This window comes from Spodoptera frugiperda, chromosome 13 (genome assembly GCF_023101765.2).
Source record: "Spodoptera frugiperda isolate SF20-4 chromosome 13, AGI-APGP_CSIRO_Sfru_2.0, whole genome shotgun sequence".
Lineage (NCBI taxonomy): Eukaryota > Metazoa > Arthropoda > Insecta > Lepidoptera > Noctuidae > Spodoptera > Spodoptera frugiperda.
Window position 1 is genome coordinate 7,585,306 of NC_064224.1, and position 288,358 is coordinate 7,873,663.

The window sequence follows — 288,358 nt, forward strand, 5'->3', positions numbered from 1 at the left end:
AATGTATTTTACCGAACACTGGATAATGTGATAGCTTCGTGCTATGTGCGTGACTAACGAAGTAATTTATAAGAAAAATGTACATAAATGATCTTATTTCTGCGTAAAATTAATTAAAAACGTAAAAATCTAAAACAAAGAACATCTGACAACATCAAGGAGAAGAAACCGAGTGGAAAATCCTTAAAATTATTATAAATTTCAAACTAGAATATTTTCTGTTCAAAACGATTATAAACTCTATTACGGAGGCCTAAAAGTGATTTTCTATAAGCAGCTCATCGAAGGTAATCAAGACGCAAAGTTGCGCAGGAGTGGACGGTTCGAATTTCAAGTTCAGTGTTACGCCAACGTCCGAAGAGAACGGACGTGCGAGCTTAGTTGGATTAATCGCGGATTTTATTTATTGAATTAAAATAAATAAATTCAAGAGGTTTTTTTGTGGATAGTGTTGTGCTGTGCAATCATTTGGATTTCTGTTTTTTTTTTATTTGTTCTTTGTGTGCACGGAGTTTGGGATTTTTATGTGAGTTTTGTTTATTTTTTCATATTGAAGTAGTTTATTAGGATATAAGAAATATATTTTTTAATGTACACTATTATGATAATCAATGGTGCGATTCCATCAATATCTTGTCTATCAAGTTTTTTTAAACATGGGTAATAGGTAGGTACTATTTCTGATATAGGTACGTATCATAGTCAATTATTAAATAATCATCAGTCATTTGGACAAATTACCGTGTTTTACCGCAGATGTCTTAATGATAATCGTTTCTACAATTATTACGATATTACATTGAATTTTACGCCATTTTTTACACAATATCCAATGACTATTTTACTCATAATATTTTTAATAATATTTCCTCTAGAAAAACATTGATGATCTTTAACCATCTTCAAATGATCATTGAATCGTTACGTTTTTCGAAAGACAATCAACAATTATTGCATTAGCGTGCCGAGAATCGAACGTGTGACCTTTGTGTTATTGCGACTGAAGCGATTCGTTTTGTCGTCCGTGTATTATGACATAAATTAATATGTAATTATCTCACTAATACGGATTTGATCTATGGCGTGGGTAAGGTTAACGGAAAACTAACTTTATATATCCTTTGTATGTTAAAATAGAACACCGTATAGTAATCATAACCCCAATTACCTATATAAGATCCTGCTTATCCTTACGACAATATAGGTGTAATGTTATAGGTATAACAAATAACTTAAGCTCAATGGCCAAGGTAAAAAATATGTAAATATTAGCAGTTATAATTTAAATAGTTGTTCATGATAATTAAGTAGCTGAAGGTTGTGCAAAGGATTATAATGTCTAAGTATATAAAATCTTTTACTAATGATGGCGTTAAAATAAAATAAAGTTCTGTTCATGATTTTGTTGATAGATATTTTAAAGTTTTTCATTAGAACTATTTAGGCAGTGGTACCGTAAGCGGTAGTCATTAGACCACTAGTGGGAAATAAAAAAAGACAGTAAATAACGTTTAAAAAACCACTTAAACCTCCTCTTTTTGAAGTCGGTTAATATACTAAAACTTGCTCCTAAGTGTAACAAACACTTTTCAGAAAACCGCATCAAAATCAGTTCGGCTAATCATGAGATAATTGCTCACAAGCATGCATACAAACATACATACAGGTCAAACAGAGGATCTTCTTTTAAAAGTATGCTAAAACAAGACTTCACCTCTTACGTCCTAAGCAACACCCTAAGAACTAAGTTACACTTATGGCCAAAATCACTTAAACTAACCTATAAGTTGGTAAAAACTATTATGTCATCAAAACGTTACCTATAAGTACTAGCTTAGGGCTTAGGGGTTCCCTAAAATTTAGGACTTATTAGTGTAAACGGGCACTAAGCCCGAAGCAAAGACAACAACAACAGCCTTGTATCAAAGTTCAACTTGGTATTAAGATATACCTATCTTTTAAGGGGGAAAATCATCCTACGACTTCTCTCGCTTTGGGCGAAAACCACCCCGTTCCTACTCCTGTTTTTCGAGCCGGAGCCGGTAATCTTGCTAGGTAGCTCGCAGCTCCGATTAAGATATACCTGCCTACCTACGTTTAAGATTCCTATAATAGTTCAGTCATGACTCATGCAGTGTCGAAATGCATTGCATTCAAGACCTATCACGCTTTTAGAACAATCTAGGTTAAGTAGTACCTTCACGCTTTGTTTTAGAAGGTTTCGGTAGACGAATATTGAAACCTCTACTACATACACGAGTATGGGTAGGCAGAGGTGTACATTACGGCACGTAATGCCGCTATACAATGTACACCCACTTTTCACCATTTGTGTTATAAGTCCCATGTAATAGGAGATGAGCCTATTGCCATATACTGGGCACAGTTCCAGACTTTGTGCTACTACTAGAAATTTTGAAGAACCGAAAAAAGCTCAGTGCTACTTTGCCGGACCCGGGAATCGAATCGAACGAGGCAGACGAGTACGAGTACCTAAGTGTAGTAGGATTGAAAGTCTTTCTTGAAATCCGGTAAAAATGAATTTAGAATATCATTTAAAAATAAAAAAACTTTTATCAAACCCAATAAGATCCAAGCGCATTTACATAACGCCAAGTGATTTAAAAGATGCGCAAGCGCCCCAGACGATTGACACATCGTGTCATTTGTGTCAGATGTAGCAAAGATTGAGATGCAGTAAGTAATTATTTTCGCGATTTTATTATGATGACACTATGTAGTGCAATACTTGGAGTTTGTATTTCATTCTGATGATTTATCATCATTGCGATGATGATCGTACATTACATAAGATCAGATCTAAAATATCAAATATATGTAATTTCCTGAAGTGCTATATATTTTTTTATGGTATAAGCCGGTAAACTAGCAGACGGTGATGGTATGCAATCGCTGCTGCCTATGGACACTCTATACACCAGAGGCGTTACAAGTGCTTTGCCGGCGTTTAGAGGGTTAGGAATTTAAGGGTTGTTGGGGAATCGGGGATTGGGGAGGATAGTAATTGTGCATGCGGTAACCTCAATCACACAACGAAATACGCAAGCGTTGTTTCACGCCGGTTTTCTGTGTGGCCGTGGTATCATTCCGGTCGAGCCGGCACATTCTTGCTGAATCTCCCTCACTTAACATGATTTGTTTTATTCTGGTGTAATATTGGTACACAGTTTCGATATTAATCAATTCGATTTTGCTTAAGCAGATGAACTAGCATTTTTCAATTTAGGAATTCCCAGTCTTCTTACTATCAGCTAGTATCCGTCAACTACTGGACATAAGACTCTCCTCTTTAACATTTCCGCCTTAAATTGTCTCCTAAACTAAACAGATACTTAACTAAACCAAAACGAATCATTCAATTAATAGATTAAAATATTAAACTTTGAAACATAAGTATATCAAATGTATCATAATATTATGAGCCATTGTTTTAATAACATTCTTAAATAGGAAGCACATTTGAATGCTGAGAACATAAGCTAGATAATACAATAGATATGCATAATTATGCATGTCTACGTTGCTGAAGACATGTGTACCTATATTAATTTCTAACTGCCATACTCGGAGATGTTTATAGCCTTATCATAATCAGCTAAACTCTAAGGTTCCTCTTTTAATAGTATAAGCCGGTAAACGAGCAGACGGATCACCTGTTGGTAAGCAATCGCCGCCGCCCATGGACATCCGACACCAGAGGCTTTACAAGTGCTTTGCCGGCCTTTTGGGGTTAGGAATTTTAGGGTTGTTGGAGAATCGGAGATTGGGAAGATTAGGAAGGGGGGTAATTGGGCTTCCAGTAACCGTAATCACACAAAGAAGCACAACGCAAGCGTTGTTTCACGTCGATTTTCTGTGAGGCCGTTGTATCACCCCGGTCTCGCTCAATAGTGTGCAGATGACAGCCCCAAAGTCAACAGTGGCGCCGTCTAATGGGAACTAAAGTATCAGTTTCTTATTGTTTAGTTTTTGTTGTTTCTGAAAATTGTATATTTATGTTAATGATGTCTGTCATAGCAATTACAGAGGACAAAGTATTATTAGCTACTTACATTACAAAAATTATACAAAAACTTGAAAATTGTATATAAAAAATCAGTTTTTGTTGCTACTTAATTACCTATCATTTTCTACTTACGTAGGTAGCTGTGTTATAAGGTTATAAACTATAACCTTTAATGATGCAACATATTATTGTTAATTGTTTCCAATAGTTTATTTAACACCGTTTTTTTTTAAATATCTATGCGACCAGGATGTGCACCATACCTGGATATATTGGGATTTTGTGAGTAGAATAGAAATGCGACTGACGTTTTTATATATTAAAGGTAAGCTTTGTACTGGTGGAAATATGCAGCTATGTTTTTTATATGGAAAGATGCGTGCTATAGGTGCAAGCTATGGATGGCTTGCCTACTATAGATACATCGCATACTCGAGCTACCCATCTTCCTCGTACAGCTACATAGCTTTGTATCAGTGGAATCCGTCACATAGTTTCACAGCTTAGCTATTACATCTTCATAGCATAGCTACATAGCACATCTCTTGTGGAAAAGTACCCGTAGTTTCATCTCCGCTGAAACATACAGGAAATAAAAGGCATGATTTATGAAGTGTTGCTAGATAATGTAGTTATTTCTAGATTTCCTTATTTACTTAAGCACTTAACTCATATTGATTTAGGTTAATGAGATAAGTCGTTAAAGGTGTAACAGAATAACATAATCCGGAGCTGCGGACTACCCAATGGTCTATGCTACGAAGATGCAAGGCAGCCGGTGTCTAGCTATCGTACCAACTGTGTAGTCAGATTTTTGTCATATTACCAGTTTCCGACTATGTCTCGTCATTAGTTGTGTCAGTATAGTTCAAGATCATGTCACTCAAATTGTCATAGGCATATCTCACGATAATACTTCGAAGCTGTATTTAGAGACTCGGTTGCTATCAAGGAGAGAAAAAAAATACTTCGACGTATACATATTTTTTCGTATTTAGCCGTGAGCTTAGGTCATATTAGGAAAAATCATTAATTAGTAAATTCTTAGAAAATATGTATGTACCTATATAACAACGTCACGTCTTTTATCCTCGAAAGGTAGACAGAGGTGCACATTACGGCATGTAATACCACTGTACAATGTACCTTTCCACTTTTCACCAATTGTTTTATAAGTCCCATGTAATAGGGAGTGAGCCTATTGCCATATGCTGGACACAATTCCAGACGCCGTGCTACTATTGAAAAATTTTCGAAAAACCGAAAAAAGCCCAGTAATACTTTGCCCGACACGGGAATCGAACCTAATACCCCATGCCCGGCTGTTGCAATTGCTACTTCTCGATCAACGAAGCAGTCTTTGAAAATGTGTGTATGTTTAAAGTGCTCTTTGAGTCTTTGACTGCCAATAGAAAACTGTTGAAGGCAAATCCTCCGCTAACGTCGGTCACCGGTGACCACCACGGCGTTCAATGTGATAATAAATTCGAAACGTGTTCTTAGTTCCGTGAAAGATAGACGACCTTTAAATATTTTTTTTTAATATTCTAATTTGAATTTCGATTTTTGGAATGGTCTTTTAAAATTCAAAAATAGATGTTTTGTTTCTAAACCCGTTTTCATTTTGATTTTTTATCGTAGTCTTTTCGATATTATCCAATGGGTATTAAAACTAAAATCGGCAAATAAATATACCATACCGATTTAAAATTAACCACTTTATTATCATCTGACTGCACGGTTGGTGCGGTGGCTGGGCAACTGGCTGCCGCATAACGGGTAGCGGGTTCAATTCCCGCACGGGGCAACTCTCAACGCCGAGCGTGTTCTCGTTTCGTTTTCGTTCAACGTTATAGGAAAATCGTACTAAGGGTACCATAAAAGGTTATCACGGCTCCGGCTCAAAGTAAGAGTAGGAACGGGGTGGTTTTTAGTCAGTAAGAGTCTCGCCCAAGGCGGGAGAAGTCATTGGATGATTTTCCCCTCTCAAAAAAAGGGTACAGTTTAATCTGGTATTGCATAGCATGATATGTAGCCGTGTAAACGAAATGATTCACTAACACTTAAATGTGACTTCTCACGTTTATAATATTTTGTAATCTTAACGCATATCAAATGCATATTAGACAAACAGAGTCTTTGTTTTATTCATTTGATGTGAAACGGCTTTGCATCATATTTTTAATTGAGTTGCACTTTGAAGTGGGTAAACTTAATAAAACGTCACGCCATTTAGCTAAAAGGGTAGACAGAAACGTGTATAAATACAATGAAACACTATTTATTTCTGGTAAAAATGAGTGTTGTACCAACTTCTGAGTATGAGTCTTATGTAATAAGAAATGAGTCTTCCCATTTGTTCGTTGCGCTGCATCATTTATGTCTTAAAAATATATGCAAAACAACGTTGCAACGCTGTTGTATCAACTATGAGTCTAATGTAATAAGACATGAGGCCCCGACTCCACTTGTCATATGTCATAAAAATATATGGAAAATGACGCTGCGACGACGTGCAACGCAGCGCAACAGACAAATGGGACCGCGGCTTAAATTGGCGACATTTTAGAATAAGCTATAATTGAAATGTTTTGTAAGCACCAAAAACAAAAAAAAACCTTTTTTTGAGGGATAAAATCATCCAATGACTTCTCCCGCCTTGGGCGAGGCGACAGGAAGTATTGGACTTTTACTGACTAAAAAATCACCCCGTTCCTATTCCTGCTTTTCGAGCCGGAGCCCCGGCGATAAACTCGCTAGCTAATCCGCAGCTCCGGAAACAAAAATCCTAAGAATGATTTTGCCTGACCCAAAAATCGAACCCAAAACCTCATTCACGAACCTCAAGCAACCACAAAATATGATACATATTATGAAATTCTGTTCATACTGTGAAACATATGTACCATTAACGTATTATTTCAAAATTCTTTTGCTTCATCACCGTGACAATGAGAGTCGGCTCTTTTTTTTCTAAGAATTATCCAGTCATCAGTTGCGATCATAAATATTATACTACTTACTTACCAACATTTGTCAATATTGCAAACCGGATCAGATTTGAACTTTGGACTGTAGTGTTGAGAAAGATGACTGTAGACGTAGTCATTGTTATTTACCTGACTTTACGTCAAAGACGAACTTGGAGATCGTTTTAAGAAAAATATTTAAACTAGCATAGCCTTGTAAGGCTCGACCATTTTTTTTTTAAGGAAAAAATAAATTAAAAAAAGCCTTAAGGACAGTATGCATTATAGGCCAACGTCCTTAATACATTCGATTAGACGGGATGATTTAAAACTAAAATGACATTTGATACGAGAGCGCGTTCGGCGCTGTGATTGGTTGGTTCATTATCGTCGGCCAATCACAGCGCAGACGAGAAAATGTTTGGATTTCGCTAATTAAATGATAAATGATATTTATTTTGCAAATAGGTTACAATGTAACTCTTTTACACGTCAATCTCTTAAATAACTAGATGAGGCAAGGGGCAAGGGTAAAAATCTCGTACTAAGTTCTCTAAACTAGATGGGACGGCAGACAAGATCGTAAAGAGGTCAGGCGCATGACCAACGGCTGACTAATAGTAATAGTAGTTCTGAACAACTAAAATGCATGACGTTTTAAGCTCGGAATAGGGATGACGATGGGGTATGAAAATTTAAAATCTATTTAGTCTGTCAGTTAGGAAATGAAAAAATATTATTATTGTGTCATATACGACTCAAAGTTTAGGAGTGGGGCAAATACGTTAGTTGTAGGTATAAAATGTACCTAGAAGTGACTTCACCCCGATATTTCAAATCTAGATATTAAATCTTCGAAAGCATTTGTTTCCTTAAGAAAATAAAAAAACCCGTGTCTAATATTTTAAAATAATCTACAAGACGGATATTAAAATACAAATTAGTCATCTATCCTATTAGCAGGAAAATCCATTGGAAAACTCAAGAATTTAAGCCTAATAATATCATGTCATCGCTAACTACTAATTCCATAGATTCGCAGTAAAACCCATACATTACTTAGCACAGCATTGGCCTTCCATAAAATTACTGTTTACTCTGTAGCATTACCTTAGTGACGTCACAATTTCCACACACACATACATACGACCATGATCAACTACTGATTCACGCTCTCTTTCTTTTGGCATAAGCAGATCTGCTAGTACGATTGTGTAAATTATATGTACACATCAAGTTATGAAAGCCAGTATAAACTGATCTTTGAGTGTATGGAAAGGTCGTACAAAGGGAGGTCATGATAAACTGGATGTGTATTTTTTGATGAGTAGCTGTGTTCATAGTAGGATGTTTAGATTGCTATCTTTTAGTGTTATTAATTGGGCAGTTTTATTAATGTTTTCCTTAATTTCGGTTATTTTTGACGGTCACTGCATCTTTTTGAGGTAAACTGGTATATTTTTTTGCAAACGTGAAGTCTTTAATAAAATCAAGTAAGTAAAAAAAAAAGTTATACTGAATAAAATTCTGAAGTATATTCTATCGGAGAAGGAAGGAACTTTTGAACGTTAAAATATAATAATATTAAAAATGTCTGTGTGTCGGTCAGTCCTCTAGTGAAGCTATTTGCTTGTTCCAAAGTGTAGATTCCTATGGTGAAGAACGAGCAAGAAACTCCATAGCTTACTCTTTTTCAATCAGGTTCACAATAGAATTATTGGTTACAATGTTTCGATTGCTTCAATTACATGAGAACAATGTAACACCAATTCAAGAAAATGATGACTAAGATTTTAATAAATGCTATTTTGAGTTGCTTGATGGGTCATTGTGTAGTAATCTGGTTATTGTTTAGTCCTTTATACTCTCCAAAAGACTTGGGATCCTGTGATCCCGTGAGGTTGACGACACTCAAAATACGTTAAATTCCCGAATAAACCTTTAATTCCTAACTCCCCAAAAACCGGCAACGCACTTGTAACGCCTCTGGTGTTTCGAGTGTCCATGGGCGGCGAACGGCGATTGCTTACCATCAGATGACCCATCGTTTACAGGATTATTTCATAAAAAAACACACAAGAACATGAACTACATAATATTCGCAGTTATTATTAATCTGGAACCAGTTTAAGAAACTCAAAGGTCTTATAGCATACCGACTAGGGACTCCAGTACCAGAACAGGTTTTATATAATTATTGGCATCCTGTCTTAGTAGTTTGATTCTATATTTTGATTTCAAGGTTTTTGTGATCGAGTTTTAAATGTAGGTAACTTTTTTTTGAGGGGGGAAAATTATTCAATGTTTTCTTCTCACTTTGAGGTGAGGCGAGAGGTGGTGTCAGACTCTTACCGGTAAAAAATCACCCCGTTGCTTCTTCTGTTTTGAGCCGGAGCCACGGTGACTTCTTAGGTTGTCCACAGCTCCGGAAATGAAGGTACCTAAGATTAAGTTTTTTACTACATACATATAACCAATCATTTATTGACAGATTTCTTTCAAGGGACTTAAGCTGGTATACAGTAATTTGTTAGTATATCTGACCAAACTACCACAATGCATTTTTTAATCTTTAAGAAAAAATAATATATTCATTTTTGAGAGCTTTTTTTGAGGGGGACTTAAATGAGGCGAAAGGGAGTGTCAGACTCTTACTGACTAAAAACTACCCTGTTACTAATCCTGTAAACCTGTTAGGCAGTCCGCAGCTCTGGATCGGAGGTACTTCTAGCTACCGACACATACAATAACCATATAACAATAAGCTTAATTAATTTTATAAAATATACACAAATAATGAGTGACCGCGAGACTACATTGCAACATAACTTCACTCGGATATCCAATAAGATATTATCTTCGAAGCAAACGGTTGCAAAATTAACACCTTTCAAATGTACCCAAATATTACACATTGATATTTCAGATTTGTTAATATAAAGACTATTGTATGGAGTTAGCTCCTTAGTGTTTGTAAGCTAAGCTAAAGGTCATACTAGGTGGCTCTCAGTATCTTCAGTACGAGTTTGCTTTACGTTTAAAGTAATCGAAACGAAACCGCGTTCGGCGATCTGATTGGTTGGTTCATACATCAGCCGATCAGAACGCCGAACGCGCTCTCGTTTCGGTTACTTTACTGTAGTTTCTGCCTTTATGAGACCAATGCTTCAATTTATTTATTTAAAACTGTTTTTGATACGAGTACATTACTTTGACTTCCATGCAACCTATCGCAGGTTCCATTCCCGTATTTGTTGTTTCGGGTCTGGATGTCCAGTGTGTGTTAACTTGTATGTTTCTAAACGCACCCACGACACAGGACAAAATACTATAGTTCACCGGTTCTTTAAAAAAACAGACATAGGTACCTACTAAGATTTTATAATTAAAGCTAAAAGTTTATATACAATGCATTTTTGCTAAGTTTTAACAGAATGACAGGTGAGATCTCATCTAGCATCTAGACGTTATCTCCAGTCTCAAGAAAGATCAATATCAAGTACAACTAAATATTACAACACCATTTTAATTTATAACATCATTGATTACAATTGCACGGACAGATTAGAACAATGCCGATTGTTAAAGTCTTGCAAAATGGTACTCGTACAAGGAAAGAAGTTATTGCTGTGATCATTGATATTTTCTAAGGTTCTGGGCATAATGATGACAAATGATATTTATTTCTGCAAGTAGGTTACAAAATAAAACTTTTACACGTCAATCTTTGAAAAAGCTAGATTAGGCCGGCATTTCCTATCCGACTGACTGCTCTGAGAAGAAATGCCGAAACAAACTCAGAGGTAACTGTAGTAAGATGTTTTGGTATTATCTTTTTCTCTATTATACAGGGTGTCTTGTATGTTGACGTCCAAATGGTATCAGATGATCGACAAGGTTTACATTTGGAAGTCGACTTACGGGACACTCTGCATGTATAAAGCTGAAGAGTTTGCTATTCTTTGGAACTACTGATCCATAAACAAAAAAGTATAAGTGTGTGAGAGTCATGCTTCGGCACGAATGGGCCGGTTTGACTGGAGTGATACCACGGCCTCACAGAAAACCGACGTGAAACAACGCATGCGTTGTGTGAGCGAGATTACTGGGGGCCCAAACCCTCCATCCCCAATCTTTCTTATCACCGAGTCCCCAACAACCCTTAAATTCCTAACCCGAAAGGCCGGCAACGCAATTGAAACGTCTCTGGTGTTTCGCGTGTCCATAGGCGGAGGCGATTGCTTACTATCAGGTGATCCTCGTATGCTGCGTATGCAGGTATGCTCGTTTACCAGCTTATATCATAAAAACTATTTCCTTACGATCTTAATGTAGCCTTCTTTATTTATTTCTTGTTTACAGGCTAATAGCATTTTTTTTAAACAGTATGCAATCTAACTTGATGTGTGCGGATATCATAAATTATTATAGATGAGTAACTTTGGTCAAGGTTGAAAACCTAGGTTTTTTTGTGAATCAACGTATCGTAAACCTGTCTATATTATAGTTATTATGACCTGTTGGTCAGGAGATTTTATGAGAAGGTTTACGTATAATATTTTTATAATTATAAAATAAAAAAGTCCGTTAAAATTCTTGTAGTACCTACGTCTGGTGTTGTAAGTGTCCAATTGTCCATGAGCAACATCACATCACATCAACAGCCTATTAAGTGGCCACTGCTGACCAGAGGCCTCTTCTCACACGGAGAAGGTTTGAGCATTAATCACCACGCTTGCTCAATGCGGGTTGGCGATTACAAACTTATAATCAGAAATTATAAGCCCAAGGTTTCGTCACGATGTTTTCCTTCACCGTTTTTCAGTGGTGTTTAAATGATCTTAGAAAGTATGTATAACTCGGAAAAAGTCCAATAATACTTTACGCAACTGAGTATTGATCTCTGCAACCTCGTGTTTCATATCACAGTAACAGTTAATATTCTTTTATGATATGTTTGAGATACGTTGGTTAGTTTTTAATTGATCGCGTCAATAAACTTGGTTAGTAATTTATGAACACAAGTAATGTTTTTTTTTTTATATTTTATTACCTACGTCAAGAGTTTTTGCAGACATAGTGTAAATATTAATTTTATACTAGTGATGTAGGTGTACATATCTGAATGTTTTATTAGTTCATTAATTAAGACGTTTTGACATTAATCTGCGTGTAAAATGTCGCGTACTTTTTATTTAAGTGTTTATAAAAAGCCTTAATTTATGCAAGTGCTTGTTTTAATTTGTGGTGATATGTTTTTTATATGGAAAGATGCGTGCTATGAATGTGTGCTATAGATGGTTTCCCTACTATCGATACATCGCATACTCGAGCTGCAAACAAAGCTGAAAACTGCTCCTCACAAAGCTACTTTGGGGTAGCACATCTTACTCGCACCGCTACATAGCTTAGTATCAGTGGAAACAGTTACATAGTTTCACAGTTTAGCTATAACATTCTTGCAGCATAGCTACATAGCACATCTCTTTTGGAAAATCATCCTGACACTTTTCACCCAATCCAAAAACACAGCCTTTTGACAACACCAAAGTCCACCATCCCTAAAACAGCCAATCACAAAATCACTGGAATCGCAAATCACAACAACAAGTCAGATCGCAATCACGAATCAGATCAACTCTTTAGAGTGGTGCCTTCAAAGCGATGCTATAATTACTGGTAATTTCCTTGATTGTCAACGGTCTTATTAGCTTGGCATTGGGCCCTTTGGTCTTGATGTTGATCAAAGGACGAGGAAAGTGTTGAAACAGTTGCTAATGAAGGCCAAATGATCGTTACAATTTGTTATTCGAGATGTATATGTTGACATTATGTATTGTATATTTATTGCCACCATTTTTATGCTAATTTCAGCTAGTCTAATATAAGATTTTGTGAGAAGATGAATGGCTGATGAATTAGTTTTAAATAATTTAATATCACTTTAACTGTATAATGTATTTATTACCTTAAGCTGTAAAATATGTATGTTTTACTAATAAATAAATTGGCAAAGGTTTTATATTAACTGCATGGTTGACGAGGTGGCTGGGCAAGTAGCTGCCACGTAACGTGTTACGGATTCGATTACCGCACGGAGCAACTCTTTGAGTGATTCACAAATTGTTGTTTCGGGTCTGGGTGAATGTGTATGTGAATGTTTGTAAACGTACCCACGATACAGGAGAATACATTATGTTATCTTCTAAAAAAAGAAAATAAACACAATTTTTTTTTCGTACTCACAAAATACACATATATTAGAAGGTAGGCTTTAACCTTAACTAAAAATATAACAATTTGTTTCTACATAATTAAAGAATTGTGTAATGATCGTAGTTTTTGTACCAGATACCGAATTAAAGGTTTTGTGGGAACCGACTTGGCATCGTCCATTGTTTGTCTATGTCTGTTGCGTATATTTTTAATTGTCCTTCACATAATTAGCACGTATAGTGCGCATGTCGCTGTGTTTAGTACTATTAGCACTTATAAGACGAATAAGAACGATGTATAGATTCTATGAATGAAATGAAAGATGAAATCGGTACCCTTAGGACGAATTTGCTTTAGAGCGCGTTTGGCGTTCTGATTGGCCGTTCTGAATTTTTCAATAAATCAACTTGATCAAAGTACCTATGGCCGTCTAGGGTATACAAAAGTTTACCAACCTTATTCTGGTCAAGGACCACGTATACTACATTGATTTTCTTCACTTATAAAAACTGTAACAACCATTGGTACCCGGTGGCGCTCTGTGGTTTCTATAACCGCTATTTGCGATTGATGGTGTTTTTACCATCACACAAAGGTCAAAGGACCCTGATTGCAAATGACAAGTTATATGACAATGTTTTCTTACTTTATCTAGACATTGCTGCTGATGATGATGACGTCATGAGATGCTAATTTTAATTGACACCTATCAGTCAAAATTCATATTTACTTAATGATGTTTCTTGGAAAATACCATATCGGAAAACCTGTTGTGGATTGACGCGTTATTTTAAATAGTTATTCATAGTTATTTCTGTGTATTGTGCTATTAATAACGTGTTAAATTAAACGAATCGATAAATAAACAGTTATTATATAACGGTTTTTTAATAACGTTATCTTTTAAAGGTCTTTAGGGGTTCGTTGATAAAGTGAAATTAGTGTTAGTAGCTGAACTGCGTCCTTCGGGTGCTTTTCTATCACAGATGTGGTAAGCAAGCTTCCTTGTGCGAACTGCTAGGGAGTGGAACTCCTTGCCGGAGTCTGTGTTTCCTGATGGGTACAACTTGGGTGTCTTCAAAGCCCGAGTGAATAGGTTGCATCACCACTTACCACCAGGCGAGATAGCAGCCAAACGTCGACCGATTAAATGGAAATAAATGTGCTATGCTATGTTGCTGTGGATGTGTTCGACTTCTGAAAATGAAACTGTTCCTTGTCGCACAGTCCACAATGTCGCAGCGATATCGTCTGACGTCGCCCGACATTGCCCGATGTCTCTGGGGACATATGTCGCTCGACAAATGTTCCGACGTAAAATTATAAGAAAGCAAAATCAATATGCAATAGGTACTCAGGTCACGAGGAAAAGTATAACATATATTTATATGTATTAATGATGGCACTACTCATATCTATTCATTGTCCACATGATATGTATCGCATATGCAAAGATATATCTTCTATATATGGTTCCTTCTATTACCTATTCATAAATTAAGTATGGATGTGTTATCAAGCCTTTGTTTGGTTTGTGACTGAATTCTTTTCTCTCACTTTGATCACTGGATCAATTACTTGTATATTACTTGTACCTACTGAGGTATAACTACAAGTATTTATTTATTTATTTTGAAAAATATGCATTACTAGTGGTCGCCTAGTGATCGAAATTCGACCATATACGATTTAATTTACAATACCACTTAAAATACGTTCAAGAATAATTTTTATTTAACTCAAACTCAAACAAACTCTTTTATAAAACTCTATTCATATGAGACGTGAAAATATCATCGCATTGTCTATCGATTTTGACGTTTTGTCAAATACGATCAGATACTATGCATGTGTGTGTAATGTTTTATTTATTGATTTAATGTACTTTATAAGCATTATTTTTGAAAAATATTAGCGTCCTGCAGTCTTCTACACATAAAATATAAGTGTACCAAATTTTATGCTCCTACGTCCGCGCAATTTTCGTAAAATGCGGTTAGGGATTGCAATCCGGTATCATTTTCAATCCGGCCGGATTTCACCGGATTGATGCTAATCCGGCCGGATCCGTCCGGATCCGGCCGGATTTTAAAGTTACTTAGGGCCTAGTATTTAGTGGTTTTTAGTTTTGATAATAATGTATAAAAGAAAATAAAATACGTATTTATGGAAAATAAAATCACTTTTAATTATTTTTTCGGTATTAATTGTAATTTTTGGTACTATTTGTACTAAATCAAATTATGAAACTATTTTTAATAATAAAGTAATCAGTCTGACTCTCACTTATTAATGTACCCATTTATGTAAGTATCTGAAAGTACTTAAGTAATAATAATACTATTAAACTCTTATTAATAATCTACACAGTTATATAACAAAACAGTCTTTTAAATTTGTACTTATAAAATCAACAACTTCAGTTCATAATCCTAAGAAACAAAACAAGAAGTATTTATTTTTTGCAATGCAAAATTCAAATGAAAATTATTTTGTGCCTGAAAAAACGATCTAAGAAAACAAATAGTGTTTATTGTACTGTCTCCTAGTCTGCTTCTGATGGCACTACAAATATAACCTGCGGCAGAAAAGGCCCTTCCTGCCTCAACACTGGTTGGCCAAATTGCCATCAAGTAACTGTAGATCAGCGAAATGTGTTTTCCTTTTACTCCTACTTCATACGCAGTCATTTCTTTTTTAAGTATTTTCTCATAATCTGTTTCTTTTTCGATCGCGTTCGCGTATTTTTTGCTTTACCGGATCCGCCCCCGGATCCGGCGCCGACTCGCCGGATCCGGTAGGTCCAAAAACACGCCGGATCCGCCGGATTACCGGATCCGCCGGACCGGATTGCAATCCCTAAAAGCGGTCCAAAGTTTTGGCATCACGTATTAATATATAGATTTTACAGCTTAAGCCAATACATTATACAGTTAAAATGTTGAAAATGTACAACAAAGAAAAAATAAATACATTATTTTTAATTACTTTAAACTAATTCATCAGCCATCCATCTTTTCACAAAACCTTAAACATTCACGACATACATCCTCCCATCTCGCTGCGAACACACTCTGGTGCGGACGTCAAGAGAATATAGTAGTATATTAATGTATGTAATATATGTATTTCAATTAAATAAATGATTATTCTTTTTTATTTGCACTTCTCTAACATACGTGGCGATGCGGCCAATCTTCTGGAAACGTTCCCCAATGACAGTGATACGGACGAGTAATTCGACGCCTAAAGGAAAGAAAAATTTTATTGTAACTTTCGTGAGACATACTAAATTAATTATTATGTATATTATTTTATATTATCGGCTTACTCACGTAGTGTTTTGACGAGGAACTCGACTAGTTTCAAGCCATGCTAGAGGCTCATATTCATGAGCAGCATTACGCGACACACGACGCGGCGATTGTCGCACTGCTACTGTCAAAACTCGTCAAAACACTACGTGAGTAAGCCGATAACATAATAATTAATTAAGAAAGAAAAATTATCTACATTTCTTTATTTTTGTTTTAAGTTATAGTAAGTCGTACATATTTATTCATTACTTATACGGTATTATTCATTACTTATACGGAGAGGGCAGCTGAGAATCCAGCGGCATTACGTGCCGTAATGTGCACCTCTGTCTACCCCTTCGAGGATAAAAGGCGTGACGGTGCATTGACTTAACAACATGTCTAAAATAATACATAAAGCTACTTAAATAGAGTTTAAAATTAAAATTAAATACAAAAAAGACAACGAGGTGCCAAAGCGTTCTTCCATTATAAATTAAATTAAATGTTGTTACTTGACGTAGATTCCACATTAACTTTTTAATTACAACTTGAGTTTTACTTTACCCTAGAAGTCTTTTAAAAATTTATCTTGTAAAGGACTATTTAATTGGCCAATTTATCAGCTAAACTTTGCCAAACTATTTTTGTCTTAGTCGACAGTCTGCTCCATTTTGTAGATATTACAAAACGGTCTTGTTGAATAGAATATATTTTAAATGGAATTTTACTAAATACCATTTCTTATACCGCACGGGGAAACCTCTTATAACTTAATTTAAACCACATATTTATTATCATCTTGGCTGACAATATAGGAAAGTGAGCAAAATAGGCCGAATAAGTAAGCCAAAAAGTGTGTGATTTTCTATGAGGTAATTTGAATACTCTTTAGAAATACGGCACTATAACAGCAGCACCATATGTCCCATGTATGTCCGTAACATTTCTAGACAACCTACAACATAACAGCTCTACTGTGTTTAAGGTACATGAAGGTGTTCACACAGAATTGAATACTTGATTTATTTCATTATTTTCTTTTGTTTGAATTTCTTATAATTTTCGGTCTTCATTGAAATATTTAGTTGTTTGCTTATGTGGACGAATTTATACGACGAAATTTAATTATAAGAAAAAGACAGACAATAAAAAATAATAGCCATACAATAAAATTACCTCTCAAAGTTAACAAATTAAATTAGATTGAATAAAACCAAAACAGTGTATAGTCTAATTATATTTAGTTAATCTAACTAATTATTGGGAAAGAAAGTTTTAATTCAGCTCTTGTTTCTTGTACCAAGTCTTCAGTACGTGTGGAGACAAAACGAATTAGTCTTATTCAGAAGACTTGATTGTTATTAATTATTATAATTAAGAGTTCATTATCCTTGAGTATTGGCTTTGTATAGACGTTAATTCATATAGTAGTATCGTCACGCCTTTTATCCCCTAAAGGGTAGGCAGTGGTGCACATTACAGCACGTAATGCCGCTATACAATATACACGCTTTTCACCATTTGTATTTTAAGTCTAATGTAATAGCGGGTGAGTCTATTGCCATATACTAGGCACAATTCTAGGATCCATGCTACTACTGAGAAATTTTACCAAAAAAAGCTCAGTAATGCTTTGCCCGACTTGGGAATGGAACCCGAGACCCCTTGTCTTGGCAGTCGCACTTGCGACCACTCGATCAACGAGGCAGTCTTGTTTCATGTAGCCAAGTAACGGAATACCTAACATCAGAAAAGAAAAGAAAAGCAGGAGTAGGAACAGGGTGGTTTTTAGTCAGTAAGAGGCTGACACTCCCTCTCCCCTCAAATAAAAAATGTTATAACTTATAACACAATTCAGAAAAGGGTGCTCTTAGAAACATGCCTTGTGTTGTTTTACGTACGCAAGCTTGCAATTTTTTTTTCTTATAAAATGAACGATTAAAGTCCTTTTTATTTCAGTTCATTCAACTTTAAGGGAGTGTAACTGGTTTGAACTTGATTGTAAGATGACTTGGTACTGCGAATGCTAAAATAAACCTTATAAACATTGGGATTAAGGTGATTTTTTACTGTTTTTTCTATCCAATTGACGTCAATGCGGTCATTTGTAACAGTATTTTGTGGTGCATTCCGTTTTGATTTTGTTTTGTTTCAGTTGTTTTTTTATTGTATAAGCCGGTAAACGAGCAGACGGATCACCTGATGGTAAGCAAGCAATCGCCGCCCATAGACATAAGAAACACCAGAGGAGTCACAAGCAATACTTAGATAAAACGAAGCAAAGTTTAGGAGTGGGAGCAAATACGTCATTTCTACGTATAAAATCGTACCTAAAACTGACATCACGCGATATCTCAAATCGATAAATCTTTGAAGGTATTCGTTGCCGTAAGAAAATAAAAAATACGTGTCTAATATTTTAAAATAATCTACAAAACGGACATTAAAATAAAAATTAGTCATCTACCCTGTTGATGTATGTTCCTAATTCAGTATTAAAATGAGTATTCATTGATACCTATTTACGTCATCAGAGAAAAAACCTTATGAAATAAAACAAAGATTACTAGAAGCAAATGGTTATTAAATCATGTATTCAATTATGACCTCTTGAGTATTTAGAAACACGTGAATTTTCGTATATATTACTAGTTTTTTCCTGTACTTATATTATGTTAAACAACGACACGTTTGTTCTCATACCTGATTGAATTGCCAAATATGCTGCCATGCACGAGATTCGATATGACGTCAATCCATAATTTTATTTTTTCTACTTATTAAGTTTTTGTTGAGACGAAATTAAAAAATAAAATAAAAATAATTTCGTCATATATCGTAGGTGCGTTTACAAACGCATGATTGAGTAGTTTCCTCAGCCAAAAATAAATTATATCGACTTTTCAATAAAATAAAATAAACAAAAATAATCACATTCATAGATGATCTATTTAAAAATCGGTTTTTTAAGCATTATTTTTTTAATAATTCTGCTATTTGACGTAAAAATCTGATGACATCATAACGCACTATTCCATACAAAATTCAGAGGAAAAATCGTTCTTGACAAAAATACTGACGTGTCGAAAAAAATATTTAAATTGACTACTAGGATAGGCTATTTCACATACAAAAAAACATACGCGTCAAGCCCAGACCCGGTGGTTTGTAAAAACAATTGGACACAAACAAATTAATGTTTAAATGAGTAAACCAAATTATAAGTAACGCCGGTGCAAGCAACTAGTACTTAGTGTTAGTTACTATCAAATAAACATACATACTTTTCAGCTTTACAATAATAAAATATGATTCAGCAATAAAATTATGACCAATGAATAATAAAAATCAAAGAAATAAAAACGTCTGCGGCGGCCATAGACCACAGATTATACAAATTTATATGTTTTTTTTTTAAATCGATGGAGTCAACGCACTTTGTGTTTAGAGGTTACCTACAGATTGAAAAAAATTGCCTAGTAGAAATATTTGTTTATTTTCTTTAAGTTATATTGATTGAAGTTATTTATTACTTAATGTTGTTGAGTTTAAAATTTAATTTGTATTATTTGTATAGAATTTTATTTGACTTTAGGGCATTGTCATTGTTTTTGTTTTGGGTGTATGTATGTAAATGGCAAGTGACTTTAATTTGGAAATAAAATAATATTAAATGTTACAATTGATACGAAGTTTTTATCTAGTAATGTAAATGGATGAGTGGTCTTTAGTAGATATATCGAGCAAGGGGTTCGATCTTGACTGAAGCAACAATCAACATATTAGATTCTAGATTTGATAATAAATAGGTAATGAGGTGAGGTGTAAGGCCTAGAACATAACAGGCAATAATTGTTTCATAATAGCTTTAATACTTGACTGCACGGTTTGTGAGGTGGCTGGGCAACTGGCCGTACAACGTGTAGCAGGTTCGATTCCCGCACGGACCGACTCTTTGTGTGATCCCTAAATTGTTGTTTCGGGTCTGAGTGTCAAGTGTATGTAAACTTGTATGTTTGTAAACGCACCAACGACACAGGAGAAAATCCTAGTGTGGGGCAACGTTTACAAAAAAATACGCGCAACTTTACCGACCTTTAAAAAAAGGTGACGTTATGTTACACAGTACTAGCTACTGACAAAGTTAAACATTGAAATAACAATAAAAACCCTCTAGTTTATGTCACGTAATACATTGTTGGCACAACAACGATATTATCACGTTTTCATAACAAAACTAAACAAAATCTGATGACTCATTGCGTTGTAAGACAGACGTGGTTGTGAAAGTAGGTTCGTTCAAATTCTTAAGTCATAAATACAGTATGGAGATCACTCATATGATTTTAATGAAACTTTATTGATTTAAAATCAATAGAAGTATCATACATCTAAATATTACAACGAAAACGGAAAATATGACTCCCCTGGTGTTGCGGGTGTCCATGGGCGGCGCTGATCGCTTACCATCAGGTGACCCGTTTGTTCATTGCCAAACTATTACGAAAAAAAAAAAAATTCCGCTATTAAAATTAAAATCAATAGAAGTATAATACAACTAAATATTTCCAAGAAAATCAAAAATAAATAAATTGAAATTTTCGACCAAAATAAATAAATCCATTTCTTTAATTCAATATCCAAGCAATACGGATGCAATGGGCGCTGGTGTTGCAACTCAAGAGTACGAGATTTCACAATATCAATGTCAATTCCGAAATTCTTTTTCTATCACTTTGACTGAATTTTAGTTTTACATTGTTTACAATATAACCAAGAATTGAATTGTGAATCTTATTGAAAAAGAGTAACCTATGGAGATTCTAGCTCGTTCTTCTCCATAGGAAATCTACACTTAGGAAGGAGCAAATAGCTTCAGAGGACTGACCGACAGACAGACGTTACTAATATTATTATATTTGTTTTGATGTTCAAAAGTGCCTTCCTAGTCTAGTCGAAATAAAGTATTTTGACTTTGAATTAGCCTCTAGATCAGTTAGAAGGGATCTGTACCCAGTTTAGAATGCTGCCCAAGTCCAATATCCACGCACTAGGTCTAGGCACCGTACTTATAACTGAAATTCCTTAACTGATTTTATTTCCTAACCTACTCAGAGTTATTTCATGGTTACTTAACCCTGTCCTTATGAATTGTTTTCGATACAAAACTACTAAGAAATAGTATAAATAATAATCATTAAATGTCTCTGAATACAGCAGTTAGTCTTGCAAGCGTTCATAGGCTACGGTAACCATTTACCATCAGATGGGCCACGCGTCTCTTATGTCATCGTTGTGGTATAAAAAAAACTGAGAATTCAAACTACGAATATTACAAAGTTCGACAAAACTAGTAGATTTGTTTAGGAATTTCTCAGACATGTATATTGCGTAGTTTCAAGGTCATGTATATTGTATGTTTCTATCTAATTTCTTGTACAAACAGAGGGGGTAAGCAGAGGTGTCTAATGCTTCTTCATCATCTTCAGTCCAGAATAGTACTCTACTGGATTATGGAGTCTCCTCTCTACGTAAGAGAGTCTGTCATCACCTCAAAGTCATTTATCAATTTAACCATAAATAGGTACTTTTGAAATGTCAACAAATAAAGAAATCTAGACTAATAAGTTAACTGGAGTGTTAGTAATACTGAAACAACAGCATTTTACATGCATATGAATAAACATACGATACATACACCAATTTTTGTCTGTTTGTTTGTTTGCTTTGGTTAATCTCTGAATAGGTTGGACTGATTTTGTCGGGACTTTTATTGGCAGGTAGCTGATGTACTAAGAAGTAACTTTTATTAGTCACAAAGTCCGTAACCCACACCGAAACCGCAGGCCTCATGGTAAATAAATAATAATCTCTACGATTAGTGTACGGGTTGGCTTGCTGAAAGAGTCGAATTTATCAAAAAAGCGTTGCTGCTTAGTCGATCAAATGTCTACTTTTAACCGCAGGAAGAATAAGGATGGTTAAAATTTATTCTACTCCACCGTTATCTCTTGGATTTGACACACAATCGATTTAAAAACTTAATATTTTTTCGATTTATAACACAGTCCCACTAACAAACCTCAAACAAGAGAAACTATCATTTACAGATAATTTAGACCCCAAATATTGGTTCCTATAAATCCAATGTCGTTACAAAACCATTTGAAAGGTACAATAACAATTTGTGTTAGGGAAGTGCCCTTTTGTGGTCACAATTTATGGACCCTAAGCCCAGGTGAACTGTCACCATTACTATCTATAATTACAATCAGTTTTAATAGTTTGTTTGTCGAAAAACAATGCTGTAATATTTTAGTTCTGCCATTTTGAATTGTTGACATAGGTTTGAGACAAGATGGCCGCTTAAGTAAAGGGTTTTGTTTTTATGACGTGAGAAAAGGCTGCCAATGATCTCTCCGTTAATGTCCTTAATGGGCATGCAGAAAAGTGACCTCGTTTTGTAACCCGTCTGGGGCCTTAGTCTGCTATTACAATTGTGTCAGAATGGTCGATCATTGTGCAGTGCAAGAGGGACGGAGCTATACAACCTACATCGCTCCGTCCCTCTTGCACAGCTCAATGATCGACCATTCTGACACAATTGTAATAGCAGACTAAGGGCCCTGCTGGTCAATGTCGTGGTTAAAGCTTTCGTCCTGAAACAATAGAAACACTCCATTAAGTAACACAGCAAAAGTAATTCTATGTTTAATAGAATATATCGGGAATAGTATGAAGGAATAGTACTATCTAATAAAAACCTGTACTACATATAGCCTTTTAGTGTCTAATGATCTCTGGATGAGGAGTGAGTGAGAATTTTCTTTGTCGTAATAAAGATAGTACCTGGTTAATGTTTTGCCTATTTTCCTTTGAAAATGTTTCTTAAAATGATTATTAGGTTCTAGATTTTCGATATACTTGTACCAATTACCAATTAAAGTAATAGAGCACGAGACAATTTTGTTGTAAACCGGTCATAAATTCTAAACTATATGCTGCTTTTGTGTTTTTGAATAGTTTTATAAGATCGATTATATTTCAATAATTGTACGTTACTTTAGTAGAGTATACAGTTATTATCGTAAATAGTAAAATCATTGTGACTTTTAAACGTACTAAACTTTTGTACCTTTTGTTTTAAGGGGAGATATCATTTAATGACTACTCCTGCCTTGGGCGAGGCGAGAGGGAGTGTCAGACTCTTACTAACTAAAAACCACCCCGTTTCTACTCCTGCTTTTCGAGCCGGACCCCTGGTAAATTCGCTAGGTAGTCCGCAGCTCAAAACTTTTGAAGCTAATATCAAAATTTCACAAATGAAACACACAGAACAGATAGAACAAACATTGGATTTGCTAATATTACCATATCTAGTTTGTGTAGGACCTTGACTAATGTCCATTTAGACGCTGACCTTAATGTATCTGCCTACATAGTAGCACTAAACATTATTACTAATGCTAAGAAGAATTAAAAAAGGATATGTTACCTACTTTATTATTGTTTTGTGATATTAAAAAAGATTGATGATGAGATGAAGGCAGGAATAAAGTGTTAAAGCATTTGTAAAAAGTATAAAACAGGATTTAAAACGTGTTAACTAAATTAACTAAAAATCACGGATTACTTAGTGTTGTGTCTTGAAACTAGTAGAGTTTTTCTCTCTTAATAAATGTGAGTAAACCGTGTACTAAACCAAAACCAAACCAGACCGTGAACCAAACCATATCATATTTATATTTATATATTTAACAATATTTAAATATATAACATAACAATGACATAACACTATAACAAATAACATAATATTTGGTTAAGAAACCAGTTCCGTTGGCCCAAACCTTGGCCCCAATGTGTGGCGAACATTGGCCGATGATTACGTGGCAACACTGACGGTAATTTTATGTTGCAAGGAACATTACTTAATGGCACTATATTGTTAGCAAATACTTTGTATTTTATGAAGAGATTTTTATTACTTATTTTTCCTTGTTACTTACTAGCTTTTGCCGGCGGTTTCGCTTGTAGTCCTGGGGCCTTAGTCTGCTATTACAATTGTGTCAGAATTGTGTCAGAAGCTATACAACCTACATAGCTCCGTCCCTCTTGCACTGCTCAATGATCGACCATTCTGACACAATTGTAATAGCAGACTAAGGCCCCTGATGGGTAAAAACTGTCTTATGTGTTATTCCAGACCATAACCTACGGCTATTCCAAATTTCATCCCGATCCCTTCAGCCATTTTGACGTGATTGAGGAACAAATATACACATAAACAAACAAACTGCCTAACATTCGCACTTATAATATTAGTAAGTAACAAGGTAAGTTACAATGTATACGTACATCTCTATCTACTTCGTAACGTCACGCCTTTTATCCCCGAAGGGGTAGACAGAGGTGGACACGGCACTTAATGCCGCTATACAATGTACACTCACTTTTCACCATTTGTGTGTAAGTCCCATGTGTTTGAAGTGTGGGAAAGCCATGATTCGGCACGAATGGGCCGGCTCGACCGGAGTGATACCACGGCCTCACAGAAAACCGACGTGAAACAACGCTTGCGTTGTGTTTCGTTGTGAGAGTGAGGTTACCGGAGGCCCAATAACCCCCCTTTCCAATCTTCCCAATCCACGATTCCCCAACAACCCTTAAATTCCTAACCCCCAAAAGGCCATCAACGCACTTGTAACGCCTCTGGTGTTTCAAGGACGAAGGCGATTGCTTACCATCAGGTAATACGTCTGCTCGTTTATATTCCATAAAATAAAAAATAAGTAATAGGGGGTGAGCCTCTGTCTACCTCTACAGAGGTTAAAAGGTGTTGTTTATGTTTTCCTCATGCTTAGCAAGGCCCTTGACAGTTGACTTTGACACCGTCGGTCACGCGATTGGCTGTTGCGAAATGTATGGCGGATTGTATTTGTGTTTGGATTCAAATATTTAACAACTAGCTGTGCCCGCAACTTGCTATGCGTAAAGTTTTTCTCGCTTAATTCTCGATCCCACGGGAATTCTGGGATAAAATCCCATAGGTTTTTATCTGAAAGAGGAGTTGTATAGTACAACATATTGTATTCCACATCTAAACATTTTACGTAAGTTGTATTTAATAGGTACCTATGTTACCTATGCCAAATTTAAATGAAAAATTCAATATAAGCTAAAAAATACATGTCTAAATAAAACTCTTAATGAAGAAAAGCGCATGAGACGTGTTTACAAAGTGTTATTGGAAAAAATGTTTTTAGAGAAAAGGACAAATAAATCTTTTACAGTAATTTGTAATAGACAACATTTGGTGAATTGTGATTTAATTCAGTCCCGCAGACTACTGCATGATGTTACTGAACAAACAGTAAAAGTTAACCCGACCTTAAAGCTTAATCAAATACTACAAAACAATCCATCCATAACTCTAGACTTTAGCAGTTAAACAAGAAGGCAGTCAAAAATAAACTCTAACTTACCTGCAAAGAAAGTTCAAAATCATTCATTAGCCTTCGACGATTCTAAGCCACCTTAAAAGTGGGAGCAATGACCTCGAAGAGCAACAACGAGTAGAAAAAGTTTTTTATCTATCATGTTTTTTCAAGTCCTGTAATTTATAAATGAATGACTAACTGTTTGAAATACGGTATTTTGGGATTTTCCACAACGAATTTCTTCACGATTGCTTTATTAAAAGGACGTGATTATGATGATTAGTAATCATTATTGTTGCATATTGATTTATAGGTATGCTTTGAAGTAATTGGTTAGTATCGTCTATTGGTTGTAGGTATCACTGTATGAGACTACATGATATGACACTGTATGATGGGTAGCCTTATGGGATTTAAGTTACGTTTAGTATCCATGGACTATGTCTAGCACTGTGTCTGGATCAATGCAATAGGATTAGTGGGGTTGTGTTTTAGTCCACAAGAGAGTAAAACTCTTAGTTTTACTGCTTTTATTTTTAAAGGGGGAAAATTACTCAACGACTTTTTTCGGCTCAGTTGAGGGCGAGAGGGTCAGACTCTTACTGACTAAACATTAGGCCGTTCTTACTTCTGCTCTTTGAGCCGTAGCCCTGGTAACCCGATAGGTGTTCTGTAGTGGTCTGATGGCTCTTTGAGCGCGGAACGCATCAACCAACAACCAGAGACCATGTGTCCACTACACACTGTGCCCTAGACATCAACCTTCAATGTCTAATCTTGTTGTAATAATTTCGGAACGTAATCGTGCAATTTGAATGCGTCACAATGATGGCATTGACAACACATATTGGCAATCTCTACCACGATGGTGATAGAATGACAAATCTTCTCAAACAGTATATTTAAGTTCATAGTCTTCATGATAACATTGGTAATTGAGGTTTTAACATTGGCAATGCATTGGTTGTTGGGAAATGGATTATTGGGGTTTTACTTATTAACTTGTTTCGTTGATCGAATGGTAGGAACTGAAACTGTTAAGCGACGGGTTTTAGATTTTTATTATTTAGAATTTTTATTTACTAACATCTTGGAAACGTATACGTTTGGAAATAGTTATTAGTAGCTTATTGCAAAACACTCTTTTTTTGAGGGAAAAAATCATCCAATGACTTCTCTCGCCTTGGGCGAGGCGAGAGAGAGTGTCAGACTCTTACTGACTAGAAACCACCCTGTTCCTACTCTTGCTTTTTGAGCCGGTAACCCGCTAGGCAGTCCGCAGCTCCGGATTGCAAAACGCAGGACTTCGGACTTTGTTAATAATTATGCAGTAGTGTAGCTCTTCAACCACTAAATCTTAGAGTATTAAGTAAACGCAACATAAAATCTCAGTAACCAGTCGTTAGATATAAATAAAAAAACTATAGAACCATTATCATTAGCAGAGCTCTTCGTAATAATTGTGTAAGAATATGGACATGCTCCGAATGGCAGTGCTTCATGTAGCAAGTCGGTCAACGCTAGTGAGGGGAACGGCTTAACGATTAGTCGATTAATCGGTTACAATTTTTAGTCGATTTTTTTTGCTAACCGATTTTGTTTTATTTTGTCGTATTGTTTTATTTGACTTTATCGTGTCTCTATTTTGTTTTTATTGGAAGGTACAGTAAATAGTTATCTTATAAGAACTTAAGAGTACTTTATAGTTTTTTTTAATAGCAATTAAAGGTTACTGCAAATTGCAGGTTGTAATAAATCACTTTTATTCGTTGTGTTGTGATTATAATTCATAGAAATAATTTAAATGTGGTCTATTTAATGGACTAGTTAGAAGTAGAATTTTAATGCCATAACTAATCTTGAGGTCAAAATTAAACACTGTAACTTACAATCTGCAGTTGTTTTCAGGGTTATATCTACCTTTGTGGTCAGCATAATCAGTTTAACGGGTTTAGGGTCCAATTTTAATCTTAAATGTAATAAATATTGTTACTCCCTCTGTTTTATTTTGATCTTTGTAAGCTGAAGATATTTGTAAGATAAGTAATACGATTAAATGTGAACTTCCACATTGCTTCATATTTTATGCTAAGTAACTTATGTCAAATTTATTTTGCCTATTGCATACACAAACTCTTAACTCTGTATTGTCTGTCTACTATTTATGAAAAATCGGAAAATCGAAAATTATCAATCGGACTACGAAACTTTTACTTGATTTAGACAATTAGATTTTTTAAATGTAGTGAGTGATACACATGAATCGCTATTAAAACTCCTTGCTTGATTTCGACAATTCGATATTTGTTAATGTTGTGACTAAAGACTAAACAAACAAAGACAGTAATATTTGAGAGGAGATTAGTATAAGTATACAATACATAGATATTAAACAAAATAGAAGACAAGGTTAGCAGTAAGTATTAATGTATTAATGAGACGCCATGTTCTTTTTTGCAATATCTCAGCTAGACGGAGGACAAAGAAAAAAGTTTACGATATTTGATTGATTGACGTATAAACAAATTATATTTAATTTTAATCTTGTCTTGCAATCTGTAAGGACGGTTGGTATTTTTTTTTGTTGTTAAAAGATTTACGTAGATGGTTTTTTTTTCGCGTGGTTTATTACGTAGGTAGATTATATGTATGTGTTTATAAGTTGTAAAATGTGATACTATGTTGTTTTGATGTGTTTGTGTGACTAATGAGAATGTTTTAAGCTACTACTTTTTAATATACTAACTATATGTGGAGGCTGGTAATTTTATGGCTATCTGTTATTATATATCTTAATATTAATTTTTGTTTCTTAGTCTGTAAGTCTTTCGTAAAATGAAATAAGATTCTAATAAACTAGGTATAATATACAACTCAGAAACTGTTTTTTTTTCTATTTTATTAGGTTTAATTTATGCTTGTATTTATAATGACAAAGAAGTCTTGCCGCTGAATCAAGTAATTTTATTTTTATAATTGTCATTTAGATGTTATCATTTATTCCAATTAAGTGGACTTTGCATTTATTAAAGTACTTCTACATCAAACAAAGCAAATAAACATAAAATCTAAAATAAAGTCAGGTACAAAAAAATACTTCAAAAAAAAAAACAAGTTAACCTTGAAGAAATCGGATAAAAATTACCGATTACAAGTCAGGGTGTCACATCACTAAATAATGGTCTACATACTGTTTCAAGTTTGTGAGCTATCAAAATTCTCTGACGACTATTTAGTCGACTTTGTACGAGTTTATGACACATTAACTTTGAACATTTATCACTAGACGACATATTTTAATAATGGACGTAAGGGTGAGTTCATCGGAGCTACGGACTTCCTAGCTGGCTTACCGGGGCTCCGGCTCGAAAAGCAGGAGTAGGAACGGGGTGGTTTTTAGTCAGTAAGAGTCTGATACTCCCTCTCGCCTTGCCCAGGGCAGGAGAAGTCATTGGATGATTTTCCCCTTTATAAAAAAAGGGTACGTTCAAACGATAACTATGTGACCAGTGTTGAAACTGTTTTGAAATATGTTGCATATACCTAATTTGAGTCTCATGACATGACATATGAATAGAATAGAGCTACGTAGCTGACGGACAATTCTATTTTGTAGTTTCAAAATGCTTGTATATTAATGAATTAAAATAAATGCCTTCAAATCCAAAGTAAATAGACTTTTATTGGTAGGCTAGTTTAATTTTAGAAAAAAAAATCCATCTCAAATTCAATAGAAGTCATTATTCTACGTGGATGAAGCCACGACCATCAGCTAATACTAAATAATTAAATACATGATATAATGTATCTACTTATAATAAATATCTTCAATACTCAACCCAAAATCATACAAAAATGCGACAATATACCAAAAAGTCGTTGGCCGTGAAAACCCAACGAAAAATCTTCCACCGATCGTATTAATAAAGATAATTCGATATTTTTTAAATGAATGGACAAATTACGGCCATTCAGAATTACCCAAACTATTTATAAACTGCAAAAAATTCCGCGTTCGTTCGAAATACCACAAAGAAAGTGGTTTGCCTTAAAAAGCCAGGAAAGAAATATTGAAAAGAAAGGAAATATTTCTTTCCTTTTAAGATGAAGGTCGTATCATAATTTCCTTCCGTTAATAATTGATGAGTGATATGATATATTGATCATGTGATAATTACATAATAGGCTTTTATTTCTCGAAGGGATAAACAAAGGTTTAGTGTTGTGTTTATTTCGGTTAATTTGGTATTGAGGCTTATCTATACATATAATAAAATCGTAGAAAAGTGCTGTCTGTACATTGAAAATAAAAATCTATACATATAATAAAATCGTAGAAAAGTGCTGTCTGTACATTGAAAATAAAAATAAAAAAAATAGCAGGGGTTATTGTTATGTCGATGTCGAACCCAAAAATGTAATTAACTTTTTTTTTGTCTGTTTGTCTGTTTGTCTGTTTGTCTGTTTGTCTGTTCGTCTGTGCGCGCTAATCTCAGAAACGGCTGATCCGAGTTGGATGCGGTTTTCACGAATATATTGTGGGATGCTTTAATTTACATTTAGTGTTTGTTTCATGTCAATCGGTTCATAAATAAAAAAGTTATGTCAAATTAAAGAATCACGTCGAACATTCTATGCTTATACCATTAATCTCCGCAACTATTTGACGGATTTGGTTGAAATTTGGTACAGATATAGTTTAGAACCTTAGAAAGGACATAGATATATTTTTATTTCAAAAATCAAAAAATAAAAATAAGAAATAAATTATTTATAAATAATTCTATGTCGATCGTTACACGACTTCGGTTCATGTTATTGTTTTAATTTATCGAAAAAAAGTAAATAAATAGTAAAAAGGTATGAAAAAAATAATATCAATATAATAAAACATTTAGTACAAAGAAAATGCTCTAACGGAGTATAGATAATTCTATGTCGATCGTTACACGACTTCGGTTCATGTTATTGTTTTAATTCATCGAAAAAAAGTAAATAAATAGTAAAAAGGTATGAAAAAAATAATATCAATATAATTAAACTTTTAGTACAAAGAAAATGCCCGAACGGAGTATAAATAAATAATCCAAGTTGTCTTTATCCTCGATAGATGGCGTTGGGATCGAAATAGATCGCGCTATGGTTTCGTTACATTCATTTGGTTGGGTATCGGCCGAGCACTTCGGTACTATCGTAGAAAAATTGTATTATCAGTCGTATGATTATTTGTCTGTAGTGGTCCTGCTGTTTCGTATATTCTAAATTGGTTTCGTTGTATTTGTCAATTAACAAGTTTATTTGTTGGGTTTTCCTGGTTTTTTGGTTAAACTATTTAACGTAGGTTTAGTTTGATATCGATTATTAGTAGTTACTGTAGTTAGTTTTTTTATAAAATTGTAAGTCTAATTTTTTTTATTAGATTAGATTTAAGTCGTTTCTTTTAAATTATTTAGTTTAAGCTTGGTTATTATAGCATAGAGGATAGGTTGTAATATAGTTTCTTTTTTAATTGTTATAAATTCGTAATTCGTAGCTTTCTTTAGTTTTAAGTTAGTTTAAGTCCGTTTTTAAACTATTTTTTCAATGCCCTAAGTGAGTATACATCTATTAAATTCAAACGCAGAGCTCATTATGTTGATTTTTGAAGAGTTCCCTGGAATATCTTCCACATCTCATTTTTGAAGAGATCCCGCGAGATCGGGAACTATGTGGTTAAAACCAAAAATTTGCCGGAAGTCACTATTCCACGCGAACGAAGTCGCGGGCAAAAGCTAGTCTATGTAATAAATATAAAGATTATTATACTACATAAGACACAATTATTATTCTCACATTAAGATTTTTTCCTGTATCGTGGGTGTATTTACAAACATACAAGTTCACAGACACATGACACCCAGACACGAAACAACAATTTGTGGATCACACAAAGAGTTGTTCCGTGCGGGAATCGAGCTTGCTACACGTTGCGCGGCAGGCGGTTGACTAGCCACCGTGCCAACCGTGCAGCGGTGCAGTCATTTTCGCCTGTTATATTATTTATAGATCCAATGTAATAATTACTAATACTATACTAATATAAATTCCAATAGTATTGACCGGATAATCGAAGTCAAGACCCCGTAGTCGACTGTCCCACCTAACCATTCAACCAAAGAATCAATACAAACAAATAAACAAACAAACAAAAACAATAACGATTCTGCCAATCACTCTAATCTGTCAACTTGGGTAAAGTTTCCATTAAGTAATTTAACGTAAACAGGAATTAATTTGCGTTCAACGTTTAATAAATGGAGCAGGTGTATCAAATAGTTAATTTTGAACGGCCATAACTTATGTGTAGTAACTTGAGACACTGGTTTATAAGTTATAATACTATTATTATGAAGTTAGTGTTAGCTATTACTCATAATTTTAAGGTTCTTATAACGGTAGATTAGAATACATCTATCTACCACGCGTATTCTACCTGTGGGTTTTTTTTTGAGAGAAGAAAATTGTCTAATGACTTCTCCCGGTTTGAGTGAGGCGAGAGGGAGGATCACACTTATCTATAATATAAAAATAAGTCGGGTTTTTATTCCTAACGCTATAACTCCAGAACGCATGAACCGATTTCCAAAGGAAAGATTTCGGGCTCTGTGAGGTTTATAGCAAAGAAAATTCAGGAAAAGCAGGAAAACAGGGAAAATCATTGATGGCGAAACGGAGTTCGCTGGGTTTGCTAGTACTGACAAAAAACTTCCCCGTTCCTACTCCAGTCCGCAGTCCGCAGTTCTATTGGCAAAGGCAATGAAAACTTATAGTGTTTCGATCACTGTGTACCCCTTATATGAGAAGGAGAGCCATAGTCCAGCCATAGATCACATCAGACATCACTACATAATACTAGCTACAAATAATTCCTCCACCCAATTCAATTAACTACGTCTGAACATATTCGGCGTCTATCTCACTGAAATCAGTGATAATATGACGTCATTTGCATTACAATAGAATACTAATTAATACATAGTAACGTACCTTCTAGGTAGATATGTAATTTCTAGGTAGACTAATGTTGTCTTGTTTAATGGAGAGAGTAATGTTTGACTAATTTCTCAGCCAATAATATCAAAGCCAGGAGATAATTATGAAGTGTTCATAGAATTTGCGGAGTCTGAAAATTTTAAAGGGAAAATCTAGAGCAATTTTTTTTAATGTACTGGTCATCATGATCAGAAAACCAATATATTTGGCAAAAAGGTGTATCAAGACTTTGTATAACCCTTTGCAGGTTGTGGAAACCAGAAGAATGCTTGTTCATTATGACTTAATGTTAGGAGCAAAAGAACATGTCAAAGCATTTATTTCAATTAACAAACAAACATGCACTTCTGAAATGTCAGAACAGGATAGTCCATCTATCTGTCCAAAAGTTAATCTATGTGGTCATGTCTAAAAATGTAAATTCATATGCAGAAAAACGAGCAAGAAACTCCATCGTTAATCTTAATATTAACTCCACCAAACAGAATAACTGACGGACTAATTACATTTTTAATTTTCACTGTACCGATTCTTTGAAGGGAAAAGGCCGAGGAAAAAGCTAATAGTTAATTTTGTTACGTTTAGCTGTTAGTTAATGGTGTTGCATTGTTTACAATTACAATATCTTGTAACTAATGTTGGAATATCCTCGTATTAGTTTCCGCATGGTTTGGTTCAAGGTCACGTGACGTAGTTATTGTTGTGCGCTTTGCAATCGTCTGATTACTGCGATGATTATCTAGTGTAATTAGTTAATGTAGGTAATGTAATATCACGTTTCTGTTGCGGTTTTAGGATAGGTAGAACTGTAGATACAGTGTACTAGACCTTTTAGGAGGCCGTTCAAGAGATATCACGTGTTTAGCATAAAAGTTGACAAATCAACAAAATATTAACATAATCATTTTAGAGAATAACCGCCGTACTCAGAGTCATTTAACGGTTACTTAACGCAGTCCTTAGCAATTGTTTTCGATACAAAATCGTTACTAAGGAATAGTTTAAGTGATCATTAAATGTCTCTGAGTGCGGCAGTAAGTCTATTTTTATTAATTTTTTTATGGTATAAGCCAGTAAACAAGTGACGGATCAACAACTGTTGTTGTTGACGGAACAACACCTGTTGTTGGGGAATCAGGGATTGGGAAGGGTGGTAATTGGGTCTCCGGTAACCTCACTCACACAACGCAAGCGTTGCTTCACGTCGGTATTCTGTGAGGTGGTATTACTCCGATCGAGCCGGCCCATTCGTGCCGAAGCATGGCTCTCCCACACTTCAAGACACCATTGCAAAAAAGCCTTTCATTAATTTAATGATACGTTATATTAATTCACCTTGGTTGGTAATATGAAGATGGTACCTACATTCATGTCAAGGAGTTTAAGCTTAAAATGGTGGTCAGGTTAAACCTATAATTATGAAAATTACGTGAACATTGGAGACAGAGTCATCTTATTTTAATACAATACTTGTATATTTAAGTGCCAAATAAATGGTAAAATTGCTGGTGGAATTACAATCAAGATGGTCTTAACATCTCATAAGGATCTCTATAAAGATGTGTTTAAGTTAGTCTCATACCCATAAGCATGGAAGATGGGTTGTAATATAATGTGTGTAGGATGCTTTTTTATTCATAAGTTTGTTTTAAAGTAAATGCATACGTAATCCTGTTCATGATTTTTACTATGTTTTATTAAAATGATGTCCTCTTTATTTTCAGATTACGGATTGGACGAGAGTTGCTAAAAGGTAAAATATTTGTAGTAACTTACGTGAATTAATTATGAAAAAATTTACTGGTCTAAACTAAAGTCATAACAGTTATCTCAGTTATTTAATAAGGTAATTTAATTTTAATATGTCTCACGATAGGTATTAGGGACATGCTACATCAATCGAGCGATTATCGATCGATGATAGAATGGATTAGTCGATTTCGATTGATAGCCGATAGATACCATCGATTGATAATAAAATGGATTTGTCGATGTCGATCAATAGTTTATACTAGATCAATACCATCGATCGGCAATCCATCAATTATCCGTCGATCAATTAAAGCTACTACACAAAACAATTAACGTCGACCGATGTCGATCAATTGCGTCGATCGACTATCGATCGAATTTTGATGTGGTAACACCCTTACACAAAATTAAAAACAAGTGCTCAACAAAAACTAGTATTTTTCTTTTAATTTTAGGTCACGGCTGTATTTAATTCTGAACGTCCTATTTTTTGTGGCCTGTCCTTAAGAACGCAATCAATAAATAAGTACAAGATTTATTTTTAAGTATAATTATGCACATACAATATTACGTTCGTCTGTAGGTACCAAATATGGTCATGGATGCCATCAGATGATTCGCAACTGGTTTTAAGATGGCGATGTAAAATTATTTTAATGATTGTAGCTTGTCTTAGCTTTGCGTGGATGCCATAAATCAAGTTTTCTGATGAATTTTCTTGTCTTGTGTACAAAAGAATGTCTCTATGTTTTTAAGTAACTAAATATCGTCTGCGGGAGTGCCTCGTTGGTCGAGTGGTTGCAAGTGCGACTGCCAGATACTAGTAAGGGGCTCGGTTTGAATTCCCGGGTCGGGTAAAGTATTACTGGGCTTTTTCGGTTTTTAGAAAATTTCTTAGTAGTAGCATGGAGACTGGAATTGTGTCCAGTATATGGCAATAGGCTCATCCTCTATTACATGGGACTTATGACACAATGGTGAAAAGTGGGTGTACATTGTACAGTGGCATTACGTGCCTTAATATGCACCTCTGCCCACTATAGTTTTGTTTTTCAATCCCAATCTGCAAAAAATAAATAAAAGCTAGCATCTACGAATATTTTTTGTACGGAAAATACCACACTTACGCATTCATATTTTTAAACATTGTTTACCTATTTTAACGTTTTTTTAGACAGAATGAATTAATTTTATATTTAAGAATGGCTGGAAATTTTGGTTTATAAATTAGCACCTGGTCGTAAAAATATGCTAGTTAAGAGTACTAAGAACCTGGCTATTTTTTTTATTGGTTTTACCCACTGCTTCATCATAGTACGTATACAAAAAAAAGATTTTTCCTAATTTTCCCCATTCGCAACAACTTCTACAAATCCTTTCTTAAGTGCTCCATTTCCACAGGGACTTTAGGGTTCTAAAGATAAAGATATTTTTTTGCATTAACATGACTGATATTACACATAGGAAATACATGCAATGGTGGTAGAATAGGTATATGAGCTACATGTTATGCTGTCTAGGCGTACAAATATTTGCAATATTTGCAATACAAAGAATTATAAGTATCAAATTATTAAACTTAAATAAACAAAACAATGGAAGATAATAATCTAACAATAAGTTATCACAATATATGGCAATGTAATCATAAACAACAAAAGTATTTTATGCTTAGTGCTTCCAATGAACATTAGCACATTTGGTCCCTTTGGTTTTAGCTAAGCCATTTTGTCCGTCAGTAAGACAAGCAGGCATACATAGGCACGGTAACCATTTTTTTAAGGAGAATAGTCTTGTTTGAGGTAAGAGGGAGTGTCAGACTCTTACTGACTAAAAACTACCCTGTTCCTACTTCTGCTTTTTTAGCCGGAGCCCCGGTAAACCCGCTAGGTAGTCCGCAGCTCCGGAACGGTAACCACTTACCATCAGTTGGGCCGTGTGCTTTCTTGCCACCGTCGTGGTATAAAAAAAACAGTAGGTAACGAAAGAGTTTTTATTGCATTATATTGATTGCATATAAAATTAAAACCTTTAACACTATATTCAGCTGTACCCAAATATGGTCATGGGATGCATCTTCTGATGGCTACAGCTTTTGGCAACCAGTAGCCAATATTGCATAATTACTATAACCAATCGATGCCAAGGTTAAGTTATAATAAGTTAGCCATTAAGTTCAGTGTCACAGGCAACTTAATCATCTTCCTTATAAGTTTTTTTTAGCCATTTTTGCTGGTTAAGTGATATATTATTAATGACATTATTTTTTTTAAGAGATTACAATTGTGTCCTTTGGCAGTGGTTAATAGATTTCTGTGTTTTTTATGGTATAAGCCGGTAAACGAGTAGACGGATCACCTGATGGTAAGCAATCACTGCCGTCCATGGACACCCGAAACATCAGAGGTGTTACAAGTGCGTTGCCGGCCTTTTGGGGATTAGGAATTTAAGGGTTGTTGGGGAATCGGGGATTGGGATGATTGGGAAGAGTGAGAAAAAGCCTCCTGCTTTTTGGAACGTGGTTGTTTTTAGTCAGTAAGAGTCTAACACTCCCTCTCGTCTTGTTCAAAGTTGGAGAAGTCATGGGATGATTTTACTCCCACATAAAAAGGTTAATATAGTAAACTACATAACATTACCTGGGTACTCTTACTGCTTATGTTTTATTGTCATTAAATACATGAAAAAATGATTTAAAACATTTTATGCTATATGCTATTTAATTTTATGACCATAATATAAAATTATATAGACATCAAAATGATTCTACGAATTCTTTCGGAAAGGTCAGACTTGTTATTTTGTTATTATGAACAATATACATTTTTTTCATTGGAAAATTACTTAGTAATGTCTGGAAATTTTTGCCCATAAATTAGCATACACTGTCAATCGGGTAATTTCTGATTTCATTAAAAACAGTCATAATAATTATGATTCACCAATTTGTCATCGTTTTATATTTTCTTTAGTAAGAACATCTCTATTATTTTTTGTATAACATGTAAAGATGTTTTGTTGTCTGGTGCTTGATATTCTGAGAATAAATCGAAAATCTTATTATGATATTTTTTTTACACCGAATTTCTCGTGGAAGGCAGAGGTGCACATTACGGCACGTAATGCCACTGTAAAATGTACAGCCACTTTTCACAATTTGTGTTATAACTCCTATGTAATAGGTGGTAAGCCTAATGTCATATACCTACCGGGCATATTTTCAGACTCCGCGCTGCCGCTGATAAATTTTCGAAAACCTGAAAAATGCTCAGTAATACTTTTATTAAGATTTTACTAAGGAATTTATCTGTGATGGCAAATACATCTCATGCCTAGTTTAAACAGGCTCTAAATTCTTTAGTTAGTACGGAATTGGCAATGGCAACTATGCCTTGATGTTTGTTATAGGAGACCATGGGAGGGAAAATCGATTGTGCTACCAGTATAAATATTTCACGGGTTTATTCCATAGGGAATAAGAGGCGCGATGTATGTATATATGTATGTATGTATGTATGCAACCCCCCATATTGACAAAGTCAATTTGGGCTCAATTTGATCAAACTTTCGATCCTCCAGAGTAATCAGTTTCCGTGTGGGAGAACAGTCAGGATTAAATGTGGGAGAGCCATGCTTCGGCACGAATAGGCCGGCTCGACCGGAGTGATACCACGGTCTCACTGAAAACAGACGTGAAACAATGCTTGCGTTGTGTTTCGTCGTGTGAGTGAGATTACCGGAGGCCCAATTTCCCTTTTCAAACTTCCCAATCTTTGATTCCCCAACAACCCTTTAATTCTGAACCCTCAAAAGGCTGGCAACGGCGATTGCTTACCATCAGGTGATCCATTTGCATGACATTCTTGTTTCGGTTCAATATGAACTGAATTATTTTCTCATAACTATTCTGATCAAATAGGGTTGGTTCTAATAACCTTCTCTTATTTTTCCACACAAACTCTTGAGTGGTATTTTGAACTCCATAGTAGGTATCACTTAAAATTAACTAATCTATTAAGTAGGCCTTGTATAACATGACCTTACGGTAAGAAACCAAGTTTACCTCCACCTCTAAGCAAAACCAACAGCTACATTATATTTCTTTGCATAAATAAAACCTTGTAAGCACCTATTTATTAGATATAGAAAGACACTGAATAATTTTAATGCAAAAGTGTGTGTGTCTGTTTATTTGTCCGTCTTTTACTGCAAAACAGAACGACGGATTAACGTGAGTTTTTAAGTGAAGATAGTTCAAAGGATGGAGAGTGACATGGGCTACTTTATATCTCTTCCTTACTCCCTACTTCCCTAAGATAAGGGGTGGTTTGTATGTAGCATGGTATGCGTACTATTTGTGATTGACCAAAAAGTTGACTGCACGGTAATTGCGGTAGCTGGGCAACTGGCTGCCGTGCGACGTGTAGCGGGCTCGATTCCCGCACGGAGCAACTCTTTGTATGATCCACAAATCGTTTTTTCGGGTCTGGATGTCATGTGCATATGAAATTGTATGTTTGTAAACGCACCCACGACACAGGAAAAATACTAGTGTGCGGCAGTGCTTTCTTTTTTAAAGATAGAAAGAAAGAAAATCATGCATATATTTTTCTTTAAATCTGCCCCTAAACGTGTGCAAAACCGCGGGCTGAAAGCTAGTTATGCATAAAAGTAATTTAAACATGTCGATGTGATGGAAATTACCACATACAAAGGTCATTGCGTCGGGAAGTCCTGCGCCGGCGCACCGTCACGTGACTCACTCGCGCGCAAGTTATTGTAAACAAACTTGATCTTGTATTATAATAATTTCATAGACTTTAGACTTAGGAAATGTTTTTCTAATTAAAATATGATAATTTTAGAAAATTCTCGTATTTTTGTGGATAATGAATGACTGATCTCTTTTAAATTTTGTTTCAAAATAGAATGCTTAGGAATGAATGGCCGGCAACGCACGTGTAACGCCTCTGGTGTTTCGGGTGTCCATGGTCAGCGGCGATTGCTTACCATCAGGTAATACGTCTGCTTGTTTACCAGCTTATACCACAAAAAAAAATACAAAAATTACCTCCTAATGTTTCTACAATTACCAGTAACTACACATAAATGATTTCTTGCAACCTATGATACAGCAAAAACATAGCTGCTTATTTTTTGCGCACACAGCATGATTCTAACCTTAGACATTGTAGTTTTTGTACAAAGTTCAATGTTCAGAATAATATACAGGTATGTGAAGACCTGTTTTTAAACACGGCTACGTATCAAGGCATACAAATCCAGTTTACCATGGTCTCGCTTTATATAATCTTTCCATTCATTCGACGGTCAACTTATACTGGTTTGTGTAGCTTGACGTGAAGCTGTGTTTACTGTTTTTACACGCAGCTACGTATATGTATATGCCAGTTTGTCTGGGTCTCGCTTTATATGACCTTTCTGTATATTCGACGGTCAGTTTATACTGGTTGTGTAGCTTGACGTGAAGCTGTGTTTACCATGTTTTTACACATAGTTTCGTATAGAAGCCATTTTACCATAATCTCGCTTTATATGATCTTTCTATGTATTCGACGGTTAGTTTATACTGGTTATATGTAGCTTAACGTGAAGCTAGTAGTAGTAAACCAGTGTATCTTGGTCTCGCTTTATATCATCTTTCTGGATATTCGACGGTCCGTTTATACTGGTTTGCGTAGCTTGACGTGAAGCTATGTTTACCATGTTTTTACAAATGGCTTCGTATAAATACCAGTTTGTCTTGGTCTCGCTTTATATGACCTTTCTGTACATTCGACGGTCAGTTTATACTGGTTGTGTAGCTTGTCATGAAGTTGTATTTACTATGTTTTTACCCGCAGTTACGTATACTAACCAGTTTGTCTTGATCTCGCTTTATATGCTCTTCCCATACATTCGACGGTCAACTTATTCTGGTTTGTGTAGCTTGACGTGAAGCTAGTAGTAATAAACCAGTGTATCTTGGTCTCGCTTTATATGATCTTTCTTAATATTCTACAGTCAGTTAATATTGGTTTTATGCAGCTTGACGTGAAGCTGTGCTTACATCTTACATGCGTCATAATAAACTTGACTATAATATAGAACATTCCGTTCGATGTTAATTCGTTTGAATGGAAAAAATGTGGCTATGGACATTATTGATTAGTATTACCTAGTGTTATTTTTTATTTTATTTAAATTAATTTTGAAGATAGGATTTTCTCGTTGGACGCAGGAGGCATTAGCAATTCGGTATACTATATACATATGTATACTTTTTTATGGTAAACGGGTAGACCGGATCACCTGATGATAAACAGTTGCCGCCACCCGCTCTGGTGTTTCGGGTGTCCATCCCTGAAATACCAAAGGCGTAACAAGTGCATTGCGTTTTGGAAATTAGTTATTCAAGGGTTGTTGGAATGGAAGGTAATTGGGCCTGTACTAGCTCCTGCTAGCGGGTTTACCCGCGTTTCCGTGGGATAAAAGTAGCAACCATTTCATTCCATACTTTGTCGTAAAACACATAAAAATGTAGCATTTAAAATAATTTTAAATTGAATTTAACTTTGCATTTATGAAACAATTTAAAACAAACACCAAAATAAATAATTTACTTTAAAATTTAAACAAATAAATAAACGGTTTTGTTTATATATAAAATTGGTTGATTAAATAAAAGCTATAAAAGCAATTTGTTTTTCCAAGGTAGCAAATACCAATAACAACATTGTTTATAGAAAAAAAAAACAAATGACGTCATTAATTATAAAGCTCAAATATGTAGTTATAAAAACAGAGAACAGATTTATGAGTTGGTCAGAGATCAACAACAATTTTATTTAGGTGCATACATTATGGTAAATGAGAGGTTTACCTCTCATAACTCACCTCACTCGTCGTGAAAACCTCTCGTTTACCTCTCATTGGCCATAGGTCGCGATTACAAACATACAATTTCACATACACATGACACCCAGACCCGAAACAATAATTTGTGAACCACACAAATAGTGGCCCCGTGCGAGAATTGATGATGATTCGCTATCCGTTGCACGGCAGCTAGTTTCCTAGCCACCTCATCAACTGCCCAGTCAGAAATTTAAATATGGACCTCTAGAATGACTTGAAACTAGTCGAGCTCCTCATCAAACAGTTACTTGAGTAAGCCTATATAGCATAATAATTAATGTAGTATGTTTCACGAAAGGTATAATAATATTAAATAGAAAAAACTTACGTAATTACAATTTAATTTCCAGAACACAAATATGAACTAATAACTAATGCATTTAACTGTTCCGTTTACTACTAAGCAGTTACAATACCAGTTTAAACTTCAGTTAAGTTACAAGTTTGTTAACTTAAGTTTAACTTTAGTTCCCAGTGAGACTGTAGTATTGTAAATAACCTTTCATTTGTGTTGATATTCTTGCTTGCTTCGGTAGTTGGGTTTGATTGTCGAACAAAGTGCTACTACTAGGATTTATTCCCGACTAGCTGTTGTCTGCGACGTCCACGTAGACTTCCGATAGTATATAGGGTTTTTCTAAAATTAAAGTAGCCTAAATTACTCTTTAGTACATCAGCTATCTGTCATTGGAATTCAAACGTCAAAATCGGTCCAGCCATTTCAGAGATTAGCTGGAACAAACAGACAGAAAGACAGACAAAAATTGTAAAAGATGTGATTTGTTATTAAAGGTAGGAGAAGTTATGGGATGATTCTCCCCTCTCAAATAAAGATATATAGTATTTGTTCTTGTTACTCGTATGTAGGTCTATCTTTTATAAAATATTGTTGAAAACGTTATAGAGGGCACAACCTGTTATTTTTATTATTAATAAAAAAATATAATAAAGTAGTAGCACTTTTAAGTAAACTAATTATTAAATAAAATTATTATTTGACATAAAAATTATACCATTTTAATGATAGCTATAAACATTGTCTTTTTCATTCATAATGGTTATTATAACTATTAAAAATAACTAAGTTAATATTTTATTAGTAATAGGATTGTAATAGAATTTAATGGGACACTGAAAAGTATTTTAAGCTACTTTAACTGATGGTCAATCTGATTCAGTTAATTTAAGGGTTGTTGAGGAATCGGGAATTGGAAGGTTTGGGAAGGGGGATAAATAGGCCTCAGGTAATTTCAGTCATACAATGTATGCGTTGTTTCACTTCGGTTTTCTGTGTGGCCGTGGTATAAAGTAATAAATTATTCTATCTATCGGTAAAAATCGTATAAAAATCAGTCCAGCAATCTTGCGTTTATCACGTGCACGTACACGTGCACTCACGCTCACGTGAGCGTGACTCATGGATGCAATAGTGGACTTCTTTTTTTTAAATGTCAAGATTCATCTTTTAATAATATATATGTAAGTAAATATAATAGATAGAATAGATTATTATGCCTAAAGTTGTATAGGCTTGGATACAACAATATTGTTTTTATATAACGTTTGTATGTTTTTTGCGAAATATTTTAACTTTGCTAACGTGATCGGCTTTTTATACACTCAACCGGTTATAGTAGAATATTAATTGTTATAAATGAAGTGGTTTCTATAAGCTTAATATTATTTTTAGTCAGTTTCCTTTATGGTGTTGGTTATTCATTCATTTATTTATGGAATTTTTGGTCAAGAAGTTGTAATAAATAAATGTTATTTAAGCAAGTTTTACGGGTGATTATTGTCTGCAATTTCTAGTACCAGGCTCCTAGGATAAACTAGGAGTCCAAAACTACCTTTTTAAAAATTATACTTGATTTTATACCAACATATTTCACTGTCATTTTCAAATGGGTAGATGACTAATTTTTATTGTAATGTCCGTCTTGTAGATTATTTTAAAACATTAGAAACGTATTTTTTATTTTCTTACGGAAACAAATACTTTCGAAGCTATATCGATTTGAAGTATCGCATGACGTCACTTTTAGGACCATATTTGTAAAATGGGTATTTTTCATTTAAAATATATTCGACTTAGTTTTTCCTTATATACTAAAATTTCTTGTTTATATACTCGCAATTAATGGTCATTTTACAACCATATGTAATGATTTACGATGCCATTAAGTTGCTTGTAACAATATGAGCGGTTGCACATAAGTTTTTTATAGCTTTAAACTTTAAACCGTGAAATATTTTCCGTCGGGTTTTTTGATACATTGTCTGTGTTTATTGTTACATGGCTTTTTTTAAGAGGGGAGAATCATCTAATGACTTCATCCCGCCTTTAGTGAGACGAGATAGTGTTAGACTCTTACTGACTAAAAACCACCCCGTTCCTACTCCTTCCTTTTGAGTCGGAGCCCCGATAATTTGCTAAGCAGTCCACAGAAGTAGGAACGGGGTGGTTTTTAGTTAATAAGAGCCTGACAATCCCTTGCCTTGCGCAAGGCGGGAGAAGTCATTGGATGATTTTCATTGAAAGTTTGAAGACAAAAATATTTGTGTATAACTACTTTTAATTCACATATACTGGGAGAGTAGATATTTATTAATGTTCGGGGATTTATAAACCTGATGTTATTTATTCAGAATCCCCAAGTTATATTCCATCAAAGAATTAATCAACCTTGATTCCATGGGTATTTCTGATGACGTCAGCTAACTGGTTCACAATAACGATTGAGGTTAAAACCTGCTAATTAATATACAAAAAATATCCGGTATAGTTACTTGGAATGTTGTCTGCCTGTGTAGATTTATTTATTATTTAGATTAGAAGAGTGAGTGACTCGTCTTATCCTCGTAAAATTAGTATAGTCGTGTGTCATCTGAAGTTCTTAGGTAAAGGGTAAAATTGCTTGAATAAATACGTAGTTCTGGGATTTGTTTAATTAGTTTCTTAGTACAAACACGATATGATGAAAATAACATGTTCCTTTGTAAAAGGCCGGCAACGCGTCGGTCACTCCTCTGGTATTGCAGGTTGTAATTGGGAACTTTGTTGTCAGATTTAAATATTAAACTGATAATAGAGTTCTCTAAGTCAAGTAGTCTCTAGCAGTCTGTTTGAATAATCTACCAGACGGTATAACATGGTTATCAGAGAACAGTAATCTCGTATATAGCTATGGTGCTTAGATACACTAAGCTTTTTTGTTTTTTTTTTAACGTGATAGAAATCCTCTTGGGCTTCCCATATTGTGGGGACGACGCAAGAAAAAGATCGCACACAAACATACATACAGGTCAAACTGAAATCCTCCTGTTTTTTGAAGTATGAAGATAATATCAACTTTTTACAACAATGTTTTATAATATGTTTTTATCATTTGTGCTAATGTAACTGTTACTAGAAGAAATACGTTGCATTATTATTTTCCACTGAGTAATTAATTATTATTTACTACCTTCAGTGCTATATACCTACATTATAAATAATTTATAGTAGGATTATAAAGTTATTTTCCTATCTTCTTTGTATCGTTGCTAAGATTGGCACAATGCCCGGTATATGGTAATAGATTAATTTCTGACATTGGATTCATGATAACTGGCAAATTATTACATCACATCATTTTAAGTGGCTTCTGCTGACCAAATACCTCTTCTTGCATGAAGAAGGTTTGAGCATTAATCATCAGGCTTGCTCAATGCGGGTTTGTGGTTTCAAACTTATAATTAGAAATTATAAGCTCAGATTTCCTCACGATGTTTTCCTTTACCGTTTGTCAGTGGTGTCTAAATAATCTAAGAAAGTGAATATAACCTGGAAAAAGTCATATTGGAACTTGCCACTGATAGGTTTCGGATCCGCACACTCATGCATGCTTTTCTCCTTTATTGTGGGAGTGTCAAAAAGACTCAAACACACTCTAGCCAAGTCCAAAACTGACATATTCGGAAGCACAATAGTCCCCCTTCTGAAACCACGATTCCCCAACAACCCTGAAATTCCTAAACCCCAAATATTACGCAATTGTAACGCCTCTGGTGTTTCAGGTGTTCATGGGCGGCGACGATTGCTTACCATCAGGTGATTCGTATGCTCGTCTACTGGCTACTCGTAATACCATAAAACAAATTCTGTGGCAGTCAGCCATTCATCCACCTAACAGCATAACTTACAAAGTTTTAACAAACAAATTTAAATTGCCTATTAGCAAGTAGATGTTAAAAACAACTTTTTTTAATTCATAATGTTCAGGAAATATATATAGACATGTTTTTACGTTGCCATATTTACATGTTAATAGTAGTTTTTCTAAAATACATGGTATGATGTTTCCGTATCGGTTACCTTCAGAATTTGTCAATTACTATGAATATTTAGCTTGTGTATTTGGTAGGATAAACAAATATTATCAGTTTTAGATAATAAAGTAGCTTTATTTTGGGATAAAATTAAAGTTTAAATGTTTCATTTACTTATCTTATCACGCTCATCACACTAATAAGTGTGGGAGGTGGGAGAACCATGCTTCAGCATTAATAGGCCGGTTCGACCGGAGTGATACCACGGCCTCACAGAAAATCGACGTGAAACAACGCTTGCGTTGTGTTTCGTTGTCTAAGTGAGGTTACTGCAGGCCCAACAACGCTTAAATTCCTAATTCCAAAAGGCCGGCAACGTACTTGTAACGCCTCTGGTGTTTCGGGTGTCCATGGGCGGCGGCGATTGCTTACCATCACGTGATCCGTTTGCTCGTTTATCGACTTATATAAAAACACCAACAATACTTTACTCGACCCGGGAATCGAACCCAGACCCCTTGACAGTTGCTCTTCTGACCACTCCACCAACGAGGCAGGCATCTTTATACATAGTGAGATACTTAAGTTACTTGACTACTTCTCCATTATCGGTACTTAGAAGAATCTAACCACAACCTAAGTGCTATCATTTTCATATTATCAATAATGTTTCCGTGTGCACGTATACTGTGTCATCAGTCATCGAAATGATTGCTTCGTAATTGACTTATGACATGACAATCATTATGGAATGTAATAAAACTGATGACTATTATATATAATGTCTATTATTGTTTTTTTAGTATTTCTGAGTAGCTACTTGAATAGTAATGAGTTACAATGTTAAAGGTTGGATTTTTTTCTAACAACGTTGCCCCACACTATGATTTCCCCCTGTGTCGTGGGTGCGTTTACAAACATACAAGTTCACATACACATGACACCCAGACCCGAAACAACTATTTGTGGATCACACAGAGTTGCTCCGTGCGGGAATTGAACCCGCTACACGTTGCACGGCAGCCAGTTGCCCAGCCACCGCGCTAACCAAATAAACGTCAAATATTGATCATCGAGATATTACAGGTTAGGTTAAGCGAGGGGTTTGTGGTTTGGTGTCTGGGTTGGGCAAAGTGTTTTGAAGGCTTTTCAAAAAGGAGATAAATAAAAATTGCTAAATTACTATATTTTAAATGATTTATATCGACTTGTCCTGTGACCCTGTATATTTACATTGGTAGCACATTACATAACCAACTTAACCAAGTATATAAATAGTAAATTTTATGTATTATATTCATCGGTATGTACATATTTATTATAACTTGTTATCTATACATTATAATAAAACACTTCTATTAATAAAAAACTGACCTTGTATTTTAAGACCTTAACCTTTGACCTTTAAATATCTATAAATAGAAGTAACATAATATGGATATTATATAATATACTTCATTTCAATCTATATAAAACCTTATACTCTTTATAGATTAGTATATAATTACTATTATATACTTACCTTTTCCTGCGGCTTCGCCCGCGTTCCCTTGGGATAAAAAGTAGCCTCTGTGTTATTCCAGCCCATAATCTACTTCTGTTCCAAATTTTATCACGATCTAGCTTGGGTCCCAGGTACGATTTGCGGGAATTGAATCCGAGATCCTTAACCCGACAGTCGCACTTATAATCACTCGACCAATGAGGCAGTCAGTAGCAGTAAATTTAATATCTCATTTCAGAATCAGTAACGTTATAAATTGAACTATTACTATTTGTAATGAAAATGTAAGTCCTGAAGTTATTTTTGTAATGAAAAATGTTTAAGGTTCTATCAAAATATAATAAACTTAGCTTTTGAGGCAGTCTCTATTATAGTATTAAAAATAATTTGCCTAAGTCTATCAGGAAAACAGACATCATAATATTATGTACCTAAATTTTCAGTCATTAGCTAAAATAAAAATACACCCATAGTTATAAAAATATATGCGTGTATTATAAACTAAATAGGTTTCTGTTCGTGTTACTGTCACCTTGACCAGCTACCAACCCTGGCATTGAACCTAGCTATGTTTGTTCAGTCACAACTTAACTTGACTTAGGTAATCACTTAAATGTTGTTGCTCATTATACTTGTAATTTGTGGTTTATTTTAGTTAAATACTTTGTTGAAGTGGTTATATTATGTAAGGAAATAAGTGTTTTGAGTTTTAAAAAAAGTGCAATTTGAACATAGTTTTGTGTAGAATACATTATAAGGGGATAGATATAGAATGAAAAAAATATTGTAGGCATCCTGGACCCATAATTTCGAATTAAAAGTTTAAAGGCAATCAATTTTGGCCAAGCGTGGTGATAAATATTTTTATAATAACTATAGTAAGACATACTAATTTAATTAAAAAAATCACGTTTTACTCATGTAAATTAATAGAGAAAAGCTCTACTTCGACGCACGACGTCGCTGCGTCTGTCCCTGAGGAAGAGTCCCTCTGTGACTCGAAACTAGTAGAGCTTTTTTCCATTAATGTACGTGAGTAAACCGTGATTTTTTTGTGTGGTAAATATTGTTACTAGTGGAAAAAGGCAACTGGGAATCATATTTTAAACGTCACGACAGTAGCGAAAGAGCCATTTACAGATATTATGATTCTTGTTTACCTTTCATATTTTAATTAATCTCTGTGACTTTTTCTGAATTATATGTACTTCCTAAAATTATTTAGTCACCTCTGACAAACGGTGAAGGAAAAGATCGTGAGGAAACCTAAGCTTATAATTTCTAATTATAAATTTAAAACCGACAACCTGCATTGACCAAGCATGTTGGTGATTAATGCTCAAACCTTCTCCGTGTGAGAAGATACCTTTGGTCAGCAGTGGCCACTTATAGGCTGATGATGATTATTATTAATCTATGTCTCCTTGTTACAGTTTAAAAAATGCCAGCGTACGATAATGAAGGGGCGACGATATCCATGGAGGATGTCAGGCCTCCAGAACAGCCGATCACCATCAGCACCATTGAAGAGGAGCTCATTGCTAGAAGACACAAGATGTTCAAGACACAGAAGTCCACTGTTGCTTCTAGGTATGTTTTTTCTATTCTTCTGTAGAGGTTGTAGATTAATGGCTCTTTTCAGCAACCCCTAAATTATCTAACTATAAGTTACTTAGCGTGATGTAACACCTAAATTAACCCCTTGCTTGTACTGTTTGGTGTTACTTATACTCGTAGCTGCGGACTACCTAGCGGGTTTACCGGGGTTTCGGCTCGAAAAGCAGGAGTAGGAACGGGGTAGTTTTTATTCAGTAAGAGTCTGACATTCCCTTTTGCCTTATTGAAGGCGAGAGAAGTCATTGGATAATATTCCCCCTTAAAAAGGGTGTCACTTATAGATTGGTACAAACTAAAATGATGGTTAATATCACCTATCCTTGCTCACGGGCTCCTTAAAAATTTTGAGAAGTTAATGAAAAACTTGATTGATATTCTCAAATATAAGAGTATAAGAGCCATACTTGGGTACCAATAGGCCAGCTAGATAGGAGATAGCACGACCTCACCGAATATCGATGTGAAATAATGCTTGCCTTGTGTTTCGCTGTGTGAGTGAGGAAAAACGCTGCTACATCGAAACTGAGACAAATTAAAAATATTTTAGTTCAGAGAAATACTCGTCACACATATTAAAGTGTCTTATGAAACTTGTATTAGTTAAAAAAAATACAAATCAATAATAAAAGAAACGAACCAAGAGGAAATAAAACATCAAAATATCAGCATCAAAGTATTGACATTTCCTCGAAAAGATGTTGCTTTTTTTAGTTATACAGTTTATTCTGAGAAATACTAATTAAATAATCTTTCATTCTAGGAAACAGCAAGCGGTTTGCGTCAGAAGAGCTCACAAGAGATACGGAACACAGAAGAATCCTAATATTATTCTAGATGGATTGAATATGACAGTTCCTAAGGGATCCATGTAAGTAATGTAGTATTCTTCTTTATAAAGACTTTCGCAGTATTCGTATTCAAGATTGGGTAGTCCAAAGTATAAAAAAATCTTGATGAAAAATATCTTCTATTTTCATAAAAAAATTCCAATTTGACAAACGGCCAATAATAACAATTCTGAAATGAATTCTGTAAATGAAGTCTTGGAAAATCTTTGAATATTTTTAGACTTGAAATTAAATTGTCACATTTCGAATTTGATTTGTATACCCAGATGAATTGTATAAAAAGAAATTTAAATAACTGTTCATAAGAAGTTCAGTTTTGTACCGATAGTTTAAATTCATTTTGAGTGTTGGGAGAACTATGATTCGGCACCAATAGGCCGCCTCGATTGGTGTGATACCACGACCTCACAGAAAACTGACGTGAAACAACGCTTGCGTTGTGTGAGTGAGGTTACCGGAGGCCCAATTGCCCTACCTTTCCAATCTTCCTAATCCTTTTTATTAATTAAATTCCTGTACATTCCTTAAATTCCTAATCCTCAAAAGGCCGGTAACGCATTTGTAACGCTTCTGGTGTTTCAAGTGTCCATGGGCGGCGGCGATTGCTTACCATCAGCCACTGCCATAAAAAGCCTACATATCGATTTAAATTTAAACAAATTACCATAAAGAAGAGTTTTAAAACATACCAATCTTTCACAATAAAGTGTCGTGCCAAAGTTTTGCGAAGTTTTCTATACGGCAACCGATACTCTTGTGTCGGTTTGCGCAGTCCAAGTTTTCCTATTTTTCAATACACTACATTTGAACTTTGGTGCCGCACAATTTTATCGAAAGCAACGCGAATAAAACTTTACGTAGCTTCCAATAAAGTTTCTTTTTCATTCGTTACTTTTTTATAATTTTATTGAGGGTTTTGATTTCGTCTTTTTGGTTGAGTGAGGTTGTAAGTGAATGCTGATCAAATGTACATCAGTTTGACTCCTAGGTTGATGAAATATGTATTACCAAGTCATTAGTTTTAGAAAATGTCCTTTATAGCCATGAAGCAAATAATTATAAAGAGGAGATGTCATAACTGGATTTCCCTTTAACATAATGCGTGACACTTTATGGGGAGCGCGAGACGTTGCAAACCACGTCCCTTTCTATTTTCAAACATGCAGTCTCATACTACCAGCACGTTGCCGATTGTCCACATTTCAATGTACCACTTTCTGAACGCTTTCAATGTATCTACACTAATTACTTATTGGGCAGGGTCGATGTGTTTGGTCACAGTGCATAAACGCATTGTGGCATCTCCTCTTTGTACTTGCTTCATGTTTATTACACCGTGCCTGAAATTGAGTATCGTAGTAATCTTACAAAAAAGTGCTAACATTATATACTGTAACTAATTCAAGGAGTAGTCATCCTCTTAGAGTATTTTTATTTGCTTTGCTTAGCAATTATTTGACTCTCGTCTTCTGTTTTTCAGATATGGTCTTCTCGGAGCATCAGGGTGTGGAAAGACCACCTTACTGTCCTGTATAGTGGGCAGACGAAGACTGAACTCTGGTGAGATCTGGGTGCTGGGTGGAAGACCTGGCAGTCCTGGGAGTGGAGTACCTGGACCTCGGATTGGGTATATGCCTCAGGTTAGTTGGAAAATAGAATCCTACAAATATTTTTAATATGAAAGTTTGTAAGAATGTATTTAAATGTTTGTTTTCCTGGACCATGAAACAATAAAAAAGATGAGTAGCCATAATGTGATTGGGCACTGTAACTAAACAAATGGGCCCTGCCTAATGATGAAATAAATAAAAATGTAGACGTTTGTCAACGTTTTTATAGTATGAAAATAGAGAATGGCATAGTTTGTAACGTTAATGAATACTTACCACCATCTGTTCATCAAGACGAACGTACGAAGCGCTTCACTTGAAGCTTCCTCGTGCGAACTGCTAGGGAGTGTAATTCTTTGCCAGATTCTTTATTTCCTGATGGGTATAACCTGGGTATCTTCAAAGCCCGAGTGAATAGGTTGCTTATGGGCAGACGTGCTCCATTGTAGGCCGCATCATTACTTACCATCAGGCGAGATAGCGGCCAAACGTCGACCCATCAAATGTAAAAAAGGGACCTCAATCTTTGATTTATTGACTTAGTAAAATTCGTGACGCCTACAAAGACCCGGACAAAACCTAGTGTTACATAAATACCGCTTCCCTGGTCTAACCATAATTCATCACAAATGACATATCACAACTCTACCACCTTAGAAATAAGGTCGATTTTCCTTTGTCATTTTCATGGCTGTTATGATATTCTGACTCCGTATTTGCCTGGATATTAGTAGCTAAGTCACAATACATACTCATTGTTTGTCAGTCATAAAAATGTCAAAGAAAAATAGACCTTATTTCTAAGATGGTAGAGTTGTAATATGTCATATGTGATGAATTAATGGTTTGATATATTCTATGAAAAAAAGTTTTCTGAAGAAGTCACGTGTTTCTAAGTGCGGCCTAGTATCTGAAAGTTTTTGATATAAATCTGCTTAGTACTTTAGTATGTATGTTAGGGCTGTAACATATAAAGTTACTTACGTATTGAGTTTCAAAGGCCAAGTGCTAGGTCTAGGTTTATGATGGAACTTGTAAGGAATTATAATAGATATATATATTTGCAATGAAGATAATAGTATTGTCAATTTTGTGCATAGGTACTAACTTTCCACCCGCGCCACTGCTGGTCAGAATAAGGATGATTTTCCACCAGAGATGTACTATGCTACGTCTCATAGGTTCACAGTTTAGCTGTTACATCTTTGTAGCATAGCTACATGATACATTTATAGTGGAAAAGCATCTTAAAAAGATAACTAACATCACTCCAGCCTCGAAAAGCAGGAGTAGGAACGGGTTGGTTTTAAGAAAGAGTCTGACAAACCCCATCTCGGCTAGCCCAGGGCGGGAGAAGTAATGGGATGATAGTCCTCCCTTAAAAAAGCCTCTGCACGATATTTTAACCATTTTTGCATAATCGCTAAACTCTCTGTCGTACTTAAAAAATCTCTTTACATAGATTGTGATAGTATAGTTATATTGTTATTAATAAGTGTACTCTGAATACAACCTAATTTCTTAATATAATTAAGGTCTATAATTGTATACCAAGTATGTTTACTACAATTCCATACTATGGCATTGTAATCTTTATCCACACATGCGCGAAGGTTACAAACAGGATGTTTCCTTAGTAAATATGTGAGTATGCTTTTAAGTAAACAGCATGTATAGTACAAATAGTTACTATGAATAGTTAAGGAACTAAATGGAGTATCTTGCTCGTTCTTGTCCATAGGAAACTATACTTTGGAACGAGCAAATAGCTTTACTAGAGGACTGACCGATAGACAGACATTTTGTTTTCTTTATATTGTAATATTTACTTTGACGTTCAAAAGTGCCTTCCCGGTCTATTTGAAATAAATAATTTTGATTTTGACTTTGCATCCATGGTTGATAGATAGGAACTATATTCTTCTTCTTACTTATTGCTAATGACGATTGTAATTACATATCATAATATGTATTTAATCTCAGGGGGGAAAATCATCCAATCATTTCTCCCACCTTGGGTGAGTCGAGAGGGAGTGTCAGACTCTTACTGACTAAAAACCACCCCGTTCCTACTCCTGCTTTTCGAGCCGGAGCCTCGGTAACCCGCTAGGTAGTCCGCAGCTCCGGGTCGAGCGACAGCACTACTTTTTTTTTTTGAGGGGGGAAAATCATCCAATGACTTCTCCCGCCTTGGGCGAGGCTAGAGGAGCGACAGCCCTACTTGGCCCCATCTGTAGGAGTCTGATGGATCTTTGAAGCGCGCATAACGCGACGCATCGTACGCTCGGGTAATCTCAACGCTAAGCACGCGGGCTAGATATTACGGTTTAATAGGTTCAGATTTACAAAAAAATATAATAATAAGGCGTTGCTTTTCATACACGAAAATAGAGGATGTATAAAATAAATTGATGCTCAACTTTGCTATGAACAACAAAAACGAAACTTTCTGCCTCGCACAGCAAAACTGCGGATTGCGCTGTCGTCGGCGGTATTTCCGAACCGATACAACCTTCAAGAAAAGAGCGTATTCCTTTCTAGAACGTCAACACCACGCACCTGTAAGTCCTTTGGTGTTGCGGATGTCGCATACCTTTAGGTGATCCGTTTGCTCATTTGCCTCTATTCCATAAAAAAGCCGGAAAATATCGCTATCATCAAATAAAAGAAACATTAGTTGTATATAGAATAGAATCAGGCTTAGAAAAGAAGTGGCATATTGCAGGTTATATGTGTGTTTTTATGTTGCACCTCTGCTGCATGAGCATTTAATTGCGGGCGGGAAGGCGGTGCTGCACACCGCATGTTAAAAAATACAAGCGGAATAAACACTAAAAATCTATTGTATTGTTAATGTAACATTAGTTTTAGCAAATACTCATATCCTCATGAGGAAATACTAAGAAACAAAGGATGAAGTATTACAAAAGTTATAATAACTAATTATTTGTTGCAGGAAATTGCCTTATTTGGGGAGTTTTCCATTAGAGAGACGCTGATCTACTTCGGATGGATAGCCAACATGCCGACCAACGAGGTGGAGGAACGGATTGACTTCTTGATCCAGTTGCTGCAGCTTCCTAATCCTACCAGGTACTTTTTTATGTATAAACTAGCTACTTCCGCGCGGTTTCACCCGCTCTGCTCGGTTCCTATTGATCATAGCGTGATGATTTATAGCCTATAACCTTCCTCGGTAAATGCGCTATCCAACACAAAAATAATTATTCAAATCGGACCAGTAGTTCCGGAGATTAGCGCGTTCAAACAAACAAACAAACAAACTCTTCAGCTTTATAATATGTATTAGTATAGTATAGATATTACCGGTATCTACAAATCTAATCACCGTTGTAGCAATTAGGTTAACCTTCTAGTACCGACGTCCAATTTCAGTTACATAAGTACCGACGTGAGGTCTGTCAGACACCAGACTTTTATTATGGAAATCTTTGATGTTTATTAATATATCATATAAATATATTTGTTTTTGTGTTGTATATGTATTTAGCTATTATATAAATTAAACAATAAAGTAAAGTATAACCATTAATTACTAATATTAATTTTTTTTATTGCAGACGCACATTTTTTGAACGAAAAAAGTTACTTTTATCTTGTTGACTACTATGATTCAACAAACAATATATATTTTCCGAAAGTCTTTTTTTCTTAAAGATCAATAATCATATAAATAAAAAAACATTATACTTTACACATAATCAACAAATATCGTAAAAATCGCAAGGCACCAAATTGGAGGTAACCAGCTACCTTCACAAATACGCTTTGCAAACAGGTTTGCTGCACTATAGGCATACACGCTTCTTACAAGTGTCAAATTTGTACGCAGTCTTGCCCTTCAGTTTTGATGGACAAATGCCATTCTTGTAAAAAAATTCATAGTTTTTATTTTGGAGGGTTATTTTATAAATTATCTATTTGAGAGAAACACTTTTATTTGCCCTGATACTTGCCCGTTTCAAGCTCGAAGTACTTGACTTGACTTATAAATATATTTGTATAGGTCATATTTGTACCTGACTGGAATTAAAAGAAAAAACCTTTAAAATTGGGTGAAAGTCCTATTCAAAAAAAGTTACATAAGTACAGACGAGTGGTCTGTCAGACCACTCGAAATTTTCAGTAAGGCATAACTCACTGAAATGACGAACGCTGATGCAGCAATTTTCCATGAACGCTCCTGGTCGACTAACTAAGGGGTAGACAGACTCACAGGGTGATAAGTCCACTCTAACATATGTACCTAGATTTTCGTAAGCATCAAGGTGTCTGTCAGACCACGCGTCGGTACTTAAAGGTTAAGGCACCTGCTTCTCTTGTGTGAGGGTTCGAATCCTGTCAAGTCCCTCGCCTCTGTAACTAAGTAGCGTAAGTTCAGAAGATTCCAGGTTCGAATCCTGGCAGGATAAAGAGAATAAAGAGTTGCTCCATGCGGGAATCGAAACTGCTACACGTTGCACGGCAGCCAGTTGCCCAGCCACCGCACCAACCGTGCGGTTATATATTTATGTACTTTTTAAGAATATTTAGATACCACTGACTAACGGTGTAACGAATCAGCCATTAGATGCCTTTGCTCTGCAGTGGGCATTTATAGGCTGTTGATGATGATTATCGGTAGCAACAAATCTTACTGCCTCGCCTGATGGTAAGCAGATACTGTAGTCAGAGTAATAATAGAGGATTATTTAGCAAACAGTTTAATAGCATCGTTTTTGGGGTGAAGGGCTTTCCGATGGGTATGGCAATCAAACAGAGGGTTCGGTTTCCGGAACCCTCACTTATCAGACGGAACAAGATCATGTTCCTAAATGTTACCGTGTTGATCTGTTTTTAACCGACTTCAAAAAGCTCTGTGTTTGACTTGTATGTATGTATGTTTGTGCGCAATTATCTCACGATTGGCCGAACCGATTTTGATGCGGTTTTAAGAAAAGTTTTCCTTACACTTACACTTAGCACGTTTCAGTATATTAGCCGACTTCATATGTAGTTTACTAAAAATTAATATATATATATATATACTAGCGGACCCGACAGACGTTGTCCTGTCTACACGTCTGATTAATTAAAAAAACATTGTCCAGCGGACAAAATTGTGAATCTAAACCATTCTCAGATCCCCTTGAACACACAAAAAAATTCATCAAAATCGGTCCAGTCGTTTAAGAGAATTTCAGTGACATACACACTTACAGAAGAATTATATATATAAAGATTTTCAGAATAGTATAATTTTACACTAATGTAATTAATTACTATCCTAACTTCAACCTTTTATTTCATCCTTATCTTGTTACCTCTTTTAAATCAATGTTTTATTGTCAATTACAGACAAGTCAAAAATCTATCGGGAGGGCAACAGAGGAGGACATCGTTGGCTGCAGCGCTGATACATGACCCTGAGCTGCTGATCCTGGACGAACCAACTGTTGGAGTGGACCCTGTTTTACGACAGAGGTAAGAAATGTGTTTGCTTAAAAATGTCATTTGTCTTAAACGATGAGCATGCATGAATAGACTGATGACGGTTGATGAAGCGAAATAAGTATCTAAGATTGGTAATAATTGCATCGTCTCTACCAGCCACCATAGGAAACTTATTATGTTTTTAGAAATATAAAAGTTTTGTATGGTTGGGAACATACCTGCAAATTATCAGGTATTTATATCATAGTTAATTACCTACCTAAAATACATTCTAGAACGTATCGAATAGCTTGAAATAGAATGCTTTTTGATTATTTTCAACAGAACAAATTAATTGTCAATTTAAAGGCTATCGACTTTGACAATTTTAAAGCTTGATCTGATCAGGTCAACAAACCCATACACTGCAATTTATGCAGCACTATCATTAAAGTACTTAAATAGATAAAATTAGCACCAAAATCTAACCTATAATTAACATGACCAGTTAAAGAACGCTCGGTTAAAATTACCCCTATGTTAATTTCACTTAATAACTATCCTCTAAGTCCATTGCACTTAAAAAATATTCTATCTTAATTTACTAAGTTAATTTATTTAATTATTACTATAAACTCAAAAACACCTATAATCCGCTCCCAAAACGTTGACAAACTGTTAATTGACTAGATGGATCAAAAGTTTAACAACACAGAGTTTAAATTAATTTTGGCAACCACTAACTATTTTGGTTAGCAAAACAAGTTTGGAAAATTGTGAACGACAGTTTTATGGAATTTTTGATCGTGTTTTTTCAGCATCTGGGACCACTTGGTGGACATCACTAAAGGTGGTCGAACTACCGTCATCATCACCACTCATTACATCGATGAGACTAAGCAGGCTGACATTGTGAGTATCTTCTAATTTATAACTCGCTAGCAAACCCGGCGAACTCCGTTTCGCCACCAATTAATTTCTCTGTTTTCCTGCTGTTTGAATTGTTCTTTGCTATAAACCTCACGGAGCCCGAAACCTTTCCAATGAATGCAAAACCGTGGAAATCGGTTCGTGCGTTCTGGAGTTATAGCGTCAGGAAGGAAAACCCGACTTATTTTTATATTATAGACATAACAATAAAAGATAAAATATTATATTTTTTTAATCAAAGGCAGCAAATCAGCAATAGCGGGATTAAATAATTTATTTTAACTAGACCAAGAATACCCTTTTTAACGTCAAACTATAAAAATTGAAGTTAGTTCTCGAGTGAATATTTTTGCTACTCTTACATAAATTAATTTCAGACGTCTGGTAATCTAGATAGTCAGAATAATAAAACCTAATAAACCCTTTACTATTTAGACTCCTCTACTCAACAATTTTTTGCTTTAACTCTGTTTTCTTCTCTTCTAGATCGGACTCATGCGAGGTGGTAGATTCTTGGCAGAAGAATCACCAACGGAACTAATCCGCCGATACCAGGGTGAGAGTTTAGAAGATGTATTCTTGAAGCTGTCTGTGCTGCAGAACTTGGGCAAGAGAAGGAGATCCAGTATCCTGGCTGACGTGGTGGAGCGAGTGGAGCTGCCAGCGATACCAGTAAGTAGAAGACAATGATGATACTATTTGTTTGAAGATGCTAAACTATTAATTTGAAAAGAAAAACCTCCTCAGATAGTCCAATTCACGAAGATTTCCTATTTCTCAGTCAGACATTCATAGCTAAAATAAAGCACTGATCCAAAAATCTATCTAGATTTTAATTTGAAGTTCCATACAATTTTTGGCCATTTTGGAAACTTTGTAATAATTTCGACCCTTAGAGATGAAAGAAGATAGATGCAACCATTACACCTTTTGGGCATGACTACCTTAACCTCTTGTCTGTCGGTATTTGAGACATAATAAATAGAAAATGCATTGTGTTTCGCATTAAAATCGCATCGAAATCAAAGTAACTCTGGATCTGGATCCAAGACACCTTTTGTCCTTAAAATAATATTGAAAAATTATAACCCATTTTCAGAATCCAGCAGCAGTAGACTTAGAAGAAGCAGAGATTGGTGAAATATCTGGTGAATTCGGTGACAATGTGTCTATGAGCAGTAAGGGGCGAGTGGTGGTGACTCCTGAGCTCATCAACCCTATAGAAGCCATGCCTCCAGAAGAGAAGCCTCGAAGGAGCATGGAAATGTACATGCCCATGAAATGGCACCACATGAAGGCTTTGATATGGAAAAACTTTTTGAGTTTGTTTAGGAACTTTGGGTAAGTGAAGAAAATTTCATTTTGATTAATTTATCTTTTAGCTATTATTTTCTTCTTTTCTGTTAGCTTGCTGCACTCAGAGTAATTTAATGGTTATTTGAACTGTTCCTTAGTAACGATTTTAGTCCGAAAACAACTACAAGGTTTAGGTTAAGTAACCATTAAAAGACTCTGAAAATGCCAGTTATAATTGTTCTTTAGTTAAATTAGAATATGTTATTTGGGCACACACAACTCATTTGTTGCATGGGCGAAAAATAAAGGTCTTTCGAATAGGACCTTATTTTCAACTAGCGTCAAAACAAACTTTATAACAACGAAATTATACACCAAAATTTTTAAGGCATATCTCATAACAGCAATCTAAACTATGACTAAAATATCAACGACTTAAAAATACTTAAAAAGAAAGAAAAACTAACTTAAAGCATCGAAAACATAATCCTCAACGGAGTCGTGAGGTTGGGTGCCCAAAAAACTGGCAGCATTGTCAGTTTTTTCAATCATAAAATAATTATATTCTTCTCTTCCAGCGCCCTGGCTTTCCTTCTCGGTCTCCCGGTCTCTCAAATGATATTCTTCTGTGTCGCCATCGGTCACTACCCTGTCGGCTTGCCGATAGCTGTGGTGAACTACGAAGTCAACTCCACGGATACTCTTTGCGATTACAATAAAAACGTCTGCCCTCAAGATCCAAATACGTATGAATGGAATCTAACTAGATTTAGTTGTGAATATCTGGACTTTTTATCGAAAAGACAATCTAATTTGGTAAGTGATTGTTTTTTTTTACTTAAGTTAGTTTAGTGATAGGGTTACTTACTGGGTTTTTCTTGAGTAAGTTAGTAAATTGTCTTTACGGCGTACTGTTGTTCATATGTAGAGCGATTATGTCTGTCTGTCTTCTATAACTTGTTTTACATTTTTTGTCTTTATGTTGCTAAAATCTATCTGAGTTTTTTAAAGAAATACCGGTTTGTTTACATAATAATAGTGATTAATTGTAGAGTATTTTAAATAAATATATAGATAGTGATTAATTAATCAAGAATATGGCCCAGAATAACCTCAGTTAATAATTATCCTCATACAAAATTAGCAGTTTTTAAAATACCTTATTTTCTCCAGATATCATACCCAACCAAAGAGATAGCAATAAATGAGGCCCAGCATGGTAAAGCGCGAGTGGTTCTGGTGTTCCACGCGAACTTCTCCGAGTCCCTGCAGCTGAGGATCACCGACCCTAGACACTCAAACAAATGGACTGTCCAGAACTCCGATATTGAAACCCATATGGATGATACTGGTAAGTAACTCATACCATTTTATGTTTACTTAGGGGCTATTGACATTTTGTAAGCGTGGCTTTTATTTAGCTATTTACCTCATGTATAAGCCGGTAGACGAGCAGACGGATCACCTGATGGTAAGCAATCGCCGCCGCCCATGGACACCCGAAACATCAGAGACGTTACAAGTGCGTTGCCGGCCTTTTGGGGGTTAGGAATTTGAGGGTTGTTGGGGAATCGAGGATTGGGAATTGGGCCTCCGGTAAAGACACTCACACAACGCAAACGTATTTTCACGTTGGTTTTCTGTGAGACCGCGATATCACTCCGGTTGAGCCGGCCCGTTCGTGCCGAAGTATGGCTCTCTCACAATTTGATTATTTATTCATATTGAGTCATTGTTATGTGATTGTTATGTGGTATCCTGCGTGACCATTGGTATGATGATGGCGATTCCTTCCATGATCGTAACCGACTAAGGGGCTACTTATTTTATTGAATGCAGTCGCATTTTTTGAGATACCTAAAGTTTTCGTTCCTCAATTTCCAACCCGTTTTAATACCACTACAACTACAATTACTGTTATAAAACAAATTCCAACCTACTAAGGCTACTCTATTCGCAAATGCATAAAGTTTCGCATTTATTCATATTCTTTTGCATTTAAAACATAGCATCAGGCGTCTGATATAAATTTCCCGTAGGAAATAGCGCGGTATCGTTGTCAGTTATATTTTGGACGTTAAGTCTTCTGGGTTAAGAGTGAATTTAGATGGTTTGGTCTGTTGATCTGTTCTAAGCTACAGATAATTTAGTACAAGGTTCTGAATTACATTCAGTATGTATTTTTTATTAGGTACCTATAAAGGTTTTATAATGAATACCTTTGTTTAGAACTTATGGCACCGGTTTTTAACCTTTCAGTGGGTGGGTAACCTATTAATACTAATAATAGTTATTCTTTTTCTTTTTAGTTTTTACCTTTAGTTTAGTTTCTACCTCTAGTTTTTGGCTAAACGCTAAATGCTAACTGCCTTTTTTCATAGTGAAATCTGCAGTAGTGTAGCGTGTTATTTTGTGTACTGCTTCGATTACTAAATAAGTGTTGGTTTTTTCTAACGTTTTAAATTTTCTTGTTCTATAACTCTACTTATATTTGTTTCACTACCTATTCTGACAAGTTCATCATTGAATACAATTACCCGAACTGGGAATCGAATCTGAAACCTCATTTAATAGCCTGTAGGTAATCATATAAAATGAAACCCCATTAAACTTCATGGCGTACATGGCTAAAACAATCTATGGTGTTGTCCTGTGGTCGGTGTATGGAAATGTCCCATACCCTAATCTAAATGCAAATGATACAAGGATTTGATTGGATCGTCAGTTTTCATGGTGGCCACTTGGCCACTTCATTATGTAATATTAGGGACGTAATTACGTAATAGCCTTTAAAAGAATATTGTATGTTTGTTAATGTATTTTTTTACCTATAAAATATAAATACCTCTCTATTACGTAGTTACTATAAAATTTAGAAACTCTGATACCAAACCGATTATTTTAAAATAACTCTCGTGGCAATGATGCCTTTCGCCTTTTGTTAAGAAGCGTAATAAAATAGTTCTATTTTATGACTAAATAGGGACAATGGAACGCCAATTCCTACTAATCTTACATACTTCTTTCTTTTGAAAATCAGCATTCAAATAATTACTCTCTCTCTCTAACATCGAAATCAAGTCCTTTGCTTATAGATAGCTAATCATATTTTATACATACAGCCACCCAACCAACGAAACAGTTATTATGTAATATAATATTTTGTGTACATAGGACTCTGAAACAAAGGATCATATCGGCAACGTAGATACTAACGTGATTGTCTTGTTTACTCCGTTCCTTGTTGTCAAATGAGTCTGTATCTATGTAGGAGATCAAAATTCTTTTTGGCTGGTCTAAGGTTATATTAGGATTAGTATAGAGATCAATTTGTGTTTTCTTGAAGGTTATAACTTTGCTGCAGTCAAAGTTGTTGGAAAAATGTTATTCTCTCTCTAAGACTCTTTTGCATTCAAAATTATTAGCGAACTAGCTTCCGCCAGCCGTTCTCGTAAATAAAAAGTATTTTATCACACAAGTCCCCCAAAATAAGCAATCGCCGCCGCCCATGTAAACCCAAAACAACAGTGGCGTTACAAGTGCGTTGCCGGCCTTTTGGGGGTTAGGAATTAAAGGGTTGTTGGGGATCGAGGATTGGACTCGCAACGCAAGCGTGATGTCACGTCGGCTGTCGGCTTCGTGCTGCAGTATGGCTCTGCCACATTTAATCGTTATAATTGCTATTTTCTACACGTAAGACAATCCTGACAGATACACTCAAATTAATTAGTTAAAAATAGGCCAAAAACACACTGAATCATTAATACAGGCCCTTACTTACGACCGCCGTAGCTTCCGTGTCTCAAGCGCCATTATACGACCCTATTTGTTAAATTAAGTAGCAGTTGTCTTAAATTTCGTCGGGTGCCACAAATTTCGTGAAAAAATGCGAGCCCCAAGGATTTTGAAAGCCAGTTTTTTGGTTTTACGAGTACGGCGAGATAATGTTGAATGTTTGTCATTTCGAATGAGATATGGTAAAAGCTATTTTGTTATCTTGGGAATTTTATTATTTGTTGTATGTCGGTTTTTGTTTAGAGGTGTTAGTGAAATATTGATAAAGAGGGTCTAGGTGTTATTGACGGATTGTAGAAAGTATATTTAGGCATTTTAGTGAACTATTAGTAAAGAGGTCCTAGGTTTTGTGGAAAGTAAAGCTTTCCAATTTTTTATGTAAATTGTGGAGGCAAATTATACTCTTGAAGCGACTATAAATTGAGCCATGATTATCTAAGCAATGAAACTGATCAGTATACATTAAAATCGAAATGGAAAATAACCCTCCTTCTGGCGCAGTCTGGTAAAAATACTGCCTCGTTGGTCGCGAGTGCAACTGCCGGACAAGGTTTCTCGGGTAACACGGAGTCTAGAATTTTGCCTAGTATACGGCAATAGGCTCACCCCCTATTATATGGGACTTATATAACATAAATAGTGAAAAATGGGTGTACATAGTACGGTCGCTTTATGTGCACGAAAAAGGGTGACGATACGATACACAATTTCCTAGTAAAAACTATAACCCCCAACAACTATTTCCCTTTCTATGTAAATTCGCTAAAAACATACAAATAATAGGTATAAGGAAGTCCTCAGAGGTTTACCTCATGTAGTTTTGCCGATAAGTCCCAAAAGGTAGAGGTCTAAGGGTACTTTTAAACCAGAGATGTGCTATGCTACGTTGCTGTGGATGCGTTTGGCTTCCACCTATCATATTCATTGGTACACATAGCTTAACACTGGTGGAAACGGACTCAACCAAGCTAAAGAAGTTATGGATAGCTTCCCTACTATCGATACATCGCATACTCGAGCTGCGCATCTTCCTCGCACAGCTACTTTGCGGCACAGCTACACAGCTTAGTATCATTGGAAACGGTCACATAGTTTCACAGCTTAGCTATTACATCTTCGCAGCATAGCTACATAGCACATCTCTGGTGGAAAAGCACCACATCTTAACTTGATACTAAGTTTTTCCTGGGAATCCTAGAGGGACCTATTTATATAGGCTCCAGTCAAAAAAGGTGGTTTTGGCGTCATCAAAAATATTTTACTAATACATTTTTTTCTCGAGGGGAATGTTGTTTAGATTGTGTGGACGTTTTGCGGGATTTTTATTTTTTCCTTTTCCTTTCCTTTTATTTGTTTAGTCCATTCAAATACATAGTCGCGAAAGGGTAACCATATAATATTTGCATAGCAAAATTACGAACTGAGATTTCGAAAGTCAAAAAGCTTAACAATATTTTTCTTACTGCCGCTCTCAGAGTCATTTAATCATAACGAAAATAATTACTGGGTTAAGTAATCATTAGATGATTCTGAGTGAATTTAGTGAGTTAAATCTCTGACTGAATTTAATTTCGTAAATAATAAAACCTAAAACTATTAACTCTACGTAGTATCGATTCCCGTATGGAGCAACTCTTTGTGTGATCCATAAATTGTTTCGGGTCTGGGTGTCATGTGTATGTGAACTTGTATGTTTGTAAACGCACCCACGACACAGGAGAAAATCCCAGTATGAAGCAACGTTACTTAAAAAAGAAAAAAAATAATGTGCGAGGTACATCAATGCCTGCCATTCTAGCCTTTAATTTAACACATTTTAAGGCATAATTTGCAACACAATAAGCAGCCTACATGAAACATTTAGGCGATAATACCACATCGTCTTTAATTAAACCAGATTTTCATGACAAAATTATGTTGACATTGGATTATTTTGTCAGTTCCTCCATTTTAAGGTCACATAAGGTTCAATGTTCAAAATCTCTGCTTGTTTATTTACTTCGTGAATCGGGATTAAGAAGTATTGTTTGATCTTCATTCGATGGATTAAGCGAAGATTTTAATATGATGCCTTATAAATGAAACAAAAGTTTAATATATTTATCGTCGACTGATTGTAGTGTATAGTGACTTTATACATAATTTTTAGGATTATACACATTAGACGAGACGTGAGTAGCAAACGTAACGAGAGTGAAAAACGGTATCCTAATTAGTATAAGAAAATTGCATGAAAAGATCAGTCTTTTCAGGGGCTATTGATGAACCGAAAGAAGTAGGTACTTAAGATTCGAAGCAATTGGCGTTTCATTGTAGAGACAATGAAACGCCGACAATGAAACGACGCAACCTGTGTCCCGGGGTAGGGCTCTCCCTACCCCGGGCGAGATTATTGATAATATTATTTACATTTAACTATGCTGAAAAAAAAGTTTCTCCATAACTTCCATTTTAAAATGAAATATTGAAAAACTAACTATTCAGAAAATTAATAAAATAGTTTTTACTATAATATGGTTACTTTTAAATCCAAAAATGCCCATTTTCTTTCAACCTCATTCACCTTTAATTAAACAGTCAATCACGGACCCCTATAAGGGTCTCAGAGACCCCAGAATAGACGGTGTTTTCTTAAAATTAATGAACCATTATTAGACACGGGTTTCCGAGTGAGGTGGCTTTTATTGCAGGGTTAACAAATACCCCTGGTTGCCTTGTTTATTGAATGCAAAGGGTTGGAACACTTGATGTGTACCTAGTTGAGCAAATGAGGACCGTTTCATGTCAGTACTTAAATCTCTTGAGGGTTAATTACAATTATATGTAGTTTTTCTAATACGGATGATGACGGGGTATGAAAATTAAAAATCTTATTTCTCCGTCAGTTAGGTAATGAAAAATATTAGACACGTATTTTTTTATTTTGTCATATAAGATAACAATATTTAGATAGAACTAATCAAAGTCTAGGAGTATAAGCTACTACGTCATTTCTACGTATAAATCGTACCCAGAACAGTGAAGTCATCCTATATTTCAAATCGATATATCTTCAAAAGTATTTGTTTTCGTAAGAAAGTAAAAAAATCGTGTCCAATATTTTAAAATAATCTACAAGACGGACATTAAAATTAAAATTAGTCATTTACCCTATTGCAAGATTATGGATTAAGATATGGATTGCATTGAATGCAATTATTATCTCGATAAGAAATATTCACACAATAAAATGATTTCATACTTTTACATTTTCAAGGAAATACGGAATTTATTATGATAAAGAACAGAGCGAAGTGCAAGTTAGCAATAAAAGTTAGTCAGAACATTTCTATGAATTTCAGATTGCGTAAATTGAATTTAGCATCTTGGTTTAAAAAGATCTCCGTCTTAAACATTGTATTATATTATTAAGATTGAGAAAAGTGAACAGGGGGCCTAAAAAGGTTACATCGGGTGAAACATTTCTAATATAGCTCATTTGAAGAATTGGAGGAGAATCACACAATAAAATACGCAACATTATGAACGAATTGCAGAAATTAATTTCATAACTGAATCTTCTTAGACCTGGATGTTTATGATTATGTTTTCTTTATATTTTTTTAGCCTCAAGTATATTACATTTTAATTTCTTGTGTACCAAGCCGAACAACAACCCTTAAATTCCTAACCCTCAAAAAACCGGCAACGCACTTGTAACGCCTCTGGTGTTTCAAGTGTCCATGGGCGGCGGCGATTGCTTACCATCAGGTGATACGTCTGCTCGTTTACCGGCTTTCATAAAAAAGTTGTTTATCATTAATAGTGTTGGACTATTAGGCCTTCGAATAATACCTATCACTCCAGTCGAGCCAGCCTAGCAGTGCTGAAGCATTGCGCGCGCCTATTGCATCCGTATTGCGTGAATATTGGATAAGCTAAATGGAGTTTGGCTTTATATTCCGTACTCTGAATGTTATTTGGACTGGGACTGGTCAGCTCCAGACTGTATTATTTTACTGTCCTTAAAGTTATTGTCTTTTTCGATCCCTTTGGCTGTTCTCACATAATTGAACCAACGAAACAATGTAATCAAGTATTGTATTGTGAACCTGATTGAAAAAGAGTAACCTATGCATTTTCTTGTCCGTTCTTCTGCATTTGGGAACTCACTTTGGAACGTGCATATAGCTTCCCTAGAGGACTGACCGACAGACAGACATTTCGTTTTCTTTATATAAGTAGTAATATTTGCTTTGACGTTCAAAAGTGCCTTCCCGGTCTATTTGAAATAAATAATTTTGACTTTATTTCAACTGCTACGATTGGGTTTGACTTTAAATAATTATTGATATTTTATTGTATTGTATTGACATTGAGATTGGTTTCAAGAGTAAGCGCCCAGGACTCAGTGCATCGTGGTGGGCTATAAATATGTCATTTCATTATCAACTTTATATCTTAGATAGTAAAGACACAATCTTGAAATTGCGTAGACAAATGTCTTGATGTCTGGCTAAATCCCTAAGGTATTATAAATTGTATTGTGCCCAAAAACCCTAGTGGATTGTAGGTTTTAGATATTTGATTTTTTAGGATTAAAAAAAGTCTATAAAATATGCAATTTGTTTAACATTTTGACATTAATTCGTGCAGACTACCTAGCGGGTTACCGGGGCTCCGGCTTGAAAAGCAGGAGTAGGAACGGGGTGGTTTTTAGTCAATAAGAATCTGACACTGCCTCTCGCCTCGCCCAAGGCGGGAGAAGTCGTTGGATGATATTCCCTCCTCAAAAATAGTGCAGTCTACCCGTTTTCAAGTGCTTGTCTAAGTGTAGAATGTGTCTGATCCGGAGCTGAGGACTACCTAGCGGGTTTACCGGGGCTTCGGTTCGAAAAGCAGGAGTAGGAACGGGGTGGTTTTTAGTCAGTAAAGCGGGAGAAGTCATTGGATGATTTCGCCCCTCAAAAAAGTGCAGCCTACCCGTTTTCGAGTGGTCGCTATTTCTCTCAATTTTCTTTGTAGATATACTTTAGGTAGTTCATCTAAGTGTAGAAAATGTGCTAGATTATTTTTTGTTTCATAAAAAAAATCTTTGTATTAATTTGATTTGTTTTGCCAACAGACAAGCAAGTGGAGTGGATGTTGTCAAGAGACATTCAGCTGGCCTTCATGGAAGCTACGGAGCACCTGGCTAAAGTCTGCGACCTGCCACCTAGGATCATGTCCATACCAGTCACTGTAAGTTGGCAAATAATAATCTGTAATAAGTATTGTTGCTAAATATTCTTTGTAACTTACATACTATTTTGACTGCACCTTTGGGTGACTGCTGCACAATGTTTCGCGGATTCGCCACGCTCTCCAAAAAGTGATAATTGCAAGGAGTCAAGAAGTTCAGCGGTGCTTCACCTCCAAGCTTCGGAAGTGAAGTCGTTGGTCCTGTGCTGCAAACTGAGGAATATTCGAAAAACTGAAAAAAGCCTAGTGTTACTTTTACTGGGAATCGGACCCGAGACCTCTTGCTCGCCACAGGCACTCGGTGCAATCTATGGTACATATGTATGTGTTTTTGTCGGTTTGCTTTGAGGCCGTGGTATCACTCCGGTCGAGCCGGCCCATTTGTGCCAAAGACTGGCTCTCCCACACAAAGAGTATTTAGTCATAAAGTTACATTATTGTTACGTTACTTATCCTTAACTTCGCTTAGCTATAAGAATCAAACTATTCTATCATGATAATTCCCCACAAAACACTATGAACGATAAAGCAACCTTCATTAGCATTAAGTTGAGACAAACAAACGGACAAGTTGCTCAGACATTAATCTAGCCAGATTTAGTTCTAGATGGAGCGTCTGATGTCTAGTCTAGACAGATGTAGAATTAAATTTACGAGGCTAACCAGATTGGCCCGGTTGGGTAGTTTGTTACCATTGTATGGCTCACTATCTTTGGAAGTGATATTTGGTTAAACCCTAGCCAATGATGGACTTTTGCTTTATTAGAAAATTCTTAAGAGAGCAACACAAATGCAACTTGGGTGTCTTCAAGACCCGAGTGAATAGGTTTTCTCATAGGTAGGCGTTCTCTATCGGCCACCATTATCGTTTACCACGTACTACTTTCTGTAGGTAACCAAACGCCATCAAAAAAATCTCCTTGATTGAGTTTACTTAGTATGATTGGGTATGCACCATGAAAACTATATAAATTACCTAGATAGAGAATTGAGAATATTACGATTCGATGGCTATGAAGTCCGAAAGCACAAAGATTAGAATCCGAGCCCCTTTATCATTGGCAAGGCCCTTATATCAATCAACGAGGCATAAATAACAAATATTTTATTTTGTTTCAGTTCAACAAGCCAGTTTACGGTTTGGAGGTACCCAACTTGACTGACTTCGCTGGACCTGGTGTCATTCTGACGTAAGTACTATCATAATGAGAAAGAAAGAAAGATGACGAAAGCGTTGGCTCGACCGGAGTAAAGATCAAAACACACTCAACGAGCACGTTGGTTCGCGCGGGCACCTCGCGGGCGACGCGCCGTAAGCTCGCTGGCAGCTAGCTGTAGCCACAATTCGAATCACACTAATATTACAAATGTGGAAGTTTGTTTGAATATTTGGATGTTTGTCCGTCAATTACGCTGAAACTACAGAACGGATTTTGATGAAATTTGGTATAGATACACCGAGGGTATGAGCTGACTTGAGTGATAGGATACTTTTCATCCCACGGAAATGTGACCTCAAAATCAATAAGCCCAGCGGCTTCGGCCACATTTCTTCTGCGCAGAAGCTTGTTACGAATATTTTTACGTACCTAAGTATAATGTCAAATATTTTAAGATAATCTTTCTGTCAACAGAATCGTATTCTTCTTGGCGGTGGCTCTGACTTCAGGCTCCATGCTGGCTGAGAGGAATGAGGGTATCCTCGAGAGATCACTGGTTTCTGGAATTACTGGTAAGTTCACCAAAACTTTTAACTTAACTTTTACTATTAAGCTGGTTAAAGTGGAACCTGGTGATGCAGCTAGACATCTAATTACTAGACATTTTAAAAGATTTTCTTATAATACTATTTTACAAATGTCATTTACGAATGATAAAACAGCTGTAGACATCATTTTTATTAAATCGTTGCCCAACACTAAGATTTTCTCCTGTGTCGTGGGTGCGTTTATAAACATAAAATTTCACATACAAATGACACCCAGACCCGAAGCAACAATTTGTAGATTACACAAAGAGTTGCTCCGTGTGGGAATGGAACCTGCCACCCGTTACACGACAGCCAGCCTCAATTGTGCAGTCAAATCATTATTTACTAAAAAAATAAAACTATGCGAAAAATAAACGAATAAAGGGTGATATTAAATGACAAACTTAAGTTAAAAACTAAAAATAAACTAGAAAGAAAATACAGAAGTGTAAATATTCACTATTTTCTTCTTCACTATTCAGTCAAAAATTAAAAGATAATTGCTTTTAAACTACCTACCCCCAAAGTTGTAATCCATTTAAATTGTAGACTAACTAGTTTAATAGTCTGTCAGTTTAGACACCAGTTAGGGAACCCGACCCTAATCAGAGTAAAGAACCAGATAGAGGTAGCATTGGAATGCTATTTGGGGAACCCACATTTTATTTTCATATCTTCCAGAAAAGTTGTTTGATTTGAAGTATAGAAATGTTAAGTAGAAATATATTTATGATATAGGGCTATCCCTATTTATATAGGGGATGATATTCTATTTTTATAGTCCATTTCTGATCTATTTCGACTTACCCAGAATTTTCTAATATGTACGGTTGGTGCAGTGGCTGGGCAACCGGCTGTCGTAGGTACAACGTGTTTGTTTCTGGTCTGGGTGTCATGTGTATTTGTAAACACACAGAAGAAAATCCTAGAATGGGCTAACTATTTTTTATTTAAATGTGCATAAATTTGTGTATATCTGTTACTCAATAACGTCAAAACGGCTGAAGAGATCGAGATGAAATTATGGAATATCATATATAGGCTACTTTTCATCCCATGGGAACGCTGGTGAAGCAAGAAAATAATATAGTAACACAATATAAAATATTGGCATGTGTTCATTGTTTCTACATAAGTCTTTAAAGTCAAATGATTTATTCCGATTAAACCATAAATAGATACTTTTGAAATGTCAACAAATAAGAATATAAATAATAGTCTATCAGTCTATCCGTCAGTTAAGCTAGGTGCTCGTTCCAAAATATCTAGTCTTTCTGCACACTCCTTTAGGGAATAGACGCGATATTTATATTGTATCTTCTTTACAAAACTTAAGTCTTAGAACTATGCTCTTAGCTTCTAGTGCAGTTTGAAATAAGTAAAAACTTTCGAGTCTGGCTTTGAGTAAGACTTGAGGTTTAAAACTTCTTTCCAAACTATGTTGCCTCACGAATGTTAAGTATTTAGACTGCTTTATAGAATACTGTAAGACATTTTATATCTCACATAATATGTATTAAAAGAACAGGTAGAGGTGTGAGAGAAAAATATTAGATAATATGCAAAAGTTTGTATGTATGTATGTTCTTTGTTACTCTTTCACGTCAAAATCGCTGAATAAATGGAATTTGGAACAGGGGTAAATAATTGTCTGGAATAACACATAGGTCACGTTTTATCTTACGGGAACACGGACAAAGCCACTGGCAGAAGCTAGTATTAGATAAAATGCGAAAAGTTATATGTTTGTTTGTTACTCTTTCACGTCAAAACGGCTGAAAGAATCGAGATAAAATTTAGAACAGGGGTAGATTATGGTCTGCAATAGTATATTCGTCATGGTCACGTTTTATTCTACGGGACACGGGCGATGTTGCTGGCAGAAGCTAGTACCTACATAAAAACAGTTTTCGTTTCAATTATGTCTTCTTATATTAACTACTTAAAGACTAGCTTAAGTTAATTCAGCTTGACAATTCCTTGAAACTTAATCAAATCCGCTGAGAAAGGATTAAGATATCCTCCAAACATGACAAACCCCTCAGAAAGGTCTAAGGAATCCTCCCAGCAACTAGACAGACAAGACCACAAGATCCTAGTTTTGGTCTAAATCAAATCTAATTTCAATGTCCAGTTCGCAACTCAAACACTTAATTTAGCAAGTTCATTTTAATGACTCCTTTTTAACCAAAATATATGTTTATTAAGAGCCTTAGGTTCTTATATGTTTAATTCAATTGCTTAATTTACATTCAGATAATGTTCGTTGATTTTGATTCATTGAATTTGTGTGTATTTGTTTAATATCAGTAGCTAATACTAGTAAAACTATTAAAATCTCTACATTTGTGAGTACAATAAGTACGGGAGAGCCATGCTTCGGCACGAATGAGTTACATCACGGCCTCATAGAAAACAGACGTGAAACAAAGAGTGAAGTTACCCCTCTTAGAAGATTAGGAAGGGGTCCCTTCCCCAATCCTGCATTCCCCAACAACCCTTAAATTTCTAACCCCCAAAAAGGTAACGCATTTCTAACGCCTATGGTGTTTCAAGTATCCATGGCCGGCGGCAATTGCTTACCATAGGTGATGGTGGTTCTGCTCGTTTACCGACTTTATACTTTAGAAAAAAATACTTCTGAATCTTCATTTCTGTAAAAATACAGAACAAAAATACTACATATTATTTCCCGAACGATACTTTTAAATACCTTCCCAGCTCCATTTCCCGAGTACAATCCATTTGTTCCCAACACACGGTGTTAACGATGATAACATGATAATATAATTTTATTCGAACAGACTGTTACACGAAGACATTTTCCACTGAGCGAACTGGGGGCCTACTACAATTTTTCGAAATAATATTTCTTTATATTGCGTCTTATATTTATAATTATATTTTTTTATAATTATAAGTCTGCAGCTCCAGATCACAACAACGATAATTAATAATTTTATCAATGAATACGTTAAATACTGTCCCTTTATATTTGAGTATCATCACATATTTGCATGACGTGATGATACATAAATATGCAAACTAGCTTCTGCATGTGATAAAAAGTAGCTTCCGTATTATTCCAGATATTTATAATCCACTCCTGCTCTAAATTTCCTCCCGAATCCTTCAGCAGTTTTGACAGAATTGAGTAGCAAACATCGATTCCTCCAGCCGCTTTGAAGTGATTGAATAACAAGCATGCATACATTTTTTTTGCATTTATAATATTAAGTAAGATCTTATACATATGTGATAGATTTCGTTTGCCATGGTTTAAAATATTGTATCCTTTATAACGAATTTTCGTTTCATAATCTTGTGGTAGGCCCTCAGCCCATTAAGTCCTGCTGATACCTCAATTAGTTTTGATAATACAAGGTACGATGCTAACTGGCTGCAGGACCCTTTGGAATCCATGTTATCTTGCTCTTTGAGGTTTTTGCTCTGTTCGTTTGTATATATGTGTGGAGGGTTTTATTTTTTTTCGTTTAAGAATTTTCTATTGTAACTGTACATTAATTATTATGTTATCGGCTTACTCACGTTTTTGTTTCACGAGGAACTCGACTAGTGTCAAGCCATGCTAGAGGCTCATATTCATGAGCAGCATTCCGCGACACACGACGCGGCGATTGTCGCGCTGCTACTGTCAATAAATCGCCGCGTCATGTCTCACGAAAGTTACAATAAAATTGTAACTGTACACTTTTTACTTAGTTTAAAGTAGGCAGGAGTTGTAATAGGGATGATGACAAGGTTTAAAAATTTATTCTAAATTTAATCTATTTCCGTCCGTCAGTTAGTTAGGTAACGAAAAATATTAGACACGTATAATATATTATAACTTTCTCCATAAATGGACTATCCAACAAAAAATAATTAAAATCGCACTAGTAGTTTTGGAGATTAGCACGTTCAAACAAACAAGCTTCAACCTTATACATATATTACGGCTACGACTAGTATAAATGATGGCTGCAAAGGTTCTAAGTACTATTCTTTTACTAATAGATTTTCAACCTTCTCATATTTGCTTTAACGTTGAAAATCCCAATTAAGATTGGCGTAGTTTTAATCTAGAAAGTAATACCCTAACCAAACCGTAATTGTGACTTAATACTGTAGGTATTTTCAAACCCCTGTGTACATTATGGATGCAATAAATCTATACTAATCTATACTAATATTATAAAGCTGAAGAGTTTGTTTGTTTGTTTGTTTGAACGCGCTAATCTCAGGAACTACTGGTCCGATTTGAATAATTCTTTATGTGTTGGTTAGCGCATTTATCGAGGAAGGTTATAGGCTATAAATCATCACGCTACGATCAATAGGAACCGAGCAGAGCGGGTGAAACCGCGCGGAAGTAGCTATTACTTGAATATGAACTATTTTGTCCTCAGGTACTGAGATCCTGTTCTCCCACGTGCTAGTCCAGATGTTGATCATGATGCTGCAGTCAGGAATGGTGCTGCTCCTCGGTTTCCTGGTCTTCGGCCTTACCATCAAGGGGCCGGTAGGATGGGTGATCTGCCTGACTTTGATGACTGGACTCTGTGGCATGACTTTCGGTGAGTAATATTGTGATGTAAAACTTGAGCTGTAAGGTTTATTTTTGAATTACAGCTAGATTTTTTAAAATTGTGACTAGAAATGTTATGAAGTGTTTCTGGTTTTTAATTGGTTAAAGCTTTGTGGTTACTCGAAGCTTTAATGAAGGCATGAACTTTATAGTTTACATTACCCACTACAAAAGGCCGGCAACTCACTTGTAATGCCTCTGGTGTTTCGGGTGTCCATAGGCGGCGGAAATTGCTTACCATCCAGTGATCCGTCTGCTCGTTTACCGGCTTATACCATAAAAAAATACATTATTAGATTCAAAACATTATAAAATACAATATAATAATAACATAATAAAATCGAACTGTCATACTCGATGATCGAAGACTTGAGAAAAAGAAAATTAAATAACTACTAATGTTTTGTTTCAAATTCACAGGTTTCGTTGTTTCCACAATCTGCGACACCGACAGGACGGCTACTTACCTCGCTCTCGGATCCTTCCTACCCATGGTGATGCTTTGCGGAATCATCTGGCCTATTGAAGGTAAGATATTCATCTTTATCTATATTATGTGTCTAGTATTAAGAGAGCCATGCTTCGGCACGAATAGGCCGGCTAAACCGGAGAGATACATTCACGGCCTCACAGAAAACCGACGTGAAACAACGCTTGCATTGTGCTTCGCTGTGTGAGTGGGGTTACTGTAGGCCCAATCTTCCAAATCCCCGATTCCCCAACCACCCTTAATAAATGATAAATAAATGATATTTATTTTGCAAACAGGTTACAATGTAACTCTTTTACACGTCAATCTCTTAAATAACTAGATGAGGCCGGCTTAAATTCCTAACTCCGAAAAAGAAGCCAGCAATTTTATTATGGTTTTCCGAAAATCGAAAATATCAATAATACTTTACTCATTCCGGGAATCGATACCTCAGCTCAGTAGCCATGTTTGCGATAACTCAACGAACGAGCCAGTCGTATTTTTACCTGACTAACTATTCCCCGCGGATTCACATACGTTTGACGTTCAATAGTAGGTATACGTTTTGTCACGTATCACACTTTACGAGCGCTGAGCACGTGAATTACGTGACTTTTGTGATAGTTATACATATATTATAGTAGATATAGGTATATTATGGCCTTCCTTAAGAATTAGGCTTTGGCACGTATAAAGATTTGTTGACTGTTTTTAACCGACTTCAAGAAAGAAGGAGGTTCTCTGTTTGGTATGTATGATTCTGCGCGATTATCTCACGATTGTCTGAACCGATTTAATGAAGGCTTGATAATACAGCGCTTTTTTAAAGAAATATGACAGACTCTATTATTTAGAGAAGGCTCTTTGTTCAGCAGTGGACAATCATAGACTGCTGATGTATCTCTTCTATCCTCCAATACTAGGAATTTCTAGGAAGTTTTAGTTGTAGGTTCAGATTTTGACCCTTCTGTCAATCATGCCACTCAGGAATAAACCCTAATTTTCCTTAACCATAACATTATTTCTGCCTCAAATATAGCACATAATGGACACTACAGGTCTCCAAGGAGACAAATAAATAAGAACCCTATTTTTAGACCCTCTCGGTACAAAACTCGTTGACCAAATATAAACGTGATTGACACAGAGATACGGACATAGTAATTATCCTTGGGTATTCCATAGAGAGGAACAAAAATGATATGTGATGCAATGACGTTAGAGTTTATTTTAGAATGAGAGTCTGGTTTGGTTCATGTGACTAGTTTCAGTGTAGTACTGATGATACTCATGAGAAAATTCTCATACATTTTGCATTTTTTGAAATAATGAGACCTTTACCAAATATACTAAGCTGTGCTATGAAGATGCGCTGTCGTTAAGTACCTGTGCCAGGGCGACCATCGATAGTAGAGAAGCCATCCATGGCAAGCATCCTTTACATGCATCTTTTCATATAAAACATAGCTTAACTGAGTCCATTGCCACCAGTGCACGTATCAAATGTATTTTTCTCTACCAAATAATTTACCACGCCATTTCATCATTCATTCATCATAGTCTTTTACACATTAACTGCCATGGGCGGGCAAAAATGAACGACGCTAGCGGTGGATTTGCCTTCAAAAGATTTTTGTTGGCACTCAAAGTATTAAACCACCATTATTAACCATTATTTCCCAATTCCAGGTATGCACGTGATCCTCCAATGGATCAGCTACTTCCTCCCCCTCACTCTATCGACTGAGGGTCTTCGCTCCATGCTGCAGAGAGGCTGGGGCGTCGAGAGCCCTACGGTCTACGCGGGCTTCATCTCCGTTGCCACCTGGATCGCTGTCTACCTCACAACGAGTATCCTACTCCTCAAATTCAAGAAGGGCTGAAGAGTCCACTTTCAGCTGTAGTTTAGAATCAAATTGCTCAATAGGTTTCTTTGCCATAGATTTAGATTCGGTGTGTGTAGTGAATGAGTAACTTTTTGTATTAATGGATTTGGAATTTTGTGTCTTAGTTCATGTGGTTGATTTTTGCAGTGCTTCGGGGTAGTTGGTAGTAATTGATGATATTTTTGAATTAGTATGTTAATATAGATAGAGGATGTTGACAATTTTATTTTAATACGTTTTGATTAAGTTTATAATAAAATTGTGACCATTAGGTGCCCGTCCACAGGCCCGCATCGTATACACCACACGCAAAGGATTTCAGTTTTTCTTAAATAAAAACTCATACAACTGCGTCCACTGATCCGCATCGTACGGACCGCATCATCAGCAATATGTCTGCATGCGATGCGTACTGATGACGTTATACGGAATGCGTACGATGCGGGTCTGTGGACGCTAACCTTAAGATGGTATTACATTGTTAATTAGGCTTTCCACGTTTTTTAGGAAGTCTTAAAATTTGGTAATGACGAAATATGAATGAAAAGAATTGGGCATTTTAAATTAAGTTAGTTTAAATGTTTAATTTGTGTAGAACCTGATGTTTAAAAACAATGAATAGTTTGATATCTGGATCTGAAATTAGCGAAACATTATGTAAAAATATTTCTCATAATATATTTCAATGGAATGTTATTAATCATCCGACATGAGTTTATTTCTATTTTTCTGTAGTTATGCTCAAATAACTATGTTTTTTTTTGTAATGTTTTTTTATCGCTATGGTGTGGTTTCTTTGCAAAGGGATGGGTTATGCCGTTTTGTACAATAATTACTATTATGTCGTCAATACTACGAGGTATTACAGTAAGCACTATTAGATTAACTTTCAAACAAATCCTACTTTTCATATTTTAAAAGAAATAATTATAATTGACACGGATTAGTTATAAAATGGAGTACTAAAATCCACATGACGTTTGTAAACAATAATGCAATAAATAATGTTCTTTTTTACCCGACTGCGAAAATCTAATTCAAAATAACCACTTTAATGCTTTTATTTACAATCATTACAATAATACTATTTAAAAGTATGTCAATAAAATAGATACCTTAAGAAATAAACAAAACAAACTGTTTCATAGGTCCGTAATCAAAACTATTAAAGCATATTTTTGAAGAATTAGGGCCACGGTCGTTGTAGTTGGACGCGAACAATGTCACGTAGACAAACATAAACACAACCAAGTATTTAGATTGGAGATGATTTATCTCAAATATATAGTGGCAAATGGTGTTACACTAAAAATGGTACATTATAGTTTTTGCGTGTAGACAAATGCCAATCATAACTTCCTTTAAACAAATGGTTTTTAAAAGTCGAATAAGTGAATAGAAAACTAAAATTATTATGCGTTTGAAACTAACATTCGACGAAATTAAATTATGTTAAAAGTTTTATCAATTTCATTCATCAACTTTTTTATTCATTCAAGTAGGTATGTATAACATTTTTGTCTAAGGTTTTGTGATAATTCTATAATTATCTTCTGCCAACGGCTTCACTGCTGCCGTTCTCGTGGGATAAAAGTAACCTCATACTGTATACCAAATTTCCGTCAAAATCCGTTCAGTAGTTTCAGCGTAATTGACGGACAAATATCCAAACAAACAAACGTTCACATTTATATAGTGTCATATAATTATCACGTATTTAATTTTGACTATCATTATCACCTAAAGATACTATTAGTTAAATTCCTAATGATTTTGTTTTACCAAAAGTAATGATAACTTACAAGTAAGGACACTTGCCTACACTATCAAATTAATCCTCCATATAAGCTCTCAATTATATAATCTGTGGTACTTGATTCTATTTATTTTAATACGTAAATGTACAATAGCCAGCTACTCAACTTACTCTAATCTGTAAATTTTTCAAATTAACTTTCGACTTTATTTCAAACGCAATAAAGTTGAAATTCAGAAAGACAGAAAGGTATAGGTTGATGTGCTGCACTGTATTAGGTAATGGTTTATTTTTATGTGTTTTTCTATTGTAAATAATTTCTAGTTTAGTAATTTTAGGTTTTAATTTATTTAAGTTACTACCTACATATAAAAGTAAGTTTGTAATGAGCTGTTACTTAGGACCTACCAATCTATTACATGGGACTTATAACACAAATGGTGAAAAGTGGGTGTACATTACGTGCCGTAATGTGCACCTCTGCCTATCCCTTCGGGGATAAAAGCCGTGACGTTACAAAAATGTTGTGTTTTTTCATTGAATTTCTGTATGTAATGTAATTTATTTATACTATTTTGCAAATGTATTGGTCTATTTTCTTATCTTGTAATATTTTCAGCTCAAATTTAAATTTAAATTACAATTACAATGACATTGTGATAATATATTTATAAGTGATGAATAAATAAATAAAAATAATAGAAAACATGGTATCGTTTTATTTATTTATTTTAACAACTTGTTTACAAAATAATCTAACACTTAATTCATATAGTATTTAATAGAAAATGAAACAAATTACATAATATCTTCAATCTAAACAATATAACATCACTTCAATGTAATCTCCGGAACTACTGGTCCGATTTGAATAATTCTTTTTGTTATTATGTTATCGGCTTACTCACGTAACTGTTTGGCAAGGAACTCGACTAGTTTCAAGCATCATAGAGGCTCATATTCATGAGCAGTTACGTGAGTAAGCCGATAACATAATAATTAATTTAGTATGTCTTACGAAAGTTATAATTAAATTCTTTTTGTGTTGGATAGTGCATTTATTGAGGAAGGGTACAGGCGACAAATGACAAGTGACAAATGAAAGAAGTTGGACATAAAAGATCGACGAGCAAATCAACGGGTGACGTCATTAAAATCCTACATCGCATATATGCGATATGAAGTTTACAGTTTTAAAAACATGGATAGAAAATCCGAACGAATAACAGTAGGGACAGAAAGCCCGCCAAGCATGTTTACCTTGCCTGGTCGGAGAATCCTCCTTTTCTTAGGAAACTTTACTCTTTTTCCTGAGAAGCCATGAAACATCACACTATGACCAATAGGAGTCGAGCACTGGGTTGAAAATTATATAAATACAAAAGTAACTCACGACTCTGTCTCTTCTTTATGCCTAAAGCACTGTAACGATTTGGATGAAATTATGTACAGATATAGAGATTTGAGGAAGGACTGTGGAGAGGTGGTCATGGTCTTATGGTCTTTCGTGTCTGCATCCGTAGACCAGAGCATATGTAGTGGTGAGCCTCAGATTACATAAGGCTGCGTTGTTGTGATAGTTCTGTTCTGCTACTCTTGCATGAGGATTCACAGCCACCTGGGAATTTAATAAATTTAGTGAATAGCTGGAATTTCTAGGTTTAATTTTTGTGATTTGGAAATATGTACTCGTACTTTATGAAATGGATTACAACCTTTTCTCGTGAATCAGAATGATTATTTAGAAATTTTATCAGTAATCAGGTTGTTGCCAAGTTGGCGAGATTGTACGCAGATATCTGCGTATAATATTTCAAAATTCTTATTAGAACAGCACATAATGGAATCTCGAGATTTGAGCAAACCACCAAAGTATCAGATAATATGGTTGAAATGATGAGGTTGTGTTACGCACCTTAAAGTGATAGTCTCCAGGTTTGACGTCAGTGACGTCCACCCACTGGCAGTCGATGTTGTACATGTACACGTCTGAACAGTTCACTGAGATACCTGAAACAATCGGCCATTCAACGTCACGTTTCTTATCCCCGAAGGGGTAGGTAAGTAGGGGTAGGTATAATGTACACACACTTTTCTCCATTTGTATTGTAAGTAATAAGTAGTAATACATGGGGTATTAGGGCTTGAGATTATTGCTATATATCGGGCATATTTCCAGACTCCGTGCTACTACTGAGAATTTTTTAAAATACTGAAAATGGCCCTGTAATTCTTTGCCGAATCCGGAAATCGAACCCGAGACCCCTTACCAAAGTCGCGGACAAAAGCTAATTTATAATATAAGTAGATTTACAGCAATAGCGTGGAATCCACAATGTGTAAGCCGTATAGCAATGGCTTCACTCTCTATTACATGGAACTCAAAACATATCTTGCAAAAATTGTGCTTTTAATCTATGCCTCTTGGAAAACAAAAAAATATGTACAACTTTTCACCATACCTTGATCACCATAGTTCTTGCAGGAGTATTGTTTCTGCACTCCATTCAGACAAGTGTTGTCTTCCAAGCAGAAGGAGGCTTTGTGACCCTCAGCCACTCTGAGGCCGTTGTAGTCCAGGACATCGAATGTCGCGAACACTTCCATGCTGTGATAGTGCCTGAACATAAAAGTTTTAGTTTTGAAACAGCCAAAAGTAGGATTCAGTACCCTTAGTAAAAGTTTGCTTTACGTTTAAAGTAATCGAAACGAGAGCGCGTTCGGCGCTCTGATTGGGTGCGTTGGTTGGTTTATTAGAGCCGACGAATCAGAGATCATGGTAACCCTTTCCTTCTAAAAGCAAAAACCTCGTCTCTTTATTTGAAGTTCAGACTGGGCAATATGTATTGTTAAAAGTGCCTTTGGTACCTATATGTTTTAAAGTTCAACTTTTTAATGATGACGAAATGACGTCTAAGGATAATTGCAGATATAAACGGCACAGACACGGCACGGCGTTTGTTGCTTTGAAATCAATACGAAAAGGCTGTAAGCGTGCTGCCAGCACGCGGACGGCGAAGTAGCAGCCTTTTGGTATTGTCGTTACGGAATATCGCTGCGCTGGAGCGATGCCGTTAAAGTGTGATTTATCCTTTAATCATCGTCATCGATTAAATATTACAAAAATAACGTTATTGCTTTAAAAGTCTAATACTTTTTTTTATCATAGTTTTGTTAAGATTTTCAACGGACGGCCTATTAGGTACCTAACATACTCAAAAGTGACTTACATATGACATAGATGCCACTGCCACAGATGTTTAGGTAAGTAAGGCCTGAACTCTGCATTGCCAGCGTTGAGTGAGGATGCCGTGAACCGGAGGAGACGGCGAGTTTCATACTGCCAGTCTGGTATCAATTTCTGGACCTGGGGATTAGAAGACCGTAGTAAGTTCATTTTACTATATAAGGTGTCCTAAAATTATCTGCCACGGCTTTATTGGGATGTAGTGTTGTGTTTGAAGATTACAATAGTGAATTTCGTACCTCGGAATTTGATTTAAATCAGATATTAAGGTACCATATTATAGACAAAACTCCCTTAAAAATAATTAATAGAAAAAAAATCTATACTAATATTATAAAGCTGAAGAGTTTGTTTGTTTGAACGCGCTAATCTCCGGAACTACTGGTCCGATTTAAATATTTTTTTTTGTGTTGAATCGTGCATTTGTCTAGGAAGGCTATAAAACATCACGCTATGACCAATAGGAGCCAAGCAGAGCGGGTGAAACCACGTGGAAGTAGCCAGTTTTAAATAATACCTCATAAGCAGTCCTGCTCAAGCAGTTTTCCTCCATGGCACACTGCAACTGGAACATCATCACGTCCTGCAGGTGAGCTGATCTCTCTATCACTGCCGTGTCCAGCACCAGGTCTGCTAGGAAGTGGGTGCATACCACCGCTGCTGTGTGGCCTGTAGGAGACGTTAGAAGGTTGGTCAATATATTTTTTAATGGGACAAGCCCGCCAATACCTCCCGTACCGCTGCAACTCCTGTAAGCCAGGATCTACAGTAGATACAACCTTGAAAAACACCGGAATTCAAGGGCATGAATGAATACAAAACGAGCAGCACAAAGCAAATATAAAGAGGAAAAATTATAACAGGATTTCTCTTTCACATAACGCATGATACTTTACGGGGAACGCGAGATGTTACAAACAACTCCACTCTCTATTTTCCATCTAGCAGTCCCATACATATACATTACATAATGTGTGTGTCCACATTTTAATATGCCACTTTTTAAGCGCTTAAAAAGGTGTAGATGGGTCATATCTACACATTTTTATTTACAACATCATTGGCCAGGGCCGATTTGTTGTCACAGTGCACAATCACATTATGACATCTACTCTTTGTACTTGCTTCATGACGAGCAGTCAATCACGAGACACCGTAGAATTTGACAATAAAATCCAATCCAATCTACTTGACATTAAAACTTTTCTCGATATAGTTATATTCTAGCTACAAAGTATTTCACACCTAAGAGCGGGGGCACACGATGCGTTGCGGCGGCGGTGCGGCACTGAAGCGATGTCGCTGCGTCATCTTACATAGAAATATCTGTGGCATGTCACACGATGCGCTCCGGCACCGCACCAGATTGTAACCACCATAACGAGGCAGGGAGGAGTGATTACGTTGCGACGTCAGATCGGGCCCGCTCAGGGGCCTTAGTCTGCTATTACAATTGTGTCAGAATGGTCGACCATTTTTTGGTGCGGGAGGGACGGAGCTATGTAGGTTGTATAGCTCCTTCCCTCTTGCATTGCTCAATGATCGACCATTCTGACAGTATTGCATAGCAGATTCGGGCCCCTGTTATTTTGCGTCGCAAGGAAACTTTCAATAACAGACTGTCCAACGCTGCTACGACACCACTGCGACATAACAACGTTGCGGCGCCGCACCGCTCATGTGCCCACTGACACGGTGAAACGTGTGCGGAGCGGAGCCGCAACGCATCGTGTGCCCCCGCTCTAAGCCCGCGTTTCCACAGACGCGGAGCGGAGCGGAGAGGAGCTTAACGGTGTACGAATTGACCAATCACTTTGCTCCAAATCTCCGCTCCGCTTCAATGGAAAAGATTTCGAGCATAGTGATTGGTCAATCCGTGCACCGCTAAGCTCCTCTCTGCCCCACTCCGCGTCAGTGGAACAGCGGCCTGACACGGTGAAACGTGTGCAGAGCGGATCCGCAACGCATCGTGTGTCCCCGCTCTAAGTCAAGTCACACATAGGTAACAAGATCTTATGTAACAAAGTAACACAATACATAGAAGTAACTAGTAGTCTGCTTACTACCCGTATCCATTCCGTTCCGAGGTGGCAACTTGGTTATTAGCTTAGCAAACTGCTAAGTTACTTGATCAACTTAATTATTCTGTAGGTGAGACATGACTTTGTAGGGTATTGCTGGTTTCTCAGCTAGGTAAGGGTTTCGTCTTGTTTGATTTTAAGTGTGAAGTGATTATCATCTACTCTAGACTAATAATTAAATATGTAATATTGAAATAATAATAAATTGAAATACCTATATCTAACATACGATATTGCATGTATATGATACATTGTAATAAATGTGATTTGGGTACCTATACACCCAAATATATTTTTAAATTTTTGTCTGTCTGTTTGTTCCGGCTAATCTCTGAAATGGCTGGATCGATTCCGATGGGAGTTTTATTGGCAGGTAACTTATGTATTAAGGAGTAATTTAGGCTTCTTTCATTAGTCACAAAGTCCGTAATGTATGCGAGCGAAGGCATCAGCTAGGTCTTTATAAAGAAGAAACATATTGTATTTAATTTATATCTAGTTCCTTTATAATTATGTAGTTTTTTCATAAAGCCCAATCTCGAAAAAGGAAATCGTATTTTTTGAGCGGCCATTTTACAGTGACTTTATCATATCTCCACACTTACATGCAAGTTCGAGTTAAAGTACATAGTCTCCTCTAGCATTTCAGATCACTCTACTAACAAGACCATTAGCTATGAATAGTTAATTAGAAATAGTAATGAATATAGCTACTATTTCTGAGCTCTGAAACCATTATATCGCAGTTGTTATAGTATATATGTAAATACTATATTATTATATTTATATCGGAGTTGTTATACTATATACATAAGTAAATACTATAGATAATACACGGAACACGGTGTAAACTGATAAATTATACAATTAATATAGCTAATCTTTCAGTAAACGTGGTTCAATTTGCATCGGTAATATGAAATTGTAATTTTGGGTGAATGCTTGTCACGTTGTTAGTTTGGGTATTAAATTAATTTATGTATATTTGTTACGTATATAGGTTCCCGGAAAATTAGTTCATTAAACGTCCATATAAAGTTTAGATAGTATAAAATTATCTGATTTGGTGTTTGATTTATAAATTGATGTTTATTGCCTCATTGAATGACAGAAAATTTTAATGAAAATGATAACGCAATCTAAGCGTGGGATAGTCATGCTTCAGCACGAATGGGCCGTATCGACCACGGTCTCACAGAAAACCGACATGGAACAACGCTTGCGTTGTGCTTCGTTATATGAATGAGCTTACGGATACCCAATTACCATCATTCCCAATCTTCCAAATGCCTGATGCCTCAAGAACTTTTAAATTCTTAACTCCCAAAAGACGCATTTGTAACGCCTCAGGTGTTTCGGGTGTCAATGGGCGGCGGCGATTGCTTAACATTAGGAAATCCGTCTGCTCATTTATCGGCTTATAACATAAAAATATTATGATTTGGTGATTCATTCATTAATGAATGATTAATGCCTCATGAATGACAGACAATTTCATTGATAGATAACGTAATCTTCTGATATTAGGTGATTGCTAGTTATCTTAAAATATTATTGAGATTATTTTAATTTTCCTGTCTCTGTTCTATGAAACGATTAGTGTGAATACAAGAAAGGTCGGTCAAGCATAACTTTTACTTTTTCCGTGTATAAAATCTTAGTACCTAATAATATAATGCAATATGTAGATGATTAATTTTCTATTTTATATCCGTCTTGTAGCTTATTTTCAAATATTAGACACGTATTTTTTATCTTCTTCTGGAAACAAATACTTACAAAGATATGTCGATTTGAAATGTCGCGTGCCGTTTCTTCTAGGTACTTTTTTATACGTAGAAATGACGTTTTTGCTCCCTCTCTTAAACCTTTATTCGTTTTATCTAAGTATTTTTATCTTATATAACAAAACAAAAAATACGTGTCTAATATGTTTTCATTACCTAACTGACGGACTAAATAGATTTTTAATTTTCATACCCCGTCATCATTCCTATTGGCTAGGCCCCATTACGTGGGATTCATCTGACAAAACTTAAGTATTGCCTGATGTTCCAACAACACACCTAATTGACGGCCCCATTTATTTAATAAAAAAAACATACACATCCTTTTAAAGTAACAAAACAACACATTATCAATATCAAACTGCATTCAAAATTCAACCATCACCTTGCAAGTATAAAAATCAAATTCACTCACCAATATCACCAGGACATTTGACATTGCCTCGCTGTTTATGTTTACAGTCAAACAGGCTTGATTCATTGCCCTCACAAGAGACTCCACTGAGAATGATATTGGAAAACCCGAAGATATAAGTCTGCAAGGCTTGTTCTGCGAAGCCCATGCCAAGATGGCGGCAGACCGCGGAAGCTTCGTAGACCGTCCAGCCATCAGGGCAGATGCTGCCCCAAGAGCCGTTGAGGAAGATCTGAATGAAATGGAAATTATTGAATTAATAGACGTTGTAGATGACGTTTTTCCAATGAAATGGTCAAGTGTATGGTATATTACAAAAGCAACGTCACGCCTTTAATCCCCGAAGGCGTAGACAGAGATGCACATTACATATACGTCAAGTAATGCCGCTATACAATGTAAACCCACTTTTCACCATTTGTTTTATAAGTCCTATGCAATAGGGCGTGAGACTATTACCAAATACTGGGCACAATTCCAGACTCCATGCTACTACTAAGAAACTTTCAAAAAGAGCTCAGTAATTCTTTGCACGATCCGAGAATCGAACCCGAAACCCCTTGCCCGGCAGTCGCTATAATATCATAGATAGCAGGGCAGATAAGCATTTAATAAAAATAAGCCACAAACCTCAACCCTCCCTTCTCTTATATTCTTGCCACCAGTCAATCTTAGTTTAGACTTTGAAACGTCTATGACATCTCTTAGTCTTTCTTCATTATACGCCAGACTCATTGAATCCGAGTCCTTATGTCTGGCTGGTAACTCCTCTTCCTCCATACATATTACTCCGGCTACCTCATCTTTCTCACAGTCTGTACTTCCCCATCGATTGAAGACGCATTTGGATAGTGATGTTTCATCCCCTTGACATATGACGTCATCTAGCCAGAATCTTTCTAAAGAAGACAAATTAGGTTTTTTTATTAGGTCACTAGCTTTTGCCCGCGACTTCGTTCGCGTGGAATAGTGACTTCCGGCAAATTTTTGGTTTTAACCACATAGTTCCCGATCTCGCGGGATCTCTTCAAAAATGAGATGTGGAAGATATTCCAGGGAACTCTTCAAAAATCAACATAATGAGCTCTGCGTTTGAATTTAATAGATGTATACTCACTTAGGGCATTGAAAAAATAGTTTAAAAACGGACTTAAACTAACTTAAAACTAAAGAAAGCTACGAATTACGAATTTATAACAATTAAAAAAGAAACTATATTACAACCTATCCTCTATGCTATAATAACCAAGCTTAAACTAAATAATTTAAAAGAAACGACTTAAATCTAATCTAATTAAAAAAAAAATTAGACTTACAATTTTATTAAAAAAACTAACTACAGTAACTACTAATAATCGATATCAAACTAAACCTACGTTAAATAGTTTAACCAAAAAACCAGGAAAACCCAACAAATAAACTTATTAATTGACAAATACAACGAAACCAATTTAGAATATACGAAACAGCAGGACCACTACAGACAAATAATCATACGACTGATAATACACTTTTTCTACGATAGTACCGAATCGCTCGGCCGATACCCAACCAAATGAATGTAACGAAACCATAGCGCGATCTATTTCGATCCCAACGCCATCTATCGAGGATAAAGACAACTTGGATTATTTATTTATACTCCGTTCGGGCATTTTCTTTGTACTAAAAGTTTAATTATATTGATATTATTTTTTTCATACCTTTTTACTATTTATTTACTTTTTTCGATGAATTAAAACAATAACATGAACCGAAGTCGTGTAACGATCGACATAGAATTATCTATACTCCGTTAGAGCATTTTCTTTGTACTAAATGTTTTATTATATTGATATTATTTTTTTCATACCTTTTTACTATTTATTTACTTTTTTTCGATGAATTAAAACAATAACATGAACCGAAGTCGTGTAACGATCGACATAGAATTATTTATAAATAATTTATTTCTTATTTTTATTTTTTTATTTTTGAAATAAAAATATTCTAAACTATATCTGTACCAAATTTCAACCAAATCCGTCAAATAGTTGCGGAGATTAATGGTATAAGCATAGAATGTTCGACGTGATTCTTTAATTTGACATAACTTTTTTATTTATGAACCGATTGACATGAAACAAACACTAAATGTAAATTTAAGCATCCCACAATATATTCGTGAAAACCGCATCCAACTCGGATCAGCCGTTTCTGAGATTAGCGCGCACAGACGAACAGACAAACAGACAAACAGACAAACAGACAAACAGACAAACAGACAAACAGACAAACAGACAAACAGACAAAAAAAAAGTTAATTACATTTTTGGGTTCGACATCGACATAACAATAACCCCTGCTATATTTTTTATTTTTATTTTCAATGTACAGACAGCACTTTTCTACGATTTTATTATATGTATAGATTAGTTTAGTGATCTATAAATATACGCATAGTATTGGCACGGCTTTGAAATATGCAGAATTTAATAAAGAAAGAAAAAATTGACATTTATTTCACACGCAAAAAACAATGACAAGTAGGTACAGCAAAAAATTGACAATGCATGTATTTTGTCTGCGATGAAATGGGACCAGTTCAGCATTTGCAAAATAGGGGCCCTATTTTGCAAATGCTGGACTGGGCTTGCGCTGCGCTGGTATTCTACTGGCTCCAAGTGACCCACGGACGTGCAAGCAACCAGTACAATTTAATTAAAAGAATATAATAAAATAAATAATAGGAGTGGTATGTACGTTTTACAAGGTAACTGAAAATTCTGGAGTCTTCTTGATTCAGAAAGAGTCACCTGAGGGCTTAGTATGAGTTCGCTTTACGTTTAAAGTAATCGAAACGAAAACGCGTTCGGCGCTCTGAGTGGTTAATTTATTTGAGCCAGCTATTCAGAGCAGCATTCAACGTAAAGGAAACTCCTACTAAGGGTACTGTTTCTGATCTAACTTTAAAGATACCAATTTTATTTCCATCTTACCGATAGCTTCTCCATACTGACTGCCGATAGTTGCTATCCCACTCAAGTTGAAGGACCTGCAGACGACGGCAGCAGCTTCATCATCCCAGTTGTCATCACACACTGCACCCCAGCGACCGGCGTGGTAAATGTAGACATTGCCTGTAGTATTTATTTATTTTTCAACTTTAATGTACACAAAATGATAAGCAAAAAGGACTTAATGCCATGCCATTCTTTAGTTTCTCTTTCTAAAGTTTTCTTTTACTAAAGAAAATCAAGTGGCTACTACTGACTAAAAGCCTCTTCTCACACGGAGAAGGTTTGCGCATTAATCACCACGCTTACTCAATGCGGGTTGGCGATTTCCAACTTATAATAAAATTAATAATTATAAGCCCAGGTTTCCTCACAATGTTTTCCTTCACCGTTTGTTAGTGGTGTCTAAATTATCTTAGAAAGTATATATAACTCGGAAATAGTCACATTTGTATTTGCTGTTGGCAGGTTTCGGACCAGCACAATCATACATTAAAAGCGAGCGTCTTAAACCTCCAGGTAATAAATATTTTGTTTTGTATTGTAATATCATTTTTAGAGGAAAAAACAAAAATATTATCACATACAACTACTAACTGCTGTACTGTATTCTATACTATAGATATTGTATATATTTTCATCGACACATACCTTCGTATTTGCTCGATCCTCCAACAAGTTTTATTCTTCCTTCAAATTTATTTTGTTTATTCAATAAATTCTGTACGAATTCAGCTCTCAAAGCTCTTTCATGCTCATTTACATTTTTACCAAACACTTTCACTGTCCGTATCAGCAATATTATTAACACTATTAAATTCATCGTGTATTTTAATTGCAACATTTTTAAATTAATTAATTTTACATTACACTATTATTACTTATATTAAGTTAGTAATTATTACTTTATTTTTCACTTTTATCATTCATCAAAACTGCGTTGGTCCTAATATGTCCCCTTGCGGAACGCCACATAAAACTGTTAATTTAGTTTTTTGTTAGAATTGTTTTATTTTTTATGTAAACATTTTGAGTTTAGTATGTAATTCTAATACATATTTTTATTTTGTTACCACATTGAATAAAATCTATGAAACACTGTTTGTAGTTGTCAGTAGCGGAGTCTTGGCAACAACTGAAGCTACTTCATTTGTTCCATTGCTTTGAATGCCATGTAATTATTAGTTCAATGTCATGATATATTGTGATGGGATCGCCACATGCGTTTAATTTTATTCGTTTAAGAGGAAGCACTTTATAACTACGAGATTATTTCAACACCATTTTCCTGTTTAACATTTTCACCGGTTTTTAAGAAATTTGTTCTTTTCTTGACTTAAAATGGACATTATAAAAATTTTGAAATGTTTGTTTTATAATAATTTTAAGCACATTTTTGAGACAACCATCTAATTAAGATTTGAAAAGATGACTGGCTTACTATTGTTACGATTCGATTGTTTAGAAAACTTATGAATTGTATTACTCCTTTCACGTGTGTAAGTTTCGGCGTACACTGAGCCATTCTGAGTTGCTTCAAAAATATTAATATTTTTTTTTATAAGATAAAGTATCATTGGTCGGAGAGTCCATACTAACTGTCTTAGGCTAAGTAATCACTGGAAGGAATAGAAAAACTAGACAGAACCCTATTCTGATTAAGCAAAGCTTTATTGGGTACATCAATATTGCCATTTATTTCTTGAATACTGTAATTTCTATCGGTAAAAATATGTAATTGCTTTTCTGATGTTATATTACCACTATGTGTTTGTTGTTGATTTTCCAATATGTAAATAAAGAAATAAATATCAGTCGCTGTCTTTGATAGTTTTCTTCAACAATTGGTAGACTATAAACTGCCAAAGGCGATCCGACAGAGAACTAAAATTACCGACGTAGCTAAAGGATTAGCAAGCTGAAATGGCAGTGGGCCTGTCACATTTGTGGAAGAACCGATCACCGTTGGGGTAAACGTGTTCTAGAGTGGAGACCGCGTCTAGGCAAACGTAGTGTAGGGCGCCCTCCAGCTAGGTGGAGTGATGATATCCGCAAGGTGGCTGGTAGTGGTTGCGTAGAGCTGAAGATCGAGCTCAGTGGCGTGCCATTGGAGAGGCCTATGTCCAGCAGTGGACGAGAACAGGCTGATGATGATAAACTGCCATGGTCACTAACTAACATGGTAAATGGGATATTTATCATGTTACCATGTTATATACCATGTTCTAATGATAATTGGTAGACTAATAGTCGCCTCATGTAGATAAGCGTGCGCGAGGACTTATGTGGATAAAATCAATACGCAACGATAGATTACATCATTTTAAAGTACTCATGTATGTATAGGTACTCGTATTACAATGATCTTTGATTGTTATCCTTTTTTTTCAGTAATTTCTATTGAAGAAAGACTTGAATTGTTTTTTAGCAGTTATACATTTAACTGGCTGATGCCCGCAGTTTCGCTCGTGTGGTTTACGGACTTTGAGGTTAATAAACGTAACCTAAGTTACTCCTTAGCATATCAGCTACCTGCCAATAACAGGCAGAAAATAAACAGACAGACAACAATTATTGTATCTCACGTATATTCATATGCCTGTATGTTCTGATACCATGTTTCATCGTAATCGGACTGGTAGTTTTTGCGTGATGCGTACACATACACACAAAAAAATAATTTTAATCATATTTTTGGATTCCGCATCGGTCTAGTAACATTACTTTTTATCTTATTAATATTTTCAATGTACAGATTTGATATTCCTACAGTTATATTATATGTATAGAAATAAAAATCAAGTCCATCTATGAAACGTCCCCTTTACAATTCTTACACAGAAATATGAGGAACACATTAGACCATTTGACCTAAATATGTGCTCGCAAATGATTTCACGGCTCGAATTGTTTGTTCCTACTACACAATTGAATTCCAACCCTATTATCAAAGTGAAGAGGTTATTAATTGAACGAAGTGGGTTTTGAAATAAAAATTTCCGTTGGAAAAAATCATATGATTTCATATTGATGTCATACATTTGTGTACATGATGCAGTTTTGTTAATGATTTTATATTGTTAAGGTCTTGTTAAAGTCAAAGCAATTATTTAAATTAATTTGTTTGTCAAAATTCTGTTGGTAATGTTAAAATAATTAGATTGGTTCGTTTATACGAACCGGCCAATCAGAGCGCCGAACGCTTTCTCGTTTTGATTACTTCACTACATAGTATACAACAAAGTCGCATTTTTTCTGTTTGTCTGTATGCTTAAATCTTTAAAATTACGCAACGGATTTTGATGCGGTTTTTTGTAATAGGTAGAGTGATTCAAGAGAAAGGTTTATATGTATAATACAGGCATAATATATCACCAATGCGGGTGCAGGCGAAGCTGGGGCGGGTCGCTAGTTAAACATAAAGTAAACTCATATAAGGGTACAGTTCATCACTCGTTAGTCTGTCTGTCATTGCCCATGGATATCCGAAACATCAGAAACGTAACAAGTGCATTGCCAGTGGTTTTTGGGGGTTCGGAGTTTAAGGGTTGTTGGGGAATCGAGGATTGGTAAGAGGGGTAATTGGGCCTCCGGTAACCTCAGTCATACAACGAAACACAAGGCAAGCTTTGTTTTACGTGATCACATCGAGCTGGCCCATTCGTGCCGAAACATGGTTCTTTTACACTTAACCACGCTTATTCAAAAATGTAGATTTGTATGGAGAAGAACGTGAAAGAAGCTGAATTGCTATTGTTATACAGAAAATCATATAGTATGCTCTACCTTTTGTTAAATCGAAAGATCGAATTGAAACAAAGATTCGGTCGTCCAATTGAAGTTACTGGGACAAGTAAATTGATTATAATTATCGCGCTAACGCTTCTTAAATGCTTCGTGTTAATCTAGCGTGAACCACAGTTTTTGTTATTTTAAGCAAAAAAAAAAATATAAATTACAGTTGGTCACTTGCCCTGCTATACAATATAGAGATAATGACGAGGTATGAACATTAAAAATCTAATTAGTCCGTCAGTTGCCGTGATGTATAAGACGGAGATTAAAATAAAAATCTGTCATTCATCGTGATATTCTGCAGACTGTTGGCTTTTGTGCTGCCAAAACTACAGCTGTTTTGGCAAAAATTATAGCGCATTTGTGATCCTAGTTATGGTCTACTATATGGTTCATGAATTATTTTAATCGACTCTGGGCATTTTTGGGCATTCCCGTTTTCATTGGCGATGATGGCATAGGTAATGAGCGCGGATTCGGGACTCTCGGTAAGTGGTCGTCGAACACAGCAGAACAGGCGTTTTTAATACTTATTATAAAAAAATAGTGGCATTACATGCCGTAGTGTGCATGTGCACCTCTGCCTACCCCTACGGGGATAAAAGGCGTGACGTTGTGTGTGTGTATTAAAAAATATCTTTTTCGCAAAGAATGGATAATTACAGTTCCTCCGTGTCTATGCAACAGAGTTAGAACTTATAAACACTGTATTCTCTTAGTTTAAGTACTAAGTTAGGTTTGTTAAGTTATGAACTAACTAAGCGGCAACTTTAAGCTACTTAAACTTTTGCTTTTCGGTTAAATGAGAATTAGGGTGCGCGGGAGAAAAGATAGCGTTAGTTTGATAGTTGTTTACAATAGTTAAATCTTGTTAATTTTGTTCAGGAATAATTTGTCGTGTGAGTTTCCATCCTTAGATGTAAATTTCTTATTTGAAGCAGCGGAAAACTTTGAGGTTATCTCCGGCTCAAAGCAGGAGTAAGAACGAGGTGGTTTTTAGTCAGTAAGAGTCTGTCACTCCCTCTCGTCTCATGCGGGGCGGGAGAAGTCATTGGATAATTTTCGCCAAAATTCTACCTTTTTTTCTATTCATATCATAATTATGTATATGTGTAAGTGCAAAGGTTTGTGAATAGGTCAATGTATATTTTCTAAGTATATTACTTAAAAACTACTGAACATATTAAAATTAAACTTCGGACAGTGATAGATAATTGTCTAAAACAACACATACTGCTGCACTTAGAGACATTTAATTATTACTTTTAAACTATTCTTTCTTTTGTATCGAACAGAATTCCTAAAGACTGGGTTAAGCATTAAATGCATAACCATTAAATGACTCTGTGTACGGCGGAATAAAGTAGTCTACTTTATTCCTGGCAACGCGAGCAAAGCCGTGGGCTTTAGTTAGCATTTTAAAAACGTAGCGTGGTATTATGTTACGTCACTTTATATGTGGGCGTGATACCACACGCGTTCCAAAAACATTTTTTCCACTGGCTTTTTAAACGGAGTTCAGTTAAAAATTCGGTTAGTTTTTTAGTTAACTAACTGTTGGTAGAACTAACGTGATTTTGACTGACTGTTTTAACTACGTGGCAATATTTGGATAGCCAGTTCGGTGTATTTTGCAATTTTGCCACTAGCTATGTCAGGATGGATTTTCAGATTTTTATTTTGTTTTCGGATTTCGTATTTTGACTGCACTGCACGGTTGGTGTGGCTGCCAGGTAACGTGTGGCAGGTTCTATTTCTGCACGGAGCAATTCTTTAGCAACAACAATTTGTGGATCACATCCACAAATTGTTGTTTCACGAAGCATTTAAGAAGCGTTAACACGAAGCATTTAAGAAGCGTTAGCACGATAATTATAATCAATTTACTTGACCCAGTAGCTTCAATTGGATGGTCGAATGAGAGGTCTTTGTTTCAATTCAATCTTTCGATTTAACAAAAGGCAAAGCATACTATATGATTTTCTGTATAACAATAGCAATTCAGCTTCTTTGGCGCTCTTCTCCATACAAATCTACATTTTTGAATAAGCGTGGTTAAGTGTAGGAGAGCCATGCTTCGGCACGAATGGGCCGGTTCTACGTAATCACGTATAACAAAGCTTGTCTTGTGTTTCGTTGTATGACTGAGGTTACCGGAAGCCCAATTACCCCTCTTCCCAATCCTCGATTCCCTAACAACCCTTAAATTCCGAACCCCCAAAAACCACTGGCAATGCACTTGTTACGTTTCTGATGTTTCGGTTTCGGGTGTCCATGGGCAATGACAGACAGACTAACGAGTGACGAACTGTACCCTTAGTATGAGTTTGCTTTACGTTTACAGTAATTGAAACGAGAGCGCGTTCGGCGCTCTGATTGGCCGGCTCGAATAAACCAATCAATCTAATTATTTTAACATTACCTACAAAAGTTTGACAAACAAATTAATTGAAATAATTGCTTTGACTTTAACAAGACCTTAACAATATAAAATCATTAACAAAACTGCATCATTTACACAAATGTATGACATCAATATGAAATCATATGATTTTTTCCAACGGAAATTTTTATTTCAAAACCCACTTTGTTCAATTAATAACCTCTTCACTTTGATAATAGGGTTGGAATTCAATTGTGTAGTACGTAGGAACGGGGTGGTTTTTAGTCAGTAAGAGTCTGACACTCTCTCTCGCCTCGCCCAAGGCGGGAGAAGTAATAGGATGATTTGCCCTTCTTAAAAAAAATCTCATGAAAGTTATAATTAATAAAAAACCTATATTTCAAGTTTCAAAAATTAATTTACAAATATTTTAGATTCATTACAGCAAAAATAAAAGGCATTTTCTTTTCAGCTTTTATACTGAAAAGACACTGATTAGCTTCGTGTCGGGCAAAATATGAGAGATACTGGAAAATGGAAGATTTTCAGCTGAAACTTTGTAGTTTGCCACCCGATAGGTATTGAAAATAATACTCCCTATTGACAACTTTATTTTCTTTTTATTACTTTTCTATTTTAGCTCGTTTTATTTTCTTGATTTTTGGTAGAATGACAAGATGTGTTCGTAAAATAATGTTTTGTTTTAGTTTCTGATTTCTTTTTCTCTAACTGTTTAGGCTTTTAGAAATATTTGTATCATATTTGAGGTATATTTGTATCATATAAATAATTAAATAATATGTATTTGGACATATTATTTAATTATTTATTTTATTTTTAGCCGTGGTCGTCCCTCTGCAAGGCATAACTATGTTATAAATTGGACATGACAATTATTACTTTTTCTTTTCTTTTATTTTTTGTCTTTTATTTTTGTATTTGGACATAAATATCAATTATATTACAAATTATTGCTGTTGAACTTGTTATATTTTTATTTTTATGTATGTCTTATTGTTTATTGTGACATACATAAGGGCCATTATTTCGTTATTTTTAAGTGGTTATTTAAATGTAAGATATAGAATAATAAAAAAATCCTTTTAAGGTCAATATTTATTGATTTCGCTTTTTTCATCGTCAGCTGTTAGCTATCCCACTGTTCTTCACAAAAGGCTCTTGTTATTAGGTATAGAAAAGAATTTCTACAAACGTATCATTATAAAAAGTAGCTCAAAGAAGACTGACGATTACGTCATCATTTCTCAAAATTTCATCAGAATTATAATTTAGGTTATTTTATCATTTATATATCATCATAATATTAATACCGACCTCAATACTAAGATAATAATAAAAATATTTCACACAACGAAAAACAGCCTCGCGATAAAAAATTTACCCGATAATTTTGCCACTGAAAAATAAAAGAACATTTGGCCTAACCCTGGAAAGTGAACAAATGAGCAGCTTTAACCCTTCACCCACCATTTCAGGGTACATAATGGTCATGTAATCAGTGCTACGGAATTTCCCAACCTCCTCCTAATCTTAGCATCTAAATGGTCTGTGAGGAGCCTAATGTCCAAATTGCCACACTTAGGAGCACATTAAGAAAATGGCTATGAATTGATCGTAAAACAGGCATTAGTTACAGAAGGCCGCACATCAAAGTACCTTAACATGTCAAAATTCTTTAAAAGATTTTGGACCTTATTACTAAAGTGTTAAGTCGATTGTTGAGTAAAGGAATTTGACAGATTTGGGGTAGCTTGATTTGCTGGTGGTATCTTTTTATGTTTTAAGAGACAAACGCAGTTAGATAAGGTCTAGTTACCTTTTAGTATGTGATCGTTTTACTACATATGTAGGAGAGTAAATCTCCGCTCCGCATTAGCTTCCGAAATAATCATGACGAAGTGTGCTGAAATTCTTTCTTTAAAAAAAAATATCTTTTCAAATTTATTGCCCCCACAACACTAGTATTTTCTCCTGTGTCGTCAGTGCGTTTACATTCCTATAAGTTCTCATACACATGACACCCAGACCCGAAACAACAATTTGTGGATGTGATTCAGCTTACTCACGTAACTGTTTGACGTTAGAGAGAGAGAGAGAGAAATAGAGAGACACTTCTAAATAAAAGCTCCAATATCCCATTCCTCATTTCAAAAACAAACAAACAAACATGACTAAAGTCCATTTCTCCCAATTTTCCTCGTCATTTGTGTTACCAGAATTTCTTCCGGTATTCAAAATGTGGAAGGAAAAAAAAATTACCCAATAAATTCCATTTGCACCCCCTAATTATACCTGGCTGGGTATAACGCGCACAGGGTCACATAGAGGCCAATAAAACCGTCACGGGGTATAGATCCGACCGAATTTACGGACCTTACAAAAGTTTTATTTGGAACCTCTATACCTAACATAACCTGACCTCTCATACCCCATACATTAATACAAGATTTCTTTTAGTCCAGGGGTCTATTGAAATTGGTCTCGTTACACAAGGCGTCTCGACTTGAAATATTTTGTTGGTTGCCGTGAGTAGGCTGTATAAAGAATAAAGGTGTTTTTGTAATGTTATTTTCGCGATATGTTATGACAATGTGTTATTGAAAGTAATGGAAAATAAATATGGTTATCGCTTGTAAGGGGCTTTTGTGTAAAATGTGTTTTTTTTTTCGTTAATATTGTTCATTCATAGATGTAGGTAACTGAATACTTAGAAGCTTAATATTATGTTTGTGTTTTTAATCGATAAGTTTTGTCGAATTTGTGTTGTTAACGGAGATTGCTATATGCTCGCGTACGCGACTGTTTTAATACTGGTTATATGTGGTCAATCCATAACATTATATTCAAATTAAGAAAGTCTGAAAGGAACACATAAATTATAGAAATCAATGCACGCATTTTAAGTGTGGCAGAGCCATGTTTCGGCACGAATGGGCCTGCTCAACCAGAGTAATACAACGGCCTCGCAGAAAACCGACGTGAAACAACGAGTGAGGTTACTGGACGCCCAATTAGCCCCCTTCCAATCCCCGAATCCACAACAACCCTTACTAAAGACCGGCAACACATTTGTAACGCCTCTGGCGTTTTCGGTGTAGGTAAATGGGCGGCGGCGATTACTTACCATCAAGTGATACGTCTGCTAGTTTACCGGCTTATACCATAATAAATATTGATTATTTTACCACTCAAAGTCCATTATTATACCTAAAGTTAAGTTAAGCCTATTACAAGTAAAACTTTGATCCTAAAATGGCTGCTATGAAAATCAAAAACCATTTCTCATTCAGCCAATTTGTGAAGTTTATAACAAAATATATTTGGATACCATTTTCCAAACCCTTTATCCGTACGGTCGAAAATAAATCATATTACTTGTTTAATCTAGTCTTTAGACCTGATTTTGCTTGTATTTTTTTATGTCGATTAAGGGCAACCAACAAAGTGTACGCCAAAATACATGATAGGCTTTTAACATTTTATAGTATAGCCTTAATTAGAGGCTGCCACGACACGTTATATTACAACAATAGGCTTACTTGTTTAAAAAAAGTGATCCTTGAATAATAATTGTTAAAATAACAAGTGAATAAGACTATAAATTACATAGTTTAATTCTGAAAGAATGTAGTAAAGATATGTATATTAATGTTTAACAGAAATGTATATTGTTTTTGAACTTACTGACACTTATATGTGTTATGGGTAATTTTTAATTTATATTTTTATAAAACATCTTAAACATCAGTTGTTGGATCACACGAGGAATGTGTTTCGACAATTGGGAAAATGACTAAGTTTTATTTGAATGTTCGTTTTGTAGGTTATTTTCAAACATTCGACACGTATTTCTTAATTTCTTACAGATACAAATATTTTCGAAGATACATCGTTTTGAAATATTGCGTGACATCACTTCTAGTTACATTCGTTCATTATGTACTCTAAGTATTGTTATCGTATAAGACAAAAAAAAACGTGTCTAATAATTTTCACACTTGAGCAAGAGAATTCATATTCTTCAGTTCTTACTGTTTATTATTTCCCTACTGTTAATTAACGAAGTAATCGTTGACCTATTGTAGCTAATAGGGTTGAAATTATACCACTATTTAGGCTTGAACTGCTGGTTCGTATATTTGAACTATTTATCTCAACATGGTCACACGACCTCATTGGATTGACCTATTTGGACTGTTTGGTCGCAGCACGACATTATGACAATACGACGACATATACATCAAAAAAATTGCCTCTTATGTGAATCGATGTAACGAAACCATAGCTCGAATTTAATTGCGGCAACGCCATCTAGTTGTAAAAAGTGAACTAAAATTAATTAATATGAATAATATGGTTTCGTTACTTCTTGTTAGGTTTTGGTCTAAATAAAATTAACATTCTTAAAAGGATTGAACTTAAATTTAAATAAAATTAAAATTGACATTCGTAATTACAAAACAAGTTGTAATAAGTTGATCTCAATCAATCGGTTACTGGTAGAATGCACAGCTTTGAAGTCGGTCGTTTGATTGTGGATGATTTTAAAATTCTACCTAATAACCAACGAACTTGTGGCAAATATTTTCCACCTACTAGGATGACTATTTAACCACGACAATACCACGGTGGAATCAGTCTAGGCTTTTACTTGTTCTCTAGAACTATTGAGAACATCTGCTGCCTCAATCAACAAACTTGACAACAAGACTGCTCCACACAATTCTAGACGTGGTATGTTGACCTGCTTGACAGGAGCCACTCTAGTTCGTGCTACCAGCAACGAAACATGTACTCCGTCTACGGCATTTCGTACTCGCAAGTAAACAACTGCTGAATACGCGATCTTGGAAGTGTCACTAAAACCATGAAGTTCCAACTTATCCTTAAACTTACTTCGAAGCCATCGAGGAATTCGAACCTTGGTAAGAAGTGTCAATTCTTCACGGTAAGTATTCCATTCTTGTACTACTTTCTTATTTAATGCTTCATCCCAGCTTACTCCTGCAAGCCATAACCTTAGCATGAAAGATTTTGCTAACCCCACACTTGGTGCTAACCAGCCTAGAGGGTAGAACAATCTGGCTATGTCAGATATAACTTTTCTTTTTGTTACAGGTGCGGTCTTCAGCGGAGCAAGATTCACTGTGTATTGGAAGCTATCATCGTTCCGGTTCCAGGTAAGACCTAGTATTTTAATTGTACTATCTAGTTTGATCTCTAAATCCTTATTTTCTTCTTTTATAGGACCTGTTTGTTCTACTTCTCCTTCCGTTTCCTTCATTTGGTCTATTATTTTCATAATTTCCTGATTGTTGCTGTTCCATTTTTGCAGAATAAATCCTCCTTCTTTCAATAATGAATTCATCTGTTTAAAGATTTCTATGGCTTCTTGTACACTGTCACTTCCGGTCATTAGATCATCCATGTAAAAACTATTCAATGTTATATCTGCCGCTAAAGGATAATTGCTCCTTTCATCATATGCGACTTGGTGAAGAGTCCTTACTGCTTGATATGGAGCTGAAGCGGTACCAAAAGTCACAGTAACCAGTTCATAGTCTCTGATTGGCTTATCAGGATTGTCTCGCCAAAGTATCCTTTGAAACATGGCGTCCTCGTCAGCAACTCTAACTTGTCGATACATTTTTATTATATCGGCCACTAAACCAATGTAGTGTGTCCTCCATCTTAAAACAGTATGTCTTAGGTCTGGTTGTAGAGTTGGTCCAACCATCAGCGTATCATTTAAGGAAATACCTTTTCTATTTTTTTCAGAGGCATTAAATACCACCCTAACTTTCGTAGTTGTCTTGTCATCCCTTACTACGGCGTGGTGAGGTAAGTATACCGCTTGATCTTTTTTATCATCGCCTTCTTTTACAGGTCGAAGATGTCCTAACTGTAAGTACTCGTTTATTACTCCTATGTATTTGTCCTTTAAACATGTGTCTTTACTTAATCTTCTTTCTAATGATTTGAGTCTCATTTCAGCAATGTAACGCGAACCGCCACCCTTGCAAGCAGGATCGTCATCGCGAAATGGTAAGCGCACTATATATCTCCCTGTATGATCTCTTACTGTTGTTTTGGCATACAGCTCTTCACACCTTTGCTCCTCAGGATTTAATATTCTTTTTGAACTTGTTTGCTCTTCGATCTCCCAAAATTTTCTTAGAAGATTGTCCTCGTTAAAATGTGCACAATTCACACTTATATTTCTTGAACGATGCTGAATTTCCTTATCGTTTGAACTGGCTAATCCAGAAAGGATCCACCCTAAAGCAGTGTTCTGAGCGATGAGAGTACCAGTTGGACTTCTCACGATACCTTCCTTAATAATGGAAGCGTAAGCATCCGCTCCCAAAAGAATATCAATTCTGTTGGGAGTGTTGAAATTTGGATCTGCGAGAGATAAGCCATAGCTATCAATCCAGTCAAATGAGCTTATATTCATACTCTTTTCTGGTAAGTATGAAGTGATCTTAGATAAAACGTAGGCGTTTATTTTTAATTGGAAATTATCATCTATCTTAGATTTAATTGTTAGAGTAACCATATATTTTGCTGTAGTTGAACTGTTGTTTCCTAGGCCTGTAATAACACCACGTACAAGACTCTTTTTCAGTCTTAGCAATTGCACTGTGGCCTCAGTGATAAAACAAGCCTGAGACCCCTGATCAAGTAGGGCTCGGACGGTTATAAACTGACCCGTCTTGGACTCTGCTTTAATTAGCGCAGTAGCCAACAAAACTTGGCTTGGCTTAGAGATTTTGCCAGTAGACAAACAAGCAACAATCTGACTATCGTCAGTTGAATTACTACCGACAGCAGACTTAGTTGCAGTGTCTTGACCTTGGCTAACATTCCCTGTGTTGGCATCTCTGTTGAGATGTAACAAGGAATGATGCCGTTTTTTGCAAATTCTGCATGACATTTTGTTTTTGCAATCATAAATTGTATGGTTACTGCCCAAACAATTAAAGCAAATTTTGTTCTTTGCAACAAATTCACGCCTATGATCCACTGATTGTTTCGCGAATTTCTTGCAAAAGCAAAGTTTATGCGACTCAGAGCAATACTCGCAAAGCATGCTGGATGTCTCTGTCGCCAACATTGCCTTTGGACTATGAGCGTGTGCAATATTACTGCCCTGGTGAACTTTCTTTGGCTCTATGAACTCTAATGCACGGAACCGACTTTCTATAAATTTCTTAAATTGATCAAAGGTGGGCAACTCGTTGCTAGAGTCAGTAGAAATGGTAAGTTCCCACTGTTTGCGTGTTTCATGATCTAGTTTAAAAGTGACAATATGAATAATTATGACATCCCATGTGGAAACGTCAATTTTTAAGTTTGTTAGAGCACTCAAACAATCAGTTGTTGTATCTAACAACTCTTTCAAACCTGACGCTGATTCTACGAGTAACCGTTTTTGAGCGAATAACCTTTTTAGAATACAATTAGTTAGATACTTTTTATTGGCATAACGCCTTTCAAGTTGCAACCAACATTGATTATAATTTGCATCTGTGATAGGTGTATGCCTAATTAACTGTTCAGCTTCACCAGTAAGATGTCCTTTCAGATAATGAAGCTTTTGTACATTATCTAAGGAAGGATTATTATGCACTAAAGAGGTAAATAAATCATAAAATGTAGTCCATTCACTATATTTCCCCGAAAAGGTAGGAATGGAGATTTTTGGCAGTTTAACCAATGAACTTGTTGCTCTAGTTGTGTTTGATTCACTACCTTTTGGTGCTATAGGTTCCTTGGCCTTTAATTTATTTAAAGCTGACTTCATAGCACATTTATATGTTATGTAGGTATCTTCAGTAGTGTCGTAGATATCGGCAACCTTTTGACTGATATCTTCTAATTTATAGTTTTTGTAAAGTGAACACTTGGTATCTTTGAATGATGACCAATCGTTTTCTAATAATTCGAGTCTTGTTTCTATGTATTCAACAGTTAGTCTATCTTTAGGACTCTTCTTATAATTAGTCAATGCCTTTGTAATCACACTCTGAAGATCCTTCAAAACATTTATTTGACCTTCCATTTTTACAATCGAAATTTTCTAAGTCCAAAATTATCGAAATTTTTCTAAGTCCAAAATAAATCATAAAATTTTACAAGTGTTTTGGACTTAAACTCTGGCGGATTTCGGGCATAGGTTCCCCGTTCCCCCGTTTTTATTGAAATTATTCTAAGTCCTAAAATAATATCTACAAATTATTCTAAGTCTAAAATTTACATTGAAATTGTTAAAGTTAAAATTGTCCTTGAAATACAGTTCAAATTAGGTTGGCAAAGATTGTTCTACGTTCTATGGAAATTGTACTCACAGTTTTTCACTTCACTCACTGATCACGGATGGTACAGGTGGCGCCCTCTGCGGCGTCACTTGGAACTTCAGCTGCTTTGATGATCACTCGAAGAATGGGCTGCGATGATAAAGGTGGCGCCCTCAGCGGCCACTCGATGAACTCCACAGGAACTGAGCTCGTCAACTTGCTGGACGATGCTTCTGCGGGGTGCCCAGTACTCTTGCTGCAGCAATCCACTGCGAGTACTCGAGCGTGTGCCACTGGCACGGTTGGACTCAAAAATTCAGACAGTACTGCGTCTGAGCCAGGGTCGATGGACCTATGTTAAGATCCGGCTCGAAGGACCAATGTTAATTACCGAAGTAATCGTTGACCTATTGTAGCTAATAGGGTTGAAATTAAACCACTATTTAGGCTTGAACTGCTGGTTCGTATATTTGAACTATTTATCTCAACATGGTCACACGACCTCATTGGATTGACCTATTTGGACTGTTTGGTCGCAGCACGACATTATGACAATACGACGATACGACGACATATACAATAAAAAATTGCCTCTTATGTGAATCGATGTAACGAAACCATAGCTCGAATTTAATTGCGGCAACGCCATCTAGTTGTAAAAAGTGAACTAAAATTAATTAATATGAATAATATGGTTTCGTTACTTCTTGTTAGGTTTTGGTCGTCAACACCTACTCACATACTAAAGCAATCTAATTAATCACGTAGAAAAGGCATACAATGTACTAGGACATTCTACACTAGTTTATTTTCTTGACAAACTGTTTTGGGTCGAGCCACCATTTCGAGGACATAATGTAAATTTTCGGGACTTAGTGAAAACTAGTATTGTTGTAAATTTTGGGGCGCCTAGAGTTATTTAAGTCCTATGTACGGTTCATTAAGTACTGAATAGACAAATTTTAGGTACTTTGATGTTGAAAAGATATTTCAGTTGTTTTAGAAGATAATAATGAGGATGATATTATATTTAATCCCTGAAAATAATTTAGACCAAGCGTTTTGGAGTGAGTACGGGCGCTAAGATTATTTTTGAGCTGAATGATATGTTTGGTGCTTGAAACACACACAGGTGCAAACACAGGTGCATCTCTACCACTCCTTGTATCAGTGTCCAATATTTTAGCTCATCTAAAGCTTTCTACAGAACGTATACGTTCAATACTAAATCCAGTTTAAACTAGATTATATTTCATCCTCCCTGCTCCACTAAAATACAAAATCAAAATGTACTCGATTAATCCGGTTAAAAGCAGTTGCAACCAGTATTATCCAGTTTCCTACGAAACTACTTCGTGCGACTCAATCTGCAGTATTAGGGAAGTTTTATGTCTTTTCCCACTTATTACATAGTTAGTGCATTCCTTGAGTGAGTGTAAGTGCATTAGTTTTGTTGGTACTATTCTCTTTATTAGTAAGTAGTAACTAGTATCTTAACTACTTTGTTGCAGCACTTCACTACATAGTATAAAACAAAGTCGCTTTCTCTGTCCCTATTCATTCATTCATTCATTTATTTTATTTCAGACTTATTGTGTCCATAAATGTTAGTAGTAACAAGAAAACTTAAAAACTAGTGTTAGTAATTAGAAACAAATTAATAAAAGTTAAATGTAATATTAAGTGGTGTGGATCTTCACCCAGTGGCGCAGCAGAGGGGAGTCCCACCTATCTGAGAACACGCTTAGGAGACCATTGGAGGCAGTGCGTAGCCGGCCTGCTATGGAGGCGGTCCTCTTTCTTATAATGGCGTAGAAGTCACAGAACATTTAAAGAGAGTAGAAATGAAATAGTTCCTGATTTGTATCAGAACGCGTGTCGCCGTTTCTCCCACCCTTTAATTTCACTACAAGCAAGAGACCAATGTCTGAGCGGATTACCCCCACAAATAAATAACACACATTTAAATCTCGAATTTGCTATTGGTTGTCACACAATCGCAATGACTGCATTTGACGTACACTCTAACACGCATAAAAACTCATGTATGCTAGGGCGAGAGAAAGGTCGATTGTTGATATCGATAAAATTTAAGTAATCTTGTTTTTGTTTTACAAGTATTGTTGAATATTGTGAAATTGTATTCATGCGAAATAGAAACCAAGTAATAAAAGTAAAATAAATAAAAAATACATAACTGAATTTTAAAAATCAGTAAAAAAATTAAATCATAGGCACTTTTGAACATCAAAGTAAATATAACAATATTAATAATATCTGTCTATCGGTCAGCCCTCAAGTGAAGCTATTTGCTCGTTCCAAAGTGTAGATTCCTATGGAGAAGAACGAAGATCTGTTCATTCGATCTTTTTCAATCAGATTCACAATACAATTCTTGATTACATTGCTTTTCTTTGCATCGATTGCTTCAACTATGTGAGAACAATGTAAAACTAATATTCAGTCAAAGCGAGAGAAAAAAACCTTAAGAACTACAAAATTAATACAGTCTGGAGCTGACCAGTCCCAGTTGACAGCGCTCGTTCACCAACATGGCACGTACACCAGCACCGTCCAACTCAACCATGTTGCAGGGAATCGAACGATCCAATGCCCGTGCCACCGCCAATGAGACCTTTGAGTGAGCATGACAACTCTAAGCTGACACAAATGCATTCTACTAGTCTAATTAAATGACAATGCCAGATCCTGCCCCACTTAATTTCATCAATGTACAAGAAATGTAAAATTAATCAATATTATGCAATGAAAATAAGACGTTTGGTTACTTAATTATTATCCTGATAAAGTTGCGGATAAAAATTGGAAATAAAAAGAATTTAAAAACCCAAGGCCTGCTTCCTGTATTATATATATATATCGCGACCATCTGCGTTTCTTAGTACGCTTGCAAAAGGAACACAAAGAGTCATTCAATAAAAAAAGGATTTATTAATGTCATGTGTACGGATTTTAATATGAATTTGGTATAAATACATACTGTTAGTTAATTAATTTTTTTATAATATATATTATAATGAATGCATATTCTAATTATTATTTCGTGTTTGAACGTTAGTGATTAGATGTAACGAAACGTCATTGGCGTGCGTGTGTCAGTTACGTCCAAAAAGTCATTATTTGACATTCGCTCTGTCTGTTCTGTTTACATTGTTGTTTCGTTATGACTATGAATTAAAAGTAGGATTACTAAAGGTGATATTGGTGATGAAATTCCTTCCTTCCATAGCTAAACCCCCTATGATAGCATTGTAATAATATAAAGCACTTAATTTAATTATTTCTACCATTATAACTGCAATTAATCTAAACTGGTACTTAACCTAAATGTAATATTTTGTTCTTAGATTTATATAGAAACCGCAAGCTCTAAAGGCTTTTAATCATGTTTTTAGTTATCACTAATAGAGCAGCAATTGAATGCTACATTTGGCATGCCTGTACAATATATTTTTTGGTGGGGCAAAGCTCTATAGAGATTCTGGCATTGTCATTTTAGCTAATTACAGGGCTCTCACATTTACAATAAATTTGTATAAAGTACAGAACACATTGAAATAACATGGTTATAGTTATATTTATAACGAAATATGCTACATTTAGTAGGAATCCAATTAATTCTACCAGTTGTGTCAATCCACAATTTTCTTACACCTGGATCTGTTGGAAACCTAAAACATAATATTAAAATAAATCATATGTCACATTCTATATAAAAAAAAAAACATAAAACTCACTCAAAATCTATATTACTAATTAGTCGTAATAAATAATACTTATTATTTTAATTATAAAGTGTGCTATTGATTATAATAGACTGTATCATAGTAACAATCGACATTGATTACAAATTTGCCCAACACTATCGATGTCATAGATTTTGAAGGAAATGAACTTTTGTTTCGGTACTCGGGACTCTCGCGATGGACGTAATACATTGCGCGATTTTTCACGTAGTGCAAGATTGTACTCATCTATCGCAAGCAATGTATTACTATTAGTCTGCTTGCGATTATATCGTTTTTGTCTATAAATTTCATAATGCTAATGTTATAATTACAAATATCACAAGTATTTTTATGTTTTTGGACTTACCGGTGAAAAGAAATTCCTTCTCGTGCTATGCTACACACCTGGCTTCTTTTCCGACACGTTATAATAGCGCAAGACGGCATAATATAATATTTTTGCGGAGATACGTACGCTGTCAAAACATGACAACGATTGCTAGCCGGTAAGTATGAACATTTGGGCGTTATGACAGCGGTATGCACGTTCGCTCGCACCCTCGGCGCGCGTGGCCCGCCCACAAGGCCAATCCAGTCTCTTTCTTTTATCCATGGTAGAAGTCGTCTGTGCGCGCCTCTGCAAACATAGTGGACGCACTACAGCGCCACGACAGCCCCAATAGTATCCTAAACGCATTATTATATTGGACACGCAGGGCGCCGTATGCCTTCTGCGCAAAATGTCCCTTTGTATGCTTAAATCTTTAAAAAAACCGCATCAAAATCCGTTGCGTAGGGCAACAGATTTTGATGCAGTTTTTTAACAGATTGAGTGATTCAAGAGGAAGGTTTATATGTATAATACATGCATAATATATCACCATTGCACCCATGCGAAGCTGGGGAGGGTCGCTAGTCGAAACATAAAATAGTGTTGCACATAGTTAATTTGGTCCTGTGGCGACACATGTTAAATGACAGGTGACAGAAGTCGCACATACTCGTATAAAACGAGTACACGAATCACCTGATGGTAATCGCTGCCGCCCATGGACACCCGAAACACCAGAGGCGTTACAAGTGCGTTGTCTTTTGGGGGTTAGGAATTTAAGGGTTGTTGGGGAATCAGGGATTGGAAAGATTGAGTATGGGTGTAATTGAGCGTTCGTTTACCTCACTAATACAACGCAAGCGTTATTTCACGTCAGTTTTCTGTGAGGCCGTAGTATCACTCCGGTCGAGCCGGCCCATTCGTGCCGAAACATGGCTCTCCCACACTAAGTAACTTTCTTAATGTTATGTTATTACAATAGTTTAGTATAGAGTTTAATGATAAATAATAATAATCTTCAGGCCTGTTATGAAAGGCACAACGGGTTGTTATGAGAAACTTTCTTTGATAGATAATTACTGTTGTATTGTTTTCTTTTACGAAGAAGGTTATACTAAACAGTTAAACTTATGAAGGCTGCTAAACAATAATGAATCTAAATATTGATAAATGGATTGTTATGGAATTATGTTCGCGGGACGATCTCCGGCCACCGTAAGTGCGGGTCTGCGGACGGCGAGCAAGGGTAACTCGCCGCCCGACCAGAACCGAACCGTGTGTGTGGCGCATTGCGTTCCGCATGCATCTCAAAGAGCCATGAGGATGGGGCCCAGCAGGGCTGATGCCGACCCGGAGCTGCAGACTGCCTAGCGGGTAACCGGGGCTCCGGCTCGAAAAGCATGAGTAGGAACGGGGTTGTTTTTAGTCAGTAAGAGTCTGACACTCTCTTTTGCCTCGCCCAAGGCGAGAGAAGTCATGGAATTATTATTATTATCAAATACTAGTTAGGACATCTGCGCTCCTGAAAGATGAGTGAGAGAATGGTAGCTATAAATACATTTGTCTCCTTACGGTGCTTTTCCACACTAGGATTTAGCTACTGTATCGTAGATGCGTTTCCAAACAAACAACTTCATATAGGTGCACATCACAAATTGTGGATCACACAAAGAATTGCTCTCTTTGGGATTCGAACCCGCTAAATACCCGTTGTATGGCAGCGAGTTGCCCAGCCGCGTCAATCGTGCAGTCAATTATTATTTCAGATAATTATTCGTATTAAAATTATCACTACCGCTTACCCTCTACCAGGTTCTTTAATTACTACCGCTGTGCCGACAGTAGCACGAAAAACTATAATCAGTATAGTAGTAACATAGATATAAGTAAATACATATATCATTTCATTCGATTCTCTAACAAAGAGGGGCCGTAACTATAAAAGTTTTCCACTGAAAAAGGTCGTAACTCGGCCACAACCCACAAGTTTGTGATCTGTCTGGTATTTCTCAATTCGGTCAGGTATCAAAGTACAAACAGCTACATATCAAGCTACACAGAACCAGTATAACCTGACCCTCGTATCAGCGGAGAGATCATACAAAGCAAGACCATGATAAACTGGTTTTGTATAAACTTGATAAGCCGTATCTACAAACAACGTAAATGCCGAATGAATGAAAAGAGAAATATCTTTGAAAATAGTTTCTTAGATGTTACCTAAAGACGTTATGTGATCCGAAGGTATTTTGTTATTTTCGTTTTTAGAGTTCTTTGAGGAAAAGGTCCTTTTATTTGAAACGTCACTGTATACATTTATATTTTTGTTTGTTTTTTTTATGTGGTATAAGCCGGTTTAAACGAGCAGATGGATCACCTAATGGTAAGTAATCGCCGCTGCCAATGGTTACCCGAAACCCCAGAGGGTTTTACAAGTGCGTTGCCGGTCTATTGGGGGTTAGGAATTTAAGAGTATTGTTTTTTGAAAAGCGGATCTATGCAGTTTCTTGTTCATTCTTCAGACTGACGGACAATTCAATTTGATATTTTAAAAGTGCCTAATTTTGGATTAATTGAAAGAAAAGCTTTAACTTTAACTTTGACTATTTAAGTATAAGGAGGTCCATAGTTCAGTATCCTTAGAGTACGAGTTTGCTTTACGTTGAACGAAAACGAAACGAGAGCGTTTTCGATGCTCTGATTGGTTGGTTCATTCACGCCAATCACAGCGCCAGACGCGCTTTTGTTTTGATTACTTTAAACGTAAATCAAACTCATACTAACGGTAAATTACAATAACCTATCTTGTAGATTTGCTTACTAAAGATACAGTTTTGACACATTAGATATGGAGCTTATGTCAAAATTGTATCTCTAGTAAGCAATTCTATAGATATGAAGATAGTTTATTGAAATTTACCGTTAGGGGACAGTAGTGGACTGTTTACGTCGAAGTACGAAACCTCTTTAAACATTTGGTTCGCTCTTGACGAATTTCTTAGGTCTACCGACACAAAGGCTAGTTATTAGTTTGGACAACTTCTTATTCTTATACATTGACATTCACTGGTCATTCCGTGGTTTTTCTTTTAATATATTTTAGATATCGGTTTTATAGAACTTACTCGATTACTTTCTAGTATAAAACTAAATGATATTTTGTTAAAATAGATTTGTAAAGGTTAATTTATGGATTAGAGGAAATTTTCGTACGCCATTTAGGCATAGGCCATCTAAAATGAATCTACAAATGAATTGGTGTTGTTAGTCTGTTATAGTAGACAGTCAATTATAGAGTCGCTGGGAGCCAGTGGATGCAGGTGGCGAGCTGTCGATTGACGTGGAGAGCTAAGGGGAGGCCTTTGTCCGTCAGTGGACGTCTTCACGTTGAGGATGATGTTGATTATAGTACTATAGATAGATAGATAGATAGATAGATAGATAAAACATTTATTCAGTACAAACAATAACAGACACAAAGAAATTGACAGACACACAAAAAAGAAATAGAATAAAAAATAAGTGGTTATATGTAACTAGCTACTTCCGCGCGGTTTCACCCGCTCTGCTCAGCTCCTATTGATCGTAGCGTGATGTTTTATAGCCTATAGCCTTCCTCGATAAATGCACTATTCAACACAAAAATAATTATTCAAATCGGACCAGTAGTTCTGGAGATTAGCGCGTTCAAACAAACAAACAAACAAACAAACTCTTCAGCTTTATAATATTATTAGTATAGATATATGTAGTTCTATAGTTCAGTAAAGCAAAGTGAAGTATTATTACGTCATCAACGTCATCGATAGTCTGAGACAGTCCACAGCTAGACTGTGGGCATACACTTCCTAAGATAGTTAACCGTTTAAAAGTTGGAGATTACAGTTTAAAAGGTTCAGGTTAATTAAAGACCACTGGTGTCATGGTTCTCTAAAAATATAACATATGATTAATATATTTTGTTAAACCATGTTTAAAACTGGCTTCAGCTTTCTTTTTAAATTATTATCATTAATGCTGCTCCCAAGTGTAACAAACACTTTTCAAAATCCATTCAGTCAAATGGGAGATAGTCGCAGACAAACATACATGTCAAACTAAGAACCTCATCCTTTTTTTAATCGGTTTAAAAAATAGGACCATCTATAACCAGGAAAATCAATTCGCTACCACACTTTTCAATCTTGAACACTCTTCCCCTCTAAATCACGTCGAAACACGGTATAAATTAAGGCCCGTTTAAAAAGGAAAACATGAAATTCCTTCGCCGACAAGTCACAGAAATAAGTGAAAGTTAAGATCCGTACGGAATCGAAAAACTTCGCGTATTTTCGTATTTCTCTCTTCTCTCATTCTTTCGAATTTCACTGACGTATTTTCCTTAAAAAAAAGTTTCAATACAATTAATTCCTCGAGGCTCGACGTTTAAAATAAAAGTTTTGTAATGTTGACGATAGATTTTTTTTTATTGTTTTATAAGTAATCTTTTTTTTTTCTTTTTTGTTTTTGTCGAAGTGAATTCTGGGATTTGTTTTGTTTTGGACTGAAGGAAAACTGTGTTTATTAGCTTTCAATAATTCTTAGTGTTATTAAATTTCATCGTTATAGTTCGACTATTACAAACGCCCGAAAGTGACGGTGAAGAAACGTGCATTATTTACCGGCTTATACATACCATATAAATAAGATTATAATTATTTCACCTAGAAATTTCTAATGTTTCTATAAATATTTTCCACCTTAAACCAGTCAAAACTTATCCTTAAAGACATACATTTATTATACATACCTGCACATCAAACTACACATAACCAGTATAAACTAACCGTCGTCGAATGTGTGGAAAGATTATACAAAGCGAGACCATTATATACAGTATACCTTTTTTTTTTTGATGACGGAGACCTTCAAAAGGCGCCTAGATTTTGGGGATAAAAGACTAAGATTTTTACCTCACTAAAACCACCCCGGTGCAAGTTGCACGGCAGCACGTGACCAATGTGCCACCGTCTTCTCTGAGGTCACCACCCTATGCGTCCGTGGCCCCAAAGGACCGCCGGCAGTGGGTTATGTATACCTGTATACCAAGGTATACCTTGATGTGCACATGTCCTATTATAATTGGTATAATCCCAATCTAGCCTAACTTTAGTACATAACAGAATGAACAAAGATACACATAATATATTTAGAACAACCGCCTCTGTCTAAGTCAATTACTGAGTATAGACAAATTAGTACAGTCTAGCGTCAGATTATATTGGGATCAATAGTTTCATTCGAGAGATCAAATCTTATTGTCTATTGTGTATGTTATGTTCTAAGTATATTGTTTTGTGGGATATAAATGGAACTAGATTTTCATTTGGGTTCAATTCAGGTTATTTCATTAATTAACAGACTCCTAAATAAGAATGGTAGTGAATCATGGGTGTGACAGAAGAAGCATGAAAGCAGGATTAGTGCGGTAGAAATAAGGGTCCTGAGAAGTATGTGTGGAGTCAAATTAAGTGATCCAGAGAAGAATTAGATTCTCAGTTTGACCTGTGACAGTATATGTACATATATAAGATTGCATGTGTTGTTGTGTATGTTTGGGGAGTGATTTTAACACGTTAACTGCCACGTAGGTCACCGGTGACCTAGGTTAGTGGTGGATTTGCCTTCAACAGTTTTCTGATGGCAGTTAAAGGCTTAACTTATAAATTTTTGTGAGGCAATATGGCTGAGTTTTGGTCATTCACCCTCGAGAAAAGCAGGAGTAAGACTCCTGCTTTTCAACCCGGAGCCCCTGTAACCCGCTAGGTAGTCCACAGCTGTATTTAACATAATAGTTAACTTTATTATTAACCGACTAAAAAAAGAGGTGATTATAGTCGGCTTTTTAAAACATAGTATACTGAAAATGATAGATAGATAAATCTTTATAGTACCGTACACCATTAATAAAAAATAAAACAAAAAGAGAATCAACAATTAAGATAATGGATACAAAGGCGGTGTTATCACTGATAGCAATTTCTTCAAGACAATCAGGTATCGTAAAAGAAATAGTTAGATGGGAAAATGATTTTATTTTATTTTATTGTATCGAGATAAGCTTTCGTTCACAACTCCACAGTATCAGTAATTTGACGATACATATTTGTCTTTTTGTCGCGATCTCTGTATAACCTGCATTTATCTTTTATTTGCGACCAACTTGTCAGGCAAAGAACTTTAGAGAACGGTTTTAATTGGTGCATTTTTTATTAAATTGTTAATACAATTCAGTAACTATAGTAGGTGCTATATAACTATAGATTGACTATGATGACTGATGACTGTTGATGAAGCGAAAGAGTTATGTAAGAGTCGTAGCAATTGGCGGTTCATTATCTCTGCCTACCCCCTTGGTGGACAGGCATGAAGTTACGCACGTACGTGCTACTTGTAATAAAGAAAAAGGTCAAAATAGTTTATTTACAGTTACGTAAATATAAAAAAGTAAATATATTAAGTAAATCACAAATAAATCTAGGTATTTTTTAATCAAAGTATATTTCCTTAATTATTACTTAGTTTAAACAATTTTTCGTCTGAGTTTAGTCTTATGCAATCATTAGCAATGTGCAAAAAAATTTTTGCTATCGTTGATGGAATGGCCTTAGTTTGCCAGAAAACAAATATTAAAATTTTATCGATCTGGCAACTGTGCCCGCAGTCGCAGTTACATCCGGGCCCAGTCTAGATGATAGGCTAGACTGAAAAACGAGGTTCAGACTTAAAAAAACTATTAAACTTAATGAATCCCTACGTTATTAAAACATCAAAGGACATGAATTAAATTTTATTATATCACACTGTAGATAAGAAAATTTAAACCAAATTTAGCTCAGACCAAAAATCTCATCCACCAAAATCAAATTCAATTACCAAGAAGGCTATAAAGTTGAAAATTAACCGTCACTCACAACAGTGGCTACCTAATATGATAATAGAAGTTTGTTAATAAGCTCTAATGTAATTTGGACCCTAAAACTTTATTACGGAGTTGGTTTGAACCCGTGTGTGAATCGGCTTAAACTGGTTTCCACCGGAAATTTGGCTTGGCGGTGCATTGAAATTATTTGCAGGGTCAATTAGGGATATACGGTTCTATTGCGGTAGGCTGTATTTTCTAATGATTCACGTTCGTGTTTGCAATAATTATGATAGCTTTGAATGTTCTAAGTTCTTTTAGTAAGCCAATGACTCTGAAGAATAAAATAAGATAAATTCGAATTAACGTTGACTGCCTCGTTGGTCAAGTGATGACAAGTGTGACTGCCGGGCCAGGGGTCTCGGGTTCGAATCCCGGGTCGAGCAAAGTACTACCGGGTTTTTTTTTGGATTTTCGAAAAATTTCTCGGTGGTAACACGGAGTCTGGAATTGTGTCCAGTATATGGCATTAGGCTCACCCCCTATTACATGGGACTTATAATACAAATGGTGAAAAAGTGGGTGTACATTGTATAGCGGCATTACGTACCGTAATGTGCACCTCTGCCTATCCCTTCGGGGAAAAAAGGCGTGACGTTGTGTGTGTCTTATTATCAATTTGATATTGCTAGATAGGTGACTACTTTTCACTATATTATCTGTTTTGTAGATTATTTAAAAATATTAGACATAAGTATACAAATATTTTTTATTTTCATAAGGAAATGTATACTCTGTCTTCTAGACAGAAAGACTGATTGTAGACAATAATAAATCGTTTTCCCAAACCGAAAATCGAAACTAGGATTCTCAGCAATATAGCCTGAAATAAAAGCAGATTTAAATAAAGATTAATAAGGCCTACCGCCAAAAACCTAATATTTGCTATGAAAACGTTTTTTGCGCGATACCTGTCGGCAGCAAGACGTTTTGAGCCAAGATGAATATTAAGCCCTAGGGTTGCTACAGTGTAGTAGTTTTAAATATAATGGGTTTTTATCTGTTTAAAGTCGTAAATAGTAATAATTTGGAGCAACGAGCAATAGTTTCTATTATTACTTGATCATAGAATAAAAAAATTCTATGATCAAGTAATAATAGAAACTATAACTTATCTTAATTTTTATGGTATATTCCAGTAAACGAGCAGACGGAACACCTGATGGCAAGCAATTGCCGCCGCCCATGGACACCTTACACACCTGAGACGTTACAAGTACGTTGCTGGCCTTTTGGGCGTTAGGAAATTAAGGGTTGTTGCGGAATCAGGGCGTGGGAAGGGGCCTCCGATAACCTTACACAACGAAACATAATGCAAACATGGTTTCACTTCCGTTTTTTTCTGAAGCCATAGTATCACTCTAGTCGAGCCAATAACTCCTTAATCTTCAATATTTTTGTTGATAGGAATATAAGTAAAGGTCTTCTCCAGTAAATTCTAATCGTCTCTTTTATTTGCTTTTTGTATCCAGTTTATTTCCTGAAACTATCCTTAACTAAAACCAAGATGTAGCACCTAAATTAACACCTTGTATTTTGTACCTTGTACTTATAAGATTGGTAAAAAACAAAATGTTATCAAACGTCACCTATTTTATCTTACAGGCATAAGATTGACGGTTAATAAGGCAAAACTATTATTTCACACTTCATCAGCCTATAAGTGGCCACTACTGGCCCAAGGTCTGTTCTCACTCAAACATTATTTAGACACCAACAAATGCCCGTAACAACCCTATACGTAGTGTTTCATTTTCGCCCGAGTGTCCCCGTTTATTCAGCCTGCCATGTTCCCGGCATTATTGCTTCAGTAATTTAAACCTTATTCACAACACACTTTATTATACATTACAATAATATTATGAAGATTTCTTTATATACCTGGTTGTAGATAAAGTAGCAAACTGTTTTCTTTAGGTATAAATATTATTATTATATCATTACTGATATGATATTTGAGGTCTAATTAAAAACATGTTGATTGCCTCGTTTTGGTAGAATGTTTGTAAGTATGGGATCTCAGGTAAGATTCCCTTTTTTTTTTTTGAGGGAAGAAAATCATCCAATGTCTTTTCCCACCTTGGGTAAGGCGAGAAAGTGTGTCTCTTATTGACTGAAAACCATCCCGTTTCTTCTCCTGCTTTGCGAGAACTTTACATAAAATTAGATTATTAACGATTAGTTACTTACGCTCAGTTTCACCCGCTCTGCTCGGCTCCTGTTGTTCATAGCGTGATGTTTTATAGCCTATAACCGTGCTTGACAAATGGACTATCTGACACAAAAATAATTAATTCAATTCGAACCAAGTAGTTTTTTTTATGGAATAGGAGGCAAACGAGCAGATGAGTCACCCGATGGTAAGCGATCAGCACTGCCCATGTACACCAGAGGAGTGACAGATGCGTTGCCGGCCTTTTAAAAAGGAAGTCCTCTTTTCGTGATATTCCGGACATTAGCACGTTCAAACAAACAAACTCTTCAGCTTTATATAGAGTAGAGAATACACTGAAACACATTGTCAAAGAAGTTTCCTACAAAAGTTTGAGCATTACACACTTCATTCTATCACCTTATATTTGTGGGTTACGTCATAAAAACTTTGTATTACTTGCCAAAACTTTCCTTTTCGTATTTATGGTGATAGGAAAAATGTTGTTCCCGGTCTGAGTGTTATGGTTAAATGTATGATTTATATTCATTGTAGGTTATAGAAAAAAATCCTAAAATCTGGCTACTTTTTAAATACATACCTAGATATCTTTTTGTTATTAAGTAAGTTAAATTATTAAGGACCCCCATTTTTACTGCTTAATTTTGAGTTTCTTTTTATAATTTAATGCTAATTAGAAACTGAATCTTCGAAGTATCCAATGGTCCCAAATGGTCCGAAATTTTAACTAATATCAAAATATAAGTACTTATCTTTGAATGTACTGCAATATTTGCGTCTTTCTTTCTGCAAATTCATATTATCGAAAGTTTGACGACATTATGTTCAAATTAATGAGTATTTTTATTATATAACAATGCTTTTTTCATTCGAATTTCCAAGTGTAAAAATATGTATTGATTTAGTTTTAAATATAAATATATTTTCTAGGTATTTTGGTGCTTGAATTTTTAATTCCTGATGCCTTGAATGTTGACTGGACCTAATTTTTTTAATCTTTACATCTTAGAGGCCTATTCTGTTCCTTTGCCTTTGAAAAGTCCTTATAATTTGCAAACGCAAAGCCGTGCCTTTGATAAAATTTTCCAAATCTCTCCAGGGATCTCTCCGTGGTACAATGTGGAGATAGCTAAGAGAAATGTATTGAGGTATCTGATAACAGGTGTACTTTGTGCTGTAGGTATTTAGATTACTGTTTTACTTTAGTTTTTACGTGAGGTATCGCTTAAAATTATACATTAGCGTATTGATAGACTCAAGTGTGGGAGAGCCATGCTTCGGCACCAATAGGCCGGCTCGTCCGGAGTGATATCACGGCTTTACAGAAAACTGATGTGCAACAACACTTGCGTTGTGTTTCGTTTTGTGAGTAAGGTTACCGGAGGCCCAATTACCAAAATTCTCAACCTTCCCAATCCCCGATTTCCCAACGTGTTTCCCAGTTTGTGCTTACATGTTTAGGTAGTTGCTAAATTACGTTCCTCACCGTGGCTTGGTTCAGAGCTGATTGTGATAGGACACCAAAGCAAATCGCTTGCAGCAACGGTGCTTTGCCCCAGCCGGGCACACGGTCACCGTATGTTGCATCGTATACTCCAGTTGGTCCTTACAGTGAAGACACCCGGGCGTTACCTGCCTCTGAATCCGAAACACGTAGGTAGTAGGTACCTTCCGAAACTGCCATGGATCAGAAAGCACCAGCGTCAGGCGGGTTGAGGACGCCTTTAGCGGGCTTACCGGGGCTCCGGCTCGACAAGCAGGAGTAGGAACGGGGTGGTTTTTACTCAGTAAGAGTCTGATATTCCCTCTCGCCTCGCCCTGGCGAGAGAAGTCGTTGGATTTTCCCCCCTCAATAAAAAAGCGTCTCATTAGCCATTTTCCAAAGAGGGAATTTACCGCTGCGATAACAGTGAGGTCGATAACCACTTAGGTGCTATAACATAAGTATCAGTTACACACGAGACTGAATGATAAAATGCCTATTTTTGCAAGCCACTGTTTTCAATCTGATTCAGATATGGTTATCAGTTTTAACTTATGTCTGGCTTTGGATGAGTCAAATCAGTTGATAGATTATTTTAATAATTTTTATCCTAATCGTTCTAAATCCTTTTTGTGCGCATGCTACTTAACAAAACAAACAAAGAAATTAAAGTTGATTAAATATTATTTAAAAAAGTAACCAACAATACAATAAATTAGTGTAGCGGGTTCGATTCCCGCACGGAGCAACTCTTTGTGTGATCCACAAATTGTTGTTTCGGGTCTGGGTGTCATGTGTATGTGAACTTGTATGTTTGTAAACGCACCCACGACATAAGAGAAAATGCTAGTGTGAGGCAACGTTATTAAAAAAATATATACTTTCGAAGATATGGATTTAAAATATCGCGTGACGTCACTTCTTTTCTTATACCTATGACAAAATAAAAAATACGTGTTTATTATCTTTTTATTACCTAACTGATGAACTAAATAGATATTTAATTTTCATACCCCGTCATCATCCCTATTATCTATCAAGCAACAGATTACATTTTTATAATACTCAGGCACTGCAGTGAAAATAAATTTTGTTTTTCCCCGATATCTGTATCCAATTGTGTGTGACGACATTGACTTGTATATCGTGACGTCACCGACGAATTTTTATTTTATTATACCGATTTAGGGAACAGAGAATTATGTCGCCACTTTAGGGAATAGAGAGTAAATTTCCTTAAGAAAAGGAGGATTCTCCGACCAGGCGAGGTTCTATCCATGTTTCGCATGTAACTTCACATGTGTGATGTAGAATTTTTATGACGTCATCCGTTGAATTGTTTGTCAATAGTCTATGTGCGACTTCTGCGAAATTAAAAAAAAATCCCCGGGGTAGCTAGAGGTGTTGATTACGACAAGTAATGCCGCTATACAACGTACACCCACTTTTCACATTAAAAGAATGCATTATTTTTTCCAAATAACACAATTTTTCTTTTGTTTCTGAAATTCTACTTTTTTTTTATTTATTTATATTTTTACACTTCTGTATACCTATATCATACAATGGCATACTTAATGCCGGGTGGCATTCTCTGACAGTCAACCATTGTGTGATGCAATTTACTTCAGCAGTTATAATTATTGTGTATACTTTTTTTATACGGTATCGATTCATTTAACAATTGAACAGTCATAATCACATTTTTCAGTTTACCAACACTGATAAAAAGATTAAAGAAGAAACGAATACTAATCTGATTTTTGATAACAGCACAATGTGTGAGAACGGAACAAAAATATAAAAATATGTTATCTATACATACATATAATAAAACAGTAGAAGTGTTAATTCTGTAAGTTGAAAATGTAAAAAAAAATAATATTTAGTGTTAGTACTAGAAAAACACTAAAGCCAAAAAAATGATTTTTAATGGAATAGAGTACAGCGCCGCTCATGGACACCCGCAACACCAGAGAAGTCATAGGTGCGTTGCCGTTCTTTTAAAGAAATACGATCTTTTATAAAATGTTTGCTTAAAAAAAATGTCTTTCTGCGGTTGCGGGTGCAGGTGTGGCTTCAGGTTTGCCTGCGTACGAGCAAGGTACCGGGACCAGGACCCATAATTAGGAAGACATTATTCCATGCGGACAAAGTCACGGCCAAAAGCTAGCTATTATATTTAATTATCTTGTTTTTAACAAAGGCGCGGCTTTACGCGCTCGCGCACGTGGCTATTATCTTTTCCTTAATACAAGATCATTTAGAAAATTTAATTCTGCCAGATGCAGGTGGCGGCTTGTCGCTCTACGTGAAGGACTAAGGGGGAGGCTTTGTTCAGCAGTGGACGTCTCTCGGCTGATGATGATGATGATGAATTTTGCCACCGGCATCGCCTGCGTCTAAAATCGATCAATTCGATTTAAGCATTTTCATGGAGGTCGGATATTAGAATCAAGTTGTAGTGGTCCAGAGGTTTAAGAGACTCGGTTCTTATGTATGAGGATGCGGGTAGTATAATGAGTTTTTTCGAATTATATGCAATTTCTAAGCATATTTAAGGTAAGCGTCCACAGGAACGCATTGTGCGCATCGTACGAATTCCATATGACGACATCAGCACGCATCATGCGGTCCGTATGATGCGGATCAGTTGTATCGGTTTCTATACAAGACAAACTAAAATCCGTTACGTGCGATGCGTACGATGCGGGCCTGTAAACGTGCACCTTTAGACGCCACTGACAAACGGAAAGAGAAAAAATCATGAGGAAACTGGACCTTATGATTTCTAATTCGTGCACGTTTTAAATCACCAACTTGTACTGAGGAAGCGTGATGACTAATGCTCAAACTTTTTCTATGCGAGAAGTGGCCTTTGGCCAGCAGTGGCCACTCGTAAGCTGTTGATTTAAATGGTAGTAATTTTAAAAACTAATTCTGACATTATTACTAAGCTCAAATAGATCTCTAGCTCGAAGATCATTATAATATATCAAAAAGACATTCGGCGTTAATTTTCAGGAAGGAAAACGTAGGTAAAAATATAAAATCGCACAAATAATCTTAAACTTATCAATTATCGTCACGTAAAAATTTAAATCTTGGTAGATATGGATAATATATCGATGAGATCATCATTAAAAATGTGATTAGTCAATGAATATTTATGATTCATGAATGAAATGCCAGAATCTGTGCATCCTGGTTGTAACCTGGGGGTTTTCAAGGCTGAATTTCTTATCAAGTCTTCATTAATTGTTGCATCATTACTTAGTACTTCAACCGGCGAGTGACCTGCCGTATATCATCCTTGGTTTCAGAAAAGCTGGGGTAGGAACGGGGCTGTTTTAAGTCAGCAAGAGTCTGACACTCCCTCTCGCCTCGCCCAAGGTGGGACTCATTGGATCATCCAATTTTGATGATTCATCCACTAAAAATTTAAAAATTATAGCTAAGCTTCTTAAAAAGTATTTTATTTGATTACAATATTTACCAAGTATAAATAACACATTTACGACCGAATTTAATATCTCTCTGAACTCAATTCCAAATCTTTGGATTAAGATCAATGTGTGGTCATTTATATGTGTGTCTGATACATATAAATATTTGTATCAGATTTTTGACAAAAAATTTAGGTCAATTCAACAACAAAATTTTCGATTAAGATTGGTTACATTTTTAGTGCTATTTTGTTTACATACACATACAATATACCAGGGCCTACAATAATAGTTATTTAATGCATAATTACAGAATCTATACTTATATACTTATACTTATAATATACAGCACAATATACAATACAATACAATATACAATACAATATTATAAAGCTGAAGACTTTGTTTGTTTGAACGCGCTAATCTTTGGAACTTTTTATTGTTTTTTTTTTAACGTTGCCCCACATTAGGATTTTCTCCTGTGTCGTGGGTGCGTTTACAAACATACAAGTTCACATACACATCACGCCCAGACCCGGAACAACAATCTGTGGATCACACAAAGAGTTGCTCCGTGCGGGAATCGAACCCGCGACACGTTGCACGGCAGCCAGTTGCCCAGCCACCGCGCCAACCGTGCAGTCATAGTCAACTACTGGTCCGGATTGAATAATTATTTTTGTGTTGAATAGTGCATTTATCGAGGAACGCTATAGGCTATAAAACATCGAGCAGAGCGGTTGAAACCGTGCGGAAGTAGCTAGTACATAAAAATGTAATTTATTAAGTATATGGTACGAAAATAGTTTTTCATGTTACTACATGTTCGTAAAGGAATCATGCTTTGGCATGAATAAACTGGCTCGAGTGGGTGATTCACGGAAAACCGACGTAAATCAACAACCATCTTCCGTCTTCTTTCAACATGTGAGTGTATCAATCAAAGGCTCTAACCTCTCACTCTAAAGGCCAATGACCCATGAGTGACTTTGTAATAGGGATGATGACGGGGTACGAAAATTAAAAATCTATTTAGTCCGTTAATTAGGTAATGAAAAAATATTAAACACGTATTTTTTAATTTTGTCATATAAGATAACAATACAGTTTAGAAGTGGGAGCAAATACGTCATTTCTACGTATAAAACGTACATAGAAGTGACGTTACGCGATATTTCAAATCGATATATCTTCGTAAGTATTTAATTCCGTAAAAAAATAAAAAATACGTGTCTAATGTTTTAAAATAATCTAAAAGACTGACATTAAAATGAGAAACAGTCATCTACCCTATGAGCTGCAGACTACCTAGCGGGTTAACCGGGGCTCCAGCTCGACAGGCAGGAGTAGGAACGGGGTAGTTTTTAGTCAATAAGAGTCTGATACTCCCGCTGGAACTGAAAAACTGGACTGGAAAACGAGTTTAAACTCATACTAAGAGTTTACAGATTTCCTCACGATGTTTTCTTTCACCATAATATGTGGGTGATATCTAAATAATCTAAGAACGCAGGTACATATATCTCGAAAAAAGACACAAAGGTTCCCTTTTTTTTTTTTGAGAGGGGAAAATCATCCAATGACTTCTCCGGCCCTGGGCGAGACGAGAGGGAGTGTCAGGCTCTTACTGACTAAAAACCACCTCGTTCCTACTCCTGCTTGTCGAGCCGGTAAATCCGCTAGGTAGTCCGCAGCTCCACAAAGGTTCCCTTCAGTTAAAATTAAGTACTGATTATGAGGAAAAAGATAAGAAAACTTGTAACCCAACGTTAATCGATAAAATACTTTGTGTTAAACCTATCTTTACTTGATAAGATTATACCAATGTATATATAAATGTGCAATTAATAATCTTCTGCATAATAGTATTTTAGTTATTGTAGTAAAAGAAGACTGTAAAGCAAAATGTATAAATTATTTTTGTTCCTTGCGATCGCTGTTTACAGTGAGTATTTACCCTAATTTTCTGTCTGTGTGTATCTAAACAAATATGTCCATTAATTTTGTGTATCTGTGTAAATGTGAACATTAAAAGTACGCGTCCACAGGCCCGCATCGTACGCACCGCACGCAACGGATTTTAGTTTGTCTTGTATAGACTCATACAACTGCGTCCACTGATCCGCATCGTACGGACCGCATCATCGGCAATGCCTACATGCGATGCGTACTGATGACGTCATTCACAATGCGTACAATGCGGGTCTGAGGACGCTTACCTTTAATACCCCCATCGTAAAGTAAATTACCTAATGAAAGTGAGATTGTTTTCTTATACAAATTTTTGACTAAGTAAATTGCCAAAATTCAGGAGATATGGCGTTTATATACTTAAGTATTGATTATTTTTATGTATATAGAAAAATAAATTATTACTTGTAACATAATTTGCGTCGTAAGTCTAGTGATTACAAGTGAGAGTGCTGTGCCATGGGTCTTATGTTCGATTCCCAGGTCGGCCAAAGTATTACTAGGACTTATGTAAATGGTGAAAAGTGGGTGTACATTGTACAGATTGCAGGTGCACCTCTGCCTATCCCTTCGGGGAAAAAATGCATTACTATACGATACGATACTTATACATGGTATAACAAAAAGGGGGTATACATATCAAGTACACTGTTTCTAGACAACATAACAAACGATACGGGAAGGGTTTTTAAATTCATGTTTTCATGGAACGAAGTTATGAATTATTTCAATACCATAAAATTCCAGAAACCGAAAGAAGCTAGTAGATACAGGTGTATCTACCTCATTTTGATGTACAGAAGAAATGTTTCGTAATATTAGCGAGTGACCCCTGTAATGTTGTGATACCTTTGTATGATTTGAAATCAAGACCCATGCGACATCAAGTATTTGGTACCAATTTTTTTAACGTATTTTGAGCTGAAACTTTGTGTATAGATTCTATTCAACCTGTATCCTTCAGTGGTTCTTGATGTATATGGGTATTTTGTTGCACGTTGTATATTTTTGGCTACATTGATGCAGTGGGTGAGTCACAATCTACCACGTGCATTGTGTGATGCAATAATTACTTATTATTATTTAACGTTTAGTTCATAAATGCACTTTGTAATATAGTAATAAATTTACGAACCAAAAATACGTGTTCAATATTTTCATATACATACACATTATCACGCCTGTTTCTCGCTGGGGTAGGCAGAGACACTAGAACGCCAAGGGATAGGTTCTGGCATACCTACTTCTTTCCCTTTATCTGATATTCATGGTGATAGTGGTGGGCAAAATATCTTCATATTAATGCAGGCTTGTATATTGAACGCCGTCTAGAGCCCCCTCTACTGACTTTCATAGGCGTAGCCAGGTTTTAGTATCGGGAGGGGTTCAAGAAAGTAAAACGAACAAAACTTCCTTCATTCATGAGAAGAAAAAAAACAATTTATGTAATAAACAGATTCATAGGTAGACCTTTGCCAATATTTTATTAGTTTTTTTTTTTTTCTGTCGGACGGGTACAATCAGTAGTTAATAAAAGGTATAACCAGTTACTATCTACAAAAATTGTATCTTAACTTTTCGGGGCTGGTTACGCCTATGCTGACTTCTCTAAGTATGCTCGGTATATCCACCTCTTTCTTAAATCTTTTAACTTCCATCCTATAAATATGACTAAACCATCTTTTCTAAATAATATTTTCAAATAAAAATGTAACTTGTTTTACAGGCGTCAGAGCATACAAACTCGAAGAAGCTAGTAGAATTGCTGGAGGATCAGTCAGAAACGACATTAACTATGTGGTAAATATATTTTTAATTGGTCTTCTTAATATAATATTACGTTTTAAGACTGACAATAAACACTGACATAACTGGAATCGGCTTACTGCCGCATGAGCAGAAACGTCATGCATTCCTAAATGCTCCTAAATGCTGCGTCATGCATTGATATGGGGCCTTAGTCTCCAATTACAATTGTGTTACAATGGTCGATCATTGAGCAGTGCAAGAGGGATGGAGTTATACAACCTACATAGCTCCGTCCCTCTTGCACTGCTCAGTGATCGACCATTCTGACACAATTGTAATAGCAGACTAAGGCCCCAGATCGATTGCTGGCCCACAAGTCATGCTCGTGAGCGAGTGCCTTCTGCTGGAACAGGTCGGCTCGCTCATTGTGCTGGTGGACTGATCCAGTAGTAATAAAGATATTGTAGGTTGAATTATCAAGTAGGTTGTCTTATAGTAATAGTAGTGGTGCAGCATGTAATGTAATAATTATCTTTAAAATAAGTATTTTTCACTATAAAACTGCAAGTAATTGTTTAACAAGGGCACGGACTTGATTCCAGGGAAAAAAACCAAATTTTATATACCTAAAATATACTAAAGTTAGTTTTAACTATCGCACCAAATGTCTAGTTGCATAGATGTTAGTACCTACTAGCTGCTCTTGTGCACTTTCACCCTCTGCTCGGCTCCTATTTATCGCTGTTTATAGATAGCCTTTTTTTGAGGGGGAAAAATAATCCAATAACTTCTGTCGCCTTGGGCGAGGCGAGAGGGAGTGTCAGGCTCTTACTGACTTAAAACCAGCCCGATTCTACTCCTGCTTTTCGATCCGGAGCCCCGGTAAACCCGCTAGGTAGACCGCAGCTCCGGATCAGCCATTAGTCCTACTGGGCCCAATCTGTAGTGGTCTGATAGCTCTTTAAGCCGCACGCTCGAAAGATAGCCTATACTTAGCCTAGCCTAGCCTTACTCGATAAGTGCAAAAATAAATATTTATTTTTAACCAGTACTTTCGGAGATTAGCGTGATCTAACAAACAAATTCGTCAGCCTCCTGGCAATGAATAATAACCGAGTAGAGGGCAAAACCGCGCCGGAACAGTTTTTCAATAAATCTAATTGATGATATTGTTTCTAGATATCTTTACAAAAGAAAGAATCAACACCAACCTACGAGAGAGGTCACAAATGTGGAGGTGTGTTAATTACTCGACAGAATGCATTGACAGCCGCTTCCTGCGTTTTTGAAGATGGGTAAGTATTATTTTGTAAACGTAACATAGCTTATACATACCTGGCGTTTGTGGACTACGAGAAAGCCTGTGACTCTATTAAAACCTGGTCTGTTCTGGAGTCCTTGCAAAGGTGCCTAAGCGATTGGCGATATGTCCAAGTGCTGATATGATGCTGCGACCATGATCGTCCAAAAATAAAACCAGCAGTCTGAACTTTCTTTTTTGATGACGAGGGGAAACCTTCAAAATGCGCCTAGCTTTCTGGGGATAAAAGATTAGGGAGTGTGGGGGATTCTTACCGCACTAAAACCACCCCGGTGGCCACCCTCAGCACCTGTAAGGGGCACCGGGTCCTCTAATAGACCTGCTCCGGAGCCCCCATGCCACGACGCCAGTTACGACACATCCTTGGAAGACGTGCGTCTCCCTTGAACCTCGCTGTGCAATTTGCACGGCAGCACCTGGCCACTTTGCTACTGTGTTCGAGAGAGCTATGCTTGTAATCTCTCTGAAGGATCAAATTCTTATCGAGGTGATTAAAGCTGAAGTGATAGTGGGCCGGTGACATTTGTCGTAGAACCGATGATCGTCGGGGTAAACATGATCTAGAGTGGAAACCGGGTCTATGTGTACATAGTGTAGGGTGCACTCCAGCTAGCTGGAGTGATAATATCCGCAAGGTATATGGTAGTGGTTGGATGCGTAGAGCTGAAGATCGAGCTCAGTGGTCTGCCATTGGAGAGGCCTATCTCCAGCAGTGGCTGATGGACATAATATATATTTTACTAGCTACTCCGGGAACACATAATCTAAAAGAAATATTATGACTGTTACAGACAACTGATCAACCAAACTTACTACAGAGTATTCGCTGGGACCGTCCTTACAAATGATAATGCGGATAGCGTTCGCGACATAGCGAGTATAACTGTCCACCCGGATTATAACAGTCAGACTTCTGCCAACGACATTGCTATTATTACAGTAAGAAATTATTTTATATTCTTTACTTGTTACATTTGCATCATATACTATGTTACTATATAAAAATGTCACATTTCAGTTACAAAATGCTTTCCCGGACGCAATAAAGCCCTTGCCAATGCCAACTGGTGAATTACCTGATCACAGTGTATGTGAATCTTCAGGTTTTGGAGGTCTTAATGCATCATCTACAGTAAGTTTCAGAACAATACTGCACATCCTTAATTTGTTAGTCGTGTTCTACAAATGGAAATCGCCATACCTTATTTAAAAGAAAATATTATTAAATATTGAACACCTGGGGCCTTAGTCTGCTATTACAATTGTGTCAGAATGGTCGATCACTGATCAGTGCAAGAGGGACGGAGCTATGTAGGTTGTATAGCTATGTAGGTTGTATAGCTCCGTCCCTCTTGCCACAATTGTAATAGCAGACTAAGGCCCCTGGCTGGTATAAATAGTAACCACGTGTATTTCGCATTAAAATTAATTGGAAATATTTTGTTTAACTTTTTTTATTCTCATTTTAGGCAAGTGCACATTTGATGACTTTACCACTTATAGGAGTGCTCCCAAATTCAGCGTGTAACCAGATGCCAGGGATGCAAGTTACATCAAGCATGATTTGCGGGATGGGAGTTACGGGTGGGAGTGGATGTTCGGTAAGTTTAGTTTTTTGACTTAAAATACTCAACTTGACTAATTGTATAAAAAACTAGCTACCTCCGCACGGTTTCGCCCGCTCTGCTCAACCCCTATTAATCGCAGCGGGATGTTTTATAACATATGGCCTTCCTTGATAAATGCGCTATCCTACACAAAAATAATGATTCAATTCGAACCAGTAGTTACGGGGATTAACACGTTCAAACAAACAACCTCTTCAGCTTTATAATACCATGTTTAAACGCCTAGCGTTGACTTTTATCTACCTACTTGTGTTATTTATAATAATTATGGCGACCATATGGACACAAGTACCGAAGTAAACTACCAAATACCTAAATTTGTCGTTATTATAAGCTGGTGAACCAAATAATAAAGTCAGTCGTAGTTCCTAGCAAGGAAGAAGTCAATTAATAATAATATACCTTTAACAATTTCACTGAATTTTATTTAAAATACAACTATAATCTATACATATAATAAAACTTCAAGTGTAAATTCTGTACATTGAAAACATAAAAAATTAATAGTATCTAGTGATGTTACTAAAAAGACACCGCACCCAAAAATATGATTAAGATGGGTACTTTTTATGCCGAAAAAGTATACTAGTGAATCAGTATAATTCGTAACATTACTGAAGAAAAAAGAAAAAAACACACTCTCATTGTATTTCTTTATTTGCAGGGTGATCTAGGGAACCCACTAGTGTGTACAGAGAACCCATTAAACCCTCCTTCGGTTCTCGCTGGCTTACTTTCTATTAAAAACAACTGTGCTATTAGTAGCCCACCCAACCCAGAAGTGTACACTCGTGTTTCCTCATTCGCACCATGGGTGAATCAAGTTGTCACAGGAGGGGCCTCTACGTCACAACTCGGAATTGCTGTAGCACTAATGTTTCTGGCTATCCAATCCCTACAAATGTTCGACTAAGTCAAAGCCAAAATATACATATTGTAAATATTTATTTTAATATTTAATTAATTCAATAATATTGTTTATTAATAAATGAAATTTTTCAAGTACCCAGTTATTATTTTATTTTGTTATTTATTCACACCTCACCTCACAGAAAACCGACGTGAAACAACGCTTGCGTTGTCTTTCGTTGTGTGAGTGAGGTTACCGGAGGCCCAATTCCCCCCTTCCCAATCTTCCCCATCCCCATTCCCGAACAACAACCCTTAAATTCCTAACTCCCAAAAAGCCGGTAACGCACTTGTAAAGCCTCTAGTGTTTCAAGTGTCCATGGGCGGCGGCGATTGCTTACCATCAGGTACGATACAATACGTCTGCTCGACTACCGGCATGTCTCATAAAAAAAAAATTTAGCCATGATCGTCCCTGCAGGGCAAAAGCCTCCCTACCCTCCTTCCACTCGTCTCTATATAGAGCTTTCTGTGGCCAATCCTTTTCATAGGCATCGAGTTCATCCCGCCATCTCCTTCTGGGCCTGCCGCAACGTCTATTGAGTGGGCTCTACTCAGTGGTGAGTTTTAGGACATGCGGCAGACATGTCCAGCCCAGTTCCACTTCAAGCTTGCGGCTTTCTGACCAACGTCAGCGATTTGAGTTTTGGAGCGCAGTGTGGAGTTTCTTATTCTATCAGATATTATTACGTGTGGGAAATCCTTATCTTATTCTCTTGACATGGGACCAACATAAGTATGTCTAATTCTTACTGGCTAACACCACCACAATGGTCTTGCTCCGCTGCTAGCAAGAAGCCGCTGTATTGCTTTTTCTTGGTTGGTTCATTCAGCCGGCCAATCAGAGCGCCGACAGTACTCTCGTTTCGATTACTTTAAACGTAAAGCAACCTCATACTAAGGATACAGATCAGGCACAATAAGAGAGGCCGACAACGGATTAGATTATATTACCTGAAAACGAACTGAAATAATTAAGCTAAGGATTAGCTATCCATTCAAAGGACGGCGAGCAAGGTTACCTCGCCGCCCGAACAGAACCAGACCCTTGAGTGCGGCGTGTCGCGTGCCGCATGTGCCTCAAAACGCCATCAGATCACCACAGATGGGGCCCAGTAGGGCTGATGCCTGAACAATGTTTAAATGTAAACACAATACAAAGACGGTTTTGCCAGCAAAATGTATCCTAAATTCACATCATCAACATTGTTATTTTGTGACAAACTGACTGACATCACGAAACATTGATTAAATCGTTGGCTGTGGCGGTCCAATGCTTTTGTTCTGTACCCTAATAGAGGTTTTGATGACCCGAGCCGTTGTCAAAATGGCTGATTTAAGGTGATGTTTCATTGACGCGGAATTTGTTATAGCGGGTGACATTATTTGTTGTATTTACTTTACTTTTTTTATGAAACACGCCGGATAAACGAACATACGTATCACCTGATGGTAAGCAATCGCCGCCGCCCATGGACACTTGAAACACCAGAGGCGTTACAAGTGCGTTGCTGGCTTTTTGGGGGTTAGGAATTTGAGGGTTGTTGTTCGGGAATCGGGGATTGGGAAGATTGGGAAGGGAGGAATTGGACTTTACTTTAATTTTTTTTTATTTTTCTTTAATAATTTGTTTCTCTGCATATTACTAACACTAGTCTATAAGAACATTGTTAACTAAATGGACACCACGGTCTGAAATAAATAAATTATTGTTTGTATATTGTATTGTTATTATTTCTTAATTTTCAGTAGAAAATCTTTGGTATTATAGTGTAAGCTGGTAAATGAGCACACGGATCACTTAATGGTAAGCAAATATTGAGGTAGGAATCATCGAAGTTAAGCAAATAGTAGAAATTGTATAACAAAAAATGTACAACGTCACGCCTTTTTATCCTCGAAAGGATAGGCAGAGGTGCACATTACGGCAATGCCGCTATACAATGTACACCCAATTTCCACCATTTATGTTATAAGTCCCACGTAATAGGGAGTGAGCCTATTGCCATATACTAGGCACAATTTCAGACTCCGTGCTACTACTGAGAAATTTTCGAAAAACCGAAAGAAAGCCCAATAATACTTTGCCCGACCCGGGAATCGAACCCGAGTACCCTTGTCTGGTGCACTTGCGATCACTCGACCAACGAGGCAGTGAAGCTTACCATCTTTATTATATCGCTTATTGAACCGCCTCAATATGGTACCAACCTAAATTGTGTACGATGTGCAAATTGCTATGTATGAAGCAAATGGCGTCGCATTTGTTTTCTGATAGGCGATGTATGTGCGTGTCCACGTTATCACGACACGGCGCCGTCAACGTGGAACGGTGCGGTGTATATACACAGAAACAAAAATGGCCGTGTTCACCAAACCATCCTTTAACTAAAAGTTTCTTAGCACGATATGGCACCTAAACTAACGCCTTAAGGACACAACACGCAAAACTCATCCCTGCAACTACATTGTCATTTAAATTTAGTTTAAATCGTATGTTTCATAACGTGAATGCAGCTTGAGTATGCAGTGTAGTTGTAGAATCCCTTTTACAATAAATATTCAGATTGTATAGAAAAAGTACAATGTAGGTTTCGGATGCCCAATTCCCACCTTTCCAATCTTCCCAATCCCCGATTCCTGAACAACAACCCTTAAATTCCTAACACTTGTAATGCCTCTGGTGTTTCAAGTGTTCATGGGCGGCGGCGATTGCTTACCATCAGGTGGTCCGTCTGTTCGTATATAAAAAAATCGAGTTTCATAAAAAAAAGGTTCTTGAGGGCAATGCATTATCGTTCGTTGTTTTAAACGCTTCTGTGTCATACGAAATTGTACGTAAAAGATACACGTTGCTCGAATTTAAAATCCAGGCGTAATCTGCTCTGCGGACAACATTAAAGGTTACTGGGGCTCCGGCTCAAAGCAGGAGTAGGAACGGGGTGGTTTTAGTCAGTAAGAATCTGACACTCCATCCTGCCTCACCCAAGGCGGGAGAAGTCATTGGATGATTTACCCAACTCAAAAAAAGGCGTAATCTGCTGGGAGAAATTCGTAACAGCATAAGTTACATACTGCCGTACTCAGAGTCACTCTATGGTCACTTAATCCAGTCCTTAGCAATTGTTTTCGATACAAAATCATTACTAACGGATAGTTTAAGTAATCATTAAATGTCTCTGAGTGCGGCAGATAGAGCCGTTTTTTCAGGGTGTAAGACTGTCCAATGTCTGTCACTGTCTGTCACTGTCACTGTCAATCCAATGACTTCTCCCGCTTTATGCTAGGCGAAACGGAGTGTCAGACTCTTACTGACTAAAAGCCACCCCGTTCCTTACTCCTGCTTTTCGAGCCGGAGCTCCTGTTAACCCGCTAAGTAGTCCGCAGCTCCATCTAATAATATCTTCTGATTTATTTCGTTGCGGGATCCAAGACAGTCATTCATGTCCCTAGGACGCGCCGGACTTCAGTGTTTAGGTGTTTTCATGGTTGTATCTACTGTAGATCCTGGCTTACAGGAGTTGCAGCAGTGTGGGAGGTTGTGGTGTGCCTGTTCCAAATGAAAAAAATGTCCTAAAATGCAACTGATAATAATTTAAAATTATCGAGTAATTTTGTTACGAAGCAATGATTTGTTTCATTATATTACTAAGTGTACAAGTATGTAGGTACCAATGTACATCGAAACAAAGATTGTTATCGAGGGAAATCGTGATAACTTTGCATTTATCGAGATTCGAATTATCACTAGTTGACATATAATTTGACGAGAATCGACTGCAAATTTAACAAGAATCCCGATAGAGGCGATAAAAATTATTTTTATTTTAAACCCATCTATGCTAGATAAGATTAGACGAATCTATATATATTAGTTAATTACTTTAACTAGTACATAGTATTTAAGTTACTGTGGTGAATGAATACCGCAAAGCAAAATGTGTAAATTAATTTTGTTGTTTGTGATTGCCGTTTTTAGTGAGTATAATCCGTTTATCAGTAATAAATATTCTTAATCGATATATCAAACAAAACCGCTTTCTGTCGTTTTCCTACATTATGTTGAGACCTTCAAAACTACGGAACGAATTTTGTGTGATTCACAATTTAATATATCGGGTGTGGCGTGTGAAAATTGAAATATTGTGCTCGTATTTTTATAATAAAACAATCGTGGAACATACAAAATTAACTAAAAATCACTGTTTAATGGAGATTAATGGAGAAAAGCCTGACAATTTTCATTCGTGACTTTTAGCTAATTGTGCTCGTACTTAGTAAATGCATCTATGGAACAAGAAAAAACCAAAGAATGGCCTTATGCCATAAAAAAGGAAATCAACTTTCCTTTCTATCCATACGGATTGGCAAACGTTTTAATTAGGGGCCAATCAGATCGATAAATGCTATGAAGGAAAGTGAACATTGTCTTATGAGTAGAGCCGGCAAGGTAGAATAGACAAGTACCTAAGGCATCAGGTTGCAGAATGCATGTCCAACTGCCCATAGAATGGGCCCCCATTCTATGGGCAGTTTGATTTGTTAGATTTGGGATACTACAAAATTAGAGGGCCTAGAGGAACTGGGTACTACCTAGCGGAAGCAGGAGAAGAAACGGGGTGGTTTTTAGTCAGTAAGAGTCTGTAAGAGTCTGCCATTCCCTCTCGCCTCGAACATATTCTCCTAGATATCCTCCCCTTAAAAAAATGAAAAATCTGTCTATTCTTGATCGGCCGCTACTTATAAGGAAAAAATACATGAATATTCTCACCTTATCTATAATTAGAAAAAGATGTGATGTGTGAATATTGTGATAACGAGTTTTTCTTAAGAAAATGCTTTCCTGATAAGAAGATACCATAATTATATACCGATAATAAAACTTAATACAGTTTGCAATAAGTTGCGAAATACTACTAATTCTATAAATCCAAAAGTGTGTATGTGTTTGTTCTTTCACGGCAAAACTGAGTGATGATTTGACGTGATTTTTTAAGTGCTAGTTGAAGGGATAGAGATCGACATAGGGTAAGGTTTTGTCTCTTTCTAGACCCCGCTTTCCTAAAAAGAGGGGTTGAAGCTTGTGTGGAAAATTTTCCAGGTGTTTTTAATACATTTGTATGCGAATTATTTGTGAGTAATAAAATCGGAAATCCGCTCCGTGCATAAAGAAGGCGAGCGTAGTCGCGGGTAAACGTTAGACTATACAAATACTCGTCAATGTTTAAAATTGTAATTATGACAATGATTTTATTTTCCCTTTTTAGTCGGATAAGGATAGCATTATTTTAATTAAACATACCTTCCGTTGTAATACCATTTTGAAATCTGTATTTTATAAGAATGTTTTTAAATGCATTCGCGCTGCATTTTAGTACATTTTTTTTTAAGAAAAAGGCTTCTGGGATTTTCACCTATGTCGTTGGTCCATTTACAAACATACAAGATCATGGCACCCAGACCCGAAAAAAATGGTGGTTCATACAAAGAGTTGCTCCATGCGGGATTCGAACCTGCTACACGTTGCACGGCAGCTAGCTAGCCACCGCGCTTACCGTGCACTCAATTAAAAAGCCAAGTCAATGTTATTCCAGACCATGCATCTACCCATGTTCCACATTTCATCCCGATCCCTTCAGCCATTTTGACGCAATGAAGTAACAAACAAACAAACACACAAATTTTCAAAATAATAATTTTAAATAATATAAATGTTAATACAAAAATAACTATAAAATATTTTTTTTTTGTTTCAGGCGTCAATGCATACAAACTTGAAGGAGCTAGCAGACTTGTAGGAGGAACATACAGAAGCAACATAAATTATGTGGTAAATATACTTTTATGGAATATGAGGCAAATAAGCCTACGGATCACCTGATGGTAAGCGATCAGTGCCGCCCATGGACACACGCAACACCAAAAGAGACTTAGGTGTGTTGCCAGCCTTTTAAAAAGGAATACTCTCTTTTCTTGAAGGTTTGAAGGTCGTATCGGTTCGGAAATACCGATGACCATAGCTCATTCTACAGTTTTTCTGTGAGAGCCGTGAAAAACTCAGTGTTATGGCCTGCCAACCATCTACATGATGGGGATGAAAGTGCTGTTGTGTAGGTCGATCATGAAAAGACGTGACAGGTACCAGACCAAACAATTCCTTAGAGCACTCCCCGTAGCATAAGCGATAGAGAATGCACAACGAAGCTACATCTCTACGCATTGCCAAAGTGTCAAGTCGGTTTGAAATAACCCGACACTCAATAATCCGAATTGCACACCGCTGAAGGTATTTTTAGGTCCCAATGCGTTTGCAAATGAAAATGACATTCATACTTTGATTTGCAAAACAATATTACGCATAAGCTGACGCATATATTTATGCATAATTTCTTTGATAATATTTATGATTAAGCGTGACCTTTTAAGCATAAATAAATTAGTCATTACATACTGAAGGTATTCGTAATGTCTGTTTTGTACTGTCAGGGATTTTGCCTATAACAAGCATGCCAACAAACATGCAACAAGCATACTACCTACTAGCTACTCTTGTACGCTTTCACCCTCTGCTCGGCTCCTATTTATCGCTGCTTATAGATAGCCTATAAGCCTTACTCGATATATGCAAAAATAAATATTAATTTTTAACCAGTACTTTCGGAGATTAGCCGAAAGTGTCAAAACACATTCGTGTGAACAAATTCGTCAGTCGTAATTCGTCAATAAATCTAATTGATAATATTGTTTCTAGATATCTTTACAAAAGAAAGAATCAACACCAACCTACGAGAGAGGTCACAAATGTGGAGGTGTGTTAATTACTCGACAGAATGCATTGACAGCCGCTTCCTGCGTTTTTGAAGATGGGTAAGTATTATTTTGTAAACGTAACATAATTTATATCTACTACTCCGGGAACACATAATCTAAAAGAAATATTATGACTGTTACAGACAACCGATCGACATAACTAACTACAGAGTATTCGCTGGGACCGTCCTTACAAATGATAATGCAGATAGCGTCCGCGACATAGCGAGTATAACTGTCCACCCGGAATATAACAGTCAGACTTCTGCCAACGACATTGCTGTTATTACAGTAAGAAACTATTCTATATTCTTTACTTGTTACATTTTGCATCATATACTATGTTACTATATAAAAATGTCACATTTCAGTTACAAAATGCTTTCCCGGACGCAATAAACCCCTTGCCAATGCCAACTGGTGAATTATCTGATCAAAGTCTATGTGAATCTTCAGGTTTTGGAGGCCGTAATACATCATCTACGGTAAGTTTCGTAATAATACTACAAATCTTTAATTAATAAATCGTTTATTATTAGTAGAAATCGTAACCCATGCGCAAATTGAATTAAATAGTATCCAGATATATTTTTTTCACATTAAAAGTATCTAATCTGGTGGCACGGCAGTGCCGCCGCCAAGGCGAGCAAAAAATAAAAGCGGCCGTACTATCCTTTTCTCGAAGCCATTCAGGCCAATTTCTTCCACCTATAACTTTGTTGTGGATAAAACCAGATGCCTGAATTTTTTAACACTAAGCAGGCTTTGTACAAACACGGTATATTTCAGTTTTCATTAAATTTGAACCATTAGTTTAAGAATTATAACATGTCAAAGCTACGAACATCATCGCACGTAATCATGCAATAAACCATCGCAATTCGTAATCATGAAATATATTAAACAATATAATACAAAAAATGGCAATATAATAAAACACAAGTAGGTATATAGGTAATTTTGTTTTCATGAAGGCCAAGTCAATCTATTTTATTTAAAACGTAAAATGAATGTAATATTGATAAGATAACAATTTACATAATAACTTAAGATAGAAGATCTCGTAAGTAGGGACTAAATAAAATAACCGATTTGGTATTACATGGAGTTCACAACTTTTTACGGTAGAAAAACTGATGAGGTACGAAACTTGGACTTTTTTACAGAATGTTTTTGATGGTATTATCACTACATAGTATAAAACAAAGTCGCTATTTTTGTCTGTTTGTCTGTATGCTTAAATCTTTAAAATTACGCAACGGATTTTGATGCGGTTTTTTGTAATGGGTAGAGTGATTCAAGAGGAAGGTTTATATGTATAATACAGGCATAATATGTCACCATTGCATTCATGCGAAGCTGGGGCGGGTCGCTAGTTATATCTAATTAAAGAAATGATTCGACTTTTCATTATCATTTTAGGCAAGTGCGCAATTGATAACGCTATCGTCAGTATTCACGATAGGAAGAGAGGCATGCATCGAAGAAATGGGACATATGATGACATTGGAACTCAGCATGATTTGCGCGGTATCGCTGGGTAGTGGATGTGTGGTAAGATTAAATTTTCAATCTATAATTCATATTATTGTTTTGGATTACGCCTTTTATCTCCGAAGGGGTAGGCAGAGGTGCACAAATCGGCACGTAATGCCGCTATACAATCTACACCCACTTTTCACTATTTGTGTTATAAGTCCCATGTAATACAACGTGTGGCTATTGTCATGTACTGGGCGATATGTCAGACTCCATGCTACCATTGAGAAATTATCGAAGAACCGAAAAAAGCCCAGTAATACTTTGCCTGACCCGGAAATTTTACCAAGATTAATTTAAAAGTTTCATGAGAAAAAGTTTCAATATTAGACACGTATTTTTTTTTTATTTTGTCCTATAAGATAACAATACTTAGAAAAACAAATCCAAGTTTAGGAGTGGGAGCAAATGCGTAATTTCTACATGTAAAACGTACCTAGAAGGGACGTCAGGCTATATTTGAAATCAATGCATCTTCGAAAGCATTTGTTTCCGTAAGAAAAAAAAAAATACTTATATAAAATTTTAAAACAATCTTCAAGACGGACATTATCACATTGAACGCCTAGGTCTCTACAGCGCATGCTTGGAGAGAGGCCAGTTCCCGCTTCAGTGGAAGACGGGAAAACTGGTCCTCGTGAAGAAGCCGGGGCGCCCTGCGGACTCTCCGTCCGCGTACCGGCCCATTGTGCTGCTCGACGAGGTGGGAAAAGTCTTCGAAAGGATAATTTCGAACCACCTCGTCGCGCACCTGTCTGGACTTGGGCCGGACCTCGCGGATGGCCAGTTCGGCTTCCGTAGAGGGCGCTCCACGGTGGACGCCATCATGCGCGTAAGAGACCTCACGACGGGGAATGCAGTGTCCAGGGGTAAGGTCGTCGTGGCGGTGTCTCTAGACATCGCCAACGCTTTCAACTCACTACCCTGGAGCTGCATACTGACTGTCGCAACCGAGGGCTGGGCTCGCTGTCATTGCAGCGGTAAGTCCCCTCTTTGAGGAGTGGCTAGAGAGGCGCCACGGCGCCCTCTCGCGTCCGGCACTGATACAAGCCATGGTGCGTAGCGAGGGGGACTGGGATGCCGTCTCCTCCTTCTGCGAAGCAGTCATGCTAGCTAAGGAGGAGGCGGGGCGCGTGAGAGAACGAACCTCTTCACGCCCCAGCCGTCGCGAGAGATACTCCGGGCGTCGGGGATCGCGCGACGATCTCCGGCCACCGTAAGTGCGGGTCTGCGGACGGCGAGCAAGGGTAGCTCGCCGCCCGACCAGAACCAGACCCGTGCGTGCGGCGCGTCGCGTTCTGCGTGCGCCTCAAAGAGCCATCAGACCACCACAGATGGGGCCCAGTAGGGCTGATGCCTAATCCGGAGCTGCGGACTACCTAGCGGGTTTACCGGGGCTCCGGCTCGACGGGCAGGAGTAGGAACGGGGTGGTTTTTAGTCAGTAAGAGTCTGACACTCCCTCTCGCCTCGCCCAAGGCGGGAGAAGTCATTGGATGATTTTCCACCCTGAAAAAAAAAAAAAAAAAAAAAACACAATGAACGCCGTGGTGGTCACCGGTGACCGACGTTAGCGGAGGATTTGCCTTCAAAAGTTTTCTTGGCAGTCAAAGACTTAAAAATAAAAATTAGTCATCTACCCTATTGGCGATCAATTGCTAACTGTTTTTTTTATTTTTTTTGTTTGCAGGGTGATGAAGGAAACCCACTGGTGTGCAACTCTGAAAGCGGTTCTCAGGTTCTCATAGGTTTACTGTCTAATAGCAAGAATTGTGTGCTTGATCCATATTCCCCAGAAGTGTACACTCTAGTTTACCCATTCGCCACATGGGTGAATCAAGTTCTCTATTCTGAGACCGAGTCATCTTCGTCCTCTAGTACAACCACTACTACAACCACTCCTGAGCCCGAGTCATCTTCGTCCTCTAGTACAACCACTACTACAACCACTCCTGAGCCCGATTCATCTTCGTCCTCTAGTACAACCACTCCTGAGCCCGAGTCTTCTTCGTCCTCTAGTACAACCACTACTACAACCACTCCTGAGCCCGATTCATCTTCGTCCTCTAGTACAACCACTACTACAACCACTCCTGAGCCCGAGTCATCTTCGTCCTCTAGTACAACCACTACTACAACCACTCCTGAGCCCGAGTCATCTTCCTCCTCTAGTACAACCACTACTACAACCACTCCTGAGCCCGATTCATCTTCGTCCTCTAGTACAACCACTCCTGAGCCCGAGTCTTCTTCGTCCTCTAGTACAACCACTACTACAACCACTCCTGAGCCCGATTCATCTTCGTCCTCTAGTACAACCACTACTACAACCACTCCTGAGCCCGAGTCATCTTCGTCCTCTAGTACAACCACTACTACAACCACTCCTGAGCCCGAGTCTTCTTCGTCCTCTAGTACAACCACTACTACAACCACTCCTGAGCCCGATTCATCTTCGTCCTCTAGTACAACCACTACTACAACCACTCCTGAGCCCGAGTCATCTTCGTCCTCTAGTACAACCACTACTACAACCACTCCTGAGCCCGATTCTTCTTCGTCCTCTAGTACAACCACTACTACAACCACTCCTGAGCCCGATTCATCTTCGTCCTCTAGTACAACTACAACCACTACTACAACCACTCCTGAGCCCGAGTCATCTTCGTCCTCTAGTACAACCACTACTACAACCACTCCTGAGCCCGATTCATCTTCGTCCTCTAGTACAACCACTCCTGAGCCCGAGTCTTCTTCGTCCTCTAGTACAACCACTACTACAACCACTCCTGAGCCCGAGTCATCTTCGTCCTCTAGTACAACCACTACTACAACCACTCCTGAGCCCGAGTCATCTTCGTCCTCTAGTACAACTACAACCACTACTACAACCACTCCTGAGCCCGAGTCATCTTCGTCCTCTAGTACAACCACTACTACAACCACTCCTGAGCCCGATTCATCTTCGTCCTCTAGTACAACCACTCCTGAGCCCGACTCTTCTTCGTCCTCTAGTACAACCACTACTACAACCACTCCTGAGCCCGACTCTTCTTCGTCCTCTAGTACAACTACAACCACTACTACAACCACTCCTGAGCCCGACTCTTCTTCGTCCTCTAGTACAACCACTACTACAACCACTCCTGAGCCCGAGTCTTCTTCGTCCTCTAGTACAACCACTACTACAACCACTCCTGAGCCCGAGTCATCTTCCTCCTCTAGTACAACCACTACTACAACCACTCCTGAGCCCGATTCATCTTCCTCCTCTAGTACAACCACTACTACAACCACTCCTGAGCCCGAGCCATCTTCGTCCTCTAGTACAACCACTACTACAACCACTCCTGAGCCCGAGTCTTCTTCGTCCTCTAGTACAACCACTACTACAACCACTCCTGAGCCCGAGTCATCTTCTTCCTCTAGTACTACTACAACCACTACTACAACCACTCCTGAGCCCGAGTCATCTTCGTCCTCTAGTACAACCACTACTACAACCACTCCTGAGCCCGAGTCATCTTCCTCCTCTAGTACAACCACTACTACAACCACTCCTGAGCCCGAGTCATCTTCCTCCTCTAGTACAACCACTACTACAACCACTCCTGAGCCCGAGTCTTCTTCGTCCTCTAGTACAACCACTACTACAACCACTCCTGAGCCCGAGTCTTCTTCGTCCTCTAGTACAACCACTACTACAACCACTCCTGAGCCCGATTCATCTTCGTCCTCTAGTACAACCACTACTACAACCACTCCTGAGCCCGAGTCTTCTTCGTCCTCTAGTACAACCACTACTACAACCACTCCTGAGCCCGATTCATCTTCGTCCTCTAGTACAACCACTACTACAACCACTCCTGAGCCCGATTCATCTTCCTCCTCTAGTACAACCACTACTACAACCACTCCTGAGCCCGATTCATCTTCCTCCTCTAGTACAACCACTACTACAACCACTCCTGAGCCCGATTCATCTTCCTCCTCTAGTACAACCACTACTACAACCACTCCTGAGCCCGAGTCATCTTCCTCCTCTAGTACAACCACTACTACAACCACTCCTGAGCCCGATTCATCTTCCTCCTCTAGTACAACCACTACTACAACCACTCCCGAGCCCGATTCATCTTCCTCCTCTAGTACAACCACTACTACAACCACTCCTGAGCCCGATTCATCTTCCTCCTCTAGTACAACCACTACTACAACCACTCCTGAGCCCGATTCATCTTCCTCCTCTAGTACAACCACTACTACAACCACTCCTGAGCCCGATTCATCTTCGTCCTCTAGTACAACCACTACTACAACCACTCCTGAGCCCGATTCATCTTCGTCCTCTAGTACAACCACTACTACAACCACTCCTGAGCCCGATTCATCTTCGTCCTCTAGTACAACCACTACTACAACCACTCCTGAGCCCGATTCATCTTCGTCCTCTAGTACAACCACTACTACAACCACTCCTGAGCCCGAGTCATCTTCGTCCTCTACTACAAGTACAACCACTACTACAACTACTACTACAACCACTACTACACCCGCTCCTACTACACCGGATCCAACCACACCCGATTCAACCACACCCGATTCAACCACACCCGATTCAACCACAACCGATTATACCACAACCGATTCAACCACAATCGATCCTATTCCGGGATCGGCATCTACGTCAAAACTCGGAACTGCTGTAACACTCATGTTTGTTGTCATCCAATGCTTCTTAATCTAAAACTAAGTCTAAGCCAAAATATTACTCTTTTTTAATATCTTAGGATTAATTTATTTTTGGAACAACTATCGTGAGACATAGTAAATTAACAAAAAATCACGGTTTACTCACGACTAATTTATTGAGAAAAGCTCTACTAGTTTCGAGTCACAGAGGGACTCTTCCTCATGAGCAGCGTGCGTAGACGCGGTGATAAGCATAATGGCATTTGGTTCTGATGCTGGTCTGGTAAAGTCGTATTTTTTTTGCACGTGATTTTTTTACGATGTCAAAAACGTCATTTTGTATTGACTAGACGCCATGAGTACATTTTATACTGAGTGTCATTTGAAGGTACGTTTCATATTGAGCGATGATGTAGCAAATTACTCATATTATATACTTGAATTAGATTTATTCTAATTATAGTTTTCATATTTTAATATTTTTATCTAGACAACAGTTACCCAGATAAGGTACGGACTGGACAGATTTTATTATTAAATTTTCGTACTCTGTCATAATCCCTATTCTTGTAGAAGTCGTACTATGCTAGTTTTTAAGACATACTTAGATAAAACTGTAAGGATTGTTGTGTGTGTCATTATGTTTGAATTACTTATTATACTGTGTGAAATGTGCAACGCCGTCGATGATATCGAACACATATTGATAGGATATAAGTAATATATCAAGAATGAGTCGATGAGACGTAATGTTATAAGTAAATTATTATTAAACTTGCCATGAATGTATTACTATTTTACATAAGAATTTATAATAAGTAAATGTTTATACTCGTATTATCAATACAATAAAGAAAACATTTATATTATTTTCAAGATGTTGATTTATTGATTCTTATTCCTTAATTAAGCCCTAATCCCCAAACCCGAATTCCCATACTTATCCCCAATCCCCAATCCCCAATACAATCATCAATCTCAATCCCAATCCTCAATCCCCTTTTTTTTTTTTTTTTTTGAGGGGGGAAAATCATCCAATGACTTTTCCCGCCTTGGGCGAGGCGAGAAGGAGTGTCAGACTCTTACTGACTAAAAACCACCCCGTTCCTTCTCCTGCTTTTTGAGCCGGAGCCCCGGTAAACCCGCTAGGTAGTCCGCAGCTCCGGATCAGGCATCAGCCCTGCTGGGCCCCATCTGTGGTGGTCTGATGGCTCTTTGAGGCGCGCGCGGAACGCTACGCGCCGTACGCACGGGTCTGGTTCTGTTCGGGCGGTGAGCTACCCTTGCTCGCCGTCCGCAGGCCCGCACTTACGGTGGCCGGAGATCGTCTCGCGATCCCCGACGCCCGGAGTGTCTCTCGCGACGGCTGGGGCGTGAGGAGGTTTGTTCTCTCACGCGCCCCGCCTCCTCCTTAGCTAGCATGACTGCTTCGCAGAAGGAGGAGACGGCATCCCAGTCCCTCTCGCTCCGTACCATGGCCTGAACCAGTGCCGGGCGCGAGAGGTCGCCGTCGCCGACCACATCCCTGAGGACTTGGCGGTGCTCAGCCCACGCAGGGCACACCGCCACCGTATGTTCTACCGTGTCCTCCGGGCGGTCCTCACAGTGATGACACCCGGGCGTTTCCTCCCGCCCAATAAGGAACAGGAACCTACCGAAACTCCCATGTCCGGTAAGCACCTGCGTCAGGCGGTAGGTGAGGACGCCGTGGCGCCTCTCTAGCCACTCCTCAAAGAGGGGACCTACCGCTGCAATGACAGCGAGCCCAGCCCTCGGTTGCGACAGTCGTTGCTGCCATTCCGCCATGAATCCTCAATCCCCTAATCTCTAATTCCCAACCTCCAAATCTCAATCCCCAATACACAATCTGCCAAAGAGCTACAGTGCCGCGCCAGCAACGCACTTGTAATTGCTTTGGTGTTACGGGATTCCACGGATGCTTACCATCAGGTAATCCGTCTGCTCATCTGCTACCGTACACCATAAAAATTCAGTTTTTTAGAACACAGTTTCAAGTGAGTTATTTACGCTGAAACAAAGTGACCATCTCATAAAAATAAAAAGACAGTACAAATCTTTTGATGTTTGTATCAAAATCTATAAGAATATCAAAATAGAAACACACAAGCATAAGTTTGAAGCCACGTAGCAATGCAGCTTTACAACATTGAATTCTTTTCACCACTATACATGAAACATTCACGATTCTTTTCAGTGCAGTACACTGGCAGGCAAAAATAATAGGGTTTTTCTTTTGAAGGGGTATAATAATATAATCCAATGACTTCTCCCCTCTCGGACGAGACGAGAGGGAGTGTCAGACTCTTACTGACTAAAAACCACCCCGTTCCTTCTCCTGGATTTCTAGCCGGAGCCCTGGTAAACCTGCTAGGTAGTCCGCAGCTCCGGAAAAAATAAGGAAATCGACTGAAAGAATATGAAAATTAAAAATCTAATTAGTCCATCAGTTAGGTAATAAAAAAATATTAGTCACGTATTTTTTTAATTTGTCATTATAAGATAATGCATAATTTTCAATTTTATCATACAAGATAACAATACTTAGATAAAAACAAATCAAAGTTTAGGAGTGGGATTTCATTCGCGCACGTTAAGTTCCAAAATACCTACTAGGTAGTCTTCCGATGACGCAGGCGCGGGTGACTCGCTGCTAACAGCTGATCATGCGAAAGAAAGCGCGCGGGTGTTATTTTGGTATTGTGATAAAATAAAAAATAATGAGTATACAAAAAAGTTTCTTTGGAAAAGTTGTTTGTAATCATGAGTACAATCATGTGCTTAAATATCGTTCACTAATTACCAGTCACCCTGTAGATGCCTCATAGATACATAGTTTACTAATTGACATAGGCACAACATTAAGTAATTTTAAATGAATATTTATCAATCCAAATACATAATTATACGTGGAACCAGAAAGGAATCTTTAAAATCGGACCATAAATATCTCTAGAATAGCATTATTCCTCTAGAATAAGTGAACCTGGAGGCACGGGTGAGTTCCCAGTCAAGACAAGTGAAACTCAGTAACACTATTTTTTTTTAAAGTGGGAAAAATATCCAATGCCCTCTCTTGCCTTGGGCGAGGTAAGAGAAAATGTCAGACACTTACTGACTAAAAACCACCCCGTTCCTACTCCTGTTTTTCGAGTCTTCTTTTACCTTGGGCGAGGCGAAAGAGAGTCAGACTCTTACTGACTTAAAACTCACCCCGTTCCTACTTCTGCTTTTCGAGCCGGAGCTAAGGTAAACGTGCTAGGTAGTCCACAGCTCAGGAATTCTGCTACCTACCTATTATCGCAATTGCTGTCTTTTTTTTTCAATCCTAAAGTCTGATAAGTCTTTATTTAGGTATAGTGTTTGAAAAATTGAGATTTATTACAAACTTTGATTTCAATGGGATCACTTTATACCAGAGCAAGCCATTTAGTCCATCTTGGCAACATTTTACAAGAATATGTTTTTACTGAAATCTATTATTTAGTCGTAACTATAAATTTATCTGGTTCAATAAATATTTGTAGAAACGCTTTAATGATTAGTTCTGCGAAATAAATATGAGAATAGGCAATATATAAAATAAATTGTGTCTGACTGTCCCCTTATTTACTTTTATTTCTGTAGAAGCGAGATTATTGTTTGTTCTGAAACCAATAAAAAACTGTATTCTTTCCTAAATAGAAATTGGACAGCACTCGTATGTCTTTCTAAGTTATTGTTGTAAGTAGATTATTTTATTGATAGCTGTGTAATTTTAGTTTTGTTTTTATTTTAAGTCAAGTGATCGAAAAATCTTTTACAACTGTGCAGTATTTTTTGAAGAAAATTTTAAAAGCCGGTAAACGAGTTGACATATCACCAGATGGTAAGCAAGCACCGTCGCCCATGAACAGTCTAAACACCAGAAGCGTCAAAGTAGTGCGCCAGCTTTTTTGGGGGTTAGGAATTTAAGTTTTGTTGGGGAATCGGGGATTGGAAAGATTATGAAGGGGGGTAATTTGGCCTCCTGTAACCTCAATCACACAACGAAACACAACGCAAGCGTTGTTTCACGTCGTTTATCTGTGAGGCCGTGGCATCACTTTAGTCGAGCCGGCTCATTTTTGCCGAAGCATGGCTCTCTTAGAAACATTCATCGAATGTCCCAAATTACTTTCTAATCTAAATTCATTGACCAGTTTTTCTTGCTCGCCAGTGTAGTATTCTTTCCCGAGAGATTAATATTTCATAGCCGCCAGCATCCATCGTTTTATTCCCTCGACTGCGCCTAATTCCGGCAAGATATTCATTGTAACATCTATCATCGCTTAGGAGTTTTGATTTGATTCATTAGGAAAAGGCTGTGTTTTTTTTGTCAAGTCAAGATTATTAAGCAATGTGTGGTTCGATTACTAGGTCCGATAAAGATATTTTTCAAAAACGTCTCGGTCTGCAACTCGGGCAAAGTATTACAGGGCTTTTCCAAAAAAAGAAAGCAAGCGAAGTGATTTATGCTAAAACCTTATTTATGTGAGACGAGGCTTTGGTCAGCAATGGCCACTATAGCTACTAACTATATGGTTGATGTGTATGTGAGGGGTATGAAAAAGTCAAAGTCAAAGTCAAAATTATTTATTTCAATTAGACCAGGAAGGCACTTTTGAACGTCAAAAATGAAAAAATATATTTATCTATGTATATTTTAAAATGAATCGTTAAATCGATATGTTATGGGGTAAGGTTCTTATGTAAGAAAAAAATAACAACATAGTGCGGGGTTCGCTAGTTATATTAACTAGCTTAAACTCGAGTGGATTACGGACTTTGTGACTAATAAAAGTAGCCTAAGTTACTCCTTAGTACATCAGCTATCTGCCAATAAAAGCCCCATCAAAATCGGTTCAGTCATTTCAGAGATTAACCAGAACAAACAGACAGATAGACAATAATGTAAACAATATTATTTTAGTGTATGTATCGCATGTATATTCATATGCATGTAGTAAAAAACTGTTGTATCAATATTACAAACATACACACCAATTTTACTTATTTTATGAGTCTAGATATAGTTAGAACTAAGTTTTTAATATTCCTAAGTTTACAATAAGTAAAAATTCTATTATCCAACTCAATACAACAACACAAAACGTTTTTCTCATGCCAAATGAGTTCAAATGACTTTGAACCCTCCTAAAGCATTAATTAAAAGTTATTTTGCAATAAAAATTAATAAGTAGTGCTCTCCATTAATTATACTTGACCACATAAATTGAACTTTAACCTAAAACTTTGAAAGTCGTTTTTTCATTGGACTTTTTTTGCTAACTAGTCTTGTTTGGATTTTTTTGTGATTTGGTTGAATAAGATCGGTTGATTAATAGTATAAGTGGTTCGGTCGATAGGTTAGTTCGATGCCCAAGTTGGACAGAGTATTTTAAGTTTTTTTTTTTTTTATAAGCAAATGTAATGCCTATAATTTATATTACAAATGTTATTTTGGTTAAACGTTTTAATAGATGCTGCCATCTCTATTTCAATACTACAAATAAATCTACTTTTAATCTAAACTCATTATTTACAACTTAAATAGACCAAAAAAAAAAGGAATAAATACTAACTTAAAACTAAAATAAAGGCGTTAGGCGTGGTTAGGCGTCGAAGTACTCGTCCGCATCGCTGTCATTGGGGAACGTTCCCAGAAGACTGGCCGCATTGCCACGTTGTATGGCAATGCTTATCTTATCAATAATGTCTATTGATCTCCAAAGAAGTGGTCAGAGTGATGTGTCGTGGATTCGATTATTTATTACCGCACGGAATAACTTCACAAACTGATTATTATGTTATCGGCTTTCTCATGTAACTATTTGACGAGGAACTCGACCAGTTTAGTCAAACAGTTACCTTAGTTAGCCGATAACATAATAATTAATTTAGTATGTCTCACGAAAGTTATAATAAAATTAAACTTCTCAAACTGTTATTTAGCTAGACTATTATATAACTTTCAATTCGAAAGATTGAAGTGAGCTTGATCGTGGTCCATCATGTCATTGGTTGTGAAAATAATCTCCACCAATGACGGGCGAGAATGCAGTCGAGTTCACTTTGAAAGTTCAAATAAACAGTTATAGAAGAGCCTAGCACGACACGGGAGAAAATTATACCCAACTTCTTTATGTCCTCAAATTGAATTACTTATCCGGGGTACGAAATTTCTTCACTATTGTAATCTTCAAACACAACACTACCTCCCATTAAAGCCGTGGCAGATAATTTTAGAATACCTTTATATACTACAAACCTAGGTTATAAACCATCTAGGTGCACTATCAAAGGACCTATATATCATATCTTCAGACCTCTGTCAGGCCCTAATGGATCTTCAAGCCATTTAAGTCGAGAACAGGTAAACAGATGTCTTGGTTGTAATAGAAATAATGGGTGTCCCAAAATTAACGCAAGATTTGAATTTGCCGCCATTTGTGCAGTGAAGTGTTGGCAACCCTGAAAAAAAAGCAATTTGACAGCTAACAGTATAGGGTTATTAAAAATGGAGCGTTACACGATAGAACAACGTGTCTTCATTATTAAAGAATATTTCAAAGACATTTCCAGGTCGTGTACTCTCTCGTTTCGGTGATCAAAATTGGCCTCCTAGATCGAGTGATTTAACACCATTAGACTTCTTTTTATGGGGTTATTTGAAATCACAAGTCTATGTCAACAAGCCCACAACCACCCGTGCATTAAAGGAGGAGATTTAGATCTGCATCAACGAAATTCAGCTACATTTATGCAGAATGGTCATGGAAAATTTCAACAAAAGAGTGCGCATGTACATGCAAAGCCGTGGAGGCCATTTGTCCGATGTGTTATTCCATACATAACCCTATCCTATGTACTTTACGAGTCAATAAAAATATAACTATCAAAAGACTAAAAACGGCGTTTTCTATTTAATTCAAATCTTGCGTTAATTTTGGGACACCCTATATATTGTTTAGGGATGTGAGATTTTGGAAATGTTTGTCAAGTAAGCTAATGGTAGATTTTGAATCTAATTTTGAGTATGCGATGTATCGATAGTAGGGAAGCTATCCATAGCACGCATCTATAACACGTTAGTATCCATAACACTCATCTTTCCATATAAAAAACAAAGCTTAGCTAAGTCCTTTCCAATCAGTGCTAAGCTATGTGTACCAATGAACCGATTGGTGAAAGTTAAATGCCTCACCGAAAACCGACGTGAAACAACGCTTGCGTTGTGTCATTGGAGGTCCGATTCCCACCTTCCTAATCTTCCCAATCCCCCAACAACCCTTGAATTCCTAACCCCCAAAATGCCGGCAACGCACTTGTGACGCCTCTGGTGTTTCAAGTGTCCATGGGCGGCGGTGATTGCTTACCATCAGGTGATACGTCTGCTCGTTTACGGCGTGTCCTATAAAAAAAAAACGCATTCGCAGCAACGCATAGCACATCTCTGCTAGAAAAACATCCTTAATCTTTGTTTAACATTTAAAAACACCGGAAAATATATTATCAGATGGTTTTATTTAACCACGCCCTCTGTAATCCGCCAACCCTACCATGTGACGTGTTTGTCGTCTTATCTCTGGAGATTTATGGTCATATTCTGTTTAGATGCGAGGTTAGGTTACGTCTGTGCAATATTTATAGTACAGGGTTTAGGATGTCTAAGTTAAAGCACCATTCCTGTGTAAGGGATTATTTATTAAGTCTACCTTGAGAGTTTGTGTAAACGTTGTCTAGTCATTAGACGATTTCTAATTAGTAGACTATGTGGAGGGTCGGAGGTTCAAGACGTCCGCTTCTCATGCATGAGGACGAGCATTCAAAACCTATCGAAATACTTATGTGATTTTTTCCGAGTTATATGTATTTTCTAAGATTATTTAGACACCACTGATAAATAGTGAAGGAAAACACGAAAAAACCTGGGCTTATAATATCTAATTATAAGTTTGAAATCGCCAATTCACAGTGACGTGATCATAGAGGTTAAATACCTCCCCGATCCGGAGCTGCGAACAATGTAACAGGTTACCGGTGTTCCGGCTCAAAGCAGGAGAAGGAACGGGGAGATTTTTAGTCAGTAAGAGTCCGACACTCCCTCTCACCTCACCCAAAATGGGAGAAGCCATTGGATGAATTTCACCCTTCAAAAAAAAGAGGTAACATATCATTTATAAGTAAATACTATTACAAAAACAATGCCATTTCTTCTCCACAAACCACAAGAGAATCTACGACATTCTATTCATAAGACACTGACATGCAAACAAAATGAAATATTACCACAAACGGTAGTTGCAAGTAATAAAAATAGACCTTTCATTTCTAGAAGCTCTTATCACGAGGTACTAAGGTTCTGTATCGTATGAATATGTAAGAGTATGAAGAGAATTGGAATGATGTGGTTATTGTTACTCGGCGTATGTGCGATTAATGACTTCACTAGGGTGGAGGGCCATGGAATAAGCGAGTTGATTTAGGCTTTAAGAATTTGATTACTTAGTCTAAAATTAGAAGAGTTATGCTTAGGCATGAATAGGCTGGCTAAGAGATATCACAGCCTCACAGAAAACCGTAACCGAACAGAAAACAAAAAAGCGTAAAACAACCATACGGGTGTCAATGGGCGCCACTGTTTTCTTACCACCAGGTGAAAAGCCCCCTCGTTTGCTTCCATTACTCCTTAAAAATGTTTTACGGTATTTGAATTATGAATTCTTCTTAAGCTTCCTATGTAAATAAAATTGATAAGACGAGTCTAGTGTCATACACACCAGAGCTGCGGACTACCTAGTGGGTATACAGGGTTCTGACTCGAAAACTAGGTGTAGGAACGGGGAGGATTTTAGTCGGTAAGAGTTTGACATTCCCTCTCGCCTCACCTAAGGCGAGAGAAGTCCTTGGAAGATTTTCTCCCTTAAAAAAAGAGTTACACACATACACTGTATACCAATTTTATAAATACTGATACTGAAAATCCAATAATCATAATGTGCACGACTCAGGAATTGAACCAAAAATATTAAAAGAGCATTAATAAATTAGCTTTTTCGAGTTAAACATAAATTAAAAGATCAAGAATATAACTCACTTTAATTGCTGAATCATTAATTTTCCTAAAGCCAATTATTTTCACTCAATCGCAGATTTAGATGGCCCACCTTAAGAAAATCCTTATAATATTTTATTACTACCGTTTCAATTTAAGCCTTATTCCTTTTTAATAAAGTTGTAAATCTAATAATTAAGAGTGCTTCGTTAAGATGATTGAAAGCGATTTTGTTTTTCAAAGGAGTTTATTGAAGGGCCGTTGGTCCGAACTTTGCCGATTATCTCCGAACACACACGAAGTGAGTATAATCGCAGAATTGATGGTCATAGTCTATAGGTATGTCACGTCACTTCATTACAGAGACAGTAACTAATATTGCTTTAGGTGATTAAAGCCATGGATACACTAGAGGACAAATGTCCCACTACATGTGTCGGCGACACAGCTTTACTAGAGGACTGACCGACAGACAGACATTTTTAATATTAATCCATTTGCTTTGACGTTCAAAAGGGCGTTTCTGGTCTATTTAAAATCAATAATTTTGACTTTGACTTCAACATGTCAAGCCAATTTTCGCCTGACATAAATGGCGACAATGCACGAGTTATGCCCATTGATTCTAAGAGCCATCAGACCACAACAGAAGGGGTCCAGTAGGGGTGATGCCGAACCGATTCCCTAGCTGATACCTGGGGTTCCGAGTCGAAAAGCAGGAGTAAGAACTGGGTGTTTTTTAGTCAGTCAGAGTCTGAGACTCCTTCTTGCCTCACCCAAGGCGCGAGATATGTATTCATATATAGATACAAATCTGTGTACTCCTCTTTAAATTTACATTCATAAAGTCATATATTATAAGCTACTTTCCATACCAAAACTAAACAGAATATCGATAAAGCAAGAAAATAATATATTTTCAAAGAATTTATCCTTGAATAATACATGGACTAGTCAAAGACATAAAAATTGGATCTCCCAACGTTAAAGGTAGGTTAGACCTCTTGGGACCCTCTAGGGACCTCAGAAAACTACACTTTGTTAATAAAATGCCTGTATATCGTACTAAAATATTTCCTAGAAATGTAGAAAGGGGTATAAAAATTCTTGTCTTTTTTTAGGTTACATCTAAATACCCTGGTTGGTTGTGCGATCAAGTGCGATTACTGAGCATGGGGTCTCTGGTTCGATTACTCTTAGTATGAGTTTGGTTTACGTATAACGAAAACGAAACGAGAGTGCATTCTGCGCTCTGTTTAGTATTGCCATTGGTACAGTTCGAGAAAATGGAAAACTTTTCATTAAAATATAGCATGAATACTAATCTTGTGCCCAGTGGACCTAGGACCTATTTTTCTCCCTAAAAAGCTAGACGCCTTTTGAAGGTTTCTTCTACCGCAGTAAAAAAAGGTCTTAGCACGTAATACATAATTTAAATATAAAATTGTTAAAAAAGAGGTTACTTTGAAATATTATAAAATTACATAAAAAAGAGAGGGTTACTTTAAAAAAAATCAAGATTCTTCTAAGTAAACACTTCAAACACTGCCTACGCCATTATAAGATGTGGATTTATGCCTCCCACGCATATCCTTACCGTTTTAAACCGTGGGTAGTCATCACATTGAACGAAATGATAGCTATCATGATTACAATGTTTTTAAATTGAATATTTTACAGTGGACTATGTATTTAGGTATTTTCAAAATAGCTAGTTGTTTTTTATGTTTTATTAAGACACTGGCGACCCGCCCCCACTTCGCAAGGGGGCAATGGTGAAATATTATGCATGTATTATAAAATATAAAACTTCCTCTTAAATCACTCTATCTATTTAAAACCGCATCAAAATCCGTGGCGTAGTTTTAAAGATTTAGCAAACAAAGGGAAATAGGGTCAGAAAAGGCGATTTTGTTTTATACTATGTAGTGAAGATCGTGATTGTATTTATCTATACTTTTATATTATAAAGTTTAAGAGTTTGTTTCTTTGTTTCCACGCAGCGCGTTCTTCAGAACTAAGTATTGCTTCGAAATACATAATTATTTTTGTGTTGGATAGTCCATTTTTATAGGATGGCTATATGCTATATAACATCACGCTGCCATCAATAGGAGCTGAACAGCGGGTGAAACTGCGCTAGAGGAGCTGTTTCATATGCAGACTCGGAACAAATATGTTCCTTGTTGTGAATTGTTAGAGGAATAGATGACATGTCACATTACAAAGCAGCTTGTCGCCCATGCGGGTCTATTAGCGATGAGCAAAGGCAGCTCGCCGTCCGACCAGCACCTGACCCGTGCGTACAGCGCATCGCGTTCCGCGCGCGCCAAAAGATCGGGCGGGAAAGGAACGGGGTGGTTTTTAGTCAGTAAGAGTCTGATACTCCCTCTTGCCTCGCAAGAGAAGTCATTGGATGGTTTTCCCCTCTTAAAAAAAAGCATGTCGCCCAGCCAAAATGCCATCCTTGAAATGGAGTTTTAAATTACCTAAGTAAGACAAAAGATTTCCCTTTTTTAAAAAGCACGGAACCATTTAACTGTGACTTTACGGACCCCAAACAGCTTTTACACAATTTCACAACTGAAAAAAAAAAATTTTTTTCGCTTATTGAAAAACTTCAGCCGAATAACGAAATTTGTAAGCGAACGAAAATTCCTGTAAAATTCCTCAGGGGGACTATAATTTTATATTTTCCAAAATATAATACATAATATGATTTTGCGCGAAAGTTTTTCGACTTTTAAGAAACTTTTAACTTTTTCAATCTCGACTGTTATTTATCTTTCTAAAGGATCAGATTTATTTTGGACTTTGATGCATGCCTTTAGTTGTGAACCATAAACATTTTAATGCTATATTGTACCTCTATATGTAATTATTGTAAGATCTTATCACCATAACGCCTTTATCACTGGCGGTAATTACAAGAAATGTATTGATTGATACGATAATATTCAATGCCTAAATATATAATTGCCGTTGACGTAATACTATAGTGGAGATATTTTCAAAAACGTGAGTAATCATCATATCGGCCACAAGACGTTCACTGCTGAATATAGGCCACGCCCCAATGACTTCTAGATTGGAAGCGACCGGCATCCAGCTGCCTCTACTCGGTCAGACCAGGTTTGAGTAGTAATCTCCACACTTGTACAATGTGGGTTGGCGATTTCATATTTATAATTATACACACCTTTTGTCAGTGGTGTCTAACAATCTTAGAAGGTACATATTTTTTTTTTTATTTTAAATAAAACGTTGCCCCATATTTTAATTTTCTCCTGTGTCATGGGTGCGTTTACAAACATAGAATTTCACGTGCACATGACATCCAGACCAGAAACAATAGTTTGTGGATCACGCAAAGAGTTTCTCCTTGCGAGACCCTGCGAACCCGCTACACGTTGCACGGCAGCCAGTTGGTACTTTTAGGTAGGTTTTGAACCCAAAATATCGCATTCTCATGCATCAGAAGCAGGCGCATTAAACCTGCACAACTACATTGTGACAAATTATTTATATCTCTATAAATAACTAAATAAATCATCTGATTTGTAGAGTACATACACTGACAGTCTCTAGCATGGCTAGAAACTAGTCTATTATATTAAATCTAATAATATTTAAATGAAATCACCCAATAATCAGCAAACGGTACCGTCCATTAATTATTAGGTATACTTATTTAAACAACTGATAGGCCTAACTGTATACATAAGAGCCTCTTATCAAAATTCACGATACATGTAATGCAAAAGTAAATAGTTAAACAAAATTACTTAGATAACGTAACTAACACGTACGAAATGACATTGAATTTATTTCTTGGGGAACTCCCGACCGTAACGATGGAACCCAATAGCTGGTTAACATGCGATACTTCTTTGTATCGATTCTTTATGGTAGTCGTAAAATAATTACACTTTAAAGGTAAAAGTTTGTTGGTTTGGTATGTTTCTTCGTCAATCACGCTGAAACTACTGAACGGATTTTGATAAAATTCAGTATACAGACAGGATATAAGCTGACTTGGGTGATAGGATACTTTTTATCCCGCGGAAACGCAGGTGAATACGCTGGCAGAAGCTAGTAAAGTATAAGTATGTGAGAGTCATGCTTTGGCACGAATTGCCGTCTCGAAAGGAATGATACCATGGTCTTATAGAAAACCTTACATGAAACTACGCTTCTTTTTTTGAGAGAGGAAAATCATCTAATGACTTCTCGCTGTGAGCGAGGCGATAGGGAGTGTCAGACTCTTACTGACTAAAAATCATCCCGTTCCTATTTCTGCTTTTCGAGCCGGAGCCCCAGTAAACCCGCTAGGTAGTCCGCAGCTCCGGGTCAGGCATCAGCCGTACTGGGCCCCATCCGTGGTGGTCTGATAGCACTTCGGGAAGCGTACGGAGCACGACGTGCCGTATGCACGTGGTAAAACATCCCTAGGGTTATGTTTTGCTCTGTGAGTAAGGGCTCGAAAAAGGCCGGGAATGCACTTGTAACACCTTTGATGTTGCGGGTGATTCGGGTGATAGTTTGCCTACTTAGATTAAATAAAAAAAAGGTGTGAAAAGGTTTGAAATTGTATACATAATAAATACTTTAAGAAAGAAACTTAAAACATTTATTTTACTTATAATAAAAGTATGTATTAAAATGACAAATTACACAAGTTTTTTTTTAAGTTTTAACTACTAAGACTTGTCACGTAATAATTTAAAAGAAATTGTGACAGAACGCTTAATAATAGGTATTGTTTCAAAGTTAAATACAATGTTAGCAACTATTAAAGTATCATTTACAAAACATGCATTTTTCAAAGAAAATTTACTTTAATATAAAACTAAGTTTTCACTGTTTACTTTGCTCGTGAATTTATATTTATTCTAATAGGATAGATGACTAATTTTTGTTTTAATGTCCGTCTTGTAGATTATTTTAAAATATTAGACACGTATTTTATATTTGCTTACGAAAACTAATACTTTCGAAGATATATCGATTTTAAATATCGTGAGACGTCATTTCTAGGCACATTTTGATATACGTAGAAATATCGTTTTTGCTCCCACTTTTAAACTTTGAATCGTTTTATCTAAGTATTGTTTTCATATATGGTAAAAAAAATGCGTTTAAAAACCGACTTCAATAAACCAAAAACCAAAATGTGAGCATTAAGTAAGGAAGACGTGTGGTAACGTGGGCACCAGGCAGACTTCCCACTAGGTGTACCGACGACATCGTCAGATTCGCGGGGAGCCGGTGGAGGTGGCTTGTCGTTCTACGTGGAGGACTAAGGGGGAGGCTTGTTCAGCAGTCGATGTTTCACGGCTGGAAAAATGAAAAAATTGAAAGGAGGATGATGAACATTCTCTCACTCTGGTCGGTCCTTCATGTCTGAAGATCGTGGTCATGGTGGGTGATTCTGGCGCGCACGAATTGTCTCCATCGGCTTCTGTCTGATCCTATGCTAACGACGCTATAAAATTTGTTGCTTTCGTGGTCTTGAGCTGGTCAGACCATCTTGTCGGCGAGCGGCCTCTGGATCTTTTGCCCTCCGTGTTTCCAACAATGACCAATTTCTCGAGGCTGTCGTCCTCGCGTCTCATTATGTGGCCAAAGTAGCTCAGCACACGCTGATAGCACGTTGCCGAGAGACGTTCCTTAATTTTAAGCTGTGAAAGGATTGACACATTATTTTGTGCATTTGGCAGTCCACGGAATTCTCAGCATGATGAGCATTAAGTTATATTATTTTATATGAGTGCTTGCTATGCTCTGAGTTTATATGACTTATATTATGTACTTAGATAAGAGGTCGATCGTATAAATATAATAAGTAGTATGTATATAAGTATTAATTGAATAATTGATTTTAATATCTAAATAATGATTGCTATCATAAACGATATTATGATCGTAAAAGTGTTTAATACTGATTTGATTTATCAAAACACATCTTGATAATTTTTAATCACATGCAAATGATAATAATTTGGAAAGAACCTTGTCACTATCACTTATGCACATTTCAAAAAACTCGATAGCAGCTGTCACAATAAATAAAACTAGTGGTCGCCTAGTGGTCGAAATTCGACCATATACGATTTAATTTACAATACCACTTAACATACGTTCAAGGATAATTTTTATTTAACGAATTGCTATTAGTTTTGTAAAATTCAAATGAATATATTCCGGCGCATCATGAACAGGAAAACTCTATTCATATGAGACGTGAGAATATCATCGCAATGTCAGTCGATTTTGACGTTTTGTCAAATACGATCAGATACTATGCATGGTAGTGTGTGTAATGTTTTATTTATTGATTGAATGTACTTTATAAGCATTATTTTTGAAAAATATTAGCGTTCTGCACTTCGTCTACACATAAACTATAAGTGTACCTTATGCTCCTACTTCCGCGCAATTTTCGTAAAAAGGGGTCCAAAGTTTTTGCCTCGCGTATTAATATATAGATTTGTCGTTTTTTTATATACTTAACTAACAAACCCGTAGAACTCCGTTTTTTGACCTCGTGTCTTGATTTTTTCCTGAATTTTCTTTGCTATAAACCTCACGGAGCCCGAGACCTTTCCAACGAATGCAAATTGCATGCATTTTGGAATTATAGCGTCAGGAAGAAAAACTCGACTTATTTTTACTATAGATAGGATGGCATTTGGCCACCAGCTCGCCTGGTGGTAAGCGATGATGTGGCCGACGATGGAGCACGCTTACCTATGAGCAACCTGTTCACTCGGGACTTGACTACACCCAAGTTGTATTTAGAATGGAAATAGAATCGCATTCCTTGGCGGTGGCAGATTTACCGGGGCTCCGGCTCGAAAAGCAGGAGTAGGAACGGGATGGTTTTTAGTCAGTAAAAGTCTGACACGCCTCGCCCAAGGCGGGAGCAGCAACTGGATGATTTTGCCCTCTTAAAAAAAAAACAAAAAGTTCTCAGCGGTCCGCACAAGAAAATTCGAGCGAAAACGCTTCTTCAAAAATCGAATCATCAAATAAAGAAACGAGGAAAAAATTCAACGTCTTTAACCGCCAATATTAATTCCGGGATACGAAAGCAAAAACCTCACTCCTACCACCTGGGTGACCTCAAGAAATACGCGTCAGCTTCCGTAAAGATAACATTTGGAAACGTTAGCAAAAATGTGACTGACTTTCATTGTTAGAATGGTGTGAAAACACGAGGAAAATACCATTATCATCAAATTTTAAGACCAAGTCTATCAGTCAGATAAGATAGACTCGGGTTCGATTCCCGGGTCAGGCGAAGTATTGCTGGGCTTTTGGGAAAATTTCTCAGTAGTAGCACCGAGTCTCCCCCAATTACATGGGACTTACAACATAACTAGAAATTAACAGGTTTGTAGAAATTGTTGTCATAACTTAAAATGCGAATGATTCTGTGTATGTTTGTTACGCAATCACATCAAAATAGCTGAAGGGATCGGGACGAAATTTGGAACAGGGGCGTGAATAACACATAGGTTACTTGTTATTAGCACCCTTATTAGCAGCACCCTTAGTATGAGTTACAAAAAGACAACTCTTTCGGCACTCAGATTAACTGCCTCGAATAAACCAATTCTCTCGTTTCGATTACTTTAAACGTAAAGCAAATTCATACTTAGTATAATTATATTATTTGTAAATGAAAACTAAAACTGCATTGTTAGCTCAATTAGTCAACCATTACTCATCGATTAGTAATCAATTTCTTTTAATTGTTTTTTTTTGTTTTCTACTCCTATCGGACAGCTCATTTCGATGTGTGTACAATTCATTGTTCGCAACCTTTGAATAAAAAAAATACAGTAAAGATGTCTATGACTTTGAAACCGACCGAACCGACGTGAAACAACTCTTTTGTTGTGTTTCGTTGTGTGAGTGAGGTTACCGAAGGCTCAATTTCCCCAATCTTCCCCTCCCCAATCTTTCCAATCCCCGATTCCCCAATAACACTTAAATTCCTAACCCTCAAAAGGCTGGCAACGCACTTGTAACGCCCCAGGTGTTTCGGGTTTCCATGTGCAGCGGCAAATGTTTACCATCAGTCGATACGTCTGCGCGTTTACCGGCTCATACCATAAAAAAATCTTCTCGAAAAATACCGCACAGTTGTCCCCTTCCCAATCCCGGATTCCCCAACAAAACTGAAATTTCTAACCCCCAAAAGGCCGGTGGCATGGGCGGCGGCGTTGGGGGCAGTTTGGTCAGCAGTGGCCACTTATAGGGTGTTGATGTGTGATGTGATACCGACCTTCAACCTGCCTGCCAAGCGTGAAAATTACGCTTTTTTTGAGGGGATAAAATCATCCAATGACTTCTCCCGCCTTGGGCGAGGCAGGAGGGAGTGTCAGACTCTTACTGACTAAAAACCACCCCGTTCCTATTCCTGCTTTTCGAACCGGAGCCCCGGTAAACCCCCTAGGTAATCCGCAAACCTAAATGTGGCGATGATCTAACTTTCATGTCTTTATCTTTATTTATCTGAGAATAGTTAAGGTGACATTGTTTCAGGCTTGTGAAAGAATGTCAATGTATCACCAAGATAACAATTTTAAATCACCTAGATATTGTTAACTGTAGAGTCTACACATTGAAATTGATTGACTGATTCAGTATTTTGTAAATTATCTACGAATAGTGGCTTAGCTCGCATTAAGAAGTATTATTATTAATGGAATTTATAAAATCCTTCGCGGATGCCTACGTCATAGTAGCTTTATGCATGCAAAATCTTAGCCCGAAAGATTTAAAATTGACAAAGTTTAATACAAACTTCCATCTCCTATTTTATCCCCTTAGGGATAGAATTGATCAAAATCCTTTCTTAGCGGATGCCTACGTCATAACATCTACCTGCATGCCAAATTTCAGCCCGACCCGTCGAATGGTTTGGGCTTTACGTTGATAGATCACTAAGTCAGTCAGTCATCTTTGAGTTTTATATATTTGTAAGATAGGTAAATAAAATTATTAAATAAGGTCGCAGGGAGCCGCTGGATGCAGGTCGCTTCCAACCGGCCTATCTGGAAGTCATTAGAGGCAGCAGATATGTTCAGCTGTGTAGGACATCTAGAGTCTGTGGCTTGTGGCTGATATGATGATGATAATCTGATGATTGGAAAGTTAGGTATTTAAAACAAATTATTATAGCTGCTATAACATTGTTTCAAAAACCTAACTTTATATTATTATGCTATAATATAGCATATCAAACAAATATTTTAATAAACAAATTCCAGTTCGACATTCCAAAAATAGAAATGTAATTAAAATTTAAAAAACTGAAACATCGCTTGGAATTCGGAACGAACGAATCGGAACAAAACAAATTGTTTAATGTAGTAGGAGTAGGTACGTAATTTAAAATTAGAATTAAGCCTTATCGATTATATTTTTCTAATGTCAATTTAGATTAAATACATATTTTAATGGCCAGATTTTATCTTTGCTGATTAACTGGCAGATAATGATTTCATAGAATGTTTCGAGTTTCAAATATTTTATTTTTTAGTTAATTGCAATCCAGAATCTGGTTATAACTGGCTTTTCCACCAGAAATGTGCTACGTAGCTATGCTATGAAAATGTAATAGCTAAGCTGTGAAACTATGTGACCGTTTCGACTGATACCAAGGTATGTAGGTGATGCGAGGCACATACGCAGCTCAAGTATGCGATATACCGATAGTAGGTAATACCATCTATAGCGCAATGGAACATGCATCTATCCATATAAAAACGTAGCTTAGCTGAGTTCATTTCCACCAATGCTAAGCTTTGTGCACCAATAAATATGATTGATGGAAGCCAAACGCATCCACATCCACGGCACGTGGCATAGCACATTTCTGGCGGAAAATGCAGCCTAATAATCCTGTTTACGTTAGGATGCAACAAAATTACAGAATTAGGTATTCAACAAAAGTTTGAAAACGTGACAAAATTTTGAGCCAGTTCTAAATAGACCAGGTCGTTTGAGGTCACTAGGTAAATAGAACAATATTTTTTCAACCCAACGAAAAAGTATTAGACGTACAAAATATGTTTTTTCACGAAATATTAATTTAATCCACCGGCTACCTACAAACAAATAAATTGTTAGGATATCATAATAAATCACTTGAGTTGTCGTGAGCAAAAATAGTGTTTTCGGACGAAGGAAAATGAAAATAACGTGATATTTCGTTCCAAGGAAAGTTAGCCAATGATTGTCCGTCAATATTATTAATAGTTTTTATCAATACAAACTGATTCTTTGTTCATTATTTTATACTTTTATCTGTAAGTCTCGTAAAGATTAGAAAGAAATGTTTAGTCATATATTTTCAATTGCATTCTTAGTCGGTAGATGTTTTGATGTTTTTTTTTACAGATTATTACAACTCGTTGGTCAGAAAGCCTCAAGTTTAAGGGTGATTTTCCTTCGGGCCTGAAAATCAGGAGTAGGAATGGGGTAGTTTTTAGTCAGTAAGAGTCTGATACTCCCTCTCGCCGCACCCAAGGTGGGAGAAGTCATTGGATGATTTTCCCCCCTCAAAAAGAAAACAAAAAAAGAGCCTGGCAGCATTGCCACATGGTATGGCATTGTTTTGTTGTATGAGTAATTAGATATATTAAAATCATCCACACATTTTCTCATTCTCTAATTACAGCTCCATTCTAAGTTAACAAAAGACCAAACTAATAGTTTACTTCTTCATTCGTGCCGATTGATGAGTATTCATTAGAAGCAGACTAAAGAGGTCTTTAAACTAATTGGACTAACTCATTTACTATGTCTAGAAATAGAAACGAGACACAGAGCAAGTAAACCTACCCATTTCTGCCAAAATTCGATTTTCAACTTTATTGTTTTTGGTATAAGTTCGAAAGTTAAATGTGATAATTGGCAGATTGGTGTAGGTTGAGATGCTGGTCACTACCATTCGATTAATTGTTAAGATAACAAACGAACATTTACTAAAATGGGAGAAAAATAAACTTGTTTGTGTATTTTTGGAAGCGTGATGATGAGGTCGAAAACAAAATTCGTGGAAAATATTAATTTAGTTAAATGGTATGCCAATGAAATATTATTTCATTTGTGTTCTATGAAAATGGTTTTTAGTAGGAATCGATTAAATGAGTCTATTTATCTAGCTATCTAGAAAATCTATCTAAATATCTATCTGAATTATCAGTTATTTTAAAGTTTAAAATAGATAATTGTAGTCGTAATTTCGCGGAAACATGGGTACGAACTATATCACTTCGTCAACGTGTGGGCAGAGCTATGCTAAGTGTGGGAGAGCCATGCTAAGATAATTCAGCACGAATGGACCGGCTCAACCGGAGTGGTACTACGGCCTCACAGAAAACCGACGTGAAACAATGCTTGCGTTGTGTGAGTGAGTGTTTACCGGAGGCCCAATTACCCAATCTTCCCATTCTTCGATCCCCAACAACCCTTGAATTTCTAACCCCCAAAAGGTCGGCAACGTACTTGCGTTCACTCGACCATTGAAGCAAATTTTCAATAATACGCATTTGATTTTGAGGTCAACCAAAGTTTGTTTGTGTAGTTTGCCGCAGCAAATACGAGTTATTATACTAAAAAACTTTGCAAATGCCCTTGGGTTTAGCAATGGGGCCATTCTTTACTTTAAGATTTGTGATATTAAAAAGCGTATAAATGATTATCTATTCTTATAAAGTAATGGTTTTAAGGGGTTGCGGGCTAAAAAAGAAAGTGATGCACGACTTTTTCGTAGTCAAATTAGGGCACATAACAATTTTTTACTATCTATCTTGAAAATTTCTGAATGTTCCATACAAACTTTCACTCCCTATTATATTTATAGGAAAGTAGGATATTAAAAAGATGCATAAAGTAGTCTATGGCTGTCTTCAGCCCTTCAACAAACTTCACACAAAAAAATCATGTCTTAAACTCGCTCCGTCGCGACGTGAAGTAGGGCCAAATAAACAGACAATAAAAAAATATAATATCAATAAAGTATAGATGGTCACATACTACAAAAATAAATATACCTACCGTCCCCAAAATCGACAGTGCTGCCACTTATTCTGTGCTATATTAGAAAAATCTAAAAATAATGTGTCTAGCGAGACCATTCAGGGAATATCAATGAACAAGTTTCGAAATAGAAGTGGTATCGCCCAGCAGCTGTGACGGTGGACCTGAATACTTAAATGGGTCAGTCTATTTGAGGGTATAAGAGGTAGGGTGACTAGGAATTTGGAAGGTCTTGCTACTTGAATGCAAAATTAAAAATTTGGAAGGTCAAACATTAAATGAAAATTATACCTAAGATGCCTATTAATATGACGTCACGCTTGTATTAATGGCGGAAAAATTATCCAATGACTTTTCTAGTCTTGGGCGAGGCGAGAGGGAGTGCCAGACTCTTACTGACTGAAAACCACTCCGTTCCTTCTCCTGCTCTTTGAGCTAGAGGCCTGGTAAACCCGCTAGGCACCTCCGGATTATAATTATATTGTCACTTTCGTGAGATATACAAAATTAATTATTAAGTTATAGCCTTACTCACGTAACGTTTTGACGAGGAAAACGACGCGGCGATTTTCGTGTTGCTACTGTACAGCTTCTTACTGCGCGACAATCGCCGCGTAGTGTGTCGCGGAATGCTGCTCATGAATATGAGCCTCTAGCATGGCTTGAAACTAGTCGAGTTCCTCGTCAAAACGTTACGTGAGTAAGCCGATAACATAATAGTTAGCTCCGGAGTAGTTCAGAGTTCCGGACGTCAATCCTTTTAGGCTTTAAAAGGGATAGGTAGAGGTTATCAGCATTATTATCATAATCTGCTAAGACTCCAATCTTGAATAAAGGCTTTTAGGCTGAAAAAAGCACATATTCAAAGTAAGTACCAAGTTATGAGTCCTATATAACTGAGGGAGAGCCTAATGCCACATATTATGTCATATACTTTCGCGAGAATTTTCGTAAAACTGAAAGAACTTTTGTAAAGTTCCCAGGAATTAAGATCACTCGATCAAGAAAACTATAATTATATGAGTTGTATAAGTTTATTAGTTTTTATTGAAGTCACTGCACACCCACGACTGCACGATTGACACGGTGGCTGCACAACCGGCTGCCGTGCGAGGAGTAGCGGGTTCGATTCCCGCACGAAGCTACTCTTTGTGTGATCCACACATTGTTGTTTTGGGTGTAGGTGTTATGTGTAGGTGAAATTGTATGTTTGTAAACTCACCTACGACACTAGAGAAAATCCTAGTGTGGAGCAACGGTTTTTTAAAGAAAAGGTTTTTGCGAGAACTATAGTCACCCTGTTTGAAAACTAACAAAATATTTAAAAGGTCATCCGATCCAATACTGCACTATTGTTAACTTAGATTTATGTTTCGTGGTATTTGTTAATATTGACTAGATATCTGTGAATACATATATTTTGATGCTAAATAGAAACTTTTATACATTTTCATTTGACTCTTTAAAATATTCAGATGAATTTTATTCTTTTTTTAAATTTGTTTATACTTCATTTTATAACAATATAGATGAACGGTTTTACACCAAATCATCTACATGTTTTTTTAAATGACAATGCTGTAGCTATCTTAAAAATCATAAGTAACTAAAATTAGGTACAAAAATAAGATCAGACATAATTATAATACAATTAAATAATCAAATCTAACAATAAATCACTAGGATTTTCTCTTCTATCTCACATATGACACCCAGACCCTATACAACAATTTTTGGACCATACAAAGAGTTGCTATTTGTCGACCCGCTATACGTTGTGTGGCAGCCGGTTGTCCAGCCACCGCGCCAACTATGCAGTCATGTGAAGCAACCAAGGCAAAAGTCATCATCATCATCAGCCTATAGCAGTCCACTGCTGGACATAGGCCTCCCCAATTGTTCGCCACTTTGCTCTATCACTAGCGACTCGCATCCAGCTCCTGCCAGCCATCCTGCGCAGATCGTCACTCCACCTCGCCTGGGGGCGTCCTACACTACGTTTACCGAGACGCGGTCTCCACTCCAGGACTCGCTTACCCCAACGGTTGTCGGTCCTGCGGCTAATATGGCCGGCCCACTGCCACTTCAGCTTGCTGATCCGGTGGGCTATGTCGATCACCTTGGTACTCTGCCGAATCACTTCGTTTCGAATGCGATTTCGGAGAGAGACACCGAGCATAGCCCTTTCCATAGCCCGCTGAGCGACTTTGAGTTTGTGGACCAGTCTAGCCGTAAGTGTCCACGTTTCGGCACCGTATGTCATTACGGGTAGGACGCACTGGTTAAAGACTTTCGTCTTTAGGCACTGTGGGATTGACGATGAGAAGACTCGACGGAGTTTTCCGAAAGCTGCCCAACCCAACTGAATTCTCCTATTCACCTCATCCTCAAAGTTGTTTCTACCTAACTGCAACGTTTGCCCGAGGTAGACATATTTCTGAACAACTTCGAGGACGGCTCCGTGGATCGCAATCGGTTCCGGTAGAACATGTTCATTGAACATGACCTTGGTTTTGTCCAAGTTCATCCGTAGGCCGATGCGTGCAGAGGAGTCAGCCAGGTCGTTCAGCATCCCTTGTAGGTCCTGCAGCGTTTCTGCCATTATGACGATATCATCTGCGAATCGCAAGTGAGAGATGTGTTCGCCACAGGCAAAAGTACATGATTCGAATGGAAAATAAAGACTTTGAATTAGACAAAGATTTATTTAATTTTTAAATCTCTCACATTTCGCAAAATCCGTAAATCAAGACTAGTCTTAAAGGCTTGCTCTTTTACTTAGCTAGTCATAAAATATAAAACCAAGCATTTCAAAAGAATAAACGTAGCAAAGTCCATTCTTCTGTAACAAAACTAAAACCTTTTTAAACATTTAAATAGAATTGCAAAGGCAAGCGCAGTGTACTTAGTTAGTTAATAAAAATGTAGTTTTCAAGCGAATCTCGACCTTAAAGTTTTAAGTTACTTATTTACTTTGGGTGCTAAGTTCCTAAGTTGCTGTGTAGCTTTGAAAAAGGTTTTTTCCTTTTTTGGTTTTATATACAGAGTGTTAATTTAATTCTTAGTGGAAGACTATTAATTGGGTCTCAGCGTATGTATTGTAGGTTCCGTGAAGTAGAATATGGTATTGGTTACCACGACTACTGTTTTTGTGGGTATATTAAGAGGAAGAATGAAGAACTATACATTTTTGACCGACACAGACAAGGATTGAAAAAAGAATGTTACGATGGTTTGGACATGTAGAAAGGATGAATGAAAGCAGATTTACGAAAGAAATATACAAGGCGGATATGAATGGGGCCGTCGGTAGAGGGCGCCGTAGACGGACATATAGCGACCAGATTAGCGATATATTAAAGAAAGGCCAAATTAAAAGTACCTTTAACTGACGAGTATGCGTGAAAAGACTGATGACTGTTGATGAAGCGAAAGAGGTATGTAAGAGTCGTAGCCATTGGCGTTCCATTGTCTCTGCCTTCCCCCATGGGAGGCAAACGTGAGCTTATAATTATGTGTATGTACCAAGCAGTCCTTTAAATTATAATCTTTCCTCCGCCTGCCAAGGATGGTGATTATGATAAATCTTCATGCAGAAGACATCATAAGACCAGTATTGGATTGATAAGAGTTGTCGATGTTATTATCATGGTTTACTCAATCCGTTCAGCAGTTTTAGCGTACAATTATAACAAACAGGCACTTGAATTTATAATATGTATTACTTATGTTTTAGCTTCGTGTCTCTACAGATAAATTCTACATCTGTATCTATAAATATTAATACCAATCCAAATGAACACATTAATATACAACACATAATAAAACATAATGAAAAGTCAATGTTTCTTTCGCCAATATTATAACAATAGGGCCCACAAATATCTTCTATTATATTTCCATCACGTAGGGGTCAAAATTCTACCCTTTACCCTAAGGTCAATGACCTGACATGTCACCGAACTTAATGTTGACATGTTACTTTGATATAATACATGATTTGCTTATATAAGGCGTTTTCGCGAATAATTTCTTTGATGAAAGCTTTATGTATGAGAATGTGGGATTATGAAGAATGACATTATTCTTTCTTGAAATGTATTAGCTAGTTTTTCTTAAGGTATTATACCTATATTTGTATTGTACAGAGACTCAGACGTAAGTAACATAGTGTCTGCGTAGCGATTTGCGATTGCGATTACCGCTTCTCCGGTTTGAAAAGTAGGAGTAGGAACGGGGTGGTTTTTAGTCAATAAAACTCTGACACTCCCTATCGCCTCGCCCAAGGCGAGATAAGGAATAGGATGATTTCCCCCTCCTTAAAAAAAAAGATTACCGCGGCTCCGGCTCGAAAAACAGGAGTAGTTTTAGGTTAGTAAGAGCCTGACACTCCCTCCCGCCGGCGAGACAGGTCATTGGATGATAATCCCCTCATAAAAAAAAAATATAAGAAAAGCTGTATAAAACTTGCACAAAATAATTTCCACGTGACGATACTACGCTATCAAAACTCCACATTCACTGCGGAACTTCTAAATGGATTATTCTTACCAAGTACCCAGTGTTGCGACAGTCGAGCAAAGTTAAATGTCAACTCGGTACAAAGTTATTCCTTGGTTAAACCGTGCTTCAAACATGGGAACTTTGGAAGGAGATTACAAAAACTCTTTTGTATAAGTGAAATCCATGGTTTGGGTTAGATATCTTGTTTTTTTTTAAACGACTTGATAAAACAAGGAGTTTCTTTGATTTATCTGGTATATTTGAGCGCGACTATCTCGCATTTGGCTGAACCGATTTTGATGTGGTTTTCAGCGTAGTATATTTCAAACTTAGGAAAAGATTTTAGGAATATTCCCCGAGTAAATAAATTAAGGCGGAAAAGAAAATTAAAGGCGGTCCCATTTCGCTCCTTCCTCGCACAGATTCTTTGCGGCGGCGCATCTTTATAGCACATCTTACTCACACAGCTACATAGCTTAGTATCAGTAGAAATGGTCACATAGTTTCACAGTTTAGCTATTACATCTTCGTAGCACATCTCTGGGGAAAACGCCTTTAATCCCACCCAATCAATACTAATTCCCACTTCAAGCCTGTAATTTTATTCTAGAATAATTAATTCAAACCACCACTTGGGTTTTCTTGTGATAACTAATGACAAGAATGTTCGTTCCTTTGAATTTTAATGAGGAAATTCTGAATGGATAAATTGTCATTCTGCTTTATATTAAATGACGTCAGTAAGTTAGTGATGGGTATTGTTTCGATAGTTTGCTGTCGATAGTTTTGTTAACTTTTTATTTTGTGTAAGTATTTACTGGCAGCGCCTTCTCGTGTTTCCGTGGACTAAAAAAGCAGTAGTCTATGTGTAAAGCCTCGTCCCCACTAGGAACATTTCTCGAGCGACATGTGTCCTTTATTCCACATCATATCCCCAACACTCATAATCTATCGCTGTTCCAAATTTCATCTTAATCGAATTAGGAATTTTCGAGAATTCGATAAATATTTTTTTTTACGACAAATCTCCAATAATAGCTTCGCTCGATCTAGGAATCAAACACAGAACATCTTACTCAACAATAGCAATTTAATAATTACGCACGCTTAAATAACAAATATTACATTTCATACTGTTTATTCACAGTTTAATTTCGTAATATTACTATTTCTATCGATACTTTAGTTCCTTAATGACGTCGCTTCCCTAATATATTATGAATAAGTTCACACGTCATATTAACTACATAATGAAGTGTAAACAGACTTCAACTGGAGTGTTGTTATTTACTTGTTTGTCTTCCTTGAAGTTTGAAGTCCCTGTGTTAGTACAAAGATCTGTAAACATAACATAACATCATGTCTTTGGTCCCAGTGGGTTATACAGAGGTGCATGCTATGTTTAATGTAACATGTGTTTACCAGTTACTAAATAAATCACACATATTAGTAACTTATTTTAAATTAGCTTCTGTCAGTGGCTTTGTCCGCGTTCCTGTGGTATAAAAAATATACTATCACCTAAGTAAGATCATACTCTGTCTGTATATCTTTCATCAAAATCAGTAGTTTCAGTGTGATTGACGGACAAATATCTAAACATGTTTATAATATATGCTTGTACTTATATAGTTTAATATTAAATATGTTAAGGTGGTGTTTGGCCACCATCTCGCCTGGTGGTAAACGATAGAGCACTCCTACCTATGAGAAACCTGTTCACCCAGGAAGATACTGGCAAGGAATTCCACTCCAGGAATGAAACGTGCTCGTCGTGTGACTAACTGCTTTCTTTGTGTAATACATAAATATTAGAATAAGTTTAATATTAGACTCTGTGCTCCAACCAAAATCTTTCAAACTACGAGGTTTTATTTACACCCAGGCCTCTAAGTTTCTTTATAAAAAAAATCTGTAGTTAGGTACTAAATCTACATGTCTTTAAAACTTTAAAATTTGAAAGCAAGAAACTCACACAAAAAATTGTAACCACACCGCACATCTTAATATCTACAATAAAACAAAAACAGCCTCTTTATTTATATTTATTATTTTCCCCTGGACCCTCGTGCGAAGTCACGCGCTATTAGGCAATCAAATAAATACGAATCCCCTTACTAAACTGCTCCTAGCATATTGACATCTGTAACTGACATTGAAAAGGGATATTTTGCCATAAAATAATACGAAAAGGACAAAATAATTCTTCCGTCACGTCTTTGTCATCCTTTTGAAAATGGTTCAAGGGTAAATCCAAGTCATATAGGGTGATATAACTATTTTTTGTTTATTGTGATAGTTTTCATGGCATTTTTTAGGGGGTAAGTTATCTAATGACTTCTCCCGCCTCGGACATGGCCAGAGAAAGTGTTAGACTCGTACTGACTAAAACAACCCCGTACCTACTCCTGTTCATCGAGCCGGTGCCTCTCAAGTCACTCGTCAAAGAGGGGACTTAATGCTGCAATGACGAATTGCGAATGCAAGTTTTCATGTATTGTTAATAACACTTTTACACGTTAATATTTCAAACATGAGGCCGGCATTTCCTATCCGACTACTCTGAGAAGATATGCCGAAACAAACTCAGAGGTCATAGTCTCTTGTCTGATTTATTTAAAGATTATTTTAACAAAATCAGATAATGCTATAATATTTTAGTCTGAAGTGTGTGAAATGTGTATTCTTTTCTGCCGTTACATTTTAGATTAATAGATATTATTTATTAGTGGTATTATTCTATGTACATTCAAAAATACTAAATCTTTTATACTAAAACAACACATTCACAACCTTTTTAAATATAAATTCACATCAAAACAGATTACATTTGGAAATGTAATGAATATTATTCACGTGATGTGTCAAGGGACTGTCAGATTATGCTCAAGAGCCCTAATCTCTTAAGAATAAGCTCCCACGCACTCAGAAATGTGAACATCAAAATATGAGGTATTATTTATAAGAAAATTGATATGTCACAAGCATTCGGCGTAGTTGGGAACATTGAAGACACCAAACAAGGATTAGAAAAGTTTTGCGTTTACAACAGGGTTGGCAAATGTGTCGTATGAAAAAAAATATAATGTGGGAGAGCCAAGTCGTGCCAAAGCACAAAACTGTGGAATAAGCTATCATCACTGTTTTGAGTCGATAAACCTTTAAAAAAGCGAATCGTACTTTATTACACTTTTTTACACTTTTAAAGCAGTTCTTTAGATACCCACGCGAGAAATTGTTCTTAATTATTTTACTCGTTAAACCAAAAATAAAAATCCAAAGCCTCAATGAGGGTGCTTTTCTACCAGAGCTGTGCCATGTAGCTATGCTACGAAGATGTTTTGGCTAAACTGTGAAACTATGTGACCGTTTTCACTGATACTAAGCTATGTAGCATGCATCTTTAGCACTCATCCGTAGCACGCATCGAAAGCACGCATCTTTCCATATAAAAAACATAGCTTAACTGAATCTGTTTCCACCAATGATAAGCTATGTGTACCAATGAATTATGATAGGTAGAAGCCGCATCCACAGCAATATAGCATAGCACATCTCTGGTGGAAAAGCACACTGAAGCAGGAGTAAGTACTAAGAACATTGATTAAAAATATTCACATTTTTCTTAATTTCTTTTCCTTTGAACAACGTATTTAGTTCAAATATGTCTGAAGTATGAGACGTAGGGTCAAGAGTTAAATAAGTGCTGAAATTATGTTATACCTTTGAATCGGTTTTAATTTGATACATAATGAGTCCTTGGTCCACTTCTAATAAATTAATGGTGGTCCAGTGGTCATTAAGAGTTAGTATTAAAGTTTAATTCTTGGCCTCCAATTAATTATATGACTTAAACAACGAAACACAACGCAAGCGTTGTTTCACGTCGGTTTTCTGTGAGGCCGTGGTATCACTTCGGTCGAGTCGGCTCTTTCGTACCGAAGCATGGCTCTCCCACTCTTAAAAAGAAGAATAGAAAGTATTTAGATTCTCACACATAATTCTTTGTCCACAAAGAAAAACAAAATACGCGACTATATGTTTGAAAATAATAATAAAAAAAAATTTGGTGTGCGTACCAACCCTAGCCACTCGCAATCGCTCTACGCAATGTACATACAAAATACTTTGCGTAGCGTCTGTTTAACATAAATACATTTTGGGAACAAAGTTTTGTCGCCGACTGTACCAAGAGTGTGGTGAATGAATGACTATGTGTAGTACAGTCGAGCTCATTATCTTGTTATTTATTCGTTCATTAGTGCTTGTAGGAATTGTTTAAAGTTTGTAGATTTTTATTTTGTTAAGTCTTTGAATGTTAATAGAAATCTGTTGAAGGCACCACCACGGCGTTCAAAGTGGTCATTTTAGCGCATTTTGGTGCATGTACTTTTAATATTTGTAAATAAGTTGAAATAATATATGAAAGGTAATTTTAATCGTTTTCCCTAAATTATATTTTTTTATAATATTATACTTCACATAACAATTAAATTAAAAACATAATTGTCATAAAAGAGACATTTAAATGTTCAAGTTTAAGAATACCATTTTGTTGAAATATTGTACAAAAGTTTTTTTGATATTATTTATGATCCTTGGACTACGGCGTAGCAGCCGTAGCTTTGGCTACGAATTTTGCTGCGTAGCTAACTATGGCTACTGTTACGTATGCTTAGTTGTTCCAGTTCTATTGTGGATAATAATATGCATTTATGAGTAAGTAAACACACAACACAAAAGGCATTTCTATATAGTTTAAGGCAACGTTGATTTTAACAATAACTCAAATCCTATAGGTACTGATTGCTAAGCAAACATAATAATCTTCTCACACGAAGAATATGAGCATTAAAAAGGCCAATAGGCAATTTTGAAACTTAAAATAATAAATTATAATCTTCAGTGAATACGATACGGTACGGTACTACATAATCGTAGAAAATACGAATAGCTCGGTAAAACATTTTTTTCAAACGTTGCCCTACACTGGGATTTTCTACTGTGTTGTGGGTGCGTTTACAAACATACGAGTTCACATACACGTGATATAACAATTTACGAAACACACACAGAGTAGTTCCGCACGGGAATCAAATCCGCTACAAGTTGCGCGGCAGCCGGTCACCCAGCCACCGCACCAATCGTGCAGTCAAACATTTAACATTGGTACTGTGTCGGTTTTCGATACCTTCATTTTAAGCCTCTGCGCCAGTACGATATAATCAAAATCCAAGTTCAATAATAAATTCTAACAATAGCCTATAATAATATACTCGCTGAAAAAATCACGCCGCACATTTGGAAAAATTCCATTGTTCTGTATAATTTCCATAAAAAAATTTCGCGTACATTGCGGTCTGCGGTTTGACGTTAATATATTTTGACAAATGGTCGCTTTCCCGTCATAATGAAACTGTCTGTTTGTGTGGGGGTAAATCAGTGGAGCCGTGGTTCATTTATGGACTAGTAAAATAAAGTTAACGGATTAATACAGTACGTTTTTTTTTCAGGGGGGAAAATCATCCAAAGACTTCTCTCGCCAGGGCAAGGCGAGAGGGAGTGTCAGACTCTTACTGACTAAAAACTACCCTGTTCCTACTCCTGCTTGTCGAGCTGGAGCCCTAGTAAACCCTCTAGATAGTCCGCAGCTCCGGTAATACAGTACGCTTAGGCTTAACTTATGATATGAAGATGTCTATCGCAACATCACATTAACAGCATATAAGTGGCCACTGTTGATCAAAGGCCTCTTTCCACACGGAATGGTTTGAGCATTAATCACCACGCTAATGCGGGGTAGCGATTAAAAACTTATAAATAGAAATTATAAGCTTGTATTCACGATAGTTTCCTTCACCGTTTGTCAGTCGTGTCTAAATAAACTAAGAAAGTACATACAACTCAGAAAAGTCACGTTGCTACTTGCTGTTGGTAAGTTTCGAACCCGCACCTTCGTGCATAAGAAGCTTAGCTAAGTCTTAAACCTCCTTCGTGTTTTAAGTTAGTTTAAAACATTAGATGAATAACTCACATTAATACGTTTAATATGTCATCATCATCATATCAGCCATAAAACGTCAACTGAATATAAGCCTCCCCGAATAAACCTTCTCCTCCTCTTTGTATACATACTACCTAAAAATTAAACTCGAAATCTTATGCTCTATCTTCACCCAATATCCTTTTACAAAGCAAACACAACAAACTTATTTTCATTTTTAATTTAGCGATTTTCAGTTTACTTTAGATATTATTTGTTTAACTGTAGAAAAGTTCGTGTCCTTGTCAAAGACAGAGAACGAATTTATAACCTGAAAGAGAGGTGGGGGGGGACAGCGAGACAGAAATAGAAACCACGTTGTATTACACGTGGGCGCGGAGTCACGTTTAAATACATATCTATATATATACCAATATACACGGTGTAACAAAAAGGGGGTATACATATCAAGTGCACGGTTTCTAGATAACATAACAAACGATACGGGAAGGGTTTTTTAAACTCATATTTTCATGGAACGAAGTTATGAATTTTTACAATACATAAAATTCCAGAAATCGAACATCAAAATTAGGTAGATACAGGTACTAGGCGATCAGATTTACAGAAGAAATGTTTCGTAATTAGCGAGTGACCCCTGTAGTGTTGTGGCAAAAATCAAGAACCATGCGACACCAAGTATTTGGTAGCAATTTTTTTTAAACGTATTTTTTTATTAAAACTTTGGGTAGAGATTCTGTTCAACTTGTATTCTTCAGTGCTTCTTGATGTATATGGGTATTTTGTTACACGCTGTATGTATAGGTATACCAATATAAAAAGCTGAAGAGTTTGTTTGTTTGAACACCTTAATCTTTGGAACTACTCGTGCGTGAAAAAGTATTTTTGTGTTGGACAGTCCATTCATCGAGGAAGGGAATTGATCAAAACAACCCGGGACTTTTCAAGGTCAGAGTAAATAGTTGCTTACTAAGTCTGTGTGCTCCATCTTCGGCCACATCTTCGCTTCGCCGTCCTGGCAGTAAGCGGGTTGGTGGCCAAACGCAGACTATCATCAACATCAATTATCAACGTTAAAAAAAGGTTACCGGCGTGCAAAGCAGGTGACGCTGCGCTGGAGTAGCTAGTTATGTTATATAGGAGGTTTAAGTGTGAAAGAAGGTGTCACAAAAACTCAGTAGCTTGCAGTAGCTCAAATAAATATGTACAACTAACTAACTAACTTCTGTCAGCAACTTCACCCGCATTCTTCAGTGAGCAAAGATAATGTTACTCACTTCTCTTCGCTTAGCTTGATTAATTCAAAGCCAAATACGAAACAAAACCAGTGTTTACCTGTAAAAATTACCGACTGCCTACTTACATACACTTCCATAGATTAGTTTTCAGACTTTTCGACAGTGGGTACTAGTAACTACGTATCTACCATCTAAGAAAATTAGATAGATAAGGTAAACCTTAGGTTGATTGTACCAAAAACCTATAAAAAGCTCTCAAATAACCGTTAGCCTTCTTAATTAACATATCAGTACAATAAGTCTTGCTATCGTTCTAAATGAAAAAAAAAAACACATACAGATTAAGCCGAGGTCCTTTTTTTAGTCAGTTAATAAACTAACTAACAGACCCTCTATTTCACAACTTTCTGAATAATTCAGTTTGAATTTAAGCGGAGAAGCCACAAGCAATCAATAGTTCACTGAATTTTAAATGTTTCAGGTCAAACAGTTATTTTCAGGCCCTCTAAAGCCCAATACGACAATAGCTTAGATCTTCGTGAGTTAAAATAAAGTTTTCAGTACTGTATTTTAAGCTGAAACTTTTGTTTAATTAAAGTTTCCTTTAATTATTCTTTGCATGGATACGATACGTGAGATGAGTATTAAGAAATTGTTATTTTCTTAGTAAGAAGTTATTTTAAATCTCAAACGTTTTCACCAAAATATAAGTACCATGTAAGTAAGTAAGTAGGTGCGGGAGAGCCATGCTTCGGCACGAATGGGCTCGTTCGGAATATGAAAAAAAGGGTTTCACACTGTGCTTACATTGCACTTGAAACACCAGAGGTGTTATAAGCCGTTACCGGCCTTTTGGGGGTTTGGAATTTAAGGGTTGTTGGGGAATCGGGGATTGGGAAGGGAGAAATTGGGCCTCAAGTAACCTCACTCACACAACGCAAGCGTTGTTTCACGTTTTCTGTGAGGCCGTGGTATCACTCCGGTCGAGCCGGCCCATTCGTGCCGAACCATGGCTCTCCCACACATAAAACAGTCTGTTCACACATTTCTGGTATTCTGTCCATAGTCAGTGCCGATTGCTCATTTCTGCTCGCCTATACTGGTCTATCCCATAAAGAAATCAAATGAGAAAATCAACTTCCTCCTTTAAGGAAAAAGACGGTAATAATATAATTTAATGTTACGCGAATGTGGAAAATGACTGAAAATATTTCAGGCTATATAATGAAAAAATATTTCAAGACAGACTCGAAGGGAATTTTTGATAAATGATTCGTTTCACGCCATGAAGCGAAGAGTTTCTCCATTTTGACAGTTATTATTATAAATGAAAACGAATGAATGTACGTGGATTTTTTTTAATTTTCTAAATATTTACATTTGAAACTGTTTTGTTAATGTTTAACTATTTGACTGACAATACAGGGTGTTAAATTGTGAGTAATACATTTTTGCAAACCCATTCAGTTTTATTACCCATAGAAGAAGGAATTTTGCCCTACATTAGATTTTATACTCTGATATAGGATTTTTGATTGAAAGAATACCGGCAAGGAATATTATCTTCCTCCGTGGAGTGTCGTTAAAGAAGAACACATTTGTCTCTCTTTCGGTGGATGTAGTAAAGACCTATTATTATATTGCGAGAAAATGATCGTCTTTTAGCGAGTTCTCTGTACTTTCTATGATTATTTAGACGATAGTGTCAAACGGTGAATGGCAACATTGTGAGGAAACCTAGTGCCTTTGGTAGATTTCGAACCCGCACTCTCATGCATGAGAAGCAGGCGTCTTAAACCTCCGAGCCACCACGACATTACAACATCGTCTAAAAATACAAAAAAACAAAGCTCAAAATACCTTCAATCGACGCTCTTGACCTTGAACAAGAAGCCGTATCCTATCCCCATCCCGATCAAAGATGAGGAGGTTTTTTCAAGAGGGAACTTGAGTGGACCCTCTCAAGAGGCTCCAGTATGAATCAAATATAATATCACGCCTCCATACCTTCCTCTTCAAAACTGACCGTCTTCCACTCAAGTCTGAGGGTCCCGATTATGATATCGAGTTACTGAGTATCCATTTTGAGGTTTCCTTGCAGAAAATAACCTTTTGTTCTGGTGGGTAATTCGAAGGTATTTGTGTAGGGGTTATTGGCGTCCGTTTCATGATGTAGTGTCAGTTTTGGATTTTAAGTATTAACCCTTCGTATGTTTGGAACGTGCATCCACATGAGACAAAATGTGTTTTCTACTGTTGTCTTATATGCGGCATACAAGAGATTGAGATGTTAAATGTGCTTTTCCACCAGATATCTGCTATGCTACGTTGTTGTGGATGCATTTTTTTAATATTTTTTTATGGTATAAGCCGGTAAACGAGCAAACGGATAACCTGATGGTAAGCAATCGCCGCCGCCCATGGAAACCCGAAACATAAGAAGCATTACAAGTGTGTTGCGTTTCAGAGGTTAGGAATTTAACGGTTGTTGGGGAATCGGGGATTGGGTAGAGTTGGAATTGGGTATCCGGTAACCTCACTCACACAACGAAAGCATTGTTTCACGTCGATTTTCTGTGAGGCCGTGTTCCTCACTCCGGTAGCGCCGGCCCATTCGTGCTGAAGCATGTCTCTTCCACACTTAAAAATAAAAAAAATACTTGGAGTATTTAAAAAAATAATAATGTACAGTTTTGGCTACCGTATTATTTTATTATATTGTATAGATTAAATATAATCGCTTAATCTACAGTTAATCTAGCATTCCTATTATAAAATATCCAGTAAATCCTATATACATGTTCAAGCTAATGATAACCGATGATGTCATGCAACAGCGAGTAACATAATCAGCGTAATGAGTAACATCAACGTGTCAGCAACAAAACCAGGACATGATACCAATACGTAACTTGATTGATGATGTTATTTGCGATAATGATTCATTGATTAGGTATTTGCAGTCTATAGTTTATTTACTCGAAACTATACCTTGGAATGAGCACCTAGCTTCGCTGACTGACGGACAATTCGATTTGTGGACCACACAAGGAGTTTTTTCGTGCGGGTAGCTTACCCGCTACTCGGTGCACGGCAGTCAATTTTCCAGCCACTGCGCCATCCGTGCAGTCAAACATTATCATATTATGTAGAGTAAACTGTCGTCTTGTCACAAAAAGAAGTCAATAAAAAAAATTATACAGGCCTTTTAGGTGATCCTTAGCTGCGGACTACCAAACGGGGTCACCGGGGCTCGGACTCAAAAAGCATAGAAACAAGGTGGTTTTTAGTCAGTAAGAGTCTGACACTCCTTCTCGCCTCGCCCAAGCCAGGAGAAGTAATTGGATGATTCCCAGCCCCCCACAAATAAGACCACCACCTTTAAGCATATTATATTCTGACAATACATTTTTCCGTTTACAATACCCTCCCATACTACAAATATATCCTCATCCTCATTACCAACCAATAACAAATCCTGTACTAAGCAAACACACCCAAAATCTACCTTCGAATAATAGCAAACGGCTACGTGATGTGAATCCCAAACGCAGGTACAATATACAACAAATTCCCAATATATGGGGAAAACATTGAAAACAAAAAAAAGCCTTCGATGCCCAATAATAAAGTTGGCAACGCCGAAATGCTGACAATTCTATGTGGCAGCGTACCGTACGAAAAACGGCTTTGATTTGATATATTACGCGGCGGAAAAAAGCTTTCCGACTCGACTTAGCGAGATCAAAAAGAGTGAATGAATGATTCGTTCATTATTGCATGTCTTTTTGGTTTTGTCTGCATTGCTCATTATTCCATTTTGATGACGGTTTCACTTTACGATTTGGTGATTTTTAACACCATTATATACATACATTTTATGGATTTGTCACCTCTCGAGGTTAGATGATTAAGGAACAAAAATCATTGGAATATTATTGATGGAAGCCAAACGCATCTACTGCAAGGTAGCTTAGCACATCTCTGGTCGAAAATCACCCATACGTTGTGGTTTTGTACGGGCGAACCGAACCGCGGCCATAAAAATAATTTTAAGATATGAATGGAAAAGAAAACAATATCATTATATTTATCAATTTACCAGCTTTATTAGTGGTATTTAGTTGCCTTTGAATGCGGCCATATTTTATTTGATTTTCCTTTCTATCCTTTAATTAAGTGAAGTCCCTTTGTTTTCTGTATATATGGAGTTTCGACGAAGATAATACTGTCTGTCTGTATTCCCTAAAGATGTTATTATTGTGTCCTTTATAAGATTATTTTATTAACTTCATATATCGCATCTATGTTTAATGTTAGAGGATTATGTGACTAGTATATGTTTGGATAAGAGTCAAAATAAATAATGAAGTCCGTTATTAAATCTATAACGTTAGTAAATTTAAATGTCCACATATTTCAAAACTCTGGATGCAATATTAGACTCTGATATTTATTGTAAAATTTGCCTTGAACCAAGAATCAAGCCTAAGGGTAAATTTCCACCAGAGATGTGCTATGTAGCTATGCTACGAAGATGTAATAGCTAAACTGTAAAACTATGTGACCGTTTCCACCGATAATAATCTATGGAGCAGATTGTGCGAATAACATGTGCTATGAAGATGAGCTGCTGCAAAGTAGCTGTGCAAGGAATACGCGCAGCTCGAGTATGTCATGTATCGATACTAGGGAAGCCAGACATCATCATAGCACGCATACATAGCACGTATACATAGCGCATATCCATAGCACGCATTCATAGCACACATCTATTCATAAAAAGAAAATAGCTTAACTGTGTCTGTTTCCACCAGTGCTAAGCTACATATGTGTATCAATGAATATGATTGGTGGAAGCCCAAAGTGTTAGTGGCAATGTACATAGCACATCTCTGGTGCAAAAGATAATTAATTATTATAAACACCGATTCTTAGGACTCCCCAAAAACAACTAAATTAATTTAAAAACGTCCAAATTACTAGTAAACTAAACTACAACAAAATTACCCACATCATTTTAATATTAGCTTCCTAAGTTAACCGGACATACTTCTAAACATACCACCATAGGGATAATCACAGTTAGGAGCCTCATTTTCGATCCCTTACCCACATTAATCCGGAACCCCTAATGACTCCCATGGGGTCTGTATAGCATTCCTTATCTTTCGAGGAAACCGCAAAAATCTGTTATTGATGGCATAATAAGCCATCCTGTCATATAAAAGCTTTGAAAGTATCTGCCACGGCTTTAATGGGAGGTAGTGTTGTGTTTGAAGATTACAATAGTGAATGTAAATTATTGAATATGTGTTATTTTATTTTTCATAAAAACATATACGTGTGAGTTTGTTTTGAATGAGCTATCTCTTTTAATCCCTCTGTCGCTTTGTCAATGAAAAAAATTGATAGCAATTATCAACAATCAAATAATTTGATTTACTAATTCTGATATCTACAAGTAAATAAAAAAATTAAAGATAAGTCAACGAAAATATAGTGTTTTTATGTTTATAATATGTTTGCTTTATGCAACATGCAACAAATCCTTAGTAGAAATCTCTATGTCTACACTCTTAAGAATGTAGCGTATTTCCGCGAAATACCAACAGTTTCTACCAAAAAGGCAACGCAACGTCACGCCTTTTATCCCATAAGGGGTAGGCAGATGTGCACATTACGACACGTAATGCCGCTATACAATGTACACCCACTTTTTCACCATTTGTGTCATAAGTCCCATGTAATTCTACCAAAAAGGCTTTACAATTAACATCAATCAAACTACTTTTCCTCCACGAAAAACACGCTCACTGCTTCAGGAATTTCGACTTAATCTACAAACAAATATATGGGAGAGAAGTGCGAAAATACAATAAACGTATATCAAAACCAACTGTATGTATGTACATAAATCGCGCAAAACTCGAAAATTGCTGGCAAAATTAAAATAGAAGAATTGTTTTTTATTTAAAAATGGTGTCTGTATTTTGCTTTGAATCCGGATTCGGATTGTATTTTGTAGAACATTCACATATACGTATTGTATTTTATGCTGTATGTGGCGGTTGGAAGCGCGGTCTAGTGCTTTTAGTATATTACTTTAGTCTGAAATATTATATTGTATTGCTATTCAATTTCCAAATCGTTTCGAATTTGTGTGGTGTAAAACTGGCTTCATATTGCACTGTAAATCACGGCGCGGACAGGTATAATGTTTCGCATTTTTTGTTAACTAGCTGCGTTATATATAATTATATAATATTATAGTCGGATTTTAAACAGAATTTTTGTTTTGAGAGAGCTCCAACTTTGAGGAAAAGGTGGTGAACAGTTTTTTTAACGTTATCTAATACTTGAGTATTCTCCTGTGACGTGGATGCGTTAAAAGAGTTGCTCCGTGCGGGAATTGAACACGCTATACGTTGTGCGACAGCCGGTTGTGCAGCCAGCACACCAACCGATTCAGTTTTTCTTGAACCAGATTTTTCTCATTTATATTGTACACTCTCTGGCTCTGGCACTCCTTCCTTTGTATTTTAGATCAAATCATTAGGTAATAATAAACATTAACATCCATTAAGATTAAGCGTTAATTTTTTCACACAGAAATGACAGATAGACAACTAAACAAACAAAGTTATATGTTATATGCTCTTATCACGCAAACACAATGCATGTATCGCATCGCGTGCCTAACTCTGAACATTCCCAAAAACATATATGTTATAAATCGTTTCTACGAAACTTTTGTCATAACAAAAGTTTTAACAAATATAATTTTGCATTTATTTGCAAAATATTTTACAATATTTAGGATAACGTCTGTCATAGTTGTTGCAAAAAATGTAATCTCTAATCAAACCAAAGTTTTTGTTTATCTCTGCAAATGTAAAATTGATTAAAATGTCGAATTAAAATTTATTCAAACTTATAACCATTACCAGCGGCTTCGCCCGCGTACTTGTAGCATAAAATAATATCCTATCACCCAAGTCAGCTCATACCCTGTCCGTATACCAAATTTTATCAAAATCGATTCAGTAGTTTCAATGTGATAGACGGACAAATATTGAAACAAAGAAACCTTGACCTTTATAAGTTTAATATTGTAAACAGCGTTTTCTGAGAATATTGAATAAAACCCATAGTCTCAAGAAAGTTCCAGCTATTGGCAGTTTAGCTCACTCCAAGCGGGCTATGTTTAACCCTGTATTCTCAATATTTAAAGCTACAAATACCTATCTACAGAAAGAAAGTATCAACTCGACGAAACTCGCTTACGACGTGGTTCGATATGAAGAACACTTCACACCGATTTAGATACCAACAACAGTGTTCCTTTTGTAACTGCGTGAGTAGAACCAATCTTTATCATTATTCTTTATTTATTTCCAATACTTGTTATATTTTATATATATGTGAACTATGTATTTATAAAAAAAAACTTTTAAAAATATAAAAAGCAGTAACCCACCAGTAACGGGAGAAATCCAAACTACCAGCAGTCAGGGCTCAAAAGAATGAAATTTTTAGGCAATACGAGCCGTGCCCAGCAGTACTGCTTTCTTATCATTATTATTTAACAGTTTTATTTAACTTGACTTGTTTGTTTGCTTGGGTCAAAGTAATCGGTATTTTACTAATTTACTGTCACCAAGATTAAGAAGGTTGTCAAATATCAGATCTGATATCTAATCTAATCTTGATGACCGTAACCGTTTAATATAAAAACATATTGTTAGGTATAACTTGTTTCTTATATCGGTCATTCAAGACAAATATGTTATCAGTCTTATTCATTATTATTTTAAGTGTAAATGCCAGATGTGGAACTTTGTGATTCTTGTGCGGCTGCCATTCATTTAATAGTAATTATAATTGCAGTTCAACTTTTTCCTGGAGCTGCGGTCTGCCTAGTGGGTTACCGGGGCTCCGGTTCGAAAAACAGGAGTACAACCGGAGTGGTTTTTAGTCAATAAGAGTCGGACAACTGCTTCTCGCACCGCCAATGGCAAAAAAAGTCATCGAATGATTTCCCCCTTAAATAAGCCCTTAAAAAGACCTTGAAACCAAAATAATAGAAGACACTCATTTTACACGCGTAATTCTCAAAAGCAAGACCCTTATTACATAAAAATAACAGTAATGTGGAATATTGAACGCTAGACTGTCTGCGCCCTTATCAAAACCAGCCTAAAATGATATAACATTACTCTTCTACTTCAAATTGTACCCTCAAAACTTAAATCCACATTAGATCCATACAAATTGATTCAGAAACTAGTATTATTCAACGTTGAGACATAAATTTAAAACTTGAGCCATTCCGAATAAGGACGGTGAAGTAAAACAATAAAATTAAAGTTTCTCTCTCCATATTTATTGTGATATCGAAATGAACGATTTTAAAGTTTTATGTCTGTTTCAGATATTTTGGATGAATTTTATGAATTTTTGATACTACAGTTATCTTCTTTAAAATCGTATTCAGTGTATAGTCGTGTTAGTATAAAACAATAGAGATTTTCTACTAGTTTGGATTAAGAAACTCGTGATGCCATTAAATAATAAACTACATGATATATGTACACTATACATAACCTCACGCCTGTCTCCCATGTTAGTAGACATAGACTATGGAACCTTAATTGTTTCTTTCGTTTCTCTCTCTTAAAAAAAAACGTTGCCCCACACTAGGATTTTCTCCTGTGTCGTGGGTGCGTTTATAAAAATACAAGTTTACATGCACATGACACCCAAACCCGAAACAACAATTTGTGGATCACACAAAGAGTCGCTCCGTGCGGGAATCGAACCCGCTACCCGTTGCGCGGCAGCCAGTTGCCCAGCCACCGCATCAACCGTGCAGTCATATGAATTGCTACGATTCTTACATATGTACCTCTTTTACTACATGACATGGAAAATTAACTAGGTAAATAACTCATACAAGTACCGTATAAGTACTATATACTATTAAATAAATAAATAGCTAAAATATCCATTAAGTTAAATTGGTGACAATAGGAACAAACCTACTGGATTCACTCGCGACCTTCCGAAGAGTAGTACCATGCAGGGAACGTGATAACCCTGGATTTTTCCATTTTAAAGTCTACCTATATAGTTAAATAATATACCTAAGTATGTAAACACAGCTGTGTGGCAACGGCTGATTAGAATATGTTTCACCAACTTTACTCTTCTTGCGCGGGTGCTAAGAGTTGATTAAGAAGAGAAGAGAAGAGATGACACATTCAACAGAGCAGAGGTCAGGCTTCAGCGCTCTCTGATGAACCAGAACTTCTTCAGACCCCCCTGACAAGCATTGACATTTGGCAAACCTTCTTATATAGATGGGGCCCATAGGATAGGCAGTGGGTTGTCAAGGACTTTTGATGATTATGATTTCATGATTGATGATGATTTTGACTGCACGGGTGCAGCGGCATCTGCAACTACTGCACCGGCAACTGACTGTCGCGCAGCGTGAGTTCCATTCTGTCACGGAGCAACTCTTTGAACGAATCATTGTTTCAAATAAATATGAGTGTCATGTATTTTTGAACTTGTATGTTTGTAAACGCACCCACGACACGAAGAGAAAACCCTTGTGTGGGGCAACGTCAAAAAAAGACGAATCTACCTAATATACTTCTATTTTTAACACACTCTAATACTGAATACCTAATACAATATTGTATTAACATCCAATATTACTCCTAAGCTCAATATTTGCTGTGTTAATATTAGTTTACAAGCAATAATGTACATTAGTACTGCGTCATTGGTTCGCATAATTATTTATAAACATAACGTATGTTTGTTATTGTCTCGAGTGGTAAAGTGCTGCTGCTGAACGGGAGTATTGAACTTCGAATCGGATGTAAATCCCATGACGTGTTAGACAAACTGGAAAGGGGAAGCAGAGGTGAACATAACATAATAACTACATTAAATATAATAGGCATTTAAGTCTATTACTACAAGCCAAGCACAGTTCCTCTCTCCGGTTACCATTAGTGCCGGTTCTCCAACCAGAACCAGACCCGTGCGTACAGCGTCACGTTCTACGCGTGCTTTCAAAAGCTAGACTACTGCGGATGAGACCCGGGAGGGCTGATGCCTGATCCAGAGCTGCGGACTACCTAACGAGAACACTGGGGTTCTGACTCAAAGCAGGACGAGGAACGGGGTGGTTTTTAATCAGTTGGAGTCTGTCACTAATTCTTACCTCACCCAAGACAGGAGAAGCCTTTGGGTGCTTTTACTTCCTCAAAAAAGGGTTCTTGGCATTACTGAGAAATTAACAAATCGAAAAAACACGATTAACACTGCTCGATCCCAGTTTCCTTACCTGATTACTCACTTTTTAAAAAATATCCAAAGCAATATCCACGAAACAAACAAACATCTAATATCTTTAAAACAGACAATAATCCAAAGATATCATTCACAAACATAACGAAAATAGAATCGATTCTGATCAATAAATGCCTTAAAAATATCTTAAGCAACTTATTTTTTTATAAATCCCGTGTTTATAGAGATTGTACACATATTTCAGCACGTGTATACGCCTCCGTTTTGTTAGGAAACAAACAAAACTGACCTTTAACGGTAATATAAAAAGGTCAAACTACTTTCACATTTTTGGGTGTCAAAATATGTTGATAAACGTATCAGGTACTTAATATCGACATATTAATGGTGTCTGTCTTACTTGTTCTTTTTTAGTTACATATTCAGGATCGTACAGGGGTGAGCAAAAGTGCACATTCTTAAATCAAAGCAGAAACCAATAAGACCGTTTGCTTAATCATAATTGGAACCACTCCGACTAATAATGAGTCAGTCATTCAAGTATGAGAGAGCCATGCTTCGGCACGAATGGTCCGGCTTGAGACTTGAGAATGGAGTAATATCACAGCCTCACAGAAAACTGACGTGAAACAACGCTTGTGTTGTGTTTCGTTGTGTGAGTGAGGTTACCGGAGGCCCAATAATTACCCTCATGAACAATGGAAATTCTTTCCAATCCCAAATTCCCCAATAATCTCGAAATTCCTAGCCCCGAAAAGGCCGGTAACGCCCCTAGTATTTCGGGTGTTCATGGGCGCCGGCGATTACTTACCATCAGCTGATTCGTCTGCTCGATTACCGGCTTATATCAAATAAATCAATTACAGTAAGCGCATCTTTCATAAACCTTTCAAAAGAATACCATAAATAATAATATACGATCACAAGCATAACACATAATATATTTGACTGTAAAAGTAGATGATAAATATTCAGTGGATGTGAACATTCTTACATAGTCCCCGGGGTAGCTAATTCGATTCCCAGCTCACCTCCAGGCGTCATATTACGAGCCATTCCGCGCTTCGCGCCAAACTTTTTGTTTTCTCTAACTTTTTGATAACTTCCATTCTTCATGTTGTGTGCGGGGTACTAGTTACAGCGAGTAACATTATAACAGCGTAACATTTTTAACCGACTTCCCTTTGGCTTGATGATCCCAAATGAGTCATAGAACATTTAAAGAACGATGCTGTTCGTCCTTCGGTATCTAGCAGCTATTCACAGTTTTAGGCAATAGTTTAAAATTATACATGATATACTTAAATGGAACGCTGCAAACATGCGATGGTAAAAAACGAGTTTAAAAATAATAAGGAATCTAGTGTTTATTTTATGCAATAATAGTTGTAATCATCTGATTAAGATATGAGTAACACAAAAACGATTAAAATTATAATAACCATTTCTTTTTTAGCGTTTTTCGGGAGCGTTCTGTTTACACCCTATATTGTGTCGTATTATCAACTATCTATACACATTTACTATACTTACTACACATTAACAAATCGCTATCACTACCACCACACCCGCCCATCACAAACATTTACTTTCAACAAAAGAAGTGTAACAAAAAAATTGTTAGTTCTTCCAAGTTCATCGTCTTTGGGAAACAGTCGAGAGTCTTTAAGGTATTCTTTAGTCGGTTATATAATATTTTTCTGTGCCTGGCAATGGAGGAAAGAGGTTAATTACTTTGTAGTAGGATGAAACTGACAGGCAGTTTGTGGAGATTATGCTTGAGTGCTTTGTTTTCAGAGTTGCAGAGGAGTTTTCGAGACTGTCTCGAGCTGTCCTGACTAAAACAAATTCCTCTTAGGAAGATCATGATTTGGTTTATTTTGTTTGTTTGTTCACTGTAATAAAAATTGTAAATGATTTCCTAATGTACCATGTAAGAGGTATGTTGGAAGTTTTAAAAAAGCGGCGCGATTGTATGTTCTATAATAATTAATGGTCAATTATGTTCTTCACTCAAACTGAACTACTGTTCCGACAAAGATTGATAAATGTCAGAGAATTATTGACAACAATTCATCAAAATTTTCACATCATCAGTCTATAAGTGGCCATTGCTGACCAGAGCAGCTTCTCACACGGGAAATGTTTGAGCATTAATCACCACGCCATGCACCACAATCATTAGAAATTATAAGCTCAGGTTTCCTCACGACGTTACTCTTCACCGTTAGTCAGTGATGTCTAAATTATCTTAGTAAGTACATATAATTCGAAAAAAAAAACATATTAGAACTTACCATTGGTAGGTTTCAAGCCCATATGCATGAGAAGCGGGCGTCTTAATCCTCCGGGCCACCATTTAAATCTTAGTTTCAGAATTTCCCACACGCCCACACAACACAAACTGCTATTCATTACCCACAATACATCTGTCTATTCATAGAAAACCACAACATATTATATCATATGTAATATATTACGTACAAAAACCAGCATTCAAGCGTGTGATAGTGTAGGAAAACTTGGAATTGAGTTTCTGCAGTTTCATGACGGATTTTGTTTGGCACGTTGCCAAGAGGAACTGGGATTAATGTACAAGGTGTTATTTGATAAAGTATAATTCTGCAGCCTTGACTGACCATGGAAAGGAAGAAGGTTTTATGTAGCACTTTTGGAAATTATACAAAAACAAAACTGAGAATATTTTTTAAAGCGAAGGATTTATTTCAACTAAACCACACATAATATGTAACTACAGATACACTTTTAAAGTTTGACCTTAAGTGAAACTAAATGCGGTTCCAAAATATAAATTCGTATAAAGAAGAACGAGTAACAAACGCCATGTTTATACTTAAATAAATAATCGTTTTAAAAGTACTAAACTCTTTAGATCAGCTGTTAGCAGATTTGTTTGGCGATCTACTAAAGTGTGTTCTATTTCATTAAGTTTTAAAGTCCTAAAACGGAAAATGTTCAATTCCATAGTCTCAACTAGCACCAGTTAAGCTTATTTTTGTTACACCATGTATATCACTCGCCTATAGATCCAAAGTTTTAGCAATTGATCTTTTTTTGTGTGTTTTCGGCGACCGTCGTGCCGTAAATTGCGTGGAGGGGACATGGTGGATGACTGCAGTTAACTTAAACGGTGTTTTTTATGGAATTTTTTTCAAGGTCATTGATTTTTTTTTTTGTGGAATTTTCCTTTGTAAATGCTTTGGAGATCAGTTATGTTGATGGTTGTGTACTATGTATTAGTTTTGTATGTGTATATGCATGTTTCTCTGGCTTACTGCTGCACTCAGAGACATTTAATGATTACTTAATCTATTCTTTAGTAACGATTTTGCATTGAAAACAATTGTTAAGGACTAGGTTAAGTATTAGAAAATAAACAAGGTCAGTAAGTAATAAGAAGCCTTTATTGCATGAAGGTAGCATACAAACACATATAGTAAGTAAGAATCAACCGTTACCGTTACCGAAGCATCAAAAAAGTGCGACAACATAAGTAACCATTAAATGACTCTAAGTACGGCGGTTAGTTTTGTTGAGATCTGTAAATGATAAGTGCTATGAGAACATTTTTTTTTATTTGCCCCACACTAGGATTTTCTCCTGTGTCGTGGGTGCGTTTACAAACATATAAGTTCACATGCACATGACACCCAGACCCGAAACAAAAATTTGTGGATCACACAAAGAGTTTCACCGTAATAATATCAGATAGTTAACTCTAGTTTTACTAGTCCTAACTTTTTTAAGATGTCCTCAGATAGACACTATTTTAGGCTCTAATTAGCTCGTACTGAGTGGGTAGAAATAAAAATAGAATTAGTCACAGAAAAATGGTCTATTTTATATAAATAAATATGTTTACATCTGGACCGGTAACAGATGGTATATTAGCACAGATCAAAGGCCTTATAATAAACAGTGATGAATATAATATTCTTGAGTATTACGTACAAAGAGAAGTAAATCAAGTAAACATTAGGAAAACGTTAATTTCCCACAAAGAAAATGTTTCGTGAGAAAGTTTTCTGTGGCTATACTTCGTGGTCCCTAATCAAATGTATATTAACATAGTTATGAGATTCTCTTATTACATAATAATGGCACATACATATACATAAAATCACAACACACTGTTAAATAAAATATGGGGATATAAAAATAGTGTGTTTGTTTCTGTAATAAGAAAAAATATTTTTTATATTTTATTTTAGACAGTTGTCCCACCGGCAACGATGAACGAGTAACGAGTAGAGCTAGAACTAGAAACGAGTTAAGCGAGACGTGGCGAGCGATTGTGTAGTTCTGATGTTTGTGTAGTTCGGCTATAAGCGAGTGTACGAGTGAGGCGGGCGATTACTCGCACTACGATACGCACTGCAGAGAAATGACCACTGGTTGCTCGCTCGGCGTTTGTTTTAATCGCTTGGCGAGTGTCGCCGAGCGAGTGTTATCTTTCATAGCTCTTGTCGCTCAGCGACAAACAAGTGAAGCGAGCACTCGCCGGCAGTGTGAACAGTCAGCGATCAACTATTTGTATATGCATCTCTTTTGTTTACACGGAAAGTATATCTATTGTACGTTTCTTGAGCGAGAAAATAGCCGATAGTTAGTCGTTCACTCGCCGTTGGTGGGACAACTGCCTTAGGGGCATTTAACTTATAGTCTACGTCAGCCCCATCGTACCCTATATTTAACTCTAAAAACATTTTAAATCAACTAAATATTTAATAAGAATACTGCAATACTTATAAGTAGGTAGTATAGTAGTGGCTCTGACATAATACTAGAAAAGGATACCAAATCACGTTTTTAATGTTGAAATGTTGCATGAGTGAGTCCCTCAATGAAATTATCTGATCAAAGCAATTGATAGACGTACTCTCAATAGCTTTTTATGATTTTTTATTTTTTATAAAAAAAAGAATAAAAAAAAGCCTGACTTAAAAAAAATTGACGCCGTAATAATATGGCAGTTCCCATAAAAAAGTTTTTATTAAGAATCTTGTTTTAATAAAAATAAAATCCCCTATCAGAATCTCAATTTTAACTTACAAACAAACAAACTTTATAACTAAGTTAGTATAGATCTTGCTTTAAATACTTCAAAGGTAGGTACTTAGTACACTTTCAGAATTTTCATGAATTTCATGAAAATTTATTCTGTACTTATAACCACCTATCGCGTCTCGCAGATCATTAGGCACGATTTATTTAAAATTTCCAAAGAAACTCCAAGAAACGGTAATGCTATAATATTTTTATTTATTTATTTAGGTTTTAGTATTTATGTACAGACCTAAATTACGTCATTTTTTGTTATGAAACTATATTTTACGCCTACATTACATGTAAAATGGTGTAAGCAGAAGTTCATTGAGATTATAATACACTATTAAACCGACTTTACAAAAAAGAGGTTCTCAGATAGACCTGTATACCATATGTAGAGGCTTCTCATGACTTAGATTAAACCACATATTTTTGATTATCTTGACTGATAATATAAGAAAAATAAGCGAAATAAGCATTATTCTCGTTGAGCGAATATGAACACTTTTTCCAAATTTCAATACAACATTATAACAGCAGCGCCGCATGTCCGTAAAATTTAACAACATGGAACTGTTTACGCAGAATTGAATACCGTACATGATTTATTATTTATTTTTCGTTGCAATATTTAGTTGTATTATGTGGACACCATACTACTTATAGTTTTATTTAAATCATAAGAGTGATCTCCATACTGTATATGTATGTATATGAATTACAGGTAAAACGTTACAACACGATGAAACATTACAACCCTCTCTTAACACAAATACCTACGATGCCTACGCAAACTTTGATCTCCTAACCTATTTGGCTTCAGCTAAACCAGCCAACCATACACAACACAGAGAAAACTAAACTCTTCCTTCCCTGATACACAGTCCAATCTCCTTTGACACGACCATAGGCTCTCTTATCAATTAAGAAGACGATCTTTAATCTGTTTACCAAGTTCCTTCATACGAGAAAGGTGTTATGTTTAGTTTAGTAAGTAAATAAGGCAATAGGGATGTTCCCATTTAAATTAATTAGACGATGAAGTTAGACAGTGATGTATGGAGGTAAGAATAGCTTCGGTATGATGTATTGACACAGATTTACGGTGGTGTAAAGTTATTGTGAAATAGGGGGGTGTCAAGGGTTGGTATTATTATTAATCTGGTCTGTTTCTTGTGATGTTAGTTGACGATGTCTGTAATTAATCAAGAACTGAATGGAAGTGTAAGATAATACATTATTTTCCTTACTGTTGTACTCAGAGATATTTAATGCTAACTTAACCCAGTCTTTAGCAATTATTGTTTTCTGAACAAAACAAGTTAGTAAGGAATAGTTTAAGTTATTATTAAATGACTCTGAGTACGGCTGTTAGCAATGTAGACTAATGAATAAAATTAAAGTGTCTGTTTGTAATATTAAAACAATCGCTTTTTACTTCTTGCATATGAATATACAACACATACACCAATTTTTATGTCTATCTGTTTGTTTGTTCTTCTAATCTCTGCAAGGGCTGGACAGAATTTGACGAGACTTTTACTGGCAAGTAGCGATTGTATAAGGGAATAACTTAGGCAATTTTCAGATCCAGCACGATGTTGTGATGGATTGTCGCTACTGCTAACTGCCAGCGTGCTTACGGCGCGTGACCCGCGAGGTGCAAGCTCGCAATCAGCGCGCCGACGAATACGATGCGACGTTGTTTCGCTTGCACCTTGCCGTTGCCCGTTTTGCCAAGTCGTAAGCACATAGCCTCAACTACGACTCAAGAGGACCCTGCGCTGGCCACCCAACGTCACCTTTTTGTATTGACGTTATGAAATATATCATACGCTATACGATATAAAGTTTAATGGCAAGTTAATTGCTAGCTTATTAAATGTGTAATGTCTTTAACACGGCATTATCGCTAACCTCCAGGCAAGGTAGTGGTCATACCTATTAATTTAAAAAAATAATATCCTAAAGGCCACCACCTCATTGATCATAGTGTCAAATGAGGTTACGCCTTCAGAATTTTTTTGAGTAAAACTCGTAAAAACTGCTCGTTGAAAATGGTTGAATCATTGGCCTAAGTAGGCTCGCAAATTAGGCTACATTAGTCACATTAAGTACTCAAGGAAATGGAGGTAGAGACTCGAATATTATTTCTATGATGATTTGAAGTTTTTTTAGTTTAAGGAATGGACGATAACGATAACGAGTTTCTAGAAAAATGGTCGTCTAAATTATTATGTAATATTTTTCTGGAAATTTTGTTCTTAATGCGGTTAGCGAGAGGGCCTCAGTTTCTTTTAATAATAAAGGTAAATAATATCTTTTCTTTCTATTGAAAATAAAACATACATACCTCGTACATAGCCTCACGTCTGTCTCCTAGGGGTAGGCAGACTGTTTCTGATTGGGCGGGAGGAAACGCCCGGGTGTCATCACTGCGAAGACCGCCCGGAGGACACGGTGGAACATACGCTTGCGGTCTGCCCTGCGTGGGCTGAGCACCGCCGTGTCCTCAGGGATGTGGTCGGCGACGGCGCCCTCTCGCGTCCGGCACTGATACAAGCCATGGTGCGGAGCGAGGGGGACTGGGATGCCGTCTCCTCCTTCTGCGAAGCAGTCATGCTAGCTAAGGAGGAGGCGGGGCGCGTGAGGGAACGAACTTCCTCACGCCCCAGCCGTCGCGAGAGACACTCCGGGCGTCGGGGATCGCGCGACGATCTCCGGCCACCGTAAGTGCGGGTCTGCGGACGGTGAGCAAGGGTAGCTCGCCGCCCGACCAGAACCAGACCCGTGCGTGCGGCGCGTCGCGTTCTGCGCGCGCCTCAAAGAGCCATCAGACCACCACAGATGGGGCCCAGTAGGGCTGATGCCTAATCCGGAGCTGCGGACTACCTAGCGGGTTTACCGGGGCTCCGGCTCGACGGGCAGGAATAGGAACGCGGTGAATTTTAGCCAGTAAGAATCTGACACTATACCTCTCGCCTCGCCCAAGGCGGGAAAAGTCATTGGATGATTTTCCACCCTAAAAAAAAAAAAAAAAAAAAAAGGGGTAGGCAGAGACTATTAAACTGCTTACTCAACTATCTAAAAACTTGAATACCCATTACAGTATACTTATACCCATAAGAATACACGGTAGGCACGGTGGCTTGGCAACTAGCTGCCGTGCAACGTGTAACGGATTCGATTTCCATGCGGAGCAACTCTTTGTGTTATCCAAATATCCACAAATTGTTGTATCGAGTCTGGGTGTTACGTGTATCCGACTCGTATGTTTGTAAACGCACCCTCAACATAGGAGAAAATCCTAGTGTGCGACGTTCTATACAATCTGCTTACAAAAAAAACAAAACTAAATATACACGTATTATTATTACTCAGCTTTTCGTCTAAAATATACAGCGTAACTTTTGTATTGTTAGTAGACAATCGTAACAAAAGATTTCTTCCCCATATTTACATATTTTTATATCACTCATATTATATTGTTATGCTACTCCGCTACTCGACACTCCCCCTCTCAAAAGAATAGATGTGTGGAAAAGCGTAACACTTTGACTGACAGATATTAAAATAATCCATCTTATTTATTTACGGATTTAAATTTTATTATAATAAAATAATGTGTATAACAACTCTTGTATATAAAAATATACATATACATAATACTAGGAGTATTACAATTTATATGGTTGGTTAATATGTAAACGACCAGATGGAGCACCTGATGTTAAGCAATTGCCACCGCCCATGGACACCCTGTGCACCAGAGGCTTGACAAGTGCGTTGTCGGCTTTTTAGGGTTTAGGAATTTAAAGGTTGTTATGGAATTAGGGATTGAAAAGATTGGGAAAGGGGGTAATTAGGCCTCCGGCAAAGTCCCTCACACAACGAAATACAACGCAAGCGTCGATTTTCTATGAAGCCAGTGGTATCACTCCGATCGAGTCGACCCATTCATGCCGAAACATGGCTCTCCCACAATTAGAATAGATAAATAGAATACAATAACCAATTTGCCCTGTTTATTTATTTTTCGCAGACTGTCGTTTAACATCGTATCTGGCTTCAAATTTTATCAGTCAAGTATAATATACTTAAATCGTATAACGAGAGACTATTTATGGCAAACGAGCAGATGGATCTCCTGATGGTAAGCGATCAGCGCCGCCCCCGAACACCCGCACCACCAGAGGAATCACAGGTGCGTTGTTGGCTTTTTAAAAATGAAATGAATAGTTTAAATCAATTCTAATAACAGACTGAATCACAATCACACTTGATTCCAACAAATCAATAAATGATAATACCTCCACAGTAGTTATTAGTTCCAATCCAATATTTGGATAATTGAATTGAATAATTTATGTTCAATAAATTTTGCATGGCCTCGCATTGTTTATACAAGCATTTTGGTAATTGCCTTGAGTGATTAAATACCACATTTTGGAGTATAGGTAATGGGTTTTCCGGGAATTGTCATCAATGAGCGTCAATTTTTTGATCGTATGGTGCTTTTTTGAATGGGGATTGTCATCCAATAACTTTTCCCGCCCTGGGTACGCGAGAGAGAGTGTCAGACTCTTACTAACCAAAAATCATTCAGTGACTTCTGCCGTCTTCGGTGAGGGAGTGTCTTCTTCCGCCATGGGTGAAGCGAGAGAGAGTGTCAGACTCCTACTGACTAATAATTATCTAATGGCTTTTCCCATCTCGGATGAGGCGAGAGGGAGTGTCAGACTCTTACTGACTAAAAATCATCCAGTGACTTCTCCCGCTTTGGATGAGGCAAGGGGATTATCAGACTCTTACGGACTAAAAAACCACCCCGTTTCTACTCCTGCTTTGAGCCGGAGCCTCGGTAATCCGTTAGACAGTACGCAGCTCTGGGGCTGTAAGTTAAAGTTGTCATGTCGTGGTAGCCCGGTGGTTTAAGACGCGCGCTTCTTACACATAAGAGTACGGGTTCGAAACCTACCAACGGCAAGTATTAATACCGCAGCCCCGGTAACCTACGTTACTCACGGTTATCTACGTTGTCCTAAAAATATGTTATCATACAGAAATATAATGAATTAAGAGATGCACGCTTCGCGAATCAAGCGACCTTATAATTGTCGTATTTTTCACAGTCTCTTAAAACTTGAAGTGTTTCTAGTACGTCATTTGAACGCCTACACATAAAAACTTTTATATGACGCTATATTGGGCGAGAAATTTCTAAAGTGTCTTCGGTACAAACATTTGTTTTGTAAACAAACACCCACGTTTTAGTAAATTTAGACGCCTACCATTACTTGGAATAAAGATACACCCAAATCAGGGCGATCTTATTTCACCTGAATTAATATTTCGAGAGGTTCGACATTTCAAGTTGTATTGTGTTATTTGTGGATCACACAAACAGTCATCAGTAACATCTCTCGTTTCCGGAGCTGCGGACTACCTAGCGGGTTTACCGGAGCTCCGGCTCGAAAAGTAGGAGAAGGAACAGGGTGGTTTTTAGTCAGTAAGAGTCTGATACTCTCTCTCGCCTCGCCCAAGGCGGGAGAAGTAATTGGATGATTTTCCCCCCTCTAAAAAAAAACATCACTCGTTGCTGCTTGCGGGAATTGAACCCGCTACACGTTGCACGGCAGCCGGTTGCCCAGGCACCGCTCCAACCGTGCAAGAAAAGTAATATAACTCTACTCATTCACAATAAGAAACTGTTGATTGTTGAATAAGTGAATGTAGTAAAGATTAAAGTGGATCTAGCCACAGATAGCTTCTACACCTTAGCTTCTACTACAAATAAAGATTTGTCACTGTCACATCCTTCTTGATCCTTTTTCTAATCGACAGACGAGTGGGTGGTGCAGTAGATTTACCTTTCTATTTCTTTTTTACAGAATAATCAGCAAGTGAGGTGGTAGATTACCTGATGGTAAATATTTGGCACCGCCCATGGACACCCCAAATACCAGAGGAGTTACAAGTGCGTTGCCGGCGTTGAGGTGTATTTCGTATATCTTTATATATATAATTCTTCTGTACGTGTGTATGTCACTGAACTCCTCTTAAACGACTAGACGGATTTTGATGAAACTTTTTGTGTGTGTTCAAGAGGATCTGAGAATGGTTTAGATTCACAATTTTGTCCGCTGGACAATGATTTTTTGATTATTTTTTAATTTATCAGTAGTTGTTGATTTTGGAATGTTTTACATTGAATCCGACAGACGGCGCTACCATCGCAGTGTCAAATATGAATGACGTTAGATATTGTCATAACATTTGAATAACAATTTTCATCAAAAAGGTCCAGAATGTTTTAGCTTATTAAAAAAAGAATAAAATTTTCAAATTAAAGACGTGTAGACAGGACAACGTCTGTCGGGTCCGCTAGTTTATATATATAATTCTTCTGTACGTGTGTATGTCACTGAACTCCTCTTAAACGACTGGACGGATTTTGATGAAACTTTTTGTGTGTGTTCAAGAGGATCTGAGAATGATTTAGATTCACAATTTTGTCCGCTGGACAATGTTTTTTTAATTAGTTTTTAATTTATTAGTAGTTGTTGATTTTGGAATGTTTTACATTGGATCCGACAGACGGCGCTACCATCGCAGTGTCAAATATTAATGACGTTAGATATTGTCATAACATTTGAATAACAATTTTCATCAAAAAGGTCTAGAATGTTTTAGCTTATTAAAAAAAGTTTAAAATTTTCAAATTAAAGACGTGTAGACAGGACAACGTCTGTCGGGTCCGCTAGTATGTATATAGAATTTCATAGGAAAATTACTTCCTATAAAATTCTTCTTTCTTTGATAAAAGGAGTGATACCATGGCCTCACAGAAAACAACGCTTGTTTTGTGTTTCATTGTGGTACTGGAAGCCCAATTACTCTCCTTTCCAATCCTCGATTCCCCAACAACCCTTAAATTCCTAACCCTTGAAAAGGTTGGCAACGCACTTGTAGCGCCTCTGGTGTTTCAGGTGTTACCGGCGGCGACTGCTTACCATCTGGTAATTCGTCTCCTCGTTTACCATAAAAAATAAATAAAACCCGCATATTTTTCATTATCCGGAGAATGCGCTTGACAGAGACAAGCAGCTGCTCCTTGGTAAACTTTAATCCTTTTAACTACGATTTTTAAGTCGCCTGCCAATCATGGAAATTATGTAAAGCTCGCTTACCTAACTCTTAAATCGTTTATTAAATATCTTACTGCCATACAACGGTTTTGTGATGCTTAAGTATATTATAATGTAATCTATATGGAAAAGGAATAAATGAATAATAATAATAATACTCACTGCCGCCATCAGAGACATTTAATGATTACCTAATCCAGTCCTTAGCATTTGTTTTCAGTACAAAATCGTTATTAAGGAATAGTTTAAGTACTTATTAAATGTTTCTGAGTGTGGCAGTCAGAGTCATTTACTAGCCTTGGTTACTTAACCTAGTCTTTAGTAATTGTTTGTGGAAAAAAATGTTACTAAGGAATAGTTTAAGTAATAATTTTTTTATGGTATACGCCGGTGAAACAACAGGGCGTTACAAGTGCGTTGCCAGCTTTTTGGTGGATAAGGAATTTAAGGATTGTTGGGCAATCGGGATTTAAAAGAGGGGAATTGGGCCTCCGGTAACTTCACTCACACAACGAAACACAATGCAAGCGTTGTTTCACGTCGGTTTTCAGTGAGGCCGTGGTATCGCTTCGGTCGAGCCGGCCCATTCGTGACGAAGCATGGCTCTCCCACACTTGACTTAAACCATAAAATGAGACAGGACATTGACATCGTTTATTCATCAAAATTTACAAGTTACTTGAGTTGATTTAACATTAATTTTCATGTAGGTACCTCATAATTATGATCAGCCACAAGAAAATTGTCAGTTGATTTATTAAGGTAGTCTACAAGCGATTTTCAATTCTGTTCTAATTAGAATAAGCTTGAAATTTGAACGAAGATTGTTAAAATTCTGTTGATTAAGCTTAACAAGGCTCTATCAAGCGTTGCCGAGTTTACAAAATTAATGATATTCTTGAAATGTGACAGTTTTATAAGACAAATTAAGGTTGGAACTTGTTTTTTTTTGTAATGTTTGTGACCTTTTAATTCAACAAGGTAGACAGGTAGACTATATTAAGTCTTTGACTGCCAACAGAAAACTGTTGAAGGCCAATCCTCCACTAACATCGGTCACCGGTGACCACCACGGCGTACAATATGTTAAAGGTAAGCGTCCACAGGCCCGCATCGTACTCATTGCTCGCATCGAAGGGATTCGATTTTCAGACTGCGTCCACAATCGGTAGCGTTTGGATTTTCGATGCGAGTAGATTGCCAATCCCATTTTCACTCATATTTTAGGTACGCAATGTAGGCATTGCTGATGAGCGGTCCATACGATGCGGATCAGTCGACGCAGTTATATGAGTTTCTATACAAGACAAACTAAAATCCGTTTCGTGTGATGAGTACGATGCGGGTCTGTGGACGTTTAGGTACCTGAAATCGAAAACTGCATTAATGACAAAATGTAAAATGCTTAAATTTGAAAAAACTAAATCAAAGAACTGAGTCATAAAAATTAAAAATAAAATATCATGTTCGAATTTCAAAAATACTAAAACCACACCGATTAACCAAACCGAAAACCTTTAAATTCTAATTTTAAAACACGACGCGGCAAATTGCCAATAAAAAAACAATATTTGCTGACAGAAAAGCCGTTAAGAAAATTGTGTCACCACTTTTTTTTTAAATTACTTAATCAAGCTTGTTGGTTGAGCCCTTCAGTTTTCAGGAGCTATCTTTGAGTAGCCGATTATGACCTAAAGCAGAGATGGCGAACCTATACTAAACAACGTGCCATTTTTTAAAGAAATGTTTTTTTGAGGTGCTACATTTGACTGCACGGTTGGCGCGATGGTTGGCTAGCTGGCTGCCATGCAACGTGTAGCAGGTTTAATTCCCGCACGGCGCAACTCTTTGTGTAATTCAGAAATTGTTGTTTCGGGTCTGAGTGTCATGTGTATGTGAAAACTTGTATGTTTGTAAACGCACCCATGACACAGGAGAAAATCTTAACGTGAGGCAACGGTAAAAATAAAAAAAAACCATGTGCCATCAAGATATATACAGGGTTAAAGGGTAAGTCGACCTAAATCCTTTAAGACGTGATAGTTTACATCATTCCTGACTGATTTGACCATGGGATCCCATATCCCAAACTTAACCGTTTTCAAATTATCGGCATTTTAACTTTTTTTTAAATTTCCCATTTTTTTGGCTATTTCTCCCTTGTTTTGTCTTTGGTGGCTAAATTTTGTTTTGTTTTTGCTTTTTTGTGTAGTAGATTAGTTGTTTTATTATTTAGAAAACTAAAACTGTAAATAACTGTACCAACTGAGTCGTAGCAGACGATCTAATGTTAAAAAAAGTAAATAAATTTGTGATAAGTTGTTTTTCTTTGTAAGATATTTAAAAAAAAGTCTATGACAACTGTTCTGCAAATATGCGTTAAAATATCTACAATTCTTCAGCTTTCTGATAAGGTATAACATGATAGGGAATAATTTGAATTCTTTGCCAAAACATCGATGAAGTACTACAAGGTAGTAATAAGAATATCGATATTTAAGCTTCAAATTTAACTTGAGTCAGATAACAAAATAAAACAAACTGGTTCACTTCACTTCAGAAGGAGTGTCAGGGAGTGGCTTTTTTTGAGTGGAAAAAATCATCCAATGACTTCTTCCACCTTGGGCGAGGCGAGAGGAAGTGTCAGACTCTTACTGACTAAAAACCACCCTGTTCCTTCTCCTGCTTTTCGAGCCGGAGCCCCGGTAAACCCTCTAGGTAGTCCGCAGCTCCGGATCAGGCATCAGCCCTACTGGGCTCCATCTGTGGTGGTCTAATGGCTCTTTGAGGCGCGCGCGGAACGCTACGCGTCGCACGCACGGGTTTGGTTCTGTTCGGGCGGTGAGCTACCCTTGCTCGCCGTCCGCAGGCCCGCACTGGACACTAATTATCCCAATAAGTGGATCGGGAGAGGCGGACCTGTACTGTGGCCAGCTGGAAGTTCAGACCTGACCCCTATGGATTTTTATGTGTGCGCCTCAAAGAGCCATCAGATCACCACAGATGGGGCCTAGTAGGGCTGATGCCTGATCCGGAGCTGCGGACTACCTAGCGGGTTTACCGGGGCTCCGGCTCGAAAAGCAGGAGAAGGAACAGGGTGGTTTTTAGTCAGTAAGAGTCTGACACTCCCTCTCGCCTCGCCCAAGGTGGGAGAAGACATTGGATGATTTTCTCCACTCAAAAAAAGCCACTCCCTGACACTCCTTCTGAAGTGAAGTGAACCAGTTTGTTTTATTTTGTTATCTGACTCAAGTTAAATTTGAAGCTTAAATATCGATATTCTTATTACTACCTTGTAGTACTTCATCGATGTTTTGGCAAAGAATTCAAATTATTCCCTATCATGTTATACCTTATCAGAAAGCTGAAGAATTGTAGATATTTTAACGCACATTTGCAGAACAGTTGTCATAGACTTTTTTTTAAATATCTTATAAAGAAAAACAACTTATCACAAATTTATTTACTTTTTTAACATTCGATCGTCTGCTACGACTCAGTTGGTACAGTTATTTACAGTTTTAGTTTTCTAAATAATAAAGCAACTAATCTACTACACAAAAAAGCAAAAACAAAACAAAATTTAGCCACCAAAGACAAAACAAGGGAGAAATAGCCAAAAAAATGGGAAATTTTATCAAAAAAGTTAAAATGCCGATAATTTGAAAACGGTTAAGTTTGGGATATGGGGTCCTATGGTCTAATCAGTCAGGAATGATGTAAACTATCACGTCTTAAAGGATTTAGGTCGACTTACCCTTTAACCCTGTATATATCTTTTTTTGTAGTTCGCACATTGAACGCCGTGGTGGTCACCGGACAGTTTTCTATTGGCAGTCAAAGACTTAAGCAAAATTAAAGCCGACTTGGAGTCATTTGTGTTACTTTGAATCTTTGATGTTATTCATATCTGAAAATAGCGACAGGTATAGGACAGGTTTTGTGATCGTGATCACGTGTCCAAAATATTAAGCTGTGTGCCATCAATGGCACGCGTGCCAATGGTTCACCATCCCTGACCTAAAGTGTATTCAAAGTCTCTAAGCGAAAATTTTAATACCCAAAGGCTTTTGGAACATCAAAAGGATATTGGACAAGGTACCTCGGTGCCTGAAAAATCTTGTAATTTTAGCTGCAAACCCTCTGAGCACTTATTAGTCAGTTTTAATAGGATTTTTCATGAAGATATTTTACAGTCGTTTACTTTTTAGCCTTCTTTTCAGGTCTGTAGCTGAAATTGAAAGCTATGAAGCCTGCGACCTACTTCCTGAAACTACTATTTAATATTTATAGTTTTGCTTCGAAGAAAAATTTTAAATAGTCTCTGCTAACCAAAGGCCTCTGCTCATACAAAGAAGGTTCGAGGATTAATCACCGTGCTTGTTCAATGCGGCTTAGTGATTTCAAACTTATAATTAGAAATTATTACTTTTTTTATCAACAAGTTTCCTCACGATGCATGGTTTCCTTCGCCTTCGCCGTATGTCAGTAGTGTCTAAATAATCTTAGTAATCCCATTTAACTTGGAAAAAGTCACATTGGTACTTGCCGTTGGTATGTTTCGAACCCGCAGCCTCATACATGAGAAGCAGCCGTCTTAAACCACCGGGCCACCCCGACAATTTTAATACTATATACATTAATACTACCACAAGAAACAAAGGCGTAAAGTTGTCATATTCAATAGAAATAAGGGTCATATTCGGGTAGCAATTGACCAGAATTTGTTAACATAAATAGCCGTACTTTCAAACCTTTTCATTCCGGATATCGTAGCGTAGGGTTGTCAACGCGTGGCTATTTTAAAATATGTAGGGTTGTCAACCATCCTCCTTACCTTTACTATAATCTTTATAGGGTGTTGTCTGTCCCTTGGTGTTATGACTATCTCACCCAAAACATAAATGTGAAAGGCTGCCAAGTTCGATAATATTGGAATGCTTCGCCTATAAAAGAAGTGAGATCTAAATAAGTACCTACCAAGTTCCATACACAGACCTCAGTTAAAAATGATATAACAAGTTGGCAAGTTTTCACACACTTTGTTATAAACCTACTAAACGCAATGAGTCAAGTATATAATTTTCTATTAAAACTTGCCAAGTTATATCATTTTTAACTGAGGTCTGTGTATGGAACTTGGTAGGTACTTATTTAGATCTCACTTCTTTTATAGGCGAAGCATTCCAATATTATCGAACTTGGCAGCCTTTCACATTTATGTTTTGGGTGGGATTTCATTTATTTTTGTAAGGTTTATTTTCTTTTTTTCTTATTTTACTTTACTTTGACTAAATACAAACCTTCGTGACGAATTTTAGGTCGGTGCGACCATTGGAAGATATAGATAATTTTTTTGTTTTAGTTCCTTAAGGGTATGAATTTACACCTTCATTATTTTTAAAACCGACTCACACTTGGCCATTTTCAGATTTTTTCCTTTACCTTGACCTAAAGACCTACCTCCATGCCAAATTTCAAGTCAATACGACCATTGGAAGTGGTCTAGGTTTTTGATGAGTGAGTGAGTCAGTCAGTCAGTCAGTCAGTCAGTGAGTGTATAGTAAAAAAAGCGACTTTCTGACGTCAATATCTCAAGACCTACAATAGGTACATTAATGAAATTTTGTATTTTAGATAAGTAAGTAGATCTCGACAGATACTAAAAATTTCATATGCGTAGATAAAATAGATTTTGAGTTATAGGTGGGTCGAACTTGGCCCGAAATGGTTCGTGTAATATAACCCACGGCCGGTGTGTCGGTTTTTTTGCTCGAACTTGGCGGACACACTGCCGTGTGTCTAGATAACGTTAGAAGATACAGAGTGTTGAAAGATTATTATGTCTTTTATTTTTCTTTGTTTGTATAAAAATAATTGCCTGCTGTTTTTTTAGCCGACTTCTTTAACTAAAATATATTAAATAAATGAGTTTACAGTTTTCACCAGTCATTAAAAACTTATTGATTTCGATCACAGTAATTGTCTGTCTAAAAAGACTAGTCCGTTACGCAGGAGATATTATATTGCACAAATGTGTGTGCAAAAAAACGGTACCAGTGTCATAAAAAGTGTTGCTTTAGCCAACCCACACATTGAATTTCAATATGAAAACAAACAATTCCTACATTTTATTATTATTCATTTACTACAACAGAAAAAAAAGTAAACAAACACCATATATCACTCATTTTGAACATCCCATACATATATTTAAAAATATATATTCAACTGACTCTGCTTGTCTGTCATAACGTTGATTTGAGTCCTGCATCGCCCTGACTTTTGTTTTTATGCATATTACATACACACGCGTCACCGGGACAATGTATCATTACTTTCCAAACAATGGAAGGGTTGAGGTTATTTTCAGAGCTGGGGGTCCAAATGTCCCTTGTATCATCCATCATGTGGCATTCAGGGGTTGGGCTTATTTTAGATAACTGATCAAGATTTGTTGAAATAAGAATAAATTTGTTTACACTCAGTAAATAAAAGATTATTATGTTCCCTAAAAGGAAATGCAAAACTGCACAAAACTTATTTAATATAACTTCGTTCGTTTTTTTTTTTAATTAGAAGTTCGAATTTGCCAAGCCGCATTGAGCAAGCGTGGTGTTTAATGTTCAAACCTTCTCCGTATGAAAAGAGGCCTTTGGTCAGCAATGGCCACTTATAGGCCGATGATGTTCGATGATGTTATTTAATAGAGCTAGAGAGATGTGTGTGGTCTATCACCATACATTGTATGCAATGCCAGCTTTGTTAACGTTACGGAGAATGCCAAATCAATTAATACCATTTACTCGTTTAAACATTAATCACCACGCTTTCTCAATGCGGGTTGGCGATTTCAAATTTAGAATTTTTAAGCCCAGGATTATAAATAATCTTAGAAAGTACATTTAACACTGACAAAGTCACATTGGTATTGGTGGTTGGTAGGTTTCGAGCCCGCGTCCACATGCATGAGAAACGGGCGACTTAAACCTCCGGGCCACCAAACTATGCTTTTTTAGTCCACCCAACGCTTTGAATATGGCAGTTGTACTTAATACCTACACATTAAAATAACCCAAACATATTATATTTACTATCCCACACATCCTTCTCAAAAACTAAAGGATATTGACCAATCAATGCATCCCATACAAACTAGATAAAAACCCACACCGTCTCAAATTTCAAAGATTCACAAACTGACCTCTGAGCCCTTACCACCCTCTAATACCCCCAAATGTTTACCCACAATATAAGTGTAGATTTCAGGGAAAATATTCCACAATCTAATATAACAAAGGGGATGAAAAATAAACCATTTTACACCCTTTATAAATGAATTGAATGAGCAATTTTTTGTTTGGGTTTTGAATTAAAAAATTGTTTCGTTGGTTCAGTACTTATTTTCGTTTATATTACTGCTGAGCAAAGAGTTTTACAGTCAGATTCAAGCTCCTGATGAGTAATGTTATATGTTCTGGCAAAATATTCGTTTCTTTTTAACCGACTTCAAAAAAACTCAAGAAGCTCTTTTGGTTTTCACTTTGACCTGTATGTGTTTTCTTTTTTAATGGTATAAGCCGGTAAACGAGCAGATGGATCACCTGATGGTAAGCAATCGCTGCCACTTATGGACACTCTAAACACCAGAAGCGTTATAAATGCGTTGTCGGCCTTTTGGGCGTTAGGAATTGAAGGTTTGTTGGGAGGATTGGGAATTAATTGGGGTAAAGTATATAGGTTTGTCTGCAATTATCTTACGATAGGCTGGCCGATTTTGATGCATTTTTCAGAAAGAGTATTTGGTACACTTAAGACAAGGATTTACATTAAAAATTAAAAAAGGAGATTAAAGTCGGTAATTTAAACGTAGTTTAATGACGATTATTAATTCTCAGTATTATTTTATTTATTTATTTATTTTATTGCACACATACATAAAACATATTACATTGTAATTAATAGTAATTAAAGTACTATGTGAAGTATATTTGAAGTATTTAACTTTCAACTCATTTATTTCCTAAGACTTACGTATTAACATATAGCTTCCTCTCTCTCTTACCCATCAGACAATTCATAGCCATTATCCTATTTTTTTAAAATAGATTAACATAATAACTTAGGCTATCCCGTTATCTTAGTCAAGCATAGGTACCGAACTCCAAATTCTTGACTTTACCTTCTTCCAAAACTGTAGGTGACTCCCACATGGCTTGAAACTAATGACGTCACTGGTGGGTGTAGTATAGGTACCTATAAATACCTATATATTCGGAAAAGCAAGAGTAGTGTTTAAACTACGTAGGAGTCAAAATTTGATACTTGGTAATAACTTTGTGATTCCTTGAATGGGGTAAGTAGATAATTGTGCACAAATAGAAGGTACCTACACCTTTTTTGTTTAAATAAAACGAGTTTACGGAGGACTTTGAACTCTAAAATCGATTGAAATATATTGTAATCTTATTGCGTGCATTTAGCCCCGACCGAACTAGGGCGGAATCGTGGCGATTTTAAACAGAGTAATTTTATAAAAAGAGATCTGAATACAAGCTGCCGATTATAATACAATGGAATGTTTCGTGGTTAAAAAAACCTCCGCGGTTTCGACTTAGTGCGGCCAAGGCCTTACTAACAAAATCGTTAATTTGTCGATCAATCTGCCATTGAAAATAGACTTATTTTTATAATAACTATCTTAAGACATAATAAATTAACTAAAAATCTCAGTTTAATAACGTAAATTAATGGAGAAAAACTCTACTAGTTTCGAGTCACAGAGGGACTCATCATCATGAGCAGCGTGACCACGCGCAGTCGCGTAGCTTACATGGTAAACTGTGCGTTGCCGTCAGCAAGTCCGCGCACTCGAAACTATAGAGCTTTTCTCCATTAATTTACGTGAGTAAGCCGTGATTTTTAGAGAATAATCCTAACCTAACCAACCTCTAATGGAAACAATTTCAAAATCACTAGTAAGAACACGACAATTTTAAAACCTCTGTACTGAACTTTCTAAAAAAAAGAACAACGCTTACATTCATGAGAGCCCCGCACCATCTGTTAACTCGACAGCGCCATGTATCACCTTCGACGAGGTACAGCTACACAAACAATAAAAGATCTTGTTGGTACAGGGATGCTGCTTTAAAGTACGGTGGGGCCTTGACAACAGCGGATTATTCTAAGGAACACAATTATAAAATTAAATAAAAAAAGGGAATCACCTTCGTCACTTTCTTCATTTTTTTTTTTCAGTCTGTTAATATCCCTAAAACCTTTTCCTGGGTCTAAAAAATACTTCACTGAAAACTGCAACAAAATCGGTTTAGACAAATGCGAGAAAACAGAACAAATACATACAGGTCGAAATGAGAACCTCGTTTTTGAAGTCGTAAAATCTCTGCAAATATGTACTTAATTGCTAAAGTATTAGTGTTAAATAAAAAAAAAATCCCCCAAGTTTTATTTGGTTTTAATTAAAAATATGTAGATCTATTTAAGTTTAACTTTCATGAGATATACTAAAGTAATTATTATGTTTTGCACCTTATTCACGTAATTCTTTAGCGATAAACTCGATTAGTTTCAAGCTACTCTAGTGACTCATATTAATGAGCAGCATTTTGCGACACGCGGCGCGGCGCCTGTAGCGTCGCATCTACAAGAATACGATCTATCTTTGAATTTCGGTTGTGAGTTGATCGCATCTTTAGTGACCTATACAGATAGTCAACATAAGTTGAATATATCTACATGAGATTGATAGATGTCCTTAAAGTTTTACATACATTTTCTAAGTACTTAATATAGAACAGTACGGTACCAAAACCTTTTGACAAAATGAAACCTATTTATAGAGTCGCTTGTAGGTATTACACGTACTACGGAAACCATCTGAAGACTTCTCCCGCATTTGCGAGGCGAGAGAGAATGTCAGACTCTTACTGACTAAAAACCAACCCCGTTCCTACTCCTGCTTTGAGCCAGAGCCCCGATAACCTGTCACATTGTCCGCAGCTCCGAAATATGTAATAATACCCAACAATCTATACTATACTATATCTTTATATATATAATTCTTCTGTACGTGTGTATGTCACTGAACTCCTCTTAAACGACTAGACGGATTTTGATGAAAATTTTTGTGTGTGTTCAAGAGGATCTGAGAATGGTTTAGATTCACAATTTTGTCCGCTGGACAATGTTTTTTTAATTAATTTTTAATTTATTAGTAGTTGTTGATTTTGGAATGTTTTACATCGGATCCGACGGACGGCGCTACCATCGCAGTGTCAAATATTAATGACGTTAGATATTGTCATAACATTTGAATAATAATTTTCATCAAAAAGGTCCAGAATGTTTTAGCTTATTAAAAAAGTTTAAAATTTTCAAATTAAAGACGTGTAGACAGGACAACGTCTGTCGGGTCCGCTAGTAATATTATAAAGCTGAAGAGTTTGTTTCTTTGATTGTTTGTTTGAACGCGCTAATCTCAGGAACTACTGGTCCGATTTGAATAATTCTTTTCGTGTTGGATAGCGCATTTATCGAGGAAGGTTATAGGCTATAAAACATCACGCTATGACCAATAGGAGCCAAGCAGAGCGGGTGAAACCGCGCGGAAGTAGCTAGTATGTAATAATACCCAACAATATGTTATAAACCACCCCGTCCCTACTCCTGCTTTTCGAGCTTGAGCCCCGGTACCAGTAGTTCGCAGCTCGGGTTGGGCATTAGCCCTACTACCTTTCATTCACAAAACTACCTTCTATTCAGTTGATTAACAAAATGGTTGGTTGCTTTGAGTTAATTAAAGTATCACACGTCAAAGGGTAGGTCATGTTTTATATATGTACATATATATGCACCTATGTATGTGTAATTCCATTCACATCACTGAAATTAGACCATTCACACTTAATCAAATGAATTAATGTAATTTCTTTTCCGGAATATTTGCTTTTATATGTAATTAGTTTGTGTTTTGTAGAATTGTGTCCGTGTGTTTGTCAAGGTTTGTTTTTTTTTATAATAACTTAATAACGTAATGTCACCGGAGGAGTATACAGAGAGGCTCCTGGCTCTTGGCCTAGCAGGTTACCGGGGCTCCGGCTCGAAGAGTAGGAGTAGGAACAGGGGTGGTTTTTAGTTAGTAAGAGTTTGAAACTCCCTCTCGCCTCAACCTCTCCGGGAGAAGTGATTAGATGGGTTTCCCCTCGCAAAAAAGTAGTTAGTGTTATAAGACCTATGGAACGGAGAAGCGGCTGTAGCCATTATATCAAGCATACGTTCAGATTACTGAAAAAACCGAAAATAAACCAATAACTTAAGTTGTTCGGCATTTGCACCTGATAAAAGTTTTGGTTGTTACTGACCCATTGTATAAGAGGCGAAACCTTTATGTAAAAAATAATAAAAATTATTGTCTCGCCCACATTTTCAATGTCCATCAACATGGACTAATGATTGGACAAAATAAATTTCCATTCCTTAATTGAATTTATTAACACAAATTGACCTCGATGAACCTTAACAAAACGAAAAAAAAAAAACACCGACCAACCGCCAATTCCGGCCTAGTTTTTTTTTAAACAAAACAATAGCTAGCCATATAAAAGAAAATCGTAAATCAAAAAATCCGTTGTTTCTGCAAATCATCGGACTGTCATGTTGAATTAATGCTTTTGATCCATTTAAGCAATAGAAGTAAGAAAACTGAAGTTTCATTTCGAGGTCCGACGTAAACCTATTTTTCTAGGTTATAAATTACTTGTCTAAATGAATGTGATTTAGTTAGGTATTTATTATTTATAAGGTATTTCTAGGTATTATAAGCTAAATGCGGTTACTGATACGTTTTTGTTATAAATACTAACTATTACCTATTTTTTATCCAAATTGACGCAATGTAATTTATTTACTTAGTAGTAAAAGCTTGAATAGTAGTTTTTTCCGCTTAAGCCAACACATTACACAGTTAAAGTGATATTAAACTGTGTCATTTGTCACGACACATGACACATGGCAGATGACAGAAGTCGCACATAAACGATCATTAATTTATTGGTCTTTGTATTAGTTTTAAATTATAGTAAGTTTTAAATATATCACTCATTTATGTTTTTATTTCATGTAGATTTATATTGTAATAATTATGTATTTAAACATACCTACCAATAATCTAAGTCCCTGCTAATAATCTTGTCATGGAACTAATTTATAGAAACCTCTATATTAATTTTCCTTGTCCTCAGTAAGGTGTCATGTCTACACATTTATCTTTACGACTATGGCCTTACTATAAAACTGATATGTGGACCAAAATATCTACAAAATGTTACGACATGTTATCAAAGACTGTGTGAAAATTCCTTTCACTATCAATAGAATTTTTATTGTAAATGTCCTTTTTGAGTAAGAATGCTATACTTGAAATTGGTTTGCGGTTTACATGAATATCTTATTTCTCTCTTATACTAAAAATAAATAAAATAGGAAACAATTTCTAGCTTGTTATTTATAATAATGTTATTGTAATAAATTTTGATATTATATTTGACCACATCTTTGAGTGCACGACGCGACGGTGCTCAGCCCATGCAGGGCACACCGCCACCGTATGCTCCACCGTGTCTTCCGGGCGGTCTTCGCGGTAATGACAACGGGGCGTTTACTCCTGCTCTATCAGAAACAGGAATTTTCCGAAGCTTCCATGTCCAGTAAGCATCTGCGTCAGGCGGTAGGTGAGGACGCCATAGCGCCTCTCAAGCTACTCCTTAAAGAGGGGACTTACCGCTGCAATGATAGCAGCCCTCGGTTGCGACAGACGTTACTACTATTCCGCCATCACATAACTTTTACCGCTTTTACTGTTATATTATTCCTTTTATGTGCACTTAAGATAAAAGTCACCAAAATCATAAAAAAAAAACGTTACCTCAATCTCCAAGGGCATCCCTTAAAAAACCCATAAAAACATAATCAAATAAACATTCACAGACACGTACAAGTAAAATAAACGTCATACTCCCATGAGAACTACAATTTATCCTTCCCTTTTTTTGTTAGAGAAAATTTCCACATAACGAGAATTTCATCCGCATTTTTTGCATATACTCTCTGCTTCTACAATGTACTTTATTGCCTTCCTGCAAAGCGTTATATGTATTGTTTCATAATAATTAAGTGCCACCCACCCACTAATGGAGCTAGGCTGTGTTGCTAACGTTACTGTTTTAAATAGTAGTTTGTACGAAGCAACAGAAAGGCATTTAAAAAAATATTAGTAAGTATGATTTTAAAACGAAATATTCTGTTTGTTTGAACACGCTAATCTGCAAAACTTCTGATTCGTATCGAATAATTGTTTTGTGTTGGATAGCCCATATATCGAAGAAGGTTATATGCTATAAACATCACACTAAAATCAATGGGCGTCAAGCAGCGGCTGAAACTTAGAGGCAGAAACTGGTAAATACACAAAGGTGATTTCTTAATTATACGAAAACATAATATATATTATATACCTCCTATATACATAATAATGTTCTCCTGTATACATGCCGTGTGTTGTACATCAGTTTATAAATAAAATAGTACGAAATCTACACTTTTTATTCAACCTATTGATTTTTGATTGTGAGGTGTTGTTTTATAGATTCAACGATTGGTAACACCGGTTACAATGGTTGGAGCTAGTTTCGTGGAAATACAGGGGGTATTAACTAAAATTTGCCCGTTCGCATTTACTTTAAGGTAAGCGTCCAAATGCCCGCATCGTACGGACCGCTTATCGGCAATGCGATGAGTACCGATGACGTTATACGGAATACCGATGCCACAAATGCGAGTAAAAGTGGTATCGATAATCCGATTGCTGATACTGGCGTCGGCAATTCGATCGCTGTGGATACAGTGGACGCAGTCTGAAAAATTAATCCATTTGATGTGGTCCGCCCGATGAGTGCGTACGCAATGTAGGTGTATTGCTGATGAGCGGGCTGATGAGATGAGCTAAAATCCGTTGCGTGCGATGCGTACGATGTGGGCCTGTGGACGCTTACCTTTACGCGATACCCATTTACGTAACTTTCCGAATCACCCTTTGTAAGTGCTTTATATAAATTTTGTTCTAGTTTTTCTCTTTGTGTATAATTGTGTACTTTTATTGTTAAAAGTAGGTATTTGAGGAGTGATTAATGTACTACTATTGTTTAGTAGTAATGCTTTTGTTTCTTTTTTCGTTTTGTTTCACTAATGTGGTATTTGTTACTTAGTAATTAAGCTCTAACATATTTTTACATCGAAATTAATGTACCTATGATTATTTTCATTGTTTTTAAATTCAAAACTGTAATTGATAACCAACGATACAGTCAAATAATTTCAATTAAAGACAAAACCTGAATATTTCTGTCATACACAGAGACATATAATGATTACTTAAACTATTCCTTAGCAACGATTTTGTTTCGAAAACAATTGCTAAGGATTTGTTTAACACTTTAAACGCCACGGGGGTCACCGGTGACCGACGTTAGCGGAGAATTTGCCTTCAACAGTTTTCTATTGGCAGTCAAAGACTTAAGTAACCATTAAATGACTCTGAGTATGGTGGTTAGACCATCTGCAAAAAACAACCCCGAATCATAAGTTGCCAGAACAATTTTCTCACCAAAGTAATTTCTAAAGTATAACAATGATCATTATAATAAGAAATTATTTTTACAAGCGATATTACAAGCGGCCATTTTGTAGGCTATCTACATTTCTTCGTTAATAATTAATACGGCGACCACTTCTCATTAGTCAAAGTGCCTTTTATACAAGCGTCGGATTCTGTAATTCAAGCAATTGTTTTAATGAAAATATTTCCCAAGCTATTTAATGAAAAAAGTCTTGTGTATACATCTTTTTTATATAAATTTTGTGTATTTAATTTCAAGCTTTTTGTTCACTTAAAATAGAATGTTACCCTAAATTCCCAATCCTTCAACCGCCGCAACGCACTTTTGGATCCATTATTATGCTATCGGCTTACTCACGTAACAGTTTTACAAGCGACTGTCGCATATTTCTGCTCATGAATACGAGCCTCTATCATGGTTTGAAATTCTGAATTCTCTAGTGTTGCGGGTGTTCATGGGTGGAGGCGATTGCTTACCATCAGGTGATCCGTCTACTCGTTTGCCGCCGCATGCAAAAAACACTTTCCACCCCATGGGTGGAGGCGATTGCTTACCATCAGGTGATCCGTCTACTCGTTTGCCGCCGCATGCAAAAAACACTTTCCTCCAAATTCTAGGCATAGGATTCTTAATCCCATAATGAGAAGAATGCAATACAATCGGAAAAATACTCATATCGCAATTTGCTTGTGTAGGGAATCGAACCCTCTAACTTTTTTTATAACTCCTTAATTATGATAGACTTGTCAATGTTGAATGAGAATAAGTATTTTAACAATAGGAAATAAAACAAATAAGATATATTTTCATTTATATTTTAATGATAAAATATTACCTTAAAACCTATGAGATCGATGTTTGTATGTTTATATACAGACCAGCACGTCAAGCTATCCCAAACAATTTTCACCTATATACCATTGTAACAAAGTCGGAAATTGTTTGAAGTTCCATAAAAGAGTAGCTTGATGTGCTAGCTATATTAAGACGACATTAATGTTTTTGTATAAAACAGTTTTTTTATTTACAAATCGTCATTTTATTACTTACATGATAATGATTTCTAATTTATTAACATTGTATTTTTAGGTTATTAGGACCGTTTTCAAATAACTATCTATCAGTAGATTTGGCGGTAGCCAAAGCCTCAAAAATAGAACTAAACCAATTTTATTAAAATCTAATTACAAGAGGATCAAAGGAGGTCTAGTTGGAAGTAGTTCCACAATAAATATGATCACGTTTTTAGGGTTCCGTAGCCAAATGGCAAAATACGGAACCCTTATAGATTCGTCATGTCTGTCTGTCTGTCCGTCCGTTCGTATGTCACAGCCATTTTTTGATTTTGCACTCGTGTTTTAATTTTATCGTTTATATCGTATACTAGTTTTTAAAGTAGCCAAATCTACTGACAAATATACATAAATAAATATCCCATTGTATCATTGCTTTACATTTTTTTTCATTAGTGTATTCATTAGAATACATAGTAACCAAATCATAAACTAGGAATTAAAATATACAATTAAAACTATATGAGCGACCATTGAGCTATAACGTTGAACAATTTGTGCTTATCTTCAACAGTACTTAAAAAAAAACATAACATTATTTTAATTATCATTGTCATGGGGACATTAATGGGAACAAATGTTATAACATTTATAGTAATGTGTCTCTTAAAAGCGTTAGCTTTGGTTCAATTCACTGTGGCTTACTATTAGTAAAAACTATCAAATTGAACAAAATCACACTAATGAAAGTATTTTGGTTTGGATGTTTGAATGTTTGTCCGTCAAACACATTGAAACTGCTGAACGGATTTTTATGAAATTTGGTACAGGCAGAGTATGAGCTGACTAGGGCGATAGGATATTAAAGACACGCGAAGGGGGCGAAGTCGCTGGCAGAAACCAGTATTATTATAATATTTCCTTCTAATGATTCAATATAACTTACACAACCAAATTTTATTGAGTCTACGTTTGTTTATTGCCAGTAATAATCTTAAAAACACATTAAATATTATTTACAAAAAATGTTTATTAACTTTAAAATAAATGTACACTTTAAACTGAATCCTCATTAAAAAAGTCCCAGATAAAACTAATCACAAAGATACAAAAGACAAATTAATTTTCTAATTACTTAAAATACTTGCAAAAGAAACATTAAGTAGGCAGTTGACCTATTACTTGGAATAGACAAAATAATTCAGAGAATTTCAAATTTCACGAAGCGACAGAAACTTTTTATGATCCCGCAGCAATTTCCCAATTTCATTTTATGTAAAAACTCATTAACCTCATTCTAATATGTAATATAAAACTTCGTATCACAGGAAACTATCTTCTTATAAGGTAAGCGTCCACAGGCCCGCATCGTACGCATCGGATGGATCGCATCAAACGGATTAATTTTTCAGACTGCGTCCACTGTATCGGCAGCGTTCGGATTGCCGACGTGAGTATTAGCAATCGGATTGCCGATCCCACTTTCACTCGGATTTTTGGCATCGGCATTCCGTATGACGTCATCGGTACGCATCGCATGTAGGCATTGCCGATGAGCAGTCCGTACGATGCGGATCCGTGGACGCAGTTGCATGAGTTTCTATACAAGACAAACTAAAATCCGTTGCGTGCGATGCGTATGATACAGATCTGTGGACACTTACCTTTATGCTCACATTCAGAACACAGGTGAAAGAACCAATAAAATAGAAGACGAGTGAAATGAAATGACAATAAAAACAACGTCTTATCGCTTACAAGTCTCAAACTGATTTACAAAATCATCCAAAGAAATCGAATAATAATTCAACAGTACCCAGTAAATACAGAAATATGGTTACGATTACTGCAAGAAACAAAAACCAACAGCAAATCAATTTGAAACCTATCCCATTTTCTTTAGAAACGAAATTCGGTTGTTCAGCCTGACATAATACAAACTTGTCAGTTACCATCGAATCTTTTTATATGGATCAGAATCTTATTTATCAGATGTAATATAAACAGTAGAAACTACCAACAGTGAATCGAATTGAAATAATACAAATTCTTAACGTTTATTTCTCTTACATTTTCTTATAGTGAGCCTCCAGAAAGCTACTCTGAAATCAGGTGAATAAAAAGCGTATATAAAAGGATTTATCGCTGAATTGAACCACCCCAGCCATGTTAGTATGTACATAAGGACTGGATTCACGTAATTACTTGGAATGAAAGGGGTAAGAAGATAGTACAAGAAGAATGGGAGCCAACAGGCAACAAAACCGCCGACCACAAGGCTCAAAGTCTGCGCAGTTTTAGTCTCCCTTCTTAAAGAAGAAACACGATTATTCTCTACATGTTCTCTCATGGAATGAGTCCGTCTTGTAGTGTTTTTGTATTTAAAGTTCGCTTTGAATGTAACATCGTTGTTGTAGAAGCGAGATTCTTTTTCTTTAGATCTGTGTTTCTTTTTTTTCTCTGGTCGGAAACAGCAGGGGCATTTGTGGTCTTGCGATGAACAGTCGCTGTGTGCTGTTGAGTTTTTTGATGTCTGTTTTGAAGCTGATTGCCGTAACGACATCTTGTCTGATCCGGACTCCGATTCGGTGCGGATGCAGGAGAGTTTTCCTTTCTGAAACAATTAGGTTTTGTTAGAATTTTGTTAGCTTACTTATATGAATGAAAGTATCCTATTTGGAAGTCATTGGGGGAGGCCTATTTTTAGCAGTGGACGTGGTCTTGAAGCTGATATAATAATGATGATGATGATGATTCTTAAAATATAAAATCAAGTTTGATGTACTTCGATAAATTGATGTATGCATGTAAAATTAAGAGTTCAAATTCTATTTCAGATAAAGCGTCACAACTGGTATTTTGCTGTGTTATCTTTCTAGGAAAATTTGTGTTGAAAATCTTAAATACCAAGAATCTTAACTACAAAACACAAATATTTGTTTGTATATTCCTGGATATCACAAACTGGTGTTAATGTTCTGTATTTATATGAAATACGATTCCTTGTAATAAACACTATTGTTCTCACAAAAACATAAGACACGTATTTTTTTATTTTGTTACGGAAACAAATATTTTCGAAGATTTTTAATATTGCATGACCTCACTTCTTGGTACGTTTTACTCCTAAAATTTGTTTCCTTTTATTTAAGTATTGTTATCTTACATGACGAAATAAAAAATCGTGTCTAATATTTTTTTCATTATCTAACTGACGGACTTAGATTTTTAATTTTGTCTGTCTAGTGAAAAGAGTCTTTTGGTCAGCAGTGGCCATTTATAGGCTGTTGATGAAGTATGATGATATAATAGTAATGGGCCAAAAGCCAAATCCCGAACATAATTTTAGATTCCGTGTTATTTCCTATCCCTTGTTTGGCATTCGCTTTTGTGATCACTAGCCAACGAGGCAGTCAACAGAATAGCAATCAGCACCCATAAATCATAAAACTATCTAACCTAACTAATTTATAAATCGACATGTAGACCGTAAGTTTGTAGACTGTATTGTTTAGACCAATAGTAGCTATTTAGTTTTGTTTTTTATAAGCTACTAGCTGACTCGGTAAACTTTGTACTGCCTCAAACATTCTTTCTCACTTATCTGGACTTCCACAAATAATTCATGACCAAAATCAACCAAATCTGTCCAGCCCTTTTCGAGTTTTAGCGAGACTAATGAACAGTATATCTATACTAATATTATAAAGCTGAAGAGTTTGTTTGTTTGATTGTTTGTTTGTTTGAACGCGCTAATCTCCGGAACTACTGGTCCGATTTGAATAATTCTTTTTGTGTTGGATAGTGCATTTATCGAGGAAGGCTATAGGCTATAAAACATCACGCTATGACCAATAAGAGCCGAGCAGAGCGGGTGAAACCGCGCGGAAGTAGCTAGTTATTTATATGGATAAAGATTATGATTTTAACAGCACTAAATAATATATAACACAACAAAACACGCTTTTTTATATTATAAATGTGAAAGTTCGTTTGTTTGTAGGTTTGTCCGTCAATCAATCTGAAACTACAACAACTATTTTGATAAAAGTTGGAATACAGACAGAGTAAGAGCGGACTTGGGCAATGGGATACATTTTATCCCACGGAACCGCGGTTGAAGCAAAGTCAAAATCCAAATTATTTATTTCAAATAGACCAGGAAGGCACTTTTGAACGTCAAAGCAAGCCGCTGGCAGAAGCTAGTAAAGAATAATAAAGAAAGAGGAATAAGAAAAAACTTGTACCAAGTTTATCTCATAAGAAAATCTTACTTTACCTAGTTTAAGACCAGTTTGTCAGGGACTAGTAAACTGTAATGGATCGAGAGCATTTTTATTAAGATTTATACTTTTTTTCCCTTATTTCTGTATTTTATTTTTCATCTTTATATGCGAGATGAAAAAGCTATTTGTCGGTTTAACGAAGTGGAATAGAAAGGACTTGGTACTGTGTCGTGGTTAGATGAATATAAATATGACATCTTAAATGACTAATTTTCTTTAGTTTAACGTTCATATTCCAGATAGAGCTTTTCTTTTGGAAAATCATCTGATGCCTTCTCCTGCCTTCGGTGAGGCGAGGCGACAGGGAGTGTCAGACTCTTAGGTACTGACTAAAAACTACCTCCCGCACTCCTGCTTCAAGCCGGAGCCCCGGTAAACCCGCTAGGTAGTCCGCAACTCGATTCTAGATAGAACTAAAGTACATATAATCAAGTATAAAAAATTTTTCGGTTGGCGCGGTGGCTGGGCAACCAGCTGCCGCGCAGCGTATAGCGTTTTCGATTCCCGCACGGAACAACTCTTTGTGTGATCCACAAATTGTTGTTTTGGGTCTGTATTGACATTGAGAGTAAGCACCTAGATATTTCATTATATTCTATCCTTAACAGTAAATTAACTTAAAAACTCCAGTTATTACTATTGAAATATCTTAAAGGAATTCTGTTTAATTTACTGCGTGTTTAAGCGAGCTCTTTTGGAATGCTTTTGCAACGTGAGTTACTTTATTGCTAGAGTTTATTTTAAGACTAGCTTCTGCCAGCGGCTTCGCCTGTATTCCCGTGGGATAAAAGTATCTCTATCACCCAAATCAGCTTATACCCTGTCTGTATACCAAATTTTATCAAAATCCGTTCAGTAGTTTCAGCGTGATTTACGGACAAACAAACTTTCCAATTTCCAATATTAGTGTGACAAAAGGAATGTTCCGCTTCTCTTTAATGAATTTTATATTTAAATAAGAAGAATAGCGTTCTAGATATTACTGTGTTTTTGATGTATTTTTTTTTTTTTTGGTACCTAATGTAGAATGAAAGCCAAGTTTATTCATTCATTTCATTTATCTATTCATTTATGATCTTGCATAGAAATTAAAAATAATTGAGTCATATTTTAGCATATTATATGTCATATTCGCAGAATTCACGTAGCAGTGCGACAATCGCTGATGCTGCTCTTGAATATGAGCCTCTATCATGGCTTGAAACTAGTCGAGTTCCTCGTCAAATAATTACGTGAGTCAGCCGAAAAACATAATAATTATTTTAGAATTCACATAGATAAAAATTCGACGTAAATAACAAAAATAGCTTTTGAAATAGGTATTACTTAAGTTCTAAAATATAGGTAGTAACACCTAAAAAGTACATAAATCACTGCTGAAAAATACGCCTTTCGTCTGAATAAGCACTGAAACGTCTGAAGAATGGCTTTGTGAGGCTTTCCTATCTCCATACTTTGGATTCAGGTGGGTGACCTTGAGACGACCTTGCCATTTCCATTATGTAAAAGAGTTGCCGAAAAGGGTGGTATTATAATATATCTAGGTATATTATGTAATACATAATAGTGTGTAATGAATAGGCTGTCGCCTGGTTGGGCTTTTGAATTGTTTGGTTTCTGTGCGTCACTTTTTTTTAGGGGGTGAAATCATCCTTCATTCAGACTTTTCACGCTTTGGGGCAGACGAGAGGGAGGGTCAGACTCTTACTGACTAAAAACCACCCTAAGAAGTCAATTCTGACAGTGGCCACTGTCAGAGTTGACTGAGAAGACTGATAAGTTAAACCCGACACTGTCAGATTTCTTTGGCTGCACGGTTGGCGCGGTGGCTGGGCAACTGGCTGCCGTGCAACGTGTAGCGGGTTCGATTCCCGCACGGAACAATTGTTTGTGTGATCCACAAATTGTTGTTTCGGGTCTGGGTGTCATATGCCTGTGAAATTGTATGTTTGTAAACGCAGCCATGATACAGGAGAAAATTCTAATGTGGGACAATGTTTTAAATACAAAAAAGAAAGGTTTGATTAATTAGATAATGCTGGCTAAAATATACTTAGTTATAGCCACAAAACCAATATGGTCTACCTAAACAAAAACACAGACGAATAAGAAGAAAGTCCAACAAATGGATCGTGAAATTAAATTGGAACAAAAAGTGATTAATGAGCACCCTAATGAACATTGATCTAGCGGCCAAATTTCCTTTAGCAAAGAAAACAAGAAGTAAAGTTGCTTGAGACTAGCTTTGATGTATGGTTTAGGGTGAGTTTCTTTCTCAAAGCCAATCGAATAGGTACCGCATTAAAAGAAATACGGTAGTTGATTGTCTATTTTATTTTAAGGAGGGAAAATCGTCCAATGACTTCTCCTAGTTTGAATGAGGCGAGAGTGTCAGACTCTTACCGACTAAAGGCAACCTCGTTCCTACTCCTGATTTTTAAACCGGAGCCCTGGTAATCTGCTAGAAAGTTCGCAGCTACGGATTGTTTAAAACTTGGTAACACGAAATGCAGTCAAAATTAGAATCTTTGTTATTGAAAATTAGAATCTTTGAAGTGCAAAGATCGACCACGGGTAAAGAATTTTCTATCTTATTTATCGTTCAATTAAATTGCTTTTCCCAGCAGTTCAAAGAAAAAAGTGTAACTTATATCACTCCCCAACCACATGATGAAAAGAAAAAAAAACTTATAACACATTCAACACTCCAACTCAAAACACAAAAGAAATAGCAATGAGAACGTAGAATTTTACACAAAGTCTCATTGATATTACACTGGGTAAACAATAAAAATCTAAGATAGAAGACTAGCAAATACATGTAAAGATTTCAAAAGCAACAATATATTAACATACAAAGAAATCAAGCCACACATCAATACTGTACCTACCACAGTTCATTAAAGCACATTCACAAAGAATACGAACATTCTAGACTTTCTTTTTGTACCTAGGTACCTACATCCACTCAGCAGCCTGGAGTTCTGAGCTAATTAGCATGAAGCAGACTGCAGTTAGCACAATGCTTGGCACAAGTACTAGCATATTCTTGTCGTGCTAACTGTATGGTGTGAATGCATAAAACTGTGTGAACGTGATGAAAGTCTACTTATGTATGAACGTGATAATACATGTCAGGTTTTAAATAGAGATTTACATTTACTTTTTTGTGGTATTAGCCGGTAAACGAGCAGACGGTGATCCATCTGCTCGTTTACCGGACACCCGACACACCAGTTGCCGGCCTTTTGGGGGTTAGGAATTTAAGGGTTGGTGGAGAATCGGCGATTGGGAAGGTCGAATTGTCAGCCCAGATGATTAAAAATAAATTAAATCATATGTGTTTGCTCTATATGGTACAAAAACTGTGTTATGTAGAAAAGGCCCTTAGTCCATTGAACTAAGTGAAATATTATTGACTTTTACATAGGTAAGAAAGCATTTATTCATAATGAATGTTATACACAGCTAACTTCCTTGGATTAATATTTTATTACAAAAATACTCCTACAACAACAGTCTACCTAATTCACGTAAACAACTCATTTCCTACGCATTATACAATAAGCGTTTGCTTATTTTTCTTTCATAAACGGTTGAACGTTTATTTTCATATACTTATTATGTACATACTTAACAACGATATACATAATAAATAAATGTATCACTCATCTCTTTTAGGGATACTTGGTATGAGAGAGTTTTCCATTGCATGATATTTTTATTTGAGTATAATTTTATTACAGGTGGCGGCTTTTCGTTCTTCGTGGAGGACTAAGGGAGAGGCTTTTGTTCAGCAGTGGACGTCTGTAGGCTGATGATGATGATTATGACAAATATGGGGTAGCTTGGTAAAATAATAATTGATACATTCAATTTCATCATCAAACACTGCTGGGCTGTGAACCTCCTCTACATAAGAGGAATTTTGCCATAACCTTGAATAAAGGCATTCAGGTTTAAGGTATAAGTTGGAAGCGGGTGACATGAACAGCACGCAGCAGCATTACGGCACGTAATACCACTGTACAATGTACACCCACTTTTCATCATTTGTGTTATAAGTCCCACGTAATAGGAGGTGAGTCTATTGCCATATACTGGGCACAATTCCAAACTCCGTGCTACTACTGAGAAATTTTCGAGAAACTGAAAAAAACCCAGTAATACTTTGCCCGACCTGGGAATCGAACTTGAGACCCCTTGTCCGGTAGTCGCACTTACGAGCACTTTACTAACGAGACAGTCAAATTATAAGCAATTATATAAGACCTTATATAATTTCTAACCAACTCATCGTTGTTTGACGTATGTCCGAATACTCAAACGTAACTCAATTTGAAGACGCTCTCAAACCTAGTTCTGTCCCTATCAATTCTTCATAAAATGACAAAGATAGCACGATATTTAAGTACAACTTAAAATTGAGTAGTATTTCAGTATTCGGTAGACAGACAAATGAGATATCGTTAGAAGAGTCTCCATCATATGCATGTCTATAGACTCTGTTACGTCAATATGGGGTACACTCGAGACCACTTGAAAGTCTCACAGTCGAAGGCTCTTACTTCAAGATCAAGAAAGAGACTTTTGAAAGTCAAGGATATAGTTCAAAGGTACGTCTGTCAGTCCTTTGGAGTATCTGACAGCTATTCGTATCTAGTTGAAGATTTCAAGTTGTAAAAAGGAGAGGAACGATTTATTTTTACCGACTTCAAATAAAGGAGGAGGTGTTATGTTTGGATGTTTGTTTTTTTTATTATTACATACGTCTGGCAAAGTATTGCTGGGCAAGGAGTCTGGCATTGTCCAGTATATGGCAATAGGTTCACCCCCTATTACATGGGACCTTAACACAAATGGTGAAAAGTGGATGTACATTGTATAGTGGCATTAAGTGCCGTAATGTGCACCTCTGCCTACCTCTTCGGGAATAAAAGGCGTGACGATACTTTTTGTTCTCCGATTACTCCGCCATTTGTGAACCGATTTTCAAAATTCTTTTTTTAGTTTTTTTAACTTCACTGTTCGTCAGTGGTGTCTAAATAATCTTAGAAAGTACATTTAACTCGGAAAAAGTCACATTGGTACTTGCCGTTTGTTGAAAAAACCAGCTTGAATCAATAGATAACATTCCATACAACGACTAGACAATACAGCATTTCTAAAAGTCAAAACTAAAAACCAATTTTCGTCGAGTTTTCTTTTCGAAAACTTGCAATTTAATAAGTCTGCTAGCAACGTCGTGTTTCTTTGTTGACACAAAGCGCAATGTTAGTCTCGGTCTCAATAGAAAGTCTCGACTATTTGTGGCTTATTGAAAACGTGGTGCCACCCCTGAGGGGCCAAAAGCGACGTGTATGTTACAACACGATGGTTAAAAGGAAATAGGGTATAAGCGACCAAAAATTTTATGTTCAGAAAAGCCGTTTAAACTCAAACTCAAATCATTTATTGCATTCATGTGTACATTTAGTTGATACATAATTAGGAGCATTTGTCTCAACATGAAACCAGCTCGTCAGTCGTCGAAAGAATACTAGGAAAATATTACTGGGAATAATAGGGTATAAACGCCAAAAATGTCATCGTAGAGCCATGAGAGTAAGCACATTCGAAAGAGCGGAAAATTTTACGTAGGATAGCATAATAAACTCATTTTTGACCAAAATGTCGCTTATACCCTATTTCCTTTTAACCGTCGATATGTATTGTACACACAGCAACACATGAAGCTAAACAAAACCAGTTTATCATGGTCTCATTTTGTGTGAACTCTCCACACATTTAACGCTCAGTTTATACTGGTTATTATAGCATGATGTGTTGTTGTGGATGCCTGTAGCCATAATACATTGATTTTATGAGTTATCTAGTATAAGATATAATTATCTAGTATAAGTTTACAGTTTAACTTGAACCTGTGGTGAGAGGAAAATATAGTACATTAGCTAAGCGCGCGCGGCTTTACTCGCTGCTTGGCTCTTTTTGGTCGTAGCATTTTTTTTCGTAACGTTTAAGACGCCCGCTTCTCATGTATAAGTGCGGGTTCGAAACCTACAGACGACAGGCCTACCACCTTTTTCCAAGTTATAGAAAAGATAGACAAACGGTGAAAAAAAAAACGTGAGGAAACCTAGGCTTAAAGGCTGAAAAGTTTAAAATCGTAAAACTTTACTTTGCGTAAAGTTATCGAATCGGGAAACCCTAGACAAAGCGATTCCAAAAAAAAAAAACCATTTGTCAGAGGGACTAGGTTTGTAATCGCAAAATATGCTTTTAGATATCATCTTTAATTCAACAATGCGACATAAAAAAAAAACAAATGATCACGTATACCTATACAACAAACTATTGCATCTTACAGGAATAGAACCCACAACTAGAAACAAATAGCTTCAGTGCGTCGGCCAATCTCGTCGACAAAACGTTAGAAATTGCCAATTTAAAATCAGTTTGGCGACGCGACGGTGACGCAGCGAGATCACGACCAGCTATTGAAACTGTTTCTGTTTTACGGAGCAGGTGTGTGAACACTCACCATTTTAAAGGTTTATTGGATTCCTAAGTAATACATGTCTATGTCTATGTATTTCGTTCTTATAGACCAGAGAAATAAGTTGAGATGGCAATAATTTTGGAATTTCATAGAAAAATATAGAAAAGCTAAATCATTTCTCTACGAGGAGACGTGACGTGAGATAGCAATCATTTTGAAATTTCTTAGAAAAAATATACTGGAAAGGTAAACCATACGCAATTCGGAACTAAAACATTTAGAAGTGGAAAACCATAGCACCGACTAACTTTTCAATGATTTAATGTAAACCGTAACTAGAATAATTTAATGGTTACTTAACCTAGTCCTTAGCAATTGTTTTCGGAAAAAATCCAAAGGAACCTTCTAAGGAAATAGTTTAAGTAATTATTAGTAGACTCTGAGTGCGGCAGTTTAATAGCGAAGTTAAAGACGCTAAACTAGCAGAAATGAAGACAGATAAAAATGAGACCTATTGAGAAAAATAGACATTCGACGTTAACGATACGCAAGAAATATACTCTACTACGAATACTACTGATATGAAACAGGACTAATTATACCCACTTTTTACCATTATTTACGCAAAAACTCACAAAAACATAAACCAACCTTATTACACTTGGTGCTACTGGCTAGCTGCTGGTGTCTCCTGGCCACGACGCACGATATCCTAGCGTACACATACACCATCACTGCCATGGGTAGGAAGAACGAGCCCATGGCTGAGAACACCACGTAGCCAGGATTCTGATTGTATCTGCAGTTTCCATTCTGATTGTGGTCTGGTTCGTACCTGGGGACAGAAAAAATGATTTACTTTTATACAACGTATAACAAAATACCCATATACATCAAGAAGCGCTGATGAATACAGGTTGAATAGAGTCTCTACACGAAGTTTCAGCTTAAAATACGTTTAAAAAATTTATAAATACGTACCAAATACTTGGTATCGCATAGTTCTTGATTTTAAATCATACAAACATGTCACAACACTACAGGGATCACTCGCTAATATTACGAAACATTTCTTCTGTCAATCTGATCGCCTAGTACCTGTCTACCTAATTTTGAATCACGCGACGGCGCGATTTGAAAAATTAATAACTTGGTACCATGAAAACATGAGTTTAAAAAACCCTTACCGTATCGTTTGTTATGTTATCTAGAAGCCGTGCAATTGATATGTATACCCCCTTTTTGTTACACGTTGTATATTTGATGGGTTGACGTTTGCCCACTATCTCGCCTGATGGTAAGTGATGATGCGGCCTACGATGGAGCACGTTGAAATTGTGGTTAAAAGATGACAACAAAGAGGTAGCGAGACAAAATTGGATGCTAACAGCCCAAAATAGGACGAAATGGAAAGAAATGAAGGAGGCCTACACCAAATTGGTTAAAAATGTGTAAGATGATGATGATGACGAATTAACATGTTACATCTCTAAAAAGCCTTGGCAGTTTAGTACTATGTTGAAGAAGAGGCAAGCCTATTTAATATGAGTACATGTGATACAAATTCTAAACTTCATAGCATTACAAAACCTTACAAGGCAAGCATTTTTGGCTTGACTTTGCCCCACACTAGGATTTCCTCCTGTCTCGTGGGTCCGTTTCCAAAATACAAGTTCACATACACATGTGACACCCAGACCCGAAACAACAATTCGTGGATCACAGTGGGAATCAAACCCGCTACACGTTACGCAGCAACCGGTTGTCAACGATCTATTTACTGTCGAACATTTATTACACATAAATCTTTAAGCTTATTTTTTTAAACACATAAATACTTGTTCAGTGTAATAATAACAAAACAATAAAAAATCGAAAAAGAGATTGAAAACCCATCACAGCTTATCCACAAGAAAATAAACAGAATTAACATTTTGATATCTCTAGCTACCCTTGTCGCCATATTACTTGTATGGGTCACACCGGACCTCGCACGCATGATCGGTTACTCACCGACCCATCAAAGGGTCACCAAGATTTTATGACCTTCCACTTAAATACAAGGGTCTAAGGTTTACCTTCCTGACCTTCGGAAATACCTTAATTATCTATTGACCTTGAAAAGCCAAAATCGTTTTATAGTTTCCTGTTAAATGTCCAAGGATTTGAATTTTACACCTAATTTGGTAGGGGTTACTATTAAGGGGGTGGTTAAAATTATTTATTTCAAATAGATCAGAAAGACGCTTTTGAACGTCAAATCAAATATAATATTATAAATGTCTGTCTGTCGATTAGCCCTCTAGTGAAGTCCAAAGTGTAGCTGCGAATAGAAAAAAACTAACTATTCTTATTCTATTCTTAATCTATTTCTATTCTAAATTTCACCTCGATCCGTTCATCCGTTTTGATGTAAAAGAGTAACAAATAACCAGACATACAAACTTTCGCATTTATTCAGTAGGATTATGAATAGTAGGTCATGTCTTTATAATCAACATGGTATATCTCCAATCAATTGCTCCCATCTCCTATTCAGGTTAAGCAAGATCACCATCATTATTCACCATCGTATTTCATATTGCGAGCTAGCTCGTAATAAGTACTTTTAATAAATCTTCATAATTACTACTTTCCCCCTAAATTTATTCTCCATGCGTTCTTTAATAACTTCCCAGCCTCCGTTATTGTCAATATCTTAGTCTGAAAAAACTCATCTCAAAAGATTTTATGCCGTATTATTTTTATCTTTGTCCTTAAAATCCGTCATTTGATTCTTATGGACGTATAATATAGATGTCGCTATTGTGATCGTAGGCTAAGGAATTGAGTTTTTAAGTTTTAATAATTATAGTCAATCTATTAATTGTCTGCCACGTTGTTCGAGCAATCGCAAGATTCATAAGGTTGAGATTGCTCAAAAATACAAAGTGCTTTGGCACTCCGTATTTCAGTATTCAGAATATTTTTAGTAAATAGCACGGAGCTGGAATCACGCAATAAATAGGCCATACACCCCACACTACAATTACAGGTCAGTCAAAACATAACACAAGTTAATGTCATATTGTAATGTCACGCGTTTTATTTCCGAAGGGGTAAGCAGAGGTGCATGTTAATTACGACACGTAATGCGACTGTATAAAACACCCGCTTTTCACTATTTGTGTTATAAAACCAATAAAATAGAAAATATTATTGCTATATACTGGGTACAATTCCAGACTCCATCCCACTACTGAAATAAATTTTTGAAGAATCAAAAACGCTCGTCATTCTTGAATTGCCCGCCTTGGGAATTGAACCCAAGTCCGTTTCACGGCGCACCGCAAGTGCACTTCTTAATGTAAAGAGCAGCATCATATTGTATAGGTAGGTATTATGTGAAACTCTGACCAACTCTTGAGGATTAGAAAGTCGCTTACGTATACTTAGGGTGCTTCTCCACCAAAGATGTGTTATGAAGCCATGCTACTATGATGTAGCAGCGAGGCTAAGAAACTATGTGAACGTTTCCACTGATACTAAGCTATGTAGCTATGCGAGAAGACGCTTAGCTCGAGTATACGATGTATCGATAGTAGGCAAGCCATCCATAGCACATCTTTCCATAGCTTAGCTGAATCCATTTCCACCAGTGTTAAGCTGTGTGTACCAATGAACATGATAAGTGGAATCCAAACGCATTCACAGCAACGCAGCAAAGCACATCTATGGTGAAAAATCACCCATACTATCATAATCATAAAATTCAATTTACATTTCCTGGCTTCTTACACTACAGAGTTATAGCCAAGACACTCTATTAGTATACTGAATAACATCATTGAATACAATGTTTCCTTGCATCCGTGCCAAGTCGGGTAAGGTCATTGCAAAACAATTTATGAACGGTAATATCTGTTCTGTTTGTATTATACTGCAATGCTATGAGGTTTTTATTATTGTTATATTAACCCGAAGAAGATTACGAATTAATCGTCTGAATTTGACGAAAATGCTTTGGGATTTCTACACAAATAAATGTCTAGATGTCTTTTTTATGGGATAAGCCCGCCACTACCTCCTAAAAACCGCTGCAACTCCTGTAAGTCAGAATCTACAATAGAAACAACCATGACAACACCAGAACACTGAATCCGGCGCGTCGTAGGGACGTAAATGACTATTTGGATCCCGCAACGAAATAAATCAGAAGAGTAATGAAGATTATTAAAGGAGTACTAAATAATGTAAATATATTCGTAATGCTAAGATCTATGTTACAAAGTCGAATATTAAACAAGTGTTTGGCAATTATAATGGGACTAAAACTTATAAGTAAACTCAGCAGTAAATCTGTGATGAAAATGATGATGATGATGATCGTAATACTTCGAAACACGATTCTTTGAAATTACATAGTCCAGCAAGTAGACTTTGGCTTAATATTAGAAAAACCATATCAACAAAATTGCACTTACCAACCAAACATAGGAGGACATGTGATAGCTCCTGCTGCGATCCACACAAAGAATATCATGGTAAGAGCCAGCTTCTTGGATCTTCTTCTTCTGGAGTACGTAAGAGGCCTGGTGACAGCCAGGTAGCGGTCCACGCTGATGGCACAGAGTGAAAGGATGGAAGCTGTGCAGAGGAGGATGTCCAGACTGATCCAGATGTCACAGAGGATCCAGCCTAGCTCCCATTTACCTGTTGGAAAGAGAAGAGAATTAGCTTGATACTTTAAGAGTGTGTATATTATAAAAGTTAGTTTGCTATGATATACTCTAGGTATGTGTTTAATGAATAAGATGGTAGTGGTTGCGTTAATTAGGGCTATTAGAGCCAAAGATGAGGTCAAGTAGGGTTGATGCCCGATCTGGAGCTGCGAATAACATAACAGGTTACCGGTGCTCCGACTCAAAGTAGGAGAAGGAACGGGGTGATTTTTAGTCAGTCTGACACTTTCTCTCGCCTCACCTAAGGCGGGAGAAGTCATTGGTTGATTTTTCCCTTCATAAAAGGGCTATTGGACGGAATTTAATCCTACGTTCATGGGCGAAATTATCTTTTACGTTTAAAGTAATCGAAACATTAGCGAGTTCGGCGCTCTCATTGTTCGGCTCAAATAAACCAACCAATCGTAAACGTAAAGAAAACTTGTACTAATGGTTCTGATTACAAGTTCTCCAGGCGAAGTAAGACTAGAAGATTTGAAAGCATTACGTATTCTAGGAATCAACGTAACAGTTGCTATCGGAAACCACTTGAGCTTCGAAACAGTACTACTACACATAAATGCTAAAGTAATTGCTATGCTTACCCCCAACAGCCACTCATTAATGTTGTTTTACCTTCAACCTAGAGTGTCCATTAGGATGGAAACCACAAAAAGCAGGTATTTGTGGTGAAAACGGACCTCGGCAAACTAGGGTAAGGTAACTAATTTTTATTTCATTTACAAAATCCTAAAAGGTTAGTAGTACTTTTACTTTGGTCAAAGTGTCTATTAATTCCATTGTTAGGGCAAAGGATTTGGAATCAATTCTCGGAATAGAGCAAAATATTATTTGGGAATTTGGAGTCGTAGTGGCCCAGAGGCCTAAGACGACCGCTTGCCGCTTGGGTTTGAAACCTACCAACGGCAAGTATCAATGTGACTTTTTCCGAGTTATACGTACTTTCTAAGATTATTTAGATACCACTGACAAACGGTGAAGGAAAATATCGTGAGGGCTTCTAATTTCTAATAATAAGTTTGAAATCGTCAAACCGCATTGAGCAAGTGTGACGATAAATGCTCAAATCTTATCCGTGTGAGAAGAGGCTTTTAGTCAGCAATGGCTACTTATAAGCTGTTATTGTGTATTATTTGGAAAGTTGCCTGTTTTCAAAGCAGTTTTTAAGTGATTTCTTATTGTAGTGCGGCTTACTGAGATCTTAATTGCTGAGTAAAGTAGTCTTCATTTTCTTTTTTTTTTCGCTTGTCATTAACGGTCTGGACCAAGGTTAGGGTTCGATGACACGAGAAAGGTGGTTGTTATATTGTGTATCCGAACCTCTGGCTATTTGGGAATCAGGGATAAAAAAGTGTGACGTTACACTACGCTTTTCTTAGTAATTGATGTATGTGACTAATGTCTGGCAATAGCTTTGCTTCTTCTACAAAAAGACTAATTATCATCATCATCATCATCAGCCTATAAGTAGCCACTGCTGACCAAAGCCTACATAGAGAATCACCACGTTTGCTCAATGCAGATTGTCGATTTCAAACTTATAATTGGACATTATAAGCCCAGGTTTCCTCACGATATTTTCCTCTACCGTTTGTCAAAAGACTAATAATAGAACTAAAAAAAACTGTTTCTTTAATTGATCCCTGCTTACCTCTTTAGTAGAAACCACTCTTGATATTACATAACAATATTTTAACAACCAATTAAATGCTGAAACATGTGTAGAAATATCGATAAGCAATTTCCTTTAACAAAATTAGAAATCTTTAAATATCAAAGGATATATTTTCCTTTGACATTTATTAAGTACCCACTACACAAAAAATGGAGTATTAAAAGACATACTTAACCGATACTAAGACCGTAATCCACGTTCTAAAAACCTTTTGATTAATCTAATTTTGGAAAAAGTGGAACGCTTAGTTAATATCAAGATTAATTTATCAACGTTTACTTTTGAAGTTAATCTGGTCTGTAAGTCTCTGAGGGTGATTGACTGGAGGATTCAGATGTTTAGTGTTTAGGGAGTAGGCGTTAGTGTAGTGTTCTACACGCGCCACTTTAGGAAGGGAAGCAGCCTCCCATATTCGTTCGGTGATTCGGTAAGGACAACCCGAATCAAGGTCACAGGTTATCTTCCGTTAGGACCCGCTTTCTGCCAGAACGGCGAAGAGAAGATGGAGCACAGAAGTAGGTACACCGTAGTGGTTGAGCCAGTAAGAGCCCGGTACGACCCCCGTCGTCCCCACGACGTGAGAAGTCCATGAGGATTTTCATCGCGATAGAAAAAAGTCTTATAAGTCTATTTTTTGGTATTATTATAATTCAGGTTGAACATTAATTAGGAACTTTTTTAAACAATGTTGATGTCTTCAACAGCTCACGACAGTCTACTGAGCCTTCTCTACGTAAGTAAGGGAGTTTGCCATAATCTTGTTAGACGATTATATTTCGAAAAGTCTAAAAAAATATAAATCTATCTAACTAAATCTTTCTACAATAAAACACTTAATATAAAAAGACTAAAGCAACTTCTCGATCGGGGTAAAATATCGGTAATTTACCGATAACCCTATTTAAGGGTTAAGAAAAGTCGGTAGAATCGGTAGCTTTAAACAAATTCGATTATGACATAAAAGGGAAAGCCCGTTAGACTGAGACCTTTCTACTAAATGATTGATGGTTTGATTTTGTCAGGACCTATTATAATTACCCCAGTTTTTTGGTAAAAGCATCTTCACCTTTTTGATCCAAGTTTAAGGGTGGATTTTCGGAGAAAAGTGGGGATTTAACGTTAAAAATGGGATTTTTAATTAAGGTTTCTGATACGTTAATTTGAAGTAAGTAAATGATAGAATACATTCATATATTCAAGCCAGATAATCTCTAAAAATGGTTTAATTTTTCATTCCCATTTTTTTTTCTATTCTGTATTGAAAAGAAAACCGTTAATTTAGTTTATTTCATTTCAAACAAAATAATGATAAACTTTACACAAAATTAGTTAAACCGATAACATAACCTAGTTAAAAAGAACGCTAACATACTAAAAAATACGACACACAAAGTACACAGAAAACCTCGTTACTAACAAAAATAACAAAAGCCATCGTTAAAATTCAGCTAAAGAAGGGAAAAACTTCGATACTCAGTAAAACACAGTAACGATCACTTGAAGAGAAAAAAAATCTGTTTCGAACCGTAAAAACCGAAAATCAAAATGTACCGAAAACTTCGGAACGCGGCGAAAAATATTCTCCACGTTAATGATATTCCCACACTCCCCTATTAGACGTTCCTACCCACAGTGGAAAGGGGAAAATTGAACAAAATGCCTCAGGACATAAGTGTATTTTTTACCGGAATTTCGCTCGAAAATATAGAGTATGCTCCGATTTTTTCGAAATTTTGCAAGATATGCGATCAGCATACGTGCTCCGATTTTGCAATCCCATGGAAGGAAGACAGTGGTATGCCATTTGATGTACTTTCATGGTAAATTTACTCAAGATAAAAAAGTTAATTTTGATCGTGACTTCAGTTTTAAATCAGGTTTTTTAAATGTAGGACAGAATATAGAGCAAAACCTACAATATCCGTATTGTAACAGCTCTAGACAGTCTCAATATACAAATATACAATTTCACGTACACATAACACACAGACCCGAAAGCACAATTTGTGGATCACACAAAGAGTTGCTCCGTCCGGGAATCGAATCTGCGCCACGTTGCACGGCAGCCAGTTGTCCAGCTACCACGTTAACCGTGCAATCAAATTACATGCTCGATACGAAAGAGGTTTAAATACTGCAACACGTCACATAACACCTTATGTATATTACGTATCGTACTTCATACATTGCAAGTTGCAAAAGACTTAATACAGCGTGTTATAGCAAACATAATATATAGGTATATTCACTCATGTGAATAAGAAACTTTACATTCAAAGCAAAAACATTTTATTTTTGATCGACACGTGTGAGTTTCTACTGAGCAAATGAATATTTATTTCATTTCAAACGATGTAGTTTTATGAATGTTTTTCATACATTGAAATACTCGTACCTACATACGTCAGTTCTTGAGCATTTCTTGAATGGAATGTTTATTTTTATTGCTTGCTGTTTATAAATTTACTCATTTTGTTTGGAGTGAGGCTACACTACACTACAATAGTTTTTTAGTTTTCATTCCGCTTGTAGATGTATTTTCAGCATGCAATGGTCAGCACCACCTTTCCGACCACAATTAAATTCTCAGGCAGCAGAAATGCGACACCAAAATACACACACGATACTCGCTATGCTGCTGTTTGGCTTACACCAACCATATTCATTGTTACACATAGCTTGCCACTGGTGGAAACAGACTTAGCTAAGCTATGTTTTTTTATGGAATGCTATGGAATGGATGCCTTCCTCGCACAGCTATACAGCTTAGTATCAGTAGAAACGGTCACATAATTTCACAGCTTAGCTATTACATTTTCATAGCATAGCTACATAGCAAATCTCTGGTGGAAAAGCGCCCTCACCGTCTGAGGTGTGAGAACTAAGTAAATATCACGTACCACTTCAAGAGAAACGCTTTTTACGTGAGCGTAAAGTATTATGATACAGTATTTATATGTATCGTTATATTTGAAGTATGTTTATTTTGCTTGTTTATGTGATAGGTGGGGTAATGCTCAGGGGGCTTACTCTTGAACCCAATTCTGATCGATCGACATTAATAAAGACAAACTACAAAATTAGTGAGAATCATCTTATGCGTAAACGTATCTTCTGTGTTTACTTGGTACACGAATTTTAAGGCGCTGGCAACGACTCTGGAATTTCGGGTGGCCATGGGCGGCGGCGATTGCTTACCATCGGGTGATCTGTCTGCTCGTTTACCGGCTTATACCATAAAAAACTCATTAATTTGATTTTGGCATTATTTTATGGCAATCAAAGTCAAAAGTCAAAGCATTTATTTCAATTTATCCTAAATTAGGCACTTTTGAAACGTTAAATTGAATTGTCCGTCAGTCTGTCTCTCAATGTAGCTCGTTCCAAAGTATAACCCAACTACTAGGTCAGTTACTACTATTCAATGGGAGACAGCAAAGACATCCCTTTTGTAAAACGAAGAAGCTCTAAGAAGACGATCAACCGTACAATATAAACGAGGCTTTGTCTGTTTCAAACGCAGACTTCGTTGTCACTATCTCAGGATCTGTGTAACAGAATACTTGACGTGTTTCAACGACGTCTATAAGATGGGAATGTTTGTCTGTCAAGTTTGGTGTTTACAAAAACTTATTATCTAGTGGATATAATAATATACAATGCAACACCCTCTGTTGAAATCCTAGCAGGAAATGCCGACCTCATCTACATTTTTTTTATAGTTTTTGACCTGTAAAGGTGCTCTTTTGTAGCCTATTTACAGGAAATAAATTCATTTCAATTCATTTCATTTCATCAAATATTGCATAAGACTGCACACAATGTCAGTTTAAATAAATCATTTTTTTTTTAACCGTTGCCCCACACTTGGATTTCGTCCTGTGTCGTTCGTTTACAAATATACACAGGTCAGATACACATGATACCCAGACCCGTAAGAATAATTTGTTGATCACACTAAGAGTTGATCTGTGCGGAAGTCTAACCCGCTACACGTTGCACGGCAGCCAGTTGCCCAACCACCGCACCAACCGTACAGTCATTAGAAAGCAAGATTCGCAATCGATCCCAAGATCCGTTTCACTTCATTGTTGCCACTAGAAATGCAAAGCAGGAAGGAGAAAGTTATGTTTAAGTTCTGAATAAAAGCGAGTTCTCAAACCACAACTTCAAAAATATGCTTCAACAGTATTATCCGAAAACTTCCATAAAAGATCTACTAACCATAAACTCGTGGAAATCCTTACAAATCTGTTTGAGACCCCCAATAAGTAGGGGTCAAGAAAGGGAAGTAACAATGTATGACGGTAATCGGTTCGGTATCATTTCAATCATGTCGCAGGGAAAATAAAATGTATTTGGAACTCAAATCTTCCACGCTTTGGGTAGATCAAGGAGCGACGCTCAGTGGTATCGGTTTTTTATGGTATGAGCCGGTAAACGAGCAGACGGATCACCTGATGGTAAGCAATCGTCGCCGCCCATGGACCTCCAGCCAAGGACTGAATCCCAATATTGAGCCATGATTTGTTTAAAAGAAAGATAGGGATGATGACAGGTTATGAACATTTTAAATCTATTTAGTCCGTCAGTTAGGTAATGATAAAATATTAGACATGATTAATTTTATTGTGGCATTAAAGAAAACAATACTTAAATAGATAAAACAAGTTTAGGGTTAGGAAATACGTAATTTCTACTTATAAATCAATATCATCATCGAAAGTATTTGTTTCCGTAAGATAATAAAATTAAAAATACGTGTCTAATGATTAAAAATAATCTACAAAACGGACATTGAAATAAAAATTAGTCATGTACCCTATTAAAATAAAATACACATTTTGAGCCATGACAGAAAAGTTCGAAAAAATCAAACAGCTTATTACTCGACATAATACATAAATATTTCACGTCACCAGTAAGCGTCACCCCTAACGAACATTTATCGAACTACCCACATACATAACCCTTGAAAAAGGCAAAGAAATAAATCTGATATCTTTTGCCTTTTTACGAGAACCGAAACCTTCATATTTCGTGATATATCGAAGCCGTCATTTTTATCGTTTATCGGGCAAAGGAAGTACTCAGCGGCGTGTAAGAGGATTTTTAATCATCCCCCTTAAAATTTTCGTATGTTTGGGACTGTGGGGTTAGTGTGAAGCAATTTTGAACCTTGTTGTATAGTGCATATAGTGTTCAATGTTGTTAGTTGTCACATTGGCGAGGTGACCCATGAAATGAAAATTCGTTTTGAAACCCAGTTTCATAAAACTATGTTGTATTGGTTTTTCACCGTTACTGGTATTAATGATACTTTTTTACTTACTTGGTGTTTTTTTAAGAATAAGGTCTACTCTACACGTTGCGTCATTTATATATAAAAAATGCAATGGTTTGTAAGCAAGATGCAGTTACCTTAATAAATTTGTGCTATATTATGCACTTTTGCTTTTGAATATAAACTACATGAAAAAATATATTCTCTACACGTATCATGTTTATAAGCCAATCATTTACTCAAAGTAAAAACCACTTACATAAAGCCAAAATATACTCGTATTAAAGACACAAAGTACCCAAAAATCTAGACTTTCTTTACGCTAAAGAGATGCCAAGTAAAGCCAAATAAAGTACAAATATTAAGTGAACTGAGCTCACAAAGTTGGCATGAAATTATCGTAAACTTCACAAGATACGTTTAAGTATGAAATAAGGAAAAAATAAAAAGATTTTTAGCATATTTATTTATAAAACATCATTGTTTGCTAAAGGGGTAATCTTACTAATATTATACATTACATACATGCGAATATTTGTGAGTTTGTGTGTGACTGTTTGTTGCTTAAGAATGTCATACTCCCTAGTCTTTTAAACTTACTTCCTACTTTTTTTAAACGCTAGGTATCTTTTGAAGATTTCCTTTCGCCACTATCAAGTGTGGGATAGCCATGCTTCGGCACGAATAGTCTGGCTCGATCGGAGTGATACCACGGCCCCAGAGAAAAAAGACGTGAAACAATATTGACGAAACATTGTGTTTCCTTGTGTGAGTAAGGTTATCGGTGGCCCAGTTACCTCTCTCCCCAATCTCCTCAATCCCTGAATCCCTAACAGCCCTCAAATTTATAACCTCCTAAAGGTCAGCAATGCACTTGTAACGCCTCTGTGTTTTGGGTGTCCATGAGTGTTGCCGATTGCTTACCATCAGGTGATCCAACTGCTCGTTTGTCGCATAAAAATGGAGTATTTTATACCTATCCAATTAAGAGAACCCTAAGATTTCATAATAAAAAAAAATGATAAAATACAGAAATAAAACCAAGCAAGCTATAAATAAAACGTTTTAATTCACATTCATCCTTCGCTTCTTAGTTAAAAATTGTGTCTCAATTTAATTTCAAAACGAAGGCGAGATTTATTTCAGTACCCTCTTTTGTTTTATAACAGAAACTTTGCGAAACTTATTCCAAACTTCTTTATATCTTCAGATTTAATTTGGTCATTTTATTACTTCGCTGTCGAAACACATTGAGTTGTTCGTGTTCAATTAATGTTAAACCAACGTCTGTATTATTATCTTGAACGTCTGTATAATTTAGTAATTTAGTTATATGATTGTTTAGTTCTAAGGTTGTTAACGATTTTCTAGAGTTCTTAGAATAGCACTAGATACAATACAATAGACTACGTAGCGGGTTTACCGGGGCTCCGGCTCAAAAAGCAGGCGTAGGAACGGTGTGGTTTTTAGTCAGTAAGGGTCTGACACTTCCTCTCACCTCGCTCAGGACGGGAGAAGATAGTTACTTTTGCCAGCGGCTTCGTCCGAGTTCTCGTTGGATAAAAGTACATATTCTATCAGCTACCATATTTACCAAATTTCTTTAAAATCTGTTCAGACACGGCACCGGCAGATAAGAGAAAAGACATTGTGTAGGTTTAATAATAATAAGTATCCCAAAAAATATGTTACTAGCGCAAGAAACGGCCTCTCTCACTCTCCACGCCCAATTTAATATTTCAACATCAAAGTAAATTATAGATTTTACGATCAATTACAAAACGAAGCTTCTCAAACTGTTAACCATTTTGCATGATAATGAAACGAGCAGATGAACCATAATTGTTACAAACTTCTATTAAAATGGATCACAGTTTTCATTCGATTACATTAAAAGTATAAGTTGTCAAGTAAAATCTGCGTTGTTATGGTTTAAGTGATATTTTGAAATTGTCTTATTGGTTAAAAGCCTGATGACAAACCTAGTTTTCTGTTAGTAAAGATGAAAAAGTTTTTGGAAGTAAAATAAAATTACAAGTGTTCAAAGAATAGGGTAGATGACAAATTTTTGTTTTAATGTCCGTCTTGTTAGTGGTACATTATTTTTAAATATTAGACACCTATTTTTATTTTCTTACGGAAACTAATAATTTCGAAGATGTATGATGATTTGAAATATCGCGTGATGTTACTTCTAAGTACGTTTTATACATAAAAATGACGTATTTGCACCTATTCCTAAACTTATGATTTGATTTTTCTAAGTATTGTTATCATATGTATATGACAAAACAAAAAAATACGTGTCTAATATTTTGTCATTACCTAACAGACGGACTAATTAGATTAAAAATTTCTGTTTTATGATTTGCTTTTTTTAATGTGTGTTGTGTGTGTGTTTTTTTTTCATCTTTGCCATATAATGCGTCTTTCTTCTTTCTCAAGCTAAAATAAAAACAAAAAGCGAACTCACCACTTATATGAACAGCAATAGCAGGCGGCATCACGAAGATCCCCACCAGCAGATCAGCTACAGCCAAACTGGTCACAAAACAATTGGTCACAGTTCGCAACCGTTTTGTAGTAACCACGGCAGAGATTATTAAAGTATTACCTATCACAGTAACCACTATTAACAAACACAGTATAAACACAACACTAATTTCCACGCCATCATAAGTCACTTCTACACACCCACTTTTAGATAAATTCACATTTAAACTGCAATTATCAGAAACCTCATCTGCTCTTCTGATTACATTGTAGAAATTGTTCGATAGATTGTATTTTTCTTCTCCCACGTTTTCTATAATGATTTCGGTCTGTGTGTCCGTTGTTATGTTCCATTGTATATCCAGGTCGGGCACTGATATCATCTACGAACGGTTGAGGGTTTGGTTTCGGATGTCCGATGGCATTTTCTGAAACAAAGAGTTTTTATATAAATAAGGTTGAAATTATATAAATAGAACTTACGGTTAATATTGATTGAACTTTGGAAAGATACTTCTTTTTTAAACATTAGAAAAAAGGAATGATTTGATTGGACTATGTCAAGTAAAGCTTGCTAGGTCGAGAGGTGGGCAAAACACACTATTGAGTGTAGCCTACTCAATTTCAGTAGTGGTCGCGGCATACCCAGAAGGAAATGGCGGGATGAACTCGATGCCTATGAAAAGGACTAGTCACAAAAAGCTCTACGAAGAGACAAGTAGAAGGAGAGCAGGGTGGCCTTTGCCCTGTAGGGGGACGAACATGGTAGATAAAAAAAATGGCAAGTAAACTTAACATTGAGTTACATTATTTTAACACGAAGACGAAAAAAACCTGTCTGAGCTCAAAAATCTCAAGTTTAAATGTTATATCAAAAAGATATTCGTCTGAAATATAATCTAGAGAAATAGAAAACTTTAAAATTTAACACAAAAGTGTGGTCTAAAACAACGTCACCACACAATAACTTTAAACATTAATCAAAAATTTAATCAGAAATAAGATATACATATGAGCCTCTATCACTCACTGAATAAAAATAATATACACAAAACTTAGGGTCCGTTCACACAGACCGGCTCGGAGAGCATCGACGCGCTTTTTCTGTTCACCAAGCGCCTTCAAGCATTCTTAATGACAAAAGCAGAGTACATGAAAAAATAAACCTTAATACAAATACTTAAAACTCTGTTTTCAACGTGATAATAATCTGCGCACCTCTTCGAGCCAGGCGTTGTGAACGAACCCTTAATTTACTTTAAGACTAACGAATTACAAAGTTTAAAATGAAATACCACACCAGACTTCGAACATAAGTTTTGGCACAAAAACCAAACTCACAATGAGAATTCGAGCTTGTACGAAGAACGTGTTTAGAAATAATAATTTTGGAATACAAAAGTTTTGTATTTATTTAAGTGTGGGAGAGCCATGCTTTAGCACGAATGGGCCGGCTCGACCAGAGTGATACCACAGAAAACTGACGTGAAGCAATGCTTGCGTTGTGTGAGTGAGGTTACCGGAGGCCCTATTACCCCCTTCCCAATCCCCAATTCCCCAACAACCTTTAAGTTTCCCACCACCAAAAGTCCAGCAACGCACTTGTAATGCCTCTAGTGTTTTGGGTGTCCATGGGCGGCGGCGATTGCTTACCATCAGGTGATCAGTCTGCTCATTTACCGGCTTATACCATAAAAAATACGAGAATAAAATATAACTTTTATCTTATAAATGGATAATTTATTCTACTCGCCTTCGCATTATCATACTTCTTATTTATATTTGGCCAAATTAGTATTCAGTTTTGAGTTATAAAGTAAAACGTGGTCCTTTCTGGAATGTATTTCGATGAAAATTGGGACATGACCACTTCGGAATAATTATAATCTAAAATCTTTTCACAAAATAAAGTACTTGTTTTTAATAGCTAGCCATTCCCGCGCAGTTTTATCCATTTCATCTTAGCGTTACGTTTTATAGCCAATAGCATTCTTCGATAAATTGACCAAACATAAAAGTAATAATTCATGTTATAACTTTCGTGAGACATACGGAAATAATTATTATGTTTTTCGGCGTACTCGCGTAATTATTTGACGAGGAACTTGACTAGTTTCAAGCCATACTAGAGGCTTATATTAATGAGCAGCATTCTGCCACACGACGCGGCAATTGTCGTACTGCTACTGAAAACTAGTCGAGTTACTCGTCAAATAACTACGTGAATAAGCCGAAAAATATAATAATTAAGAATAATTCAATTCAGACTAGTTGTAGTATAGGAGATTTGCGTGTAAGTACCATTTGTGACAAACTCCTAAAATCATTATACAATTGCACTATGTACTTTGTCTGAATTAGCAAACAAACAAGCCCAAAACATGTATATAACGGGTGTCCCAACAAGAACGCAAGATTTAAATTTGGCGGCATTCGAAGTATTATTGTTTGCCATTTGAACAAGTGTTATTGTTTGTTAGTATAAGGTACGAGGTTAGTAAAATGGAGCGCTACACGATTGAAAATGAGGCAGGTCAAGCGCAAATAGTCAATCATGGTGTTCGATATCGTAAAATGATAACCAGTTTATCCGTACCTCGAATTGAAAAAATGGATTTGGAAGGCATGTGGTTTCAACAAGATGGCGCCACATGTCATACAACCAGAAAAACAATTGAATTGCTGCATCAGACATGTCCCGGTCGTGTTATTTCACGTTTTGGAGACCAGAATTGGCCGCCTAGATCATGTGATTTATCAATATTAGACTTTTTCTTTGGGGTTTCTTAAAGTCGATGGTTTATGCGAATAAGCCGACGACGACTCAAGTCTTAAAAAGGAAATTGGACGCTGTATTAATGAAATACCGCAGCATTTATGCAAAACGGTCATTGAAAAATTCATTAAAAGATCGCGTATGTTTCAGCAAAGCCGCGGCGGCCATCTGCCCGATGTATTGTTCCATAGATAACCTCATCTTCTCTACTTTACGATAATATAAAGCTTTCACGATTTTTTTGAAAATATCTGCGTTTTATTTAACATTCAAATCTTGCGTTCTTGTTGGGACACCCTTTACAAGCTTGGCAATTGTGCTTGCAAAACTCAGATTAACGTAGTATACAAGGATTGCTCTTTATTTATTTATACCAACACAATAGTTAGGATTAACTCTGTGGTGCAGTAAACCCATTAAATACATACACAACTACACATCAAGTCACAAAACCAATATAAACTGACCTTCAAATGTATAGAGAGATCATACAAAGCCAGACCATGATAAACTGGTTATGTGTAGCTTGACACGTAGCAGTGTGAACTGTGTAGACGTATTAATGTAACTGCGAAAAGTTATTTATTTTGTAGTTCGTAGGGTTCACTTTCGTGAATGTGTTTTTATAGTATCTACATTTGTTTTTGTAGGGTTAAAGAACTGAATAAATAATACTACGTATTATTTAGCTACGCGATAAGACTTTTAGCTATATTAGGGATTGTTTTGACTCTAAGAATTAGTAAGGCATACAATTTACTTTTTTGATGGGCCTTTGCTCTATTTTTGAGAGGGAAAATAATCCAATGACTTCTTCCGTCTTGGGTGAGACGAGAGAGAGAGTGTCAGACTCTTACTGACTTAAAACCACCCCGTTCCTACTCCTGCTTATCAAGCCAGAGCCACGGTAACTAGGCAGTCCGTAGCTCCGCGAATGACTAAGACCTGGGTTAAGTAACCATTAAACAACTCTGAGCATGGCAGTTAGAGCTATTTTTAGACTTAATAAAACTATAAAACGAACGACATTTTTCTTTCAACATTGCGTGATAAACTTTTTGTTGCCTGTTTATATTTGCAGATTATGTTTGTTCGAGCTCATAACTTGTTGATATTGAAGATAGCAATATTGTATGGAATGTATTCTCGTCATACCAGTCTTTTATAAATTATATATTTCGATGATGATTCTTACAGTTTATTTCTAAAAAATCATGCATATTTCTTTTAGTCCTTAGTTATCACTTATTTGTGTCAAAATTGTTGGTTAATATATTGGCGACTGGATAAACCAAAAACTAATCGGTTTAATAAAATAAATCTATATGTATTTACTGTACTTAATACCCTTTATACAGAAGCTGTTGTTTTCTTATTTTTAGAGGGGTTTCAGTGTGGTGTTTCTTATTTCTTTTGTTGATTAAACTCAGGTGTCACTGAATAAAAATGTATTCTTTAATCCCGATATAATGTGAATAATGTGTAGTCTAATCATTGTGTTTTTTATGTTTCTCCAAAAAACACAAATTGAGAGTATCATCATGCCTTTTATCCCCGAAGAGGTAGGCAGAGGTGCAAATTACGGCACCTAATGCCACTGTACAATTACCCAGTTTTCACCATTTGTGTTAAAGTCCCATGTAATAGAAGGTAAGCCTATTGCTATATACTGGACAAAGCCAGACTCCGTGCTACTACTGAGAATTTTTTGAAAAACCGAAAAAGTCCCTGTAGTTCTTTGCCCGACCCGGAAATCGAACACCTTCTACTTAAAATAAAATAACAATCAGTCATATAAAGGATTAACAAAAATAAACCAATTAACCATTGAGCCATAGCATGAGCAATAAGATTAAAAATAATTACACAGCCGTTCATAAAAAACTGCCACAAAACACTAAAAACTTTTTTTCAACACAAAAGAGAATTTTCAAAGAGAAATATGAAAGGAACACGGTCACGTTGCCGTGCAAAGTAAATGCAAAGTACAGAAAAATCATTAACAATGCCACCTTTTTAGGTTACCTTTTTATGTCTCGCAGTGTACCTGAATTAATGATAGATTTTCTATTGTAGTTATGTTTGAGCTCTGAATTGTTAAGCCCCGGGATCTTCACGAATGGTTCCCGTTTTTGTAAGATTTCTGGGACCTGTAACCAAGTATTGTATTGTGAGGGGCCCAGTAGGGCTGATGCCTGATCCGGAGCTGCGGACTACCTAGCGGGCTTACCGTAGCTCCGGCTCAAAAAGCAGGAGAAGGAACGGGGTAGTTTTTAATCAGTAAGAGTCTGACACTTCCTCTCGTCTCGCCCAAGGTGGGAGAAAGCATTGGATGATTATATAGAAATTTCTGGCATTAAAACTATGATGTTTTTATCAAGTCTAAACTAGCTCTATACCATATTTCACCCACTATGATTCAGTGGTTTAACATAATGGACAGTGCCGGGTTTTTTATCCGAACATTCCCAGTTTCCGTTGGATTTCCGGGATAATAACTACTTTCTGACCTTATTTGTATTTTCAACTATCTCTATTCACCCAAATTGATTCAGCGGTTTTAAAAAACTATTTTATGACCTTTTTTGTATTAAACTTCTATGACTTAGGCGATGCCTAGTCATAGAAGTCTCTAAAGAGATGAACGTAGGATTAAATCGTATTTTCATTAGGTAAATCCTTCTATGTACTTAGTACGTTATTACGTAATAATTGAAACATTAATTAATTGCAGTACTATTTACTTACCTATGTCAAGTGTAATTATGATGTTATTGCATATTAAGCGAAGCATGGACGCACTAAATACGTGCGGTATATTAAATCAATTCCTGACTGCCTCGTTGGTCGAATGAACGCAAGTGCGATTGCCGAACAAGGTTTTTCAGGTTTGATTCCCGGGTCAGGCAAAGTATTATTGGGCATTTTTCGGTTTTTCGATAATTTCTCAGTAGTAGCACGGAGTCTGGAATTGTGCCCAGTATATGGCAATAGGCTCACTTATCCTATTACATGGGACTTATAACACAAGTGGTGAAAAGTATGTGAACTTTGTATAAAAGCATTACGTGCTGTAATGTACACCTCTACCTTTTCGGGGATAAAAGGTGTGACGTTGCATTAAATAAAGGAGATGGCTAAATGACTGACCCAGGCATAATAACAAGAATACGAATTTCACGCTAACCCGTATCATTTAAATATTCATTTATGAATTATTTTGTGTTTAACTAATTCTTATAACTTGGTGAACAAAAATTAACAAAAATAAGTTTCATAATTGATTTTTTTCTGTTGTGGTTTGACATGACAACACGGAAGTAGGTACTGCAAGCTATTATTAGGACATTAGTTTCCCCGAAAATCAAATCGAAATAATTAAACTAACATCAATTTTTAATAACGGTAATATAAAGACTTTTTTCTGAAACCAAATAATTGTAAATGTTTTGATCGACACAAAATATATATTTTGTATAAGATTGCACAATCTTACTATATATTTTGTGTCTGTCCTTGGTTACTTTATGTTCATTATCTAGTATAAGCAGAATTGTTTACCTATCTACCTCATATATAAATAACTTTCAGCTCAGGTACATCAAAACGCCTTGGTAAAAGTTCATAGCAATGTATAGTTTGAAGTTTTTGTAACGTTGTTTGACGTAGGAGCGCTACTTTATTTTCAGGATTGCGCAGATATGCCAAGTTTCTGGACCTTCTTAATTACAAAATATCAATTTTTAATTATGCGGCTTTATTTATTGCTAGGTACCATATTTATACAATATTTATTTGTACGGGTTACGACGTCCATACTTTGGTTTAGCCATGTCCTTTGGATTGTAGTGGCTGATCCCAATATATACTATCTAAGCTATTCGAGCTGGAGATATTACAGAATAGAAATATGTGCGTAAAATCCAGACGATTCTTATAATACGATTATAAATGACAAAACGAGGACAGAAGTCGTACGCAGAACCAAATAACTTAATTTCAACTTTTTATCTTAACCGAACATTAAACTTCATCCGCCTCGTCATCCACAATCACGTACGTAAATTTTAAACCAATTAAAGAGTCAACACAACACATAATAACCTTTTTTTTGAGGGGGAAAATCATCCAACGATTTCTTTCCCTTAGGCGAAGCGAGATCCCTCTCGCTCATGTCAGAACCTTACTGACTAAAACCACCCCATTCCTACTTCTGTTATTCGAGCCAGAGCCCCGGTAACCCGCTAGACAGTCAGCAGCTCCGTGATATATAATAATCATACTTGTTTATCAACATTACTTTGTAATATTATAAATGCGAATGTTTGTGAGTTGTGTGTTTGTATGCTTGTTACTCAATTACGTCAAAACAGCTGAAGGGATCGAGGTAAAATTTAGATCAGGAGTAGATTATGGTCTGGAATAACTCATAGGCTATAACAAAGACTTATATCCCAGTAAACCGCGGGCGAAGCCGCTGGCAGAAACTATAGTACATTATATTGATGCCATACCGTCTCTAGGAAACTATAAACCGCATTTATTTACATTGTAAACTGTAAACTTGGTCTATATGACACGTGGCTTATTTTCTAAGTAAACTTATATTTTGTTGACATTGTACACAAACTGACGATGTTTGTTCTAGTGTGATTCCTGGTAAGGCGTTGATTTCATAATCGATTAGTACGACGACTATGAAACTTAAATATGGTCCGAGATCCCAGAGCTGTCAGACATATCTTATTTTTACAAGCATTTAACCTTCGGCTTACAGTAGTCTTGTATATACTTTTTAATGCCTTAATGTTTGTAAAGCTTGCCGAGTGACACCTGCGCAGGTACCAGGTGAGAAAGGTAACTAAAAATTAGACTCACTTAACTTAAATTTTTATGTCTGATTTTTATATATGTTTTGTAGAATATTACTTTGAAATCATATTAAAAAAATCAGACACTTTCCATGGACCAAAACTTTTATCAGACGGCTTAAAGCTCTAAAAAATAGTGCGCCTTACAAAATTGTAATAGCAATATATGGTGCCCCTGTAATGCAAAACAGTAGTACAAATCATCATAGTTTTACCAGATAATTTGCACGAACGTGATTACCATCGTGAATGTTACAAATGTGCTACTGCTTTGCCGAAAAGATATTTCTCTCCAACCTCACATATATAGAACTGCTGGAAATGGACTCAGTTAAGCTAAGTTTTTTATATGGAAAGATACGTGCTATGGATGTAATGTAATTGGTTATAACCACAAGTAGGTAAATCTTATTGCATATAAGAATATAACACAATAAGATGAACAATTTTTACATAATATATAAATATAAGACTCGCTCTCACTGGTAAAATTTTTAGTCTTATTAGGCTGCTTTTCCTCCAGAGATGTCCGATGCTACATTGCTGTGGATGCGTTTGGCTTCCACCAATCATATTCATTGGTACACATAGCTTATCACTGGTGGAAACGGACTCAGTTAAGCTATGTTTTTTATATGAAAAGACACGTGCTATGGGTGTGATAATTTTAAAAGCCAAATATTTTTGAATTGAATTGTTTATAGATATAACCGAAAGTACTTAAATTTTAATTCTTAGCGCTATGACCTTGACTGAATATTTGAAAGCATTTCCTAAGTATAAATGCTTTTAGAGCATACAGTTTTAGTTTCTAATGAAACACAACATGGCATGTATTGGGTTACACAATAAGATGAAATGAAGACGAAGGAAAACTTGGCCTCTTGCCAAGTATAGCCTCGTTTCCTGAAGCCCCAAATACATTTTATAGACTCTCTATATCTCTAGTCAGAACTTGGCTACGTTTTAAGATAATACAGATTACAATGTTCCTGAAATATGTAGTAGTTTAGGCTTTCGTAGCTTTTAAGCTAAACTAGAATAAACTCTACGATTAACAATGTTACCAAGTATTGTATTGTGAACCTGATTGAAAAAGAGTAACCTATGAAGTTTCTTGCTCGTTCTTCTCCATAGGAGTCTACACTTTGATATTTCAACACAAGATCCCTTGCCCGGCAGTCACATTTGCGACCAAATGACCAACGAGGCAGTTCTTGGTGAAAACAAAAACGAAATGTTTTTAAATTCATTAATAATTTTCTCTCAAGCTTTTGCTACTACTAAAATGGATAGTAGGAACTATATTTAAATTCATTTTTAAAATGTACATGCAACGAAAATCAAACGGGCATTAGCATTTTTCTACAATTTTCGTGCAAGAGGCGCCCTCTAACGACGCAAATGGCTATGTAATGTGAATCAGAATGTGAAAGCATTTAGTTTCGTACGTACATTGTGAAAGAAATGAATATTTTATGCTTTTCAAAGTTAATGTTTAAAATATGTAATGTATGTTGGTTACATAATAAAATGGTATTATGTGTATGAGTAATTTAGTCATATGTAACCACAGGATACAATTAATAATCCGGAGCTGCGGACTGCCTAGCGGATTACCGGAGCTCCGGCTTAAATAATAGGAGTAGGAACGTGGTGGTTTTAGTCAATAAAAGTCTGACACTCCCTCTCGCTTCACCCAAGGCGGAGAAAAAGTCATTCGATGATTACCTTACTTACTTACTTACTCTCTGTACCCTAAAATGTATTACACAATACCAGGCTAATGATATAAATAAGAATTAAAACTGTTCCTGCAACAACAAAACAGTCCAATTTTTAACGAATGAAAATAACACAAAATTTGGTATGCAGATGACAGCACAGTTGTTGAAAGGTATGTGTCCGATGCGCGGACTAGCGGAACACAGATCCAGTCTCTAAGAGAATCCAAGGTCGAACGGTTGAACTCTTCCTTGAAGGCGGTCTCCGATTGGGGAGACGCCAACTTGGTCAAGTTCAACGCTACCAAAACCCAGGCGTGTCTATTCTCTGCCAAACGGAGTCAATTTCCGCTGGCTCCTACTTTCCGGAATGTGTCCGTTCCAATATCGGATCATCTAGAGCTTCTTGGCGTAACTCTATCGCCAACGCTAAACTTCGGCTCTTATATAGAGTCGAAGGCGCATCTGGCTGGTAGGAAGTTGGGTATCCTCTCGAAGGTGAGACGGTACTTCACACCAGAACAACTGCTGAGCCTGTACCAAGCGCAGGTTCGGTCATGTATGGAGTACTGTTCTCACCTTTGGGACGGCTCGGCTAAATACCAGCTGGATGCGCTCGAACACATTGAAAGGCGTGCCAAGAAGCTCATCAATGATGATACGCTCGTGGAGGCCCGGCTTCAAAGTCTTGAACACAGGCGCAAAGGCGCGGAATTGCACAACTTGATTCCCCCTAGTACTTTCCATCATCGAACCACAAGACAATCGGCGAGGCGTCACCGTTTCATGGTGGATATCCCACCCACTCGCACGAAGCGCTTCGCTTCAAGCTTCCTTGTGCGAACTGCTAGGGAGTGGAACGCCTTGCCGGAGTCTGTGTTTCCTGATGGGTATAACCTGGGTGTCTTCAAAGCCCGAGTGAATAGGTTGCTTATGGGCAGACGTGCTCCATCGTAGGCCCCATCATCACTTACCATCAGGTGAGATAGCGGCCAAACGTCGGCCCATTTAACAATAAAAAAAAAAAAATTCAGTTACCTCAAGTCCTAAAAACGGAAAGCTACAAACACTCACTGTAAACTGCAACTCTTGAAAATACTGAAACTTATTTTCAGACCAAACAATGCACTATTCGCGCACAAACTTAAATTACTAATTTTGTTGTTAGTTTTACTGAAACTGAAGCCTTGGGCAATGTAAAGAAAACTTTAATTATTTGCTACTACGATCGTATTTCGTTTAAACTCGAATTGGCTTGTAGACTTTCGCTTGTAACAGTAACTAAAGTACTTAAAGCCAACGGTAACGTAATGACTTAATTTAACTGTACTTGAAATTGTGCTTTATTTGTTGAAACTGTAAGTTGAGTTTTGAAACTCCTGACTAATTAATTTCATTGCACATTTCAATGGTAAGAATGTTGTATTATAAAACCTTTAATTCGTCGAAGGGATGGGCAGAGATTAATAATTATTTTTATAAAAGATAGAGTCAGTAGCTACTAAGAGATTCTCGAAAACATTTACTTTTTTTAAGGGGCGAGGCAAGTGTCAAATTCTTGCTGACTAAAAACCACCCCGTTCCTACTCCTGCTTTTCGAGCAGGAGCCCCGGTAAACCCTAGGTATCGGTAGATACCTACCTAGTCCGCAGTTCCGTCCCATCTGTGGTGGTCTGATGGCTGTATGCACGGGAAAAAAACTTGGAAATCGAAGCTGAGATCCCTTGCTCTCTACCAATGAGGCAGATAGTTACAAATATAATTCAGAAAATAACTGATCCGGATATCGAACCCAACACCGCTAGTAGCTTTCAGCGAACGAGGTAGTTAGTTACTATTATCACACGTTCCAACATTAAGTGTAAATAGTTTACAATTCAAACTCATAACAGTTTAGTTAAATATCCGGTTATAGTTAAGTTAACATCAATTCGAAAATCCACCAACTTCCGTAACACTATTAAGCCTCCAATTATTTAATGCAACACCATGTACAAGATACTAAAGCTGTCAAATTAAACCATCCTGTATATGCGTGGAGGCGTAATTAATAGTTTGGAGTATAGTACAGGAGCTGGGACTGAACATATTTGCTGCATCTTTGGTCGAGTGGTTGTAAGTGTGTGTGTCTCGGGTTTAATTCCCGGGTCGGGTAAAGTATTATTGGCCTTTTTCAGTTTTCCGAAAATGTCTTAGTAACAACACGGAGTCTGGAATTGTGCCCAGTTTATAACAATAAGCTAACACCCTATTACACGGGATTTATAACACACATAGTGTGTATAGTGGCATTGCGTGTTTTGAGCTCATGTGCACATCTGCCTACCCCTTTAGGGGATAAAAGGGCGTGACGATACATACATACACAAACTTACTGCCATTTAACTTCTTCTTTATTCCTAGGAAAATTGAATCCATTTTTAAACAAAATAACACAACTTTATCTTAGTACTAAAATATGCTCGTCTCATTTTTACCACGCGATTTCAAAAAGAACAAAATAATTCAACAATACTTGTTGCGCACCTGACCTTTTCATAGAAAAATAACAAACGCCGCTCGAGAGCTGCAGAATGGCACGTGCAAAGCCACTATTCAATTTTATTTTGAATATTGAACAGTTCTATTCATATCTTTTGTATGTTTTATTGTTCTGTGCTGAATAAATGGTATGGTTTGTTTTGTTACCAAAAGTAAAATGCTGCTTATGAAAATTATCTCTCATTTTTTAGATTAGGTTAGTAAAACTTAAAGTGTTGTTGAAATGTCGTTGTGCAGAGGTTTAAGACGTTCGCTTCTCATACACGAGGATGTAGGTTCGAAACCTACCAATGGCAAATACCAATGTAACTTTTTCAAAGTTATATGTACTTTTTAAGATTATTTAGACACCACTGACAAACGGTAAAGGTTAACATCGTGAGAAAACGTGGGCTTATAATTTCTAATTCTAAGTTAGAAATCGCTAACCCACATTGAATAAGCGTGGTGATTAATGCTAAAATTTTCTCCGTGTGAGAAGAAACCTTTGATCAGCAGTGTCCACATATAGGCTGTTGATATGATGTGATGTGTAAAACTTCGCAATGTAATTGTTATTATGTTATTTATGCTCGACATGAGTGGCATAAAATGCATTGATGTGTGCTATGTTACACGACTGTGTTAGTATATTTTTGAGAAACGATACCCATTATTGGCTCATCATTCATTCATTTATTCATTCATTACCTCACACCTGTCTCTTATAAAGGTAGACAGAGACAATATAACGCCAATTGCTACGAATCTTTCATACCTCTTTCAGTTATCAGTATTTTTATACACTAAAATCGTCATCTTGAACAAATTAGATCTCAGGTTCCTTAGAAGCTAGATTTCTAACAACAAAATAACGATATGATTACTTTTTTCAAACAGCTGTTTTCGACACAACCCTTCTCATTAAGTATACTTGATTGTATTTTCTTTTATAACCACAAATGGAAAGTCACTGCCCTCATTTCCACTTCCAATTTCAAATCAGAGAGCAACAATAAATATTTTATTTCTTTCAATACTTGAACCTACTACAAAGTTTACTAGCTCCCGGTCTATTCGTCCAACTGCATTCAATTTTCAACCTTGATATTAAGCAGTAAAGTCGAAATTACCGTACATAAGGCCATACACAGGGTGATCGTAAACTGCGCACATGTCTATAGCGATTGTTTTGTAAACTTGTTAGTGTGTGCGGTTTTGCCCGTATTGCGAATTGTGTACGTAGTCTTAACAAATAACATCTGGGTATCGAAACTTGAATCGGAGTTTCCAATCAGGGATATTTATGCCAGATGCTCAACGTCAATCAAGTCTTTGTACTGTAAAAGATATTTCGGTAGATTTAAGCGCTTTGTACTAGTTTTTTTTTTGTAAATCTATCTATTAATTTCTGGAGGACTAAAAGTTTCGGTTATTCACCTGCTCGCAGAAGTTCTGTCGTGATTCTGTCGTCATCTGTTGCCTTGTTGTTTTTATGCTGTCGGAGAACCATCCTAATCATGTACAGACTGATATCTGGAAAGCCCTTGGTGTAGTGTCGTGGCAGTTTGACTCTTGGATCTTGAACTGTACCAACAATGGTTGTGGAGTTAATATACACCTCTTTTTGTCATCATCATTATCAACCGGTGACAGTTTGCTACGGGACTATGAGCTTCCTCTCGTCTACTTTAGAGGATACGCGATTATCTCCGAGCTTATCAAGCGAGTTAGAGATTGCAGTTTAAAAGGTTAAGTTTTACCAGAGAGCACTTAGTCGTTAAACAAAGTGCAGTCTCCCTGAATTGGCTCTGATGACACCTACTGAAAGGGTAACAGTGGTGACAATTATTTTTACTGTACTATCACCACACAACACATTTATTTGAGCTTTTACATTCTATTTATTCCTATACTATTGTTACTACTATCATTAGTGCGTTATTTTTCTTTTTGAGGACGAAAAATCATCCAATGACTTGGACGAGTCGAGAGAGAATGTCAGACTCTCACTGACTAAAAACCACCTCGTCCTTACTTTTGCTTTTCGAGCCGGAGCCCCGGTAAACCCGCTAGGTAGTCCGCGGCTCCGGATCAGGCATCAGCCCTACTGGGCCCCATCTGTGACGGTCTGATGGCTCTTTGAGGCGTACGCAGGGGTATCAATACTGCGTTAGAAATACAACTAAACCGTTCACATCCTTAAAATAATCGGCCTATTGGGACAACTAGAACTACCATTCTCTAGGAAAGAGGAAAAATGTTATTCTCATAAAATGACTGCAATAAAACATCATTTACCATCTCGAAGAGGTAAATGAGCGTCCAGGGATGGATAGCATCCGGATTTCTTTATTGTAGTTATTAGTATTACTATGTGTGTATAGAGGAAGTAAAACGGAGTATGTAGGAAGAATATATGTAAATCCAAAATCATCACTCAGTGAAATGTAAAATTTAAAAAATATCTGATGAATTTGAAGCCATATCTACAACTTATTCTTCCTCATGATTTCTCCGACGTGATTAGTCTATTCAATATTACCTCTTATTTTTGAAGTCGGCTAATATACTAAAGCTTGTTACTTTTTTGAAATCAAAATTGGTTCGACCAATTGACAGATAATCGCGTACAAACATACATACATCATCATCATCATCATCAGCCGAGAGACGTCCACTGCTGAACAAAGGCCTCCCCTTGGTCCTCCACGTAGAACGACAAGCCGCCACCTGCATCCACTGGCTCCCCGCCACTCTGACGATGTCGTCGGTCCACCTAGTGGGAGGTCTGCCCACGCTGCGTCTTCCGGTCCGCGGTCGCCACTCAGTCACCTTCCTGGCCCAGCGGCCATCAGTCCTCCGAGCGACGTGGCCTGCCCATTGCCACTTCAGCCTGCATATTTTGAGAGCTATGTCTGTAACTCTTGTTCTTTGGCGAATTTCCATATTTCGGATTTTGTCGCGCAAAGATACTCCGAGCATAGCTCTCTCCATCGCGCGCTGGGCGACTCTGAGCCTTTCTAAAAGGCCAGCAGTTAGGGACCATGTCTCGGTACCGTACGTCATCACTGGCAACACACACTGGTTGTACATCCTGGTCTTCAGACACTGCGGGATTTTTGACGAGAAGACTTCATGCAACTTCCCAAATGCTGCCCATCCGAGTTGGATTCTTCGGGCGACCTCTTTCTCGAAGTTGGACCTACCTAGCTGGATGATCTGACCCAGGTATGTGTAGTGGTCTACAACTTCGAGTATATCGTTCCCAACGACAACCGGTATAGGTGCAACATGGACATTTGACATGATTTTCGTCTTGTCCATGTTCATTTTAAGGCCCACCTGTTGGGAAACGGTATTGAGGTCGCTGAGCATGGTGTTCAGCTCTTCCAGCGACTCTGCCATTACGACTATGTCATCGGCGAAACGGAGATGAGTGATGTATTCGCCATTAATGTTGATGCCGCGTCCGCTCCAGTCCAAGAGCTTAAAAACGTCCTCCAGTGCGTTCGTGAATAGTTTCGGAGATATAACGTCTCCCTGTCTCACGCCCTTCCGCAACTGGATTGGCCTCGTAGTCTCTTCCTGGAGTCGGATGCGCATGGTGGCGTTGTTATACATACAAACACTTCAAAACCTCGATGTATCTATAGTCGATGTGGCACCGCTGGAGAGACTGCAGCACCGCCCAGGTTTCGATTGAATCGAAGGCTTTCTCATAGTCCACAAACGCCAAGCATAGTGGCAAGTTATACTCCTCGGTCTTCTGTATAACCTGCCGCAGCGTATGAATGTGGTCTATGGTACTGAAACCTTTTCGGAATCCGGCTTGTTCGGGAGGCTGGAAGTCATCAAGCCTGCGTTCGAGACGGTTCGTGATGACCCTCGAAAACAGCTTATACACATGGCTCAGAAGTGAGATAGGTCTGTAGTTCTTTAGCAGACAGTTGTCGCCTTTTTTAAAGAACAGAACCACCACACTCCGTTGCCATGCTGCCGGCGTGGTTCCCTCGAGTATGACGGAATTGAATAGCTTCTGGAGGACTAAAAGTATCGGTTTTCCACCCGCTCGCAGAAGTTCCGACGTGATTCCGTCATCGCCCGGCGCCTTGTTGTTTTTAAGCTGTTTGAGAGCCATCCTAATCTCGTACAGGCTGATGTCTGGGATATCCTCAGTGTAGTGCCGCGTCAGTTTAGCTCTTGGGTCCCGAGCTGTACCGACGATGGGTTGCCGTGTTGAGGTGTATAACTGTCCGTAAAACCTCTCGAGCTCTCCGAGGATCTCGGACTTCGACGAGATGACGCTGCCATCCTCGGTCTTCAGCCTCGTCATTTGGCTTTGCCCAACAGACGAATTCTTTGCGAAGACTTTTGAGCCCTTGTTTCGCTCAATTAAGTCTCTGACTCTTGCGGCGTTATAGGCCCGCAGGTCACGTCGCATGTATTTCGAGATTCGTCTATTGAGCTTGCCGTATTCAGACATATCGTCTGAAGACTGCAGCCTCATCTCGCTACGATCCTTAAGAAGTTTTAAGGTTCCGTCGGAGAGCTTTTGGGGCCTGTTTCGGCGGGGGTCTTGAAGAAGTCTGACCCCACTGCTCGGACAGTTTCCACCAACCCATTATTTATCTCGTCCACGTTTCCACAATCAGCTAGACACTGGAAGCGATTTTGCAGTTGGAGTTGGAACTGCTCGGGGTTTTGGATCTGGGCACGTCCAGGGCGGAGCGTGGACTTCACCAGGCGTGACCGCTCTAGTTTTACATTGATGTTCAGTGTGCCCCTGACAATACGGTGATCGCTACCGGTTTTCACCTTCGCTATCACAGAGACATCACTGAATATACGTCTTTCGGTCGCCATGATGAAGTCGATCTCATTTTTGGTAGAACCATCAGGGCTTATCCATGTCCACTTCTTGGCCGGTCGCTTCTGGAAGAAGGAGTTCATCAAATAGAGTCTCTCCCTCTCCATAAAGTCGACCAGCCGCTGGCCCCGATGGTTTCGCTGCCCATATCCAAATGGCCCTATTCTCAACTCATCGCTATTCCGTGTGCCCACCTTTGCATTGAAATCCCCCATCACAACGGTGAAGTGTGTTTCGGAGGAGTGTATGGCTTTTGAAATTTCCTCATACAGAGCCTCTACTTCGTCGTCACAATGTGTCGAGGTCGGCGCATATACCTGTATGACCTTCAGCGAATACCGGTTAGATATTCTGAGTATAAGGTACGCTACCCTGTTCGACACACTGTCGACCTCACACACGTTGTTGACGAGAGACTTGCGGACGAGAAATCCGACACCACCCTGGGATTTACGGTCTCCTTCCCGGAAGAAGAGCAAGTTGCCGGAATCTAGGATTATCGTATCCTGACCCTCTCTTCGGATTTCAGATAGTCCCAAGATGTCCCACCGCATTTTGCTCAATTCTTCCTCCAGCTCGACAATCTTCTCATCAGTCCGCAGTGTGCGGATGTTGTGCGTTGCCAGGGCCAAAGTTCGTCGGGGGTGGTAGCGCTTTCTCTGCCGGGGATTCTTAGCACCCCCTGCTCCGCCGTTACCTGATCCGCTACCTAGATCAGGAATAGCGGAGCTGCCGGGGACTGGGGGCCGTATAATTATGTTGTCGCTCATAGTGAAAAGGATGGGGGGGGTTGCCATAATCCCCACGCTTGGCAGGCGGCTTGGGGATCGCAGTTAGGTCACCGATAAATTTTGAGAATGCTGCTGCCCATTCCTCGGTGGCTGGTCGCAGTTTTAGGACGTACCCGGGTCCACGGGGGTCCACGGGGAACATACTTATATAGTCGGTTAATAAATAGGCATAGTTAAAACCACCGAGCATGACTTGTTACAAAAACCTACCAGACTGAAAATAAAAGTCTACGAGTTTGTTGCTACGACGTAGCTGGCGCTACGTAGATAGCGCTACGGCGTAGCAAATCTTACGTTCTATAAGGCTGCCTGTCTACCGGAGCGGAGCGAGATAGCGGAGCAGAGAAACGGAGAAATATTAACCAATAGGAGTACACAAAATCTATCCACTAAAGAGGAGCGGAGGTTTCGTGCAATTCTATTGGTTACAATTTCTACAAAACATACTAAATTAATTATTTCAGTAGCAGCGCGACAATCGCTGCATCATGTGTCGCTGAACGCTGCTCATGAATATGAGCCTCTAGCATGGCTTGAAACTAGTCGAGTTCCTCGTCAAACAGTTACGTGAGTAAGCCGATAACATAATAATTAATTTCTCCATTTCCCCGCTTCGCTACCTCACCCTGCTTCGGTGAACAGGCAGCCTTACTCGGGTGATTTCAAAGGCTGTATTCGGTACAACACGGTTTCGTAAGTAAATGGCAAATAAAAATACTTGAGGGGTTATATTTTTAAGGGATTTTTGCTGGGTTTACTTTAGTATCATGTAAGTAGAAGGTAGGTCTTGATTTTGAACCCTGAGTTAGGCATTGATTTATTGAAACTTTACCATACATAGTTTCTATCCGAAGAAGCATAATTATTATTAACAGTGTGACAATCCACTGCTAGAGACTCCTTGACATAAGAGTGTTTACTATAATCTCCATGTGGATAGTGGATTGTGCATCATTGTGCCAATAGTCGTGTCGGCTAATGGGTTAATACCCAAAAGCCTCGACCACCTTAGGCGGCTGGGGCTGATGTAGAAGGCAGTACTCCTTGAAACGACACGTATTGTAAGGAGGTTTCTGTCACTGGTAACCTAACCACTCGTAGATTGGAACGTGCTCCAGCTACTGGTCGGCTCTTATCTGCATGCGAGTTGGAGATCGCAGTATGAAAAGAGAAAAAATTGAAATTTATGTAAAGATGCTTTTCAGTATTTAATCTGCATATAGGCTAGAATAATATGAATATCAATCATTTTAACCATTAAAAAGGTAATGATTAATTTTCTAAAGAATTACGCCGCTTAGTGTCAATTGCCAGTCCACTGAATTTTCTATCAAAAAATCGAATACTTTGTAAGCAAATGCGATTTGTTAGTTAATCTTAATAATTCACATGAGTTCACATTTTCATTTTTCATTTTAGTCACTCTGAAATAGTGATTTAAAATCTGACAATGAATTATGTTGAACTCTAAAGCTTCGTATTCACTAGGCAACATTAGGCACCGGCCACACTAGGGCAAAACCGCGGTTTTTAACCGCGTTACATGAAAACTAGATGCGTGATAAAAAAAATTGTGTAGGAGAGCCATGCTTCTGCATAAGTGGGCCGGCTCGACCGAATTGATACCACAGCCTCACAGAAAACCGACGTGAAACAACGTTTGCGTTCTGCTTAACAATCTTCCCCAACAAAATTTAAATTTCTAACCCCCAAAAGGTCAGCAACGTACTTGTAACGCCTCTGGTGTTCCGTGTGTACATGGATAGCATTGGATTGCTTACCATCAAGTGATCCGTTGACTCGTTTACCGGTTTATACCATAAAAACTGCAAGTCGACTACTACCGCTGCTATTCGATTTCTTTTTTCGCAAAATAATCAGTCCATTGAGGGCCTTATTGGCGAGTCACATATTGCTATTATTTAGCGTTTTCTATCTATATAATTATGATTTTATCAACAGAAAAACTGTTGAATACTTTTGGTGTTTCACAGTTTAAAGAATACAGGGTATATGTTAGTCTCAACGTCTGCCGTCACGAGATGCCCAATAGGTACGAGGCTTAATAATTTTTTATTGCATTCGTGTGTTCATTCATGTCATAAAAATCTAAAGTAATGAATATTGCCATTCACAAGCTTCATCGGTTTGTGAATCGTTTTTTATGATAGGTATAATACCAGGCTTTATATACCCCGTTGGGGTAAGCAGACGTGCATGTAATGAAGGATAATTTAAGGCAGTTGCTGTACAGTCAAATCTATTACCATACCATCAGATATATATTCAAGTTTTTGTGATTCTACTTTTCACTTTTGTATTTCTTTTTTGTGTTATAAGCCAGTAAACTAGTAGACGAATCACCTGATAACAAGCAATCGCTACTACCCATGGACACCTGAAACACCAGTGGCATTATAAGCGCCTTGCCAGCCTTTTGGGGATTAGGAATTTAAGGATTGCTGGAGTACTGGAGATTGGGAAAATTGTGAAGGGGAGGTAATTGGGCCTCCGGTAATCACACATACAATGAAATATAACGCAAGCGTTGTTTCACGACGGTTTTCTGTGAGGCCGCGGTATCACTCTGGTCGAGCCGGCGCTTTCGTGCCGAAACATGGCTCTCCCATTCTTAGACACGCTCAATATTTTCCCCAACTCAATGCTGCAATCCATTAACCTTTACTCTACGACAATCGTATCATATTACTTCTATCGCCTTCTGAAATAAGCTACTTGAAGTAATTTTTATTCAATTATTCCAAAAACAGAACAAAATGAACTCTATAAATACGGCCACAAGGGTTTCCATTACATGTAATAAAACCCCATTAGACGTATCAAAATTCTATCAAAGACACGATTATTTATGGAAGCAACAGCAAAAATCTCCTTAAGCACTCTTATGGAGAAAATATTAAAGATGAAAATTGACATATAATGGACCTTTGTGAACGTCAAAATTGCTTTTCATTCATTGCAGGCCTTTCAAGAAGGTGCTGGTATTGTAACGCAAATGTTTTAAAAAAAAAACTTTTTACAAAGTCAATAGTATGGCCTATTGAATACCAATCAATCATTCGTAATATTAGAGGAAAGTTTATGGAAAGTCGAACAAAAATAAAAGTTTCGCTTGCTAAAATTGATTTTATTTGATAATAGACTTCATGAAATTGAAATTAAGTTACGTTTTGTTGGTGTTCTATTGAAAATAGCTGTTATTGAAATAAAAAATCTGAGAAGAGTTCAATTTAATAACAAATGGTAACTCAATCAAGATCTGTGTGCATAGGTTTTACTAAACATTGCTATGACCTAACAGGGCAAAGAACTGTACTAATAGTATATAATGCTTCTATGTATGTATATTGTGTAATAAATAAATAAAAAATAATACAGGTCTTGGATTCGAAACCTGGAACAAGCAAGGCATTATAAAATTATGATGAGATTAATTCCCTCGCGGAATCATTGGACGCGTTGACTTGAATAGTTTAATCATAAGCAGTGTGACGTGATGCGGTTTTTCGTTCTTGATCAAGATACATGAATGAAAATATCATGAAGTCTAGACTAGGCTGTAATATAAAATACAGCTATAAGGTTGGTTTTGATGTGCTATGTAGCTATGCTACAAAGATTTGAAACTATGTGACAGTTTTCACTGCTACTGAGCTATGTAGCTGTGCGAAGAAAATACGCAGCTCGGGTATACAATGTATCGATAGTAGGAAAGCCATCTATAGCACGCATCTTTCCATATAAACAAAAATTGCTTAGCTAAATCCGTTTCCACCAGAGCTAAATTATGTGTACCAATAGTAAATATGATTGGTGGAAACGTAGCATAGCACTTCCCTGGTGAAAAATCACCGTAATTTAGCTTTGAATTATCTGTACGTCAATTAATTTTTGCCTTTTGTTTGCCCAGCATAATGTTATGTAAAAACAGGACGCTCCTACACAAATCACGTCCTAAAATCCAATCTAAATTTTAATTAACATATTCAGCTAATCTTATCGTTGTGTCTAGATCCTTGACCCACAAAAAGGACAATTAATCTGAAACAGTATTAAGACAGTAGCAATAAATTTATTCACACTGTTTACGTTTCTCCTCAATTTCGTTTTAGCACTTAATGTTATTAAGTTTTTGAGTTATCGTTCGGGTAAATACGGATGTTTAGCTGCTGTTTGTTAATGTTATTGTTATTGTATGATTAATTGTATCTCTTATTTTCTGAAGCGTAGGCAGTTGTGTAGCACTTAAACTTTAACAATATTGCAATAATGTTCTTTGTTAGAAAAAGTGTGGGAGAGCCACGCTTCGGCGCGACCGTAGTGATACCACAGCCTCACCGAAAACCGACATGTAACGACGTCTGCGTTGTGTAAGTGAGGTTACTGGAAGGCCAATTACCCCCTTCGCAATCTTCCCATTCCTCGATTCCCAAAAAATCCTTAAATTCATAACCACTAAAAGGCCGGCAATGCTCTTGTAACGCCTCTGGTGTTTCGAGTGTCCATGGGCGGCAGCGATGCTTAACATCGAATGATCCACCTGTTCGTTTACCGGGTTTATACCATAAAAAAATGATCTATTCATACATGAAAAAACCAAGAAAATATTTTATCATCATGCAACAAACACGAATCTATACACTCTGTAGCATTTCTTTAAGGATTTACGTACACCCCTTGTAAGGGTATTATGATACAAGCTCCCCCTCCCGCCCTCTCGTAGGCGGTGGCATGCGTTTTAATTTCTCGCTTCATTCACGCGGTAACCTTGTAAGTGCGTAATTTATTGGCATTTGAAAACATATATATATATGTGTATACGCTTGTACGCGATACAAGGATAATCGGTTTGCCCTCGTTTTTTCGTAGCGGTTTTTAATTTGTGTTTTTTTATTTGAACATTTAAACACACTTGAAAGGTGCTAATGGATTCTTTTTTTGGTAACGGTTGTTAGTATAAGTTAATAACTTGGATCAAAGTCAAAGTCTAAATCAAAATTGTATATTTCAAATAGACCAGGAAGGCACTGTTGAATGTCAAAGCAATAACTATAAAATTAAAAAAAAATCTGTCTATCGGTCAGTCCTCTAGTGAAGCTATTTGCTCGTTCCAAAGTGTAGAGTCCTATGGAGAAGAACGAGCAAGAAACTCCGTACATATGACTCGAAAAAGTCACATCGATACTTACCGTTGGTAGGTTTTGAATCCACGCATGCATGAGCATCGGAGCCTTGAACCAGGTCTTAAACCTGCAGGCCACTACGACATCTAAATCTCATCAGTAGTCAGTCTAATCTAGTCTATCCACTATCAAATTCAAAATTTCCTAGTACTAACATAAAAGAGTATTTTCAAAAAGTCCCCTAGAGCATGAGAACTTGTCACCAAAACGTTTACAAACAAATAACAAACTGAAACCAAGTTGTTTACACGAAAAATTTCAGACTGAAGACGTACTGAATTCCTTTGAGTCTGAAAAGTCTTCCTTACATATAACTTCAAGTGCCAAGCACTGAAAAATACGCTTGCTACAGTTGTAACCTAGTTTTCAGTTGTAAAATATCTTTTTAACATTTGTTTACAATCTTGTGATTTCTCTTTGACTACAGAAAGGAAATAAAATAAAAATATCACTAGTATTAGTAAAACTTATTTGAAAATATTGTAGTGAAGCAATAGGCTTATCTTTGAGAGCCACGACGTCATCAAACACATATACAGCTCATGAATGTGCCCCGGTGTAGCTTGAAACTAATAGAACTATGTTCGAGCCCTTCATGTGAGAATACCATGTCCTTCTATAACTTAATTATGTCAATTTTTTTAAACTGGCAACAAGTGCTTTTGTATTCAAAATGTGTATTGTATACGAAGAGAAGAAGTATACTTCTTCATTGAAATACTCAAGTTAACTTTATCCATACCCCAATATTCAATATGATGACCGGATTATCGGACTCACTTATTATTCTTAAGCACTTACTTCACTCTTAGACTACAAATGACGATAAAAATACTCTTATCGCAAATTGAAGCCTCCTAGAAGAGACGAGCTAATTTAAAAAAATCGAAAATGTACTTTAAAGTAACTTCAGAATTTTGGGTCCTCAATTTATCCAACATCCGCATTCCAACCTAAAAATAATTTCAATTTAAAAAGATTTTATTATTTCCACGGAGTACTAAACAAAATTGGATTTGATCATTCAATAAGCAATGAAGTTTCAATTCTAAACTTATTTGGACCTTCTCAGGGGCACAATGTAAAATATTTTGCAGAAGACTAACTTCAAAAAAGAAAAATGAAAAAATTAAAACTAACTTAATTTTGGAGGGGTTCCCCTCTTATTCAATGAATTCTCCTGCCTTGGACGAGGCAAGAGGGCTTTTTAGACTTTTACTGACTAAAAACCACCTGTTCCTACTCCTGCTTTTCTAGCTGGAGCCTCGGTAAACCCACTAAGTAGAACCCGCAGCTTCAGAAATAGTACTTAGAAGTATGTGCGGGTCTGCGGACGACGAGCAAGGGTAGCTCGCCGCCCGAACTAAACCAGACCCTTGCGTACGGCGCGCCGCGTTCCGCGCGCGCCTCAAAGAGCCAGACCACCGCCTCACCCAAGGCGGGAGAAGTCATTGGATGATTTTCCTCACTCAAAAAAAAAAAAAAAAATGATGTTACAATTTATGAGTGGCGTAGTTTATTGAGTAATTCTTGACCCCAAGGAGTAGGCAGGGTTTACACCCTTTGCTAATCCATCCGCATTGCTTAATTTTTCCTTGCTCCTGTGACTCGAGGTCTGGTTCTGGTCGAATGAAAGCTAACTTTAAAGTGAATGGTTCGTTTGTACACTCGTCTCAGGATGACTATGAAATACGAGGATAAATCTTATCTTTAGTAGTTTATTTATGAAAATTTTCTTTTATTGTGCGCTAGAGCAATAATCAAGAAGGTACTGTATTGTGCAGTCTCTTTTGTGCCTTTAGGTTAAAAGTCATTATGTCTCCTGCATTAAATTCACGTTTTCTGATGTATTCCGTTGCGGGACTTCAATGTCTAGGCATTTTCATGATTTTATCTATTTTAGATCCTGGCTTACAGGAGTTACAGCGGTTTGGGAAGTTGTGGCGGCCTTATCCATAAAGAAGGTACCGTCGTAAAGCGATACAAACTCTCTTTCTACAAAGAAATTTAGTTTTTTTAATCTCCAAATTACATTGATGATATCACTAAATTATTCTTATCGTTTAATCATACTTACAGCAAAGAATTTCACAACAAAAACGTACTATCATCTATAAGTAAAAGCCTTTCAAAATAAATGGCATTACGAAATATTTTCCTATCTTAAGCCAATCAATATACAGAAAGGCCGTTTGATCAAAATATCTTTTAAGTTGGATTTCGGATATCTTTTGAACATTATAATGCGAACTGGGGCTCGATCTGATGGATCCATAGCAGATGGTGTGCATAAATAAACATTTCTTGGCCCAATTTTGTGCGACATTCAAATATCTTCACTAATAATTTATATTGACAGCATAAATTATTAGATAGAAATGTCCTGTTTTGGACAAAGGACTTCTTTTTTAAAGGTTTGATTAAATCCCTATGCTTGACGGAAAATTTTGGGATTGCATTTAGTTTACAGAAAAAAATATTTGAGATTAGCTACTACCACGCGGTTTCGCAGTCTATTGTTGATGTTTTATAGCGTAGCCTTTCTCGATAAATGGAATTTCAAAATATGGTTATAGTATAGTGCGTAATATTTATAAGTAGTAAATAACTGTAATATTTGTACACAGATTCGGTTTAATATAAAACATCCATTGTAACTTTATTCTAACAAATATTTTATCATTATTTCTTTCTTTCTCCACTACTGTGGTTTTTGATAATTATTTATCTGAAATTCTGTCCAATCAAGACACAATTAAAACAATAATATCGTTGGCTAAATCACCTCTCTCCATTATTCCAAGTAAATTAAGCATCACATTAAGATATGAATCTTACATAGATATTGATTTACTGAAACTGTAAGATTAATAGAGCTTCGCACACGATTAACGTTTCAGTTTCAGCAATAGATATTATGTTCCTAAGAGGGTCCCTTGTTGTATGTTTGCTTAGAATCTGTGTTGTTATCGTGTTAAGCCAATTTTCGTGGAACTGTTTCAGTGTGGAGAATTATTATTTAAACATTATGCTTGTTAATTTGTAAAAGATTAGCTTCTGCTAGCGGTTTCGCACATCGGATTAAAATACCTATTACCTATATAGTATCCTATTACCCAAGTCAGCTAAAACCCTGTCTGTACGGCAAATTTCATCAACATCAATTCAGTAGTTTTAGCGTGATTGACAGACAAATATCCAAACAAACTTTTACATTTATGATATTAGTGTGATTAGTAGGCACAATTGAGATGGTCCTTACCTCTACTTTGTCCATGTTATCTGATTATTTGTTTAGTTACCTACACATATTTATGTTGTAGAATAAAAATTGATCAATAACTTCAAAATACGTTTTATTCAATATACATTAAACCTTTGTTCAATGTTTCTGCATTGTAACTGAATCGGATTGAGAAATAAGAAGGATATCTGTAAGGTCGTTGAAAACGAAATAGCAATAAAGAACAATGTTCACGAGCGGTGAAGCCTTAAGGGGTGGTACACACGAATGTGGAAAACTCCAACTCTTTTATTTTCCCTTTTGATAATGATGATGATACCGAATTATGGGTGTTTTTTGAGATCATTTGGAAAAATGGTCTGGTTTCAAGTGATTGTTGCTGACTGTTTATTGTATGTTAGGTCTTGATGGTGGAATTCTGAGTCAGGTAAAGTATCGTTGGGATATTTGACTTTTTTATGAGACAAAATTGGTAAACGAGCTATCAGTTCACCTGATGGTAAGCAATCGGCTTCGCCCAGGCACCCGGGGGCTCTTAGCCCCTTGCCCGACACTTGCGTCCACTCGACCAACGAAGCAGAGCAGATGGTGAAAATTGGGTGTACTTTGTACAGTAACTTTACGTGCCGTAATGTAGTGGGCAGAGGGGCACTTCTGCCTACCTCTTCGAGGATAAAAGGCGTGACGTTGTACGATGTATAACAATAGTCATGAAAACCAAACATAACACACCATCATAATTTCATTACGTAACAACCCTATAAAATATAATTAACGCCGTTCCCTTAAAACCAGGTTGAACACTTAAAGGCCTATACATAATTTAAAAGTAAAGTAAGTGTTGTCGGTACGCATTCGGGACACCCTTTAAGTGGGCCCCCATTAATATACGTGAAAGCATGATAATAATCCCTTAATGAATAGTCTGTACTTTTTTTATTGTGCTCATTAAAATTATTGAGCATTTTTAGTCATATAAGTGAGGGAGAGCCATGCTTCGGCACGCATGGGCCGACTCGACCACCGACCATCGGAGTGATACCACAGCCTCGCAGAAAACCGACGTGAAGCAACGCTGGCCTTGTTTTTTGTTGTGCGAGTGAGGTCACCGGAGGTCCAATTACCTGCCTTCCAATCTCTGATTTCACAACAACACTTAAATTCCTAACCTCCAAAAGGCCGGCAACGCACTTGAAACGCCTCTGATGTTTCTGGTGTCCATGGGCGGCGGCAATTGTTTACCATTAGGTTATCCGTCTGCTCTCTGCAGGAATTTAGAAAAACAAAGGAATTTAAATTCTGCTAAACAAAAAACTATTCATAAAGTAAAATTTACATGAAAAAAGTCGTATTGAAATTAAAAAACAACTGGCTTTGTGCTCTAAAGCGACAATAGGTTTCACCTCTGAATTACAACAAAAGGGTTAACAAAAAAAATATATGCAAATTCATTAACAATATTTTAATATCAAACACCGAAAACCGTTTTTTGGAAAATAAAGAATCGAAAACCGAATTATTTGTCATGTCTCACAACCCTTAACCAACTGTTGAGAGCCCTGCCACGAAAAGGGTACAATAAAATTTATATAATTCACTAGACCTTCTGTTACTAGTAATTTAAAAGAAGGTCGTAAGTCGTGACCACTAAGTCCTAAGTTAGGTGTTTCATTTTGTAAAACTGTTTAAATTTTTCAAAGGGTCCATTGAGTATTGTAAATAAACTTTATCTGACTAGACATTACGGGACTGTACCCAGGTACGTGATAAAACTAAGACCAGACCAGACCTAGGAGCTGGCAGCAGCATTGTATAAAAATATTGGTGACTTAACTGCGATCGCCTGATGATAAGCAATCGCCGTCGCCCATGGATACCCGTAACATCTGAGGCGTTACAAGTGCGTTGTTGCCGGCCTATTGGGTGTTAGGAATTTAAAGGTTGTTGAGGAATCGTGGATTGGCAAGGGAGGGGTTAATTGGGCCTTCGGTAACCCCACTCACATAACGAAATAGAACGTAAGCATTGATTTAAGTCGATTTTCTGTGAGGTCATGGTATCAGTCAGGTCCAGCTGGCCCATTCGTGCTAAAGCATGGCTTTCCCACACTTAAATGTTACATTTGATTGCGCAAGTACTATTTGTTTAAAACAATTCACTTTATAAGAAGAGCAGAATTTTCTTTTTCAAAATTCATTAGTTTATCTACCATCCGGTCTCTAGGAGAATCCATGGTCGAACGGTTGAACTCGTCCTTGAAGGCGGTTTCCGATTGGGGTGACGCCAACTTGGTCAAGTTCAACGCTACCAAAACCCAGGCGTGTCTATTCTCTGCCAAACGGAGTCAATTTCCGCTGGCTCCGACTTTCCGAAATGTGTCCGTTCCGGTAGCGGATCGTCTTGAGCTTCTGGGCGTAACTCTATCGCCAACGCTTAACTTCGGCTCTTATATAGAGTCGAAGGCGCATCTGGCTGGTAGGAAGTTGGGTATCCTCTCGAAGGTGAGACGGTACTTCACACCGAAACAACTGCTGAGCCTGTACCAAGCGCAGGTTCGGTCATGTAACGGCTCGGCCAAATACCAACTGGATGCGCTCGAACACATTGAAAGGCGTGCCAAGAGGCTCATCAATGACGATGCGCTTGTGGAGGCCCGGCTTCAAAGCCTTGAACACAGGCGCAAGGTCGCAAGCCTTTCCGTTTTTTACCGGATACATTTCGGAGAGTGTGCGGGGGAATTGCACAACTTGATTCCCCCTAGTCCTTTTCATCATCGAACCACAAGACAATCGGCGAGGCGTCACCGCTTCATGGTAGATATCCCACCCACTCGCACGAAGCGCTTCGCTTCAAGCTTCCTTGTGCGAACTGCTAGGGAGTGGAACTCCTTGTCGGAGTCTGTGTTTCCTGATGGGTATAACTTGGGTGTCTTCAAGGCCCGAGTGAATAGGTTGCTTATGGGCAGACGTGCTCCACCGTAGGCCGTATCATCACTTACCATCAGGTGAGATAGCGGCCAAACGTCGACCCAATAAATGTAAAAAAAAAAAAAAAACCATAGATATAATAAATACCCCGAGCCGTAATATAAAACTCTAGTAAAAAAACCTGGAGTAATTAAAAAAAGGTGAAATTAACAGCAGGAACACTGTCTAAATTAATTTAGCTCGTGAAATACATGGATGAGCTTATCTGCAAACAGTTTCCGAGCAATTTACTGAAATTTTCATTAAACAAGCTCCTGAAATTCTAAAACGAGGTACAGTTGGCGACAAAAGTTTTATGTAGAGTATTTATATTGTTTGGTGCTACGAGTCATAATATATTTTTGTAGGTTTGATAAATTGAGATGAAAATGTTTATAGACAGTTGTGTACAAATTGGTTTTCAGTATTTACTCGTATGCGTTTTATTTAATGTCCAAAAAGAGGTAAGCAAAAACATATACATACTCTTACTAGCTTCTGCCAGCGGCTATCATCCAAGTCAGCTCATACCCTGTCTGTATACCAAGTTTCATTAAAACGGATGAGTTCAGTTCGGTAGTTTTAGAGTGATTGACGGACAAACATTCAAACGTCCTAAGAAACAAACTTTCACATTTAGTGTTTTCATATTAGTGCTTATTATTAGTATAGTTACTTCACATGTTAACGCTAACTAATTTAAGTAATAATAGCCTCAGCATTCGCCTGGATATTTGTCATTGGTAGGTTTCGGAACCGCACCCTAATGCATGAGAAACTGGTGACCTAAACCTCTGAACCACCACGACATTTAGAACATCAAATAGCGTAAATTTTTTTAAAAATATTAATTTATTTATTTTATTTGAGTGTTTCTCGTCGACTGTACATATATTGTCCACTCCCCACTGCATGGATCTGGTTACTAATTGAATTAGGTTGCACTCAAATCGAATTATGCTTTTAAATTATTGCAAATATTTACTATTATTACATTCCGGTTAATCCGGTTTCAAAGGCTTGTTGAATTTTATTGGTATGTACAGTATAAACTTTATCAGTTTTTAACAGTAGTCGTTTTACCAAACTTTTCACAAAAATAATTGAATTTAACGTTCCATTAAATTTTTACAACACGATGTTAACATTTTATTACATTTTTAAATAAAATATTTATTTAAAAATAAACTAGCGTCCTTTTACAGGACTTGTTTGCATGATGCCATAATTGTGGGACAAAAGATGGGAATGCTACGTGCTACGAGCTACGAAAGTCGTAGCGCGTAGCAAGGCTACGACCAAAATAGTACTACACTACATGTATTGAAAGTTATTTTCTTATGTTGTGGGTTACGTTTTATGTCATTAGGCATTAAACTTTCGTGCTTATGCCACACTTGTTACGTAGTACAAAGTACTCATAGCATAAATGCCCTTCTGGGGACTACTTAGCGGGTTACCGGAGCTCCGGCTCGAAAAGCAGTAGTAGGAACGGGGTGGTTTTTAGTCAGTAAGAGTCTGACACTATCTCTTGCCTCGCCCAAGGCTTGAGAAGTCATTAAATTATTTTCCCTCTCAAAAAACGGCATAAACAACCTTAGCACACCTATAATACAGATAAAAATTCTAGCCGTATCAAATCGATGAATTGAAAAAAGAAAACAACAATTTTGAAGACAAGAATATATTTGAAACATTTTTCTTTTTAAAAAAAACGGCTTTGACGTATATAAACTGCCAATATTTTTTATTACCAACACTCCGGGGTATTTATTTTTTAAATGGGGACGGATTTGTTTGTGATCCCTCGCGGTTAGTCGAGTTTTAATGAAACCGTCCATTCTAATCTTTGATGAGTTGACAGATTATTATTAGAGTACCTTCTATATTTTTCGTTTCTTTTTTTATTTGTCATCCTGCTTTATGAGTATATTTTATGATCTGAGAAAAATAAAATTAATTGTGGTTATAATTGTAGCTGCTTGCTGGTCGATTGATCATAATTAAGTACGACTACTGAACTAAGGTACGTCGGTCTTTTTTATGGTGTTTCTTTCTTTTTGGATGGTAAGCGATCAGCGCCGCCCATGGCCACCCGCAACATGGTTTCGGAAAAAGTACTACAAAGAGTGTTAATGATCGACATAACAAAAGCTTCATAGTCACTTACAAAACTTAATAACTTTCTGCCAATTATGTTAAGTTTTACATCTAAGCCGCGGTATTTTACCCTAGAGAACTAGAGACAGTTGCTCTTGCGACCACTCGACCACCGAGGCAGACAAAAAGTCATTCTGTCTAATCTACTTATTCCGTGTTACGTAAAATTCACAATTCCCCAGCCCATCTTCCTACATATAACACATAAACATAAAATTCCCATTAAAATTAAATTAATTTCACATCTACAGGATTCCATCCTATTCAAATAAAATACATTACAATATTAAACATGTATACGCTGAAGCGAAGCGGTTAAAAAGCGTAAAATCGTATCATTCAGCGCTCAAGCGCTGTAAATAATTGGATGCTGTATTTTTTATAATTCGAAGGCCTTTTAAATGGAAGCGGGCTTGTGTTATTATACGGCTTATATAGGTGAGTGAAAAATTGAGGGGTTCTTTGGTTCAGTAGCTAAAATGTTGATGTTGAATTTGATGTTTCGGTTTCTACTTTCATGTTTTTTTTTATGATATAAGCTGTTGAACGATCTGACGGATCACCTGATAGTAAGCAATCACCGGCCATGTACACTCAAAACACCAGAGGCGTTACAAGTGCGTTGCTGGCCTTTTGGAGGTTAGGAATTTAAGGGTTGTTGGGGAATCGGGGATTGGGAAGGGGGGTAATTGGGCCTCCAGTAACCTCACTCATACGACGAAACACAACGCAAGATTTGTTTCACGTCTGTTTTCTGTGAGGCCGTGGTATCACTCCGGTCTTGCCGGCCCATTCGTGCCGAAGCATAGCTCTTCCACACTTAAACTCATGTTAGTTGTCTGCATCATTGCACCAAGGTCTGGTAAACCTTGGTGCAGAGATGCAGAGAGGCTCCGGCTCAAAAATCAGGAGTAGGAATGGAGTGATTTTTAGTCAGTAACAGTAACACTCCCTCTCGCCTCGCCCAATGCGGGAAAAGACATTGGATGATTTTACACCTACCAATTTTGACGTCCTACTTTGACCACACAAAATAAGCCACAGAATTATATTAGGATGCACCTCACACCGTCATTACAGTTAATAATAAGGACCAACATTATGCAGGCGACGCCATCGACCATGTAATTTATGTTCCTGGAGCCTGAAATCTGTTACGTGACTGAACTTACAATGAGACGTTGATGGAATACGAATCGATTGCATTTCTCCCGACCTGTCACTTGTACACATCAAGCTATACAATACCAGTATAAACTGACCGTTGGTTGTGCGGATAAGTGATACGAAGCGAGGTCATGATATACTGGTTTGTGTAGTTCCATATGTAGGGTGTTCTTAGAGTTATACGTAATTTATGTACGTAGAACAGATGTTTCTTGGAGGCTGAATACGAGTGATATTTTTCATTGGTTTGTTAGAAAGAAACCAAGGAAACACTAGGAGATAAACGTCTGCATGTATCGGCGATATGTCAAGCAAATTTTCATTAGGTTATCGGACCTCTGATAAACACACTCACACAACGCAAGCGTTGTTTCACGTCGGTTTTCTGTGATGCCGTGGTATCACTCCGGTCGAGCCGGCCCATTCGTGCCTAAGTACGGCTCTCTCACTACCTAATATCCAGGATTTTTTCGAATCGTTTAGTAGTAGTAGTTAGTAGATCAACAAATATTATGTTTCGTAGTTAAGATTCTTGGTATTTATGAATTTAAACACAAATTTTCGGACAAAGATAACACAGCCAACCTGCCTATATGGCAAGATTGGCGACAACCCTCGACTTATGTCCGTAGCGATGTCGTGTCGCGCAATGTTACCAGGCATGTCGACCAAAATCCGACACCGACGCGGTCCTTCATCCAATGTCGCTGACGACAAGTGTCCCAGGACATTTGTCCCCTAGACTGGGCTAGATTACACGATTTTTGGTCTCAAGGATAAAATAGAAAAAGAAAAATTAGAGGTAGACTTAGTTCTTACATCCATTTTATTTGCGTCCCATGACATTATAGCAAAACAATAATAACGTATCTCAATTAACATTTTATAACTTTAATTTACTGAATAAATTACCATCTATTATAATTGCCAGCCAAAAGTACCCAATATTTGGATATGTTTGAAGTTGACTCTAGTATTTAAACACCCAGTAAATTCTCGAAATTTCCAAGTAGGTACTACAACTACACCTATGAATAAAATTGAAGTATCTGTTTGAAATATTTAAATAACCGTTTTTTACTACATTCATATGAATTGACGTACAATAAATACACCAAAATATGCATATTTTTTTAATTTTTATCTATCTGTCTGTCTGTTTGTTCCAGCTAATCTCTAAAATGGCTGGACTGATTTTGACGGGACTTTTATTGGCAGAAAATGACGTCACAAAGTCCGTAATCCACACTAGCGAAGCCGCGAGTATAAACAACTAGAGCATAAAATCCCACCAAGAATTTAACAAAAGGTTAACAACTCTAGTACAATCAACTAAATACATAGCTAATCCACATACAACATTAAACCTTTTCTTCTCAATTCTAAGCCTAAACCATTAAAGCTGAACAAAGTACATGTATTTGATTTTACAGGTAATTTATCTTTTTTCTTTCTTTCTTTCTTTCAACAATTCTCAATGAGAACAATGGATGTTTACATCCAGTCTTATTTTACAAGAAAAATGTACAAAGATTACCGAACAGTAAAAAGGGAATCGCCCTTCACATTGTCCGCCCACGAAACACAAAAGGCGATCAACATGAAACAGTTTTGTAACCAAAGGATTTCGGGTGCTGTTATGTTGATAAGAGCAAGCGATGAGCGGAGCGAGTAGCGTTATAAAGTTCAACGCGTTAAAAATTTGGGCGATACAAAATTACACTGCTGGACTATGGGCCTTTCCAACATAAACAGGTTTGCCATAATCCTTATGCTTTTTTAAGGGGGGGAAATCATCCAATGACTTCTCTTGCCTTGGGTGTGGCGTGAGCAAGTTTCAGACTCGACCGCGTTCCTACTCCTGCTCTTTGAGCCGGAAAACCGGTAAACCCGTTACCTATAGGTAGTCCGCAATCTTTATGCTTGACAGGATTGGAGATCGCACTTTAAAAGATTCACGTTTAAAGTTTCCATCAAATATGTATTCATTTAATCAACTTTTATGATACCCGCGAAAGAATAGGGGTAATAAAAGTAAGTACCTAAGAAAGTGTCAAATTGGTACTTGCCATTGATAAGTTTCGAACCGGCACTCTCATACATAAGAAAATCTCTAAATCTGTATCTTAAATCTCCGAGCCACCACAACACTAAATTATCGCTTCTCGATCATCACTATGATAGCACCCCAACCACTATTCCGGCCATTATTCACTGCTTTTATGCCCAGTACCTCTGTGAATGAGTATTCACACGTTATCGAACGATTCGGCTGTTAAATTCAATGTGCTTCGCCAATATAAATGTGCTCAACGTATACTGAACTAAATGACCCATAGCTTTAATATGGGGTCTAATTTTTTTACGATTGAATAGAGTTGGGTAAAATAGGTAGTTCTAGTAGCAACGTCACGCCTTTTATCCCATTAGGGGTAGGCAGAAGTGCACATTACGACACGTAATGCCGCTATACAATGTATACCCACTTTTTCACCATTTGTGTTATAAGTCCCATGTAAAAGGGGGTGAGCCTATTGCCATATATTATACTGGACACAATTCTAGACTCCGTGCTACTACTGAGAAATTATCGAAAAATCGAAATAAATATTCATTCAATAATAAAATTATTCAATTATAAAATTACAGTTTTAAGTCTTCAACAGAGTAGGTTGTTGTTGACTATTGTCATACACCGGATATGCAGAATTTCAGAACAAAAACCATAAATAGCCGAATAAACCTTCTGCCAACCAGGATAGAAAACTAAAGCCTCTATACTTGACACATGCAACAGTGAATCAATACTTGATGTTTATTTTAAAACTAATAAATTACGCCACTCTTCTCGTAGTATTAAGTTAATATACTTTCGTAAACCTATAAAATAGCTTTTAAAGTTTCATGGTAATAAATACTCGTAGTATAAAACAATTATGTCTACGTGGATTTTAAAACAATATAATAAAGCATTAACCTCCTTTTTGATATTTTTATATGGCAGAGTAAAAACTTTCAAGTTATCGGAAAAATTGATAAAGTGATAGCACTTGTAGCTTAATTTCCTGGTCGTAATAAGTTGAACTAAGGACATTTGTGTGTTGCTTGAAGAGTGTTGAATTAAGAGATAATTTACATACATACATAACCTTACGCCTGCCTCCCATAGAGGTAGGTAGACAGACCACCACAGATGGGGTCCAGTAGGGCTGATGCCTGATTCGGAGCTGCGGACTACCTAGCGGGTTTACCGAGGCTCCGGGTCGACAAGCAGGAGAAGGAACGGGGTGGTTTTTAGTCAGTAAGAGTCTGACACTACTTCTCGCCTCATTTTCTCCCCTCAAAAAAAAGGGGTAGGCAGAGACAATGGAACTCCAATTGCTACGAATCTTACATACATACCTCTTTCGCTTCATCAACAGTCTTTTCATGCATACTCGTCGGTTACCCTTACCGGACGAGCTTGCATGAAAAGACTGTATGTATGTAAACATGTATTATAGCTTTAAAAAATAACTAACCTCATCAGCTACCAAAATAGTTTTCATCGAATATCCACTCCATATTTTCTACCTCAAATACATCGAATACCTACGTATAAAAATAGATCCTAAGCTCACAGCAGCAAGGTCTAAAGTTCTACAAACATGTAGAGCGTACCTAACAGCTTGATCCTAAATGCATTAAGTCCTGTGTATAATGAAATTAAATGGCACCGTCTAACGCTGTATTTACTTTGACACGTGTATTTTTTAATTTTATCAATATATTATGTTCCTTGATTTTGCTCAGAACGCTTTTCTTGATAAAATATTTGTTTTTGTGTTCTAGAACAATTTATTTTGTCATATAAGATAACAATATAATACTTCACTACTTATAAAAAGTACCGAGAAGTGACGTCACGTGATATTTCAAATCGATATATCTTCGAAAGCATTTATTTTCTTTTAACTGCTTCGTTGGTCGAGTGGTCGCAAGTGCGACTGTCATACAAGGGGTCTCGGGTTCGATTCCCGGGTCGGGCAAAGTATTACTGGGCTTTTTTTTTTAAATTTCTCAGTAGTAGCACAGAGTCTGGAATTGTGTCCAGTATATGGCAATAGGCTCACCCCCTATTACATGGGACTTATGACACAAATGGTGAAAAGTGGGTGTACATTGTATAGCGGCATTACATGCCGTAATGAGCACCTCTGCCTACCCCTTCGGGGATAAAAGGCGTGACGTTGCTGCTGCTGTTTAATAAGCCCCTATCCATATATCTACTTTACACAGTCCAAACAGTACCCACATACGCGATTTTTACCCGCGCCCTGATTAAAACGCCGCGTGTTTACTTTACCCACAAATGTGATCCCGAAAGTGGTTGCAAACACACAGATCATGATGCATTCACGAAGCGAGCTCCACATTTCGAATCGGTAAAATATTCAGAACGTGTTTGATGAACACGAGCTTCGTAAACGCACGTATGTATATTCTAGATTTACAGGTAGTAGGGTAAGTAAGATATGGTTCGGAGTTGGATTATCAATCTTACTGTGTTGGGATTAAGATCCAAAGTTGTTTATTAATGTCTTAACATTTAGGGTTAAATATTGTTCCGGTTATATAATCGTATATACTATTTTGATATCAAAAGGAATTATTTATAAGGATAAGTTTATATAAAGGGGTTTGTTTGTCTGTTTGAACGCGCTTATCTCCTGAACTGCTAATCCGATTTGAATAATTCTCTTTGTGTTGGATAGTTCATTTACTGAAGAAGATTATAGGCTATAAAACATCATGCTATAATCAAAAGGAGCTTAGCAGTGGGTGATATATTATATGAATATGAATGTAACTCACGTCTCTTTCTTTTTGAAGCCTAAACCACTGTACCGATTTGAATAATTCATTTAGTGTTGGATAGTGAATTTATTGAGGAAGGCTATACCTATATAACATCACGCTACTACCAATAGGAGCCGAGCAGAGCAGTTGAAACCGCGTAAAAGTAACTAGTAACTAAATAAAATAAGACATAACTGTTAGGGCACGTAAAAACGAACAAAGAATTAATTTAAGCCACACATTTTGTGACATACAGTTCATAAAACATTCTCCAACAACTAGCATACTATAAAGTCTTAGTCTTAGGTCTTAATAAAATAAAACCTAATATTTACCTACACACGGCGACACAAGAAGCTATACAAAACCAGTATAAACTGACCGTCGAATGCGAGGAAATTAGAGGATATGTTAGAAATTTAAGTGTGGGAGAGTCATGCTTCGGCACGAATGGGCCGGCTCGACCGGAGTGATACCACGGCCTCACAGAAAACCGACGTGAAACAATGCTTGGGTTATGTGAGTGAGGTTACCGGAGGCCCAATTCCACCCTTCTCAATCCCCGAATCCCCAACAACCCTTATTAAATTCCTAAGCCCCAAAAGGCCGGCAACGCACTTGTAACGCCTCTGGTGTTTCAAGTGACCATGGGCGGCGGCGATTGCTTACCATCAGGTGATCCGTCTGCTCGTGTTTCATAAAAAAATGTGCGGAAAGATCATATAAAGCGAGACCATGATAAACTGGTTTTGTAAATCTCGAATTGTAGTCCTATTTACATACACGAAATGAGCAATATAGTCGTAATTTAGCCTAGACATACAAGTGTGTTTATTATGTTACAAACAGACGTACATAGTTAACACATAATGCTATACAACCAGTTTATCATGGTCTGGCTTTGAAAGACCTTGTCTTATATTTGTAGGTCAATTTATATTGGTTATGCTTAGCTTTAGGGTTCTCAGAAACCATTCTCTTACCACGGTGCCGACAATCTTGAGAATTTACGAGCTAAAGCAACGTATACGAAATGTGAGTTAACATTTGCTACTATGTATTTCTTTTTGTCTTGTATATAAGGCAAAGTTTATTATATGACTAGCTGTTGCACGCAGCTTTGCTCACGTGGAATACGGACATTGTGACTAAAATATAATACTAAAATAAAATAAAGCAATTTTACATAATCATTATTATTTTTCAATTGTCTGAAATTAAAGTTGCTTAATTTTCTCATTACTATATTATCAACCACCTTTTAACAGACATCAAAAAGGAGGTTCTCAGTTTATCTGAACCAATTTTGATCGGTTTTCAGACTTAGGAGAAGGTTCTAGGCATATTACCTAGCTTAAAAAAAGTATATATGGTAAACAAAATTGAAGGCGGTTCCCTTTTTTAAACAAGTGTTCTGTCAGTAAGAGTTTTATATTCTGTCTGGCCGGAGTAGCCACTGAATGATACCAATACAATATGACACCCAATATTTTATGAGTTCCATATACTTTAAACCAGTAACAATTCCAATCACTCAAAAATCAACCCAGAGCCAGATTTAATTAGATCTAAAGTATCTAAATCTGCATTTGATTCTCTAACAACCAGCTTACATTCCGACTGAATTATAAATCCATTAGCCAATTAGATTGTGAACCAAACTGGCACAATGCATTAGCTAATCAGATGACACCTGATCTCGATTCGTAGAATTATCTGGAAATGCTGAACCGAAATTAGTTTCAGCGATGAATATTTCATTTGCTAAGCTAGCAAGCCAGTCAACTATACCTCTTTTGTTATTTGATTATCAGCTTTATTGTTTTGTTATAAATTTGAAAATACAATAAAAATAAATGTTTGTGATACCCTGATGGCCAAAACAAGCTGGTACAGAATAAAGACAGGGTATGAGTTGACTTGTTTATAGGTATGTATATAGGTACTTTATTTAAATAAGGTATACAACCCACACTTCTGTATTTCGATTTTGACGGTGTCATTGGTTAAGTGGTCGCAAGTGCAACCGCCGGGCAAGAGGTCTCAGGTTCGATTCCTGGATCGGGCAAAGTATTGCGGTGCTTTTTTCAGTTTGTCGAGAGTTTCTCAGTAGTAGCATGGAGTCTGGAGGGTCACCCCCTATTACATGGGAGTTATACCACAAATGGTGCAAAATGGCTGTACATTGTACAGTGGCATTTGTAACGATACTTCTTGATTTTATTTTATACATATATTATGTCCACATGTGAGTCCAAAATTTCCCTAAATGCGATTCCCTGTGTCCGAATAAAAAAGTAATTTACTATTATGTACCATTCATGTGTAATGCCCCAATACACTAAACACCTTTATGGTAATATAAAACACATTAACTTGGCCCCATGTCAGCAATTTATGACTATTTTATGACACACTTAATGTACACTGTTTTGATACACCGCTAGGATTGAAACTAGAACTATGTGAACAATCATTTTACGCATTTTATTTCCTGATGGTGGAAACAGAAGTTGTGTATAAGGTAAATTTCGTAAACGAGCAGACGGATCACCTGATGGTAACGTATAGCCACCGCTTATGGACACACCAGAAACACCAGAGGTGACAAGTGGGTTGCCGGCCTTTTGGGGGTTAGGATCTTAACACTAATTGGGCCTTTGGTAACCAACGTCACACAACGAAACACAACACAAGCGTTGTTTCACGTCGGTTTTCTGTGAAACTATGGTACCACTCCGATCGAGCCGGCCCATTCGTACCGAAGCATGGCTCTCCCACACTTATTTTTTTACAGTACACCCATTTTTCGGTGATATTTATAGTGAAGCGAGAGGGAGACTCTTACTGAGTAAAAACCACCCGTTCCTTCTCCTGTTGAGCCGAAACCCCGGTAACCTGTTACGTTGTCTGCAGCTCTGGATCGGGCATCAGTCTCACTGGGCCCCATCTGTGGTGGTCTTACTCCTTGAGGCGCGCGCGGAACGTGACGCGCCGAACGTACGTGTCTGGTTCTGGTCGGGAGGAGACAAACCTGACTAATTTTGATAGCTACTGGTGTACTCAAACTGGTGAGTTTAGGCATTAAAACATGACAAACAAACAAACGATTACACTTTGACAAACATAAACTTAATATTTGACACTCGAGCAGCCCGCCACTCAACCTATCTCTCCGTCAATGTTTCAAAATCTATACAACATTTACTAAAGACATTTCAATCTATAGTATACAAAGCTTATCGATAGACAGACATGGTCCTTTGTTACTAATATGTTACAACCGTCTAGGAATACTAAACTAGAGCTAGACTCAAGCTTAGGTCATGTAGGTACGCTATGTAAACTGTTTTGAGACAAGGGGGGAGGTGATATGGTAGAGGAAGCTGTCTCGAAATTAATATGGTTACCGGTGTGCTGGTGTTTTGACACATGATACGGCTACAAGGTAGTTTGTTAGGAAATATAACATACTACTAGCTTTCTTTTTTTATGGTATAAGCCGGTGAACGAGTAGATGGATCACCTGATGGTAAGCAATTGCTGTCGTGGACATCCGAAACACCAGAAGCGTTACAAGTGCGTTTCCGGCCTTGTGGGGGTTAGGAATTTAAGGGTTGTTGGGGAATCGGGGATTAGAGAGATGAGGCGAGAGGGAGTGTCAGACTCTTACTGACTGAAAACCACCCCGTTCCTACTCTGCTTCGAGCTTTACTAACCCTATGTTCACTTATAAAAAACTGTATCTCAACTAGATTATTAGATATTTAAATGTTTTATTTGATCGTAAAACCCGATCGTCGGCCGTCTAACTAATTTTATAGATACATATTATGAAAACCTCAAAACCGAAAGGTCATTTCAAAAGGTTAGTTTACGTGACCTATTTGGAGTTCCAGTGACCTCTTTCACAACTCATTTTGTTATAAAACCTTTCTATTCATCACCATTTTTCATATTTATATAGAGTACGATAAATGATTATATAAGTCAATTCGTCGGAGCCATTTTCGAAGTTCGCGTGACGAAACAGCTCTGTGCTTTATGACATAACGTTTTGATGGTACTTTAAGTGCCATAAGTGATATAAGTGACTGTTGTGTTATGTTCATTACATTACCTAATGTAGGTAATTCTATTAATTTTCAGTACCAAAGCTCATAGATTTAAATCACTAACATACTTAATCTTTTCACCTTATAACCGCAAAACTTTTATTTTTATCGTCACGCCTTTTATCCCCGTAAGGATAAGCAGAAGTGTACACTACTCAATACACGCTTTCTCCATATTTATTATAAGTGCTATGTAAAAGGGAGTGAGCCTATTGCCATAATATACCAGACTCTATGTCACTACCGAGAAATTTTTTTAAAACCAATAAAGATCATTTCGTTTTCTATATCATGGTAACTATAAACACATATCTTAAAACATAATAGTAAACCTATAACCCTCTATTTATTTAGGCCAATAATCCTCGCACTATGTTAATATAATTAACCATACAAATCCCCATACAACTAAATCTTTGCTGACTACACTCCTATAAAATTTTACAATATTTTACGTACATTTGCAGCATCCCAAAACCTAAGCAAACACTAAGTATTAAATGTATCATTATACTATATAAGTGCTAATGAATTTGAATCTTTTGTTGCGGTATTAAAGTTTCGTATTGTTTGGCTATCGAATAGATAGCGATTAATCCTTTTAGTGTGTTGTTCTACTGTGAGCGGAAAGCGATTTAGGTTTTTTTGGAAGTAGGTCTGTTTTAGCTGGATTGATTGGTATAACATTATGAAAAAGAGCTGGATTAGACCAACAAACCAGTAAAATAATGAATTGATATAATAGGAAGGAAAATCAATGGATTTTTGTGACAAGCTTGTGCTTTAAATCAGACAAAACGATAGAATGTAAATTTATAAAAAAAACAATATTTACGTCCCATTTACATTTACCTAACTAAAACTAACGATAGTTAGTTGAATGAGAATTTAAAGTAATTCTATGTAATTTTTTATAATAACTATCGTGAAACATATAAAATAACTTAAAAAATTACAGTTCACTCACATTATTTAATAGAGAAAAAAAGCTCTACTAGTTTCGAGACTTTCAGATGGGACGATATCGTTATACTGCGTACGCTGCTCATGAGTAAACCGTTAATTTTAGTTTAATTTTCAATTTATGTCAACAGCTAGCCAAAATAAAATAAATATTATCAGTTCAAAATAAATATTTAAAAAATCCGCTTACAGCTAATCGCTCTCACTAGCACCGTAGAACATTGACAAAAACTACTCGTAGGTAAGTAATCCGCCATATCCTTTGCTGACCGATCCGAACCGTATCCGGCAATGGATTAGTGATCCGGCGACGTTAGTAAGTCGGTAACAGAAGGCTGAGTAAGCTGTGTTTCATCAGCTTTTCTATATTGGTTCATTTATCTTATATTTGTAGATCATTTATGTGTTGTCGAAATGAATTGAAAATAATAATCCTGTGTTGTTCTTTTGTTTGTATGTTTTGTTGTTCAACTAAGGATTTTGTAGCTACCGAGTCTGCGACCCTGTTGTCGGGACGTATAACCAAGATATTTTTTGTTGTAAACGAGCAGACGGGTCACCTGGTGGTAAGCAATCGCCGCCGCCGCAATGGATACTTGTAACACCAGAGGACTTACAAGTGCGTTACCGGCCTTTTCGTGGTTAGGAATTGAAGGGTAAATAGGCCTCCGGTAACTTCACTCACATAACTAAACACAACGCAACGCAAGCGATGTTTCACGTCAGTTTTCTGTGAGGCTCTGGTATCACTCCGGTCGAGCCGGAGCATGGCTCTCTCACCCCCAAATATAAATAGCAATCCCATACCACAAATACAGAAAAACAATTATCCAAACCTTTAAGAAACTACACAATACAACAAAGTACTCACCAAATACCCACTCCAGTAACATTCTTGCTTTAAGAAATCGATCAAGAAAGCTCATTAATCGCACTTCTAATCCAGATATTTTCAGGACAGAGACATAGCGGTCCAAAAAATGAAAAAACCCATCGAAGCAAGTTTTAGTTTTACAAATGGCTTTTGTTTTGGTCCCTTTTATCCCTGTCAGAAGGCTGGCTTTGTCACTTATCACCGTGGCCATTGACGGGTTGAAATATGCTTGTATTGAGCCTACTTAATGGTCAACTGTACCCCTGAAACAAGCGCTACGGTTTGTTGGTTTTTTTTTTGTGTGATTTGGGCTTGTTTTACACATTTGTTAGAGTTAAAATTTGTTTGTCTAGACATTGTATTGATAGTAGGATTATGAATTGATAGATTTTGTTTATTGTTTATAGGCAAAAGAATCGATCAAAAAGCTATCCAATATTATTATTTGTACATATTGTACTAGGTTTCTTATAGAAATGGTAGCAATAGAAATGATGACGGGGAATAAAAATTAAAAATTTATTTCGTCCGTCACTTAGGCACTGAAAACATATTAGACACATATTTTTATGTTATATGAGATAAGAATACTTACATAAAACGAATTAAAGTTTAAGAGTGAGCAATAGCAATACATCATTTCTACGTATAAAATGTACCTAGAAGTGAGTTCCTGCAATACTCGTAATTACAATATATCTTGGAAAGTATTTCTCAAATGTTTTAAGATAATCTACAAGATGGACAGTTTTTAAATAAAAATTAGTCATCTACCCTATTGCAATTGATGAAGTTAAATTAGATGGCTTGCTTTCTAGTTTCAGTAACTTTATTTAAATATTGCAAACAAAAACAATCGCATTCATTGTACACACATCTTTACAACCCTTCCTCCATTCGACACCCAACCTAAAAACTGTCAAACTAAATGCATATTTAAACTTGTCTACTACCGAACGGACCCTTAAGTCCACAACTACTTAGGCCTCGCCATAAATATATTGACACACAGAGAAACATACTTTGTAGCCTCCCCCCCCTCCCCTACTTTAGGGACGGACAAAGGGATTCAATGGTATTGGCTTAATCCCTGGTCAACGGATTCAGAGTAAGAGTGATTGTGGTATTATTCATCTCAGTGGTTCCCAATTGGTGGTCCGCAGACGGCAAAATATGGTGGTAAAAAATACCTAATACCTGCCTCACTTTTTAAGTGGTCTACCGGTCGAGGAGGTTCAATTCCCGGGTGGGGTCGGAAAAGGTATGAAATTACTGCGCATTATTCGGTTTAAAAAAAACTCAGTTGGGCATCTGGAATAGTGATGAGCATTACATGGGACTTATAAAATAAATGGTGAAAAGTGGGTGTACATTGTACAGTGGCATTACGTGCCGTAACGTGCTTTAAAAATACAAGTTTACTATTTCTCTGATATACATTTTTAAACAATTGTTGATATGATCAATGTTTGTATGTACATTGTCATTGTATATTGAAAAGGTTGGGAACCCCTGACTTATCTGATGGTTTGGTTGGACATCGGCATTCCAAAATGGTTCCGATGGATGGCTTAATAGGGTTCGCATTTTGATACATCTATTTGATAATTTGATCATTGGGCTTGTTGTTTGGTTTTGGGAGATTTTAAATGGGTGTTTAGTAAATAATATTGTCTTCTGATTTATTTCGTTACGGTATCCAAGACAGTTATTAATGTCCCTGCGACGTGCCAGACTTCAGTGTTCCGGTGTTTTCATGGTTGTATCTACTGTAGATCCTGGCTTATAGGAGTTGCAGTGGTTTAGAAGGTTGTGGCGGGCTTGTCCCATTAAAAATTATAATATTGTGTTTGTCTTTTTTATGAAATAGGAGGCAAACGAGCAAACGAGTCACCTGTTGGTAAGCGATCAGCGCCGCCCATGGACACCCGCAACACCAGAGGAGTCACAGGTGCGTTGCCGTTTGTTTTGATTTGATGTCAATTTGGTATACAGACAGAGTATGAGCTGACTTGGATGATAGGATTTTTATCCTACGGGAAAGCGTGCGAACCCGCTGGCAGAAGTTAGTTTATAATATAAGACTACAAACTTTTTCTTCTTATTCAACACTATTTCTTTACTGTCAACCCTTCTCTTTGTTAAAGTGAAGAAAATAGATATCACGCCTTATTCCCTAAGGAACTAAGCAGAGACGCATACATTACAAGTTTGCAGACAGTCTAGGCTTTTTATATTCCTTTGTGAATGTGTTTTATGCTAAAATATAGGTATTGTTCTGTTTTGAATATGATCTTATTGAATTGAATTGAATTGAAGAGAATTGAATAGAAAACACTTTATTGTATATCGGTTACCACATATAAAGAGATACATTTTTAGTTTTATGCTTGCAGAAAAGTACACATCTATGTACGCTATGTTAATTCAAACCTTCGATAATTCAAATCAAATTAAATAAAATCACTTTGATGCACCCATATAAATATAATTCGAGAGTCGACTGCACCTACGTTTTATCACAATTTATAATTAAAAAAAAACATCTTCATGGAAAAAAACATCGAGGCAGCATGGTAAATGTGGTGATATGTTTTTTTTTTTTTTTTTAAACGTTGCCCCACATTAGGATTTTCTCCTGTGTCGTGGGTGCGTTTACAAACATACAATTTCACATGCACATGACACCCAGACCCGAAACAATAATTTGTGGATCACACAAAGAGTTGCTCCGTGCGGGAATCGAACCCGCTACCCGATGCACGGCAGCCAGTTGCCCAGCCACCGCGCCAACCGTGCAGTCAAACTTTTATTTATCTTATAAAAGTTACATAAAAGTTAACAGTAGTGTAGCGTTAAATATGAAATCGCCAAACGTTTGATGGCGAGAGGCGCTAAATACAGTTTTTTTTTTAAATATAAAATATACAATTACATACAATGCAATCCAAATTATACGTATACGTAATTATTTACCATACTGAAATCCACACGACCATGACTTATTTGCTCATATTTAATACTTTACAAATACTTTTACATGTCCAAAATCATTTAGACCAGCATTTAACCTTGACCTTGAAAAAATAAAAAACACAAAAACCCTACTTACCTATTCAAACCATGATCATTTAACATAATGGTCGAAACTCCATCAACCCTAAAGTGGCCATAAAAGAGACTGCCTGTTTATTTCACGTGTCGGGTCTAAAGATCCACTTACAACTTGTAATTAGAAGCTAATGATAGGCAGGGTAAGGACTAATTATGCCAATCTAAACCTACCAACAGACACTTAAAGTTGTTACTCTAAAAACAAAAGGGTACTTTTTGGTCCTGTCGATGTTTTCAGGGTTAAATTGAATATTCATAAAATTGCTAGAATAGTAGCGTGTATCGTCACGCCTTTTATCCCCGAAGGGGTAGGTAGTGGTGTACATTGCACGTAATACAACTACTTTTCACCATTTGTAAGTCCCATATAATAGGGGGTGAGCCTATTGCCATATACTGGGAAATTTTCGAAAAACTGAAATGAGTCCCAACAATACTTTGACCGACCCGGGAAGCGAACCCAAGATCCCTCGACAGTCACACTTACAATCACTCGACCAACAAGGCAGTATTTCAAATACCTACAGGAGAAATGGCACAAAACCCTACTACTGAGTACTCATAAAAATAAAACATATTTTCCTTAGAATAGCAAAGCAGGGGAGATCCTAAAATCTAACTAGAAACGTCATGTAGGTACCTACTACCTATGTTAAAATACTTTCTTCAAATTCCACTCAAATATTTCAGTCACACACTAAGACTGAAACCTATGTCATAAGCAATTGTCTTAGGGTGCTTTTCCACTAAAGATGTGCTATGTAGCTATGCTATGAAGATGTAATAGCTAAGCTGTGAAACTATGTGACCATTTCCACTAATACTAAGCTATGCAGCTGTGCAAGTAAGATGCGCAGCTCGAGTATGCGATGTATCGATAGTAGGGAAGTCATCTATGGCACGCGTCTTTCCGTGTAAAAACATAGCTGAGTCCGTTTCCACCAGAGCTAAATATGATTGGTGGAAGCTAAACGCATCCACGGCAACGTAGCATAGCCCATTTTGTGTAAAAGTACCCTAAAACTGAAACCTATTTCGTGAGCTTTCGTGTCTTACACATTAAAACCTAGTCTTGAAACCTATTTTTATCTAGACTAGAATAATAAAAAAAATTACAATAATCAAATTGGATACCTAAAACCGACTCTACTGCTTTCAGAAAAGAGATTATTTCAGCTCCAAGCAGTAACTATACCTAGTAGCAGACAATGCATGGGCGGGGTTTCGAACCCACATCACAAGGGAATCCCTTTTGACAGCTCATTTTGGGTTAATCTTGCATTTTCTGATCCAACAGTCATATTGTTCTAGTTAGAAATTGTAATAGAGTTATGTCACTCTCTTAGTTATTACTAGCGTTGAATACTAATGATATGAATAATTGAACGTGATTCTAGCAATCTCGTAGTGAGTTAGCGTTCAAAATTCTTAGGTATTATCTCTCTGTAGCTCATTTTGTTTTCGGGGAAGGAGGCTTCAAAACCCGCCTAACTCTTGGGATGAAAGACTAGTGAGTGTGAGATTCTACCTCACTGATATAACTGATCCTAATTTAAAATCTTTAGATCGATCTGTTAAAAACTCCATACTAAAACTATCCTGATAATCATGAGCACTTACTCCGGTTCTCGAATCCGAAGTTTCGTTTAATCTTCGGCCGTAGGTTTTATTGATTTACTAACAGAATTACTTGAAATAATGTTTTATTTTTAATTTCATATCAAAACCTATTTATTTATCTTCATTTCATTCGTTCATTATTGTTCACGAAAATTCGCAATAATTAGAATTATTGTAGTATGAAATCTGTGAAGTTTTTTTGTTCGTTCGTTCGTTGAATTAGAGTAGGCCCCAGCTTTGCAGCTCCCACTGTGCAGTGTTATAACACATCTCTAGAAGTTGCAGGGTAATAAATTATCACGTCTCCGTCTCGGAGCAGGAGTAGCAAAGGGATAGTTTTTAGTTGGATAGAGTCTGATACTCCCTCACCCCTCACCTTGCCAAAGATATGATTTAATGATTTTCCTCCCTCAAAAATAAGTTTTTGCCTTCACACTCAATAATACACAAAAATCTTTCACCTACTCATAAAAACAAAACGATTTAAAAACAAGTACCGTACATAAATTATCTACTTTTCTGAACAAGTACAAAGAAATTTTCAGTTTATTACTTCACATGTTTCACTTACAAAGTGAAATTGTTTCTAGCGACATACTCATGTTTAATGAACTGGGAGTTCCGTGGAGGTAGAATACTTATATGTGAATATATCTGTATGTATGTCTGTCTATACTTCATTATATTATAATGACTAGCGGCTCGACCCGGCCTTACTGAGGTGCTTCATCTCTTTCGAATTCTATTTGAACTTTTCATTTTTTTTTTTCATCATAAAAACCTCTGTAGTTGTAAAGACAGAAAGACAGGCTTTAATAAGGGATGTGCTATGCTACGTTGCTGTGGATGCGTTTGGCTTCCACCAATCATATACATTGGTACACATTAAACACCACTCTTGCTCAATGCAAGGTTGGCGATTACATACTCATAATTATAAGCCCATGACCCAAATTTCCTCACTATGCTTTCCGAAAAAACTTAAAAAGCATGTATAACTCGGAAAATGTCACATTGGTACTTGCCGATGGTAAGTTTCGAAACCGCACCCTCATGCATGAGAAGCAGTCTTAAGCCTCCGAGCCACCACGACTATTAATTCACTTTACATACACATCCAACAAATCAAAAATACACGAAAATTAACCAACCTACACTAACCAATCACCGCCATTAAAATTCCAACCACAACATAATTGATAAACGACTCAAAATTAATTGTATCGCCCTAAAACAACGTATGACTGATGGACCAAAAAGGGTTGCGTGGAACATAAAAAATGCTTTAGGCGACTTATTTTGTTCATATCACAAAGATTGATGGTTTTTATTGACATATCACTCCACGGGCCCTGTAGCTAAGTATATCAATCATCTTTCATGAAATTAGGAAGTCTATCAACGTAATTTTTTGAAGTATGTTGTTGATTTATATGGTTACCGGTTTTGATTTATCACTACATAGTATAAAATAAAAATCGTTTTCTCTGTCCCTATGTCCCTTTTACTACGCAACGGATTTTGATGCAGTTTTTTTAATAGATAGAGTGATTCAAGAGGAATGTTTATATGTATAATACATGCATAATATATCACCATTACACCCATGTAAAGCTGGGGCGGATTGCCAGTATACTTAAATAACTTCATGCGTGTCTCCCATGAGGGTAAGCAGAGACTAAGCAACGCTAATTGGTACGAATTTTACATACTTCTTTCGCTTCATCATACCATCATTATTTTCAGGTTAAAGGTACTTTTAATTTGGCCCTTATTTAATATATCGCCAATTTGGATTTTTATTATGCCAATTTTGGTTTAGCGTATGTCAGTCTCATCATAGCCTAATAAGTGTATAAATCAACCAGAGAACAATGAATCAGCCATAAAGCTAAACAACATTCTCCCACTATCAGTACTCGGCTCATTGAGTATTTTATGTAACGTACCTATATCGTTCTTGTTTAAATTCAAGTCCC

General features: G+C 36.8%; 4 protein-coding genes and 3 long non-coding RNA genes across 18 annotated transcripts in view; 2 read left to right on the forward strand and 5 right to left on the reverse strand.

Moving 5' to 3' along the window:
- The first annotated feature begins 329 nt into the window (after positions 1 to 329).
- LOC118270337 (ABC transporter G family member 20) lies at positions 330 to 79,375 on the forward strand. Its single transcript, XM_050698215.1, has 18 exons — positions 330 to 526; positions 34,705 to 34,733; positions 48,899 to 49,055; positions 49,843 to 49,950; positions 51,411 to 51,570; positions 54,497 to 54,633; positions 56,899 to 57,024; positions 57,792 to 57,885; positions 58,390 to 58,575; positions 59,003 to 59,244; positions 59,778 to 60,015; positions 60,373 to 60,550; positions 68,099 to 68,214; positions 69,334 to 69,404; positions 69,849 to 69,946; positions 74,374 to 74,541; positions 74,973 to 75,080; positions 76,714 to 79,375. Exons 3-18 carry the CDS (start codon positions 48,907 to 48,909, stop codon positions 76,905 to 76,907), a joined length of 2,373 nt encoding a protein of 790 aa, XP_050554172.1. The 5' UTR covers positions 330 to 526; positions 34,705 to 34,733; positions 48,899 to 48,906; the 3' UTR covers positions 76,908 to 79,375.
- Positions 79,376 to 79,987: 612 nt separating this feature from the next.
- LOC118270335 (lysyl oxidase homolog 2) lies at positions 79,988 to 90,367 on the reverse strand. The gene is made up of 9 exons (XM_050698216.1): positions 89,844 to 90,367; positions 89,175 to 89,315; positions 86,827 to 87,095; positions 86,197 to 86,428; positions 82,431 to 82,582; positions 81,897 to 82,033; positions 81,129 to 81,286; positions 80,582 to 80,676; positions 79,988 to 80,284 (listed from the first exon to the last, which is right to left on the reverse strand). Exons 1-9 carry the CDS (start codon positions 90,034 to 90,036, stop codon positions 80,162 to 80,164), a joined length of 1,500 nt encoding a protein of 499 aa, XP_050554173.1. The 5' UTR covers positions 90,037 to 90,367; the 3' UTR covers positions 79,988 to 80,161.
- On the reverse strand, positions 87,127 to 88,177 carry LOC126911352 (uncharacterized). The gene is made up of 2 exons (XR_007705890.1): positions 88,049 to 88,177; positions 87,127 to 87,899 (listed from the first exon to the last, which is right to left on the reverse strand). It is a non-coding gene; the product is annotated as an uncharacterized LOC126911352 (long non-coding RNA).
- A 16,571-nt stretch (positions 90,368 to 106,938) lies between the features above and the next one.
- On the reverse strand, positions 106,939 to 108,051 carry LOC126911351 (uncharacterized). Its single transcript, XR_007705889.1, has 2 exons — positions 107,808 to 108,051; positions 106,939 to 107,383 (listed from the first exon to the last, which is right to left on the reverse strand). It is a non-coding gene; the product is annotated as an uncharacterized LOC126911351 (long non-coding RNA).
- Positions 108,052 to 123,626: 15,575 nt separating this feature from the next.
- On the forward strand, positions 123,627 to 143,327 carry LOC118270206 (uncharacterized). Of its 12 annotated transcripts, none has more exons than XM_050697938.1 (10): positions 123,629 to 123,779; positions 125,532 to 125,605; positions 126,734 to 126,849; positions 127,667 to 127,814; positions 136,594 to 136,707; positions 137,645 to 137,776; positions 139,450 to 139,620; positions 139,723 to 139,778; positions 140,397 to 140,525; positions 141,207 to 143,327. In XM_050697938.1, exons 1-10 carry the CDS (start codon positions 123,740 to 123,742, stop codon positions 142,504 to 142,506), a joined length of 2,280 nt encoding a protein of 759 aa, XP_050553895.1. In that variant the 5' UTR covers positions 123,629 to 123,739; the 3' UTR covers positions 142,507 to 143,327. The 12 variants fall into 12 exon arrangements, with proteins under 12 accessions (XP_050553893.1, XP_050553891.1, XP_050553892.1 ...); XM_050697939.1 differs by lacking the exon at positions 139,723 to 139,778 and adding an exon at positions 139,966 to 140,021; XM_050697936.1 differs by lacking the exons at positions 126,734 to 126,849; positions 127,667 to 127,814 and adding exons at positions 136,164 to 136,279; positions 136,366 to 136,513 and having other exon boundaries at positions 123,627 to 123,779; positions 139,450 to 139,778.
- On the reverse strand, positions 139,483 to 141,498 carry LOC126911321 (uncharacterized). Its single transcript, XR_007705838.1, has 4 exons — positions 141,405 to 141,498; positions 140,889 to 141,080; positions 140,130 to 140,270; positions 139,483 to 139,631 (listed from the first exon to the last, which is right to left on the reverse strand). It is a non-coding gene; the product is annotated as an uncharacterized LOC126911321 (long non-coding RNA).
- Positions 143,328 to 214,367: 71,040 nt separating the features above from the next.
- Positions 214,368 to 288,358, reverse strand: part of LOC118270634 (octopamine receptor 1) — a 76,765-nt gene continuing 2,774 nt past the window's right edge. Inside the window, exons 2-5 of the mRNA XM_050697953.1 lie at positions 238,542 to 238,989; positions 228,852 to 229,080; positions 225,040 to 225,223; positions 214,368 to 216,217 (exon numbers count right to left, since the gene is read on the reverse strand). Coding sequence (XP_050553910.1) covers positions 215,654 to 216,217; positions 225,040 to 225,223; positions 228,852 to 229,080; positions 238,542 to 238,944 — 1,380 coding nt within the window. The 5' untranslated portion in view covers positions 238,945 to 238,989 and the 3' untranslated portion in view covers positions 214,368 to 215,653. The remainder of the gene's footprint in view (positions 216,218 to 225,039; positions 225,224 to 228,851; positions 229,081 to 238,541; positions 238,990 to 288,358) is intronic.

Excerpts from the sequence above, each read along its gene's own strand:
- LOC118270337 (XM_050698215.1), top strand. The coding sequence starts at position 48,907 with ATGCCAGCGTACGATAATGAAGGGGCGACGATATCCATGGAGGATGTC. Across the intron at positions 68,215-69,333 it reads TCATGTCCATACCAGTCACT|TTCAACAAGCCAGTTTACGG; the intron begins GTAAGTTGGCAA and ends ATTTTGTTTCAG. Across the intron at positions 69,405-69,848 it reads GGACCTGGTGTCATTCTGAC|AATCGTATTCTTCTTGGCGG; the intron begins GTAAGTACTATC and ends TTCTGTCAACAG.
- LOC118270206 (XM_050697936.1), top strand. The coding sequence starts at position 123,740 with ATGTATAAATTATTTTTGTTCCTTGCGATCGCTGTTTACA. Across the intron at positions 136,514-136,593 it reads ACGACATTGCTGTTATTACA|TTACAAAATGCTTTCCCGGA; the intron begins GTAAGAAACTAT and ends GTCACATTTCAG. Across the intron at positions 137,777-139,449 it reads CGCTGGGTAGTGGATGTGTG|GGTGATGAAGGAAACCCACT; the intron begins GTAAGATTAAAT and ends TTTTGTTTGCAG.
- LOC118270335 (XM_050698216.1), bottom strand. The coding sequence starts at position 90,036 with ATGTTGCAATTAAAATACACGATGAATTTAATAGTGTTAATAATATTG. Across the intron at positions 81,287-81,896 it reads CAGTGGCATCTATGTCATAT|GCACTATCACAGCATGGAAG; the intron begins GTAAGTCACTTT and ends TTTTATGTTCAG. Across the intron at positions 80,677-81,128 it reads CAAGAACTATGGTGATCAAG|GTATCTCAGTGAACTGTTCA; the intron begins GTATGGTGAAAA and ends CGATTGTTTCAG.